Consider the following 282,703-nt stretch of genomic DNA (forward strand, 5'->3'; position numbering starts at 1 on the left):
GAGTGGAAAACGTGGGTGGGGGGAAGGACTTTCTCCTTGTTTGTCCAGTATCACGAAGAAGGATCTCCAAACTTGCTTGAGCACCAACAGATATTTTAGTGTTTACTCCCAAGAATCCATTTATGCACACAGCTAAGATGGACTTCTCTCCAGCCAAGGATTCAAATGCAAGGAATTTGAGATCATTCCAGAAAGTTCCAGTAGGAGAATGAGGAAGAACAGGTGGCTGCTATGGACAACTGGGGCTCAATCCCAATGGGCATCCTTCAAGAGACTCTGTGGATCACACCCCAGAGTTGCCCCCAGAGGGGTGAGAAGGCTGGGGTACTGATGCACCAACTCCCATCCCTCCCTCATTTATTGAGGGTTGTTCCTGCCCCACACAAGAGAAAGTCCCCAGGTGGAAGATCTCAGGTGTTCAGTCAGACACTGTCAGCATGTACTGAAACAATAAGGTCTAAAGGGACATAAAGGGCCACCCCCTAAACATCTTTTAACTAGCCTGAAATTACATAAGAGCAAGAGAATGATCCTATATAATTCATCATTCAACTCCCAACCACATGTCCAAGACTTGGCACATAGTAGGTGCCTAATAAATATGTAGAGACCAGATGAACAGAAATAAAACACATCTGAGATAAAAATGTAAAAGACTTTTCCATCTTCAAAGACTTAGCCAAAGGGGGAGATGAGGTGGAGTGAACATTTATTAGTTGCTTCCACAGAATTCATGCTTCTGAAGACCCGATTGCCCCTAAATTTACCCCACACTCAGTTACAGAGCAGACTAAAGAATGCTTTAGGAAACTAGCATGTTCCATATCTCATTGCCATAGTGATTGGTTAGAGCAGAGGTTTTTTTCACCAGGGGTGATCCTGCTCCCCAGGGGACAATTGGCAATGTCTAGAGATATTTTTGTCACCTAACTGAGGAGGGGGTGCTGCTGGCATCTAATGGGTAGAGGCCAGAGATGCTGTTAGACATCCTACAGTACACAGGACAGCTCCCCACAGCAATGAATGATCTGGCACCAAGTGTCAATAGTGCTCATGTTGAGAAACTCTAGGTTAGAGGATGGACAGACACACGGCCCAGACAGAGCCAATAGAAAATCAACCCCAAGACTGAAGCTTCTCTCGTTCCTGGAAAGTGCAAAATGGTCTGTGACCTTTGCACCTATTTTGCTAGCACAGAGGAAGGGATGGGGTGGGGAAGAGAGACTGGTTTGGGTGCCATGTGGAGCCTGAGGATAAAATTGATGCCCAGAGAAAAGCTGTAGAGATTAAGAGAAACTCAGCCCTTGTTGACCTCATTTGACCACTAAATCAAATCTTTCCTGAGACTGGTCCTTTTTATTTATATGAGTTAATAAACCCCCTTCTTGTTTAAGCCAGTGGAGTTACTTTTGTGTTACTTGCAATCAAGAACACTCCAACCAGCAGGGAGAATCAATGGACGTTAAATCCCATCCTCCTTTTCTGGAAGGCCCCAGTGTAGACATAACGTTGTCTTGGAGCACAACTGGTTGCGAGAAACAGAAACCCACCCAAGGTGGCATATGTAAAGAAGTATTTATCACATGGGTGCAAAGTTATCACCAGAATCCAAAGTACCACGAAGTAAAGGTGAGATCCATGCAGAATCAGCATCAGGCTCTTAGAAGGCACCTAATAAATGCCTGTTGATATCAATGGAACTGATATTGCATCTGGAAATGAGATAGTCCCTCTAGCCCTTGGGACCATTTGAGCTCTCAGTTCTGAATTTTCCTGCCTATTAGCTTTAATCTTCTGCTCTCTGTTTGCTCACCAGTGCCCACCACCCCAAATTGGACACTAAGGGTTTTTAACCTGCCTGGGACCTTAAAAGCATCACCAATTCTTAACATCTCCTTTAAAGAAAGGTCTCAAGCAAGGGAATCTTATTGGCTGATCTTAAGTCAGGTGACCATCAGTGGAGCCACCTGCCAAAAGAGAAAGCATGACTAGGCAGGCAAGACAAATGGGTTTACCCCAAGGTTAGTCGGGGGGACAGAAGCCCTGCCACCACCACTCCCCACCTTACCTAGACACAGACCAATGACACGGAGCGTTAACTATTCCTTTATTAGGTGGTAAGGGGAGTGGGGGCTGTACAATGCAGGACCTGGGAATTCAGCTACACAGGGATTGTGACCAGAAGCCATATTATAAAAATAGCCTAAAAATGCATCTATTCTGCCACAACGTTGGGCCAGGCGAACACCAGAAGGAGGGAGTGCCACCCAGGCAACTCCTCCCCTTCCTGCAGTCCCCTATTTACAGGGAGATAAAGTGAAATGCACACATCTCCCCTGGCCCCCATTTCCTGCCAGCTGCCCCCTAGTTCCCAAAGGAAGGTGGCCCAGGCTCAAGGGAGGGGGGTGGAAGCCTGGAGGCGGGCTCAGGCCAGAAGCACCCTTCCCCAGAAAGTCTGCAGAGCAAGTCCCATCTGGAATGCAGTGAAGTGAAGGAGGTGGGGTGGGGAGGAGGCTCCCAAGTCTCCCCCAACCCCTGGCCCCAGAGGGTGTGCCCAAGGGTGCCTACTTGGTGCGTACCAGGGTCGTGTACTCGGTACACGGATCCCAGTCATGCCTGTGTACTCGGTACACAGAATCCAGCTTGGCCGAGTGGGCCCACAGACTCAGCCCCACGGGGGCACTGGAGGGTTTGCAGGGAGCAGGGAGCATCTCCATATATATATTTTGTAAAAAATAATAATAATAAGTTTGTTTAAATGAATTTGTTTCTATACAAAATGTAAAAAAAAATAATAATAAAAAGGATAATAATTCACTCGTGTCAGAGTGTGAGGAGTGAGAGGCCACAGGAGACAAGAAAGGAAGGAAGGAAGAGGGAAGGTGGGCGCAGGAGGAGACCCCAGACTCATCGCACGACTGAGAGGGGGAGTGGGCAGCCCCACCCGTTATAAATAAGGAAGACTGAGGCCCTGGGCGGTGACCTGTCTCAGTCACTGCCAGGCAGAGGTGAAGGAGGGTTGGTGACAGAGAGGAGAGAACAAGCAACACTAACAATAGAGAGGGAGGAAGGAGGTGGGAGGAGGGGTCTCTTCAGCCCCAAGATCCAGGAACTGGGGAGCGGCTCAGGCCAACACCTGCCTCTTGGGGGTGACTTCGGGCTGGGGTCCCAGCTGGGTGTGAGCCTGTGCGAGGGAGCCTGGGACAGACAAGGGGAGTGGCTGGGTAGGCAGTGCCCCAGTGACGGTGGCCGAGGCCCCAGTGGCAGTGGCTGGGCTGGGCGTGGAGTCGGACCAGTCCGAGAGGGAGGGTGGCGATGGGCTGGCCCAATGCTCGGGGGACTCGGGGGATGGGGTCAGGTAAGGGTGCTCGCTGGGGACCCGCAGGAAGCGAGTCTTGGAGGGACTGCCATGGGCCCCAGCTGCCGGGTACTCCTCGCCGTGTCCCGGAGCTGCCAGGTAAGGTGGGGGCCGCTCCTGGGGGGAGATGGGGGTCCCAGGGTTGAGCAGCTGGGGTCCCGGTGCCAATGGCAGCAGGAACGAGGGGCCTGGTGGGGCAGGTGGAGGCAGTCGGGCCCAGTCAAGGGGGACAGCCACAGGGTTCAGGAGGCCCAGGCTGAGCAAGCAGCCCCCAGGGGGCTGTCGCACTAGACCGGCCCGGCCTGGGCCACCAAGCTGCGCCAGAGACACAGCCGTGGCGGTGGCAGCCGCGTAGGACCCCTCAAGGGGGAAGCCACCAGGGGAAGCAGGTGGCCCACCAAAGGGCCGTGGAGAGTCCAGTGAGTCCACAGGTGACAGCGTGACTGAGCTCTCGGCCAGGGGGCCAGGGCAGGACAGGGTCAGCTTCTTGCCCCGTCCTCGGGCCCCTTGCGACCCCAGCCCAGCCTTTCCCGGGGGCCTCCTGCTCTTCTTCGTCCCCGACTGGGCTGCCTTGAGGCCTGGGAGGAAGGCCCCGGGTGGGCAGAGAAGGGGCCCCAAGCCATGGGGGCCGGCAGGGCTGCGGGGCCCACTGGGCTGGTCCAGCAACCGCACGATGTCCTGGTGCAGCCGCTCCTGGGCCACGTCCCGTGGCAGCCTGTCCAGGTGGTCCGTGATCTCGCGGTTGGCAAAGTGGTCCAGCAGCAGCTTGGCAGTCTCGTAGCTGCCCTCGCGGGCGGCGAGGAACAGCGGGGTCTCCTCCTGGGGCAGGGGCAGGTGTGGAGGGAGAATCCACAGATGTCAGGGCCACCCTGGCCAACATCAGCAAGGTCTCCAGCCTCTGGGGGAGCCTGAGAGCTAAGAGTTTGTCCTCTGGAACCTGACAGACCTGGGTTCGAATCCCAGCTCTGCTGGTGGAAACCTGGACAAGTTCTTTCCTTAAAACCACATTCATCCAGCACCTAATAAGTGCCAGGCCCCAGAGCCAGGACTAGAGGGAGTCAAGTGTGGAACTCACCTTAGACACAAAATTTAAGGGGACACCAAAAACCTGTCATCAAAATATATGATATTTTGATGCAAAGTTGTTTAAAAAGTAAGATTAATGCCAAAAAATCCATAATGAAATATTGAAATGTAAAATAAAAACAGAATTTGTCTCCACACCCCTTTGAGCCTCGCTCTTCGCATTTGTAAAGTGAGATTATGTAAGATTCCGCCTTTATGAGGGTTTTTAAACAATGATTATAACAGTTACCTTTTATCAAGAATCTGATAAGGAATTTATAAAAGCATTCGCTCACTGAATCCTCAGGAGACAGAATGAGGTGCGTGCTACTGCTCCCCCATCTCACAGATGAGGACAGTGAGGTTCAGAAAAGTTAAGCAACTTGCCCAAGGTCACACAGCACCTGCCACAAACTTCCACCTCTGATCCACTGTCAGAGTCTCTTGGCTCCCAAATCCCACCCTTGAAAACTGGCTACAGGCAAGGCCAATGTCACCACCCATGTTACCCTGCCCCTGCTCTCTGCCACCTGTGGGGAGCTGTGCTGGTGCTGACCCCAGGTGGGCCAAGGGCTGGGGCTTACCTTGCTATCCTGCATGTCCTTGTTGGCTCCATTTTTGAGCAGGGCCAAGGTGGCCTCCACATTGTTCACAGCAGCTGCCCAGTGTAGGGCTGACTTCCCTGGGAGAAGAGGGAAAGGTCAGGGTTAGGACTCATGTCCTGGACCCCACAGAAGGGGGCAGGAAGTATGCAGAATATGACTGGGGGGGATACCTGCCATGAGTATCTGAACACCTGTGTTTGGGTCCATGCATGCAAATCTGTAGAATGACTCTGTACAAGGGGGGCACTTTGTGTGTGTGTGCACATGTGCACACACAACTCTCTATGATAGGGGAGGAGGAAATGTTTGGACGTCAGTTGATTCTAGAGCTGTATTGTCTGATGTAGGAACCACCAGTCATGTGTGGTTCTTTAGATTTAAATTAATTAAAATTAAATAAAACTGGTGCCGAGACCATGTAATGGGGAAAGAATAGTCTTCTCAACTAATTGTGCTGGACCAATTGGATATTCACAGGCAAAAGCAGAAAGGTGGACCCCAACCTCATACCATAAGCAAAAATTAACTGAAAATGAATCAAAGACCTAACTGTAAGAGTTCAAACCATAAAACATCTAGGAGGAAAACATAGGAATAAATCCTCATGACCTTGAATTAGGCAAAGGATTCTTAGATATGACACCAAAAACATAAGCAACAACAACAACAATAATAAAACAGATACATTGGACATTATCAAAATTAAAACTTCTGTACTTCTCAGGACACCATCAACAAAATGAAAAGAAAACCTACAAAATGGGAGAAAATACTTGTAAATCATGTATCTGGTAAGAGACCTATCTAGAAAACATAAAGAACTCTTATAACTCAATAATAAAAAGACAGATAACCCGATTTTAAAATAAGCAAGAGATATGAATAGACTTTTCTCCAAAGAAGATAGACAAATGGCCAGTAAGCACATGAAAAGACTCTAACCATCACTAGCCATCTGGTAAACGTAAATCTAAACCACAATGAGATACCACTTCACACTCACTAGGAAGGCTATAATCAAAAAGATAATCACAAGTGTTGGCAAGGATGGGCAGAAGTTGGAACCCTCAGCCGCTGTTGGTGGAAATGTAAAATGGTGCAGCCACTGTGGAAAACAGCCTGGTGGTATCTCAAAAGGTTAAACACGGGGTTACCATATGACTCAACAGTTCCACTCCGAGGTATATACCCAAGAGAAATGCAAACATATATCCAACCAAAAGCTTGTACAAGAATGTTCATAGCAGCATTACTCATAATAGCCAAAACATAGAAATAACCCAAATGCTCATCAATGAATGAACGGTTGAGTGGTATGTCCATACAATGGAACAGTATTCAGCCGTAATAATGAAGTCCTGACACATGCTACAACATGGGTGAACCTTGAAAACATTATGCTAAGAAGCCAATCAAAAAAAGACCACACACTGTATGATTCCATTCATATGAAATGCCCAGAATAGGCAAATTTATAGAGACAGAAAGGACATTAGTGTTTGCCAGGGGTTGGGGATAATAGAGAAGTGATGGCTAAGAATGAGGTTTCTTTCTCAGATGATGAAAATGTTCTAAAATTGATTGTGATTATAACTGCACAACTCAGTGAATTTTATACTTTAATATATTAATGTTTTAAATGGGTGAATTGCATGGTATGTAAATTATATCTCAATAAAGCTGTTTAAAAAAAGAAAAACAGGCAAAACAAAATTTAAAAAATTAAGTGTGCTGGCCAGTTAGCTCAGTTAGTTAGAGCACCGCCTTGTAACACCGAGGTCAAGGGTTCGGATGCCAGCACCAGCCAGCTGCTGAAAAAAGAATAACAACAACAAAAAAAATTTAAATGAACTAAAACATTTAGTTCCTCATTTGCCCCAGCTGCATTTCAAGGGCTCAATTGGAAAGTGCAGAGAACATTTCCATCATCACAGAAAATGCTATTGGTCATCACTGCTCTAGAGCTTCGGTTCTCAGCCAGGAGCGATTTACCCCCAGGGGCATTTTGCAATGTCTGGAGACATTTTTGGTGGTCCCAAATGGATGGTGGGGTGCTACTGGCATCTAGTGGGTTGAGGCCAGGGATCCTGCTCAACAGCTTTCAGTGCATAGGACAGATCCCCACAACCAAGAATGATCCGACCCCACATGTCAGGTTGCCATGAATCCACACAGGTCGGGTTCTGCAAGCAAGCGACCTCCAGAAAGTTCCCATCACACGTGGATTTGGCCCATTTGCAAATGTGTTGCAACAACTGTCCAGCAGGTGGCAGTAGAGTGAGTTCTTCTAACGAGGCAAAAGGAAATGCAGGGCCTTGGGGAGGGACCTTATTCTAAATCCCTGAGGCACCCTATGGGCTAGCAGCTGCCCTGCATGCGTGAAAGTCCACACTGAAGCCTGGTTATGTGTGCGTGGGCTTCTGTGACTGGTTTCAACATGGGTGTGTGTTTACACCAACATGACAGTCAGGGCCCAGGTGACACCCTCCCAGCTCCCACCCACCACTTCCTCTGTCAGCCTACCGAGCTCATCCACAGCATTGACATCGGCGTGGCTGGCGATGAGCTCTTCCACCATGCCCTCCACTGCCAGGCGGGCCGCCAGGATCAGTGCCGTCGAGCCATCGGCCATGCGAGCATCCAAGTCCGTGGAGCGGTTCCGGATGAGAATCTAGGAGGGAGGGGACACAGCAGGGTGAGTCATGGCAAGTATCCATGGGACCAGGGGCACCCCTAAAGTCCCCAAACGCCACACCCCTGAAACTGATGAAGTTCAGGAAGCAGCTACTCCCCAGACACCATACTCCATATAGCCCCATTTTCCAAATGAGAAAAACGAGCTCTAAAAGGCAGATCGGGGATCAAATGCAGGAGTGTCTGATGCACGCCCCATCTCTGAAGTCCAAAGGGACAGCCCTGTGTCACCTGGAAGACGCCCTGGGCATCAGCAGTGACGGCCGTGTGCAGGGGGGTGCGGCCTGAGTGGTCCTGGGCATTGGTGTCTGCCCCAGCATCCAGCAGCCGCTTGGCCGCATCGGCCCGGGCATAGCGGGCAGCCAGATGCAGGGCGGTCTCGCCCGTGCGGTCAGTCCGTGCCCCGAGCTGGGCCCCCTGGCAGATTAGGTCCGAGATAATGCTGGCTGATGTGTCATCTGTCTCGTCCTCCTCAGTTGGCATCGGCTCCAGGGCCCCCCCACAGAAGGAGGCCAGCATTAGGGGGGTGAAGCCATCTGTGGGGATGAGGGTATGTCACAAGGGACGTGGGTACAGGTGCCTATCCAGGGAATGCTACTGAGCGCACCATATTAGAAGCAAATGGGCACAGGGAGAGCGAGAAGGAGTGGCCAGTCCTCCCATCTGCACGCCCACACCCGGGATGAGAATTTGTGGGCATGCGATTTATCACAGAGGATCCTGACATCACGATCTGCTATACTCTCCATGGGTATTTGCCCTGATTTTTCCCTAGGGAGCCATTTACATCCCATTCTCCATCCTCAAGCCCTGGGTAAAGCCCAACCCTGTCCCTGGCTGGGGACAGGCATGTGGACCAGGCCTAGCAATTTGCATATTCCAGTCCCCTGGCCACACTGATTGGCTCAAAAATGTGCATATGACCCTAACCAGTCTAATCAGAACACATCCTGGGACTTTTGCTGGAGCAGCTAGACAGGTTTCGTATTCCTGGAGCAAAGAATGGAAGACTGAGTCCTAGATCCAAACATTCCCACTACCGTCAGTTTCCTGACCCGGTGGTAGATCTTTTGTTTTACTTAACCTAGTTTGAGTTGGGTTTTTGTCACTTACAACCAAGAGTCCTGATGGACACACAACCCTACAGAAGCCAAGACACCCACCAGTTCTCCCCAGAACACAGACCCAGAGGTAACCTCTCACAAGCAGGAGGGGTGAGGGGCATCTTACAGGGAGGGGCGCCCATCACTGACCTGGACCACGCACATTGACATCCATGCCATCAGCATCTGCATCACCCTGTGGGGGTGTCAGTGCCATGGCTGGTGCCACTCGGATGTCAGCAGCAACCAGGTGGTGTTGAGTCCACTGGCGGCAATCCACAGCCTCCTCAGCCCCCATGCCAGGCTCTTCTACCTGAAGGGACAAGGACCAGGTTCTCAGACCTCACCCTTTGGAGGTGGAGTGAGGCACTACCAGGGACAGGGCAAGGCATTCCCACAGGCTTCTCTCATGGAGACGCACACTGGGCCCTGGGAAACCATTCACATCCTGCTTCTTTTAAAGATAGGGAACTAAAAAAATAAAATAAACAAAAATAAAAATAAAATAAAGATAGGGAAATAGGAAATCAACCATCCAGAGCTCAGGGAGTTAATGAGAGGAAGAAATGGGATTCAATCTGGGTTGGAAAGAGGGAGAGGCTGGGAACCCAAAGTGGGGAATCCATGAAGAGGCACAGAGTGTAGCACCCGTCAGCACACACACTTGAAAATTTAATTAAGAGAACAATTCCATTGATAGTAACATCGAGAATAAAATATTCAGAATTAAATTTAACAAAAGAAATGCAAAACTTGTACTCTAGAAACTACAAATCACTGGTAAGAGAAATGTGTAGGCGGAAGGGGGGGGTCCTTCAAGGATCAGTATTAATCTGGGAAAGGGGAGAATGGGTGGGAGAGAAGTAGGGAAGGGGAGAGAGCCCGGGATCCCACAATTAAGAAGTAACATGGAGGCTGGCAGGTTAGCTCAGTTGGTTAGAGCATGATACCACCAGGGTCAGGGGTTCGGATCCCTGTACAGTCAGGTGCAAAAACAAAAACGTCACATGGAGCTCCCACATGGCACCCAAACATAACGGATCAAATACTCACACATAAATCTATTTACTTTACAAGCCCAGCACCTGAGCCCGCCCCTAGCAGGAGCTTGATCAGTCTCAGACTTGTGGTCCGAAAGGCTTGAGTGATGTATGGAAACCAGACAGAATACGCTTAACTAGCCTGCCTGGGGTCCCAAACAGAGCCTGATCTAGCCAGACTTGAACTTAAGGACCCAGGCAGGAAATTTGAAAGGAGAGAGCCAGGTGAGGGACAGCTAAACAGAAAGGGTGTGAGAGGATGGGACAGTATTCAATGTGTGTTCGAGTTCTGACCCTGCTAAGGTAACTATGTGACCCTGGGCAAGTCACATCAGAGCTCTGAGCTTCTCATTGGCAAGATCAGGATGACGCTGCCACTCACAATGCTAAGATGTGTGTAAAGTACACTGGGATGTCCCTTTAATTCCTACTTTGGGATAGGAAAGAAAGAAAAAGTCTGGGGCAAGCGGATTTCTTTAGCTGTCAATTGTAATAGATGTCCCCACTTCACAAACATTAATGTATGGGCAGGGGAGAGGTGGTCAAAAATCAAGGTATATGTCAATAGCTACTATATAGGATCCTCAAAAAGATGAAATAATATGCTTTGTGTGCATAGAGACATTCAGCATGTGTCCAGGTAATGCTAGTAGGAGTCTGTTATGGACTGAATTGTTCCCCCTCGAAAATCATATGCTGAAACCCTAACTTCCCATGTCACTATATTTGAAGGTAGAGTATTTAATGAGGTAATTAAGGTCAAATGAGGTCATAAGGTTGGAGCCCTGATCCAATGGGAGGGTGTCCTTATAAGAAGAGGAAGAGACACCAGAGATTTCTCTCTCTGCATGCACACAGGGGAAAAGCTATGTGAGGACACAATCAGAAGGTGACTGTCTGCAAGCCAGGAAGAGAGCCCTCACGAGGAACCAACCCTGACACCACCTTGATCTTGGACTTCTAGCCTCCAGAGCTGTGAGAAAATAAGTTTCTGTGGTTTACACCACCCAGTCTGCGGGATTTTGTTATGGCAGCTAGAGCAGACTAATACAGAGCCCACGGAGGTGGCCCCAGGAGAGGAAATGGTGCTCAGGGCCAGCTGGAGCACATTCAGGTTGGTCAAGTCAGAAGCAACAGAGAGAAAGCAGAGTTGCTGTCTGGGCCAAGGCGGTCTCCTCCAGGAAGACCCCAAGCTGGCCTGGGGGCAGAGGCCTGGTTAGGGAGGGGCAGGATGGTGGGGGGAGAACTTCCACCTGCACAGAGAGACCCGGTGGGTCCCGATGACAAATCTGCTTCCTCCCTTCAAGGCCAGAGAGACACGCCGAGAAGAAAACGGGGACACAAAGCTGGGGAGGTGGGGAGAGCCGAGACTTCCGCTGGGCTCTCCCACTAACCATTGGGCCCCCACCCAGGACTCTGAGGGCAGGGGTCAGAAGAGGGGGCAGCACCTTCAGTCGCTTGGCCTCTGGGCACTCCGTTTCCATCCAGTCTGTGGCCACCTCCCCCATCAGACTCTCACCCTTGGCAATGTTCCTATGGGGACAACAGGAAGGGGGGATGTGAGAGGGGACCCTGGAGGTATCTGGCCTGGGAGGAGGATTTGCGGTGGGGTCAGAGCAGAGGTCATAGAGGTGAGGTCAGGGGTCTGGAGTTGGGATCAGGGATCTCAGGTCAGTAGGTGCAGGGGACAGAGCGATGACACAGGGTCCAATGAGGGGTTGCAGGATGGGGTCAAGGTCTCGGGGTATAGTCAGGGATTATGACAGGTGAAGGCTAGGGTATTAAGGTGGAATCAGAGAAGGGACACGAATGGGGTCAGGGGTCAAAGCAGTAGGTAATAGGACAGGTGAGAGTCACAGGTATACAGGAGGGGTTACAGAGATGATTTCAGAGGTCAAGGAGGATGGAGTTAGCCTTATAATGAGTGGAAAAGGTAGCCAAGATTGAAAATCTGTGGTTAGGGTTCAGGGATCAGGGATTCACAGAGGATGGGAGTCTTGAGGGACAGGTCGAGTTGGAGGTGAGTCCAGGGTCAAGGCTGGGATTGAAGATCATGGGGAACAAACACTGAGGAGTGGAAAAAGGATCAGAGTTGAGGTCAAAGGTGAGAAAGGTTGGAGCTAAAGGTGGTATTGGGGGTCAAAGAGGATAGGGTCAGGGGTCAGGGTAGGATTTAGGTCAGGGGAACTGGGACACAGGAAATAAGATCAGGGGTCAGCAGTCAGTGGTCAAGGGGGTCCAGGATGGAATCTGAAGTTAAGGTCAGGTTGGGGTCAGAGGTCAGACTCAGGTCAAGGTGGGGTCCAGGGTTCACAAGGCCCCCATAGTCGGGGACAGGGTACGGGCAGGGTCCTCACTTCATGCCGAGCGCGTCTTGGCCCACAGGCTCCCGCCGACCCTTATGGCCAGAGGCCATGTCCTTGTGCAGCGCGAAGCCCTCCGGGAACCACAGGGTGCTGTGCTCACGCTTGCGCCGGGCCACCATGACACCCAGGACGAGGATGACCAACAGGAAGACGGCGCCCGCCACCAGCAGTGGCAGCAGCGGCAGGCTGGGCTCTGGTGGCTCCAGCGGCTCCCCTGAGGGGAGGAAGCAGGGGCGGGGCTTCAGCCGTGGGCGGGGCTTCGATCACGGGGCGGGGCTTCGATCATGGGGCGGGGCTTCAGCCAGAGGGCTTCTACTGCTGGTGATTCCAAGCCACCCACCCCTGGGGGCACCCTAAGCTCGGCCCTCGTCACCCTCGCCCAGGCCGCACCGCGCACGTCCCGCAGTGGGTACGGGAAGTCCAGGCGCTCCACAGCTGACAATGCTCCCAGATAGTCAGCCGCGCTCTGGGCATCCGGGAAACAGTGGTCATTCTCAGGCGACTGCAGGCAGAGCCGGTTGTCAATCTCCAGCATCACTACAGAGCTGTGGGGACAGAAGGGAGGGATTCGAGGGCTGGACGGGTGCCTGACACCCCCACCCCCGCACCAAGCCCCATCCTTCCTCCCTACAGCCAGGCTCAGAAGAGGCATCTCCACCCACCATGTCTCCAAGACCCACCTGCTCCCAACCCCACTGCACCCACAAAGCAGGCCTAGCACTGGCCACCAGTGTCCCCTGAGTCATGAATCCAATAGACATTGTTTTCATGTCAACATCTCGGCAATCCTAGTGGATAATGCTGGTGCAGCCCTTTACCAGGCTGGTGCCGCCCGTCTCCCAGCGGCTATCAGTGTTGGCTGACAGATGCCCCTTCTCCACAGAACGGTCCTCAGAAAAATGGGGACGGCCTCACTTGGGAGGCGACAGCCCCTAGGGCATCCCGCAGCCAGCGACTGTCTGATAGGGGAGGTATGCAAGGTGGGACCAACTCTGAGGTGCTATTCACACTCCAGGGCTCCCCATGGGATCAGAATGAGCCAGACTCCAGCTGAGGCTGACCGCTGCCCACTTTAGTCACTCCCCTGCCCACACTGTTCCCACATCTTTTTCTCCTTGCAGCACCCCCTCAAGACATCACATGGATCTGGATCCCCATCTCAGACCCTGCTTCCAAGAACCCAGTCTAAGACCCTCACTTTCTCCAAACTCCCTCCCTCACTGGGACCCCAGCACCACATGCCCCAGGTCTCCTCCTGTCTCTCTGGCTGCTCCTTCTCCTCTTTTCTGGGCTGATTTCCCTCAACCAGGCCTTTAAGTCTCAGTGTCCCCAGGCTCATTCGCTCCTCACCTCTTCAAGTCTGTCCCATGGCCTCAATGATTGTCAACGCTTTGTCTCTCTTATTCCTGTCTTCAGCCCCCAGCTACCACCTGGGGGTCTCCCGGATGCCCCCAGGCCCCTCAGACTCTGCAAGCTCCAAAGTAACCCATGCTTCACCCTGAGTCCTCGCCACTCGGTCACCTAAGCTAAGGACTGGCACATCAGCCCCCCTCCTCTCTGTGTCAGGACCCCACTCTTCTCAGGCCTCCACTTTCTCAGCAATGGCAGCTCCTCCCTCTGGTCCCTCTACCAGGCCACCAGCAGGACAGCTCTACATTTTCCATTAAATAACAAAACAAAAAACCTACACATGCCTTTAACTGCTCTGCTAAACCACCTGCCTCTCCAGAAGAAGATAGCACTAGACCTAGGGGTGCAATTCCACCCCCAAGGGACACTTGCTCATATCTGGAGGCTTTTTCTCTTGGGTTTTTGTTTGTTTGTTTGTTTGTTTTTTGCAGCTGGTGAGTACAGGGATCCAACCCCCTGACCCTGGTGTTAAAAGGCAGCATTCTAACCAAAGGAGGCATTTTTGATTAAGACAAATAGAAGGCCGGGTGCTACCGGCATTGAGTGGGTGGAGGCCAGGGATGTTGCTAAGCAACCTACCGAGCACAGGACAGCCCCCCCATGGCAAAGAATGATCCAGCCCCAAATGTCCACAGCTGAGGTTGAAAAGCCTGGGGGAGACTATTGCCAGGGAAGGCTCCCCAAGACTAAACGAAGCGAAACCCACAAGACCAACCTGGAGACCCTGCCCAGAGCCTCCTGCAGCCCCCGAGTGTCCCCCGAGGTGCACTCACTCACCCGATCACCTCTGGGGCCAGCTCCCGCCGGGCCCGGGGTTCGGAGCCAGGACTGGGCCGGTGGTACGGGAAGACCATGGCCTGGCCGTGCGCGTCCAGGCGGAAGCGCAGCGACGTGCGCAGGATGGCGCTGAGCCGCTGCAGGAAGTCGGCGCTGGAGCGCAGCAGCTCCTCGGGCGGCAGCAGCACGGTGAGCACCAGCACCCCGCGGGCCAGCAGGGCCGGCACCTCGCCGGCACAGTCCAGCCCGTCCCAGCCGCACTCCTCCATGTTGCAGCCCTGGTCGCAGCGGCCGTCGGCGAAGTGGTCGGCGCAGTACTTCTCGTACATGGGGCTGGGGGCAGAGGGCAGGGTCAGGCGGCCCCCTCCCACCGGCCCCATGCACGCACATCACAGAGCAAGCATCAAGACTCCGGACAGCGCTTGCACAGGGAACTGGAATGTACTGGCACATGTCAGGCTTTCTGCAAATGCAGCCATTTTCCAGATAACTATGAATAAATCCATAACTATTAGCTGATCGCCTGCTATGAGACAGGCTCACACAGAGAGGGACAGAAGAGGGGCAGGGGCACGGACAGACATATAGAGAGGTAAAGGGGGCAGATAGATAAACAAACAGATAGACAGATGGGGCACACAGGTGAGCACACTGGCATGGGGCATGGACAGACACATGAGATCCAAGGATGGACAAGCAGGGGAGCAGACAGATAGTTGGGTGCACAGAGGAAAAAAAGGAATTCATGGATGGACAGAAAGACCCACAAACAGGGCTTCGGGAGGGACAAATGGAGTGTATTGGGGGACAGAAAAACAGACAGATGGGGCACATGGATGAACAGACAGGCGGGGCACTCACTAAAGGGCAGACAGGGCACATGGGTGGACAGATGAAGTGCACAGACAGACAAACACAGCGTTCTGATGGGAAGACGGGATGCACAGAGAAACAGAAGGGGCCAATAAATCAACAGCTCAAAATGACAAATGGATAGACAGAGAGGCAGGGCCCATGGATGGTCACATATGGCAAATGTGAGAGTCTAGGACGAATAGATGGACAGACGGGCACAAGGGCGGGGCCCGTGGATGCACAGACTGACCGGGTCAGGGTCCATACAGGGACAGACGGACGGATGGGCTTACTTGCAAGTGCGCTCGCGGCCACCGGCGTGGCAGTCGAAGTTGTCATAGAGGCAGGCGGGCGAGCTGCAGGCGGGGTCGCAGCGGCTGTTGTTGAAGAGGCGCCAGCACTGCAGCGCCTCGCACTGCCGCCAGGGGTCGCCCACGCTCAGCGAGCAGTCGCCGCCGTCCCAGCCGCAGCCGGGGCTGTTGCACTCGCGGTCGCAGCGCTTGTCCCCGCGCTTGGCCTGGCAGGCTGCGCGCGGACACCGCGGCTCCTCGGGGACCTCGGGCGCCGCCGCGGGTGCCTCGCAGCGTAGCCCAGCCCAGCCCGGCGCGCACGAGCAGCGGAAGAAGGGCGCGAGCGGCGCGGGGCGACAGGAGCCCCCGTGGAGACAGGGGGCGGCTGCGCAGCTGGCGTTGGCGGCCCCCGGCGGCGACCCCCGGGAGCTACGGCAGGAGGGCCCCGACATCCCCGGGGGGCAGGCGCAGCGTGGCCCGCGGGCCGTCTGCTGGCATGGGACGCCCACCGGGCACTGCAGCTCCCGGCAGGTGCGCGCCACCCGCTCGCAACGCGGACCCCAGAACGGCTGGCGGTCGGGTGGGGAGAAGACAGAAAACAGCGGAGTAGGGGAAGGGGAGGGAAGGAGGAAGGGAAATGGAAGAACGGGGAAGAGGAGCGAGGGTCGAGAGAGGAAAGAGTGAGGGTCAGGACTTGGGAGAGGGTGAGCCCCCAACCTCCCCATGTCGCGCCCGACCTCTCCCTTCTCCACTGGAGGCCCCACTTTGCAGATGAGCCCCGCCTTCCCCAGGAGGCCACGCCTCCAAAGCCCAACCTCACTCCCTCTCCCCTCAAACCTCCAGGTAACTTCAGTATATCCCAGAAACCACATTCCCTCCCACCCCTTTTCCCCTAAAGCCACGCCCTCCCCGGAGGCCACACCCCTACTCTTCTCCCAGAGGCCACACCTACCGGGACGCAGTGGCAGGTGGAAGTCAGCCCACCCGCAGGACCCAGGCTGGGACGGCACTGGCCTCCATGCTGGCATGGCTGGGACTCACAGGGAGACAGGACAGTCTGACAGCGGGGACCTGGGCGAGCAGGACAGATGGATCAGCCACAATGCGGGAACCACAGGCAGGGTCCCAGGCCAGTGCCTTCTCCTACACTTACCTGTGAAGCCAGCATGGCAAAGGCAGCGGAAGCCCCCTCCTGGGTCCTGCAGGCAGTCCCGGGTGTGTGCCACGAGACAGGCACCCGAGCGACACTCATTGATGTCGGCCTCGCAGCGCATACCAGTGTATCCTGGGGGACAGGAGCAGCGGAAGCCACCCACCAGGTCCACGCAGGTGCCATTGTGTAGGCAGCGGGGGCCTGAGTCCAGGGGAGGGCCTGGGCCGCAGTCGTCCTCATTAATCTCGCAGAGCACGCCTGGAGGAAGGGAGGAGGGGGAAGTAGTCAGGAGGGGATAAAGATTCAGCCTCCCATCCTGTCCCCCAGCCCTGGCCGTGGCATACCCAACGTCCCAGGGGGACAGGAGCAGAGATATCGAGCCACGAGGTCAATGCAGGAGCCCCCGTGCTGGCAGGGCTGGGAGGCACACTCGTCTACGTCGTCCTCACAGTCGTCACCAGTGTAGCCAGCCGGACACTTCAGTGGAGTGAGAGAGGGACCCATTCAACCCAGAGGGTCACAGACACACCTGGACATACCTCGTGAAGACAGAGAACCCTAGCACAAAAGAACCCATACAAGACGTCCAATACACACAAACCCAATGTGCATGACATACACAGACACAGACACACCCAGTAAAAGGAAACACACCCAGACGTGGAGGACCACAGACACACCCAGTGCAGAGGGACATACACATGCAAATACCCAGGAAAAACACCCAGATACCCCCAAGACACACAACCAGAGATGCAGAGTCAGACATACCCAAAGAGAACCCACGCACAGAGACACACATAGAAAACGGAAACAACGAAGACAGAGACACACTGACACAAACACCCAACATCTACCCAGAGTGACACTCACAACGATACACCCAGATTTACAAAAGCAAAAACCCAGACACACCTAGAGAGAAACATGCCCACGCCAAGCCAAGGACACGGAAACATGTGCCCAGACACAGGCAGACATGCCCAGGCATGACTAGCTCCTCTTTCCTCTCCTGGGGTGCACCCTTACCTCGCACACATAGCCCCCCATGTAGCCGCGGCAGGTGCCCCCGTGCTGGCAGGGCTGGGACAAGCAGGGGTCCACCTCCTGCTCACAGTGGCTGCCCGTGCGGCCCTCTGGGCACACACAATAGTGGGAGCTGTCCTGGTCCACACACTGCCCGCCCGCCTGACACAGCTGCTCCAGCCGCACCCCTGCGAAGAGGACGCGGGCATCAGGCACAGAGGCGGCGACACCCTCTCCCCTCTTTCTGCCCCCATCACACACATCACCCAACATCCCTACTGGCATCAGTTCCCAGGTGCTCACCCACACTCCATCGGGTTGTCACTCATACCCCCAGCTGGCACGGTCTCACACACACACCATCCCAGCTGTCTGATGGTGACAAACACACACAGCCTCCTGGCTGGCTGCCACCACCCACACACACTCAGCCACACACACCCCATTTCACCCTTATTCGGCTCACTAGCAAGAGCTGCGTGTACGCACACCCCCGGAGCCCCACACACCCAGCTACACCCTCCGCCTCACCGATCTGGGCTGCGGCCTCCCTGCAGGGCAGGCTTCGGATGTCACAGAGGCGGCCGCTCCAGCCCGGGGGACAAAGGCAATAAGCCCCGGTCTGGACACAGCGACCCCCGTTCTGGCAGGGCGCGCGGCTGCACCAGTCGACCAGCGTCTGGAGGGGAAACCCTCAACGTCAGCTCGAGCGCTCGGGAGAGCCCCCAGAAGCCGTGCCCCGGCTTCTCTCCCAGGATCCGGGGCAGTCCCCTGCCCAGGACACCCCTCTAAACTCCTCCCCCAGGACCCCAGTGACCCCGCCCACCTGGCACTGGGTGCCTGTGAAGCCTTCCGGGCAGGCGCAGTGGTAGCCGGGCTGGGCGGCGCTGCAGACGCCCCCGTGCAGGCAGGGCCGCGAGAGGCAGGGGTCGGCCTCATGTTGGCAGTGGGCGCCCGTGTAGCCGGGGCGGCACCGGCAGCTGAACGAGTTCACGCCGTCCACGCAGGTTCCACCATTGAAGCAGGAGCTGGGGGAGGGGGAGTGGAGGGGGGTCAGGCTCCGCCCCCTCACAGGCCCCGCCCTCCTCCTGGATCCCTCTCATCTTTGGGGGCCTCCCACTCTGTAACCCGTGCCCCCACGAGATGCTGCAGCACCAGCAGAGGGCGTTCCGTAGCCCAATTTACCAGGTGCATCAGCGCTAAGGCGGGAGCCACGTGGAGGGCCCGCCCCCTCAAGGACCAGCCTCTCTAAGGTGACCTCCAAACAGATGCCCTACCCCTATCTCGGCTCTGCCCCATCTGTCATCAGTCTTCAGGTGAGTGCCAAGAGGAGGACCCCCCCCCCTTGATGTCCCCACCATCTGACGCCAAAGTCCCTGAGCTCCAAGTAGAGGCCCCGCCCACCTGGGGCTGCAGTCGGGCAGGTTCCTCTCGCAGTGGAAACCCCCATAGCCCGGTGGGCAGGTGCAAGTGAAGGAAGCCACGTGGTCGGTGCAGGTGCCCGGGCCGCAGGGGCTGCTCAGGCATTCATCCACATCGCGGGCGCAGCGTGGGCCAGCGAAGCCCGGAAGGCAGGAGCAGGAAAAGGAGCCCACCCCATCCTGACATGAGCCGCCATTCAGGCACGGGTCTGCGGACAGGAGGGAGAAGGTCTGGTCACTCACCTTGCCCACCTCCCCCCACACAGCCCAGTCTGTCCCGCCCAGGCCTTGCATAGAGGGGAACTCGGAAGAAAACGAGGTTCAATTGGGAGGGGGCACTTTTGGTCACAGGGGTCAAATTCTGTCCCCTTCTGTGGTCTCATCCTCACCCCCTACCCCCGCTTTATCTGGAGATCACACCTATGTGGAAAGAGAAGGAGGCTGGGAGAGCTAAATGGTACCCAGCATGTCTTTTACACTTCCAGCTGCCAAACACATGCTACTAGTTATGCCTGCTCTAATTCCCCAGCTTAGCATAGACCTGCACTGGCCAGCACTGTGGCCACTAGCCACATCTGGCTACTGAGCCCTTGAAATTGTGCCTGGACCAAATTGAGATGTGCTATAAGTGTAAAAGAGTTTTGGATTTCAAAGACAGTAAGAAAAAAAAAGTAGGGCTGGCCGTGGCTCACTCGGGAGAGTGTGGTGCTGATAACACCAAGGCCACGGGTTCGGATCCCATATAGGGATGGCCGGTTAGCTCACTGGGTGAGCTTGGTGCTGACAACACCAAGTCAAGGGTTAAGATCCCCCTACTGGTCATCTTTAAAAAAAAAAAAGTAAAATATCTCATTAATAATTTTTATATTGATGGGCTGGCGTATTGCTCACTTGGGAGAGTGTGATGCTGGCAACACCAAGTCAAGGATTAAGATTCCCTTACCGGTCATCTTTTTTAAAAAAAGATAATAATTTTTATATTGATTACAGGTTGAAATGTTATTTTTATATATCAGGTTAAGTAAAATGTATTATTTATATTTAATAATTAAAATTTAAATATATGAAATTTGATATCACCCGTTTCTTTCTACATTTTTCACGTGGCTACTAGAACATTTTAAATTGCATATGGGGCTTGGCCTTGTCTATGGGACAGCGCTCCTGGAGAGCTCTCTGGGGGCTTTTATCTCATACCTGGCACAGTTCTGACTTGCTTGCTCTTAGGGGCAATGCACAAGCTTCAGAGTCAGACAGACCTGTGCTCCAAGCCCAGCTCATCACTTTAATTGCTTTGTGACCTTGTGTGAGTCACTTAACCCGCTTGTGCCTCAGTTTTCACATAAGCAAAATGAAAACAGTAAGAGAGTTGTAAAGATGAAATACAAGCACAGTGCCAGGCACACAGATCAATGTAGTCCCTAGGGCAGCACCCCCAAGAGCTCTGCTGCACTCACTGGGGTCACAGTCATCAATGTCCTGATCACAGGAAGGGCCAGTGTACCCCCCGTGGCAGGTGCAGCTGAAACTCCCCTCCAGGTTGGCACAGGTACCATGAGGGCCGCAGGGTGAGGGGCCAGCACATTCATCCACATCCTGCTGGCATCGTGGGCCTGGGGATGGGGAGCAAGGTCACACCTAGAGTTAGCGGGTGACTGGGGCTCAGGAAGAACCTGCAGGCTGAGATGGCCGAAAGCAAGGACATGCTGTCATTTACCTCTGGGAGTTTTGCATATGCTATTCCAGAACTTCCTTCTCCCTGTCTCAGTGGGTGGTGAATACTTACTCTGAGGTCTGCTCTTCCAGGAAGCTGTCCCCAGACTCTCAGCCTGAGTCCTAGCATCCCTAGCCCCACATCCCCTCCTCTTCTCCAGAGGTGACCCACATGGGCTGTATCTGTGTCCAGTTGTCTTTTCCCAGAAGGAAGAGGCCCTCAAAACCAGACCTGGGTCCTCCTCTGGGTCCCCAGCATCACCCAGTATGGGGCAGGGTTCAGAGAAGATGAAGGAGAAGAGGAGGAAGAGAAAGAAGTAGTTGGTATACCTTGCCAGCCAGGGGGACAGGAGCAGACAGTCAGCTGGCCAGGGGCAGACTCGCAGTGGCCCCCATGCTCACAGGGGTTCAGGGTGCAGGGGGACAGCAGCTCACACTGATGGCCTGTCGGGAGGGCAGGCAGAGAGAAATAGTCTTAAGAGACTCCTTGTTTCCACCTCCTCCTCCACTGTCCCCCCCTTGACACTCACCTCGCAATCTCCTCGACGTGGGGGAGGAAGAAAAGCAAAAAAGAGGGAAATGTAAGAGGAAAAGAGAAAGTAGAAGAGAAATGAGAAGAATGAGGGTGTCAGGGGGCCTGGGGAGGGAAGGTGGGGACACCCACCCTGGACACCAGGGGGACAGGTGCAGTGGAAGCCCATTCCATCGCTGGTGCAGGTGCCACCGGCCTGGCAGGGCTGGGACTCACAGGCATCTCGGACCAGGCTCTGGCTGCAACGGGGGCCACTCCAGCCAGGCTCACACACACAGCGGAACCTGGCAGGGGAGGAGGTCAGGGCCGGCAGGTGGACCAGCGGGTGGGGGGGAGTTGTCAGGAGTTGAGGAGGGGCCTCACCCGCTGGGTGCATCGTGGCAGATGCCGTGACTGCAGGGTTCATGGGCGCAGGGATGGCTCGGGCGGAGGCAGAGTGGAAGTAAGGAGCCGGGCGGGCAGAGGCAGTGGAAGCCGTTTTCACCGTCCACGCAGGAGCCTCCCTCGCCGCATGGGCTGGACGCACACTCGTTGATCTCCACATTGCAGAGGGGCCCTGGGGAGCACACAGGCAATTTCATCCCAGGACGAGGATAGCACAGCCAGCAGGGGAGGAACAACTTTGCCCCTTTTAATACAGCTACACCTCTTTCTCATCACACATCAGCTCTTGTGCAAGTTAGGACTGCCACCTCCAGCTCCTAGACCTGGAGCTGCCTTGCGCCATATCATCCTAGTCCCCAAATTCACATGAAGTCACTTTCATTTCCACCGAGGATTACTGGGGCCCCATTCGGAGACAACCCAGTCCCTGACACCGAACGCCTTCATCTATGCTCCAGGGTAATCTAGAGCCAATACGGGGACAACCTCATGCCAGTGAGAGAGCACAACCTCAGGGCAAAGCGCGGACAATCTCATCGGACAAGCGTGTGCATAGAGGGAGCAAAACCCAGCCAACAGAGACGGGTGACTTCACTCTCACCCTATAAGGACCCCTCTCGTGGCACGGCTAGCCCACCTGTGAAGCCAGGCTGGCAGACACAGTCATAGCGGTTAATGCCGTCACGGCAGACTCCGAAGGTACACGGATTGCTGGCACAGTCGTCTACGTTCACCTCGCAGTTCACACCTGGGGGAGGGAAACATGACAAGGAGTAGCCACCACTTTGCACCACCAGACCCACCATTCCCAAACCCTCTCTGGCCCGCCGGGTGTACTGTTCCTGCCCCAGCCCAGCCCGCAGCCCCACCTGTGGTTCCGGGAGGACAGCGGCAGAGGTATTTGTCCACCAGGTCTAGGCACTTGCCCCCGTGGCGGCAGGGCTGGCTGCGACACTCGTCCACCTGGCTCTCGCAGCGCGTGCCCGTGTAGCCCGGGGCACAGGCACACGAGAAGCTGGCGATGCCGTCCACGCAGCGCCCGTGGTGGCACGGGTCTGGAGAGCAGTCGTCCACGTTGCGCTCACACAGCGGGCCCTCGAAGCCTGGCACGCCAGAGAGTCAGGCCCCGGCCACCTGCCCACAGCCTTGGCCCTAGGCCAGCTCAGCTCTATCTCAGGCCCCGCCCACCGAGCCGTAGGAGGCGGGCTCAATTCAGGCCCCGCCCCTAACTTGCTTCCACCCCATCCAGCTCCCAGTTCCAAGACTCGCCTCTAAGCAAGATCCTCCCACAGTTACATTCCACCCCAGCTGTGGCCCCAGCCTCGAGTCCTTGCACTGTCAGCCCTGTTCTGTCCCGGGATGCCTGGGGAAGGAGGAGGGGGAAGGAGGAGGGGGAAGGTGGACGGGGCCGGTGGAGGGGGCTGGACCCGCCCCCTCCAGTTACCCTCACCCTGCACCCTGCCAGACCCTTGGCCCCGCCCCTAAGCTTACGTCAGCCTATGGCTCCACCCCTTCTCCAGGCCATTGGCCCCGCCTCCAGACCCTCCGCGACTGGCCCCGCCTCCAGATTCCTGCCGGACTGTCACCGACCGCCCTCACCTTCTGCGCAGCGGCACTCGTAGCCATCGGGCTGGTCCACGCACTTGGCGCCGTTCCGGCAGGGCGTGCTCGCACATTCGTCCACGTCCAGCTGACACGTGGACCCGCTGAAGCCTGGGGTGGGGAGTGGGATGAGCGGAGGTCCTGATAGGATCAGAGCAGTCACCGCTCGCCAGCCCTGCCTTGTTTGAGCAGGAAAACCCATTTACTTGGTTTTAATTTAATTTCAATGTATTTTCATATAAGTTACCCTCTGACATGGTCTTAAAGGTTCCCACCCTAGAGCCGTTGCCTCTGGGCAGACACGTCTTTTTCAGGGTCCCCAGCCCAGGGTCCTCACCCGAGGGGCAGGTGCAGGTGAAGCCATTGACTCGGTCCCTGCAAACCCCACCGTTGACACACGGGCTGCTCTGACATTCGTCGATGTCCACCTCGCAGTAGGTTCCTGTGAAGCCTAGAGGCGGGGGAGGGAGGAAGGTTGTGGCAGTGGGGACTACCGTCCCAGCTGGCCCAAGACTCATTAGACTCTTTAGGAGCCTTGCCTTCAAAACATCCCCTACTCTCTCCAGTCCTCAGACTATGCCAGCAGCCCCTGGCCGCAGGACCCATCAAAGCCTTGTACCCAGCTTCAAGTCCCGCCCCAGCCTCTGTGCAAGACTGTCTGCAGGCTTCACCCTGACACTACTGGAGCCGCCCTCCTATCATCCACCACCCCAAGAGGGTCCTGAGGCCCACACTCCACTTCCAGCCCATCTGAGGTTCTACTGACTCCGTTGGACCACGCCCCTAGCCTTGCACAAGATTCTCCTCTGACCTTGCCCCAGCCTAGTCGCCCCACCCTCATGGCAGGCTCCAGTCTCTGAGGGTCCCACTCCAAACCCAGTCCCGCCTTCCCCCTCCCCGCCCCGCCTGCGGGTTTCTCTCGCCCCGCCCCCAGCCTCAGACCCCGCCCCGGCCACGCCCACCACGGACCTGCCATGCAGATGCAGGTGAACTGGCCTATGCGGTCGAGGCATGTGGCCTGGTTGCGGCAGGGCCCCGACAGACACTCATTGACGTCAGTCTCACAGCGCGGGCCGGTGTAGCCACGGCCACACTGGCACAGGAACGACCCCTGCGTGTTCACGCAGCGACCCAAGTGCTCACACGGGTTGGCGCCTGCGGGAAGCGGCACAGCTGGTGTGGGTGTGGCAGGACAAGGCCCAGTCCCTCCTTTCCCACTCCGTTCCCAGAAGGTGTCCCCCTCACCGATGGAGCACTCATCCACGTCCTGGTCACACGCCCCGCCCGTGAAGCCGGGTGGACAGGTGCAGATGGCCCGGCCGTTCACGGGGTTCGTGTCGCAGATAGCATCCTCGTGACAGGGGTTGCTGACACAGGCGTCATCCAGATGACACAGAAGGCCTGGAAGGAGTAGGCAGAAGTCAAGGACAGACCTTCCAGCTCTGCCCATTTTTTGTTTGCTTGTTTTAGATATTTACTTTTTATTTATATATATTGTTTTTTGGTGGCTGGCCGGTAGGGGGATCCGAACCCCTGACCTTGGTGTTATAAGGCTGTGCTCTAACCAACTGAGCTAGCCGGCCAGCCCCTAGCACATTGTTTTCTGTTTTTATTAACTCGCAGTGTATTTAGTAGCTGTTTTTTATCCATTTATTATAAAAAACTTCAAACATACAGAAAAATCGATCATTTATGCAAGATACCCACCACTTACACTACCTAGATTCAACTATTGTTAATCTATTTTTTTTTTTGAGCCATTTGAAAATAAGTTGCAAACATCTACATATTGTCTTAAAATCTATCGACTCTTCTGATTATGAAACGGTCCTACCCTTCTGCCAGTCCTACCCTTCTACCTCCATTTCCAAGCTCTCCTCCTCAACATCTTCTCTGACCTTTGCCACTTCCAAAGGTTGCCTCTCTTTTTTTTTTTTTTTTTTTTTTGTCTTTTTCGTGACCGGCACTCAGCCAGTGAGTGCACCGGCCATTCCTATATAGGATCCGAACCCGCGGCGGGAGCGTCGCTGCGCTGCCAGCGCAGCACGCTACCGAGTGCGCCACGGGCTCGGCCCAAAGGTTGCCTCTCTTTTCGGTTACACTTCCCAATAGCTCTCCCTCCCGATAGCTTCAGGCCTCTGCCAGGCTTACTGCTGACCCCAAATCCAGCCTTCAGCGTACTCTAACACTCAAATCAGCCTCCATCTTTGCCCCATTCCAGAACCATCCATGGCTCCCTGCTGCCTACAGGGAAAACAGCCACTCACCAGTCTTGCCCATGGGACAGGCACAGTAGAAGGAGGCCACACGGTCATGGCAGGTGGCCCCATGGAAGCACACGGCCGTGGCACAGTCATCAATATTCTGACTGCAGCTCTCGCCAGTCCAGCCATTGACACAGACACAGCTGTGGCCACCCAGTGTGTTGAAGCAGGTGCCTCCATTGTGGCAGGCATTGGGCTGCAGCTGACACTCGTCCACATCCTCCGTGCAGAATTGGCCTGTGGCACACAGACGCACTAGTCCAGCCACCTGGTGCATGTGCACTCAAGTTCTGCCAGCCAGTTCCCTTCAGCCCCCATGCTCACCTGTCCACTCAGGAGGACACTGGCAGTTGTAAGTGTTGACTCCATCCACACATGTCCCCCCATTTAGACATCGGTGTCCTGGACAGTCGTCCACATTCACTTCGCAGTTCTGGCCCTCAAACCCTAGCATGGCAGGAGGGGGCGAGGACGGTCACTGCCAGGCTGGCCTGTTGTCCCCATCCCCACTGCCTCCCCTGAGTACATCTCACTCACCAGGAAGGCAGGCACAGTCATAGGTGAGATCGCCACTCTGTCTACATGTGCCCCCGTTACGGCACGGTGAGGGAGCACAGGGCACCACGGGGGTCTCACACAGTGGCCCCGTGTAGCCAGCTGGGCACTGGCAGCGGAAGGAGCCAGGTGTGTTGAAGCAGGTGCCACCATGGCGGCAGGGCCCACCCCCACCCACCCGGCACTCATCCACATCGCTTCGGCAGCTGCGGCCCTGGTAGCCAGGTGGGCAGGAGCAGATAAAGCGGCCATCGGGCCCCACTGAGCAGCGGGCTCCATGGGCACAAGGGCTGCTGAGGCAGGGATCTGGCAGGGAGCAATCGGGACCTGGGGGGATCAGGGAAGGGTGAGCTAGGGACTGACCACACCCTTGCCTGCCTTAGGATCCCTTCCAGATCCCCCACCTCACCTCGGAAGCCCCGGGGGCACCGGCAGGAGAACCGAGCGGTGCCTGCCACCACTGAGCTCTGGCAGACGCCGCGGCCAGCACAGGGACCCGAGTGGCAGGGGTCTTCCAGCTGGCACCTCTCACCCACCCAGCCTGGTGGGCACCTGTGGGCAGAGACAACTTGTTGGGGCAGTCCAGGACAAGGCGGCCCCAGACACAGAGATACACACAAGACAAGCACGAAACACACAGGCAAACAGACCAGCAAATACACACACTCATCCACTCATGCAACGACTATTTACTGAGTGCCTACTATGTGCTAAGCAATAGGAAGACTGCAGCAAACACAATGAAAGTGGTGCCTACCCTCCAGAGCCTCACAGCCCAGTCAGGCAAAGAGAACATAAACAAATAACAAAGTCATATACAACATGCTGGCAGCGGGTGGTGCGAGCCTTGAGGTCCAGGACAGGTGGGGTGAGTTAAGCAGCGACCCCAAAAAGACATGCCCATAGAACCTGTGACTATGGCCTTACATGGAAAGAGTCTCTGTAGATGTAATTGAGTAAACGATGTCAGGATGAGATTATCCTGGATTATCCAGGAGGGCCCTAAATTCAATGACAAGTGTTCTGATAAGAGAAAGGCAGAAGATTGGGGAGCGGAAGAAGAGCAAGGCACGTGGAGGCAGAGATTGGAGTGAGGCGGCCACAAGCCAAGGAACGCTTGGAGGTAGCAGAAGCTGGCAGAAGCAGTGAAGGATTCTCCCCGGGAGCCTGTGCAAAGAGTGCGCCCTTCCAGCACCTTGGTTTCAGCCTCCAGAACTGTGAGGGAATACATCTGTGTTGTTTTCAGCCACGCGATTGGGGTAATCTGTCACAACAGCCAGGGAAACTAATGCACAAGCTGAAGGGGACAGAATGATGGGGGGGGGAGTGGGTATTATATTTTCACAGACCGAAGAGGGTGAGGAGGGGGCTCAAGGGCTGAGCGTTCCAGGCAGAGGGAACAGCAGATGCAAAGCCTCCGACACCAAGAGACCACCACCGTCCAGATACACACAGGCAGATCCAGAAACCACACACAGAGGGAGACGCCACCGGACGTACCGGCCTGGCAGACACTCTGACACCAACCCACAACCTCCCACACGGATGTGGGCAACCCTCGCTCACATGGCCAGACGGGAGGACTCCCACAAATCCTCAACTCCCTTCCCGGGTCACATACGACCTCCCTCCCATGGCAGGGGGAGGGTCAGAGGTGGGGTGGTCACCAGTGTTGGTGCTCCCCTCTCCGGGGGAGGTCCTTCAGCCTGTAGCCCCTTCCCCAAGCCCACCAAGGCAGCCTTGAGTGTGGGAGAAATGAGAACTGGGAAGGAAAGACTGGAGACCTCGCGGGGGCACTGGCGGGGTCGGAGGGACACGCGTGGAGAAGCCAAAGGGTCCAGGCCCTGCCCCGGACGCAGCCAACCCCCCACCCCACCCCCGCCCCTCGCGTCGGTCCCCTCCCTCCTGCTTGTCCCTGACGCCTGGGACTGAACTGAAGCAGCTGACTCAGTCCCTAGCGTCACCCACAAGATCCCCCACACCCACCCCAGCCCCCAGCGAAACAGGTCGGGGCACGGCCGGGCGGGGGTGCTGGTGGCGTTAGAAGGGGAGACCACAGCTCCTAACCCCTCCCCACAGGCCCGCAGGGCGACGACGGCGGCCACCACCGCGCGCCAGGAGGGGGCGCACTGCGCCGGGCGCCGAGGACGGCGGGTCCCCCCGCCAGGCAGGGCGCGATCCGCATGGCCCCCTCCCGACGCCCCGGGCGGGTTCCCACGCTCCGCTCCCCGCGCCCCCGCCGACCGGTCAGGCCGGTTCCAGCCTCAGCCAGCGCCCCGCCCCACGGCCTGGGCTTTGGGGGAGACGGGGCGGGGGCGCAGCGCGGACTTGGGGGGGGCAGCGGGGGAGGGGAGGACTAAGAGACAGGGACAAGGGCTCGGAAGTCTACTGTGAGGGAAGACTTGGGGGATCCAAGGGGGGATGACAGTTTGGGGCGTCCCTGAAAGGACAAGAGTATTTGAGACCTTGAAGGAGACTGGGGGGTCCCCGTAGGGAGTGATTTCCACAGCCCAAGTCTGGGGACCGAGATCGCTCCACTCCGGGCGATCCGGGCTCCGGGCGGCCGAGCTCGCCGGTGATTCACCTGTCGGGGGGCGGGGCAGCCGCGGGCGCATTCACCTGTCGGCAGTATTCCAGGCGCAGAACTCCCCTGCGCAGGGCGTCCGGCCCAGCGGCTGAGCCTCCCAGGTGAGCGGCTTAAGGTAAGGTCACACTTTCCCTCATTCCCACCATTGCAGAACCCCCAATCCCAGTAACCCCTCTTAGCCAGGCTCAGCCCCACACATGCAAGTCCAAGTGGGACTCCAGCCAAAGAAAGTACGTGTATAACTTCAAAGGGGCGCCTCTGGGTCTAAAGTCACCTCAACCTACCCAGCTTGAGCCTCACCCTGTGCCTGACACACATGGTGTTGAATAAATGAATACATTAATGAATTGATTAATAGCTACTGGGTAAACTATTACTAATTATAGCATATAAGGAGCCAAGCCTTTCTCCGTAACCTTGAGAGGTTTCTCCTTGTAGAACCTATTTCCTGTGTCCCTACCATTATTATTTATAATAATAACCCCTACTTTTGAGTACTTATGTATGCTGAGCACTGTGCTGAGTGCATCATACAAAGGGTCTCTTTTCATCTTTACAACCAACTCCATAAAGGAAGAGTTATTTTTGTCCCATTTTCCAGATGCAAAAACTGAGGCTCAGAAAGCTTGAAGCACTTGCTCCAGGTGTCCCAGAGCCCAGAATTCAAACTGAGCTCTGTCTGTCTCAGCCCAGCTCGTTCCTAGCCACTGTTCTCCTGCCCCCAACCTTCTGCCTTTCCTTTTATCATCTAACAACTAAATTCTTGGGCCCCTTCACAGTCACAAGCCAGGGAGAAGCACTTCTATTTCACGGATGTAGTAAGTGGGAAATTAACTAGCTCAGGGTCACACAGCAAGAAAATGGCAGACTGGGACTGTATTACAGGCCTCCTGTGTCTTCCACCGCTAAATCTCTATCTTTTTTTTTTTTTTTTTTTTTTTTTTGGCAGCTGGCTCTTGTGGGGATCAGAACCCTTGACCATGGTGTTATCAGCAACATGCCCTTGCTCTACCGATCCACTACTAAATCTTGAGATATGGGAAGGTGTAGAGCGTGTCCTCACCCTGCCAAGCTATTGCCATTGGTCCGTGAAAGTTTGTTGATTGAATAATACCTGCCTCCATCAGGAGTTTTACATGTGACCTCAAGTGGCCAAGAATTCTGTGAAGCTGAGGTTACTGGGCCCATTTTCCAGACCAGATACTGAGGCTTAAAGGGTTTAATTCCCAGCCAGTCAGCAACATGATGTGGGACTGGAACCCAAGCCAGGCAGACTCCGTAGCCCCTGCTCTTCATCCTGCTCAATTCCCGCTGGTGAAACACAAGTTGCCCAAGCCACACATATAGGAAGTGGTAGAAGCATCCATGGTGAACATGGAGGCAGAGGGAGAAGACAAACCACCTCCCCAGGCAGGGCCCCCTGATGGCTCTGAGCCAGGCACTCACAGGCAGGCAGCCTCCCGGGAGGGCAGCTGGGTGCAGCGACCTCCATTAGCACACGGGCTTCCATCCAGGCAAGGGAGTGCTGTGTGGGGGCAAAGGAAGGTAGGGGATCAGCCAAGCACGCAGGAACCCTAGCCCAGAGTGACAGACCCCCTCCCTCCCTCCCCAGGCAACAGCTGCACTGGGCTGGGGGTGTCTCTGTGGGTGCAGGGATCCCCCCCCATCCACGGTTCCCACGGCCCCCCGCCCTGGCCCCAGCTGTTGGGGCTGCAGCTGTCCCTGCCAGCTCGAGCCCTGGGAACCGCAAGGCTGGGGCAGGCAGGAGGAGGGGCTGACTCATGCCAGATGTGGGGGCTCAGGAAGTTGCCAGAGTTAAGATGTGCAGAATGGGGGGGGGGCTGGGTGTTAAAGGGAGGTCTGGGGCTTCACGCCCAGGTCCTGGTGTACTGGAGGGGGCAGGGGCTGGGAATCCTGGGGCCATGGGTCCCCCTTCCCCTGATGGGCATCATTTCCAGCTGGGCAAGCCTGCATGGTGGCTTTTGGGAGAGGGGCTAAGGTATGTGCCTGAGAGTGAGCACAGACTCCCCGTGGGCAGCCAGCACTGGGTGTTACAGGGAAAGGGTGTGTGTCGAAGGGTGGGGAAGCTGGCACAAACAGGTGCTGCCCTGTCCAGCGTCCCCATCCCTAAGGGCTGTGTCCCTCTAGGGTGTGGCATAGTCTAACTGTCCTGCCAGCAGGGTGTGGCTGGGTCTGAGCTGGTGGAGAATTGTGTGTGTGTAGGCAGATGTGGGGCTACCTGTGTGTGTGCAAGTGTGTGCATATGTCAGAGAGAGAGAGAGATGGAAAGAGGGAGGGAGATGGAGAAAAACAGAAGCAGACAGACATTAAGAAGAAACTAGAAGCAGGTAGACACAGAGAGAAAGATGCAGAGAAGGACAGAGAGAGACAGAAAGGGAAAGACAGAATGCGTTAAGCTGGACATGAGGTTGGGCCCACATGGCATGTGTCCTCTTCCTCATGGGACAGCTAAGCTGAGAGGACACTCACCCAGACAGGGGTCTGTGGGTGTTTGTGAACTCACACTGGGACTACCTGACATGGGGCTAAGTAGAGGGTGATGTTAGCCACGTGTGTGTGGGCACAAGGACTTGTGTGTCAATCTGAGTGTGGACTTGGGCATCCTTCTGATGTGTCTCTACATCTAAATGTGAGTCTTCACCTGCACGTCAGTGTGGTTGTACCTGTGTGTGTGAACTGCACACCCATGCAGGGTGTCGTATGTGGGCAGGCTGTGTCTGTTGTGCTTGTATGTGTGTGAACCGTGTATCTGGGTATACAGCTGTGTCTGTGTGTGCACGGGTGTGTCTGTGTAAGGGCTGAATATGTCCGTTTGTCTGCATGTGTGAACAGGGTGCAGGCATGTCCTTGAATCTGTGTCTATGTGTCTGAGTGTGTGCTGGCAGCACATGTGCCAGGCCTTGGGCTAGTGAGAACCGCATGTGTGATCACATTTGACTGTGTGTGCACACATATCAATGTGTGAGCTGTGTGCGTCTGGGGGTGTCGTCTTGGGAGCCTTGTGCATGTCGGAGGGTGTGCTGTGTCTGTGTGTGTGCACGTTTGTATCTCTATATGTGTGTGATCCCGAGCTGTGTGTGCCCGCAAGTGTGTGACAGGCCATGTGTGTGCGCACTGGTCCCGCGGGGGCGGCCGCTCCTGCCTGGTCCTGCCCCACCGGCCCTGGGGCTGGGCTGGGCTGGGCTGGGCTGGGCTGGGAGGCCGGTCCCTCCTGCAACCCCCACCGCTCCCAGCGCCCAGCCACACAGCCTCGTCCCGGGACCCCTGCCCAGGGCCCTGGGCCCGCGCCCCTCCCCCGCCAACCAGGCCTCTGGCGGCTGGGGGGAGGCGCCCCCGCAGCCCGGGTCCAGGACCCGCCGCAGGTCCCGCTTTGTCTGGCAAAGAAAGCGCGAGGCCGGCCGGGGGGAGGGGGTGTCTAGACGGCGCGGCCATTGTCCCGAGCGGGGGAGGGGAAAGAGGAGAGGAGGAGGGGCGGGGGGACCCGGCCGGCTGGGGAGGGGCTCGGGCCGCGCGGAAGGGGCGCTGGAGCCGGGGGGAGCACGTGGGTCCTCGCCCCTTCCCCTCCCCCGTGCGGGGGCGGGGTCCCGGGCCGCCAGGTCCTCCCGGCCAGAGGAGGGAGCGGGGCCGCGGGCGGGGGACGGGGCGCGGGCGCCTCGGTGGCTCCGGCTCTCACTCCGGCTCCGGGTCTTGCCGCGCTCCGGCCTGGGAAGTTTTCTCTGAGTTTAGAGCTCAGAACTTCGCGACCCCTCCCCGCACCCCCGCCCCGCCCGGCCCGCCCGGGGTGCGGGGGGCGCTTTTGTGTGAGGGTTCCCCGGGCTGGGGTTCCTCGGCCCCAAAGGTAACCTTCCCAGGACTCCAGGCGGGGGTGGGATGGGGACGAGCCCCGGACTCGGTACACCGCCCCCCGGTCTTGAAGTCCCGATTCCCGCACCTCGAACTCCCCGTCTCGGACTCCTGGGTCCCTTCATCTCTAGCCCCGATCGTTCGTGGGTGCCTGTTCCACGGACCTCTGGGGCCCTGCGCCTCCCCATTCTGAGTCCCTGCGCCCCCCGAGACTGGCACGCAGCCCTCGGCTCCTGTGCCCCTGCCCGGCTCTGGTCCCTGGCCCCTAGGACCCCCCAGCCTCGGACATGGGGATCCTAGCACTCCCCCTCCCCGCTCTCCGTCCCGTCCGCCAAGTCCCGGTCCCTCACCTGCAGCCCCCGGCCCCGCTAGCAGCAGCAGCAGAGGCAGCGCCCGCACGGGCGGCGGTGGCAGTGGCGGCGACATCGGACGGCGGCGGCGGCGGCCCCGGGCCCCCGGCCCCATGGCGGCCGACCGCGACCCTCCCTCCTCCCTCCGCCCTCCTTCCCTGGGCTCCGGGCGCGTCCCGGGCCAGCCACCGCGCCGCCAACTTCGCCGAAGTGAGGCTGCCGGGCCGCCCCGCCCCCAGCCCTCGGCGGCTCGCCCCGCCCCGGGGCCGGCTTTGCGCTCCCCCGCCCCCTCCCGGCCTCCCGGGGTCCCTACCCACCCTCCACCCGCACGCACAGCCTGGGACCCGCGGACCCTCGGAAACCTGGGCCCGTTGTGCGGTGAGACGCGGGCCGAACCCGCAGTGGCAGACACACCCAGCCTCGCGAACACCCCCACCCCCAATCCCCTGACGCACACCCAGAGCTGGGGACACACACAGAGCCAGGACACAGACCGCCAGAAACCCTCGAAACTGATCCCAGGCACGTCCTGAGAGGCTCGTGAACACACAGCCACAGACCCACAAATGCAGACCCATGCACAAAGCTTCGTGGGGACTCTAAAATCGGAAACACTCACAACCTGAAACTCAGGCCCAGCCTGAGGTGTCATCTGCAGCCTCAGACCTCAGACACACACTAGGAGTCTCATGCATGTGTGTGAACGCGCACGCACACACACCCCTTCTTACCCTCCACTCTCCCAGACAGAAGCAACCCCCTTCCTCTTCATTACCATGTGTGAACCTCAGAAGTCAACCCCAGCCCCTCAGCTCCACCCCACACCCCACACAGCTTTGTCACTCAGCCAATCTTGCTCAATTTGATCGAGTGCCTTTTCCAAAATCAGTCATGCTGCAAGGCCTTCCTGCAGCCCCCCTGTCTCTGTGGAGAGAATGAGGACGCTAGAAGCCCTAAGTCCAGCCCTGGGAGAGTCCTGAATCTGGGGAAGAAAAAGCTGGATACAGACTCCCCCAGCACGGGAGGGCACAGGGCTGGGCTAGAGGGAGGCACGGAGTCTGGGAAGGGCTCACAGCAGGTTGGTGAGGGCTCTGCCTGGGGGGGTTATTTTTCGTTCATTCATGTATTCAAGAAGTATATTCAACAAGTATGGCATTTATTGATGATTTCCTCTAATGCTTTTCTAAAATTGAGGAAAAATTCATATCACATAAAATTAACCATTTACCATTTGTAAGTGTATAATTCAGTGGCATTTAGTACATTCGCAGTGTTGTACAACCATCATCTCTGTTTAGTTCCAAGACATTTTCTTTTTCTTTTTTTTTTTCTTTTTAAAAAAGATGATGGGTAAGGGGATCTTAACCCTTGGCTTGGTGTTGTCAGCACCACGCTCAGCCAGTGAGCTAACCGGCCTTCCCTACATGGGATCCAAACCCGTGGCCTTGGTGTTATCAGCACCACACTCTCCCGAGTGAGCCACGGGCCGGCCCTAGTTCCAAGACATTTTCATCACCCCAAAAGGAAACTATGTCCCCACAAGCAGTCACCCCCTATTTCCCCTTCTCCAGCCCCTGGCAACCATAGGTCTGCTTTCTGTCTCTATGGATTTGCCTCTCTGGACATTTCATGTAAATGGAATCATACAAGATGTGACCTTTAGTGTCTGGTTTCTTTCACTCTGCACAGTGTTCTCAAGGTTTATCCACATTGTAGCATGTGTCAGTGCATCATTCTTTTTTTTCTGGCTGCTGGCTGGTTAGGGGATCCGAACCCTTGACCTTGGTGTTGTAACACTGTGCTTTAAACAACTGCACTAACCAGCCAACCCTACTTCATTCTTTTTAATGACTGAGTAATATTTCATCGAATGGCTATACCACATGTTGCTTATCCATTTATCCACTGATCCTTTGGATGATTTTTAAAGGCTGGAAGAGGAAGAGAAGAAGGAACATCAAAGAGAAAGGAGAAGGGCCGGCCCGTGGCTCACTTGGGAGAGTGTGGTGCTGATAACATCAAGTCAAAGTTAAGATCCCCTTACCGGTCATCTTTTAAAAAAAAAAAGAGAGAGAGAGAGAAAGGAGAAGCATGAAGAACCAAGAGTGAATGTTGAATGACTGACCAGGAACTGGCATCAGAGATGACACCCCTCTCTGGCCCAGCCCCAGGGGGCAGGCCCTGAGCATGCAGTCACTCCCACCTGACAGGTGCAGCCCCCATCTGGGAGTGGAGCCATCTGCCCACATAACTTAGAAAAGAGTGGTGACTTGCTGGAGGCTTTCTAGAGGAAGAGTGAAGATTCAAACCCAAGTCTGACCGACTCCGGGCCACGTGGATTGTGGGGCAGGGGTAGGAGTTGAGCAGAGAGGAAGACAAAAGTTGCGTAAGAAGGGGCACATGTTGACTCACAGCGAAGGTGCTGAGTCAACAGGCCCGTGGGGCAGGTGCGGCTCTAGTAGTCACTCCCATGCACATCACCCCGGCAGGAGATCCGAGCCCCTCAATGCAGCTCTCAGGCCCCAGGCGCTGGGCCTGACCCTCTGCAGCCCCTTATTCAGCCCCCATTATCACACCGTGTCCAACTCCATCTTTGTCCGGCAGGCCTTCTGCTCTCACGGCCTTGACCCAGGCTCTTCCCTCTGCCTGGGACACCCAGCTGGACAGAAGGACCCTTTTGCTTCCTCCTCCAGCAGGAACTCACAACAAATATGTTGTCTTCAAAAATACACTTTCTTCCAGTGGCAGAGAATGCTCTGTTACTTCCCACACAGGCCACCTCTTTTCTGTTCACGCCTTCATCCTAGCATGCCTTCTGTCTCCCCATTCCTGTATCTGGTGACCTCCTGCTCATTCTTCAAGAGCCCCACTCTGGGAAGCCCTCCCTGCCCCCCCCGGGCTGAGCCCCTCTGCCCTCCTGAGCTCCCCCAGTGCCCTCCTTTTCCTTGTTGGCAAGGGGCTGGGGTGTCTGTATCCTGCTCTGCACCCCCTCCCTGAAGACTGGGGGCTACTCAGGGGCCAGGCAAAAAAATGAGGCTTCTTGAGGGTCCAGCATCCCCCAGCATGGGGTGGACAGAGAGGGGGTGACATGGGAAGGTTTGCTGACTGAGGAAGTGGCCAAAGGAGTTAGGATGCCCATCCCAGAAGAGCCACCAGAAGGGGTGCAATCCACTCTCTTCAGTGACATTTGGGGGGCCTGGGGTTCAAAAGGGAAAGCTAGGGCCCTCAGGGAAGGTCAGTTCCTCCCCAAGTCCATCTGAGAAAGGACTTTCTGCTGGCATGAATGCTCTATGAGGTGATGAGCTCCCCATCACAAGGAGCAACCAAGGAACCAGTCACATTTCACAAGGCAGGAGGTCCACAGTCTATAACTCTGATGCTACAGTGACCCCTGGTCTGTAGGAGATGGAGAAGTCATGGTGAAAACACAGGCTGAGGATGGCTCAGGGGACTGGGCACTGAAGGAGGAAAGATACATCTCCAGAGCACCCACTCAGCAGAAGGTGGGGGCCTGCTCCAGGTTCCTCCTGCCATCCTCCAGCCACAGTGCTGGCAGGACTGGCCCAAGGTGTCTGGATCCCTAGGGGACAGGACAGTCAGAGCCACCATTCCCACGGTCTTGCAGTCTGCAGCCACACAGTTCTCAGCACGGTGGGGGTGGGCTTGAGCCCCCTCCTCTGGCCCCTGTTGGCTGCCTTGGCGAGGGACTGCATTTCTCCTCAATGAGCTCAGTCCCTGGGGACCTGGGACATGGGGCCAGGCCAAGACACAGCTGTTGGCCCGCTGACCGGGAACCTGAGAACGTGCCCTCGGCCTATCCTCCCAGGACCACAGTCTGGCCCTCCGTGCGGAAGCTGGGGCCTGGTCCTCATTTCCAGGCAGTGGGCCGTGGGAGTCCAGTGGGAACTAACAGGGTAAGGGCTGCTGGGTGTGGGCCCTGGACAAGTGTAGGGAGGCTGGACCCCAGGGACTGTGGGCTGGGGACCCAGACAGTTACCCTGGACACTGTCTCCCTAGGATTCTCCAATGTTTGAACCATCCATGGCTCCCCACTGTACAAAGTGACATGCCCCTCTCCACCTCAACAGCTTCACTTCTCTGTCTCTCAGCCTTCCCAGCCTTTGCAAGGGCTCTTCCCACTGCTGGGAGCTTGCTTCTCATACCCTGAAGGTTCCTTTCACCTGCCTGCTCATTCTGACCCTCCAGCTCTCCTCACCTTCGCTCAGTCATTTGACAAACATTTATTGAACACCCACTTGGTGCCAAGCCCTATTGTAGATAGATGTGACCAAGGACAGAGCTGGTTCCAACTCTGCCAGCGCTTCCTACTAGACAAACCCACCCGAGGCCAGAGGATAAGAACGTTCAGCTCCTGTCAACTTTCCCTGCTCTGCATCCCCACCACCACCTCCAACAGACAAGAAACAAGAATGCAAACAAATAAGAACCACTAAACACCAAGGGTCAAGGTTTCAGATCCCTTGTACCAGCCAGCCACCAAAAATAAATAAATAAATAAAATTAAAAAGGAACCATCAAGAAAATAAATATGAGAGGAGAGAGTTCAGCATGGGGGGCAGGACAGGCCTGGCTGTGGAGGGGATTGGGACTGAGACCGGAAGGAGGAGAGGGGCCAGCGAGGCAAACAGCCAGGGGAAGGGTGCTCCAGGCAGAGGGAACAGCAAATTGGAAGGCCAGGAGGAAAGGGTGGGTGGATGAGAGGAACAGGGAGGAGGCCAGGGTGCTGGTGCAGACTGAGCAAGAAATGGGAGGTCAGGGAAGCTGGTGTGGCTGAGTCTTAAGGGGCCACAGGGTCTGGGATTCCATCCCAAGCACAGTGGAAGCTACTGGAGGGTTTTAGAGGAAGCCATTCTGATTTAGTTTGTAAAAGATCACTCTGGAAGTTTTGCCTTCTCTTCTCCCAGGGAGCCATACCTGATGCTTCCCATGGCCTCCCCCTGTCAGGGCTCCAACACTTCCAGGCGATCCTCCCTGCCTTCCCCTCCAGATTCCAAGTTCGGTGGGCATCTGTCTTGCTCACTGCAGAATCCCTGATGGACAGGGAGTGAAAAAATGATTAGTTGAGGGCCGAGCCCGTGGCGCACTCGGTAGAGTGCTGCGTTGGGAGCACGGCGACGCTCCCGCCGCAGGTTCGGATCCTATATAGGAATGACCGGTGCACTCACTGGCTGAGTGCCGGTCACGAAAAAACGACCAAAAAAAAAAAAAAAATGATTAGTTGAATGAATGAATCAGGAGCTGAAACCTGAACTGAACGTGCCTGGGGCCAGGCCTTGAGAGCCTCTGAGATCTCTCTGTGTGGGCACAGACACATCCAGCCCGTTAGATTACGGGCTAGATCAGAAGAAGGGGTGGGGGCCAGTGGGGCTTTCCAGGCAGGGGCTGCGAGAAAGAGAGGTGGAGAAAAAGGAACTCACTTCAAGGGAGCACTTACTGGCTCTGCAGCTTTGGGAAAGGGAAGAGGGGAGGCCACCCCCTACCGCTTCTGGGAGTGGTGGTTCTCCTGCTGCAGGACCCTCCATTGGGCCTGACCTCCTGTCCTCTGTCCTGTCTTCTCAGGCCCTGGGTTCCAGACCACACCAATGCTGCATGCCCATGGCCTCACCCTGGAGACCCATCTCCTCTTGCTCATCTCTGAACTGTGGTGCTCTGATGTCCCTGAACTGCCTGTCCCTGCCTCCCTGACCCCTGAAACTTGTCCTCTTTCTTGTATGAGAGGCACTTGTCCCCCTCCCACACCATCAGCTTTCCTCCTCCTTCAGAGAAAGGGAGCTCTTCATTACACCTCCTTTAGCCATGGATTGAGGCCTCTTCCGTGAGAAAGTGAAATCCACGGCGAAAGCTCTTCTGACATCCAACAGTCCCCAGCTCCTGTCACTTCTCTCTGCTCTCCATCCCACCCCCACCCCAACACCATTCTTCATTTCTCTAACTCTCTTCTATGCACTCTACAGACATTCTCATCGTTGGCTTCTGGGTGGGTTTGGCCAGTAGGAGGCACTAGCAGAAGATGGAGTTGGAGGAAAGTGAGAATGGAACATTAATACTCCTGGATCCCTCCCTGTGGGGTCATCTCAGCTGGCTGTGTCCCTTGACCTGTCAGGAGCACCCAGAGATGGTAGCAGCTCTCCACAGGTGTTAAGCCCCGTTGGTTTCCCCAAACCATGCCCACCCCGCCGTATATAGTCCTTGTGGCAAGCCTGCCTCAAATTACCCTGTTTGAATGTGCCAGATGTTTCCCTCAAGCCCCCAGCCAGGGTCCCCACCTTCCCTTCCCAGTGTCCCTGTTTAACCTCAGAGCATCCAAACCCTCTGTCCTCAGCCCCCACTTTGGGGTTTCCTCCCTCACAATTTTGGAAAACCGAAACTCTCCTAGATCACCAGGGACCTGCATGGCTCAGTCCTCTGACTTGATGAGCAGCTTTTCACACCAAGAGTTATGCTCCTTGACATGCCCCCCTCCTCCATTGCTGGGGCGCAAGCTTTCCTGGTTCTTCTCTCTCCTCTGCCTGTTCCTTAGATGTTGGGGACCTCCAGGGCTCAGTCTCGAGTCTTGTTCTCCACTCTGTCCTGGGGAGACTTCACCCTCTCTCCCAGCTTCAGTGCCTCCCTCCACCCCCAGACACTAATGCTTGCTGGGTCATGTTTGTCTTTAGCTCATAAGCTGTTTCTAGGTTTCTGCCCTGGGGTTCAGCCCCCTCAGATTGAACGTGCCCCAAATCTACCTCTGTGCCTTCCCTGCGTATCTGCTCCTCCTCCAATGCCTGGACTTGAGCCCCATTCTCTACTGCCTGGACCTCGCCCATCCTCCTTCCGGGCATCCCCCTCTGGCCCGGCCCCCTCACCAGCCCCCAAGTATTCCACACACACAGATCCATCCGAGACCCTCCCCGGCTGGCATTTGAAGCCTTTTACACTCCCATGTCTTCCTATCCCAAATTTTCCTCCCAATCTCACGGAAATGCTAACCCACCCGTGAGCGGGAGGCTTCCGTGGGTTTGAACACATTTCTGCAAGGCTCAGCTCCAAGACCGCCTCCTCCAGGCAGACTTCCCTCCGTCTCCCCAGGTGAGTGCCTCTCCCCCTTTCCTCATTCCACCGGGACTTGACCGCACCCGGCTGGCAGTGTCTGTGCCCGGCTCTGTCTCCCTCGCCCCTCGCTGCTGCGGGGTCAGCGGCGTCGAGCTGGTGGCTGGGACACATGAATGAAGGACAGAACACATGCATGGATGAATGAGTGTAATAGTGGGATGAGATGATGAATGATGACTGAATGAAATCAGTTCGTGACGAGTGAATGAAAGGGGTCCGGAGGCAGGAGCTCAGGACAGGGAGAGCCGGGGAGGAGCCCCAGCCCGAGCCCTAGAGGTCCAGGCTGCAGCCCGAAGAGTTGCGCGCGCTGAGCCCCTTGTGCTGGAAGAAAGACTCTCCCGGATTGGCTCAGGCTGGGGAAGGCAGGCCTCGGCCGAGCCACGAGTTTCTATTGGCTTACTGGCCAGGACTCTGTCCAATCAACGCGATCTCTTCCTCCAAAAGACTCCGCCTCCCTCCCGCCGGCCCCCGCAGAGGCGGAAGACCGCGCCTTCTCGTTACCCTGGTAACCATCAGCGGACCCGCGTTGCCCCAGCAACAGCTCAAGGCCTCCTGTCAGCCTTTGCCTGGGCCCCTCCGGTCACCCAGGTAACCGCTACCAGTCCTGGTCAACCATCAACCTTTCCCCCGTCACCGCGGCAACCGTCCGTATCCTGTCCGCAGGCCTCCCCGCCCCGGGGGGGCGCTGCTCCCACCCTGGCCCGGGCCCGCGTGGGCCGAGCCCGGAGGTCCCTGCCCCGCCCCGGGCTGAGGCCACGCGCGGTCCTCGCCTGCCGCCCTGCCCGCGTTCTCTCGTGTGACTGTCCAGCCGCCGCAGGGAGCTCTTCAACATGCAAACCATGTCCCTGCCCTGCTGAAAACCCTCCCTGGCTCCCCTTGCGAACCAGATCCAAACTCCTGGCAGCCACTGGCCGTCTCCTGGCTCCCGCTGCCTCTGCAGCCACCGGCCTCCACGTTGCTGCTCCAAGAGCCCAGGCTTATTTTCGCCTAGGCCTTCCTATTTCCTGCCTCCCACTCCTGGGAAAGTGTGTCCCTGGCTAGGGTCCCACCCGTGGTTGTTCAGGGAAGCTTCACGTGAGGCCTGTCACCAACTCCCATAGCTCCCTACTCCTCCGTCAACTCCAGAACTGGGCAGCTGTGTCTCTGGTTCACACTCTATTCTTATGACCTAGAGCAGTGCCTGGTACCTATGTTTAGGGAAAAGATATTACGTTGGGGACAAATGAGGGCACGGGGGCATGACCGGCAGGCAGTCCCACCCCAAAGACAAAAGAATGTATTTCTCAGATCCCCTGGGTCCTTACATTGCTGGGGATAACACTCCCCCTAAAGGCCAGGCACAAGCCAGGGAAATAGAAGTTGATGCTCTTTCTCAGGGGTCTTTTTTGGCGAGGGCGCGGGTGGGCTGGCCACTCCGGGGATCCAAACCGTTGACTTCGGTGTTACAAGGCTGCACTCTAACCAGCTGAGCTAACCCGCCAACCCTGGTCCACCCTCCATCTGTAAACCCCTGGTTTGGAAGCTGGAGCCAGAGATCTCCATACAGTCAGCAGAAACTGCAGCTAATTTGGAGAAGATTCCAGGAGCTGGAGGGGCAGGTCTCAGATTCCAGATGGTCATTCATGGAGCTGGTCACTTCCGGTGCTGAGTCCAGAATCTCACATATCCTAACAGAGCCAAAAGTTGTTTGCCGAGGGATCTGAGACAGGCCAGCCCATGCTGGGGCAAGAGCACTTGACCTGACAAGGCCTGGGGTCACGACAGGGAGGGGGTTTGTGGGAGGTGGGAGCTGCCTTGGGCCTGGCTGGAGAGCACTCTGCACGCCCACCTGCCTGCCCGTGGGGGTTCTCCCATGGTGAGGTTGTCAAGAGTGAGACAGGAAGGCCCCCTACTCTTTAGATAGGAATAGCCTCATCAGGACTGTCTAAACAGCACTTTGCACTAATGTGGCAATCGTGCGCTTCAAATATGGCTAGTGTGACTGAGGCACTGCATTTTTAATTGTGTTTCATTTTAATTAATTTACATTTAAATTGAAGTAGCCAGATGTGGCTGGCAATACTGTATTGAACACAGTGGCATTTAGCTTAAGACCGAGACTGGAGGTGCAAGCCAGAAACAGGAAGGCCAGTCTGTGGTTTGTGCAACCAGGAGGGCTGACTTGGGCAAGAGTGGGGCCCTCAGGAGGGGGTAGGTAGGACACTGGCTTCATGGAGGAGAGGCACACCAGTTCCCAGGGTCAAAGTGCTTGCTCACACATGTACATACCCTCGCCTGTGTGTGAGCATAGGGGTTGGTGCCTGGAAGCACCCATAGATACATTTTTGTGCGATCTAGGAGTCTCATGCTTGTGGGTGATCCAGGAGTCCATTCATGTACGTACATTGTCTGGACTTCCAGGCACATGCAGATGGCGGGTATGTTCCCAAGTGTCTGTGTGCCTGTGCACCTGGCAAGTCCCCTGAGGGCCACTAGTCCAGCAGGTCTTGCAAGAAGGCCCACATGTACTGGTGCATCTCCTGAGGGTTGCTCTGTGGGATCCAGTGCCCTGCGCCTGGCAGGATGTGGGCCTCCAGCCGGCCTGGCACAAAGCGGCTGCCGATGGCTCCCACCAGCCCCGGCTCCAAGTAGGGATCTTTCTCTCCCCACAGCAGCAGCGTGGGTGTAGCCAGCTCTTGGGGCTCCAGGGGGAAGTTCCTGTGGCAAAGCAGACAGATAGGCAGAAGGATGGCTGCAACCCCCCCCCCCCCCCCCCCCCCCCGCATCTATACTGAGTTTCTGCCCTGGGGCTGGTCTCACCTGAAAAGGTTCCGGTAATAGTTGAGGGGCCCAGTGAGGCCACCAGGCTGTGAGAAGTCATAAAGGAAGGCCTCAAGCTCGTTGGGGGTCAGGTGTGGAATGCCTGTCTTGTGGTTGGTGAGGGTGGTCTTCAGGATCTGGGCACACAGCAGGACTCTAGCCTCAGTGCCCAGCCTGCCCAGTCCCAACCCACTATCTCCCCACCCCCAGGCCTTCACCCCCTGTACCTGGAAGTCAGACATGGACAGCAACTTCTCAGGTAGCCAGGGAAGTTGGAACAGGAACATGTAGTTCGAACGGAAGAGCTGGCCGATGTGGCGCACAGAGTAGTCTGGGGTGATGGGGATGGGGGTACGGACGTGGAGCCTGAGCCTGGGGTGGTCCCACACCCCTGCACACACCCAGGTCAGGCACATGGGTCTCAGGAATGCCACCACTGCCTGCCTGAGTCTATGAAGACACCCTGCTGGCCCCAGCACCAGTTTTCCCCTTGCCAGATGGTCACTGAGTCCACAGAAGGAGGGTGCCTCCCTCGGCAGCTCTCAGGAACCCCCACAGCCACTGAGGTGCTTCCCCCGCTCAGGCCTGGATGCATTTGTCCTGCTTCATTCAACCAACATTTATTGGGCACCTACTGTGTGCCAGGCCCTGTTCTAGACCCTGGAGACATAACAGTGAATGGGACAGACAGAACTCCCTGTCCTCAGGGAGCTGACAGTCTAAAGGGGAAGACAGATAAGAAACAATAATAACAAGAAAGAGAGAGGGCTGGCTTGGGAGCTCAGTTGGTTACAACGTGGTCTTATAAAACCAGGTCAAGGGTTTGGATCCACATACCAGCCAGTCACCCCCCAAAATAAAGAGTGAGTGCACATGAACAGTTACGACTACAATACTGGGAATTAAAATCAGGTGATGTCACAGACCTGATTTTAATTTAGAATAAAATGGAACAGAATAGAGAACCCAGAAATCAACGCACGTACTTACAGCCAACTGAAATTTGACAAAGACATCAGGAACACACATTGGGGAAAGGACTGCTGGGAAAACTGGACATCCATGTGCAGAAGAATGAAACTAGACCTATACATCTAGCCATATACCAAATAAACTCAAAATGGATTAAAGACTTAAATATAAGACCTGAAACTATAAAACTCCTAGAAGAAAACATAGTGGTAACACTTCAGGATGTAGGACTGGGCAATGGCTTTATGAATAAGACCCCAAAAGCACAGGAAACAAAAGAAAAAAATAAACAAATGGGATTGTATCAAACTGAAAAGCTTCTGCACAGCAAAGGAAACAATCAACAGAGTGAAAAGACGACCTACAGAATGGGAGAAAATATTGGCAAACTATGCATCCAACAAGGGATTAGTATCCAGAATATACAAGGAACTCAAACAACTTAACAGTAAAAAAACAATGTGATTTAAAAATGGGCAAATGAATGGAATAGACATTTCTCAACAGAAGACATACAAATGGCCAAGAAGTATATGAAAAAATGCCAATGTCACTAATCATCAGGGAAATGCAAATCAAAACCACACTGAGATATCATCTCACTCCAGTCAGACCAGCTATTTTAAAAAAGACAGAATAAGGGCTGAGCCCGTGGCGCACTCGGGAGAGTGCAGTGCTGGGAGCGTGGCGACGCTCCCGCCGCGGGTTCGGATCCTGTATAGGAATGGCCAGTACACTCACTGGCTGAGTGCCGGTCACGAAAAAGACAAAAAAAAAAAAAGACAGAATAATAAATGCTGGTGAGGATGAGGAGAAAAGGGACACTTCTACACTATTGGTGGGACTGTAAATTGGTGCAGCCTTTATGGAAAATGGTATGGCGGTTCCTCAAACAACTACAGATGGATCTTCCATACAATCCAGCAATCCCACTACTGGCTATACACCCAAAGGAACAGAAATCATCGTGTCAAAGGGATACGTGCACTCCCACGTTTATTGCAGCTCTATTTACAATAGCCAAGACACGGAACCAACCTAAATGTCCATTGATGGACAACTGGATAAGGAAAATGTGGTGTATATACACAATGAAATAGTACTCAGCCATAAAAAAGAATGAAATTCTGCCATTTGCGGCAACATGGATGTACTTAGAGAAAATTATGTTATGTGAAACAAGCCAGGTACAAAAAGAGAAATACTGCGTGTCCTCACTCATAGGTGAGAGTAAAAGGAAGGAAGGAAGGAAGGACGATCATAAAAACATCTTGAACTTTCAGGAGAGAACAGAACTATGGTTATTAGAAGGCGGAAGGGAGAAGGGGAGTTAGAAATTGGTTAATAGACACAAGGAATGATTACGTTTCATAATGATTAACATGCTAATTATCCTGATTTGAGTGTCACACATTGTACACAAGTATTGTTATTCAACTCTACTCCATAAATATACATAATAAACTATTTTTCAATTGAAAAAAGAATCAGGTGCTGTGACAAGCATTGGGTAGCCAGAGACAGCATCTCATGCTATTGCAGTTGCTTAGTTGTCTATGTCTTTCCTGCCAGAAGAAAGCCATTTAACTTTCCTTGCCTCAGTTTCCCCCAACTGTAATATGGGAATAGTAACACTTTCATAAGCCCGGGAGCTTTGAGTAGGTGACTGTATGCAGGTTCCCTTACCTGTAAGTGCTCAAAAATGTGGGTTACTCCTTTAGATGGAGGAATGCCACGGGGAAGAGACCCAGGTTCACTGCTGCACCCCCAGCCCCTGGCGTGTTGACAGGTGGACAGAGAAGTATAAACACTGACACACGCTCCCACACAAGGGCACCTCCAAGTGTCCCAGACTCCCCAACACACCTTGGTACACCGACATGGGGGCACCGCTGACCACAACCATCCTCTCGACCAGGGAAGGGTAATAGATGGAGAAATTCCAGGCGAGGAGAGCACCCCAGTCGTGGGACACGAGGATGCACTTGGAATAACCTGGGGTCAGAGGAGCTGCTGTAAGTGAGATGCCAGGTAGGGGTGGGGGAGGTGGGTCCCAGCAGGGCAGAAGCACTGGGAGATGGGCCTGTGCAGGATGTCCGCACCCAGGCCCAGGATGACATCCTGGATGTCTGCCATCAGCAGATCGGTGGTATAGCAGTCCACGTTCCGTGGCGCATCCGAGGAGCCGTAGCCACGCAGGTCCACAGCCGCGACGTGGAAGCGGTTCTGGAACTCCCGGAGCTGGTAGCGCCAGGAGAACCTGCCAGGTGGGTGGGGACAGAGGTTGAGTCAGGGCCCCTGGGCTGCTCTTCCACCCTATGCCCAGCAAGAACGTTTGGCAACCCCACCTTCCTGCTCTGGACCTCCCAGAAGGGAGAATAGAGAACCCAGGCAGAGGCCAGCTGCATCCTGGATCCAGGGCAGCCTCGGCCTCAGCACCCCTTAGTCCCATCCCTTCAGGGCCTACAGATCCTGGAGTCCCAGGGCAGTCACCTTGCCCCCTTGCATCATCTGGGCCCTACAGTCGGCCGGCCCTCAGTAACGATGGGTTGTGCATTTGTGGATTCAACCAACCATGTATCGAAAATATTTGAGAAACAATTGCGTCTGTACTGAACACGTACAGACTCTTTTTTTCTTGTCATTATTCCCTAAAGAATACAGTATAACAACTATTTACATACCATTTACATTACATTAGGTGTCATAAGAGATGATTTAAATCTTTCTTTACGGAAGGATGTGCACAGGTTATACACAAATACTAAGCCACTTTCTATCAGGGACTTGAGCATCTGCGGGTTTTGGAATCCGAGGGAGGCCCTGGAACCAATCCTCCACGGATACCAAGGGGCGACTGTATACGCTCTGCGCCCGCCCCCGGGTGCCCTAGCGGTCCGAGCTCCACCCGCCTCTAGTCCCGTGCGTCCCAGACATACCAGTTCTCGGGGAAGCCGTGTAGAAACAGCATGAGGGGCCCATTGCCACGTCCAGCGGAGACATAGTGCAGGCGCAGGCCCGAGCTCTGGAGAAGACATTGTCTGAGGTCTGGCAACCTCTACCCCCTAGGCTTGAGCCCCCCACCCCCGACCCCCGACCCTCTGCGCCGACCCGAATTTGGATCCAGCCGTTCCCTCCCTGCTCGCTGTCCCGACGCGCTCACCTTGAGGCTCAGGAAGCAGTGCTCACCCAGCGCGGGGTCGCTTCGACAGGCGGGGGCCGCGCGCCGGGGGCGTCCGCAGCAGCCGCGCCGGGGCCGGCACAGCACGTGCGCGAGCGCGATGCCTCCGTACACGGCCGCCGCCAGCAGCGCCGCCGCGTACACCAGGCTCCAGGTGAAAGCGCGCAGCAGCTGCAGCGCCAGGCGCGACGGCGCCAGCAGCGCCGTCACCACCAGCTCGGGCATGTCGCCGCGCTCCGGGACGACGGCGGCGGCGGCGCTGCGGTCGGGGGCTTGGGTCGGGGACACCCGCAGCAGCGGCGAGGCGGGATCCGGGCTAGGGTGCCCACCGCCTTTGGTCCGGAGCCCCTCCGTGACGTCGGGGCCTGCGGGACGCGCCGAGGGAAGAGGCGAGCGGCTTAGACCGAAACCACCACCGCGCACGACTCACCTAAGTGCCAGGTAAACACCTGGGCGCGACGGAGACAGGGAACAAGGCTCGGACGCGGGGGCGGCTCTTGCGAGGATGGTGGCTGGGGAGGGGCCTTGGGGGAAAAGAAGTGGGCGGGGCCTAGGAGGTGCCCTGGTGGGACTCCCGCCGCGGGTGGGGGGGGTCCAAAGACAAGAGGGAGATTGGGAACCCGGGCGAACCGGGGGAAGGGGGACCTGGGTGAAATAGGCGGAGCCTGGGGCGAGTGGGCGGGGCACATGCAGAGTAGGTGCGGCCTACGAGCCGGAAAGGAGTGTTGTAACGGATAGGGGCGTGGCTCATGCGAGTGGGCGGTGCGTGGGTGGAGCCTAGAAGGGGTGGGGCCGAACATTGGGCGGAGAAGGCCGGAAACTGGGCTGAAATGGCTTGGGGGCGGGAGCCGGACCAATAAGCTGGCGGTCGGTCTGGAGCCGGGCCAATGAGACGGGGGGCGGGGCCAGAACCTAATATGTCCGGTCAGGCGGAACCGGAAGCGGAAGAACGGGTCAGGCAATGCTACGGCTGGGAGGAAGAGCGAGGCGCGGGCGGCCGCAGCGGCCTGAAGAGGCTTTGGGAGCCCTGGCCGCCGTCCCCGGGAGCTCTCTGCCCCAGAGCGCTCGGCCCTCCCCCCGGCCTGGCTCCGAGAGACCTGGCAGCACCTTCACCCAGCCCTGGTTCCAACGGCAGGTCCAGCGCCCTTGGCCCGGCGCCGTCTCCGGTCGGCCCAGCGCACCCACCGACCCGCCCCTGCACGGCTGTGGTTGGACGGCGGCGGCACTGATGTCCAAACGACAGGTTCTGGCCCGAGAGTCAGTTGGCAGGTGTTGAGACCCAAGCTCCGCAGATGGCGGTCAATAGAGGCGGGGAGAGCCTGACTCCTAGGGCAGGCCCGGCTGGGGAGGAGCGGGCAGATTGAGTCACTGGCGCTCTGGCCGAGAGGAAGCAGGGCCGGGCCAGGCCGGGCGTGATGGGCCCCGGGGTCACAGAGCCTTGTCCCTGCAAGAAGCCAACTTCTTCCATTTTGCAACCTTCCCCTAAGATGCTTGAACATCTTGGTGACACCCATCATTTAACCCTTATAGCAACCGTATTACTATCATCACATCCGTCTATTACAGATTCCTGTAATTCGGTGATGAAGTCATTTGCCTAAAACCAAATATCTGGCTAAACAGCAATCCAGAAGAACTTACGGAGAAAAGCAGCTACCTATGGCTCCACCTCTCCTTCCTCCCTTGGAGGCTTTTAGCTTTCTTCTGGGGGTTACATAAGTTATCTGTAAATGTGCTTCTGTGATTATTTCCTGATTTACCAATTTGGGGCATTGACTGTCTATCATCACTGAACGAGCCATTTCCATTTTATCTATTGGTTTCCTCTAACTTTAAAAACTCCACCTATTCCTTGTCACCTCCCACCCACCCCCGTCCACTGTTACCCATATATCTTTGTATTGTCTGGGCTGCTAAACGTGCTGCCCTGGGACCACAGTTAAGTCCATGGGTAGCTACTTAAAGGTAAAAACTTGTATGTCGTTATGCTTCTGTAAACCGTGTGCCTCAGTCGAATAGACATTACGATTACGCTGCTTACGTTGTACAAACTTTTGACCTCCCTAGACTTCATCACTTCTTTTCTTGCATAGTTAGCCTTTTATCACAGCTTTAGTTTCCTTAAGAGTTTTCATCAAATCAGTTACCTGACAACTTGAAGTTCCCAGGATCTCTCCTGAGTCCTCTAATCTGGCTGTATGGATGATGAGTGTCTGGTGATCTCCCTTCTTCCTAACACTGACCCCCGCCCCACCTCACCCCCTCGTCTCAACCCTCCCTCAAACAAAGACAGCAGTAGTCACAAGAGGGTAACTTTATATTCAGTACAAATGTTTATTTTTGCAATGATAACTGCACCCAAAAAAAAAAAAAAAAAAAGAAAACCTTTAGTATATAAGTGAAAAGTCTACGAATTCCCTTCTACAAATGTCTAAAGTGTTTAATACAAGTCTCAGATTCACTGACATAATTGTTGGCCAAGCGATCCGTGCATACAGTACAGTGGGGCTTGTACACACCTCTTACTCTTGTATAAGACTAAAATTTCTAGTACTGTGGGTGGGATTGGGAAATGGCTGGAGAAATTAAATAGATCCCAGTTCTAATTACAACCCAGTTAGAGAAACACCCATCACGGAGGTGTGGAGAAGGCCATAGCAGAGTTAAATCTTTAGCAGGAAGGTGCAGACAAAACTCTTTCTCCAACTCAACAATTGGAAACAGCCTGGGGAGCTTTCTGAACAAAACAAGGAACAGAAACAAGGGGGTGGGATATGATGAAAGAAACCCCAAAGAACCAAAATATGTCACACGTGAACTGGCACAGTGGAGTATGGGGAAGTGCCTGGGGTGGGCAGGGACACTGAGGAAGTGGGAGGGCCTCTGGCTGGATGCCTAAACTATAACCTTGCTGGGAGTTTTGGCAGATCCCAAGCACAAGACAATAAAGGACCTTTCAGGTTGAAAAAGGGGGATGTGGGTTAATAAACAGTGCTAGAAATGTTTCCGTTTGTCTCTGCATATATATAAATTATATATTGTATCTTACACCTTAGGGACTGTTCTCAGGTGCCACCCGTGTCTTGTGGCTGGGGCATGTGCATATAGGTGGGCACACAGGCAGGGCTGGCAGGGAGGCCACTGGTGGACTTTCTCGGGCATTCCATGCCTGCGTGTGTACGTGCATGGGAGGTGAGTATCCAATTTGGGAGGATGTATGCTTGGATCTAAGAAAATCTGGTTAACCCTGAGCTTAAATGAATGGAGTTAGGTAAAGAAAATCAAGGTGAGAGAAGTGGCCCAAGTCCTTTGGTGAGTGGGGGACCAAGATGGAGGAGGGTAAAGAATACTGTCTGGAGTTTGGCCAGGGTTCTGCTGGAGCACGTCACCCACCTGGCACAGCTTCAGCTTGGAGTGGCAGCTACGAGTCTGAGCAGCTCCTGCACAAAGAAGACAGGGATAGGCCACAGGAGAGGAGTTACGTGGCCCCTGATGGTAGTTCTTGTACAGATGTGGTCTGGGGTCCAGGGAAAGGGCCCCTGGGCCTAGCCTAGGCAACAGTTGGTTCACAAAGAAATGTCAGGGAGACGCCAGCATTAAAAAAGAGAGATGTGTTTATTCCATGATCAGTACAGACCAAATGCATATTCCCCGTATGAAAGTCAAACCAGTCAGTGACTCCAGAGTTTGGCCAACACTGAGGCACCAGCATCGTGGTGTAGAGTGGGTTCTCATGGCACGCATAACCTCAACAAGGGCCCCGATTATAAAATTAAGGAAAAAAAAAAAAAAGTGTGAGAAGGAGCAACCGGCTAGTTGGGGCCAGGTGCTGGGCAGGGGAGCCTCTGCCTCAGTTTGCGACCCTCCAGTGCCGGGTGCCCACCTCGTCCCCTGGCCCTTCCTTTCTTGGTTAAAAAAAAAAACAACACAAAACAGATTTGACATTAAAAAACAAAGAAGAAGCCAACAAATGGAGGGGTAGGGGAGGGGAAGGAAAAGAAATCGCAGCTTTCTGGTTTAATAATTAAAAATAGACTAATAAAGTTTGAAACTGAGTAAAATATAGGCAGTTTTTTTGTGTTTTGTTTTTTTTTGTGGATTTTTTTTGTTTTTTTTTTACACCTGTTTGGTGGAGTCACCAACAAACTTCAAACAAAGATATGCCAACTATGTTCACTATACAGTACAGCCACGGTCACACACTACCCACAGCGCGGTGGTAGCCGCCGCTCAATGAGGAGACGATCACACCATTTGGAGATAAGCAGTGCCACTGTGTCTGGAGGAGAAGAAAGAATTAAAAATAAAATAGAATTCAACAAAAAATATATATATAGGAAAAAAAAGAAAACCCAGAAACACAGGTGGGAAGAAACTGACTTTGGTTGGTGGCCTCACTCCCTGGGCAAGGCCCACCCACACACTTGCATGGGACAGCCACCTCGCTCCGATTGCCATGGACACACACACCTCCACGGCACTATTCCCTTTTGCACAAGCGAACACAGAGAGCGGCTCTCAATTAAAGGCTTGTGGGGGCAGGGAGGGGGGTGGGGTCTGTTCAAGGCAAAGTCAGTGCCAGCAAGGGGGTGGGCCGGTGCCTCGCCTGCCTCCAGCCCACATGGGCCTGCCCTGGCCTCCTGGGAGCTGGTGGCGATGGCTGGGGTGTGGGGAAGGACTCCTGGTGGGCAGGACGTCACGAACGTCACGTTCTTGGGGACAGAAAGCCAGTCACGGTGGCGGTGGCAATGATGTCCTGTGTATATTGTGTAGACATTTGGCGGAGAGAAGGGACTCTGCCCCACACACGGGGAGGCAGGGCTCGGGTCCGGCCGGCACTTGCTCATCACGAGGCGTGCTCTGAGCTGATGTCCTGTGAGGGGGTGGCGGGACATCCCTCTGGCTGGCTGTAAGGCAGACAGGCTCTGCGATCCTCAGCTGCCCGTCAGGCCCGCCCCGGGCATAGCATGCAGGAGGGCCAGGTTCAGAGACACCCCTGGCCGCTGCTACCGCCTCCACCGCCACCCCTAACACTATGGAAAGTCAACGTTTTGCCAGAAAATCAAAGTCAGAGGTCACCTAGGTGCTCTCAGAAAAGATTTTCTTCAAATATTGACAATAGATCACTCTGGAAATTCATGTCAATGGTAGCTGCCATCTGGAGGGGAAAGGAAGGAGGGAGGGAGTGAGGCAGGGTGCCCTGCCACTTCTGCGTTTCCAAACCCTGCCCCCCCAAATGCCCAGTCACCAGCATTGGGCCCTCAACCTTCCCACCCACCCCCCGTCAGCCTTCCCTACCCCTTCTGTTCCCTCAGCGCCCAACCTGGAGCCTCACGGTACTCAGGCCATCTATATCTGAGCTTGCACAGCCTCTGAGCCCAGAAGCTGCCCATGCAGACCAGCAGAGTCCAGGCTCCCAGCTCCTCTACAGTAGAACCCTGTCCTCACTAGGGCCCCAACTCACTGCTTCCCGGCGCCTTCGCTCCTGCTCCCGCTTCCGGGCCAACTCCCTCTGCTGGTCCAGCATGGACTGGGGCTGGGAGCTCTGGGCCTGGGGGGCAGCTGCGGCAGCCACCGCGGCTGCTTGCGCCTGCTGCTGTTGCTGTTGCTGTTGTTGCTGCTGTTGCTGCTGCTGCTGCTGCTGCTCCTGCCGCTGCTGCTGCTGTTCCTGACGCCGGCGTGCCTCCTCATGGGCTCGCCGGGCCTGCTCCAGAGCGTCCTCATCCTCCCGGCTCCTGGGCACAGCAGGGCCCCCAGTCAGCCCAAGGCCCGATGTGGTCCTGGGAGCTCCCGTGCCCAACCTGGAGTCCCCGCCCACCTCATTCGCTCCTGCCGCAGACGTTCCTTCTCTTTCTCCGCATGCTCAGCCTGTGCCTTCAGGGCCTTCTCACGCTCCTCCTTCTCCCGAGCAGCACGTCGAAACTGCTCAAAGCTATCGCTCGATGACTTGGCTGTGGAGGATGGAGTGGTTGGATGCTTCTGCACCAGGCTGGCCCAAGAGCCCATGTTCTTGATTTTCAGGTCCTGCAAGGCAGAGGAGGGGGAGCGGGGGTGTGTGTGTGAGGGGCCTGTTTTTCCAGCAGAGCAGAGTAGGACCTGCCCACCCTTGTGCCTCCCTGGAGCAAGGGGCACGGGACATTCAGAGGCCTAATGGCCCTACCTTTTTGGGCGCAACTGGTGTCTTCGGCTCCTGTTTTTGTTTGTCCTTGTCAGGAGCTCCTGGTGGGGGTGCATTCTGCTCAGGTGGCCGGATCACAGGCCTCCCAACATCCACAGGCTTCATCTCGGGCCCTGGAACACAAACAGTCCATGGGCCTGAGCCCACCTTCCCCCGGCAGGGCATGGTCCACCGGCCCCACAGCAAGCTCACATCCAGCATAGGCCAGAGGGCCTGAGCCTCAGCTGTGGGTGGGGAGGGCACTCACGCTGGGGCAGGTGGACAGGGGCCTTGATGCTCTCCGGATGCTTGGGGGGCTCCGGCCGCAGCGAGGGGCTGAAGGGCTCGCTGCGGATGATGGGTGAGTGGATCTTCTCCTCCTTTACCACCACCAGGGGCTGGGGCTGGACCACAGAGGCTGCGCGCAGCTCCTGGGATGGCACAGGCACGGTGGGAGGTGAGGCGGGTGGACGCCCCCAGTCCCAGCCTCAGCCTGTGCTTGGCCCTGGGGACCATGGCCCAACCCTACCCTTTACCTGTTTCTTAGGCTGGACGTTTTGCTGGGGTGGAGACTGGTGGGTCAGGCTCTGGAACTGTGACATCTGGGGGGAATGTATCATAAGCGGGGAGGGAGCTTCACGGAGGTGACCTAAGAAAGGGGACAAGGAGCATGTCAGGAGGCTGGTGTAGAGGCCACCAACCCTGGAACACTTGGGCCTGAAGGGACAGACTTGATGTAGAACGAGCATGCAGCCAGCCAGGCACTGGGGCAAGGGTCCGCAGGACAGGCTAGAAAGAGTGAAGACCCACAGAAGATATTGGGCCTGGTGAGAACACGACTCCCCCTGATTAGGGGCTGAGTACTACAGATGCCCCAGTTCGTCCAGCTTGTGGGATTGCTCAGTCATGCCCCAAACTCAGTGTGCAGTGAGGCTTTCTATTGCCAGTCCTGGCATTTGAAAGACACAGATCCTGATACATTTGTTCTCGGGTGAGGTCTGGGTAGCAGCACTTTTCAAAACCTCTCCAGATGGCTTGGAAGTGGGGCCTGGGTTAAATATGAGGGACACTGATAACCCCACAAAGCTCAACCCAGGCCCCAGCCTTTCTCCCCATGTGGGCTGGCCCACCAGGATGGCTGCCAGCTCCCGGTCCTGCTCCCTAAACTCAGCCTTTGTGCCTACAGAGGGTTAAGCCTAGAACTGGCCTCCACACCTCGGCAGAGCAGGTAGAACAGGTCCTGGGGCTCTGGCTCTTTCAGGAAGTGAGCCAGCCCACCACCTGCATCCAACCAAAGACTGGGAGGGACACAGGCAGTCATGGTGTCCACATGCCTGGTGCAGGTCAAAGGAGCCCTGGAGAACCCAGCTGTGGGCCTTCGGGAAAGGAACAACAGAGCACTGAAGACCCACTGCTCAGCTTTACTGGGGAGGAAACCAAGCCCTAGGTCCCAGCAAGCTGGTGCCTCAGAACTGGCAGCAAGCTGGGCTGTGTCCTGCCAATCCAACACACTGACAGCCCTTTGCTTGAATCCGCGCAAAAAAAGGGCCTCACTGCCCCACCACACTTTGGCTAGCTCCCACTCAGGACAAGCTGCACTGTCCACAAGAGGAAGCTGCCTTTCTGCAACCCCCTTGCTCCTACCTCACACTGAGCAATCTAAAGTGGCTTCACGTGCCAGCCCTTCACTGACCTCCTCGAGGGCCTCCTGGCCAGCGGTACCTATCTTCATAGTCCTGGGGCAGACCACAAGGCTCCAGGTGTGTTGGACTCTCCTACCCCTCTCTAGAGCCAAAACTCACCCATCACCCCAAAAGACATCACAGTTGCTCAGAACCCATATGGAAGCAAGGCCCACCCTGTCCCTGCAGCCCACAGCCCACAGCCCACAGCCCTGGTGGCTGGTTTTGCTGGTCTTGACATTTCCTCGACTCCATCAGTCAGGACCACTTTGGACACTGCCATCCCCGTTCAGTGCTGAGAGGCCCCGGTTCCAGCCTGCAAGCAATCCACAGGCACATGACTGAGATAGCCTCCCATGTGAGCAGTGCCCTCAGGAGCACCTGCTGCTGACCTGAACAACAGCAGGCTCTTGGGCCTGTGGGTTTTAGGAACCGCCCACCTGCTGGTGACTTTAGAGGGAAGGCCCAGTGGTTTGGGAATGGCACCTAAAAGCTGCCTGTGTGCCCAGGGATGCCCGCTGAGCTTCCTTGGGAGCCCAACAACTTGACTTTTGGCCCAAAGCCTCCAGCTGGGTTCCAACTCACACCACTCCCAATGCCCCATCCAGGCTGCAGGAGCTTGGGTGGAGGCCCAGGGATTTGAAGCAGAGTTAGCCAGAGGGGGCCTGCCCTAGCTCCAGTCCATCACCTTCCCCTGCAGGGAAGCCTGGCCTGAGAACTGGGTGAGAACATGCATAGCTGCACAGCTACCAGGCCCAACACCAGTTTTTCCCAGGAAGAAGAAACAGCTGCTCTTGGCTCACGCATGCAGCGAGCCACTTGGCACCTGGCAACTTCTGCTGAATTTACGAGTAGTCATGGCCCTGCATACTTGGTCCAATTTGTAGGCAGCACCTAGGGCACCCCCAAAACGGACAGCATGGGCTACACTGCTGAGTCCAGGAACCTCTATCCAAACCCTTAAAAAACAAGTGCCCAGGAAAGGAGACTGGGCATGGCTTGACCACTGCTAGAGATTGAGAGCAGAATGGGCAGGCCTGTGGCTCACTTGGGAGACTGTGGTGCTGACATTGGGAGCAGAAGATGGGGACTGTGAGATACCCTTAAGCTTCAGCCCCAGTGCTCCCCAACATGGTCCTGGCCCTGCCTAACAATGCTGAGAGCAGAGCCTGCCCCCACTTCCAGATAGCCCCCACTGCCCAGGTCTGCCCCTGGCTCTGCCTGGTCTTCATTCCCCACCTTGTTTATTAGGTTAGCTCCTGCTTGTCCTATGGTCACCTTCTCCAGGAAGCCTACCCCGAACCCCAGAGATGGACCAGGTGCCACCCTCTGGGACTCCTGGCTTCCCCACCTAGCAGGGATCACGGTGCATTGTAATGCTCTTGACCATGAGTTCTAAGAGAAGGGCCAAGTGGCCTCTTATTCTGGGTGATCTCAGCTTGTAAGACAGACACCTGATAGACCTTGCAGCAAGCACCAATGCATCTCCTTTCAGCTCCCCTCCAGCTACCCAGAGCCTTTGAGGCTCAGCTCTGAAACCACTGAAGCCTTAGGCACAAGATAAAAACCTTCTGGCTTCTTGAGGACAAAACTGTGGGCCCAGCACCAGCCTCCCCAGAGCCCAGGGGCTGGGGCCACTTACCAGTTGAGTAGGGGTCCGACTTGTGGTGCCGGGGTGAAGGGTGATGCTGGATGACTTGCTGAGGCTTGGCGGGCTGCGGCGGGGGTGGCTGCTGGCCTGGGGGTGGGTGGGGGGGCTGCTGGCCTGGGGGTGCGGGGGGCTGCTGGATGTGGGTGGAGAATTGCATGGACTGCAAGTGCACAGGCCGTGGGGGTGGCTGGTGCTGCTGCTGAGGTGGTGCCTGGGGCTGGGGCGGTGGGGGTGGTGGAGGCTGCTGCTGTAGCTGCTGCTGCACGGTGGGGTGGGATGGGGGCGGCAGCGGGGGTGGGGGCTGGGACTGCACCTTCACGGAAGGGAGTAGCGGCGTGGGGGGCTGCACCTTCTGCAGCTGCTGCAGGTACAGCTGCATCTGCATGGTGGTGAGGGGTGGGGCGGGTGGCTCTTCGTCCTCCAGCAACACTTGTGGGGGCTGAGCCATGGGAGGCTGTGGAAGCAGGGGTGGCTGGGCCAGGGCAGGTGACACGGCCGGGGGCCGGGCAGGCTTGGGGGGCAGGGCAGCAGCTCGGTTGCTGGGCCGCGATGGCTGCTGGGGCAGCGCATTGTGCAAAGCTGGAAGGACACAACACCACGGCAGTGAGGCCTGAGCACCCCATAGCCCCACCCTCGCCGTTCGGCTCCATCCTGACCCCGTCTGGCCTCTAGTGGCCTCCCACAAGATCTAGAACACAGATTCCAGTGAGGCTTCTCTGGCTTCATCTCCCCCTTCGCTTCCTCATGCTCCCCATTCACACACTGGTCCTTCAGGTATCAGTGCAGATCGCAGTCACCCACTCACACAGATCTTCCCCAGCCCTCAAGGAGGGCGGCCCCACCCCACATCCCCCATGTATGTGCTAGCCCGGCTCCAGAGGAGGAAGCTTAAAAGGATGTGTGTGTCCCCCAACCCCTAACCGGGAGCTGCAGAGGGTTCGCATCTTTTTTCATCTGACACAAAGCCTGGCCCAGCAGAACCAGATCAGTATCTTCTGAATCAAAGCACTAACTCCATGCAAGTCATGTCCCGGGGCACCTCCTTCAAATTTCCAAGATGGCCCTGAGAAGCTGCTGACCCCTGCTAGAGATGAGGCAACTGAGGCTAAGTGGTTGCCTGGAGTACTCTGGAGTACTCAGTCCCTGTGTGGCAGAACCAAGGCGGGAAGGAAGCCACAGCTCACCTGGAGGAGACACCACCGCATGCTGGTTGAGATGCGGTGGAGTGCTGTGCTCGGGTGGTTGGGGCAGGTGTGGGGGCAGCTCAGGCTGCGGCAGGTGCAGGATGGGCTGGGTGAAGTGGCCGATGGGGTCGAAGACGCTGCCTGGGAGCTGGGGCTCCAGGACGGGCACCTGGGCGGCAATGAACGGTGGGGGCGAGGACTTCATGGCCGGGGCTGCCTGTGGTGGCATGGAGGGTGGGGGTGGCGGGGGTGGGGGCGGCGGCGGCGGCGGTGGCTGCTGCTGCTGCTGCTGCGGTGGTGGTGGTGCGGGCTGCTGGGGAGGTGGGGGTGGCTGCTGGGGCACAGGGGCCGGGACCTGCTGCATCTGCTGATGGTGGTGGTGATGGTGCTGCAGACAGACAGACAGGCTGATGTCAGACAGGCAGAACCAACCCAGACCAGATCCAGGGTCCCCATGGGGCCCACTGAGCCAGGTGGCCACCTCTCACCTAATGGAGGAACACCCTGAGCCCACGTACCTTCTTCTGTTCCCTCCCAGGGTGCCCCTTCTTTTTTGACTTCGGAGCTATCTCTGTGGAGGAAAAGAGAAGGTGGTGAGGCTCTGGGGAAGAACAGTACAAGCTGGCCTTGGACGCAGAGAGAGACCACAGAGCATGTTCAGGAGGACCAGTAATGATGAAAGGGTGGCTAGATTTGGTCCAGGCTGTCAGTTACCAAGGGGGAGGGAAAGATGTGTGAGGTGTCACCTACCCATTTGCCTGTTGCTTTTCCTAGTGGGGCCGTGCCTAAGAAAGCCTCCCCTGCCAAGCTGCAGACCACCAGTGCCATTAGAGGCTGAGCCACAGCTGCATGGAGACCTGAGCTGCGGAGACCTTGCCCACGCCTCCCCTGCTTGAGGGTCAGACACTACCACAGCGGCCAAGCGTCTGCACACTCTGGACCTCCTCCAGCTGTCCTGGGGCAGGCTGTGATGGTTGAAGGGTCACGCTTATTTGGCAACTGAGAAAAGTAGAGCTTTGAGAAGCAAAGGTACTGGTCCAGGGCCACACAGCTAACAGGAGCAACTTGGGGACCTCGAACCCTACAGCTCTCCGAGACCTCTTCTTTTCATTCTCCATGGGGAAGGAAATATGCTCAGAGAAACCAACAGTGCTGGCATGAGCAGCGTGGCCACAGAGCCACAGGTCAGGTGAGGAAAGCGCTGGCAAGTGGGAATGCCAAGAGGGCACAGTGTGGCCACTTTGGGGGAGGGAAGGAAGCAGGCGGGCCTCCCCAGAATGACGAGGAACAAATGGGGTAGGTGTTCACTGCCATGGTTAGCAAAGGAGGACGCCGGCCAGCTTCTCCTTCCTCAAAGAAGACGGACTTCAGAGAAATCCCTGCTTTGGGACACAGTCAACGTGATGCAGAGATGGCAGCATTGGCCCTGGCCCCGCAGGTGCCGATAAGCTGGATGCCGCAGTGGTGTGGATGTGTTTGGGGCATGCCTACCTGTGAAATGTGCTCAAGAGTCAGTGCACCCACCATGGCCCCTGCCCCAGAGATTTACACTGAGGAACTTTCACCAGCCAGATGCCCCCTGGCTAAACACAGATGGTGTGCAAGACCCGGAGAGGGAGAGGAGCCCTGGCGAGCGCTCATGGGCCTGCAAGTAACATGGTTGCCAACCACCAGGCAGGCTGCCGGGCCCCCCAGTAGGGTGCCTTTTGGATTGCTGTCACTGAGAGGCACCTTGTGGCTTTGCCTGGCTGTCCCTGCATTTCTTGCCAGGGTGCTGGCTCTTACTGCTGGTGTCAGAAGACGCATGCTTTGCCCAAATTGAGGCTACCTCTGCTTGGAGCCATTTTGTGGAGGACCATGCTAAACTTCTGTGAGGTACATGGCCCTCAGGATGCAGCTGCCACCAAAAGGAATGAGAAGGGATCTCATGCCCTGCAAGAGCTGACCACTCCATGCAAGAGACAGGACATGGACATAGACCTCAGCAGCTACAGACATATGTCCTAATACAAATGGCAAAGGGCTGCAACTGAGGACACTTTGGACACAGGAACCAGAGGCCTAGCCTCAAACCCAGACACTAGAGATGCCAGGATATAGAGCTTAGGACTCTTTGGGTCAGAGTATGAGGTGTGGTGGGAGGGAAGCTCCTGTGGGTGAGACAAGGGTAGAGTCTGGGTAGATGTGCAGGATCACAGCAACAGGGCAGCTGGCTGCTGTGGAATGGGGGAAGAGGAGCACTGGGGAGCCCGGAGGCCCCAGGACCACAGGGACCCCACACACCAGGGGAGGCCTGGTCCGCATAACTGAGATGCCTCACAGCAGGAGGCCACCAAGCCAAAGAAGTGGGATGAAAAGGCTGGAGCTTCCCTAGGATGGTCTCCTCTCCAGCCCCGATTCCAGCACAAGCAGGTGATGGAACCAGGGTGGCTAGGGGCAGCTGCTCCCATACTGGGTGCCCCTTTGAGGGATCAGGGGATGGGGAAAGGAAACTGCGGGAAAAGTGAGGCCACTGTGTGAAGCCCGACTAGGAGCAGCCTTAGGGATGTCCCAGACACAGTCACGGGGAGAATGCTGTGCAGGCCAGGGCAGCCTGCTGTCTGATGGCCTTGGAGAGATCATTGTTTTAGCTACCATAAATGAGGGATGGTCACTCTAACTCTTCATGAGAAGGTGTGGGGACTAAGCGCAATGGCTCCTATGGGGGTTCCAGAAAGCATGACTCGACTGCCTTGGGAAGGTCACAGGGATGTATCCCAGAGCTTCTTGGAAATACTGGGGGCACCTGGGTGGGGAAGGCCTGGAGGAAGTGGGAGGCACATGGCAGACCCCCAGGACCAGATGACTAAAGGGGCTGACAGGGGCAGGGGCAACCCAGTCTGGCTCATGTGGCCTGAGCTGTATCAATGTTACCAGTAGAAAGACAAGACAGGAAGTGCACAGCTTCATAACACACCAGCCCCAAGACACCCCCCACACAAAACTCTCTAGAAAGGGTTACATGAAGATGGCCTCAAGAACTGTGTGATCTTTATTCCATGACAATCTTCAACTCAACACAAATTTCATCTTTACACAGGATGGTAATTGTACAAAGAAATAAAATGGTTTTGTAAAATCTGATTAAAACACTGATTCCTCCCACCCCCCGGGCCCCACTCCAACAAAGGAGACAGAACAGAGGGGTCGGGGCAGAGTAGAGGAGCTCTCAACTGCACTGGCCGGCTCCCTCCACCTCCCATAACCCCTCCTCAGGACCCACAGCCAGCTGGTGTGTTGAGGACCCTGGTGGGCACCTCCTGCCACCCATGCACAGGAGGCTGCCAACAAGAAGTGAGTGGGCACTATCCTCTCTGGCTCTGTTCCTGGGGCACCAAGCACAGGTGACAGTTTAAGTCTAAAGAGCTTTCAAGTTCAAGGGGTTCTGAGCGTTCTCTGCCAGGTGGAAGCCCCTACACGCAAGAAGGATGGGGTCCCTGGACAGCAAGGGTAAAAGGACCGACCCTACAGGAGAGCTGGCCTGTGGCTAGCCCGTGTACATGTGTGTGGGGGGAGGGAAGAGGGAAGGACAGGGGTTGGGGGGGGGGGCACACAGGCCTGACACTGTGGGAATCCAGGCTGCCATTTGGTCCAAGACAGCATAATCTTCCCAGAAAGATAATGCCAGCAGCTTCCCAACTGTCTGTCCTGTGGGAATCTCTGGGCATGAAGCCCACCTTCCCTGCCTGCTCCCACTCCAGCCAAGCCAAGTTTCACTGGGAACACATCAGGCATGGGCCAAAGGGCAGCTCAAAATAGTCTATTTGGCAAATGGAGCTTGACTGGAAGCCGGATGCCCAGAGAAGATGAGAAACAGCCTAGAAACTCTTGAGCATCCCTGCAGGGCCCTGGGAGGCCCTGGTGAGGCTGGAGCTAGATCCTGCGGCCAGAGCAGGACTGGGGCAGTTACAGCTACTTGAGCCCCAGCACTCAAGGAGCTAGGCAGGTCTACCAGGGTTTTCCCTACAGGCAGGAAGCCAGCACTGAGGCCCTGCCAATGGTGGGCTGTACCTTAAGCCTACTTCCAGCTCCAGAAGGCAGGCTCCACCAAGCCAGGAGATGAACAGGCCTTAAAGAAGTACACAAACTACACTTTAAAATAGAGAAAAAAAGCCCCCTAAAATGCAGATGAGGTTCCTTAGGGGATTTTTCATGTTGGGCAGTATTCTGCTGAGATGCTGGATTCATGACCAAAAAAGAGCCAATATTTATTTTTAGAGCAAAAAGCCTATTCAGTATCTCTGGGAAGGCTTGGATGATGTGGCCATCCTTGGCTGCCCTAGCCCCAGGGGCTGTCGTCATTCTAGGGGACTGAAGACTAAGGATGTCCACGCTGGCTTTGCCCCTCAGAGATGTGCGGGGGCGGCCCCCAAGGGGCTGCGGTGCCCTCTCTTGTCCACTAGCCCTGATCCCAACACTGCCAGGGGTGGGAAAAACGAACCCAAGCGCCCTTCACCAGCCACCTCCATGGCAGCCCAGGAGTTACTTTCCCTATGTGATTTGAGGAGAAGCCAGAGAAATTGGGAAAATGCCCACCAGGCAACTTAAGCTTTCGGAGATATAGGGGAACAATGGAGACAAAAGGAGAACTTCAGGAGGCTGAATCAGCTGTGGCTGGTGATGGGACAGCCCAGCTGGCCTCACCTCTAAAACCCCCATTCCTCATTTGGGAAAGCTCAGGAGGTCAGTGTGTTCTTCCTGATGCTGAAAGAGGTCTTTCCTGGGCTAACGTCATTGCAAGGTCCAGAAGGGAAGCAGTTAGGGTCCAGAGTCCCAGAAAAAGAGGGAGAGGACAAAGAGAGAAAACACATTTGAGATCGGGCTTTGCATGTGGAACAGCACCACATGTATGCACGTGTGGGGGGATTGTCATCACCATCTGGGAGATGCCACCCACCCAGAGGACCCCAGATGACCAGGGAGGCTGGGTGGGACAGCCAGGCAGTCTGTAGGCAGGCAGCCTTCCCGAAGGCGGGACTAGGTGTGAGCTGCTGGACATGACTAATCCACCCCAGGGACAGGCCCAGGGCTCTGAGGAATTCCATAACTTGATGGAGTCCTGTCCCTTTCACAGAAGAAAATGAACTTAAGCTATAGCTTGCTGGGAAGGAATCTGGAACTGAAGACCGTTTTATTAAGAGTCCGAGTCCATTGATTAGGCAGGACCTACATAGAGGGAGAGAGAAACCAGTGTGAGAGAAATGGTGTGGAATGTACCATTCAAGCCACAAGACTAGAAGAACTGTGGGCCGAGCCAGCCCGCTATGCCCTGGTGGCTGACAGGGCACAGCCATGAGAGAATGATGCTGGAGACCAGGAACTGTCCCCTGTATGACCGGCCTAGGGCAGGGACAGACCCACCTTCCCCTTAGAAGGGCCACGGATCCAAAACTGCCCCGAACTTGTTCATGCTTCCAGACAGAATAACTGCTTCTACTAACAAGTTTCATGTGTGCCCTGCCTTGAGCGCATGCTGGCACTTCCTTTAGCGCTCCTAAGGTTGCCTCTTGAATTTGAGAAGCACCTGGGTCATATCCCACCAGCCAGATGTGTCAACCCCACCTGGCACCTGCTGACTCTGAGCTATCTCCTCAGGGGAGCTGCACATTATCTCATCTCAGGGAGGAGATGGAGAGCAGGACCTCCAGCTGAGGGAGGGAAAGAGCGAACAGCCAGATCCCAGAAAACACAAACTAAAAATGAGGAGTCAGTTACATACACTGTTGAGGAAGAGGGGGAGAGAAACAATAGAAACAGGCCAAGGAGGAAAGTCTTCTTTCTCTCCTTTTCTATGGTATCCCACATGGCTCCTTGGACCAGGGAGGGGCTCAGGGCTTCTTCCCACCCACACAGCAGAGCGGATTGCCTCTGCTGGAGCCACGGATGCAACCAACCACCACTCCCAGCCCCCTGAGTGTGCATGGGAAAGACCCGCCCACCAGCCGCCTCTCTCTCTCGGTCGCATTCCACAAGGCTCGCCCTTACCCACCCGTGAAGCCTCAGAATCCCTCCAGCTGCAACTCATGGGTATGTGTGTGTGTGTGTGCGAGGGTGTCACCTGGCTGTGCAGACAAACTGGTTGCCACCCCATCTTCCAGATCTCTTCCTACTTCTACCCCCTGCAGGGGCCTCGCCTCGTTCCCAAGGCAAGCAGCAGGCCTGAAATGTGACTGGGATGCTGAGGCTGGTGTGTGGTAAGAACGCCCCATGGCCTCTGCCTGTACTTCCTAGCTCAAAGCTTTCCAAAACATCAAGCATTCCTTTTTCCCCTGGAGTTATTAAGAAACACCCACATGCTCCAATCCTGGGAAAAGGAAACGAGGAGACTAAAATAGCTGGACTGTGCTCCTGCTGCAACTAGAAGACCAGACCAAAGTACGAAGAAAATCTCCCCACACCTCCCTGAATGCCTGCCCCAGCCCAGGTGTGTGAGGGGTGGTCCTGAGAGGAACACAAGATGCTAGCCACTCCTGCCTACACAGACCTGTGGATAGCATCTGGAAAGAACCAAATATCAGCAATATGGCCAGTAAAAGCTGAAGGAAAGCGTCCCAGGACATCCCCTGCCCCATGTGCCAAGTGGATCCAATCCCAGTGCTGGTGACAGCAAAGTCACAGCTCTGTTAGCCCATCCAGAATAGCAGCACCATGGCACCCTCCTCAGGCCTGTCCAACCCAGACCTGCAGATGCTCTATGGGTGGTGGGAGGGTGGCATTTGTGCCCTACCCCTGCCTGTCCCAATACTGAACCCTAAAGCAGCTCCAGGCTTTAGTGGGAACTGACGCTCAATGAAAGACCATAACCCAAGTAATAAACTGGGTTCAGAGAAAGTGGTGGGACAGGTTAATGGCACTGCCTGCTGCTTGGGTGGGGAAATTCATGGTGGCGTGGGACCGAGCTAGGAAAGCAACACCCCCACCTGTTTGCGTACCGCCTCCCTAAACTGCAGCCTGGCCCCAGACCAGCCCCATGACCCAATCAGTCTGTAGCATCCTTGTCTATGGACAGCTGCCAGAGGAGGGGTCTGCGCAATCCTGCACCCCCCCCCCCAATTTAGTGTCTCTGTTCTGTTTCTTTTGGTGATTCATGTCTCGAGGCTGTGTCAGCAGAACTGACCCTTAGTACAGTGACAAAAATAGGCCCTTTCAGGAATTTCGGCTCCAGTCCAAACAGAAACACAAGAACAAGGAGAGTAAAAAAATTAAGCCCCCAAAAACCAAAGGATAAATACCTTCAATGCCTCCCGCCCTGCCCCATTCTCCCAAGGCAGAACTGCCTGTAACCGGCCTCAAAAATTTGGGCTGCCTGGCTTCCTGGACCCAGAACAGTCACTGGAGAAGCTGCCCACCACTCCAGGTAGAGTGCAGTGTTCCATGTGGGATGGGATGGCAGAAGGCTGTGTTGAGTAATTCCCGGGGCATGGGCTCCAGCTTTGGGATCTGTTGCACAAAACCCACACAGTGGGACCCTCTGAGAGCAGAAGTACCCAGCCAGCCCGTAACAGAGGTGGCCAGTGCACACAGAAGGCAAGAGAAAAGCCCCTGGTTCTATCGGCAGCTCTGCTGGCCAAGACAGCAATGACAAAAGGGAGCCAAAATGGGGAGGGTGCCTGGGAAGAGGGAAAAGCCAGAGCCGAGGCAGCCGAGCGAGTGGTCAGGGCTGGACTGTGAGAGCCTGGGAGCCAGGGGCTGTGAGACTGTAAATCTCGCCCTTCTTCCTGCCAGGACAGCTGTTCCCAGGACTCTCCGATTACTTGTTGCACAATCTTCCCACTTTAAGGGGGATGGGGAGAGTGAAAAAATAGAAAAATGTGGCAGCAGTAGGGAGCTGCTGGAAATGTTGTCCCGGCTGTCCCACAGCAGGCGACAGCAGGAGGGGGCACAAGGCACTCACTCAGGAACCCAAGAGCATTCCCACCTACAGCAAATGAACCTGGAAGAGGAGCAAGGGGGCCGAAGACAAAGGCCATGGTCACAGACTTGCAATCGGGATGTGATGATCACAGCCCCCTAAGCAGTCCCCAGCCCGGGCCAAGCCATGTTGTTTTAATGACGAAGTCCCCTGCCAATTTCAGTCTTTGGGGTTTTCTTCTGGTCACTCAAATCCTTAGAAGAGAAAGCTGCAGAACCCCTGGTAGGAACAACTGCTACAGAATGCAGGAACTGCAAAAACTCAGAGGAAAGGCAAACTCAAGGCTTGGCTGGCACAGAAAGTGAAAAGTCAGCGGCCACCAGGAATGCTAATTGGGCCCAGGAACACGGCCATTCACCCTGCTGAAGGCGGGGCCCCAGATAGGGTCGGCCAAGGGCCAGTCCTTCCCAGGCAAGCATGGGGTGCAGCACCCCCTGCTGGCTGATGGGAAAAAATGCACTGGAGGATGTTGGTTAGAAAGAATGGATAAGGATAAAGTAGGGCAACCGGGGAGGCTGGGCAACTGGGGAGGCCGGGCAACTGCCCACATAGACGGCACTAGAGAAATACAGATGTGCCTTAATGGATTTCATTCCATTTGGACCCATCAAAAATGACGTAGGGGGCATTTGGAGTCCTGAAGAAGCACCCAGCCCACCCCAAGGTGTGCTGTTCACTCACTCGGACACCAGGCTGTAAAAGGGAAGAGGAATATGTTGGACGAGGCCCACTGGCACCTCCTCCTCCAACCCTAGTCTCCTGAGCAACACAGCTCTTCCCAGCTGCTGTGAGGGACCCTCAGCCTTCCTTGCCACAATCAGGTCACCATGTACACGCACTGACTATGTGAGGGTCAGCATTTATTTCCAACTAGAAAAAAATTCTGGAGGCAGGACAGATCCATGGAAGAACATGCCAGGAGTCTTTGTTGCCCAAACACGTGTTTCCCATAGTGGATCTGCACCCCCCAGCCTGCCTGACACCCCAGGGCTAGCTCTCAGGTGGTCTGCAGCTTGTCTGCTCAGCGGACAGATCTAGACCTGCTAAGTGGCAACCATGCTCACCCTAGACACAGACTGCTACCTAGCTCCACCTCCCAGCAAAGGCCTCCAGGGTACCAGGGCTTCCTCCCTACCCTCTCCCCCAGGCCAGTGTTAGCATCTGCTCCCCTGAGAATAATGAGGGAAGTGCACATCTGGAGGAAACAGCCCTTTCCCCACCCCGCTCCCAGCATCACAACCTGAACCCACCTCCTGCTCTGAAGCTGCTGCCCAAAGGTAGGCTCTGACAGAGCACTGGGAACACATGTACAGACCCACGGAGCACAGAAAGAAGGGACTGTTAGAAGTGCGGACATACATGTCCAGTTGTGTGCAGTTAGAGCAGAGCCAGGACCAGCCAACATAGGAGCGAGCACACTCTAGGGAGGAACAGGTGGTGGCCAGAGTCCATGAGACAGCAGAGCCAAGAGGAGACTGGCTTTTTGGTCTGCCAGCTTCAGGTGGCTCCACACCTTCTGGAGCCTGGCAAAACATCTTCCCTGGAATGGCCACGCTGCATTCAACTGTGATGCAGGGAAGACCATGGGGACGCAGTCTCCTCTGGGATAGAAGACTGGCAGTCGAACCAAGGTCAATGGCACCATCTGGGCCCCAACACCCACAGAAGTCCTCATGGTCCAGCCCCCCACCTGCCCCTCAACCCAGGGTTCTGCAATGTCAATGTCCTTGGCCACTCAACCTCCACAGCCCAATCCTCAGGTGGAGCAGTGTTAGGGCCACCCACCATCCCCAGGGAGAAAGTTAACATGGCGGACAGACAGATTGAAGGGCCAAGCAAAGTCATGACCACCGACTCTGGGATCTTTAGCAATCTGGACAGAGGACTAAGCTGGTGCCGAGTATAGGTGGAGGAGTTTGAAAAGATGCTTACAACACATGTCCTCTAACCTGTTTCGGAGTCTTCGCTGTCAGAGGAGCTGGACTCGCTGGTGCTCTCCGACTCCGAGGATGAGAAGCTCTTCATCTTGGAGGAGCCAGCAATTACATCGACCTTCTCAGCTGTAATCCGAGCATCAGGAACTGCGTCAGGCAGGGCTCCGACACCAGAGATTGCTGTTAGCCACAGGCACCCCCCAAACACAGCTAGCCTGTGTGTGAGCTAGAGGGAGCAGCTCCTCACTGTGTGTGAGCTGGAGCGGGGGGGGGGGGGGGGGGGGGGCAGCTCTTCACTGTGTGTGAGCTGGGGTGGGGGGCCCAGCTCCTCAGTGCTGGCTGCCGTCCTTCCAGGACCTGAGTAGTCCCATGTTTCCCACTGGTAGCCTCCTGCTCACTAGCCAAAAACTTGGCTCATGTGGAAATTTCAAGGCCCCTCCAAATCTCTCAGAATACCCTTTAGTGGGTTTATCAAGGAGTCAAGAGATTAGGCAGAGGGATTATTTCCTAACACTAGGTTCTGCTGGGCTTTGGTCCCCTCAATTACTTTTCTGGCAGGGAGTGAAGACCCAAAGGGAACATGACAGACACCCAGAGACTAAGCAAGACAAGGAAAGAGCCCCAGTGGTCTTCCAGCACAGCCATCCAGTGTGCAGAATAGAGCCCAAGTGTCACCACATGGTGCACCCAAGGCAGGAGCCCAATGACCCCAGAAGCTAGTTTCGGCTGAGGACAAAGATCAAGTGCAAGGCCCTGATATGGACCCTAAGTCCTACAGTCCTAAAAGCAAAAGCTGTGAGTCAAAATGAGGAATATATACCACGGAAGAAATGCTTGGAAGACTGTTGCCAGAGAGGGGGCCACATTGAACTGCCCCCACTAGAGAGAAACGGAGGCTGGCTCAGCTCTACCTAACGCATCACACCAACACACGGCCCCTGGAACACTGCAGACACGCCTTTCCTCGTGGCCACACCCCACCTGGAGGCCCCAAAGAGGCAAAGGGTGCTTTTAGGGAATTCTGTGCAGCAGGCAGCCAGGGATGAAACACAGCAAGGTGCAGGTGGGCCTCTCAGACAGCCACCAGCTACAGAGATCAAGAAAGGCAATGATGACCCAGGTCTGAATGTGATGTTACAACCTTCCAGAGGTTTGTATGTCAAAAACACAGATTTTATAATTGGGAAAAAAAACCTGTAGGGGGAGAGGGTTGAGTCAGGAAGGGAAAGTTAACTGAGGGATGCGCACAGGAAGGACCTCCCCACACCCAGAGGGCCCAAGTGCACCTTGAGGTTTCCTTTTTTTCCGCAAACAGGAAGTGACATAGCGCTCCAGCTCTCGCAGTGTGGACGGCTTCAGGGTTTCGAAGTCAATCTCAATCTCGTCGGGGTTGGAGTTCTTGAGGGAAGGCTCCCGTGACTGGATGATGTGTACCACGCGGCCCAGCTTCTCACCGGGGAGCTTGTTGATGTCCAGGCTAAGCTGTCGCTTCTCCTCGTACGACATGGGCTTGCACTTGTCCTCCTCCTCCGACTCATACGTGGGCGGGGGCTTGCTCTTCATGGGTGCTGGCTCCTTCTTGCTACAGAGGGACGATAAAAACACTGTCAAGAATGGGTCCCCGAGGAAGCCAGGCACTCATTCCTCCACGTTTATAAGGGGGGACCTCCCATAACCCACCTAGATGGCCTTCACAGGAAAAGGGGGTTGGCAACTCACTCCGAGGGCACCCAATGGAGACTAAAAACAAACCATGACCTGGGCTTGCCTGGACTGGGGCTCTGCTGTGGCCCCATCCCAGCCATCTGCACCACACTATCCTCCCTCACCAAACACAGTGAGCTCCAAAGGCTCATCCCAGAGAAGAGCACACAGAGACAGCAGCTTAGTCCTGCTTTGTGTGCACAGCCGCCAGCCCTGCCCGGCCCAGTGAGCCGCTGCAGCACAAGGGCAGCCTCTCTGCTGGCCAGGCAGGCTCGGGTGGAGGCCTGCAGGGCTGGCCGAGCAGCCCCCAGGAGGAGGGTCCCTATCCAGGGCGGTCTCAGGGACACAGACCTCGCATTGCTGTTGCTGCTGTTATTTTTCTTTGTCTTTTTCGGAGGAATTTCCTTGGCTTTGCTTTTCTTATTCTCCTCCACTTCCTCTTTCTTTTTGTGCTTTTCTTTTTTCTTTTCCTTCTTGTCTTTCTCCTTTTTCTTTGGTTTGTTCTGCTGGGGCTGCGAGAGGGCTGCAAGCTGCTCATGCACGGCTTTGAGCTGCGGACCAGACAGACAAGATGCAAGCCTGGGGCTGGGACCTCCTTCCCGTCACCCAGACCCGGACACCGGCTCTGAACCACACGAAACAGCGTGGGGCCCCAGATGTTAGGGCACAGGCACAGGCAAGGCAGAGGGGGACTGGCCCTCAGTTCCGTGATCTGCCATGTTAACCAGATTCCTAAAGTGCCCCTGCCCACCCATTCCCTGAATTCCAAGGATTGTCAGAATCCTCCTTGCCAGAGGTGCTGCCCAAGCCAACAGACAGTAGCCCTCACAGTCGTCTTGGTCCCAGAAGGAGGGTCCCTGAGGCCGGCAAGAGTGTACAAACATTTTGGGCACTACAGGCCTGAAGACTGGCTTGTAGGGACAGGAGCAGAGCCTCAGGAGAGAGGGACATCCTGGCTCGGCCTCCCCCAAACCTTGACACACACATGCATGACCAGAATGCACTTGACCTAGCAGAGGGGAACAGGCTACAAGGGGATCAGCAGGAATTCTCAACCTGTGGTAATTCAGAGCCAAGAGCCTCTCTTAAAAACTTCTGGGGTGATGCCTTGGTCCATGCACCCTAGGAGCTGGGAATGGAGCCTCTGGTGCCCTCACCTGCTCCTGGAGCTCAGCCAGTCGCTGGGCCCGCTCTTCCTCAGAGTCGTCAGTGGAACTGTCACTGTCCGAGGAGCTATCGCTGCTGCTGTCGCTGGACGAAGGCGGGGCCACAACCTTGGTGGGAGGGGGCACAGCAGGGGAGGACACGGCCACCACAGGCTCCTCAGGCTCATCCGGCATCTTGGCAAAACGCATTTCGAATACATCCTAGGGAAGGAAAGCCATGCCCGTGAGGGCTGCTGGGTGCCCAAGCCATGCTCAGCATCACCTTGGCCTCACCCGCTGCTGGGGCCAACTCAACAGGAATAGATCAAGAGAGTAAAGAAGGCTGCAGGGATGGTGGTGACCCCCTCTCCACACAGGGGACAAGGGACCAGCCAAGGGCCTCTGACAATTCTTCCAACACTCCTTTCTCAAATTTCACTTTGAAGAGCAAGGTGGTCCTGATGTGGCTGGACACTCACTCCCTGGGGGACACAGCCCATGTAAGAACATGTGACACAGATCACAAAGGGCAGCTGGCAATCTAAGGGTGCTTGATAGATGGCAGGCCAATGGCAAGAACCCCAGAAACAGTCCCCTAAAGCTCCCACCAGGTCTCTGGCTCACAGAACAGGAGGCTCTGCTGGCCTTCGTTCACACTCCAGTGGGGAGTGGGTCTGCTGTTTTAGAAAGCCTTCCAGGCAGAAGGAACAACATGTGCCAAGGCCCCGAGGTAGGAGTGTGCCTGGCATAGAGCATGCCACCACTGAGGGACCAGGACCCACTGTAGCAGGCATGTGGTGGGTCTACTTCCCCATTCTTCAGACTGCCCTGGAGCACCTGAGTGAGCAGTGCTAAGCCACTAGCTGGGGCATCTTGAAAGCACACGAGTCAAGGGTGAGAAAGGACAGCGGGTGCAGAGGTACTGAGGACAGGGTAAGGGAGGGAGCCGCCCTGGGAGGTGTAAGTTGCATGAGCAGAGACCATGGGGAGATTGAGCACGAATCCCATTCCAGGAGACCCTGAGACATTTAAACTCCAAGATTCAGGAATCAGATGAAACCACGGGGTCACGAAGCTCAGGGAACAGCAGCCCTTGCACCAGGGGTCATGCTCCAGAGCTAGCAGGTCCCTCCCTACCCTGGGGTCTTCATGATCAATCCAGTGATTACTCAAGAGAACACAAGCAGAAGGAACAGGCTTCCAGCAGGATTTTGAGACCTGCTTTAAAAACTGATCACCATGGGCCGAGCCCGTGGCGCACTTGGTAGAGTGCGGCTTTGGGAGCGCTGCAACGCTCCCGCCGCGGGTTCGGATCCTATATAGGACTGGCCGGTGCATTCACTGGCTGAGTGCCGGTCACGAAAAGGACAAAAAAAAAAAAAAAAAAAAACTGATCACCATGGCAGCTCACACTATGGAAGGGTCTGTCGCCCAAGTATGCAACGTTGGTGCTTCAGAACCAACTGAAGGGGGGGTGGGGGTTGGGCACCAAGGCTGCCGTTTCAACCGGGGTCCTGCTTGACAGAGCCAGCCCTAGAAGTACCTCCTGATGGCTCAGGAAACACCCCTCAAGGGTTCCTCTCCCAGGCAGCTGGGATAGAGGGTGTCCTCTGCAGCAGGCATCCCACACAGCTGTGGTGCTGCAACCATCTCCTGAAGACCACCCAGCATACGGCTTCCTTCTCGCAGCAAGTCACCTGCGTGGGATTCTGTTGTATAAACGGTTGTGCTGATAAATTACCAGAAGAGCAATAACTTTCTAATTTATTCAGAAATAAATCCTTAAGCAGGTTTGACGGTAAGGAGGAGGGGATGGACACAAGAGAGGATATATCTAGAGACAATCACCGCCCAGCCTGCCAGGAGAGGGGCCCAGGTGGGAGAAGCGGGGGTGGCTTCACACCAGAGCAGAGGCCCCTTGTGCAGCAGCAAGACCCCTAGCCTTGACGCACCCAGCCATATGCCGGCGGGGGGCAGCGACCCTCCCCACCTGCAGTGCCTTGGATGTGAGTAGGCTCAGGCCCCAACTGATTCCAAGAGGTATCTGGGGCCACAGATGCCTGTGGAAGAGCCATGCCTACTGCCAAGGAGTAGGAAGTAGGTTAGAGGAGAAGTATGCTCCAGAAGTGTCAGGACATCAGGATATCAGGAAGGGAGAGGACCAGCTCTCTTCAGGACAGACGGAGGGCCCTTCACTGAATGAGAGCTTGCTTCAGGCTACTTGCTTACGTGCCCAGCCTCCCCGGGCCATCTTTGAGAGCACTACCCTTGCCACAAGGACATCCTTGTTCTTCCATCCTAGACTATGGCTATTGTGGAATTGGCTCTGAGGCCTCCTTCCATTCCCCGGGTGCTTTTGGCCCTGGCCCTCCCAAGGCCCCAAGACCAAGCGGCAAGGAGTATGAGACAGGAAGCTGGTACGGATGAAAAGCTAACATCAGGCAGGGCCAGGGTGTCCAGCTGCGCCAGCCCATCATCTTCCTCTGTCTGGAGGAGGACAGTATGCTGCTGTAGTCCGAACAGGGGGCATCCTGGGAAACCCATGGCAGGCCTGGGGCTGCTGCAGGAAAACCTTGCCGAGTGACTGTGAAAGACACATATCCACCTGCTTTGTGATCAACAGGAAGGACGAGCTCCCTGCACTCAAGGAACTCATCGTCTAGTGGAAAACAGAAAGACGAGTAAACCCATGAACAGCTGTAAACTGTTCTAAGTGGCTGAAGCTGGAAACAAAAAGGGATGATGAACTGCGAGCAACCGGAAAGGGTATGCTGAGACCTAAGAATGAGAGGTGGGTATCAGGCCAAGTGCTAGAAGACAAGTGCTAGGACAGCGCCAAGGAGAGAGGACAGAGGCAATATGGAGCCAGCAAGAGGCCAGAAAAACCCAACTCAGAATGCTCCCAGGGTAAGTGTCACATGAGGGAGGACAGCAATGGACAGCAACAACCAGCACCATTATGGACAAAAGGGGCTCAGGCCTTCTGCTGTTGGGCCAGCAGTGTCTGAAAGGAGTGCCCAGCTCCCTCCCACCTTTACCTCCCCTCCTCTGTGGGTCTGGGTCACGATGTGCTTCTAGGCCTCAGCACATCCCACTGGTTTCAGAGCAAGTATTCTTTGTGCTAGAATGTTGACCAGGGTCACCTGCCCTGAGCTGCATCCAATCCATGGGAAAAGCACCTCCTCCTTTTAATGAAATAGATATGCTCATGTGCTAGGAGGCCACAGTATCCAAAGATCCACAGGTGAACCAGCCCTGGAGCCAAGGGCTGGAGCTGGAGACCCTCGGCAGAGGTGCAAAACATGGAAACATAGGAAGTGGGAGGCCCACTAGGTTACAGGTGCTGGGGACGCAGCTGTGAGTGGAAGAATCTCTAAAGCTTCTTGCCTCTGGGATCTAAGGCAAGATCTCAACATACTGTTCAGTTCATTTTTCCTTGCTGTAAAAACAATTGCATACCACCTTGAACTTGAGATATTTTTCTCAAAATAAAACTCTGGCAGCCATATGGGTTGCAATCACTACCAAACTTCCTAAATAACCTTCACTTCAAAACAGAGCAGAGAGGAGAGGGCAGCCACCTGCAGCTCTGGGCCCACCAACTGTGCTGGTGGCCTTTAGATCAAGCCACTCTTGAACTCCTGAGGAAACTCCAGCCCAGAGGCTCCTGGTCATCTTTGTGACCACAGATGTCAGACTGTGGGACAGGTTTTCTAAAGGCCCATAATTTACAAGTTGGAAGAGGAAAATGAAGTGGATCCTTTTCCACATAACATTCCAGGTAAATCACACTCCTTGGGTACAGCCTAATTAAGAGACATAATTAAGCAGGTCCCAACACCTCTTAAAAAGGGCTGTGTTCCTCCCACTCCCTGACAGACAGTCCAGCTCTCTAAACTATGCTGATACGAAGAAACTTAGAAACAAGAAAAACAAAGACTGAAATGCCACAAACACAACAACTGCTTTCTAGAAGAGAAGCCCACACAAGACTTCACATCAACTCTGTCACTGAAGCACACACCTCTACCCATCCACTGGCACGAAAAGGTGACACCACTTTCAGTGACACAGTGACCTTCCGAGGCGGGCAAAGCAGGTTGGGGGCAGAGGCAGCCCAATGCTGAGCACCCCCACAGCACAGCCCCACCCCTGCCTGAAATGGACCCCTGGAGGACGGGAATCTGTCTACTCCAGCCTGGTATCTGGAATCAGCATTTAGCAAGAAACCCTTCAGCTGAAAGGCTGCCATGTGGCAAACATCTCAGTGGCCTTGCTATGGGTAAACTCCACGTCTGGGGAGGCTCACTCTACATCCGGAAAGAGAAAAATACAAAAATGCAAAAAACAAACAAACAAACCCCGTTAAAACAAACAAAATCAAAAACCTTTTGTTGGAGAAGCAGAGATTGTGAAAAGGAAGTGGCTCCTGGGTTTCAGTGGAGGACAGGAAAAAGCAGACACAAAATTAGGAAGAGATAAAACATTAGAGGGTGCTTTTTTTCCTTTATTTTTAATAAAGTAGCTCAAACTAGCAATCTTTGGTGCTGGAAGAGAACTTCTTTCGGTTTAGCTGTTTCCATGAGGAAAAAGAAAGGGTATAGGCATCGACCTCAAGTATAGGCAGCGTGAGCATAAGTATCCCATCTTCTCCAGAGAAGGAGAGGAGGGAGGTGCTCAGGGCACCACAGCCACCAGGTGGCTGTGTACAAGAACTGCTGTAAAATTAAAAAACCTGAACTCCTTCAAGGATGGGAGATGCAGACATAAATGGTGAAGGGGCAGTCTTCTTTCTGAAGAAAGCAGACAGACAAGACCAAATTGAAGAGAGCTCCCCGCAACCCCCAAACCAGAGAAAACAAAACTAAGATATAAGCAAGTAGAAATAAAAACCTTCAAGTCTGAGCATGCATTCAAATAAGAGGAAGCAGGTCCATACTAGTAAGAAAGAGTCCAACCAACCTCACAAGGGAAGTGTTTTTATATACCCCAAGAGTTTAAGGACATGTCCTCTGAACCAAACGCAGCCCCGATGCAGACAGGGGCCAACTGACAGAACAGGGAGAGGAGGTAGGAGATGCCACAGTGCTGAGTCTGGGACAACATGTGGAGTTAGCAGAGCTGGGAGGGAGGCAGGCAGTGGGCTCAAGTGACCCGTGTCTGATACAGACCCACAGCTCACCAAAGGTTCTGCAAGTCCTCATTCCTGCCCTGGAAACACCTCACAGATCGCTGAGAGATCCAGGTGTGCAGAAGCCCCTTCAAGCCCAAAATTAGCATACCTGCACCTCACGATGGCAGATGGCCCAGACCATCATCTGCTCTGACCTTGACAGCAGAAGCAACCCATGGCCTTGGGGAGAAGAGACTGGGAACTTTTATGATTTTCTATGTATAATTTTAAAGAATTAAAGCAGATTATAAAAGCACTAAATATTGACTTTATTGTCCAAAATTGTTAGAACTCCAACCTTACTATACAAAGATAACCACTGTTTAAATTTGGGTTTATGTTTTTCCTTTTTTTTAAATAAAGAGAAGTGGTGTCAGTTTACACATTCATGCTGTAACCTGTCCCCCTCCCCACCCATGTGTGCACTTTACAATGTGCACCCCCCCAGGGACTCTTGAAGGAAAGGGCCCATGAACCCCACCCATTAGGGAATTGTGGGCACATAGAAAACAGCCACCCTGCAGCTAGAAGGCAGACAAAGGCCTTCGAGGCTCTGGTGAAGAAATGCCCACAGTTGGGCAGTTACTTCAGCTCACAACTGTGACAGTGTCTACCTGGAAAGAGTGTCCCCCGCCGACTTGAGACAGGTCTGTTTTGGAGAAGAGATTGGGCCATGCACAGCACACACGCTCTTCCGGCCAAAGGCAACCGAATGCAGGTGGAGGGTGGGGAGGGGCAGGGAGGGGGCTTTCAGTGGGACACCCCAAAACAGAACCAGCCACCCTGCTTTAATAATAATCAAATAACCCCAACTTTAAAATGTATGCATTAGCCTGAGCTGAATCCACTTTTCCAAAGTAACATGGCATTATCCCAAGGAAAGTGACAGAATTAAAATCTGCCAAGACCCACAGAGGTCTGGTCCAGCCAGGACCTCAGCCTGCGCTGCTGCAGGACAGCCGTACCCTCCCCAGAGCCTCACCTGGAGCTTGCGGGCCATGGCCACCACCTCGTGGTCAGGAGGGTTGTACTTATAGCAGTTGGAGAACATCAATCGGACATCAGCACCAAATTCCTGAGCATCTCGGTACTCACGGGCCTCCAGTTTAGACTGAAAAAACAAGACAGGTTCCCGTTAGCCTTGTCTGCCCATGTTTCAATAAGGAAATGGCCAGTGGCAGAAATGAGGGCTGCCTGTAGGAGTAAAATGGATTCTTAGTGGCTGTCAGTTTAGTCCAGACTCTAGTGGGGGACAGGCCATCACCCCCATCCTCAGCATCAGATGGACAAGGAGACACTCACAGCAGCAAATCTCAGGGTGGGCACTGCCCTGCTAGCACCCTAAACTCACCCACCAGGATCACAGGGACTGGCTCCAGGGCAAGTGGATACAGAATCCAGAGAGGAGGCACAACTTAAGCCAGCACTGAAGACAAGATGAAGAAAGGAGGGCTGGGCCCACTTCTGATTCACTTGTCTTGGTGACATGGCATACAACCCTGGTCAAAGCACAGCAACCATCCCCTGCTCTGCCTGTCTCATGTTTGGGCAGACTTCTCACTCCCAGAAGGAGAAAAATGCAAAAAGTACTAAAACAAACAAAGCCAGAAAGGCCTCAAAACACTACGGTGGAAGTGCCTACGGTGTGCCTCCCACTCAGAGGTGGCAGCAAGGCCCTCTCCATCACACACAGCCTGGCAGTCTCCAAGCTCCAAGCCCCTAGCCCTCCTGAAGCATCTACCCTGTGCCTCTGGAGGTAGAGGACACCAGGCCCCAAGGCCCTGGAAGGCTCACTTGCTTTTCCTCAGATGAGGGGAGGAGGAAGCACCACTGCCTGCATCCAAAATGGCCAAGCACATCATCTTGGAGCATGTTCCCACAGCTCCCAGTAGGGGGTGCTGAATTTCTTTGGGCTGGTGGGAAAAGTCTCCACAGCTACACAGTTCACAGAAGCCCCAGGCCAGGTCCCTCCTCTCAGACTGGTCCAAGCAAAAACCTGGTGAGGGAGGCCCAGCTGGCCTCATTGCCGTCCCCCAACTCGGCCACCCCAGGGGCACGTCTGCTTACTTTGATTGTGCTCATGTCCATGGGGTGCTTGATGATGTCGCAGTAGTCGTGCAGGCCCAGCGCCTCCACATCCACGGGCTTGTAGAAGGGCCAAGCGTAGGCAGCATGCTTCTTGGCGAACATCTCCTTGAGGATGCCGCTGCAGCATTTGAGCTGCTCTGAGATCTTGCTGCTCTTCTCTGGTGCTGGGTGCTGCTGCGAGTCGGGTACATCCTTCTTTGGGGGTTTCACAGGCCGACTGCTCTCCCGCCGGGGGCCCAGCTTGGTGGTCTTGGGCTCCGGGGGCAGCGAGGGTGGCTCATGAATGGGGTCAATGGTGGTGGGGGTGGTGGTGTCTGCTTTCCTCTTCACTCCCTTCTTTGTCTGTCAGGAGCACAGCACGGTCAGGGGTTGTGGCCCACACAGCTGCCCCTCAGGGTCACCCCTGAAGCCAGACCCCGTCTAGGGTCCCAACACTCACAAGGGCACAGGGCCTAAACATAAACGCATGGATGAAGGACTGAGGACAGGGAGACCCTGTCCCACCACTCTGCTCTACAGCTGGGATAGGACCTGCCAGCAGCAGGAGAAAGCACACAACTGAGTGCAGGATCAGCTCACTTGGAGGCCAAAGAGCCTCCTGGAGCATTTCTTGCTCAACGCCAGAACCTCTCCCAGAGTGCCCCTGGAGCACGATTCAGAGACTACAAGATGGCACCTGCAAATGCCTAGTCTAAATTAGAGATGAGAAGGGGGCAGGGACCCACAGGAGGTGTAACACTATTAGGGGATCTTTCACTCAGGACAGCTGCTTCTGGGCTGTGATTTATACATGGCGTGATTCCCCCAGAAACACCTGCCAGTGCCCGGGAGCCAGGACAAGGCCACCTGTCTCCTGCAAGCCCTCTGTTCCCTGGTGGCAACAGCCTACCAGCGCCCAGGACGCTCACCTTCACAGGCTGTGGGGTGGCCGCAATGATGGGTGGGTGGCTCTGCACAGGCTGGGGGGCTGGAGCAGGTGGGGGTGCAGGCTGGGGGGGCACCGGTGGGGGTGTCTGCAGTGGCTGGGGAGGCACCACCGTCATGACAGGGGTCTGGACGATGAGGTCTGGGGTGACAGGGAAGGGGTGAGGCGTGGCCTGCACGGGCAGCGGGTTCTGCTGAGGGGTCTGGGTCTGCGGAGGAGTTGATGCTTGCGTTGTGTTTGGTAGCGTGGAGACGCCGGGTTTTGCCGTCGTCCCTACCAAAATCATAAAAACAACAGGGAGTCAGAGGCTGGGCTGACACGTGCTAGCTGAATTTGCAGGGACACTGCCACATGAGGCAAGCATACATCTGCAGGGCGCACTGGCCTAAGAGACAGAACATCCCGCATACCCCAGACCTCGCTGTGCCAAAGCTGTACACCTGCCCCCAGGGTCCGGAGAACAGTGGCATGCTATACTTCCCAACTTCCTGGGGTGTCCTGGCCATAGTTCCCAACTTGGGCACAAAGACCCCTTCATGAGCCCGGAGGCCTGGGCCAAAGGAGAAGGAAACACACACTAGTGTAAGTACCAGGAGAGTACAAGGAAGAGCGGAAAAGTGCTCCTTGCAGCTTCCAGCCAGAGCTGTCCTTATTCCCATTAGCGCAGCGGCTGTCCTCACCAAGGTTTCTGGAAACTGGCACAACCCCACCTCCCAGAACCACAGGGGATGGCTGGACTGCTGCTGCCCTTCATGACTGGCTCAGACTGCCTCCCTGCAGCTGGGCAACGGAGTCTGAACACACACGGATCATATGGCATGCCCAGCCAGTTCCAAAAAAAAGGAGTTACGAACAGAGCTCTAACATGAGCAGGTGGGCCAGGGTACTGGAGCCCAGCAGCATGACACAGACTGCTATATCCTTTGCATGCACACTGGCCTCCGTGAAAACGGACAAAGACAGCCAGAACTCTGTAAAAGCAGCCTTCATCTGTGGGCTGCCCTTGGGCAGCGCCCAGGTTTCCCATATGCCTCACGAAGCTAGGGTGAGGTCCTGCTGAGTTTCCCAATTTTCCTTCTCCAGGCATTACTCTTGGGCTTCTCCCTGAACTGGAATAGAGAAGCCACTGACGTGTCTGCCCAGCATGCAGACCAAACCCCTGCTCCCCGGGAGCAAGGACCAGGCTCCTCATGTAAGGATAAGGAACATGACTTGGTACGTAACAGTCTAGGGATGACCTAAAAGACTAGTTTTCCTTGATTGCCCATGGACACTGCAGGAGATCTAGCTGCCCCTTTCCAACACCACTTCAGAGCAGTGGGAGGGGGAAAGGTTGCTCCTCAGAGAAGCAAACAACTCACACCCAGGGACTAACTCGCAAGTATCTTTTTCTGCAGCTTGAAGCTGTGAAAGACAAAAAATAGAAGACAGCTGTTGGAGGTTTTCTTTCCTAGCCAGAAACGGTTCTTTAAGAGGGCAACTCTCGGCCAGCTGGCCTCTGGAATTGTGTCACAGTAGGGGCTTGGAGAGAGGGCATGACACGCAGAGAAGAAGAAGGAGGCTTAACTTAGGCCTCAGATAACTGTGCGTCAAAGCCGGCATGGCTCTGACACAAGTGCATTAAGGTAATTTAAACAACAAACCTCAAGGCACTAGGGTCAGTGTGTTAGTTAACATTGCTTCTAGTCAGATTAATTTCTTTACACGAAAATGGAAAAGCAAAAACCATTTATGGCGGGGTGAATGATTCAAATAACAGCAAAGTGCTTTGGAAAATTATACTTTCTTCCTAACTTAAGTCCACTAACCACCCACAGAAAAGGGAGGGCCCCGTTATTTCTACTTGGGGGAAGCCACAGGGTCATGTAACCTTGTGGGGCAGATCCAACACTGAAAATGATCCCACCACATCTAAACAGCAGCACGGTCATCAGTATACAAGGATACTTCAAGAGAAGTTCATGGAAAGATAGAATCAAAAGATCATATGAATCTTTCCATGAACTTTTTGAAGTACCCTCATATAACGTCTCCATCTCCTCTACTGAACTTAAGAAGGGAAGGGACAAAGACCAAGGAAAAATAAAGCCGATGCACTTGCTACTTCAGTACTCTACCTGCTTCCTTCCTCCCACGTCCTCTTCCTTTTGCCTGGACTATCATGATCTCAGTTTCTTCTGTGGGTAGGTCGCTGATTTTTTGCAAGAAGAGCTTCTCCAGAGCTTCTGCCATTAAGACTATGTCATCTCCAGGCTGGATGAGGAGACACGTGGGTCGAGTTGGAAAGCCCTCCCCTCCCCGCCTCTGCAGACAGGCGCCCTACCCCAAGGCATGAAGTGTCATATCAGGGTCCTTCCTCAATGTGAACCTCAAAGGAGCCACAACTGTTACGCTACTAGGTAACATGGAGGCTTGTGTTCCTACAGGTGTACCAAGCCTGCACTTGTCTACCTATACCTACCTCTCTGGCCTAAGAAACCATCCTAAAGTCTTAGGCATCTGCCAAGCTCAGCTGATGGGGGCCCCTCCTTGCGTTTGGGCCTCCCTCCCCGGATACAACTCAACTTCACTGGAAATGCTTGAATGACACAGGATATCTTGCCACAGATACTTCAGCAAGGCTCCAATAATGCTCCCCAGTGCACTCCCAAGGCAGGGCTCTGGGCAATGCCCAACTCATACTGCTTTATGGTTCCCCATTCTGTCACCTAGTCCATAACACACTGATCCCACTCAGCTCTAAACGGAGAGTCTGATCTTCACATTTTACTTAAACCTAAATGGTGAGAGCTGACACTGTAAAGAAAACACAGTAAACTTCAAGAAACTCACCTACCCATCTCTTCTGGGCAATTTTACCCACTACACCAGCACAGGTCAAAAGCTGAGTTCTGTATAGGGTCTCCCTCCAGAGTCGTTCTATTTGAAAGGGTTGATTTTAATCACATCTGTGGTCTGAACTGTAAACAAATGATCTGGCTTCACGGCACAGCCAAGCCAAAAGGTTTGGCTACGGGGTTAGGAAGAGACCTTCAGGTCTACATGTAAGACCAGGAGATTGTATGGCCAAGAGTTAGCAATGGTACCATCATGGTTCCAGGAGACCATCACCCACAGAGCAGCCGAGCTCATATGGAGGTTTCTGTCTGAGGACACCTCTGCACAGCTACACTATAGTAGGCTTTTTCCTGACAATTTACATCTTACACACGTACTTTGTGGTGAGTCCTCACTACACTTCCACATCTTCTCTACTAGACATGTTCAGGTAACAAGGATGGCTTGCAAGTTAAACATGGCCAGCACTCTCCTCCCCACAAAAGAAACATATCCGTCACCACACAGCCACAGGTCCCATTACCTCCACCTCCAACAGTCTCCTCCTGCTGGACTAGAAGCCCAGCCGCGCCCAGCACCAGTGTCCACAGGCTCCTAGCATGCCTGCTGCCACCTCCTCCCCACCTCCCCGGGCAGCTGGACATCTGCCCCACAGCTCACCTTGTTGTAGATGTAACAATTTGTAAACATAGTGTTGAAGTCCTGGATACATTCCTGAGCATTCCAGTAATAATTGTTTTCCAAGCGCTTCTTTATTGTTCCCATATCCATAGGTGTTTTAATGATCTTATAGTAATCCTGGAAAGCAGAGAGAGCAAAAGGCCAGTGTTTACCTCAGCAGCCATATGGCAGGGATGTGAGCTGGACAGGTTGGTCTGCCCATTTCACTTCAGGTCACTCCACAGCTAAATCGATGGAAGCCACAGCACAGACTGAAAATTTTCCACTGCAGCAATGAGGGATCTCAAGGGAACCCAGAGATAAAGTGGATGAGAGAAGGATGTCTAAATGCTAAGTGTCAATTTGGAGGGAAAATGTGCAAATCTGTCAAGTGCCCTGTCTTGGAATAGGTTGTTTTTAGTCAAAATGTATGCTTCTTTTAAAATATCCTTTCATATTTAATAAATAATGGGAAAAGCATACAGCCTTTAAAAAAGCAGTTCTTATCTACCAAAACAACCCATGTCAGATCCTTTTTGTTCTCATCACTTGAAATTTCATACATCCATAAAATACAAATTTCCAGGAGCCGGTGTGGAGACCACCCAAAACAACTGCACTCCCTGCTTCCTGTCACACTGAAGAACTGTGAAGCACAAATCCCCACCTGTCAAGTTCACTGGACTTCCATTTCTTTTACTTGCACACAGTCTACCACTAAGGACCCATCAGTATCCGGACACAGTTGAGTAACTAACCAGGTTTAACTGCCAAATGAGGAACTGGTCAGCCTTCACAATCCTCAGTAAAAGAAAAAAAGAAAAAAGAAAAGAAAAGAAAAAAAAAAATCAGCCAGCCCCATCCTCAAACATCTTACTCTCCAAATGCTAAGTAGGAGGAGCCAGTCAACAGGTACAGATGGTCTTAAAGTCCTCAATATCAAACTGTCTGTATGATCCTCACAACTTTTCTCTAAATCTAAACCTAGCCTAAACAATAAAAAAAAAAAAAAAAATTAGGGGCAGATCAAGCAGTGCCTGGGTTTCCAGGTGGGAGGACCACAGAGGATCAGGCTGGGGGGCTGCACACAGACACGAAGCCCCCAGTGGATGGTCCAGTTCAGGTCTCTTGGCCAAGCTGTTGAGAACCGCATTTTCTGAGGCCATCACCTACACTGAGCATAGGCACTCCTGTAATTAAGCTCGCGTGAGGTATCAAGAACCACATCCAAATGGGATACCAATGGCAGATGGGCTGGCTGGGGTGGACAGGCTGTTGCAGGGAGGAGGATAGATAGACCTACACTTAGCAAACACTGAAGTCCTGCCCGGAAGTGGTGGTGGACAGTACTAAACAGGGGTATGGGGGTGGGATTTTGAGTTGCTCTGACACCCGTGAGGAGGGAACAAAAGCCACCCACTTATATGTAAGGGCTGGCAAAGATTACAGCCCTGCCCTGGTAAGGGCTGCACATGGCCAGGCAGAAACCTAAAAGGGGTGTCTCAAACCAGACTTTCTACACCAACACTGTGGTCTGAGCTCCTTTCCCCAGAGAACCAAGTCCAAATACATCTGCTCCAGTGGAAATTAAGACTTTATTCTAAATCTAGAGGTCAAAGGTCTTTAAAAATGGTATCTGAATTGGCCATAGTGTGTCAGGTGGCTCAAAGGCAAGCAGGAGGGAGGAGGCAGGACCAAGTTGGGTGGGAAGAAGAGGGAGAGAACCTGACAGCCAAGGCAGTGGGCTTCCAGGTCTGACAAGATGCCAAAATGCATGTGAGGATCCAGAAGGCATCAGAAAATAGTAGAAGGAGGAACACTAGTTTGGTGGCACTATTAACATCTCCTGAAGGAGGGGGTCCCAGAAAGCTGAGTTGTAGCATGACAATGCTCCTAACTGACCAGCTCCTCTGGGTCAGCCCACACCACACCTGAGACCACTCTCGCCCAGCAACCTGGCTCCTCACTTTTCCATCTCTGAACACATCAGATCAGTGCCAGCACCGACCGGCCCCTTTTTCCTACATCAGAGCTGCTGAGGATGACGTCAAGAGTCACAGAGTCAAGTGTTTTCACACTTTGCCTGGAGCAGGGGAATCCTGGCCACCCTCGAGAGCTCAGCCTCTACTTCACAGAGACTGATCTTGAACTCTTACAACCCCTTGCCCTAACCGACCACTCACACTTGTCTGCCCCACTGGCAAGTGCTGTTCCCTTTGGCTCAACTGGTATGCTGCCTTCTGGAGATCTCAAGTCCTCCAGCCCCTCTTCTCCTCTGTCTTCACCCTCTCAGCCCTCCACACCTCTGGCCCCTCTGTGTTTTCCTGTAACAAACTGACCCCTCCCTTCCAGTCTGGCCCTGACAGATCTTCCCTTCGAAGCCAAATTTCTTGAAATGGTGGCTTCACATCCTCACCTTCTCATTCACACCGTTGCAAATCTGGTGTCTACTTCTGTGTCACGTCTTCCTAAGGTCATCAATGCCCTCCTAAAGGCCAACAGGATGGTCAGGTCGGAATCCTCGTCTGTTTGACCTCCCTGTAGCCTCTGATGTGGAAATTTAAGGAACTGCTCTCTGCTGGTGATTCTCTTGGCTCTTTTTTATAGGCCTCTCCCGCCCCCATAAGTACATTGGAGGCCCCGCCCCACCCCCATGCAACCTCTCAGTTCCTTCCATTTGCTCTAAGAATGTCATTCTCAGTGGTGGATCTGCACAGCCCAGCTAGAGGCCAGTAGTGCAGCAAGCTCCCACACACAGCCTCCTGACTGACCTGTAGGCCACCACAGTTGGCTGCCTCCACGCCCAGTCTTAGACAATGGCAAAGTGTGGCCCTTTTTTGCCTCCACCCCTTTCTTGAACCAGTTCATTACCCAACCTGCAGTGCCCCCTCATGACTCTCTTCCCCTGAGTGTATATGACGTGTATTCAGTGGATAGCACTGGACAGCTGTCACAAACACCATGGCTTTCAAGCCAGGAGGGTCACACTGGTGCATTCATTCTTCTTGAACGTGGACACCTGGTGAGGCTCAAACCATTTGTGTATACACGAGCAGTTCTAGTCCTTGTAGACCCAGCCTGGGTCAGTGGCTGCAATCACCTAATTCACTTGCCAGGGGGTGCATGGGACTTGGCAAACAGCAGAGGACAGTTTAAAGACAATTAGTCCTTGATGCTTCAAAGAAAAGAAGAAAATGAAAGCATTTATTCTGTCTGCTCCCTGCGGTTCAGTCTGAGATACAAGCTGAGCTTCCAGAACCACCTTCTAGGAATGTGGGCAGATGGGAGAAACTCTCTAGGGAAAGAGAAGAGAAGTGGGGGCACAAAAGAACAAGAGCAGTGCTCTGGGCCATGAAAGGGAGGGAGGGTAAAGCTACTCCCCAGGGAGGCACGGCCTACAGCCATAGCCCCCTCTCAACTGGCCCTCTCTCCAGCCAGGACCACTTCCATGAACTTGCTCCCTGGGAGATAACTGCTACTTTTCCCCACCCTGGGCTCTAGGTTGACGACGATGATACTAGCAACCGTCACTGCAGCTAGCCAGTCCACCTCCAGCACAGCTTGACCAACCATGCCTACTTTACCAGGCCCAGCCAACCACAGCCGAGAAAGGCAGGGGGCCAGGACCATCAAGTGCTTTGACATTAGCTTCCCATGGAACTGGAAGGAAATCTGTGAGCATCCCTTCCCCATCTCATTTCAACTCTACACAAATTTCCCCAGGAACCCAAGTTACTGTTTGAGCAATGAGCTCGTACCTTCTCCTTCCCCATTTCGATTCATCAGGACTGCTGAAACTGCTTACTCAAAGGGCCCCACAGGTGTTGGCACTCAGGGCTGGGCCCCAAGCTCTCACCACAACTCCAAATGCTTTTCCATCCTCCCCTGGAGTCTGCCCTCACCCGGAGACACAAAGGAGGAGACCTGGAGGATGGCTGCCCTCAGCCCTGCCCAAGCTACTCACAGGGAGGTTCAGCTTGACGGCGTCCACAGGTTGCTGGAAAGGCCACGCAAACTGGTGTTTCCATAGTGTCTTGAGCACCACTTTGAGCAGATATTGCAGTTGGTTCGTCTGCCTCTTGGGCTTGTTGGGGTTGGAGGTCTCTGGGGGTGGGGGGTTGGTGCTGGCTGCATTGGCTGGCTGGGGTTGGGCCTGGGCCTGTGTTGTAGACATTTGGGAAGTTTCTAGTCCATCCCCCATTACTGGCAGATTTCTCAATCTTGTCCCAGGGCCACTCTCCGCAGACATGCTAGTGATCCCATCACATTCTTCACCAGGAACTCTATAAGGGAAGAGAAAAATCCCCATCAGAGATCAGGCAGCAGACATGTGCCGCTCATAATGACACATCCCCCAGCTGTGACCTCCAAGGACTGAGCTCCCCTGGCGGTGACTGGCCAGTTTGGCTGGAGCCACTCTGTGCACTAACTAAAAGGGTTCTGATGCTTGCTCTTCTCAAAGACTCGCCACACGGCAGGGAAAAGAGATCACGTACCACAGCAAGGGGCAGCACATGGATGCAAGAGCCCACCAGGAGCCAACAGGGGCTCTGAGACCTGCAGAGTTCAGGGGGAAGGAGGTACAATAAAGCCACATTTCACAAATGTGCACCTTCCCTTTCCCACCTGGAAGCCTTCAGGAGACACTGCCTGTGTGGGGGAAAGGATGACTTGCAAGCCCCTAAATACGGCGTTTACATTAAAATTCTTGTTTGTATTTGTGGTTCACAAAACATTGAGCCAAGTCACTCTTTCCACTTGGTGAGCCAGAACCAGGCAGGGAGGAGCAAAAAGGCTGGACCTCCTGCCCTCCATGGCCCACACGGTCCACTACCCAGTGTTCAGGGAAAGCCTCATGATGACTAAGAACATTTTCCTGGTGACTTAAACAATGCATGTTTGCTAACGAAAGAAATCCCCCAAGCGTACTGCTGATAACATAAAAATGAACCCATACTCGACCTACCATTTTATCAACTAGAAAGGGGAGCCTCCTGTGGCAACACAGGCCCCTGCTGTCAGTATCTGTCTCAGCACTCTGTCTGGTACCCTCCCCTCATCTGAATGACTTCTGCAGAGGGCCATGCCAACTCTGCAAACTCTGCCACAGGCATCCTCACGAGGGAGACTCTGTGCACTTATCCAGTTATTCCAATGGGACCAATTCCAAGATGTACAACCTCAGGTCAGGGGTACACACGTTTTTATTACCAAACTGCCCTCCATAAATGCAACAGCCCACCTCTTACCTCATGGTACCCAGAGTTCCCACACTCCTCTTTAATGAGAAGCATCTGCTCAAATGCATACTGCCGTTTGCATCCCCTTTTTGTATACTGCCTGTTTATGTCACTCTTCTATAGGCTAGAAAAAGTACGAACAGCTTGAAACTCAGTCCCAATAGTAAGAAAGATTTTGTCAGCTAGGGGTTGCCTGCATCTCACAAGCACTTCTAGTAACAAACCTAGGTCAGTGAAGTTCAGTGGAGAAAAGAAAACCTTTTTAGCTGAGGAAGTCAGGCAAGGGCTTAGGAAAGGGGGACAGATTTTAATTTAGGACCACAGGTCTCTGGCAGGTGGAAGGGACAAGAAAAGACAGGGCAGGCTAGCTGGCTCTGTATCAGCTTTCACTCTGGCATTCACTTAATGGGTCTAGAAGCAGATTTATGCCTAGCACATATCAGGCCTTCTAGTTGTCAATGAATTACTTTATAATTCAGTCCGAGTAGAATCTAAACCAAGGCTCCTGCAAGCCTTTTTGTAAAAGCAGTTCTGGCAAACTATCATATTTCAAAAGCACCAGGGGAGAACTTGCTACATAAAGCACCTTATAGTCCATGGTTAGGGCCCATGGCAGGCTGGATGACTGCCCTGCACATGGGTCCTGGCTGCAGGGTGAGCTCGAGGGATGACAAGGAGCTGGAAAACTAACATCTCCAGAGAACCAGCTTCTTTCTTCCACAGAGCTCTGGCAGACTGCAGGTACAGCTCTCATATGGTTAGAGTAAGGCAAAAGAGAGTGCTGCTCTGAAGGAGAGGCTGCCACAGGGAGGGCACCCATGCGGGAGCCTAAGGCCACTTCATGCAAGACTCTGAAGGGGACACAGGGTATGAATCCAACGCAGAAGTCAACAATTGGCAGCGACAAAGACACTGTACTCTGGATCTCATGGATTCAGTCTGAGAACTAAATCCTTACTTTAAGAGGAGGGGCTGTGTTCTTTCCCTTCTTTTTCACTAAACAGGTAAGAGATTTAAAAGTGTGTCTCATGGGCCGGCCCATGGCTCACTCGGGAGAGTGTGGTGCTGATAACACCAAGGTCACGGGTTTGGATCCCTATATAGGGATGGCCAGTTAGCTCACTTGGGAGAGCATGGTGCTGACAACACCAAGTCAAGGGTTAAGACCCCCTTACTGGTCATCTTTTTAAAAAAAAGTGCGTCTTGCCCATTCAGAGAGGGAACGAGAATCGCTTTCTTTTAAAAACCTGAATAATTCATTAATCCTTTAGCTCAGAGAAGACAACACTGTAGAGAAAAACACACTCGTGTCACCTGCACAAAGACATCACTGAGCTGAAGGGAGGGTGTGCTACAGCAGCGCCCGTTAGGTGTTTAGAAGTGCAGGGAGCCAGCCAGAACTGACTGCAGGCTGCAGGCTGCAGGCTGCAGGCTCGTCGTGGTTGAGAAACCAGAAGGGCCAGGCAAGTTTGCAGGAAACTGCTGGGAAAGGTGGTCAAAAGATGACACAGCAGAGCGTTCTCTCTCAAATCCTCCATGGCTAAGTGGATGGGGGTAATCATTTCAATAGCAACCACAGAAATTGAAGGTGGGGGCCAATGAGACAGGAGAAGACAGAGGGAAGAATGATACCATCCACGTTTCAGCTTGCCAGGAGCCTTGGTCAAGAACAGAGAAAATACAGGACACATTAAGTGACTGGCTGGATGTATTGATAGAAGGGCAGCACCACAGAAAAAGAAAATGCATAAGGAGAGTTTAGGGACGCCTGGAGTCTGCTGGGAGAGGGCTTCTATGCAGCAGGACCAACATTTCCAGAGAGACCGAAGGGGACAAGTGTAACATGGCCATATCACAAAGGGAGGCCCTGATGCACTGGAGAAGCTGGAGCCTGGGAGGGAGGGTGCAGTGAGTGAGGCTGAAAAGTGACATGCGGTTTGGTTTCTACTATTAGATTTCACCTAGAAAGCAGCTCAGGAAACACACAGCTGACACTGTGCACTGAACACGTCAGGTGAGAAACAGGAGGCTGGGGGCAGCCCCATCTTGGCGGAGAAGCTCCCACCCCAGAGCAGCAGAACATGTCAGCCACAAGCCACCAGGGGTTCCAGCCAAGCTCATCCCACCAAGAGGAAGCAACTCCATAAATTTTCCATTAAGCAATGGCATTCTGGAAAACTCTAAGCAATGTTCCTAAGGCAAGATGAAGTCAAGGTAACTGGCTTCTGGAGTTTTGGGGCTGGGCTACACCTTCTCTCTTTCCAAAGGGACTTACAGTAAAGCCAAGGAACACAAGGAGGACTCTTGCTCGGTACCAGTGACCACCCTTCTTCTTCATCTTCACACCAGGCCCCACAGGCCCTTGAGCCAAGGAAGGTGAATTTTCTGTTCACAAGGTAAACGGAGATTTTTCTCCGGAAAACTTGACTCTCTAACTTTGCTTCATCTTGGTGCTTTAAAGTACCATGTGGAGGGCTTTTAAAGTGGGGGTACCTCATCTTCACTTTACAAATAAGGAAACCAAGGCAAAAAGAGAAGTAAAGTAATTTACTTGGGAAACAGAAAGATCAGGTCTAAGCAGCCAGGGTGGCCCAGACTGGCATCTGACTCCTGTGCGGTTTCAGGTGGCCTTTGAGCCAAGGAAATCCCCACTAGCAAGCTGAACACATACCCCACAAGGATCCAACACAGACAGTTGAGACAGGCTGGTCGCCATCCTTAACTAACATGAAAAAGTAGGCACAAGATCTACATACCCATAATGACTGAGGTCAATTCCTTGACAAAAGAAATTGCTCAAGGCTGTCAATTCAAATGAGAAGATAGGACATGCTCAACAGATGAGACAAACCTGAGAGACACAAATGCCTCAAAGTTTTTTAGGAGGCTCTGAGGACACCAGTGACAGGTGACATCAATGGCCCTCACAAGGGGGATTAATATGAGATGTCCAAGACTCCTGCTCCGCACCCACTCTGGGCCTGCACAGCACCCACACCTGAAGAGGCCACACTCTGACCCAACGCAATGGTGCTATGCCTGACAGCTTACATTTCATGACTCAGCCTTCCTGTGACCACAGGAAAGTAAAATCTTAGGGAAACTTCAAGAACCCATTCATATTACAAGGAAACCCAACCAGAACTTCTTCCAGTCTGTTATGTGCCAAGGAAGAAAGGTACCAGTAAGAAATTTTTTATGTGAGAGGTGGATGACTCTTATAAGGCACAGAACTGACTAGGTCAGTCTCCTTGGCCAAATTCTTCTCACAGTGATTGCCTCTTCCCCACTGCTGCTGCAGGCCCCAGCATCTATGCTCCAAACAACACAGCCCCCATCCCTGTCACCTTCAAGCCTTTCACTTGCTAACTCTGCTGCCAGGACACACAGGTGCACACATACACACTGGCCCACAGCACCTGGTGCTTCCCTGGTCTCTTTCTTGTGCTTCTACAATTAGCCTCACACGCAAGCACACAGCTGGGAACCCGAGAGCAGGCCCATCTATTTCACTCTTGTCCTCCTAGCACCTAGCAGATGTGCACTACGGTGACCACACCCAGATTGTCACTCTGGGGCTTCCAGCTCAATCTCAAAGCTCTGGAAAGGGAAAACCGCTCGTGCTCTCATGTGGACAATGTGGCGACTGCCAGAGTCAGTCACTCGCTCAGGCAATGCATCCTTATGCGTCAGGCCCTGGACTCAGCAGCTGACACACATTTGCCTGAGTGATTAAGTGATGCTTGGGATGAATATTGTGAAGAAGGGCCAGGCTGCTCTGGCCACAGACAGGGAAAGAGGGACCTTTCCTGACCTGGAGGACAGTGCAGCATTCCTGAAGGAGGGACAGAGAATGAGACTGGGAGGGGCTGGGGGAGGGGGTGCACTACTGTGATGAGGCAGGAAGGCAGGACCGATGCAGTAACAGCACAGGCAAAGACCTGCAGGCAAGAGAAATACCAGCTACATGTGAGGAGCTGAAAGCAGGGCAGCCAGGATTCTTGTGACAGAGTAGACGTCGTCTTCAAAGTTTTCCATCTAAAAGATTAAAAAATGCTGCTCCTTCTCCATTTCATAATGACCTGTGGCCAAGAGGCAGGAGCCACCATTCTGCGTGTTAAGAGTTAGCTAAAGGTCAAGGGACAGGAAAAGAATTTCAATTATTGTTTCCAACCCGAAGAACATGATCCCACTGAATGTCCTATTTTTGAATCTACTCCCAGTAGAAATCCTATAACATGTGCCTAGTTTAGAGGAATAAGAAAAAAAGGATGAAGCGAGATTAGTTAGTACCATGATTCCCAAACTGGGGGCCAAGGCACCCCGGGATGTCATGTTAAACCTAGAAGGACACTGTAGAAACTATTAGCACAGCAACTGATACTTTCACCATTAGACTGTACTATATCCCTCTCAACAACACCACAGCTTGCAAAGCTTGGTGTTCATCAGCAGGTGCTGTAATAAAAAGCAAATACCATTAAAAAAAAAAAAAAAAAAGCTAAAGTGAACAGGGATGTAGGTGGTGGAGCCTGATCTGGAGCCTGATCTGGTCTAAGGTTTGAGGCGTTTGTGCAGTGCCCAACTGGCACACACATCCCATTAGGAAGTAACTATGGTTCCGTAAGGATAAAACGGGAAAATTTATCCTTTCAATGTATGTGTTTTTCTTTCAAACAGATACATAGTTGTTGGGACATTAGTACTTATTTAGTTGTTTGGACCTAACTACCTAATGAACAAAATTGTTGGGTATTTCATTAGGCCTATGAGCATAGTGAAAAAACTGAGACACTTAAGAATACTGTAAGCTGAGAAAGTTTGGGAACCTCTGTATTAACAAAAATAAAAATGTAAGGGCCGGCCCATGGCTCACTCGGGAGAGTGTGGTGCTGATAACACCAAGGCCACGGGTTCGGATCCCTATAGAGGGATGGCCGGTTAGCTCACTGGCTGAGCATGGTGCTGACAACACCAAGCCAAGGGTTGAGATCCCCTTACCGGTCATCTTTATAAAAAAAAATAAAAATAAAAATAAAAAAATAAAAATAAAAATAAAAATGTAAAATTTTTCCCTTAAGTTCACAGACATCTGATTAAGCATGCCTGCTTTCAAGGATATTTTCTCCTGTCATATTTAAGTGACTTGAGAAAATTTTCAGGACAGACAGTATTTAACAGACAACACAACTGTGATGTTTCCCAGCTTTCAACAGAGAATATTTTATTTCCTTTGACATTAACCTAATTTATAATCTAGCCAAGAGTCCAGATAAATTAGAAATCTACAGATACAGAAAACCAAAAAGTCCAAAACAAGTCCAGAAAGTTCAAACATTTTCCACAATGATGGAGTTCCTACTTGTAAAGGAGGTGGCAGCAAGCCCTCTCCGTTGGTATCCTCTATCAAGTTGCAGTTCCCTGTGTCGTCCCCACCCCCAATTGGCTCCTGTCCTTTGATGGTGCTTTCAGGGTCTCTAGATGGGCTTTGTTCTGGGCTGTCACCATAAGAAGCATGGCCTGGAGCGACCTGTTCGCAGATGGACCTATTCCCAGACCAAGAAGGGAGATTAGGAGGCAAGAGAGAGAATCAGAGAAGCGGGGAGGGAGTGGAGATAATGCAGATGGACTTAGTCTGGGACTCTGAGGGCACGCAAGAGAGGAAAAGAAAAAGACCACACACAACTATCCAGAAATAGGCTAATTTCTGAAGATTCAGTGTGACCTGCTATACTCTGCACTGTAGTTTCATCAGAACTACTTCCTCCCAGTGGGCCCAGTCTCCTGCCTCAACTCTGTCCTGTTCATTCACTCACCCTCCTCCTGAGGTGACACAGCACACAGACAACAAGACACCAGGGGAGGCCAGAGCAGTCATAGAGATGAGTTTTAGTTAATGAAATCCTCTCTGAATTCTCTCATGAGATACCATGACTGCACTTAGCAGAGCTTTAAGTGACCCATCACCACACTTTCCCAGGGCCCAGGAAAACTTACCAGTACATACCTGCAGCTTTCTGGGCCCATGCTATGTATCAGCTTAGTTAATCCTCACAGCAACCCTACAAAGCAGGCGGCAGCTTCATCATCACCACCATCATCCCCACAGTGACACAGAAGGAGAGTGGATAGTGGTCTGCATAGCTAGAAGTCACTTCAACCAGGCATATGCTTCAAGTGCTCTGCTCACCAAGCACAGGGGCAACCACAAGAGACCAGAGGCCTGGTCAATCAGAGCCGCTGGGCCCAGCGAGTCTTGGGCTAGCCCAGCAGCAGCACCATACTTCCCTGTATCTATCAGCTGGCTTGCCCTCCCTGCAGAAACAGGTGAAAGCCACGTGGCCCATGAGCTGTCTCAAGTCAGATTTCTAGTAGTGATATTTCCCAAGCATGTCATTCCCGTGAACAAATCATAGCTAAGACATTCTCTTGACCATCTGTCCGCAATGAGATGCAGCCCAAGTGATAGGTAAAATCTGAAGCACACTTCCCTGCTGAAGCCGTGGGGCAAGGGGAGCAGACACCAAGTTGTTTATGCTTGCAAGCAGTAAGAGGCCTGAGGGTATACGGCTTGATCTTCTTTCACGCTAAGCAAAGGCTGACTCCCAGGCCTCTCATGAAATTACAAGTTCACAGTCGCACATACCCTTCAGAAAGAGACTATTTCCCCACAATTGCAAGGCTCTTGTATAAAGAATTATTTAGGAAAATGTGAGATTCTACTAAGAAACAAAGAGAAGGGGATGGGGCACCCTGACTTTGGTAAAAACTTGGTCATGTCTCAATACTAGTCAATTTACAAATCTTATCCTGTCCTAGGAATGCCTTTGCTGAAATGCTGTCTAAACAATATTCATATCAGAAGGTCTGTTCCCCTCCTGGTCCTAGAGCAGCGCAGCGGCTCCTTCACATTCATGATGGCGGCCCTGTTTAATTGTGCAATCTGTGTCAGTGGGGGAAGCACAAACAGGATTACTTTTCCATCTGACTGGCTCAGGCAGCTGGTGAGAACAGCGCTTGTGTCATCAGCCAGACTGCGCGGCCTGGAGCCAGGCCAGCGGCCGTGCACTAAGGCAGCTCTTAGAGCCTTGATGCTCCTTCCTGCAGCTTGTATACACCCTGCCCCAGCCCCCTTGGACCTGCCAGGCAGAGACCCATCACCTCAGACGCTGCAGTACCTCAGACGCTGCAGCCCGCCTTCAATCAGAGGCCAAAGGGGAGATAAGCTGGCCTTCTTGCCGGGGAGTGAGACACACTCGAGCTCTCTGTCCCCCACTGGAGGGGATACACAAGGACCTTGGAGCCATGAGGACTAGGGGACTGGGGAGGCCAAGACCCTGACAACCAGAATTCTAGTCTCTTTGCTTTATAAACCAAAATCCACAGGTCAAATGAACTAGGGGCACTGAGAATGCTGCACCATCTTTTCGCTGCAAAAGCTGCCAGCAGCTGGAATGATGAGCACCTCAGGTACAGTGAAAGGTTCCATTGTTACATACGGGTTATGTCACGGTGCTGATAATTAAATCTGGGTGGATGGATTCGTGAATTTAAAATGTTCCTGTGAGAAACATACAGTAAAAACCAAACCAAACCAAACTTTAATGTGAACAAGACCAAAACTGTTGGGCTAAAACATATTCCAACAGGGACAGACTAGGCTACTTTTCCTATAAAAGGCCAGACAATAAATACTGTCAGCTGTGCAGGACAGTCTGTTGAAATATTCCATTCTGCTGTCACTGTAACACAAAAGCACCCACAGACAACCCTTAAACCAATGAGCCCGGCTGTGTGCCAATAAAACACAAATTGGCCTGCTAGCCATAGTCTGTAACCCCTATTCCAGAGATTTCCAGAGTTTGTGAAGTCGAGAGAAACACATGTGATAAAATGTTGCATGAGAAAAGCAGAATGCAAAATCACAGATGAAACATGGTAATGATTCGCATGTGACTGGGCACACAGAAACACAGACTCAAGTGGGATATGGAGGCAGGTCTGTGGATGTCTATACCTGTTTACACTGAAAAACCATCCAGCCAACACATACGTAAAACAGCCTAGCCCCTTTGCAATCTGCCTCCTTTCACAAGCCCCTGCTGGCCTTTGTTGTTGTCTATCTGTCCATCTGCCTTTCTATTTGGTGAGCTGGCCTCTAAGGCTCTGCTCTGGCTAAATTCCCAAATTAGAGGCTGAAAGATTATGATAGAAATACAGTGTCATTAATTCAAACTATGTATTTCCACTGACTCAGATTGGGCCAAGTAGGTCTCAGGTCGTGGCAGTGACATTTTCTTATGGTTGCCTCTTTTAAAGCAATTATTTCATCTCCTTTACCTGTCTTCACTTTACACCTTTTTAGTTATTCATTTCCCAACAGCTGGTGTGGAGGTATGTGGCACTGAGATTAATCTACACCATAATATCAAACACAATGTAATAGGACTGTTAATTCATGCAGAAAAATCCTGCTTCTAGAGACAAACTCCAAGATAACCAGAAAGTGGTACTGATCACAACACCGAGGCTGGCAGTGAGACTGGGCACTTTCTTTCCTATTCTTAGAGGAGGGTTTCCTAACTAGAAAGGAAATGCAGGGGTCCTGAAGAATAAAAGAATCTGCCAGGCAGCAAGAGTGGGAGGTGATGCTGATAAAGAACTGAAATGAGGAAAAAGTCTAAAAATGATAAACCTACCTTTAGTCAAACTAGGTTTAGTCCAACTAGGTTGACAGTACAATCTTGGGCTTGGTGTAGACCAGAAAGCTCCTGAGGAGGACATCACAGTGGTCTTCTGAAATCTTCTCATTTCCAACAGAAGGATAAAAACAAAGTTCACGATCTTCATGAACAAAATTTTAGAATACAAAAAAAGACAACTATGGCACTTGCAACACACCAAACACAAGGACAACATGCTAGTACCAACCTCCACACGTGTGGTCAAGGCCAGGCTGCTTGGATACTTGGAAGGCTGGTTAGAGGGCGATGAACAAAATGCAGATGCTGAGCAATCCACCCAGCCTACAGCCATTCTGCCTGTGGCTGAAACACTCCAGGACGCACCAGCTCAGCACAGTAAGGCCTGTCACATACAAGTGAGTACAACATTGAACTTGTGAACAGATCCACAAGTGGGAAAGGTGACATTCCAATCAACTTTCCTACAATTTCATCAACTGGGAAGCCGCTTAGATGAGCAAGCAAGAGCACATCATGCCTCTAAGTTTCTTCTCAAAGCAGCAGAGCAGTGGCTGAGACAACATGACTCAAAGGCATCACCAGGACCTGCCTGTGCTCACTGGGGACAAAAGGGAACAGGAATAGCACAAGTGCTTCCAGAGACACAATGACCCTGACACTGATCCCTTTAGCCAAGACTAGAGGGAAAGGCATACTAGGCTTTTGACGGCCCAGTGCAGACACGCCAAGGAGCAAAGAACAGACATATCAGGAAGAACAAGGCCACACAGACTCAGAGTTTAGAGACACCAGAGCCACAATGAAGAGATGATGTTAATGGACTGACCCTTTCTTCAACTATATCCTGGGGCCTTCACTGTAAAGCTGAATTTTAAAAGATCTGAAAAAAACAAGGTTACATCAGTCAATATCCAGGCACTCTTAAGAAGTGGCTCCAAGAAAGATGACTTTTCCTCTCACCTTGTCTCAGCTCTCATCCAGTACAGAACCCAAACCTTGGAGGGGGAGAGAGAGTATCACTTTTCTCAAAGAAAAGGAACACAGAAAATGATACAATTAATGTCAGATCTGGAAAGACCCCGAGTCTCTTGTTTATAAAGTGGGAACTGAAGACTGACCCCAGGTGCAAAGAAGACGAGTCAGTGAGAGAGCCATGTCTAAACTGCCAGATTCATATCTGATACATACCCCAAGGGTATAGAAAGGGCTGTTCCTACATCTTCATAGATGCCTTTGACAGTCAATGAAGTCCTAGGGAAACAGGCCAAGGCGCCCCATCTTCCATGCAGCCTTGACTTCCTTTCAGGTTTCTCTCCTCTCAGGTTAAGAGTAAACCACCCAGACAAGCACCTCCATGCACTGCCAGGATTCCCTCAGCAAACATTCAATGTCTACTTCTGCCCAGACAACCTAACTGAATCAGTTTGACACGGATGCTTACACTGAAATAACTGACATCCACCTTCTCAATCTCACTAACTTTCAGAATGCAAAGGAGCCGAACAGAACAAAATCCACACCATTTCAGATGACAACAGCTAAGAAAGCAAAGAACTTGGCAGGGATCTATCACTTTGTGAGAACTGATGTTCCTGTTTGCCATTACTTCCACCTAATTTCCACAAAGTACATAACCCACAGCAGTCAAGCACCTCAACTCTGACACTACAAGAAAGTGGATGGAAATACTGGAGAGAAAAAAAGGGTAAACGACACAAAGTGCGTCTCATCTCCTTGCAGGGCTCACCTGCCATCCCCTTTCCCCTGTCTTCAGCCCTTGCAGGCAGGTGGCAGCTACTGGCAGAGCCAGTCCTGGGTGCTGTGCCCCAGGGGAGCCTTAGATGCAGCCAGGCTGGCATCTTGCAGACTTAAGAGTCCATCATACAGCCTAAGTTTACTCCCCTGCAGATGTGGTCAGCTTGTCCTTCAAGTCCACTTAGGAGGAAGAGCCACTCACTGGTGAAGGGCTTTTAGCCCAACAGAAACCAAAACCCAGGTCACAAAGTGGCCCAACGGACCTAATGGACCTACAGCATTCCCTGGAAGTCCTCACCACCTTTGTATTAATAAGGTAAAAAATATTTAAGGATGTGGAAATAATGTTCATCACCTATGAAGCTTTACGAACATAATCACGGTCTAGTGTACAGAATGAGTGACTGAATGAAAATGTGCATACATGCACATTCCTGAATGGAAAAGAGATGGCAAAATAACAGGTATCTTTGGCTAATTTTAATTTTCTCCTTTATACACTCTGTTTCCCAACTTCCTGAAATGACACATACACAGTTTTCAATCAAGAAGAAAGGAAAAAAAAACTTTGAGGAGAGTTCCATGGCCGGGGTGGGTCGGGGCACAAGATACACCAGAAGACACATCCATCTTAGTTAGAAAGGCACCCAGCCTGGATTTAGTAACCGGTTTATGAGACATGCACAGGGAAAGCCAGAGACCCACACACTGGGCAGACAGCATGAGGCCTATGGCCCTTCCCCAGCTCTCTGAAATCACTCTCCAAGTTCTCCTAGATGTCATGCTTGACATGTCTCATCTGAGAAGGGAGCCAAGCTGAGCGAGTGCCCCCACTACCTTCTCCCAAGGCCCAATGCCCTCCCACCAATGCTTCCGATGCCTCAGTCCTGTCTGAGGACCTGGGGCCAAAAGCCAGACAGGAAGAGAGAAGCTTCTTCCCACATATCTAGTAACACAAATCAGTCCTGTCCACCTCCAACTCCCAGCAGGTAAAAGACATAGCAGAGCCCTGTCCCTCCACCAGCCTAGCACTCACTGGAGGAGCCAACACAGCCCTGCGCCAAGGCCGCGAGCAGGCACCAGGATAATCATAGGCCTGAGGCCTCATTTTGACAGAGGAGAAAGACTCCAGTCAAGAATTCACCAAAACCCAACAGGACCCAAAAGTTCAGCAGCACAGAAAGGGAAGTAAGAGGAGGACCAGGCAGAGGGTATCAGTGGGGGCTGCTGTACTGAGGAAGTCCAACTCCATACTTGCACCATATCTGCTGTGTCCAACAGAAATCCAATGTGGCGACTCTTACAATTTTACATTTCTAATAGCCACAATTACATAAAAAGAAACAAGTGAAGATAATAGGATATTTCATTGATCCTCATATATCCAAAACATCACTTCAACATGTTATCACAATAAAAAACTGAGATATTTAACTTTTTTTTTCTTGTATGAAGTCTTTGAAATCCAAATGTGCACTCCACACCTACAGCACATCTCAATTCAGGTGCTAAATTCCCATCCAAAATATTTGATCTGTATTTAGATTTCATAAAACTCGCAGTTGAAAAAGTAGATTTCCATATCCAAGGTGTCCCAAACACATCTAAAATTCTCCAATAACTAAACCGAGCAGCAGTTTTTAAAATTAATCAGAATTCAATAAAATTAAAAATTCAGTTCCTCGGCTGCACTAGCCACATTATGATGCTAAAATGCCACATGAGGTCAGTGCTGGCCTTACTGTGAACATCCTTTTTGGGAGGCGGCTGGTCAGTATGGGGATCCAAATCCTTGACTTTTGGTTTTATAACACTGAGTTCTAACCAACTCAGTTAACAGGCCAGTGCTATGAAGATTTAGAAGGTTTCACTGGCTAAGAGTCCAGAGGTAGGCATTTTAGGAACTGGGCTTTGGGCCACAGGGACCCAGACCACTACACATTCAGGGCTGGTTAGACCCCAGTCAGTCCGACACCCACCACTTTCATCACCTATAGATCCACCTGTGCTTTAAATCAACTTACTTTTTACAAACTAAAATATATTTATTTAAAAGAAAACATTAAAATATCAACATGTGGGGCCGGCACTGTGGCTCACTCGGGAAAGTGCGGAGCTACCGGGTTCGGATCCTATATAGGGATGGCCAGTGCGCTCACTGGCTGAGCGTGGTGCAGACCACACCGTGCTGAGAGTTGCGATCCCCTTAACAGTCAAATAAATAAATAAATAAATAATAAAAATATCAACATGCGGTATGTGAATGGGAAAGACAGACATTTTTGGAGACAACATGGGAAATCTGAATACAATTATTGTTTATTGTCCTTATGTAACAATGTTTATTGTGGTTTTAGAGGACAATGCTGTGATCCTTTAAAAAGAATAAAAACCTTAATCTTTTTCTTATTTTAACTGTGGTAAAATACATGTAACATTAAATTTACCCTTTTAACCAGTAAGTGTACAGTTCAGTGGCATTAAGCACATTCACACTATTGTGCAACCATCACCACCATCCCACCTCCAGAGCCTTTTCATCTTCTCAAACTGAAACTGTCCCCATTAAACACTCACTCCCCATTCCACCCCCCCCCACCATTCTACTTTCTGTCTCTATGAATTTGACTACTCTAGGTGCCTCATACGAGTGGAATCACACAGTACTTGACCTCTTGTAACTGGCTTATTTCACTCTGTGTGATATCTTCAAGGTTCTTCCAAGCTGTAGCCTTGTAGAACTTCCTTCTTTTCTAAGGCTGATTAATACTCCACTGTACGGCTATGCCACATTTTGCTTATCCACTCATCCATCAATGCACATCTAGCTTGCCCCCCCTCCTTTGGCTCCTGTAAATAGTGCTGCTGTAAACATGGGTGTACAAAAAGCTGTTCGAGTCCCTGCTTCAAGAGAATGCCCTTATTCTTAAAGAGATGTTTGTATCTGCAACTTACTTTCAAAGGATTTAGAAAACAAAAAGTGTGCGTTGATAAATAGAACAAATGTGGCAAAATGTTAATTGGTGAATCTTTTTTGTAAATTTGAAAGCTTTCAAAATTAAAAGTTAGAAAAAGAAAGTCACTAACTAAAACCAGCACCAGCTGCTATGAAGGGAAAGCCAGTGTAAAAATAGGTACAATGAAGATAGCCATGGTTGCTGGACCAAGGTTCTCAGCTACACCTGATATGCACAAAAGGAGATCAGCATCTGATGCAACTTTCTCTTCAAGATGAGAAGTACTGAGGAAACTGAAAGGAAGAACCCCTGCTTTCCTTTCCCTGCTAAGGTCATCCTACTTAGAGATTAGACATTCCATGCTTCAGGAACATCGCTGAGGGGATGGAGAGGAAGTTTAGCATGGAGGCTACAAGAGGAACAAAACAAGATCAAAAAGAGGAGGCTAGGTCAGACTCACAGATAATTGAAGAGGCTGAATCAACTAGACTGCCAATTGTTGGGGCCAGGAGTAACGTGGGATTAATCTCAACTGCTAAACCATCAAATTTTTCCAAATTTCCATAAAGACAGATCCATCTTTGGTAAAAAGTTGATTACCTGGGTCTTTCATATACGAACAGAGCAGAGCAGCAGCTGACTAGAAGGACTGAATGAGACCGCACAGGAAAATGTGTGTCCAGAGAGGAGAGAACCCAGAAGAAAGTCCACTGAAGTCCCTGCCAGGGAGGTGGGCAAAGGAAACCTCAGAACCACCAGCATCCTACATGGTACCATACCAGGGCAGGTTAGAGGCAGGAGGTGTGAGCCACATGGCCTCAGGCTACTGGCAACTTAATGAGGGTGGAGGGGGAGATAAGTTTGAAACAGAAACTACCCTAGAAATGTTAAAAGTGAGGTACACAATAGCTTTTAAAGCATCAGATAACTAAAGAAGAGTTTTGGAACAAAGTAAATACATACAATGAAATGGGAGAAGAGAAACTAACTTCCAAAGAAGTTTCCAGAACCTGGGCAAAGACCTTCCTGGGGGCCCAGTTTTCTTATCACTGAAAGGAGGAGATAGGAATGCAGGATTCAAATTATAAACTAGGGTGATTACCCCCATCAAAAATTAGCTCGGCCCTTGAATCTGTTTACGAGGCACACGCAGAACTCACTTGGGACTGCTGCAGCTGCCCTGAGCCCTCCACACCCACAGACAGCTTCTCCTGCTGGCACAGACGGTGTGGCTTTATAGTCTTCCCACGGTCTCGCCATGGCAGCTGAGCTGCCGACAGGAGGAAGTCAATGCCTGATGGTGGCCACGGAGGGCAGGGTGGTGGGGGTCTTCTTCAGCAGATGGAGGAGGCAGAGTTCTGAGCACGCTGCTCAGTGAGCAGCATGAATGAGCTCTTTCACTGATGCCGGAGAACATGCAACAGTACCATCTGCTGAAGGGAGGGTGAGGTCAGAGGAACAGGCACCGATTCTTCAGCCCTCTACAGCCAGGCGAAAGCAACCAGCCAGGTCCCCATCATGCCAAGGCAGCTGCAACAGGCAAGGCCGCCCCAACAGGAGAAGATAAGCAAAGTGAGGCACAGTCCCTCTGTGGATGACCACCACCTGCAGAAAGCAAACTGCAGAGCCAGGCTATAAGTGCCTCCTGTCTTCCACCTCTGGTTGCCTTTGTTCAGCTCCCCCAGCCCCCACCCTGCCCCCCCATGCTACTGTTATCTGAATGCTGGGATCAGACCACTAGTGCCCCAGAGCCAGGCCCTGAAGAGAGACTTCAGGCAAGGCTGAGGTGTTCCTCCCATGATAACTCCAAATGATTCCAGTAGAAAGCAAGACTTCTTACCCATTTAAAATCAGAAAACAGGTGGCATCACATTCCCTACTCAAAACCACTCTTGAGATGGCTAAATCTCATGAAATTAGAAAACTGGGGCACTGGAGCCCCCACCCTCTGGGCTCTGCCCATGGGATGCCACCCACAGCCAGGTCCCCCAGCAAAGGACTCAGGTCAGGGAAGGCTTCCTGAGAAAGCAGCCCAAAGGGCAAGAAGGAATACATATTTTAGTTTTAGTTCTTGGAGAGGTTTGGTGTCAAGGCAGGAAAGACAAGTAAAAACAACCTGACATCCAGGCTCTATGGGGCCGCGGGTGCTGTCACACAATGGACTCATGAACCCCCAATGACAGAGGTGCATGTACTTTTGAAACCAAGAGAATGAAGTCCCTACAGACTTTAGTGAGAATCCATTTAGGATTAAAAAGAAGCTCCCATAAGCCCACCCCCCCCAAACATTTAATGACATTTAAAACTGAGACTAAGTTGAGTGACATGTAGATTATTAGAAGTGTACTCAAACGTAGTCAGTGTTAAAAATTTAACATTGGACCATTTCAATTCTCTTCAAAATGCAGTACTGACATAACAGAATTTCTGATGTGCCTTCACCAATCCTGTTACCAGGTTAGAACATAAAAACAGAATTTCTTCCCTTGGAGTTCACTGGTTGCCAAAAAAATGTCATCAAAATGCATTATACTCTCAGGTGAAGAAATGCACCAAGAGTGCTGAAGAAGAAAAACCTTCATCAAAACCACTACAAACTCAAACATCTTTAATAATAAATGGGCATAAGTCTACACAGAACACTACCGTAAACAGATGTGCTCCAGGCCTGGGAGAGGGAGGAATTTCACACCAACCCATGGAAGACCCTCTAGGCAAACAAAAAGCACACCTTCTGGAACAGAGCCCACAGCACACACACCTCCATTCTGCTCCAAGCCTGCAGTTTGCATGTTTCCAGTGTGTTCCATTTTCACACTTGCCCATATTTACGAAAATGTATGGGCCCCCCGCCCCCCCAACGGACACAAGTTCCCTCATGGGTTTGGTTCACTATCTCTAGTGAGTAATGATAGAGATACAGGCTATTACAAATTTTATTTCAACCCAAGGAATGATTTGAGAGGTTTTCAAAAGTGTTTATAAATAAAAAAGAAAACATCATCACTATTGCATTAGAGTGGTAGATGGTATTTCTGATTGGAAAAGAAGTAGTCATTAACTCTTCAGGTCCTGTAAAACCCCAAATCAAAGGGGTTCAGCTTGTTCCTTTTACTAACTTTGCTCCAGTGATCTGACTACTACTTACCACCCAACCACCCTGCTTACTAGCATTTAACTATCCAATCGGCTTTTGACTTTTGCTGCTCCGCCCATCCTGTCGTTGAATCTATAAGGAGATGATGTCAAGGTGAAGAACAGGCTGCAAACCAACTCCCGGTCAAAACTGGCCAAGCAGCAGGTGCCTAGGGATGACTCAGGGTATCTGCCCCACCCCCATCATTTGAGGTCTTCCTGGTTTACGTAAAAAATGTGCATTTCTAATTCATCCTGCTGCATATCCTGCAACACTGCAGGCACTTGGGATTCAGTACAAAGACATCTGCCTTCATAGGTTCACAGGGACAGACAATCAAGAATAAAAATAACCAAAATTATGTGATGTACTAGGAGGTGGAAAGCACTACAGGAAAAAAGAAAGGGCAGGGGTACAGGCGGGATGGGGCTTTTTAGTTCCTACTCCTTGTGACTTTCACAAGTGAGGCTCTGTGGCTCCTAATCTCCTCTCGTTTCCTCTGTTACATGCATTAAACGAGATGACAGTCCAGCCAGAGAACAAACTTTCTCCACTGGAACATCTCACTCATGTGCAAATTACTCTAAATCTGTTCCTTAGACAGATAGCTATCTTGAATACCAAGGGCTTGTGGCTTACTTAAAACCACAGCTTCCATCTGGGGATAGCATCTTAACACAAGCATCTTTAAAAATAATGAAAAAGGAGTGAATTTATTTACCTTTGAGAATTTACATATAAGACAACACAGCTCATCAAGTCAACCCCTGCTATAACGTTGGTGGTTTACATGCTGTACTATTTTCACAGGCTGCTTTTTATCTTAGAGTAAATTCCTAAATTTAGAGTTTCTGGGTCAAAGGAAATACTCATTTAAAATTGACCCATGTTGGGCCGAGCCCGTGGCGCACTCGGGAGAGTGCGGCGCTGGGAGCGCGGCGACGCTCCCGCCCGCAGGTTCGGATCCTATATAGGAATGGCCGGTGCACTCACTGGCTGAGTGCCGGTCACGAAAAGGACAAAAAAAAAAAAAAAAATTGACCCATGTTGCCAAACTGACTTCTAGAAAGACACCAATTTATATTCCTGCCAGTAGAATATGAGAGTGCCCCTTTTCCTATACCCTTTCCAAAACTGGTTGTCTTTAGTTTTCTCTTTATTTCTGTCACTCTTATAGACAAAATAAAAACTCATTTTAATTTGATTTCTTTAATTCTAGTGATTTTTGACTATCCTACTCAGTGATTTGTTATTGTTTCCTGTTTTGTAACCTACTTATTTGTGTCCCTTATTTTATTTTTTAAAGAAACTCCATGAATTAGGAAAAAAAAAAAAAAAATACATGCTGTACTACTTTGCCTAGATACTGATTATAACATTTCCTGGGTCAAGTGATGGTGATTCCACCCTTCAGGCAGGTTACAATGACACCAACTCCTAGGTTGACACTGTTACAGCCGGAAGGATATTCTTTCTGGTACACCAGTTATTTTGCTAGGTGGTAACAAAATGATCACGAAATAGACACAATTGTAAGCAGTGCTGAGTAACAAGTCACTCAGCTAACCAAAGCCAGATTTTACATTTCATAAATATGTTCCAACTTTAATTAGGAAAGCAAGTCAGAGAGAGACCCCTAATTATGACAACAAGCCACTGGGTTTAATGACTCTACCCTACACTTTAATGGTCTCTGTATGCTGGAATTCTCAGAAGTTTCACAGCTCCTATGGGCCAAAGGCAAAAGAGCTTCCTTTCACAACCATCTGAGGAGGTGCCTTCATGACCCTTACCCATGGCTGCACTGAGATGACTAATCTAAAACCCAAAGGGTCTCTTCTTTGCTGCTGGAAGTGCTGGACCCAGAAGCCTTGGCATTATTTGGAGTACACAAATGAACTATGCAGGAAACTACTTATTTAATAAGGCACTGTGACAAGCAAATGAGAAAACACCTACAGATGTTTCCTTGAAAAGGCCAAACATCCCCAAACTGAAAGGGCTGTAGGTCTTGGGTTTCACAACTTCTGATCTGGGATGATTCCAGCAAAGGAAGGAGAGCAACTCTGTCTCAGTGCTGAGTATGCAGGACAAACGCCTTCAGAGTTAAATATCCTTGAAAGGGTGGCTTCTGCTAGACCACCATGCCACCAAGCCAAGTGCACATCTGGAAGTATCCTTACAACAGCTGTCTACCATCAATGCCAACAGTTCAGGGAGGCCTACGGTGGCACCACTCAAAATGGTGACATCCAGACTGAAAAACCAACGATTAATAAACCCACCTTTAACTCAAAAAAGATTAGCTGAACCTCACATGCCAATGTAAAAACTGAAGCTGTACAACAAACCTGAAACTGTACAGTTTAACTTGTCAACTACACCAGAGTGGTTGTTTGGGGGGGGGGGGGGGGCCTCCTGGTCACCTGAGGCTCACAATACAGCCCCAAACTAGAAGTCCCAGGAGGGTGGCACTAGTTAAGGCCACCGCAAAGCCCCACACCACCGACAAGGCAGGCTTATCTTGGTTCCCAGGACACCAGATTAGAAGAAGCCCATTAAAAGGGAAGAGAAGCAGTTAAAGGCAGAGGAGCAGGAAGCAACGGCAGGCAATTTGATAGCAGGCAAGGGGACAGCTGTGCCGTTTTAATAAAAGAAAAATCAGCCGATAATTTAACTGCCACGGCAGAGGGTAACAGCCTTAGCTGAACCGTGCAGGCATCACTCATTAGTCTTTGGTGGATATGATCAATAATCAGTAAGGTGCCCCAAGCTAGCTACCTGGAAAAGCTAAGGCACATCTACTTTTTAAATGTATACTTTTATTTATTGTGTTAAAATACACAGAAAATAAAATTTACCATTTTAACCATTTTTAAGTGTACAATTCAGTGGCATTAAGTACATCTACACAGTGGTGCAACCATCATCACTATCTTTCTCCAGAATTTTTTCATCATTCCAGACAGAAATCCACTATATAATTCCTCACTCCCTTTGTCCCCAGTAGCCACCATTCTATTTTCTGTCTCTATGAGTTTGACTATTTTAGGTATCTCATGAGTGAAATCACAATACTTATCCTTTTGTTTCTGGCTTCTTTTACTTAGCATAATGTCTTCAAGGCTCATCCTAGTCATAGCATGTAATATTATGAAATACATATTTGGTCTTCCTCCTTATTCCCAGGCATACAACTCCTAAGATCCTTGGAATATCTAAAGGGGTGAGTGTCTTTTTGTATGCTGAGCTGACAGAGGTCTGGGGGCTCCAGGATAGTCTCAGGGTGCCAGCAGGTTGTGTGGGGAACCAATCTTGTGATTAGAGGGTTGGGACTTTCAGCCTCACCTCACCCCCAACTTCTACTCAAGAGAGAGAGATAGAAGATTGAGTTGATCACCAATGACCAATGTATCAATCATGCCTAGGTAATGAAACCTCCATAAAAACTGAGAAGTAAGGGGCTGGCCTGTGGCTCACTCAGTAGAGTGTGGTGCTGATAACACCAAGGCCATGGGTTTGGATCCTATATAGGGATGGCCAGTTCGCTCACTGGCTGAGCATGGTGCTGACAACACCAAGCCAACGGTTAAGATCCCCGTACCGGTCATCTTTAAAAAAACAAAATAAAACAAACAAACAAAAAAAACACTGAGAAGTATAAGGTTCAGAGAGCTTCTGGATAGCTGAACACATGGAGGTTCCTGGAGGATGGCGTACCCAGAAGGCAGAGAAGCTCTGTGCCTTTCCCCCATACATCATTCTGGGCATCTCTTCATTTGTATCCTTTGTAACATTCCTTATAATAAATGGATAAACGTGCTTCCCTGAGTTCTGTGAGCAACTCTAGCAAATTAAGCGAACCCAAGGAGGGGGTCATGGGAATGCCAATTTACAGCCAATTGGTCAGAGGCATAGGTAAAACAACCTGGGACTTGTGATTGGCCTCTGAAGTAGGGTGCAGTCTTGTGGCACTCATCCTGTGGGATCTGACACTGTCTCCAGGTAGATAGTGTCAAAACTGAATTAGAGGACACCCAGCTGGTGTCGACTGAAGAATCAAACTGATTGGTAGTTAGTTAGGGAGAAATCCCCACAACACTAATTCTGTGTTGATTGTTAAGTACGAGAATTAAAGAGAAAAAACTTTGGTTTTTTTCCCTATACTCATGGACAGCATGTGTCAGAATTTCATTTCTTTCTAAGACAGAATAATATTCCATTGCATGGATATACCACATTTTGTTTATCCATTCATCTGTCTATGCACATTAGGTTGTTCCCACCTTTTGGCTATTGTGGATAGTGCTGCTATGAACATTGGTGAAAGCACATTCATTTTTACCTACGGGCAAAGATTCTGGTAGTTCATTCTTTCAAAACACTTTCCATTTCAAATGACTAGCAGAAATAGCTTCAATACTTAAGACAGGGCCCCACTTTCCAGATTTCATCAGGGTCAAATATAGCCAAAAATAGTTGACTGGGCCTTTATAAACCAGACCACCATTTTCTCCATCCTCAGACTAAGAATGCAGTGCTCTGCAATGAAGACGGCAAAGCAAAAATCCAGGAGCAGGTATATAAACAAACTTGTTTAGCCAAGCACACCCAGAAGAATCTGTGACTTGTCCAATATGTCTCTCCTCATGAGAGTGTACAGCTTCTGCATGCTCAACACTCGCACCTGACCCAGGGTGAGGCCTGGTACAAAGCAGTGGTTTGCGCAACCATACAGTTGGCAGCATCAATGAAACCTTAAAAAATATTGATGCCTGGGCGTCTCCCCACAGAGATTCCAACAATAAGGGTGCCAGGTGGAGGCTCAAGAACTGGGATTTTCAAAAGCTCCCCAAGAGATTTGTAACATTCAAGCCATGATTTTGAACCACTGCACAATCAAGAACAATCAAGAAACAGAGTGCCATGCCAGGACATACCAAGAGTCTATGAGTTTTCACAAATGTAATTCACAGCAATTTTCTCATAAACTAAAGCTAACCATTTCTGTGTTCAGTAAAACATAAAAAAGCTTGCATTTTTGCAGCTGTAACTGATAAAGGTCTGCAAGTGCAGTTCACAGTGGAGAACAGAGGCTCTGACCGCTCCAGACACATCTGGAGGACAGACACCAGGACCTCCTCTTTTGCTCTCCGCTATGAGATTTCCTGGGCTCACTCATTTCCTCTCCAGTCCAAAAAGCCAAGGGGATGACAAGAAATGATGTTATGTGATTTTTGCCGCTGGCACTGAACACAACTGAAACTTGGCTAGCTTGCTGCTGCAGGGATAGGAGCGGTGGAGGGGTGGGCAGGATGACCCTGAAAAAACTGGCCTAGAAATCCAGGGCTAATTTCTTTCCCCCTTCCCACTGTTTCTTCAGAAATCTTCCCAATATGCCACAGGCAGCCAACAACCTAGGACAGGCTCGTGTTCCAAAGATTCATCAAGCCAACTACTGAGACTTCTCCACTGGGTTCCCAGGGAAGAATGTTGTAAATGATGGCTGGGTGCCAGGGCTAATCCAAAATGAACAGAATCGCTCATCTCCTCAGAGCCTCGGGCTCTAGGTCTGGCTGACATCCAAGATCCCCAGGATGCAGAGAGCCACTGTGGGGCATTCGGGGCCCTGTGTGGTGAAGCAGCATAACAGTCAAGGATAGGGAAAGGTGTGCGGGCAGTCCCAGGCCCCTAGCCTGAAAGGCCATCCAGAGAGCAAAGAACTAACACATCCAGTTCCAAAAAGGGAGGAGATAAAACTATGCTTTAGCTATGACTGTTTTCCCAATTGTCTCCTCACTCAACACCGTAATACTACTTTGTGCTTTATAATTTCCCAGTTTTGCTACCAATTAGAGGCTCCACGAAGGGGCACAGCAGCCCAGGGAACAATCCACTTGGCTAACGCTGAACCTTGGGGTACAGCCTATCCACCACAGAGAACCAGCTTGCCACGCCACCTCCCACTGCACCCTGGGGGTGACACAGTGTGTCTGGTGTCTATGAGACTGTATCCCTGGCACCTCAGGGCCCCTGGCACATGACAGAAGCCCAGGATTCTAGCCAGGTTCCACATCTCTCTCACAGGGGTGCACATGTACCATCCTGACACTCATTTTCTTCCTTTGAATACACTAGGCCTTCTCTGCCTGTAATACCCTGTCCTCCATGGCACCCCACATGGCAAACTGTCTCCCTTCAAGGAGCCCTCCCTGAGTCCCCTACCCTTGCCCATCTCAAGCCTGCAATGAGGGGCCTTCCCAACTGTTACTATGTCCAGATTGTCTTACCACAATCACAGAGTCTACTTAATGCTGAGAAACTAGTAGCTTTCCCCCTATGATCTGGAACAAAGCAAAGGTGTCCTTTCTCACCACTCCTTTTCAATCATACTGGGATCCTAGCTAATGCAATAAGACAAGAAAAGGAAATGAGAGGAATACAGATGAAGGACAAAATAAAACCGTCTTTGTTCACAGATAACAGGACTGTCTACATAATCAAGAGAAGCAAAGTTACAGGATACAGGTTAATACACAAAAGTTCATTGCTTTCCTGTATACCAGCAATGAATAACTGAAAGTGAAATTACAAGCAACCACAGCAGCCATCACACTGATCATGTTTGTTCCCCTTCTTCTAAGTTCCTACTGTTATACACACCCTGGAGTGAGTGCTTGGCAGGTTGAAAGGCCCCAATACATGTTTGAAGAAAGCCAGAAATTAAGCATGACTGTTAACCACACAAAGCCCAAAGTCTGGGTCAGAGGCCCCAACCCCCAGAGACGAGGACAGAATGTCTGTGGACCATTCAGTGTGTCTTTAGATGGCAGTGATGCAGAGAGTAGGTCATGGCTGCTAAAGTGAGGGGGGAGCCAAGAGCATCAACACAGGATGTGAAGTGATCTCAACACAAAAGGTCTTCTGACCTCCCAACAGCACTGAGCTTCTGAAGCACCACTCCACCAAACAGCAGAGCTTTAAGTGCGAGTTGGAAAATCCAGGTATATAAAGAGAGACAAACCAACTTACTCTAAATCCTCTGAAAATCTGCTTAACAGAGGAAGTGTGTCGACAGAGGCTCCTCTTATCGGAAAACACCATATTTCTTTCTACTTCTCTAAGCGCATAACCTCTTTTGCCCCCTTTCATGGAGGATGGTCTCTTATGGTGAACCCTCCCTGTCCTCCTGCCCCAGGTAAAACACGTACTTCAGAGCCAGCAAGATCTTGTTTCAGACCCTGCCTGTGTGATCCTGGGCAGGTATCTCAACCCATGGCCTTTCTTCTATGGAGATTTTGTAATATCTACCTGCAGATACTACAAAACATATGTAAAAACAACATAGTTTCTAGAAGATCATTTAAAAATATATATGTTTGTTCCTTCCCCTGCTGACAAAGGGAATACGGCTGTGGGCTCCAACTAGGAGAGTCCTCGTTTCCTCTGTATGAGTCCAGCTCTCATCATAAGAGATGACGTAAGAGGCAAAAAGCAGCTGGTTCACTTGGAAATCGCAGGTGAAATGCTAACAGCAACATACCAATCCAACCCAGCCCAGAAAACCCAAACCTCTGGGCACCCAACCAACCAGCAGCAGGGGGGCAAGAGGTGCTGCCTGTGTTATCCCCAACCTCAGGCATTTCTGCAATCTCATCTGCGAGGAGGAAGGAAAGCAGCATAGGCAGTTCCCTTACAACCAGTGGTGTCCCAGCTGGGAGAACCACTATGAGCCACAACACAAAGGGCTGTCTGACACCAGGTTACACAGCAGCCAACAATCATGAGATAGGTCCCTCTGTGTCTACCCTATGCAGGCCCAATTACTCACAACCCAGTTCGGACTTCATCATTAAGCAGCGATTTATTGATGGGCTCTGCAAAGAACACAAACATGGGTAGACGTCCACAAACAGAAACACTTACTGTAAGCACTGCTGGAGTATCTGGTTTGTTTCTGCCTGAATCTTGGTTAAATCTGTACAAGACTGTGATTAACTCGAATGGCTTTCAAGAAAAGAACTGCAAAATATTTTCCTTGCATTCTTACTGTAAAAGCTTGTGGTGACATCCCTTCTCTCCCCACCTCACTCTGAAAAAGGGAGAAAAGAACTTCTACACAGCTTCCATAACACCTGTGAACTAAACCAAAATTATAACAATCTACTTCTCACAACCAGAAAATCACCTTAACAGAAAGAACACCAAATCATTCATCCCTCATTAATTAACCAATCCAACTCCACCCAAAGCCTCAAGAAAGAAAACAGGTCCCACACTAAGAGATCCACAAGCAGCCCAGGCTAACTTGTTAAGATTCTATCTAACACTTTGGGTTACGTAACTGCTGGCACATCATGATATCACCTTTACAGGTCATTGTAGCAACATCTCTCTTCTATTGGTACACAGCCCTTCCTCAATCACAGTGTCACCACTTACAGAAGTGGACACTTGGGAAGCAAACACATTGAGCTATCACAGCCAGAATGGCTAGGCATCCCACTTTGTAGAAGTACTGAGCAGAAAAGAGGCTCCAGTCCGGTGCTATTTGTGACCCACCTGTCTTAAGGCAGAAGAACCCTTTACTCTATTAGAAGATGAACAGATTATACAATGAATAGACCAAGCGCCCCCCACCCCCAGACATTTTAAAAAGAATCCTCCCCTACCTCAAACTAACAGTTGCTGGAGAGTACTGCTACTTTCACAGAAAGTCACACAATTCTTTCAAAGTGATACATGTGCTCAGTCAGCATAATAATCAACTGGAGAGTCCCTTGACAGGGGTGGAGAATGGGAGGAAGAATGCGCATGCTGGTAGGGCCTGGGGCATCCAGGCTATGATCAATTCCAGCTAAGGAGCTGGTTCACACAATTTACAATGTATTTTGTGAGTCCCCAGGCTCAGGTAGAACTCTCAGTATGGACCCATGCAGACTGGCACACGGAACAAGGACACATTTCCATGGCTCCTCTGGTGGCCCACCATGAGTGGACACTGTGGCATGAGATGTTCCTACTTCCTCTTCTCCAGGTAAAGGTTGCAGCGATCAGCTGGTGTCACCATGGGAGTGGGCCAACATTCCAGTGCCATCTATCGTTGCAGCAAGCATCTACCCGCTTCTGAGTATCACCCACCCAGCAAAAAAAACAAAAACAAAAAAAACCCATGACCTATTTCCTGCTCTGGAGAGAGTCTGCAAGTAGTAGCTCTTACCTCTGGCTGCACAGAGAATCACTAGGGAGAGTGTTTTAAAAACCCATGTGTGGGGTAGTAGAAGCATCATCTGTAGACAAAATAAAAAGATGCACACATACACACAAAAAAGAAAACACATAAAATTATAGTCGGTTAAGAAAAAAAGATCTGCAGAGAGAAAATATTTCCAAATTACTTATCTAACAAAGGTCTTGTATCCAGTATCCAAAACATATAAAAAACTTCTAAACTCAATAATAAAGAAAAAAAATTTTTTTAAAGAGAACATGAACAGGTACTTCACCAAAGAACTATGTAAGGCCAATAAACACATGAAAATATGCTCAATGTCATCAGTCATTAGGAAATGCAATAAAGCCACACTGAGATATGACTGCACACTTATTTGAATGCACTGCTTTCCTCCTTCCCCCAGAGCCCTGATAATACCAGTGCTAGTGAAGATGTGATACAACTAGAACCTCCTCCAATGCTGATGGGGTAAAACGGGTGCAGACAATCCTGGAACCGTCTGACAGTTTCCTATAAAGCTAAACATACACGTATTCTACTGACCCAGCCATCCCACATGCCTGTCTTTAACCAAAAGAGAGAAAAACATGTTTGCACAAAGATGTGTGACTATTTACAGCTGCTTCATTCACAATCACCAAAAACTAGGAACCACCCATACATACCTCATCTCAGAAATGCAGGAAAGGCTGTGGTCTATTCATACAATGAATGGAACTCTACTCAGCAATGAAAAGGAACTACTGAGACTCCACAACACAGTCATTTGAGACTACTCTCAAATGCACTGTGTTAAACGAAGAAAGCCTGATTCAAAAGGCCACATATTGTATGATTCCACTTAATATAACACTCCAGGAAAGACAAAATGATAGGGACAGAAAACAGATCAATAGTTGCCAGGGGCTGGGGGGAGGAGCAAGGGCTGACTACACAGAGGCACAAAGGGAACTTCGAGGCATGCTGGAAATATCCAGCATCTTGACTGGTGGTACATTTATCAAAAGAGTGAATTTTACTGCATATAAACTTCAAGTGAATAAAAATACCAACAAACCACGTGTGGGCCCCTCTACTTAAGACCTGCTGTGGGGACCCTCTAGGGTGGAGGATGATGCTTCACAGGGAGGGCAGAAATAGACCTGCAGGCGCAACGGGCATGAAAAGCCTCGTCTGCACCCCAAGCTCCAATGCTAAACTGGGGGACTTTCAGTGACAGACATCAGTATGCTCATGCTTCCTTCTAGGCTGTGTTTTCACTCGAGAATAGTTCACTAGACCCTCAGGTATGTCCCAAGATCAGCAGGCTTACAAATGTTGCCTGATATATATGTGAAGTGCTTAATATTCAATCACAGAGACTGAGGGGAAAGAAACCCAAACTCTTGTACTTTCTAGAACGATCCATCTACCTTGTGTTGACTGGAAGCTCCTCCAAGACAAGAGCTACTGGAACACTTTGCTGAACTAAGAATTAAAAAGTGCTTTTCTGAAAGGAAGGCTCTAGTAGTTAAAGTAAGGAATGGGTTCTGTCACTTGTGGTTTACACTTAGGAGAGCAAAGCAGCAAGACTAACAATTCTAGAAAAGTAGTAAATCCGTGTGGGCTGCACAACCCCTGCATTCGCATCAATTAGAGAAGAGCAGCTCAGAGTGGGGAAAAGTCGATATACAGCTATTTCAAGAGAGTGTTTAATGTACAGACAGTTGATCTTTTGAGGAAACTCAACTATGCAGAGCAAAGCTACTGTTCAGAATATTTTTCATACTAATACTTCCTGGAAGATCTTGACCCGATTTGTAAGTTTTGATTAAATCTCAAACTAGTAAAGATATTTGCCACTGCAGAGATGGGGAGGGGAGAGGGACTCCTAGGCAACAAAGTGCAAGAATCAAAACTCCCTACATGCCCCAACAACAGAACATCATTGGGTTCCGAGGAAAAAAGCAGCATTAAAAAAATTTTTTTTTTCTTTTTTGGCAGGTGGTCAATATGGGGATCCAAATCTGTGACCTTGGAGTTACAAGGCTGCCCTCTAACCAACTGAGCTAACCAGCTGCTTTAATCAAAAGCAGCATTAAACAAAACAATTCTGCCTTTCAACTGACATCTTCTGATTAAAATGCGTAACTGTCACTAACAATAAAATGCAGCAAAGCTCCGATTAGGAAAAAGATCACCTGACATCATAATACCTATTTCCGTGACTAGCCTACAGGGTTACTTACAATCAATATTCCCCTTATAGAGTCTGTGGTCTGGTTCTGATGGGATATGCTGTCCGTCACCTTTAACTGTGATATGATTTATGGTCACTAACCCATTGTGAAAGGCCAGAGTCCACACAACCACTTTCCAGCTGTTTTATAGGGGGTTATTTCCAGTTTTTCAAGTACGAACATCACAGGGTTAAGAGAGGGATCAACAAGCATTCGATGGCTAATCACATGCCCACCTCCATGGCCCCTTCTGTATAAAATAATGACAATGCCCCATCAAGATGTCAGCAAGAACATTAACCACAAGACAGATTCCATGAGCAAAGCTCGGAGTGGACACCCTTTGGGTAAAGCCTTTTGAGTAAAGCCCTTACTCTAACATCTGACCACCAAGGGTAGGATGAGAGCTTGGAGCATACAAAGAAATGTCCAGCCATCATTCAGGGTGACGGATTACCTTCATTACCTCCTGCAGAGGTAAACTCATAGCCTCTATGATCACCAACATTTTTAAACCTACCACACAATCTCAACCCATTCCACCCTGAAAAGTCATTCAGAGAAGGTGCGCTGTGACACAGATGGTGATAACCACTAGGTGCCCAACTGCTCTGTTTCTCCACAGGAAAGCACACTATGTCTACAAATGTGGTCACCTGCAGTCACTAACCAAACTTTTCTGCCTGAGGCTGAGCTCCACTCAATGCCTTGAGGGGGTCCCCACTATGGCTGGAAGTGCTGGGCAAAGTAAGCAGTTTCTGGATTCACTCTTGTGACTATACCAGGGATCTAGGCAGCAGTTAAAACATATTTTCATGTTTTCATTTCTAGAATGCATCAGATAGCATGTGACATGAACTCTAACGACTCACTCACTGAGCACCTGCCTGAACCAGGCAAGCTCTGCACGCTATATATTCTCCAGTGTCTTGCCGGGGGATTCAGTGAGCAACCAAACCCAGCCTGGCCACAATGCCTGTAGTAAGCTGGCAGGCAAGGTACTCACAGCAACTTTCCCAGTTAAATGCCAACTTTCCCTGAGTGTCCACATGCTTAGGGAGTGCAGGTGGACTCAGACCAATGAGCAATTACTAGACGTCTACTGAGGTAGAGGGTGGGGGAGGGAGGCTCAATGTCTTTGTATGTTGTATTCCAATCTCACGAGAACCTTCTACGTGGCAGGGATTAGGATCTGTTTTGCAGCTGAGGAAGAAATTAGTTTATCTGAGGTCACATAGCCTATAAGCGATTTGGAGTCTGTGGGACTCCTCACCCTACACCCAAAAATCATCTCCTGATGGATCAAAGGCATAAACTAGAAAGTTTACAGCTTTTAGAAGAAAATATAAGGTGCAAGGGAGAGGAAGGAGGGAAAAGGAGGAATCGGTAAAGGGACACAAAAATCAACTACACTGTATATTGATAAATAAAAGGAGAAAGTATAGAATATAAACAAAATATACAAAACATAAAATCTATTTGACTCCATGGTAGTGTTCTTCCCGCCAACCATAAAAGATCCATAAACTCACATACATTAATATTAAAATATTTTGTTCATCGAAAGTTACTACAAGTGAGAGGAAAATCTAAGACACCAAACTGGGGGAAAATATTTCCAAAATATGTTACTCACGAAGATTTGGTACATAGATTCTACAAAGAACTGCAAATCAACTAAGCAAAAGATGGGAACAAACACTCCAAACAAGTACAATGAATAAAAACAAGATGCTCAGTCTCATTAATTTGCACTTCCCTGTAACTGAATCACAATGACATCTTATATCCATGAAGATCGGCAAAAAGTAAGTCCGATAATTCACTGACAGTGAAAATGTGGTTCAACATTTTGGGATATGGGAAGGTAAACTGATGCGACTGTTTCTGAAAACAATTTAGCAAGCATTATGGCACCCCCATGGCCCAGTAATTCCACTCCTGGGCATTCACTGAAAAACTTACACATGTCTCAGGTACACGCACACATGCAGTAGAATGCTCACAGCAACAATGCTCATAATAGTGCTTCCTCTACCCTTCACATTCCAATAAAAACAACTCTAATGACCAAAATGTTCACCAATACAAGAATGAATAAATTGTGATACATTCATACCTCAGTGAAAATGAATGAGCTATAGTTACCTCAACATGGCTGAACCTTAAATGAGGAAGTAGCAGAAGTCTGCAAATAGAAAACCATCACTGACATACAGCTCAAAAGCAACAAGACTAAGCAAAGTAATGTTTAGAGGTATAAGCAACTGAAACAAAACTAAAAATGACTGGTGAACTCAGAATTCAGGACAGGCAGAGGTAATGAGGTAGGGAAAGGAACACAAAGGAAGCAGAGGCGACTGAGCTGGTCATGCCAAATCTCCTCAGGTTGGGAAATAAACTCGAAATTAAAATGCTAACCAAACCACTGAACTTTCAATCACCTATACTGAGTTTCACAGCACCTTCAGTGAAATCAGAGCATTTTGGGGTAGAAAGAAGCAATCTTCTTCACTGTGCCTGACTCTTATCAGTGACAGGTAGAGCTACTTGGTCCCAGACACAGGACCTTCACAACCCTGACAGGTGGAGGGAATGCTTTTGTTACCCATTTCACTGAATGGGAAACAGAGGCTCAGAGATTAGGAAACCTGTCCCAGATCATTGCCCATGTCTCCAAATTCCAGTGAGTGACTATTTTCAGCTTCCATACCACCAGTCACAGTGATACTCAGCTGCTCACCTCCTTAGGTAGTACATTCCATTTTCAGTAAGCTAAAATTGCCAGCGCAAAGCACACCAGAGGAAGAGAACTACTAAGCACAAAATGCACCACTGAGTGACTATCTCGTTCCCTTCCCAGGACAAGACAATGCCAAAGGCAGTTTAACAGTAAAAAAAGAGTGACTTCAAAGATATGGCTGGTTTCAAATCCTGTGAGGCACTGCCTGAGTAAGATCCTCAATGAATCAAGTCTTCGGCCTCCGATCTCAAATAGAAGCTGTTCAGCAACAAGTACAGAAAGTGAGATGGGTTCCGAAATAGAGCTTTAGCTTCAGGTACACAAGTACTCTTGATCAAAAAACTGAGAGGGAGAATGTGGACTGGAACCCCCCCCCACCCACAAGATCTCAGCACTCTATTGCCTATGAAAAGCAACTAAAACATTACTTTGATAAAAGCACACAGAAAATAAGTCCTATGACACAGACTTATAATTCAACCTCTTGACCACAACATGCGTTTGGGTCTGTACAGAGGGCTACCTTGCAAACGGCGCATCACATAACAAGGCTCACTGAGCAGGAATATTCTGCAAGAACAATGAGAAAACTTATCCTGCAATTGCTCCTCAAAGTGATGATCAAAAGGGAAGGGATAAGAAGTACAAGCAGAAACACATTATCTTAACTTCTGGTAGGTTTAGAAGGAATTTGTGCTATAATCAAAAAGGCAAATAACAAGTGTTGGAAGAAATATGGAGAAATTGGAACTTTCATACACTGCTCATGGGAATGTAAAATGGGGCAGCCACTTTGAAAAAGTCTGGCAGTACCTTGAAAGGTTACACATAGGTACCATTGTTATCCAGAAGTTCCAACCCTAGCCATATACCCAAGAAAAAAAAAAAAGCAAACCCCCCCCATTTCTACATTAAAAACTTGCATGTGAACATTCATAGCAGCATTATTCATAACAGCCAAAAAGGAGAAACAAACAAAATATTCATGAACTGATGAATGCATGGTTCCCCTGGATGCAATCAGATTTTCCGAAAATGACAGGGAAAAAAAAAAAAAAAAAAAAAACCAAAGATGCTTCCTTTCGGGGGAGCAAGCTGTGTAGTGTAGCAATGAAGCCTGAGGTTCCATATTGCCCTCCTAGGAACTGATGTTCAGTACCCAAGAGTCAATGGGCAAGAGGACAGGATGCAGCAATCCAAGTTGTCCAGGCCTAAGCCACAGAACAACGCATAGAGGGAGAGGCAGAGCTTGCCAGTACTGGAGTCACTGGAGGCACGGCTCACCTCTGCTACATCTGCTCAAGAGGCTCTGCCACTTAAAGCATTTCAGAAATTAAGCTACTATGATCACATTTTGAGGCAATGCATAGAGAAATGTTAAGTTATATACATTAATTCAGTGAGCCTTTTCTGGGTTAGACCATCTGGAATCAAGACACAAATCAGGTTGGTCAATTAGCTCAGTAGGTTAGAGAGTAGTGTTACAACACCAAGGTCAAGTGTTCAGATCCTGGTACCGGCCAGCCCCCCATTCCACCCAAAGAAAACCAAACACGCAAGTCAAACTACTTGTGGAAACTGTTGTGCAAAGTGGGTTGGGGTAAGAAGCCAGGGCTATGTGGTAACTAATAGGATGAGATGCTGGGAAGTAAGGAAGGAGTGGGGTCCAATCCATTTTTAACCACTTACTTTCTTTTAGACTAACCTGAAAGACATTGTGGTGCCACTACTTGAACTGTTTCCTGTATGCTTGTGTCCACTTTTCACAGCTGCCCAATAAAATCTCCCAACTCCAAATGAGTTTCAGCACACAAGTAGAACATGGGAAGTTCGTATCTCCCTGTAGGTTTCTGTTTCCAAGTTTTGAGTTCTATCTAACCTGTGTTCAAAGCAGGCAAGTGGCTAGATGGTGGTGTTACAACACCAGTGTCAAGGGTTCAGATCCCCATTCTGGCCAGCCACATAAAAATAAATAAATATTAAAAAGTAGGCAAGAGGGGCTGGCCAGTTGGTTAGAACATGGTGTTGAAAAACCAGGATCAGGGTTCGGATCCCCACACCAGCCAGCCACCAAAAAAAAAAAAAAAAAAAAAAAAAAAGGTAGGCAAGTAGCTACTTGCACACCCATGCTCACTGCAGCCTCATTCACAAAAGCCAAGAAATGGAAGCATCCATAAATGGATAAAGAAAATGCAGCATATCCACCCAATGTAATATCATTCATCCATTTTAAAGGAAAGAAATTCTGACACACAGCATGACATGGATGACCTTGGAGAACACTACACTAAATTAAAGAAGCCAGTCACAAAAAGGCAAATGCTGTCTGATTCCACTTAAATGAGGTATCTAGAGTAATCAAACTCCAAAAAATAGAAAGTAGAAGGGTGGTTGCCACAGGCTGGAGGGAGGGGAAAAAAGGAGTTGTTCAATACATAGTTTCAGTGTTGCAAGACGAAAAAGTATGAGATGTGTTGCACAACAATGTGCATATAGTTAACACCACTCTACACTTAAAAATGGTTAAAATGGTAAATTTTATGTTAATATGGTTTTGATCACACACACAAAAAAGCAAGTGGCTTTACCCCAGATGCTTCAACTCTAAAATGGAGATAAGACTCTCACAGGGCTGGTATAAAGGTAAAATGAGATGCTATATAAAGTGCTCAATAAACATCTACTACTAAAAGTGTAGGCAACTAGGCAAGCTGCCGCCACTGCCCCAGGGTCTGGCCATGGGCCTGAGGCATGGAGCCGGGGGAAGCTGAACCTATCCACAACCAGGTAGAGAACACACCAAAAACACCATTTCCACGAGGGCAGCCCACCACAGCCACCGCAACTGCCATGGCTGCTGCAAAAGCCGCTAGTCTCTGTAGCAGCCATCACAGCCACTGTGCAGACAGCACGCCAGACTCTCAACTACATTGACAAAAGGAGAGGCACCGGCAGAGACCAAAAAAAAGAAAAAAAAGAAGAAGAGGTACTCTCTCTACACAAAGCACACTCCAGAGTAACAGAAGCAGTATCTGCTTTATGATAACAGGCGAGGACTTGATCACACCATCTTAGCACTGGACAGATCTAGGCAACAAACCACCAGAGGAACAGTTCATCTATCAGATGGAAAAAACAAATTTATGGTTATTAAAGGAGGGAGGAAGAAAAGGGAGGGGAGAGATTGGCTAAGGAGCATAAAGAGTAAGTATGATTTGTAATAATGAATATGCTAATAAAAAATAAATTTAAAAACAAGTGCTCGATAAACGCCTACTACTAAAAGTCAATGTCATAACTTAGTGATCACCTTAAAATATTCACATTTCAGGCTGACCAGTTAGCTCAGTTGGTTCCAGTGCAGCTTTATAGCACCAAGGTCAAGGGTTCAGATCCTGTACCAGCAAGCTGCCAATTTTTTTTTTTTTTTTTCTTTTTACATTTCATAAGCCTATAATCATTGGTTAAATCCAAGCAGGCCACACCATCTGCTCTGCAGCCCACTAGCATATGAGCTCTACAGGGCTTCATCACCTTGTTCACTGATGACATCCAGCATCTGGATAGCCCCTGGCATTCAGCACAGTTAACTGATCAATGACCAGAAGAATCCCACAAGAGCGGGGGAGGACTGAGTGCACAGGCCAAATTGGAGATTTCTGCCTTAGGAGTTCAGGGGCCATCCTGCCTGAACATCAGACAATACTTTGAAGTCATCTCAACCTCTGGTTGACTCGCTCACCACCAGCACCTTCTAGGAACCAAAGCCCAGAACCTTCAGAATCTTCATTCGCATTCTCCATACACAAAGATAATGGGCCCAAATGGGCCAGCCCTGCTCTGCCCCCAAAGTTCTGCTTACAAAACAGTAAAAGGGAGGAAAGGCATGGAATGTATGAAATGAAAGATGTCAGATAAAGCAAATTCCAAAGAGAGGTGGGGAATTTTCTAGGCTCCAAGAACAGAAGGGCTAAACTAGAGAACATGATATTTATCTAGGTTACTGGAGTTCACTCCAGGATGGACAGTTTTGGAATGAAAAGCCCTTCCCTTGATGAAGGTGTATTTGCTACCTGTGTTCTTACCCCACATGGGTCTGGCTTTCTCAAGTCTGAGACCTTGCTGGGACTCCATTTCCAACCTCCTATGGAGGAGAAGGGAGACTTGCCCATCTCTAAACATCAGGATTCAGTCCTTGACTATCTTCTCACCCTATATGCTGGCCCCAGGCTCCTCCTCTTCTCTCTCCCAATAGCCCCATGGAGACCTTGCTCAGCCTCCTGGCAGTACCCCACCACCCCCAAGTCTGGTCTAGACCCACCTTTGCATTCCAGACCTAAATATCCAACTGCCTAAAGAGGAGCATCAATGAGGACCTCCCCCCCAAACGCCATATGGTCATGGGATAAAGTGACCCCATTTTCTCTAAAACCTTTTGAAGCAGGTTGATAACAGCACTACTGAGTGTTCCACCACCCTTCAAAAGCTCACTTACCACATGAAGCAGTGGCTACCAAGCTGGATAACCCAAATATAAAACAGTTCCATCACTGCAGAAAGTTCTAAAAGGCCACACTCCTTTAGAAATTGGGTAGGTCACTGTAACATAAGTAAGATCCAAACTGGACCCTGGAAGATGCCCATGCTTTGGTCTAAATGTTTGCCCCCTCAAAAGCGCAAGTGGAAGCTTGCTCCCGGATGTGGCAGTGCTGAAAGTTGGGGCCTTTGGGAGGTGATTGGACTGTGACGGCTATGCCCTCATGAATGGAGTAATGGGTTAATGGATAAATGTGTTTTCAAGGGACTAACACTGGGGACTTCATAAGGAGAGTATGTTAACATGCTCCTGCCCTGTTGCCATGAGATACCCTGCGCAGTCTTGAGAGTCTGCAGAAAGTCCCCACCAAGGCCACCTTCACCAGATGCGCCTCCCAACCTTAGACTTCTCAGCCTCCAAAAATTAAGAAATATGCCTCTTTTCTTTATAAATTACCCAGTTTCAGGTATCCTGTTATAAGCAACAGAAAACAGACTAAATACAGGAAGAGTGGAGCTGGGGCGGAAGAAGCAAAGAATCAGGGAAATGGAATGAGACAGCAGACTGTCACAAAACCCAGGAGGCCCAGGGTGCCACTCCAGGGTGGGAGTTTAAATTTTATCCTTTAAGTGATAGAATTTTAGAGGAGAATATTATGCTGCAGTAAATCTATTAGATTTTGATCACGTACTTTTTGACCAGCTTACCAGTCAAGTTTTGCAAGAGCTGATTTAACTACTTCTACTATTTTCTCTGGACTCAATTTCTCTCACAGCTACTCAGAGCCAAGCTCCTACTGAATGAGATCATTTGACATTTTACGGAATCAAAGAAAAGTTTTAAAAGTAAAGTGAAAATCCTTTGGCACACACCTTTTAAATGAATCACCACTGTTCTCGCACCGGGACACTGCCCATCACTGGGGATACTAGGATCCCTGAAACACCTGCCTCACTCTCTCCTAGTCATGTTTTAACTGAACATGGGACAGAGACATGGGCAATACCTTTGTTCACCATGAAATCCTCACTGCAAACACAGCACAGTACACTGCCTAATTACCTAAAGTCCAGCACACACACTGGCCATGGGTACTGAATCAAGTCCCATTTAGCGTGTCTGCCTCAGGCAGGGAATTCCCTTTGAAATGAGAGTCCCTAAGTGGGGAAAAAAGCACCCACGAGCTGGAACTCAATTCCACCCTACAATAAGCAGCACTTCAATACTGAGAGGCTCACGACAACCCTAACAGATCACCCAGTTCACACCCCTAATTTTAACAAGTCTCGGACACCTGGACTAAAGACACACACCCCCAAACCCTTCTTCTATACTCACAGACTTTCACTGGAGTAACAAAGGAAAAAATGGAAGTGAAACCAAATCAAGTGGAACCTTTCAAACATGAGGTTAAACTCTGCTCCTATGAATGTCTTCATGAGAGACTCCTCAGAAGGGTGGCACTGGGTTTACTGACCAGAAGCCTGGATGAAAAGACCTGCCCAATCACAGAATTCTGCATCCGTCTTCTGACCATTCCCCAACCCTGGCAAGCACCACCTAGGGACCAGTGCTTGCTTGCAGATCTGTCCAGATCTCTGTCCAAGCCTTAGCTCTCCTCACTCGAGGACCAGCCTAAACACTAGCTCCTTTCCTGTGGTCACACCTGGAAGGTGTCTTTCTTTTTTCTCGGGCTGTCTGCCTGTAACCCTCGGGGAGCACTTCTGAGGTCCACCTTGTGCTTATCATATATACCATCCAAACCATCTGAGTTCCCTAAAAGCAAAGCTGCAGGTAGTGGATTCCTTCCTCCCACAGCATGTAGCACAGCAGATAAGAGCTCATGGGTTCAGAAGCAAGGCACTGCATCCGCGACCCTGCAATCCTGCCCAATGACTATGCTCTCCAAGCTTCCTCATCTGTAAAAAGGGGGATATACTAGTACCTAGTTCATACGGTTGTTTTCTGAGGACTTAGGGAATAGAGAGAGACTTAGAAATACAGCACCAGGACACAGAAATCATTCAAGTACTCGCTATAATGGAGTGATTGGCAGTGGTGTGCTCAAGCTCACAGTCTGGGGAGGGGAAAAGCGGTGGGAGTGGTGATGGAGAAGAGTAACCAGCACTGCAGCTCCGTACATTAAGGCTGACACAAAAATTGGAGTGACTGATGTCTGGCTTCACCATTTCAGAATACGCATGCACAGCCTTGCAACATCAAGGTCACAGATTTGGATCCCTGTATTGACCAGCCACCAAAAAAAAAAAAAAAAAGAAAAGAAAAGAAAAAAAGAAAAAATAGGCAGGCAGTAAGCAATAGAAAACAATAAAGGAAAATGTCAAGCAACTATTCAGAAAATGTAGTTCTACACTTCACAGGGCAGCCTATTCATAGGCAGCTATTTGCTAAAAACCCTGGACTTCTCACAGTCAACAAAGGTATAAACTACCTTAAGGTGAACAATGGGAAGTGGGGGTCAGGAAGACCATATGAATGAGCCACAGATCAGAGAGGGCTGCCAGCTCTCACAAGTGCAAAGGAATGATGCTGGTTGCCAGAGCAAACAGGCCCAGAGATGTCCTGAGAGATGACACAGGAGAAGCAAGTTGCAGGGAGCACATGATGCAACTCAAAAGGGTCCAAAGAGATCCTGCTCCAACACTGGTAATTTAAAACTACATTTCTGAGATTACAAAGATATGTGAGTTATTATCTTGAAATAATGAACATGAAGGTGGTGTTATTTCCAGGCAGCTAATCTGTCAGCTCACTGGTTTCCTAGTGTCAAAAGGAAAACAAACGAAGAGTTTCTCACACACAACTTTATTACTTAGCAGCTTTAACTGAAAGCACTTTAGAGCCAAGTAATGTTTTACAAAGATTATAAATGAAAACAACTTACACATGAATAGGACTATCTTTTACAAAACTTTCATGTACGTAATCTTATTCCTCTTAATTACAGAATAGAAAGGGGAAACTGCTTAAGTAACAAGTCATGCCTGTACAGTAAGAATGCAATTCAGCTGAGAAGAGAAATGGAATTAAATAAAGCCAACACCAAAAGTAAATGAATGAGGGAAAACAGCCATTTGCACATAAAAGTTTAATCTTCAAACTTTAGAGATTGGGGAGGGGTGAAGGAGTTTGTAATAAGCACTATTCTTAGAAGTAATAAGAGGTTTTTTCCATACTCTGTCTCAACTCTGCCCCAATTACAGAGGTATGAATTACTCAAGTTTACGGTATTGTATTACCTAATCCTTCCACCAGACAGGGATGGGGGAAAGTAGAGTGGCATCATACACACCACCTGGTGTAGCATGTTGATATTCCTAAGTGTAAGCACGTTATGAAGAATGGTACCTTCCCAGAAGCTGTCTTCTTCAGCCTGCGGGTTCAAGTGCATGTGTGAACAAATGTCCCATGTGTGAACAGCAGAGACCAGGCGCTAAGCCACATAAGGGACCACAGTCATAAATCTTAGTTTCTAAGTCTATCCACATCCACCACCACCATATAAATGATCAGGATGGCTAGAGGCCCATTGGGTTACCTTCTGAAGCAATGGCTCCAAGCCAACATCAAATCCTGGAGAGTTTTCTAACATTTTTAGTGAAGAGCCCCAGAACAAAGACTTTTCTCCATCTGCAGTTGCTGCAATAGGCCCACTCTGAAAATTCCTCATCCCCAGGAAAGACCACAAGCTGAAAAACTGGGGGTGCACAGAGGTCCTGGGCAGGTTCACACCACTGCTGATAAACAAGTTACTTGATAACTTTGTAAAAACTTCTGGAGCAACTGTATAAGGACAAACCAAAATGGTTGCTCCACATTGTTCCTAAGTCATAAATTTGTAAATGTCTACAAAAGCAGGATGCATGCGAAAGTCCTCAAAACCATCCAGAGACTTTTAATTAACAACATAATAAATTTCTCATTCTCAGAGTAAAATGCAGGAATTCATTTCTTTCTTTCTTTCTTTTTATTTTTGGTGGCTGGCCAGTACGGGGATCTAAATCCATGACCTTAAGGGGACTGAATATTTCCAGCAGTGAGAACTGTTAAAAAAAAAAAAAAGACATATAATAGAGCTAAACACTTGCTTTTGATTATGGAAATCTGAGTAGGCTTTTTGTAACACTAGAGGAATGACAAGAAGCAGACTTTACAAGAACTTGAGTATAGAAACAGCTTAGCAAATAGCAAAATTACAACTGTAGCTTTTGCAAGCATGCAAGGTAGATTAACCCAGTCTACTGAAATGTTCTCCATCATAATTTTATTCAAGTGAGTGTTCACTGAAACTTACTATCTACCTGGTCTCTTATCCAAGATCTCGCCCCTGTGCTCCCCCCGGGCTGTTTTTCCAGCCAAAGTGGGCCCTATTACTGGTGGCCTGAGTCCTCCAGCCTGTCCAAGTAACTCTTGAGACTTGGCTTGACTCTCTCAGAGCCCCCACAGCAGCTCCCTCTGTCTGTGCCTGACACAGGGTAAGATAAATGGTGTCTTTCATTTTATCCTCTACCAAAAGATGTGGTGTACACACAACCTTAACCACCTTCTTCACTTTACTTTTTTCATGAGTAACTCATTCTAAACACATTTCAATTCATTCTGGTTTATGACCTAGTATGGAAAATGAGCTTCCCTTTCAGCCATCTAAAATTTCTTGCTTGGGCCAGCCCGTGGCTCACTCGGGAGAGTGTGGTGCTGATAACACCAAGGCCATGGGTTCGGATCCCATATAGGGATGGCCGGTTTGCTCACTGGGTGAGCGTGGTGCTGACAACACCAAGTCAAGGGTTAAGATCCCCTTACTGGTCATCTTTAAAAAAAAAAAAAAAGGTAAAATTTCTTGCTCCAACTCTACTTCTAGTATAGGACACTGTTCAACAAAGTATCATAATGACCAGGCGGCAGGTGGAGCTAGTACCCGGGGTGAGCAAGTGAGGACAGAGACAGCTGAAGGTGCCACGTTTGAGGCCAGCCTGTTCAGCATCCCTGTTCTGCACCTGGTCAGGGATGGGAAAATGACCTAACTCAGAGTCCTTGGCCACCAGACAGCATTACCTAGGAAGACACACTATTGACCTTAAGGTCAGAATACCAGAAGGAGAGAACAAGCTCTGAAGCAACCATCTGAGCCCCTGGACTCAGCTGTGCCTGAGCCTCATGCCAGACTTCTTTGTCTCATCAGCCAACAAATTCTCTTTTAATTAGTTTTGTTTGTTATCTTCATCTGAGAGAGACCTACCTAATACAGCCATTTGCCAACAGACTGGTAATCTTAAAATAGTTGGGAAGACAGTATCTGAGAATAAAGAACAAGCAGTTTACCCCCATACCACTATATATGTCTTGTTGCACCTGTTGCAAGCTACTGACTTGACCTTCACCACTACATGCTTCTTCAACCTCCTGCACCCCATTCCCTACAAAGCTTCTACCAAGCAGTGGGTACAGGAAGAAAAGAAACTAAAGATCTATGCACTCTGCCTGCTACTAGAAAGCATATCCAGGGCAGTCACTCTTGGGCAAATGAAGAAATAAGATTGCAAAATGCCAAAAAATAAAAAATAAATAAAAATAAAAAAATTAAAAAAGGTACCCACAATTACCATCAAATAGCATTCCCCAAAAATGCTATTCACACTTCTCTGACATGACCCACAGTAAGAAACCATTTTATCATGTACATAACCCATAAGATCAAATACCCTTTTCTGAAATACCCTTGAAATGTAACACCCTAAGACATTTCCTTCCCCCACCCCAAACACCAGCTGCAATCCACCAAATTCGTTTCATAATCCACGGTTTGAAAAACACAAATAGAATTGCTTTCTCCTAAAATCCAGATTCTAGTCCAAGTTCCCTGGAACCCAAACCTATGCCCCACTTTACATATAAAAAACTGAGGCTTGAGAGAGTAGGCAACTGGTCCAAAGACACATGGCAGGTGTGGTGTGTCCCCAGCAGACCAAGTACGGCTCAGGCTGGCACCCACCATTGCACTGGCAGGTTCCATGCCCTGTGTAGTTCTCATTTCAACCCTTATGATAATGATCTGCTCCCACAAAAAACGATTCATCAAACAGCGTGGAAAATGGTTCAAGTAGAAAGTCCCCAAATTTATCACACCTTCTTTCCTTTCTTCTACACAAAGCAAAACAATCTCAAAGGCCAAACCACTTGCCGGTGTATATGTGTTACTACTGAGGTAAGACAACCGGGGACATTAGCCATACACAAAGATAGAGTAATCACTAATTTGTATTTCTAGAAACGGCATAATACCAAGGCCAACACTTCTCCCTCAGCACGGGCTGCACAGTGTGCCACTGCCTCTTGATGTTAACAGCAGCTAGTAACAAATAAGGAGTTTCAGCTTTGAGTAGAGACCAAGACAAGGAAAGTGACTACAGGCAAAATAGGAAAGTCCTGGACAGCCTTCCTCACAGTGCGTTACGCAGAGAGCAAAGCAAGCACTCCTGGTCTCCACCTTTCCCACCCCAACGCATCTTTTTTTTTTTTTTTGTCTTTTTGCGACCGGTAAGGGGATCGCAACCCTTGGCTTGGTGTCGTCCGCACCGCGCTCAGCCAGTGAGTGCACCGGCCATTCCTATATAGGATCTGAACCCACGGCAGGAGCGCCAGTGCGCTCCCAAGCACTGCACTCTCCCGAGTGCGCCACGGTGCCGGCCCCCAACGCATCTTAATAAGATGTGAGGCCCAGGTCAGTACCCATATGGTCCCATCTTTGTCCACTCAAACTGATTCCATTTTATGAATTTGAGGAAACCAAGGCTTATGGAGATTATGTAACTTGCCTGAGATCAAGGCCAGAAGGGGGTGGGGCTGGGACTGAACCCTTACAGAGAACTCCACAGTTCTCTCTCTCTGGTACAAGGCTCTACCCAAGCCCAAGCAACCCTGGCTTGCCACAACCCAAGGTCCCAGAACCTTCCTACACTGGGCAAAACTGGCTAACACATGTCAAGGAAAAGATCACAGAATAACCTATACCTAGAGAAAACTAAAGAAAAGTCTTATAAAGTATGTCACAGATCAAATAAAACAGATAGAAAAGGTATTTAAATTCTCTTAATTTGAAATTAATGCTCAGATTATCTGACCAATCTCTGAAAGAAATATATGCTCCCATTGTATTCCACACAAACAAAAGTACTTCTTGTGGAACTTGATGGCCCCTCAGAATGGTAACTGGCATTGACTGGTTCTTCTGTTCAAAAGGCAGGACCCCACAGCCTCCCAGTCAGGAACTCCACTTCCCTGAACTCCACATTCAGGTGTCTAGTTCACCCTACCAAATTCTTCCAGTGGCACACAACTTCCTGGGGTCAAGAATCCTTTCACCAAACCCAGATGTCTACGTAATTTGAACGGGGGCCAAGGGAAGGTATGGAGAAATGTTCTGCCTGCGCTCTGGAAAAAATTCTGTCCGCCAGTGCCTTCTGGCTCCCTGGCTGTGCCTTTCTTCAGATAACCAGAGTTTTTTTGTTTTTTTCTTTTAAAAGATGACTGGTAAGGAGATCTTAACCCTTGACTTGGTGTTGTTAGCACTACACCCTCCCAAGTGAGCCACAGGCCGGCCCCTGATAACCAGGTTTTCATAAAATGGTTATGTTACATTTTAGGCCTGGGCCACCTTCTCCTGTTGGATCAAACTCGCCAGCAAACATCCCAGGGTGGATGCCCCGCAGAGCTGCTACATTTCCACTAATCCCATTACATCACTTAATCTCATTATCAGATGAAAACAAATGCAATCCCCCCTTTAAATCACCTCCTCCATTGGTCTCCACTCACAGCTCACTTAGAGGAAGAGACAGCAGACACAGCTCCTCTGGAAGGCAACAGGTGGATCCTGGTGTCACCTGGAAAGCAACTGCTGCACTGTCAGTGGTTCTACTCTCATCCCTGGCTTCCTCTTTCCACTTCCATTCTTCACCCTGGCAATGACCCCAAGTAGCTAACCTTGAAAGGGCACCACATTGCTGCCAAGACCTGTGCCGTGTGCCCTCTGAGGCACTGTCACATTTTACCTTCATCTGAAAGACTGTGGACAAGTAAAGCTCAGGCAAAGTTGAGTGACAGGCTGAAGGCACACAGCAGGCAGCAGAACCAGGATTGTGCTGCACTGGTGGCATCAGAGTCTTTGAAGCAGGATAGCAAAAATGAGAAAGAACTGGATGCCAAGAGGCTGCTCAAGCCCGCCATGGTCACCCTCCCTAGAGCATCTGGATGATGCTGGGCTCCAATCGCAGGGCCAAGACACTTGATTTCAAGAAGCAAAGTCCAACTCTACGCAGGAGAGGGTGGAACGGTCAAAGAGCAAGAGCCCAGAGACATTTCTACTTCTCAACACATTTGAGAAGATATATTTTGTTTTTACATAACTGTCATTTATAAGGGAAAAATGTTAAAACTTCACCCTTACAAACAAGACACTAACAGGATCTAACTGAAGAAATGGAAACTCGTGCAACTTTTCTAGAAAAATAATTTATATCAAGTTTTCAAAAATAAACACCTTTGATCTAGTGACCCCTTCTCAACATATGAAAAAGAGAAAACTTGAAAATCATGTCCAAATGTCCAAAACTAGCAGAGTAAATTATGATACATTCATACAATAGTTAGGCATCCATGGGCTGGCTGGGCTGGTTGGCTCACGTGGTTAGAGCACAGGCTTATAACACCAAAGTCAAAGGTTTGGATCCCTATAACCCTGAGCTGCAAAAAAAAAAGGTAGGCATCCACTTAAAATAAAACATTTTAGAAATGGTCACAATGTACTCAAAAAAAAAAAAAAAAAAAAACCAGAAAAAAATTTAAGTACAACATAATTTTGTTACTCGGTGTAGAAAAGACTAGAAAGAAATAAAAATACGATTCAGATAATTTTTAATATTTAACATTATTTTAATATTGTGTATTTTCCAAATTCTTTAAAATGACCACGCACTACCTTGGTTAACAGAAAAAAACCCTTACAATCTCATTTTCAAATGATACGGACCAAACAATGCTATTCCTCGGCTGGGTGTGAAGGAGAATGGGGCAGATGGCTGCTTTACCCTAACCCTGACACTGGACTCATTCTTCACCTATTTCTTCAGAATGACATACATCCCATGACTTATGCTGGGACATGTTGATGTGGTTTAATCGAGGTTGGTAGCCTGTTTGATTGAAAAAATAAAGAAGAGTTTTTATAATCACTTTACTGTAACAGTAGCACGAATTTGCTGTCTATCTCCTGAACTGCTTTCTATGCATCAGCATTTCAAACTGTTCCATAAGCATGTACAATTTTAAAAAACCAAACAGGGATCAAACCATGCAGGCCATACTACATATCAACATGCTGATATCCTTGGCCTTCCATTTCCTCATTCACTTAAATGGTTACACTGTATTCCATTAAGTTCTTTTACTCCTGTGAAACTACTAGAAAATCAAGGCAGTTAAAAAGTTACTGTGCATCCTCAAAAGGTTAAACATAGCTACCACAGGACCCAGCAATTCCACTCCTAGGTATCTGCCCCAAAGAAATTAACACATGTCCACAAAAAAGCTTGTATTCAAATGTTTACAGCAGCATTATTCATAATATCAAAAAAGTGAAAACCCAAATGTCCACCACAGATGAACAGATAAATAAAATGTGGTATATCCACAGAGTGAAATATCACTTGAAGGAATGAAGTACTGACTCACGTTACATAGCATGAACCTTTTGAAAACACTATGCTGCATGAAAGAAGCCCTAGAGGCAAAAGGTCACAACTTGTATGATTCCTGAAATATCCAGAACAAGCAAATCTATATAGAGTGCATAGTGGGTTTTTTTTTTTTTTTTTTTTGGGGGGGGGGTGCTGGGAATAGGAAGTGACTGCTAATGGATAGACAGTTTCTTTTGAGGGGATGCAAATGTCCTAAAACTGGTTGTGAGAATGGCTGCACATGTCTGTGAATATACTAAAAACTGTTAACTGTATAGTGTGTGAGTTATATCTCAAGGCTGTTATTTAAATAAAAACATGCTTGATAGGATTTTACAATAATAGTGTTATGCTCAAATTATACATAATTGATATTCAACAAAAGTTTGGGGGATGAACACATTAATAAAGGCTATACATATCAAAATAAAGTCATTGCATAAATATCTTTTTGTCTTCCCTTGTACATAGAAAAAGGGTTTAGGGACTACCTGTAGAGACGGACTGGCCGACCATGCATACATGAAATAATGCTAAAAACAATGTGTTCACGGTTTAAAAAAAAAAAAAAAAGTGACCAAGACTTTACTGGAGGTCTTTATTGACAACACGAGATTCACATTAAGAAATGCTACTCATAGGTATTTATTACCCACTTCATCTTTCTCTTAAAATACTTTCTGCAGGTCAGGGATGAACCACAACCCAAACCCACTCACATTTTGAACATGAACAGTAGACAGTGCATGGAAGCAACTGCATGCCATCCTGCTCAGACTACTAATAAGTTCACTGCAGTCCTTAAGGACCTCAACATTATCTTAGTTAAAACTCAAATACCTTATGTCACTACTGACCAGTTATGTCCACTGCTAACTACATCTTTTTCTAAAGGAATTATTTGCATTTGCTATCATGGATACGCCAATTTCTTGATTCTCTCTCAAGTTCATTCACTCAAAGACTATTTAAGGTTCTCTTCTTGGTGCTTAGGATAGGACAGGGAATAAGACAAAGTCAAGCAAACAAAAACCTGCCCTCACGAAACTTACATTTTGGTTTAAAAAAAAAAAAGGTAAGGAAATTTTATTTTTACAAACTCATGCCTCATGTGTCAGCATCAGCAAGGAATTCCCACAGTTCTCACATTGTAAATGTCCAGTCGTTTCTAAACACTAAAATTCACAAAGATTTACGAAACTTCAGTAGCAGTTTCCAACGACGAGCTCTCCTTTATAGATTTGCCAGAAACAAAGACAAACATGGTCTACTTTACAGGTTGATTTACATCCACACAATTGTGACAGATGACAGTGGGTTGTCAGAAGCAGATTTAATCTGTGTCTTCAAATTACTGAAGTGCTAAATGGTTTATGCTTAAAACAAAATAAATAACTCCAGTATCTCTTTCTAGAATCTGTAAATCTCAAGTCATTCAATAACCTGAATTGTGTAACAAAAAAAATTGCATCCCCTACCTCCAAAAGCAAAAAGCGCAATTTGGTACAAAGATCACAACTGGCTCAAAAAGGCAACTTTTGGAAACAAAGTCTAAATTCCTTTAAACAATTCAATAATTTAGTGGGAATTTTACTAAGTGGCCAATGAATCTCTTGCAATTCTTAGCTAAGTTTTTTCCTCCTGACCTCCAAGCTAGAGAAGGTAGACGTGTTAGCACCCCAGAACAGCCAAATTGTTCTTAAAAGGCAGCCACTTTAACACTGTAACTTTCATCTGTAGGTGAAGTTCCTTATCTTCAGCAATTTGGCTACACTTCTGAATGCTAGCAAGATACATGAAAGTGGGCTCTTCCAGTTAAAACAACTAAAACCATCTTAAGACACTAATTTACTCCAGCTCGAGCCTTTAGATACTGTTTCCTACGTAAGTAAAAGTTATGGTGAATAACAGGGCAGCAACGCATTTTGTTTCAGATTAAGCTTCTCCTTCATGACTTGACCGATGGAAATTACCTGAGAGATTTATCTTACCCTGGTTGAAGCTTTTTGGGATTAAGGAGTTGGTTATCTACAACGCCTTGGTGGAAAGATAATTCCCATCCAAATAAAAGAGACGAATGTTTTATTAAATTATTGGCAAAATCATTAAACAGTTTGTGCCATCCAAAACCTTCTTGAAATTGAAAACACATTCATAAATCCTTCTGAGTATCGCTTTCTTTACAACTCCCAAGGACTAACAATTTAGGGAACTTGACAGCTCCATTCATAAAAATCTTCCAAACATTATTACAGCATCAAAGAGCTGCTGGCTTAGAGGTGCACTGCGACTTTTTTTTTTTTCTTTTTTTAAACCACGGACTGGTGGAAGAGCCCTCTCAAAGGTAAGCAGTCATTTCAATTCTCCGATAAGACACCTGCATCCAACACACACACACACACACACACACACACACACACACACACACACACACACACACACACACACACACACACACACACACACACACACACACACACCCCCCCCCCCCCCCCCCAAGGACCGAGACCACAAACCCCACCAGTCTGCAAGAAACGTGAACAAGTAAGCAAATAAATATAACACTTCAAAAAACAAAGCGTGGTAAAAGGGAGGTCAGCCACTTAGCAGAAGCACATGACTCATCCACGAGCCTGAACAGAAGTATTTACACCGTCCACTACCCCAAAGTGGGATTTCCCATCCTCATCCAAGGCCGGGCCTCGGGGGCATCTCAGTCGGGTGAAGTTGTGCTATTTCCGGGGGGGGGGGGGGGGGACGGCTTTTATTTCGCTGAATCACAACTCCCCCACATCCCCAACTCAAACCATCACACACGCACACACAACCCCGCAAATAACAGAGGCCGTTGCAAGGACGTCGGCGAGCAAAGACCGAGCAAAACAAAGCGCCCAGCGAGGGGCTCCCAGGCTGGGAGTGGCTGGGTCAGAGGGGCGAGGCTCGCCCCCAAGACACTATTCCCGCCTCGCGGGGCATGGCTGTGGGCAAGTGCTCCGCGGTAGCCCCCTCCCTAGGGAGGAGACCTGCCCCATTCTCCGCAGAGCTCCGGGGACGGCCAGAAAAGGCGAGGATACAGGGGCGGGGGCGCGCTGCCCCGGCTGGGACAGAGTGACCCAGGTGCGGGAGGCAGAGCGCGCCGGGCCCAGCCCACGTGAGAGCCGCCGCCGGGTCCGCCCCGGCGCCCGCGGCAGTGGCGCCCGCGGCCCAGCACACCGGGCCCGGACTCACCCGGGCCGGGCGCCCGCGGACACCGCGGCCTCCGCTTCCTCCTCCTCCTCCTCCCTTGACAAAATGGCGGCGGCAGGAAGTGCCGGGCGCCTCGGCCCGCCCCCCGACCGCCCCCGACCGCGGCGCCCGCGACCCCCGCCCGCGCCCCCGCCCCAACGGCAGGCCGGCCGGAGGGAACCGAGAATGGTGGCAGCGCCGACCGCGGGGCGCCCGGGAGCGGCCCTGACGTCCGCGGCGATGGCGGGCCCGGCGCGAGCGGCGCGGATGGCCCGCAGGCCCGAGCCCGCGGAGCCCCAGCCTCACCACCCCCGCGCCGCGCCGATAGCGTAGGTGGCGGCGCACCGGCCCCATTACGCAATGCGGGTGACGCGGACCGCGCCGCGAGCCCCCGCCAGCCGCCCCGCGCCGCCCGCCGCTCCGAAGGGCACCGGTCCTCACCTGAGACACTAGGCCGCACGCCGCCCCCGCCGGCCGCCCGCTGCCGCCGCCCCCTCCGCGTGCTGCCTGTGCGGCGCCGGGGCCCGACTGCCGCGCTCGCGGCTCCGCCGCCCTCACAGGCCCCGCTCGCCTGCGAGCACCGCCGGCAGCCGCCGCCGCCGCCGCCGCCGCCGCCGCCGCCACCTCTTCGGCTTCTCGGCTGCGGGAGAGCAGAACAAACAGCCCTACCGCCGCCGCCGTCGCCGCCGCCAGCGCACTGACGTCACCGCGTACGCTACGCGCGCGGCCCCGCGCCGCCGCCGCCCGCGTGCGCGCCCCATCCCCGCGCCCGGCGCGAGAGAGTTGAGCAGAGCGGGTGGAGGAGAGGTGAGTCGGGGAGTCGGGCTAGGGGGTGCCCCGCGGACTGAGGGAGGGGATCTCGGGAAGGGAAGAATGGACACTGCAGGCCGAGAGAGGAGGCCCCGCACCCCGAGGGAGGGGACCTCGGGGAGGGAAGGGAACCTGCAGACCGAGGGAGGGGACTTCATAGAGGGGGAGAAGGGACTCTACAAACCGAGACGGGGACCCCTCAAACCGAGGGAGGGGCTGAGGGGGAGCTCCACAGCTGAAGGCTGAGAAACGTCTGAAGTTCTAGGAAGGGTCTGATGATATCCTCAAAGACAGGGAGGACGGTGAGCAGAGACCCCAAAGACTGATGGAAGAGGCAGAAGAGAGTACCTTCTCAAGGAGGCCCCCCAGGAAAGAATGTTAAGGACTTTAAGGCGGGAGTGGGGGCAGGGGTGAGGTGCAGCAAAGGAGGTGAGAGGAGGCTGTCAGCAAGGGGAGGAGGCCTCTTTCTTGGCTGGCCTCCAGGATCTGAAGACTGGAAGGTGCTGGAAGGTTCTTCATGTTGTCCCCCAGCTGACCTCCTTCTCATCCTTAAGAGTCAACCCAGGGGCCGGCCTGTGGCTCACTCGGGAGAGTGTGGTGCTGATAACACCAAGGCCACTGGCTCGGATCCCATATAGGGATGGCCGGTTTGCTCACTGGGTGAGCTTGGTGCTGACAACACCAAGTCAAGGGTTAAGATCCCCTTACCGGTCATCTTTTTTTTTTTTTTTAAAAAAAGAGAGTCAACCCAGAAGTCAGCTCCACCTAGTGTGTACCCCTACTCCCTGTGTGGCTGTTTTGGAAAAGCACACGACGTCTTCTGGGACTTGCAAAGCATCCCACCTGGAGCGTAGAGGTCTTAGAAAACATTGGGTATTTTCACGATAGTAAAAGGGGGAGGTTAGGCTTAGGTCTCTTGCCCCTTAATATGATTCTGTGCAATTTTTCTAAACTGGAGTCATAACCACCTCCTCTCTCTCTTTCCTTTATCTACACTCTCTTAGCTTTTTTTTTTTTTTTTTTTTTTTTTTAATTTTTAGCAGCTGGCCGGTTCTGGGATCCGAACCCTTGACCTTGGGGTTATATCTCTTAGCGTTTTTAGTGCCTTCTTTTATTTTACTTATTTTATTGCGGGGGGGGGGGCATCTGGCCAGTACTTGGATCCGAACCCTTGACCTTGGTGTTGTCAACACTGAGCTCCAACCCACTGAGCTAACCAGCCAGCCCAGACCCTTCTTTTTTAAAAAAAATTAGAAAGCAAACTCCGTTCCAGAATTTCTAGGTAATCAAAAATGTCCCGATGGCCCCTTGTTTCAGAATATATATAGGATACCAGGAAAATAGTTTCTTCTCTGTCGTTGCGTTTGATAACGCTTAAACAAGAGCAATCAAATCACTGATGGGTCCTAAGCAAAGTAAAAACTAAATTTTAGGGCCGACCCTGTGGTGCACTCGGGAGAGTGCGGCGCTGGGAGCGCAGCAGCGCTCCCGCCGCGGGTTCGGATCCTACATAGGGATGGCCGGTGCGCTCAGGTCACAAAAAAAAAAAAAAAAAACTAAATTTTACCCTTTACATTAACAAAGCATGAGATAAATTATGTTACAAGAAATAAAGGAGGTAATTGTAACTGGTTCCTTAAAGCTTCCTTCTAACTCTGTTACAGAATACTGAAACTTGTGGATTATCTTCTGGCTCCTAATTTTTGCACACTTGGCAAGTTGTGGAAGATGATCAGGAAGGGGAAAAGGATAGGAATGTATGCAGGGCTATGTGAATATAGAATAACAACTGGTATGTTGTTTATAAGGAAACTAGAACATATCCATTTTAAGGGTTCTGCCCTGTAGTTATCTTGTCATGTTGCATTGTCCATTTAATTTATTGTTGCTGACAGTAACTATTTTGGGAAGTAATTTGGAGCTGCCAGCTTGAAAGTCACATAATAAAATCTGTCATTTCAGTCTAGAGTCACACTTCATTTTAGACGAAACAATATATCTAGCTTGATACACTGAATTCGACTGGATGGCTTTTGGCTATTGCTTGAAATTAAATCCAGCCTGAAGAGAAAAAGCCAGCTGTAAAGTCAGTTTCAAAGGCTGTCTCCAAAAATCTTTTAGGACAATGTCCCATTCTTTCTTTCTTCCATGTACTGTGCCAAACTCCTCACAGATAGCTCAAACTCAGAAAATGTTTATCAGGTTGAACCATTTAGTATAGTCTTGTTACTTAATGGTTCACATTTTAAACAAGTTCTTTTTCCCTTCTCTTGTTAGTACTGTGTTTGCAATACTTAAACCCAGAAGAGATTAATAAGAATATTAAGGAATGAAACATGAAGTACATAAATACTTCTAATAACTGGTTTTAAATATCTATTATTCATTTTATTTTATATTATTTTATTTTTTGGCACTGGCCAGGGTGGGTCGAACCCAGGACCTTGGTGTTATCAGCACCACACTCTAACCAACTAAGCTAACTGGCCAGCCCTCTATTATTCATTTTAAATAAAATAATCCATGAAACCATTTTCATTGAACAACAAAAAAGAATATAGAGGAAAAATAAAGAGTCCCCATCTCTTTTCCCCTCCCCTGGAGGAGTAACCACTGTTGTTACTCTCATGTGTTTACTTTTAGAGCCGTGCTGTCTAATATGAGGCTGCTGGCCACATGTGGCTATTGAGCGCTTGAAATATGGCCAGCCTGAATTGAGAATTGCTGTAAGTGTAAAATACACACTAGATTTCGAAGACTTTGTGTGAAAAAACAAGTGTAAAATGTCTTGCTATTAATTTTTATATTGATTACATGTTGAATGCAAATTTTTGTTTTATATTGGGTTAATAAAATATTTAATTTTAGCTGTTTTCACTTTTTTAATATGGCTACTAGGAAATATAAAATTACATATATGGCTCCCATTATATTTCTATTGAACAGTGCTGGTCTAGATTTTTTTATTCTATGCATCAATATGTATCTAGGTATAGAAATAGTTGTGTTGCTATAAAACAAGGGGGATCATTCTGTTATTTCATAGCATACCTTTTTCATTTAATACATCTTGGAGGTCAATCCACATAAATACTTGGAGATCTGCCTTATTGGAAATAACTTAGAAATAACATAGAGTATGTTATCTGAGATGGGTTTCTCTTGATTTCTGAGTATTTAACCATTTTCCTATTATGTACATTTAATTTCCAATTTTTCCATCATAGTAACAGTATTACAGTCATGTGCTGCAAAATGATGTTTCAGTCAACAATGGATCACATATATAATGGTGGTCCCATAAGATTATAATGGAGCTGAAAAATTCCTTTTCTATGTTTATATACACAAATACCATTGTGTTACAATTGCCTACAGTAACATGCTATACAGGCTTGTAGCCTAGGAGCAATAGACTATGCCATGTAGCCTGTGTGTAGTGGGCTATACCATCTAGGTTTGTGTAAGTACACTCTGTGATGTTCACACAATGACAAAATCTTCTAATGACCCATTTTTCAAAATTTATCCCTGTTGATAAGTGACACATGCCTATACAATGAACATCCTTATACATTTTTTATTTTTTCGCATTTGCCAGTATTTTTCCAGGTTAAAAAAACTATATAGAGCTGGGCCAGTTAGCTCAGTTGGTTAGAGTGTGGTGCTGATAACACCATGGTCAGGAGTTCAATCCCTTTACCAGCCAGCAAAAAAATAAAAAATAAATTATATAGTGTTTTCTTAAAAGCAAGGATCAATTTATATAGCATGATCAGTTTTGGAAAAGCTGAAGGTGTTTTTGATTTGTTGGGGTCTAAATCCATGCCCACCTTCCAGTGGGAACTTGCCCATGAAGTTACATTCCAGAATTTAGTGTTAGGCCTAGTGATGGTAAGTGACTCACCCAAGATCACACATTTACATAGAGTTAGAACCCAGATCTCCTGACTCTATAAAGACTGCCTGCATCTTTTCTCTAGCCCAGTGGTTGACAAACTTTGTCTGGAAAGAGACAGAAAACTTTATGAATACTAAAAGTAGAATTTCATAAATTTCGCGACTCACAAAATATTATTTTGATTTTTTTTCAAACTTTTAAAAAATATAAAAACCACTTTTAGCTGGAAGGTTGTTCAAAAACAGTGGGCCAGATTTGTCCATAAGCAGTAGTGTGCTCATCCCAGCTCTAGACTCTCAAGTCTGGAGGAACAGAAATTTCTTTACCATTAGAAAGAAGCTACTCTGCTTGCAATTTTTAAAAGTTTTTTTTTTTTTTTTTTTTTTTTTAAAGATGACTGGTAAGGGGATCTCAACCCTTGGCCTGGTGTTGTCAGCACCACACTCAGCCAGTGAGTCAACCGGCCATCCCTATATAGGATCCGAACCCGCGGCCTTGGTGTTCTCAGCACCACACTCTCCCAAGTGAGCCACAGGCTGGCCCGCAATTTTTAAAAGTTAATAGGCTATTTTTTTAAAGCAGTTTTAAGTTTACATAAATTGAGCAGAAAGTACAGAGTTCCCATATACACCTTCACTCCCCCTACCTCCCACCCCCCAAACACCATTTCCCCCATTATTAACATCTTGCATTAGTGTGGTACATTTGTTACAATTGGAGTCAATATCGATACATTGTATTAACTAAAGCCCATACTTTACATTAGTGTTTACTCTTCATATTGTATATGCTGAGTTTTAACAAATGTGTAATGATATGTATCTACCATTATGCTTGCCAATTTTTATTTCATAAACTAGCTAGGAACAAAATTGTGCTTCAGAATAAAGCACTACAATTTGTTTTGGCGGCTGGCTGGTACAGGGCTGGAACCTTGGACCGTGGTGTTAGTTATCATCATGCTCTAAGCAGCTGAGCTAACTGGCCAGCCCACAAAGCACTACAATTCTGCCAGCCACAAACAGGTGCAAGATGGCCCTAAGGATCACCGTAGTCTCTGCTACTTCATTAATTTGTATTTTGCTGTGTTTTTGCTTATTTTTGAAGTGTTTACCAACATCATCCACTCTAACACACTCAAAATACTGAGATTGCCGGAAGACATGGGGAAGAACCATGCAATTGCGATTAAAAAAAAAAAAAAGGAAGTGATTTAAAAAAAGTTTCATTATGGAAAGAAAATGCCAGTTCTAGACTGGGTGAAAGTGCTCAGGAGGAAGGGATCTGGAGGATGAAGAAGGAATGACACGGAGAGCTCTCATACACCACTGGTGGTTGGGTTCAGCCACTTTAGAAAACAGTTTGACCTTATCTGGTGAAGCTAAAGCTCTGTGTACCTGATGGCCCAGTAATTCCAATCCTACAAAAACTTGCTGACACACTTAAGAAGGTTCAGAATGGCATGGTTCATGTGTCCGTCTGTTTTCTGTTGCTTATAACAGCATACCTGAAACTGGGTAATTTATAAAGAAATGAAATTTATTTCCTACAGTTTTGGAGGCTGGGAAGTCCAAGGTCCAGGGATTACATCTGGTGAGGGTCTTCTTTGTGGGGACTCTCTGCAGAGTCCCATGGTGACCAGGGTATCACATGGCAAGCATGTTATGAGAAAGACAGTTAACATGCTCACTTGCTCTCCCTACAAAGCCATCAGAACTACTCCCTGATAACTCATTAGCCCATTACTCCATGAATGGATTAATCCACTCATGAGGGATGGTCCTGACGATCCAATCACCTCTTAAAGGCTCCACCTTTCAAATACCATAATTGTTGAATTTCCTACCCTCTTAACACTGTTACAATGGGTGGGGGGTGTCAAGCTTCTAACACATGATCTTTCGGGGGATACATTTAACCCATAGCAGTTCATAAAAGCCTACACTGGAAACAACCCAAATGTCCATCAGTGGTACAAAGAATAAATTGTAATGTAAGGAAAACGGACAAACCACACATAGCCACATACAACAACACATGATTCTTACAGGAATGTGGGAAGCCAAAGAAACAAGGCATACATGCATATGTGATGATTCCATTTTTATGCAGACTTCATAACACAAAAATAGACTGCATATTTTTAGAAAAATAAAACTATAAAGAAAAACAAGCAAGTAATCACTACTGGTGGGGTTGGCCGGTTAGCTCAGTTGGTTAGAGTGCAACTTTGTAATACCAAGGTCAAGGGTTTGGTTCTCTGTACGAGCCAGCTGCCTCCCCCTGCCCCCCCCCCCCCAAATTACCACTGGTTACGTGAGGAGGTGATCAGGAAGGAATGAGGAGGGTGGGCATGGAGGGTTACCATCTGAGGTATACCCAGGTTATGATTCTTTTGTATTTATTTATTTTCCAAATAAAAGGGCCGGCCCGCAGCTCACTTGGGAGAGTGTGGTGCTGATAACACCAAGGCCACTGGTTTGGATCCTATATAGGGATGGCCGGTTCGCTCACTGGCTGAGCGTGGTGCTGACAACACCAAGCCAAGGGTTAAGATCCCCTTACATGTCATCCTTTTAAAAACAAAAACAAACAAACAAAAATACCAAATAAAAGACCTAGCATGGCCCTGCTGATTTGCTTTTTATTTATTTATTTATTTTTATTTTTATTTTTAATTATTTTTTTTTTGTCGATATACAATGTGGTTGATTATGGTGGCCCATTACCAAAACCTCCCTCCCTCCTCCCTCTCCCCCCTCCCACCCAACAATGTCCTTTCTGTTTGCTTGTCGTATCAACTTCAAGGAATTGTAGTTGTTATGTCTTCTTCCCCCCCACCCTGGTTTGTGTGTGTGTGTGTGTGTGTGTGTGTGTGTGTGTGTGTGTGTGTGTGTGTGTGTGAATTTATTTATTTATTTTTAGCTCCCACCAATAAGTGAGAACATGTGGTATTTCTCTTTCTGTGCCTGACTTGTTTCACTTAATTTAATTTTCTTAAGGCCCATCCATGTTGTTGCAAATGGCAGTATTTCATTCTTTTTTATAGTTGAGTAGTATTCCATTGTGTAGATATACCACATTTTCCGTATCCACTCATCCAATGATGGACATTTGGGCTGGTTCCAACTCTTGGCTATTGTAAAGAGTGCTGCGATGAACATTGGGGAGCAGGTATACCTTCGACTTGATGATTTCCATTCCTCTGGGAATATTCCCAGAAGTGGGATAGCTGGGTCATATGGTAGATCTATCTGCAATTGTTTGAGGAACCTCCATACCATTTTCCATAGAGGTTGCACCATTTTGCAGTCCCACCAACAATGTATGAGAGTTCCTTTTTCTCCGCAACCTTGCCAGCATTTATCGTTCAGAGTCTTTTGGATTTTAGCCATCCTAACTGGGGTGAGATGGTATCTCAGTGTAGTTTTGATTTGCATTTCCTGGATGCTGAGTGATGTTGAGCATTTTTTCATATGTCTGTTGGCCATTTGTATATCTTCCTTAGAGAAATGTCTGCTTAGCTCTTTTGCCCATTTTTTAATTGGGTTGCTTGTTTTTTTCTTGTAAAGTTGTTTGAGTTCCTTGTATATTCTGGATATTAATCCTTTGTCAGATGTATATTTTGCAAATATTTTCTCCCACTCTGTTGGTTGTCTTTTAACTCTGTTAATTGTTTCTTTTTTTTTTTTTAATTGTAAAAAGCACTTAACTTGAAACCTATCCTTGTAGCAGATTTTCAAGTGTACACTACAGTATTGTTCCTTAGAAGCATAATGTTGTACAGCAGATCTCTAGAACTTTTTCATCTTGCATGACTGAAAAGTATTTTGGGTTTTTTTGGCAGCTGGCCAGTACAGGGATCCGAACCCATGACCTTGGTGTTACAAGGCTCTGCTCTAACCAAGTGAGCCAACCAGTCAGCCCCTCTTTCTTTTTTAGAAAATAATAATCGCTGGGGCTGGTCAGTTAGCTCAGTTGGTTAGAGCAGAGCCTTGTAACACCAAGGTCATGGGTTCGGATCCCTGTGCCAGCCACCAAATAAATAAATGAAATTGATAAAATTAAAAAAAAGAATGAGAAGGTTATTAAAAAAAAAATATTCATTCATGCATGCATTCAACAAATGTTTTTTGTGGCTTTTTATCAGGTTTTTTTTGCTGGCTGGCTGGTCCTGGAATCTGAGCCCTTGACCTTGATGTTATCAGCACTGTGCTCTAACCAATTGAGAAACCAGCCAGCTCCTGTGTTTTCTCGACTGTACATCAGCTTTGTAGTTATTCACTCTACTGTACCAATGTCTTATGCATATTTGTTGTGTGACATTTCAAGAATTTTTAAAGGATAAAAAGGAATGAATCATATGAGGGAAAGTGCAAGAAAAGAGAATAGGAAAAGTTGAAATGGACATTGAAATGGACATACTTTTGGATGTATCAAGGTACTTCAACACGTTCGTGGAAAAACAATTAAATGATAATACAAGGGCTGGCTGGTTAGCTCAGTTGGTTAGAGCACAGTGTTACAACACCAAGGTCAAGGGTTCTGATCCCAGGAATAGCCAGCTGCCAAAAAAAAAAAAAAAGATACAAATCTTTCCATGACCTTTTTTTTTTTTTTTTTGGTGGCTGGCCAGTATGGGGATCCAAACCCTTGACCTTGGTGTGATAAGGCTGTGCTCCAACCAATGGAGCTAACTGGGCAGCAGTCCCCCTCTTCACAAACTTTTCGAAGACTGCTTGTATGGACAGGAAATGAGCAGCATTTCAAGACATTTTCTAGTTTAAGGCTGGCGATTTGAAAGCTTAGAAACAGAATGGTGAAAAACGCTGCTGATAAAATTTTGGTCACAAACCACTGATGGTCCCATAGGTTCAAGGCCTTGTGGGATCTTCACAGCATCAGAATGAGTGGTAATGGGCAAAATGAAGCTGCTTTATTATTTTTTATTTTATTGTCATTATTTTTTGGTGGATGGTTGATTCAGTAAGTGTAGCTACTTGCTTTGGCTGCTAAAAAATTCTTTGTGGTATTTGCTGAGCAGAAAAGCATTTCTTGCCTTGGCAGATTTTCACTGTAGTCAAAACCAGCCTATTTTGGGGAAAGATGCCTGCTAACATTTCAGCAAGGAACCCATGAGTAGGCCTGATACATAAAGTTTTGTAGGAATAAACCCCACACCCCCACTGATGTAAGTTCATATCAGGACTGAAGCCTTAAGTCTCTTCTGTCCCTTTCATCTTTCTAGACAAATGAGCTGATGAAGCAAGCTCTTGGAATCTAACATGTTTATAAGAAGGGCACGTATGTCTAGATTTATGCAAGTATTGTATGGTAGGCAGCTTTCAAGGGTGGATCCCAGTGATCCCTGCCTCCTGGTATTCACACCCTGTGTGATCTCCTCCTCTTGAGTGTGGGCTACATGTAGTGACTTGCTTCTTGTGAACAGAAAATGGCAAAAGCGATGAGATGTTGCTTTCATGATTAGGCTACAAAAAACATGCATCTAGCTGGACTCTTTTGTCTTCTCAGCTTGCATGTCTTGATGAAGCAAGCTGTCACCTAGGAGAGGCCCATGTGGCAAAGAATTGTGGGTGGCTCTGGCTAACAGCCAGCAAGGACCTGAAGCCCTTCGTCCAACAGGTGCAAGGAACTTAGCTCTGCCAACAGCCACATGAGCAGTCGTTTCACGCTGAGCCTTTGGATGAGACCACAGCCTTGACCAACACTGTGATTGCAGCCTTGTAATTTGAACTAAGGACCCAGCTAAACTGCACCTGGATTCTTTACCCACAGAAATTGTGATATAATAAATGTGTGTTATTTTAAGCCACTAACTTTGGGTTTTGTTTTTGTTTTTTGGTTGCTGGCCAGTATGGGGATCCAGACCCTTGACCATGGTGTTTTAATATCATTCTCTAACCAACTGAGCTAACTGGCTAGCCTAGCCACTGACTTTTGGAACAGTTTGTTAAACAGCAATACAAAACTAACAACTTACATCCTGGGACCAAGTAGCCCCTTTCCCTACTGAAGACATATTTCAGCCTTAGTGGAGTTGAAGAACAGTGACAAGCAAATTTTTCCTTCTCATTTTAGCTTCCTCTGGTTTTGCCGTCGTTGAGCTAGACAAACTGTACAGTCAGTTCCCCATATCTGTGGTTCTGCATCTGCAGATTCAACCAACCACAAATTGAAGATATTCAGGGGGGAAAAAAAAAACAAAAAATAATACAAATAAAAAACAATACAGTATAACAACTATTTACATAGTATTTACTTGTAATAGGTATTATAAGTAATCTAGAGATGATTTAAAGTACTGTACATGGGAGGATGTGCATAGGTTGTTTTTACTTTTTTGGCAGCTGCCCAATAAGAGGATCAGAACCCGTGAACTTGGTGTTATAAGGCTGTGCTCTAACCAACTCAGCTAACTGGCCAGCCCCAGATGTACATAAGTTATATGCAAATACCATGCAATTTTATTTATTTATTTTTTTTAAAGATGACCAGTGAGGGGACCTTAACCCTTGACTTGTGTTGTCAGCACCACGCTCACCCAGTGAGCTAACCAGCCATCCCCATATGGGATCTGAACCCGGGGCCTTGATGTTATCAGCACCACACTCTCCCGAGTGAGTCACGGGCCGGCCCACTATGCAATTTTATATAAAGGACTTAAGCATTTGTGATTTTGGTATCCATGGTGGTCTTGGAACCAGTCCTCCCCTCTGTACTTCAAACACTGGGGAGAACTGTTGTGGTCTTAGTTTATTTGAGATGATCATTATTGTCATTGCCATTGTCCTCCAATGGGGAGGAATTAGGGACTTATGTTTCTTTAAGGAACATACAGCTTTCCTTTTGGGGACAACTGTAGTTGAGAATTCTCATATTCACACATTCTCTTACTCTGAAGTTGGTCATTGGCCCATGGTTAGCTCTAAAGATGACAGGAAGTACATAGCACTTCTTTCAAAGGTAATTTCCTGGCAGCAAATAAGGCAAATTAGCATGCATTTCTGAACTGTGTATTAGAGAAATGTTCCCAAATCTTTGTAGGCATCTGAGAAGCTAAAATCCCCAGGCATTTCCCATAGGACAGGTTCAGGATTTTTCTTGAGTAGGTAGCTATGGATGGGCAAGTTACTGAGCTAAGAGATGACAATGTGTGTACCACAATGTCTAAGCCCTGCACACACTAAAATACCCAATTTGTTCACCTGTGACTCATAAACTTAGACCCCAAAGAAGATGTTATACACTTTATGTTCTTTATTCAAAGCATCTAGCTTAAATGGGTTGACTGGAATTACAGTATTTGCAGGAACAAATGGTCTTCCACATCAACTTAATGGAATTCACAGTCAGGAGAAAGATTATTGAAGATCTAAATAAATGTTTAAAAGAGGGCTGTCCAGTTAGCTCAGTTGGTTAGAGCATGGTGCAAATAACAAGGGTTTGTATCCCCTTACCAGCCAGCCACCAAAAAAAAAAAAAAAAAAGTTACAAGGATGCTAACATAGTACTAGAAATTCTAGCCAAAGCAATCAGACAAGAAAAAGATATAAAAAGCATCCAGATTCGAAAAAAGTAAAACTCTCTACTGACAAATGACATGATCTTATAGATAAGAAATCCTAAAGAATCCACAAAAGAAAAAAAAAAAACCATTAAAGCTAATAAATTCAACAAAGTTGCAGGATACAAGATTAATACACAAAAATCCATTGTATTTCTATATGCTAGCAATGGACATCCAAAAAGTGAAATTAACAAAACAATTACATTTTTTACAATAGCATCAAAAGAATAAAATACTTACAAATAAATTTAACAAAAAAGTACAAAAGTTATACACTAAAAACTACGAAACACTGCTTAAGGAAATTAAAGATGACCTAAATAAATGGAAAGATATCTGCGTTCATAAATTGGAAGACTTGATATTGTAAAGATGGCAACATTTTCCAAATTGATACATAGACTCTACATCAGATATTTCTATCAATACCAGTTGGCTTCTATGTAGAAATGGGCAAGCTGACCCCAAAATTCATATGGAAACTCAAGGGACACAGAATAACGAAAACAATCTTTAAAAAGAGGAACAAAGTTGGAGGACTTACTTCCTGATTTCAAATCTTACTACAAAGCTACAGTGTGGTACTGGCATAAAGATAGGTCTATAAATAATGGAATAGAACTGAGAGTCTGAAAATAAACCCATACAGCTATGAGAACACAAGGGTGCCACGACCATTCAATGGGGAAGGAATAGTCTTTTCAACAAATAGTGTTGGGACAATAAGCCACATCAAGTAGAATAAAGTAGGACTTTTATTTCACACCATATACAAAAATTAAGATGGATTACAGACCATTTTAATATAAGAGCTATGACTATAAAACTCTTAGAAGAAAACACCGAGGTAAAACTTCCTGACTTTGGATTTATTTGGCAATGGTTTCTTCGATATGACACCAAAAGCACATGTAACAAAAGAAAAAATTAATTGAGCTTGATCAAAATTTTAAAATTTTGCACATCAAAATTTTTTTTTTCACTATCGAGGGAGTGAAAAGATAACCTACAGGATGGGAGAAAATATTTGCAAATCATATATCTGATAAATGTCTAGTATCCAAGATATATGAATATAAAAAACTACAGCTTACAAAAAGACAATCCAATCTAAAAATGGGCAAAGAACTTGAGTAGATATACAAAAATATAAAAGCGGCCTATGACCACATAAAGAGATGCTCAACATCATTAGTCTTTAGGCAAATGTGATCACTTCCCACCCACTGAGGCATCAAGAGTCAAAAAGAAGAAAGAAAAATAAGTGTTGGTAAGAATGGGGAGAAATTGGAACCCTCTTACATTGCTGTGAGAACATAAAATGGTGCAGCTGCTGTGGAAAAGTTTGGCGGTTCCTCAAAAAATTAAACACAGAATTACCATATGATCCAGAAATTCCATTCCTAGTTATATACCCCAAAGAATCGAAAACAAGTATTCAAACAAATACTTGTTCATGAATGTTCCTGGCAACACTATTCACAACAGTTCAGAGGTAGAAACAACCGTCAACAATCAGATGAGTGGATAAACAAACTGTAGTATAGACATACAATGGAATATTATCCAGCCATGAAGAGAAATGTTCTGATACATGCTACCATATGAAGGAACCTCAAAAACACCATGCTGCATGACAGACTATATCCAGAATACAGAAAGCAGATTCGTGGTCGTCAGGGGCTGAGGGGAGGAAAATAGGAAGTGACTGCTCTTGTGTAAGGGGTTTCCTTTTCTTATAGGGAAAATGTCTTGGAGTTAGTTATAGGTGGATGGTTCCATCCACAACAATGTTAATGTGCCAAATGCTGCTGAATTGTTCCCTTCAAAATGGTTCATGTTTTGTTATGTGGATTTTAGCTAAAAAAAAAAAAAAAAAAAGGGTTGAAAGCCACTTTTTCAGTAGTGCCAAGTGCTTTAAATCTTGTTACCTTGTTTACTCTGAGGGTGAATAGATCGCTCCCTACCCCACCATATTGTTCCCCAAACTGAGTTCTAATCATTTCTATATAAAGTATACACTACACAAGTGGTGTTTGGACAGAAGGTATGTAAGTCTTGTTATGGAAAACCAACTAACTCAGTGTCCCTGTACAAGATGAAGTGGCTCAATAACCGTCTCAATATTGGGGGACCTCCTCCAGTGTTAAATCAGTGCAAAGCCTCGCCAATGTTTTTTTCCATGCTTAATGTTTTTATTGAGTCCTCCAGGAGGCTACTGTAAAAAAGATGCTGAAAGGCTCTTCTAAAACTCTACTGTTAATCTATTTTTTTTTTTTTTTTGGCAGCTGGCCTGTATGGGGATCTAAATCCTTGATCTTGGTGTTATAACACCACACTCTAACCAACTGAGCTAACCAGCAGCCCTATTTTTTTCTCTAAGAAAATTCTATTAGAAGCATCCAGAATGTCAACAAAACAGCAGCACTTTTTTTTTTTTTTTTTTGCAGCTACAGAGTGGTATTCAGTTAACAGAACAATTATTTCCTATAAACTGCATTGGAGACAACCGAAGATGAAAAAACTGTGGTGAAATGCTTTATATGGATAAGAAGAAAAACTGTGCTAGAACCATTTGTCATCATCATCTTCCTCCTTTTCCATCTCTTTCTTGCTTTTTTCAGTCTTGACAACTCCCTTTTTTGCAGCATTGGGCTTTCCCTTAGCTTGGTATGCGGCAATATCCTTTTGTATTTTTCCTTCAGCTTAGCAGCCTTTTTGTGAAGCTGCTTGGCATCTGTAGCAGTGTTGTTCCACATCCCTCCCAGTCTCTTTGCAAAATCACCAATGAAAAAGCTGGGATATTCTCCTTTGATTTTGGGGTGATACTCAGAACAGAACCAAAAAAAGGCTGAAAGAAGCCTTGTTGGGTGCATTGGAATCCTTGAAATTTTTTTTCTGGCAGCCGGCTGGTATGGGGTTCTGAACCCTTGACCTTGGTGTTACAACACTGTGCTCTGACCAAGTGAGCTAAATCGCCAGCCCCTCTTATATTTCTTTTTGTTTCTCCTTTAGGAGGGATATAGGTTTTCATTTCTCTTCCCTAACATGCCTTCAACACCTTTGCCATGACTTCACATTCTCCTTTGTTTAGCAAACATGGTCTTCCCCTTCTCGGAGCATTTCTTAAAACTCTAAGAAATGGACTGAAGTGTCTGGGTGCTTCTTTCTGTGCTCCTCCAGGCAAGTTTGCATAAAGAATGCATACATTTTGCCTCGTGGCTTCTTACAATCTTTCCCCTTTGCCCATGTTTAGTTATTTTGCCTTGGGGAGGCAGAGCTGCCCAATGACTGTCCGTTCTCACTTGCCCTGGTACTGCCTCTATGGAGCTCAGTGTACTGCAGTAGCTGTTTACTGTGCTATTTTTTTTTTTTAACCCTTGACTTAGTGTTGTCAGCACCACACTCTCCCAAGGGAGCTAACCGGCCATCCCTATATAGGGATCCGAACCCGTGGCCTTGGTGTTATCAGCACCACACTCTCCCAAGTGAGCCACGGGCTGGCCCTTACTGTGCTATTCTAATTACCACTGGCCACACTTTTAGTGAGCAAGGACCACTCTGTGCTGGGTCATCAAGCAATGAAAATTATCTCTTTAGGAACCAAAATCAAACTGCAGAGGACTTAGTAATACTAACGATTATGTGTACTTGAATGAAGTTTGTTCATTACATTTTTTTTTCGACTTTGGAATTAAACATGAGTCATTAAATCATCTTTGATTTTCCTTTAGCAGCTGTACTAGTCTCATTAAAAAATCCCACAAAGTCACACAGGTCTGCGATATGACTAACCTAGAGTTGAAATCAGACTGCCATTCCTATGATCTTTTGCTTAGGAATACAAGAAATCATCAAATTCCTTTTTTTTTTTTTCTGAAGATCTAAGTTGGCTTTCTTACGATTCTAGAATAGGGCAATGCATTATTTCATAAAAAAGAGTAAGTTTTCCCATAATTCTTAAAGTTGGGTTTTAATAAAGGTGCTCTATGGAAAGTTCCTGGCCACTGGTGTCTCACAGACCTGTGTATTAGTTTAGGTATCCCCACATCTCTGATGTGTGACCCTGAAAGTTACTTCAACTCCCCCCAGGTTTCTCCTCTGCAAATAGGGAAGCTAAATATTAGTTCTCTCCGTTAAATGAGGAAGTTTGAAATTTACTCCTGTCATTTCAGGAAACATAAGGGCATCCTATTCATGCAATCCAGTTACTCGCCATCCTGGGGAATGAGGGCCTTGTTTAAACCCGTGTAGGAATAGAATGATTCACGTAGTTTCACACTGGGTCAAGGGTAAAAGAGCCCCACTGAAAATTAGAGAGATTTAATGACAGGCCTTGAATTATTTTTACAAGAAAAAAAAAAAGTAACAAAGCAGTTGTGCAGTCCTGTCATCTTTCACGTACTGATGTTCAATGCTACCAATGCTTTTGCCTTGAGAGAACAGGCTTCAACAGGCATACAGTGACTGGCTGGTTGGCTCAATTGGTTACAACATAGCCTTGTAACACCAAGGTCAAGGGTTCAGTTCTGGATATCGGCCCCTTGACCCCCCACCAAAAGGCCCGCTCAACCTGTGATTAAGCCACACATACACAGCACTCAGGAATGAGGATCAGAAATGATTCAGAGGCACCAATTTCTTGCTTACCAAGCAGTTTATTTCAATTTTTAGTTCTAATATTGACTCTTTCATAAATATTCATCTTGCATTTCCAGTAAGGCTCCTTGAAAGCAGTGCCCGTATTTTAGAATTTTTATCATGAATTAGCACCTGGTATACAGTTGATGCTCATCAAATATTTTAATAATTTCCTCTTTTCTAATAATTTCCCACTGGCCAACGTTTCCCAAAATGTGAGATGTATACGGCTAAAAGGTTTACAGGGAAAAAGACACAACAGTATTATTTTAAAAGGGAAGGACCTTCCAATTCTGCCTGTATGAGAGTGTAACTGTTGGGTGCTACTCTTTAACACGTGCTAGCCTTCCTTCTCACAGATCAGACACCTCCAAAGGAACAGTGTTTATCTAAGATGAAACATGTTTGTTTAATTATATTTACTTTTCACAGATATCTTCTATCTATAGCAATTTGTATTTGCTTTCCTTCTATGGGAGCAACATCAAATGTTCTTTTTAAATATATTAAGTAGGAATAGGCCAATTTAAAGAAAAACAAAAACAAACCTGAAGTAATGTGGAAGTGGAATACAAATGAGGTAAGATATCATAGTGATTCACCAAGGACTGGGAAACAATGTCCTAGGCCATGTTTCCTCGTTCTTGAAGGTCAAAGTGGATGTGCCTCCAGTGACACAGGTTTGTCAGATTTGAGAGTTCACTGATGTGAATAACCAGTGCCATACGGTTGGTTACAAGATGCCACCACATCTTGTGAGTATCACACACCATACAGTGTGCTACAAAGCAGAGGACAAAAACGGAAGGCAAAGCAAATGCTTAAAACTAAAAAATTTAAAAACCCTTTACAAAGCAAGATATATTCCTAGTGTTGAGCTGCTCCTAACCAAAAATAGAAATTAAAAGAAAGATCTATTCAGCCAGAGGCTGTATTTAACAAGCAAAGTATCATCAAGATCCAATCACCCAACTCTTATTATTCCAACTGCAGTGTGAAGAGAGACGTTATAGTCATGGGGGAATGTACGACTCCTGCAGCCTTCAAGCCAAGATGGGAGGCCGTGCACCTTTGTATGTCAAGCCCATGAGGTGCACCGCTCAGAAGAAAATGGCCAAGCCTCTTCACCTAAACTAGTTTAGAGTACATTCCAGGAACACATACCCTAGTACTGCTTACAAACCAAAGAAGAAAGAGCAATGGATTACGCAGCATGTCCCTGGAACAGGGAAGCGAGGATCATTCCATGGGGCTATCATCTTTGGACTCTTCACCCGTCTGTTCAACTTTGGCCTCTGGGGCAGCTGGGGAAGGGGCAGCCACGGTTATGGGGCTTTCTACCTCTGCTGCCAGTGTCTCCACCTCATTTCTGGCCTCGGTATCCCCTTTATCAGATGCTGTTCCACAGGGCATCTCCTCTTCTGGTGGCTGTTCGATATGGGGATCACTACCGGCCTCCGCCACAGCCACAGGGCCTTCCCCTCCCGCCAGCACTCTGTCGCCCTCTCCAGTGGGCACTGCTTCCCCATCGACTGCCCTCACCGCTGCTGTGATCACCTTGGCTAAGACTTCTGCAGCCACTTCCTCAGGTGTCTCCTCCTTATCCTCAGCTTCTAAATTGTCATCACCTTCCATTTCTGGGTCAACAGTTTCATTGGTGAAAGGATCCTCACCCTGGCCAAAAAGGAAGCAGAGGTCAGTACAGTGCAAGCAATTTTTTTGTGTGTGTGATGGAGGGCCACTTTGGGGACCAAAACCCTTGACTTTGGTGGTACAGCACCACACTCTAATCCACTAAGCTAACCTGCCAGCCCAAGAATTGTCCAAAAGAGAGCTTGAAGGAGGCCCAGGTTGCTGGGAGTTTGTGTTTTTATGACTGACAGAATCCACAAGAGAGACACTTATTTAAACCATGAGTTAATCCTACAGATTCAGAAAAGACACTTTTTATTCAAGCATAATAACCATGAGGAAAAGGTCAAAAAGACCTAGGATTTCTTAGTGTGATTTAAAACAAAAACAAAAACAAAAACACACTTAACTGGAAGTTAACACTATCTTAGTTTTGTGTACGCTCATTGCCCTTATCTAAGGGTTATTCCCATTTTTCACTTGCCTGAGATCACAGAGCTATTAAACATCAGAGTGAAGACTGAAACCCAAGTCTGACTCCCTCAGAAGTCAAACTTTTCATGAGAATATACTGTCTCTAGTCTAAAAAAGCAAATTAAATATTATCACTACCAGATCAGAAAATCTTTTAAAATATGGTACTTATAAGCTTGAGTCTATAAACTTTTAACTTGTTTAAGCTACAAAGGTAAAACACTGATCAGCCATGTTTCTTACACTGGTTACTTAGAATTTGTGCCCTTAAGAGCGGAAATGAACTATCAAATATCAAAGCACTTAATAACTGAGGGCAAATGTCCTAAAATCTGACTATGGGCTGGAGCTTAGCTACGAGCCCCAAATGGTGAGGTCACAGGATGAGCGAAACGGGCTCCCACGGAGGAAATGGGGGGCTTTTCCAACCAGACTTCTCTCCATGAGCACCCACTTTCGGACTTTTTGTCACTCTGTACCCATCACGAAGGTTAAGAGTGGCTGTGGCACCTCTGGCTCTTCTTCCCACCCCACCCCCAATCTGTCAGTTGGCTGTGCCAACAAAAAAACTTTTTAGCTTCTTTCCTGGACAAATATCATCTACGTTTTTTTTTTAAACAAGGACCTCACCGTCATTTGCTCAATCTTTTATGGCTAGAAAATCAGGGTTTCTCAACACCACTGCACACCGATTAACCAAGCAGCATCAAGCATCACATCCCCAGAGGCCACAGGCAAGCACTGAGTCACAGCAAACCCTAGCTGTCATACTCCCCAGCCTGACCATGCCAATGTCCCTCAATTCTTCAAAAGACTCACACACACTAAATACTGGATACAAGGCCAGCCCGTGGCTCACTCGGTAGAGTGTGGTGCTGATAACACCAAGGCCACGGGTTCGGATCCTATATAGGGATGGCCGGTTTGCTCACTGGCTGAGCATGGTGCTGACAACACCAAGCCAAGGGTTGAGATCCCCTTACCGGTCATCTTAAAAAAAATAAATAAATAAAATAATAAAATAAATAAATAAATAAATAAATAAATAAATAAATAAATACTGGATACAATTCCACACTCGTAGTTCATCTGTCATTTCAAAAGCTTTTCTTTTTCCTGTTCACTGGAATCCTAAGCACAAACCTTGAGATATTTTTCCAGCATCTTCACTATATGTCTGTTGTTCAAAACACTCTTAGCCACATGGAGACTTGTTTTCTTGAACTGTTCAGCAGCCAACTGCAAAGGAACCAATGTGGGCTATTAAAAATGGTACAGAAGAGCCAGAGAACTAGCCAGGCTATGCAGCTGTCCTGAGGTCAGCCCTACGCAGAGACAAATCCCAAAATGCCAGGCTCCAAAATGAAGAGAAGGAAGGCACCACAGAGACTTGGAACTAAGACAGTGAGACAATGTGGAGAAGCTTGACAACTTTAAAAGACACCACTGGTGTCCACGCACCACATGCAGGAGCCAGGATGAAACAAAAGCATTTGCAGGTTAGAAGCTATGGAAACTAAGTACAGGAATAGAGTAGGCTTCTTCCTTTTTCGGTTTCTCAGGTTATACTGACTTCATAAGAAGTAAGTTCAATGGCTAAGAAGTAAGTTCAATGGCAGATGTATGAATGAGCCAACGATTTGACTGTTTAGAGCTTGACATGTTCACCCAACAATCTCTTGTTTCTACAGTGCTTTTTCACTGATCTTCAATAGTGCTGTGACAGGGGCAGGTAGCTACTGATACTCCATTTAATAGCAGGATAACCTAAAGACAGAGATGCTAAACCAGGGGGCTCAGCAAGCCACACATACTCCTTACTGTCTGTATCACTGGACAGAAAACCTAGAGCCTACAAAGCCGAAAATATGATCTGACTCTCTACAAAAAAAATCCAGGTCCCCCAGGTCTCTGCTCTGAAAGGCCCTTAGCCTCAGCTTACAGATCAGTTTCTCAGCAACTGGGGAATTTACCTTTGTGATTACAGAAAACATTCTCAAATCAGGAGAATTGCAGCTACTGGATCTAACTAATTCTAAGCAATGTGTTTTCTCACATTTAATGGAAATTGAGATGAATCTTATCAACAGAGTGACATACTTGATGAAATACAGCAAGGGCCCCTAAAGATGTTAGCATTCCAGGTAAGGCACAGAAGGTCGGCAGCCTGGGAAACCTCATCCCAGGCCCCCACCCACGTGTCAGGCGGGGACTCACCCGGCGGTTGTGATTGTGGTCCACAGAGTGCAGATGCCGCTGGAGGAGATGGTGCTGTGCAGGGATCAGCATGTCACAGGCCAGGCAGTGAGCGGCCTCAATCTTCTTGAAGAAGTGTTCCTGGCCAATCCCTGGGATAAAGGACAGCAATAGAATGATGCTGTCCTCCAACTCCCCAACAAGGCCCACACTGTCTCCCTGCAGCACTCTCTAAGGATTCAGTTGGGACAGAATTTGAGACAAATGCAGTCTGCCCTCCTGCAGGAACGTGGGTCAGGACAGCCAGCCTCCACACCTGGGAATATTACACTTCAACTCTCCCCCTCCTTCGGGTCCTTTCTCTTCCGAGTACTTAACAACACTCTTGATAGGCCTCAGGACCTGCGGTCCCCATCAGGATGCACACTCGAGGGCTTCTTTCCACTGTCATGTGCTCCTCCCAATGGCCCTGACAGCACATTCTCACAGCCCTTCGCTGGATTTGCACTGAGTTTTAAAGGTCACGTCCCATGCTTTACTTACTCCCACCCAGAAGGCCACGTGCCCTAAAACCAAAACTCACCTTTGAAAGGATCTGGTTTTGGTTTCGTGCTTTCCTTCTCTGTCAACTCATGACGCCGCTTCTCAATTTTCTTATTCCTGTTTACGATGTATTCCTAGAGTGGGAGACAGCACAAAATGAAGTAAGAGGCCATCACGTGTGGACATTTCTCAACCGCACTGAGCACAGAAGGTGGCTATGAGAGCAGCTGCATGGGCAGAACTGGTGGGAACCACCAAGACTGGAGCTCCCCGGCTAGCTATCTCTGTGTGACTCAGGGACCCATACAGCTGTTTTATTCTGGGAAAAGAAACCTTGACCAAATTGAGACCTCTTATCTCCCTTCCTTACGCCTTTTCTCTGCAAGGGATCCGACACCTGCAGGATCATCGGCAAACACCACAGTGGAGGCCAAATATCCGTTACCTGGAGGAACTCCACCGTCTTATCAGGCAGTTTGGTACTTATAAACTGCAGAGTGTCTTTGTGAAATTTGCTTTGCAGATGCTTCTGGATTTCTTCGTCTTCAAAGCTACGGAACTTGCACACAGAACATGCAAACTGAATCCTGGAAAAGGGCAGCAAGAAGAGCAGTGAGGCAGGGATCACCAGCTCATCTCTGGGTAGAGCTGAAAGGGAAATGGGAAGGCAATTTCTGAACCAAGACTTCTCAGAGTAGCAGTTCCCCAAACTTCCTGGCCTGAAGAATGGGATACAGCCTTGCAAGTATCTCAAGAAAATGATTCACAAAGCAATTTATTGTCACACTGTCTCTCTGGCCCAAAGGCCCCTAAGAGAACCCCCCCCCATGTGGTGACTTTTCAGAATTGTGCCTCCCTAAGCTCTGGCCAACTGCTCTGGGGGCCCAGTATCTAACTCCAGAGCTTCTCAGATGAGTCTCTCTCTGCAGCCACCGGGCGGACACACAGCAACCTCATTTTATGTGAGGGAAAAACTCCTGAAGACCTCGCATACTTCAAAACTCCCATAACCCAAGATCAGTTCTCACACGGGATTTCACGGCATGTCTGATCTCCTCGATAAAAAGTGAGGTTTCTTTGCCATGTGCTTTCAAAGTCTTACCAAATGCAGTCAGGCTGTGCAGTGAGGGGAGAGCAGCCTGCAGCCCCCAGTCCCCCCCAGTGAGGTGCTCCTTCTCTGGGTCTACCCTCGAGGCTCCAGCCCTTCTGAGATGAGGGTGCAGGCCTTGTGGCACTCAGAATTCCTCCTCTGCCTACTTGGAGCTCTGCTGGTTTCAGGACATCTGGCTTCTGATCTCTGACAGGCACCATAAGACACTTTCACTTTGGTAGACACCCCCTGATAGAGGAGTGAAGAGTAAACTCTCCCGGGCCCCTGCACAGGGCTGTCAGGAAGCTGTGGGAAATTCACATTACCCTGCCACATCTTCACCTCCCCTTGACAAATTCTCTAAGTCCCTTCATGATCCTTGGTCACAAGTGCAGAATCTAAAGATCCCTTTACTTGGATCCTCATAGTGACCAGCTACCAAGAAAATAAAAAAAAATTAAAAACCCAAAGATTCCTTAAAAAAGAAATATGTCAGTTTCCAAGTGGCCTGAAAATAGAACTATCCATCATCTATCTGTTTAAAAACATGGTTTCAGTCAGTTTCTGTGCCACTTAAGAAACAGTTCTGCATTTTGGTTCCAGGCTTCCCAGCTTATACTGTTTACTGTTAGCTATTCAGCTAAGCATTTCTTTCTTTCTTTTTAAAAAAATAAGGTTGGCTGGTAAGGGGATCCAACCCTTGACCTTAGTGTTATCAGCACCATGCTTTAACCAAGTGAGCTAACCGGCCAGCCCAGCATTCATTTCTTTGCAGAGGAAAATCACTGTCCCATTTGACACTTAAGGTGTAAGATTTCCCATCAAGTCATAGAGAAGTAGCTGTGTGTAGTCAAGGCACTCACAAGGCCACTGGTGGTTTGTTTCTAGTTAGACGTCCCTTCATCACTGAACATGAAGAGGCAGATATGTGGTGTGGTCATGGCAACACCCTTTGGCATTTGGCATTTTTTTTTTTTCTATTTCGAGACAAAATCTTGATGGTACTCATATATACTTGCTGTATCTAATGCCACAGGTGGTCTGGATTTGAACAAGGTACCTGAAGCACTTTCAGCAGTTCTGCTAAATGAAGGTCACTTGTATGGGACACCAGACATGCCAGGGAACAACGAACACCCCCTCAGGCCTGCTAGAGGGCAAGAGAGCCCCCTGCTGGGCATGGATGGGCCACACGGTGTCATGATTCCAGAGGAACCAGAGAGGCAAGAGATGCTGATCCTCCAAAAAAAACCTAACTTCACTGGTCTTTTCTGCACTCCCAAATCATTTCCCAAATTTTGTCTCCCACTGACTTGGTTAAGATTTCCAGACAGACACTTGTGAGTCGGATCAAACCTGCGTTATGGACAGGTGAGGGCCCAGGTGCAGCCACCTTCAGTGGGCGCTCTGGTCCACCCCTTGCCTCTGTCCACCCTGACCCCCAACCTTGCCTGCTCCTCACCTGTCTGCTGCCCGGTCCCGCATCCTATCCCTCCTCCTTTGCTTTTCTCTTTTCTTCTTCATTTCTTCGTCCTCGTCGTCCTTCTCTCCTGTAACAGAGGAGGCCCTTCGAGATGCTCTGAGGAGCCTGCAGAGGAGCTGGGCTCCAGGGCCTTGTTGGGGGCTGCAGCTCACCTTGGCTGCCACCCCCTGGGCCTGCTGCTGCCTCCACCACACGGCAGGGTTAGGACACCCTGCGGCACCATCAAAGGCTCCCGATGGACATGGGCCTCTGGTGAGAACCCAGGAGTCACTCCCCTCTACCCTGATAAGGCTGGGATTGGCCAGGGATGTGGCCTGCCCATCCCACTTGCACCATGCCCTCTTCCCCTGCTGTCTTTCCCATCCTGCTTTTCCAATCTAGCGCCCTACCATCTTCTCCCAATGTCACTTGAGAGAGAAGAGAGTCTCCCCAGATACAGAGGCAGCAGCTAGAAAGCCTCAGGAAAAGGAGCAAGCCTCTCCACCACCCTCCGTCCCACCTCTAGGTGGGCCATGGCAACTGTCCTGTCAGCCTCATCTGAACTAGGGCCTCAGCAGGTCTGACAGTCCTTGCTGGCCCGACCTCTATCTTCCACTCACAAAAACCGTCAATCTAGGGCTGTCCCAGGGCTACATGGGAAGCAATCCTAGAAACAAAAATGGGAAGAGACCAATTGGTTCTCCCGTCCATCCCCTGGGGCTAGCACAGGAGCTCCTCAAAGAGCTGTGTGGCTGGGCATCCCAGCATGAGGCCAGGCTGAGTCCCTGAGACCCAGGGCCAGGGCTGGATGCTGAAAAAAGGTTGGATAAGCATCTGAACTGTAACCCCTACCCCTGATGCCAGTCCCGAGACTGTCCCACGATGATGGAGACCGGCGTGCGCTGCTCAGAAGCCTCTCAAAAGGGCGTGTGGGATTTTTGGCAAGAGGTCACTGCCTGACACTATGACTGCTGTTTAATAGCAAAGTCATCCCGGGTAGGTAGCAGGACCTGCGCGCAATAAACATGTCACCTTTGCTTTAGCATTTATCCCACTGCCTGAGCTGCTAGTGCTCGCTGTGGTCCCACACTGTGGACAAGGATGCTTCATACATGGGCTGGGAGGACCTCAGAGGGTCAGCTAAGCTAGAAAACAGAAGGAAAGGAGCATCTAAGCCAAGGGTGCCTTCCAAATTTACAGAAGAGCTACGAAGGAGCCAGCCTGCAATCCTTGGGTAACCAGCTACGGACAGACTCATGGGAACAGAGAAAAAAACAAGTGGCTTTTGGGCAAGCTCAAGGGTATTACATCTTAGGCTGCTTGTCCATGTCCCTCCAAGGGGTCTAACCTTGATCTGCCCTTGCTGCTTACTTTGGCCTCTTAGGTCTCTAGCTTTGCAACTGATGAGACCTGCTGAGCAATGACTGTTTCTTGAGAATCTGGGCCTGGGTGCACCTGACAGGCCCCACCCCTATGTTCCCAACCCCCGCAGGTGTTGGCTCTGTTTCACACTCTCAGGCACACAGCAACGTGTGCTGCAGCCCCCAGAATCTCTACCATAGAGGCTGACAGAACAGCCCTGGGTTGTCAACTGAGAAAACTGGACAGAACGAAACCCAGGAGAGAATAGTATGGGACCCGCATTGGTCATGGGGGCTTCTCTCTTTTGTTTCTGAGACTCTCCCTTCCCTAGCACCATGAACTGTTGCAGACACCCAGAGCCTGGCTTCTCCTCTCTCTGCATCTGCATCAAGTGAGACAGACAGACCCGTTTCTAGCAAATGCTGCCCCAGTTACTTGGAAGCAAAACCTTGGGTGACTGCCATAGCCGAGGCCCACCTGGCAGCCACAGCCCCTCCATGTGGGCCCCCAGCTTGCTCAGAAGCCCAGCCTGCTGAAAGCTGGGAAGTGAGTGCAGGACAGCCAGCCAGACACAAGAAAGTTGCAAAGCACACTGGCTGACGCCTACCTCTCTGCCTCCCAGAGTCGCAGAATTCATCCTCCTGAAAAAGAGCAAATAAAGTCAGGCAGTGAGGTGGTGTTTCCAGAATTCTCCATAACCAGCCCAGCTCCCAGCCACCACTTTGTGGGTGGTCACACCCTAGACCTAGGTCACGGTGCCAGCCACCAGGAAACAAGTCACAGGGTATCAGGACAAGCCTCAGGGCCTTGGATGGAGGATGAGTGTACCCTATTACTACTACTAGTTGCCTTCACAAATTCTGTGATACTTTTTTTTTTTTTTTTAAGTTGCTGACCCTCTTTCAGTGCTTTCTGAAGCTACAGAACTGCCTCCCCCCTGGCAAATGCACATCTGCACAATTCTGCGCATGGGAACACCAAGAAAACCATCCACCAATTGTAAGTTAACAAACTCCAATCTACGGGATGCTAGTTCCAGTGTTCATTATTGAAAATGGCTTCACCAAGTTTCCTGAGCATTTCTTTATTTATTTATCCAATGTTTCAACAAACCAGATATAGATAAAAACAATTCATCTAACAGAATATGTGGAGAGCTGACTCCTTAGACAGAGAGCCTAAGATTAAATTAGCAATCAGCAGATTTGCAGAGATGCCCAGACCCAAGACCTAGGCATGCCAAACAGCAAGCGAGGCTCTCAGGAAAGCTAAACATATGCTGTATCTGGCCCTCCTTGACCATCAGAGGAAGCCTTCCCACACTGGAATCTCCAGGCCCCACCCCCCACCTGGATCAGAATCTCCCTGGGTGTTTGCTAAAGTTCTGGCTGAGAACTGGCCATAGCTTTTGCTCTCCTGTGACTCATGTGAGAATTGAAGGGTGCAGACATGGGTCAGCAGCACCCAGCACAGAGCTGGCAGCAAATGAGCCTCCAGTGCATTACTTGCCAGCCTCAGTCTGCTGCGCTCACCATGCTGGCAGGTAGCCCCATCACTATGGGTACACAGAAGCAGCCGGGGAGAGGGGCTGGGGGCTTTATCAGGAAGAAAGTGATTGTTGCAGGCAGAAAACTCTTAGAAACCTAGCAAGTCAGGGTACTAAATCCCCTTAGAGACAAAACTGAGTCTGCCAAGGCAGCTATTCCTGCCTCTTAGGGATGGAGAACGATAAAGGAAGAAACTGCACACTACAAACCGACCTATAAAGATGGACTTACACCTCTGAATTCTTCATCTCCTGACCGGAAGTCACCAGCTCCATCATCTGCCAGACACAAAAAAATAGGAAAAGCCAGCCTTTGGGCAGGTGGCCCCAGTTCCTGTTTTCACCCTCCCAAGATCACTGTCCAGAGTGACTGTCCTGACCACCGTGAGGGTTGGGGGCACGTGGGTGAAACACGCCACCCTCAAGTTCCTGTGTGTCCACTGTACAGACAGGGCCAGGGCGTACCGTTGTCAGAAAAATCTCCTTCGCTGTCAGCCCGGGCCACTTTGGCGTCCGGTTCCTCATACATTTGAAACAGCTTCCGCTTCCTGCCCATGCTGTCTGGTCCGAAGCGGTCAAACCCTCTCCTCCTGGGCTATGGACACAAGCACATCCTATGTACCACTTACCTGGACTGTTAAGACACCCCACAGAAATGAGGAAAGGGGAAGTTGTAAGATCAGAGAACAAATAGACAAGGTCTTTCCAAAAAGCAAAGAGAGACGATGTAGTTGAATCTCAAAGAAAATACTATGCTAAGTGAAATCAGCCAGACACAAAAGCCATAAAGTGTATGATTCCACTTGTATGAAATGTCCAGAACAGGCAAATCGTAGAGACAGAAACCAGATTAGTGGTTGTCAGCAGGTTGGGGAGAAAACAGGGAGTGACTGCTACCAGAGATGGGGCTTCTTTTGGGTTGATGGAAATGTTCTAAAATGAGATTGTGGTGATGGCTGCACAGTTCTGTAAGTCGTACACTTAAAAATGAGTGGATCTTCAGGCACGTAAATTCTACCTAAGTAAAACTGCTAAAAAGAAAAGCAAAGGTAGCCTGATGAAACTTTGTAAGGGCTTACCCAGTCCCGCATCCGGGTCTGTGACCGGCCACATCCATAAGGAATGGCGTTGTCATAGCCACCTGCCCCCTGCATGCCCATCACACCATAGTCAGGGGCATGCATGGACTGGGGGAAGACAGAAGGTGGTGGCCTGCTGGGGGAGGGGCCGCTCAGGCCCCGCCCACCCATGTAGTTCAGCTCGTTCCAGGGAGTGGACAGAGGCTCGGAGGAGACCGGGGGTGGCAAGAAGGGGTCGCTGCGTATAAAGGTGCTGGGGTTGCTCCGATCCTGGAAGCGGCCCTGGCTCCGGCCCCGCACAAAACCATCCAGGGAGCCCCGCTCACGGGCCGGGTCCCTGCAGTCATTATACTGCCCACCAAAGCCGCCATTGCGGTTGGACCCGAGATCAAAGTCATAGTCGTAGCTGTAGCTGGAGCGGTAGGGGTTGTGTTCAGGTAGGCAAGGCCTGGAGTCATAGGACTCAAACTGCTGGAAGCGGAAGGAGCTGCAAAGGAAGCATAACCCTTCAGGGGCGGCTGAGGGCCCTGCCCAGGCCACCTTGGCTGCCCACCTCTGCACTTCTGCAGTATAACCTCAGTGCCCCTCCCTGCAACAGCAAACGAAGCTGCCCTGCATACCACCTAAATGCTCAGAGGACAAAGCAGGCCAACACCCTCCTTCAAACATTGGTAAACAAGAGGCCTGATGAGGAAATAAGGAGTCTGGGGTAGCTTAGCAAACAGCCACATCCCAAGCTGCACCCCTTATGAAACCAGCAATGAAGTCCTATTGTAATGCCTGTGTGCCCCCCCCCCAACAGGCCCAACCCAAACTCATCTCTGCCACCCTCAGGAGAGTGGAAAGGAAGAGCCCACCCTGAAGAGCAGATGCCTATCCCATCTGCACAAAGGCAGACATGTGGGGTCCCTGAGGTAGGGATTGGGTCCATAATCACCTCTCCCGGTCCTGCAAGCCCTCCCCGCCACTGCCGCTCCCGCCCCTGATTCCTTCCTTGGATATCATGTCCAAACGCTGGTTGATCTTGGCAATGAGGGAGTCAGAATTGTCAGCGCATGGCTCTGGGCCATAAGAGGCCATGTGCATGGCAGGGCCTCCAGCTGCCAGGCCACCATCGCTGGCCTTGGCAGCCTCCCAGGAGGCTGGGCCATAGCTGTAGGTCGCTCCTGTGGTGACACTGGTGTTCTGGGTGCTGTAATAATTGTAGTTTTCATAACCTGTCAGAGGAAGGAGGAACCAAGTCAGACCTCAAAAGCTGTGAGGCCCATCCATAGTGAACACGTCTGGAGAGTAGCACCCACTGCCCACCAAGACCAAGTGCTGCTGGTATCACTTCACACTGTGCATGTTACCTGCCAAAAGGCAGCAGCAGACCAGAGAGAGGGGCAGCCTCAGCTCTGAGCTATGGGTTTTCTGTGCCAGACCCTAGCACTTGCTCCCCATCCAAAGCCAGAGGTGGCTGAGAGCCCAGGAATGGCAGCTTATGCTGTTGACAGACCCACAACAAACCTGCTACTCCCACAACACAACCACAACGCTCTCTAACAAGGGCCCCCCCCTAAGGCCAGCCCTGGCACTCCTCAACACCTTGTGCTCAGAACAGCAGCACCGGCCATGTCCTCAGGGATAGTGCCAGGAAATCCCCACCCCCCACTCCCCTGCCACCAGCCTGACCTCCCTGGCCTTCAGAAAAGCTGTGAGTACAGGTAGGATGGGGGGTTGGGGTACCTGATCAGAGGACCACTTGCCTGCCTGCAGCCCCCAGAAGATCTTACCTTGCCAACTGGCCACACCGGTTCCATAGGCACCTTAGAGGAAAGGAAAACATACAGAAGCTTTGTTTGAAGAACGAAAACATCCAACCCCCCTGCCTCCGGACAGTTGTCACCTCGCTCCAGCCCTGGTGGCTGCAGCAGTGATAAGGGAGACACTCTTGGTTGCCCAGCAGCAAGCTCATTCCTTACAGAACACCAGGTTAAGTAAAATCAAGGCTTCTCTCTCAGGCAAGCTGACTTTCCCCATCAGGCAAAGAAAAGGACACTGCACACTCTATGGGCAGAGCCCTTGCAAAGGGCCAGTCTTCACCAGGAGCCAGAGCTCAGGCACTGCCAACTACACTGGGAGGGCATCCATGGAAAATCACATCCTCAACTCAACTGAGCAAGGGGACAATGTGGGCCAGGAAAGACCTGGACAGCCTCCTCCTGGGACACCTGGTGAAGGGCAGAAAAGTGGACCCATCCCCAACTGTGCTAGGGACAGGTCCCAAGCTCAGAAAACAAAGGAAGCCCTCATGCCCTGCAACAGGGGCTGGCAGAAAGCAGAAAATCTCGCCAACAGAGAGCAATCCTGCTCCTCCAAACCAGCTGAGCATCATGATCCAGACTCTAGATGGGGACGAGCAAGAGGCCACCAAGCCAAATCTAGCCGCTGCCTGTTTTTGTACAGTCCTTGAACTAAGAATGGTTTGGTTTTTTTTTTTTTTTTTTTTTAAATTTGAGGTTATTTAAAAATGGTCAGGGGGAAAAAAGTTCAAAAGAATATTCCATGACATACAAGTACGAATTTTGACATGAGATGCATCACATACATTTCTCAAAACTCATGGAATAATACAACGCAAAATGAAAATTAATATAAACCATGTACTATAGTAAACAATAATGTGTCAGCATTGGTTTATTAACTGTAACAAACATATCATATGAATGCAAGATATTAATAGGAAAAACTGCTAGAAGTGGAGCTGGGGTGGATATAAAGAATTCCACATATTATCTGCTGAATTCTATACCTCTAAAGCTGTATCATAGAAAAACCACTGATTACACCTTCAGCTATTTAATTAGTATTTCATAACCCGTGAAAATTATGATATTTAAATTTCAGTGTCCATAAATAAATAATGCCACATAGCCATGTACATTCATTTAAATATCTGTGGCTGACTGCATTACAGAGACTGTGTAGCCAACAAAGTCGGAGACATTTACTGTCAGATCCTTTAGGAAAAAGGTTTGCTGAACACTGGGCTGCTACCTCCCCCTGCTTGACTCTGGTGAGCTCTGACTCTGCCATGCTGGGGCCTGAGGTGAAAGGGAAGCCCATCCCTCAATTCCAAAGCAGGACCCACTTACCCTGGGTGTTGGCAGGTCCAGCACTCCATGCCCCATAGCCTGTGAAAAGAAAGCCCTATGAGTTGACACAAAAGAGAACAGGTGCTTTCAAGGTGCTCAGAACTCTGAAAAACCTAAAGGGATTTCCTTTTAAGAGTTCAGTACCAGCCTTACAGGAAGGCAGCGTAACCACAACACCATCCGCCTAAGAGCCACCCCACAGCTCACTGACTTCATCATCACCACACCCGTTCTGGCTAACATCAATGCAAAAGAAAAGAGGGGGAAGGGGAACTGGCTTGGAAGTCAGCTCTACCCACTGCCTGTTGCGGACCTCATCCCTCCAATTCTCAATCTGAAACAGGATGACACAGGACAAGCTGCCCAGCATTAAGCCACAGTCACCTGACCCCTTTGGCCCAGCCACTGTGTCTCTGGGAAACAAGCTCAGACAGCCGCCACAAATACCCCATAATTGGAAATGAACTTGGGAATTCGGTGACTTAAATTGCGCCTCCCTAGGCCTCCTTGTGACTTTAAAAGCTGCTGAGGTTTGTCCTCTGCTCACCTCTTAAGGCTACACCCTCCCCTACCTCACACCACGCAGGCGTGCAGCAGAAGGTCAGAGTGCAGATTCTTTTTTTTTTTTTTTTAAGATGAGCAGTAAGGGGATCTTAACCCTTGACTTGGTGTTATCAGCACCACACTCTCCCAAGTGAGCCACGGACCAGCCCTCAGAGTGCAGATTCTAACAGCAGACGACCAACCCCAGGGCCCTGACCACTTCACCGTGAGGTACTGGTTTAAGTGGCATAAGCTATTCACTTAATCTCAAAACACACCGACAGAAGACATCAGGGAGGCTACAGTATCTTAACTGAGCCTGAAAAGTTTTCAGCAAGTAGGAAGTGGGGAAGGAGGCTCTCCAAGCCAACAGTGTGAGACAAGATTACTAGCAGAAACATCTGGTGGGAAGGAACATACAGAATGGTGAGATCTAGCTAGACTGCAGAATGTCGGCATAGCCAGGCTATGACCTCCCCCTCCCCCACCCCGCCAAAGAACCCTGTAGACACCAAAAGCACACTGTACATGGTCCCACCTCAGGACCTTTCTATTTAATTGCTGCTGAGGGGGACCCTGCTTCACTGCCACCTCTCAAGATCCATGCCTTCTCCAGCCGGGGCAGCCAGGATCGGACCACTAGCTTCCACCCCCCCCATTTCCAACAGTTTCCTGTGGGCAAACTTGGCTCACAGCACAGGGCAAATGCTTTCAAGAATGGTCTCATTCCGGAGACCAGGAGCACGTAGCTCGAGAAGGTCAGCCTTACTGCAGGCAGGCACTGAAGGCAAGTAGGGAAAAGGGACGTTCCCTCCTAAACAGCTCCTTGGCCCCTCAGGTAAGCCTCATCGCAAGGTACTACCTGAAGGAGACCGGCCAATTTATCACCAGCTCCAAGGCACATCAAATCTCCAGCTCTGCACAAAAAGATACCCAGCACCTCATCCTAGGCCATCACTGCCTCCCATGGCCCGCACGTGCCGGGTACACAGCAGACTGACCCCTGCAGAGACCGTATCTAACCCCGCCTCGCTACACCGCGAGGCTTCCGCGACCGCGCCTTGGACCACGTGCACCGAGCGGAGGACCCGCCGAACCCCGCATGCCCCGGACAGGCCCAACGGCCCTGGGAGAGGTAGAGCCCGCGCTCGGCCGCAGACCCCGCCCCCAGTGCCGCCATTTTGTGTCGTCTCCGGAAGGGGAGGGCGGCACTGCGAACGGCCGGGGTCGCCAGGGCTACGGGCAAAAGCTGCAGGGGAGGCCCACGGCATCCCCGCAGCCTCGGCCCGAACCCTGTTCGCCCCTCGGTCCGCGCCCGCCATTCCGCGGACGCCGCTCCCGGAGGATGACGGCACCGAAGCCGAATGAGCGGCGCGCGCTCCCTGGCTGCCTCTTGGCATCCATGCTCGAGCCGTAGGCCCCGGCACGCGGCCCTATGTGCGGTGGCGGCCGCACGGCACCTTCTCGTTCTGCCCCGCGCCAAGTAGCCGACACTTACCTCCGTAGCCCTGCTCCATGTCTTCGGTGCAGGCCGCCAGCGGCCCCCTTTTCTAGGACGCCGCAGTGCGCATGCGTACAACGCACTGCCCGCCGCTCCCTGCCGGAAGGCGAGGCGCGTCACTGCCCCGCGAGCCACCATTGGCTGGCCTCCACGGAAAGCCCGCCCTCGTGGCCCCAGCAAACATTCCAGGTCGCTCAGGTTAGGCATTCCGGCATCTCGGGACTTGTAGTCTGGCTGAAGTGTCGCGAGGCCTGGCCCGCGCGCAGGCGTGCCCGCCGCCCCGCCCGCGACGCACACTGACACAACGGAGGAAATGGGGGCGGAAAAGCTTTATTAGGCTCGGCTTCCAGCCTCGGCCCCACGGGCCGCAAAGGCCCGGGTCACGGGGCGTCCCCGCCGCCCTCCTCGTCATCCTCCACGTCGAGGCCCGGGATGCCGCGAATCTGGCGCTGGAGCGCCCCACCTAGCAGGGGCATGGCGCCCTCCTCCTCCTCCTCTGGCGGGGGCGGCGGGGGCGGCGACGCGACGCTGGGGGCCGGCTCCGGGGGCACAGGGGGCTGCGCCGGCGTGCCCTCCACACCCTCCGCGATTCCTGCCGCTTCGCCCAGCGCGCCTTCATCCAGGGCGCCGCCCTCGCTCTCCTCCTGCTCCTGCTCCTTCTCCTCCTCCGGGCTGTCGGTAAAAGGGTTCTCGCCCTGCAGGGAGGGGCACGGACAATGAAGGGAGGGAGGGAAGAACCAAGGGGAACGGCTGGGGACAGGGACGGGGCCGCGCCTCACCTTCAGGTAGCGCTCCAGCTTCTTGCTGATGAGCTTATTGTTAAGGATACTGCGGGCCACCATGAGCGAGGACTTCTTGGACTGCTCCATCATGAGCTGCGGGCAGGGCAGGGCAGGTGGGGCTGGAGAGGTTGCTCTGAGCACTCCCACCAGCCCCCCGCCTCCCCGGGGCTCCCCCACCAAGACTGGGAGGGTCTACACGTTAAGTGTGTGTTGGGTACAAGCATAGGGCCACGACCTGATCTCATCTTTCCTAAAGGCTCCTTCTACACCAATTATTGTGTGTGATTGATTAAAGACATAGCTCTGTCTTTACTGCAGGAATCTGATTTGCTTCTATAAAAACTATAAGCAGTGAATAAATTAAGAAACCTACTAAAAGCCAAAAATGTGCAACCCATAACAAGGAGCCAAGTGCCCTAATAGGCCAGGGGCTCCTCAGGATCAACAGGGAGGATATAAAAGCAAGAACGCAAATGTCAACAGTATATTTAAATGACATACCTCCTTTTAACCCATAGGATTCCAAGGATGAAGAATTATACCCCCGTAATGGCAAGGTTGATAAGAGACACTTCTACTCTGTTTGGGAGGATCAAATGCTTACACATTTTTTGGGATGTAGTTTAACAAAATGTATCAAAAGTAAAGATTTCTCTAATTCCTTCGCAGAGCCTATCCTAAGTGTGAGAATTGGAAACATGTACGTACACTGGCTGTAGTGATGAAAAATTGAAAGCACCTGAATGTTCTTCTGTGAAGAAGTGGTTAGATAAATCCTACATTTAAAAGAACATGCAGCCTTTAAAATCTGGCTGATCTCACGATAGCATACCCAAGCCATTTTCTCTGGAAGGACTTACATCAACACGCTGGGTCATTTCCTCAGTGGTGGTAGTACAGGCAAATCTCACTTTCATCATTATACAGCCAGAATCAGAGAGGATGATAAATTGGGGTGGGAGAGACCGCCTCCAGGAACCCTATGGGCCTCAGCCAACTCTATTCACATGTTTCAGAAAGCTATCTCGCTTGATGTTTTTACTCCCTTCCCCACCTTCACTTTTTCTTTTTTTTCCTACTACTCATTTTTTTCCTACTACTGGGGGCAAATATTAACAGACTTCATGCATGCTCATAATGAGTTAAAGATACACGAATAGGATACCACTACAGTAGTTATCCTGTAGTTGCTGTTCCTCAGCAACCCTCCCTCACTTGCCAACACATTCTCTTCCTCCGTCCAAGCACCAGAGTGACACACCACCACTTCTCCCCACTGAGGCACATGTACGTTGTTTCCGGGTTTTAACCACAATAACTAAACAACACCAGAGTAAACTTAAACACTTCCATGCTGGTGCTTTTAATTCTAACCAAACAAGTCTCCCAAAGTGTTAATAACCAATTATGCTGCAAAAAAAGTTGCAAGTCCTGCTTCCTCCTTCTATATTAAAATGATGAACTGGTTGGTCCTCCTACCTGCTCACAAGAACTGATGTTACTGCTGGATATTTCTGCTGTTGGATGAAAGAGAAAAGGATATATGCTGCCTCCTATGGCATTTCCCTGTCCGCCAGGGTCAGTGCTCTGATATGCTTGCCCAGTTTTGCTATGAAGTCAGCTCCTCTTTGACTTCAGTTTCCTGGCTTGCTAAGGAAGGCTTCCTTTAACCTCAAGGTAAACAAATAATCTTCTAAATTTTTTTCTGATCTTTGTGTATTTTCCACATTTAAATTTTCTGGAATTTAATATATGATATGAGGTAGGGATACAACTTCTTTTCCAGAAATTTATAAAATAAGCCATTATTTCCCTATTGAATTGGCATACAGGTCTACAATCCCTTATATATAAATATGAAATCCTAAACGCTCTAGAAAGCAAAAGTTTTCCCCAAAAACTCACTTGGTGACAAAACATGACCTGACGTTCCATTTTTTATATGCCAGCTTTATTCATCTCACTTACACAAGTCATTTTAAGAATTACTGATGACTCAACTACAAGGCACTTTCCCAGACCCTGCAGGAAAGATTAGTGATCATACCATAGTCTTTTTTTGGGGGGGTGGAGGGGCTGGCTAGTAGGGGGATCTGAACCTGTGACTTTGGTTATCACTACCATGCTCTAACCAAGTGAGCTAACTGGCCAGCCCTCCATTATTGTCTTTTTCTAAAACCCTAAAATTAATTCAGAAACATTTGATCATAAGGTTTCAGATAAAAGACCTGTACTAACCTTAACAAAGTTCTAAAACATACTAGGATCTTTTGCTAGACTCTATTCTGGTTCTACTGTTTTATTTCTTTGTCAATATCACTTCTTTTTGTTTTCAACTGCAGAGGCTTTATAGTAAGTTTTAATATCTGCTAAAGCAAGTTTCTGAACTCACTACTGCCCTTTGGTATAATCTAATCTTCTTGGCTATTGTTAGACTTAATTCTACAGTGTAAAACTTTTAAGATAATTTCATTCAGCCCACCTCCCTGACCTAGATTTTGACTGGAACTGCTCTGTCTGCATTAATTTGAGCACTGGTTTTTGTTTTGTTTTGCTATTACATCTCCCATCTAAGAACACTATGTTCCTCCATTCATCGAGGTCTTCTTTCATGCTGCTGAAGTATTTGTAGTTTAAGATCCCATCTTTCTTCTTAAGTCTATTCCTAGTTATTTCATACATTTTGTGATTATTGAGTAGATATTTTCCCCATTTATGTTTCTAACTGGTTATTACTAGAATGGAGAAAAATAACGACTACTTTATGTATGTTATCTTGAATCCTATCCCCTTACCAAATTCTATTAATTTTAAGAACATTTTACTGGAGTCATTCAGCTTTCCTAAGAACATAATCACATTATTTGCATATAAAGAGTTTTCTTTTTCTTTTTTCAGCGGCTGGCCAGTACAAGGATCGATCCCTGGGCCTTGGTGTTATCAGCACCATGCTCTAACCAATGGAGTAATGGTCCAAAGAGAGTTTTCATTTCTAGTTTTATACTGATAATGTTGCTAAATTTCTTACTAAATCATCCTTGCATTCTAGTAACAAACCCCACTTATAATGTATTATATATTTGAATCACTGCCAGATTGGTAATTACTAATATTTTATTTGGCACTTTTACATCTTTAATAATAAACTAATCTAGTTTCATCTTGATATTATCTTTATCAGATTTTTAGAATTAAAGTTAAAAAGGTTTCCCAAAAATTGATTAAAGGGGCTGGGCAGTTAGGTCAGTTGGTTAGAGTGTAGTGTTGTAACAGCGAGGTCAAGGTTCAGATCCCCATACTGGCCAGCAGCCAAAAAAAAAAAAAAAAATTTAGGACAGACTTCTACCACCCTGGCAGTCTGAGGAGCTTCATGGAATCACTCTCTAGTGAAACTGATAAAAACTACTTAAAAACAGTGACTAAAGTCTCTGGAAATGTTCTTAAGAACAAGCAGCAAATAAAGAAACATTTAATGAGAAAAAAGTAGTAAAACCCAGTCTAAGAAGAGCACAAGTTGTGATGTTTGAAACATGACCTGTTGCCTCTCCGCCTCCCTCAGCTCAATGTGATGGAAACTCCACTCCTGATGGTGCAGCCAAGAAGACAGGCCTCCCCTCTACCCAGCTCATCACAGTTGCCGGTTAGGGTATCTTCCCAGGAGGAACAGGACACCAGCATTTCTCATCTTGCCCCCAGCTACCGGCTGCTGAGGCTGAGTTCTGGGCAAGAACAGCTGAAAGGTGACAGCTCCTTTCTTCTACCTAGCCCCGATATGTGGACTGGAGGCTTGACCTTGGCTGTGGCATACTGAGAACACTGGGACCCACATAGCCCTGACTTGTTCATAATGAGGGGGTCCTATGGCAGGAGAGGCAAACCAAGACCAGAGGCTACAGCCTGCTGTACCTCCCCCCATATCTGTCCTAAAGCAGCAGTCACTCAGAGAGAAGCACTCCCTTGTCCCTATCCCCAGAGCTTGGTTCAGAGATCTTGCCCAGTGGGAGAGCCAGGCCTAAAAACACTGAGCTCCCAATCTCTTCCCAAAGGAACTTGCTTCATTTCCAAGAGTGTAGGACTAAGGATTCTCTCAAACAATGGAGGGTGTAGAGATAAATTTTAAAAAGACTTGATAGTAGATTTGACAGAGATATAAGCTAAGCCATAGGTCAGCTAAGTTACCAGAAAGAACCAGTAAAACAGCTACGAATGGCTTCCCTGGGTTCAGAACAAATCTCAAACAATAACCTCAAAAACTATCCTTGTAAAGAGCCCAAATTTAATTGGGTCAGACTGGGAGGCAATTCAAGGTACCAGGACACTGTTGAAAACAATAGAGCAATCAGCCAGCAATTAGTGGAGTTTAACACCTGAGTGTGGTCTGGGAACACATAGACCTGTTCTCATCCCAGAGTGACTGTGCACATGCCCATGGCTTCCTCCTCCAAGGCATAACACCAGAGCTTCACACTTTAGTGATGAAAGAGACCTCACTAAAACTAAAAGAAACCTCACTAAAAGAATTCTGCTACTCACTAAAAAAACAGACAAGCAAATACAATAAAGACAACCCTGGATGTGGGGGGTGGGAACCAGTGCCCAGAGTTGCCACAATATATTATCTAAGGCATCTAGTTGCCAACAAAATATTATTAGATATCCTAAAGAAACTCTGACCCACACAGGGGGAAAATAAAGCAGACAAGAGAAACCACCTGTGACAAGGACCAGATGTCAGGTTTTTTTTTTGGCTGCTGGCAGGTAAGGGGGTCTGAACACTTGACCTTGAGATGTCAGCTTTAACAAAAGACTTCAAAGTAGCAATTATAATATGTTTATAGAACTAAATGCTTTAAGATGTAAAAGGTATAATGACACTGTCTTATAAGACAGAAAAAGTTAACAAAGAGAAATTATAATAAAAAGAAAACATAATCTTGGAGCTAAAAAGTATAAATGAAACAAAAAATTCACTAGAAGGGCTCAACAGCAGCCCTGAACTGAAGAATAAGTGACTGTGTAGATCAACAGAGATTATACAAGCTGAAGAAGAGAGAGAAAAAATGAAGAAAAATGAACAGTCTCAGACAACCATGGGACACCATTAAGTGACCCAACATATTTTGTAATGGGAGCACCAGAAAAGAGAGAGAAAGCAGGAAAAAAATATTTGAAGAACTAATGGCTGAAAGCTTCCTAAGTCTAATGAAAATCTTTATTATACACATCAAAGAAGCTCAATGACCTCCGAGTAGAATAAACACAAGGAGATCCAAAAAAGACATATCATAATAAAAATGTCAAAAATCAGACTAGGGAAAAATTTTAAAGTAACAAAATAAAAATGAATCATCACTTACAAGGGAATCCCAATAAGGATAAAAGCTGACTTTTCAGGGCTGGCCGTGGCTCACTTGGGAGAGTGTGGTGCTGATAACACCAAGGCCACAGGTTCAGATCCCTATATAGGGATGGCCGGTTAGCTCACTTGTGAGAGCGTGGTACTGACAACACCAAGTCAAGGGTTAAGATCCCCTTAACCGGTCATCTTTAAAAAAAATTTAAAAAGCTGACTTTTCATCAGAAACAAGAGGCCAGAGGCAGTAGGATAATATATTTGAAATGATTAAAGAAAACTGTCAACCAAGAATCCTATACCCAAACAAAGCTATCTTTTAAGGCAAAATAGACATTCTGAGATAAACAAAAACTGAAAGAATTTGCTGCTAGCAGACCTGCCTTATAGAAAGTACTAAAGAAAATTCTTCAAGCTGAAAGCAGGTAACCCCAGATAATATGCAAATCCACATAAAAGAATAGTAAAGGTAATTATGTAATTATAAAAGACACTACAAATACATATTTCTTTTCCTTCTCAACTGATTTAAAAGGCAATTGTATAAAATAATATCTGTCTCTCAATCATTTGCCTTACAACATACAGAAATGTAAAATAGTTGCCAAGAACAACTCAAAGGAGGTGGAGAGAACAAAGCTGTATCTGGTTAAGGAAATGACTACAGATGGTAACGTGGATTCAGAGGAACAAATAAAGAGAACTAGAAATGGGAAACAAGAATGCTAATATAACAAAAGCTAGAAATATGTAATTGCTCTCCTTTTTTCCCTCAGCTTCTTTAAAAGACATCAAGTTTTATAAAGTAATAATTATAACAATGTTATTACTGGATATTTAACATATATAGACGTAATGTGTATAAAAATAACAACACAAAAACTATTTTACATAGGAGTAGTTTAATCTCATTGTATTTAAGTTATTATATCTGAAACAGATTTTGAGAAGTTAATATGTATAAAAGGTAAGGCCTAGAGAAACTGCTAAGGAAATAGCACCAAAAAATGAAATTAAAAAAAATATATATATCAAAGAAATTAAAATGTTACACTGGAAAATACTCAATGCAAAAGAAAGCAGTAAAGGAGGAATAGAAAAACAGACATAAATCCAACAGAGACACTATACATTCAAAGACACAAATAAATGGAAAGTAAAAGGTGGGAAAAATATGCAACATAACTACAGGACAGTTGAACTGGTTATTCTAATATCAGACAAAATAGACTGTAAAACAAACAACAGTACTAAGATAGAGAGGCACATTTTATAAGGATAAAAGTCAATCCATCAGGAGAATATAACAATTACAAGTATATATGCATTTAACAGAGCATCAAAATACATAAAACAAAAACTGACTGAAGTGAAGGGAGAACTAGATAATTTGATAGTAATAGAGATTCAATACCCCATTTTCAATAACGTATATAGCACAATTTGACAGAAGATCAACAAGGAAATAAAAGGCTTCAACACCACCACAAACCAACCAAGCATAAGACAGATCTAAAGAACACTCTGCAAATAACAGCACAATATACATTCTTCTCAAGTACACAAGAAACATTCTTCAGGATATACCATGCGCTAGGCTATATAAAAACAAGCCTCAGTAAATTTAAAAGGACTGAAATAATGTATGAGGGTACTTCTAAAAGTTTGTGGAAAAAAAGAATGAAAAGATAATAAAAATCTTTCCATGAAGCTTTTGAAGACCCCTCGTATGTTCTCTGATCACATGAAGTAAAGTCAGTAACAGAAAGAAATTTGGGAAATTCATCCATAATGTGATAAATTAAACACCAAAACTTAGGATGCAGTAAAAGCAGTACTCAGAGGAAAATTTACAAATGCCTACATATGGCAAAAGAAGAAAAATCTCAAATCAACCTAACCTTCCACCTTAAGAAACTAGAATAAAAAAGAACAGCAAACTAAACCTAAACCAAGCAAAGGACGCAATGACTGTTAGAGCAAAAATTAATAAAATAGAGAATAGAAAAACAATAAAAAATAAAAATAAAACCAAAAGTTTCTTTTAAAAAAACAAAACAAAACAAAAACCTGACAAACCATTAAAAAGATTGACCAGGGAAAAAAGAGAATACTCAAAATTACTAGAATCAGATATAAAAGAAGGGACGTCACTACTGGCCTTACAGAAATAAAAGGGATTATAAAGAAATACTATAAACAATTGTATGCCAATAATTTAGGTAACTTAGATGAAATGGGCAAATTCTAGAAAGATACAAACTACTGAAACTGAAAAAAAGAAATAGAAAATCTGAATATATCTGTAAGTAGATATTGAATTAGTAATAAGCTACTTACAAAGAAAAGCCAAGGCCTGGGTGGCTTCACAGACAAATTCTACCAAGCACTTCAAGAATTAGTATTAGTTTTTCACAAACTCTTCCAAAAAACCAGAAGAGGAGGAAAAACTTCCCAAATCATTCTATGAGGCCATGACACCAAAACCAGAAAAAGACATCACCAAAAAAACTATGGACCAATTATCTGTTGTGAATACAGATGCAAAAATTCCTCTCAAGAAAATACTAGCAAAACCAATCTAACATATAAAAAGAGTTATGTACACTATGAACAACTAGGGTCATATATCCCAAGGATGCAAAGGTGATTTAATATCCAAAAATCCATTAGTGTAATATACTATACCAATAGAATAAAAAACAAAACCACGTGATCATCTCAATAGATGCATAAAAAGCATTTGACAAAATCCAACAACTTTTTAGGATAAAAACACTCAACAAAATAGGAATAGAAGAGAACTTACTCAAACCAACCCAGGGCACTTATGAAAAACCAACAGCTAATATCATACATCATGGTGAAAGACTGGTGCTTTCCTCCTAATAAAGAAGCAAGACAAAGAACATCCACTCTAATCACTGCTACTCAACATTGTACTGGAGGTTATAGCCAGGGTGATTAGATAAGAAAAAGAAATAAAAGGCATCCGAATTGGAATAGAAGAAGTAAAACTATTTACAGATGACTGATCTTGTAAATAGAAAATCCTAAGAAATCCACTAAAGAACTCTCAGAACTACTAAACATCAGTTTAAATATTATTAAAAACTAATGGTTCAGGGCCAGCCCATGGCTCACTTGGGAAAGTGTGGTGCTGATAACATCAAAGCCATGGGTTCAGATCCCTATATAGGAATGGCCAGTTAGCTCACTTGGGAGAGTGTGGTGCTGACAACATCAAGTCAAGAGTTAAGATCCCCTTACTGATCATCTTAAAAAAAAAAAAAAAAACGAAAAGCAAAACAAAACCCTAATGGTTCAGTAACCTTGTAGGATACAAACAATATCAATAATACTATTTCTATACACACGCAAAGAACAATCCAAAAATATTAAGAAAACAATTCCATTTATAATAGTACCAAAAAGAATAAAATACTTAATAATAAATTTAACAACAAAAAAGTACAAAACTTATACTCTGAAAACTACAAAACACTTCTGAAAGAAATTAAATAAATGGGAAGACATCCATATTCATGAATTAGAGGACTTAATATTGTAAAGATGGCAATACTCTCTAAATTGATCTAGAAATTGAACACAATCCTATCAGAATACCAGCTGGCTTCTTTGGAGGAATTGGCAAGTTGAGCCTAAAACTCATGAACACTCAAGGAACACAGAATACCCAAAACAATCTTGAAAAAGAACAACAAAGTTGGAGGACTCGCACTTCCTGTTTCAAACCTTGTTACAAAGCTACAATACCAACTGGCATAAAGATACGAGGGTACTTGAAAGTTTACAGAAAAATAGAATTAAAGATAATATGAATCTTTCCATGAACTTTTTAAAGTACACTAATATAGAACAATGGAATACAATTAAAAGTCCAGAAATAAATCCATGAAGCTATGGTCAATGACTTTCAACAAAGGTGCCAAGACCATTCAATGGGGAAAGAATAGTCTCTTTCATTTCCCTTTCAAATAGTGCTTGGACAACTGGACATCCACATGCAAAAAAATGAAGTTGTACCCTTACCTCACACCATATAAAAAAAATGAACTCAAATGGATCAAAGACCTAACCATAAAAGCTAAAACCATAAAACTCTTAGAGGAAAACACAGGGATAGATCTTCATGACCTTGAGTTTGTCAATGGATTCTTGTATACAACACCCAAAGCACAAGCAATAAAAAAAATAAAATAAAATAAAAAAATATCGATAAACTGGACTTCATCAAAAGTAAACTTTTGTGCTGCAAAGGACACATCAATAAGGTGAGAAAACCACCCACGGAATGGGAGAAAATATTTTCAAATCATACGAAATAACGTACTTGTATCTAGAATATATAAAAAAACTCTAACAACTCAAAAAGACAACACATTTTAAAAACGGGCAAAGATCTTGGATAGACGTTTTCCCAAAGATATAAGAATGTAGAGTACTGGTTTTCCAAAGCCTTGCAGTTTCAAATATTAACCTTACAAAAGACAGAAAAATTTCCCCAGGCTATTTAGTCTCTGTGGTTAGATAAAGAATTGTAACATAGCAAGGTTGCTGGCTCAAAGACAGACTAGTTACTGATTGATATGTAAAGTTACTGGGAAGCTGCTGGAGGGAGAAAAAATGTTTGCTAAATCAAGCCTTCCTTAGTGGATCATTTAATTGTCTAATGGAATGTTATCTGACTTGTTTTTACTGAATATTACCAGCTTCTATTGTTAAACTTGTTAAAAACTATGTCTCTTCCTGTAACTTCCTGATCTGGAGAATAAATGCAGTAATGTACTGGTGAAAATATAAAATGGTGCAGCCACTTTGGAAAACCGTATGGCAGCTCCTCAAGAAGTTAGAGTTACGGGCTGAGCCCGTGGCTCACTCGGGAGAGTGTGGTGCTGATAACACCAAGGCCATGGGTTCGGATCCCATATAGGGATGGCCAGTTTGCTCACTGGGTGAGCGTGGTGCTGACAACACCAAGTCAAGAGTTAAGATCCCCTTACCAGTCATCTTTTAAAAAAAAAAAAAAAAAAAGAAGTTAGAGTTACTATTTGATCCAGACATTTCATTCTTAGGTACATATCCAAGAAATGAAAACATATGTTCACACAAAAACTTGTACACAGATGTTACTGAGTGTTATTCATAATAGCCAAAAGGTGGACAGATAAACAAAACATGGGATATCTATGCAATGGAATATTATTAGGCCATACAAAGGAATGAAGTTATGATACATGCTACAATATGGATGAACCTGGAAAACATTATGTTCAGTGAAAGAAGCTAAAGAAGACATATATTATATGATGTTGCTTATATGAAATATCCAGAATAAGGAAATATAAAGAGACAGATAGTAGATTAGTAGTTGCTTAAGGCTGCAGAAGGATGGGTATGGGTTTCTTTTTGAGGTGATGAAAATGCTCTATAACTGTGGTGATGGTTGAAGAAATCTATGTATACTAAGAAGTACTGCACATTTTAAGTGGGTAAATTATATGGTATATGAATTTTATCTCTGTAAAGCTGTTACCAAAAATAACAATTAGACATATTCCATCCATTACTACAGTCTGGAATTTAAAAGAATATAGTATTTAAATCATCTCTATAAACCAACTACTTAGGATACCTTCTAAGTACTACTTTCACCACCCTTCCACAACCCTCTATGGTTACTAGTTGTTATGCTTTTTCTTTTCTTTTTTTTACTTCTTTTAGAATCAATTTTGAGTTTATATTTTGCTACCTATCACTCATTTCCCCTAGATTTTCCAGAAGTCTTAGTAATGCCATGTACTCTCCATCTTGTAGTCTTCTTTCTCCCTACCGCTATCAGTTCCCAACCCAAGAATCTGTTCTTGGCAAGATCCCTACAGCTTCTGTGTTGCCAAAGCCAATGAACACTTTATCTTTCCAACCCTCTCAGTGGCATCTGCCAATCCTGAATCTCTATGACCACCCAAGCCAGATCCCCAACCCCATCCCACTATTGAGAATCACTGTGCTGGGAAAGAACAGAGATCGATTGTGACAGACATGGAAAAAGTTGAGAAATGCTATAGCATTTTGTTGTTGTTGGGTGGAAAATAGCATTGAGTACTATCACCTGCTCATAAACCTTGCTGGCCTCCTCCAGGGTGATGACAGCTAAGCCTCTATTTAGTCCAGACCTGGTTCTGGGCCTCTCACCTCTTTCCCCACTGCACAGCACCCCCCCAACTCCACCCCCACCCAATCTCTAACCGCCACCTCCAACCCAGCATGTCACCCATTCGACCAAAAGATACCTACTCTGGCTTCTGTGCTAGGCACTAGGGATATGTTGGAAAGCAAAACAGAATTTGCTCATTTCCTTGCCAATTGTGCTCCTTTCCCTGCACCAGATACCCCTCCCGCCACAATCTTAGCAGCAACACTGTCCACCCAGTCCCCCAAGTCAGAAACCTGAGCCATCTTCCAGGCTCCTGGTCACTCCCACATGCTGACCTCCTGTGCCCTTCCTTAAACAGCTCTTCTCCTCACTCTCATTTCTCTCATCTTCATACCACAGCAGCCCCTCCTTAGCCCCCATCTCCCTCTCCACACAGGTGCCAAAAGTCTCTAGTTCAACACCAACCCTAATCCTGTTAGTCCCTCACTTGAAAACTTTGGTTACTAAAGGAGCAGACCCAGCTCCCTCACCACAGCTGTGAACCTCTGAAGTTCAACATTCTCCTCCAGCAATACTTGCACTGTACTCTTCTCCATTTGATTTCTGAACCTAACCTGGTCATTGGCCCTCTGCACATGGAGGTCCCCATATCCCAAAGTGTACTACTCCTTAAAGTCCAGCTCCCAGACAGAATCCCCATTCGCCACCCCTCTCTCTGTAGCTGATTGCACTGGGCTGGAAATGTCCATATCTACCTGCCCCCGCTCCCCTGCAGTTCCTCACGGCAGGCAGAAGTTATAACTGAAGATCTCCCCAAAGGCCTCACTCAGTCTACCCACAGGATGGAGGGAGGGCACCTGTGGCCACTCACCCTGCGGTTCCGGTTGTGATCCATGGTCTTGAGATGCTTCTGGATGATCCCAAACTGCATGGGAATGAAGAGGTCACAGGCTGCACAGTGGGCTGCTTCCACCTTCTTCACAAAATGCTCCATGGCAATTTCTGTAATAGGGAGGAAGAGGGAGCTGCCACTGATCCTAGATGCCTAAGCCATTCAATTGGCAAAAAAAATAGACCAGCTCTTCAACTTGCTCTGCCACTTTTCATGTGGGTTGGGTGAAGTGGTAGCACTGTTCTCACCGACCCTCACTGGGGGGGCAGATGGTTGTCATGACCCTTCACTGAGAATCAGAGGAGGACAGGCTGAGGCCCTGCCTGGTGGAAGTTGGGATAGAACCTCCTTACCTTGGGTCAGATCCTGGTCTCTGTAGATCTGCTGGATCAGACCATCAAGGTCCTCCACAGTTTTTCGGAGCTCCTCTGTCTTCTTGGTCTTGTTGGTGACATACTCCTAATGGAGATATCAAGGTTCGTATGGGCTGCCCTATGTCCCAAGGGACCCAAGAAATTAAGAGCAGCTATGCCACTCAAATGCTCACCTGCAGAAAGTCAGCCGTCTGCTTAGGGAGCTTGGTGCCTACATACTTAAAGTGCTCCTTGTGGAACTTGCTGTCAAGGTGGCTGGCCATCTCATCCTCGTAGAAGGTCCGGTATTTACAGAGAGAACACACAAATTGGATCCTGCCACAGGAGGGAAACAAGGGGCTGAGGCTGTGAGGGTCCCAGCAAACAGTGCTACCACCTCACCCAACCCAGCTGCGAGCCCTGAAATAGGCCTTGCTCACGGACCTCTGAAGTCAGTGGGGTCAGGAGTAGAAGGGGACTGAAAGTCTGCAGGCTGCAGTTATTGCAACGTAGGGGACAGGGGAGGAGCTCTTCCTTCCCACAAGCAGGAGGCTGAAGCCTGACGCAGCAGCTGCTGCAACAGGCAAGGAGTCGCTGGAAGGTTGCCGGAGGACCTCTCTACCAAGGCTGGGCAGGAGCTTGTGCACTTGGCCCAGCTGGGGGCCGGAAGGAAGGATGCCCTGGCGTGAGCCAGGTGGCCCTGAGGTGCAGAGTGGAGTACGCAGTCCCGAGGCAGGGCCCGAAAAGGTGCTGCATCTTCCTTCTGAGGCCTGGGGGACTCAAAGGCCCAGCCCATCCTCTGCTCAGAATGCTTGGGGGTGGTGTCGGGAGGGATGGGAGGCAAGCAGGCCTGGGCACCTGCTGCCTCATCTTCCTCTTCTGAGAAGAGACCAGTCTGAGCTGGAAGGAGGGCGCCGGCCCGGCCTGCCAGAGGGCAGCCTGGAGTCACCTGAGCGAGGTGCTCTGTCTGGGCCTGGTGTCCACAGCAGAAGCCCGGGGTCTGGGGCCTGGGCTGGAGCAGGCTGCCGTGGCAAGGGGCGGAGGAGGCCAGCTGCCACCGAGGCCTTGGGGCAGGTCCCTACCTCTGCCGGACGTCCTTATCTGGGCCACGGGGTCAGCTTTGTCTGGAGAGCCCAGGGGCCGGGCGCCGGCGAGGCTGAGGAAGGTCCAGCAAGAGCAAGAGTCTGAGGCGGAGGAGGAGGAGGCAAGCGCCAGTGCGGGAGCCCTGAGGGCAGACAGACCCGACCAAGGGGCGTGAAGGGCTCAGACACAGACAGGCCCGGCCTAACAGGGCCGGTGGGCCAGGCAGAGGGCAGGCCCGAGGCTGCCACAGCCCACAGATGCTGCTATCTCTCCTGGGCACGGCGGCGGCCTCTTGGCAGCTAGCTGGGGTGGCACGAGCGCCGTGGACCTCAAGTCTCTGATGAGCTGGCCCCCTCCCTCAGGGGCATCGGGCCCCCAGTGCACCTCAGGGCTTGTGCGCCGAGTGACCTAGCGCCGGAGCTTCTGAGCCACGGTGCTGAGCAGTGTCAGGTCTCAGGCCACAGACGCCAGTGGTCGCCAGGTGGCCACAGGGGGGCAGGGGACGAGTCAGGCCTTGGGAGCGGGGCCTGGCGGGAAGCAGGGTCCATGCACGGCCGAGCAGGTGGTGGCTCCCGAGGGAGACCAAAGGGCGGCGAGATGGCAGAGTTATGGCCCTGCTCTCCAGGCGGCAGCCCCACAGTGAGGCAGAGGCAAAGGGGTGGAGGGAAGCTGGTTACCTTTCCACCATGCGGTCTCGCTGCCGCTTTTTCTGCTTGTCCTGGCTCTTCTTGCTTGCCTGCAACTTGCGCTTGGTCTGGCCATTCTCATCTTGGGCCCCTGTGGGAACAGAAGGGCATAGTCACCAACTTGACTCTGCCAGGATAGGGCAGGCCCAGTGGCCTCTGAGTCACCCGCTGTCCACTCCAGAGGGTCCATCTGAGAGCAGCTGTCCAAGCAAGGCCTCTGGCCACGAGCAGGGCTGGGTACCCTGGGCTGGGCTGGGCAGGGAGTAGGTTAGGCCTAGCCCCCAAGGAAGTGGGGACACACACCGACCCCTCCACTCTCCAGGACACCCACTCTCTCTGCAGAGTGACCCACGAGGAGGCTGGAAGGCAAAGTGAGGCTGTCTCGGCAGGGACACTGGCACACATTCAGAGGGGCCAGGTGGCGGGATGCAGGGAGGCCGTTCACATGGCCCTGCCCACCCCCCACGGGGCACCGCGGCAACAGTGGGCTGAGGCTGGATTTACTGTTAGGTACCTGCTGACGCTCATCACTCAGGTGGGGGGACACGGACTCCCAACAGGGGCTGGAGAGGCGCTAAGGGAGAGGACACGCAAACCAGAGCCGTAAAAACTGCACCATGGGTCCCAGCTTGGACACCAGCCACTGAGGACTCGGAACTGTGCATTTCCGAGGGACTGAGGGCAGGGGGTATGCCTGGGGTGCCCCACACTTTGGCTTGCTGCCCCCACCTCAAGGTAAAACCAGCGTGCTAGGCAGGGACCATCACCATCCACAGCCTCTGCTTGGGAAGAACAGTGACAGAGTGGGGACAGGGAGAAGGAGGAAGAAGAGCCCCCTGCCAGCACATACCCAGCCCCACAAGGGACGTCCCAAGCTGGCCACTCTGCTACAACCCTACCCTCAGCTGGATCCCTCCCACTGTGAGCACCTGGAAGAGCCACCCCAGCACCCAGGTCCCCAGAAGACTCACCCTTCTCCGAATCCTCTCTGCCTTCTTCTCTCCCATCCTCTTTTCCCTCCTCGTCCTCTCCTTCCTAACACAATTTAAAATCCAACTTTAAAATACGTGCAGTGATTGATTTATAATGGCCCAGCTATGTGCCAGATACTGGGCAAAGACCTCACGTCCTCCCACCACCCAGTGCACAGAGGTTCATTCCATTTTCTGACAAGAAAACCATGCCTCTGGTTAAATGGCCTGTGCTTTCTCCTAGACCACACTGCCCCCGGTGCTGGTCACCCATGCGCGCAGAGCTGACCACGCACTGCCCATTGCCCTGTGGAGAGCCCTGCTCTTCAGCACAGCCTGGTCTTCACAGGCCCCACCTGCACACAGAAGGAGCCCAGGCCAGGGGCCACTTACTGCTCGGGAGCCTTTCTCCACAGTCTCAGAGCCTTCAGTGCCCTCTGCGGCTTCTCCCTCAGTGCCCTCATCTGAAAAGGGAGAGGAGGGAACTCAAGCCAGGAGCCCCACGAGGGAAGTGGCCTGTGGCCCACTGCCACCCCAGCTCACCGTTGTCTGAATCGCTGTTGTCTGAGCAGTCTGTCCGGCTGGCTTTGCTGTCGGGTTCATCAGGACTGCCACCCAGCTTTCTCTTCTTCTTCTTGGTCTGGGTCAGAAAGGGGGAGCCGGGTCAGGGGGTGTGGCTCCTGGCGCTTTGCTCCACACCAGCTAGAGGTCAGTAGGGGAAGGCCACTGCCACTCACTCGGAAGTCGGCCGTGGTCCAGGTCTTCCAGGTCCGCCTCATCTGCTTCATGCCATTGCCAAACCCAAAGCCAAAGCGGGAGCTGCCTGGGAAGGCACTCCCACCACGCATGCCCTGGAACATGCCGTACTCTGGGATGATGTTCTGGGAGAAGAGGGAGGGCAGCCGGGAGGCACCAGGCATGCACTGGCCCCGGACCCCCATGGGGTCTTCCCACATGCGCCCATAGCCGGAGGCCATCGGCCGGCTGCTCCGGGCATCCCGGGCCCAGCCCTGAGCCCTTGGACCAAAGGTGTCGCCGCCACGCATGCGGAACTGGTCACGGTAGGCATCATATTGGCCTTCATAGGCCATTTCCATCTCGGGGTCAAGCTCGGCGTAGTCATATCCTGACCGGTAGAGGTCACGCTCGCTCAGGACGGCCCTTGAGTCACAGGCCTCATAGGAGTCATACCTGCAGAGGCATGTGGCAAGTTCAGGTAGAGCCCCCTCAGGGTCACCAACACCAGCCAGCCCTTGCTGGGCCAACTGCTCCTGCCCTCCCCAAAACCTCCCAGTCCTGAGACAGAAAGACCAGCTCCAGCACCCACCCCCACTCTGCTGGGAAGGCTCAATGTTCAGACAAGCCAGGTAAGAGGTTCTGGCCCCATAGGAACAGAACTCTAGAAAGCAGAAAGGGGCCTTAGCTGATGTCCTCGTTAGGGGCCCCACTGTCCCGAGCTTGCATGTAGTCACGTACTAGCTCGGGGACCCTAAGAAGAACCGACCACTGGAGGGGAGGCTCTAGTCCACTGAGTCTCAACAAGGGGCAGAACCACTCCCACAGCCCTTTGGAAACATGTGCACTGTCTATGGTAGCCATATGCCCAAGACTGCTCCTCAGGGGGCAGAGTGGAGCACCCAGGCAGTCCAGCACAATGAATACATGGCCAATGAGGTTCATAATTCCCATGAGAAACACTGTGTTGGTCTTGTGCCTCACGGCTGGGGGAAACATCAAACCCTTCAAAGCCTGTCACCAGCCAAAAGAAGTGAGACACAATGGGGAGTGTTTCCCAGGAAAGACATTACAAACTTGCACAGGGACTAGAAAAAAAGCTCTGTGACATCAACCCTGGAACCCAGGCTGGGACACCAAATCCTACACAGCAAGTGGGAAAGCAGGCAAACCCTCCTGTCCCAGAGAGGAAGGGCACCACAGAGAGCCAATTTAACCATGGCTGCAGCCCAGACCCCACAAGCCTCACAGACAGAAGGGCCCCTTCTTGTACCTCCTCCTCAAGCCCCGGCCACCAGGAGGTACCAGTACCTGTGACAAAAAAGCCAACAGTACTACCACTCCTCCCCAGTCATTGCTCCCTGGCTCTAGGCTGTGGCAAGAAGGTGCGGAGCACAGACATAAGCATGAGACACATACACCAAGCCCTCAGCTCCAAATGCCATAGCTGTTGTGCTAGGGGCTCTAGAGCCCATGCCAGCAAGTCCTCTTGTGTCCTCCTGCAGCCCTGGGCTCACTTGGCCTCACCAGTACCTAGCCAGGCCCCCTTACTCTCTGTTCTCCCTCATCTGTTAGCTGGCACTCCACCCTGTCCTGTGCTTGAGGTATGTGTGCCCTCCTCACCGAGGCCTCTCCCTTGGGCACAAGCACTCCAAGGCCAAGACCAGTTCAGTTAATGACACACGCCAACAACGTATGCTTTAAAGTAGGGCAGATCTGGGTGTGATGGCCAGCCCCACCACTTACTCGCGGGTGCCTTTGGGCAAGGGGTGTGACCTGCCTACATTTCAGTTTCCCCATCTGTTAATGAGGAAGACATCAGTCCCTCACAGGGGTGCTTCCCACAGGCACATGTTTGTAAGGCACAGGAGAGTGGCCAGCAAGTGTCCACTTCTGCCTTGTTCCTTACATGGGAGGTGGCCCAGTGTGTAGTGCTCAGCCACAAAGGCTTGTCCCTTCACACCAAACCCAATCTGTCCTGCCCTGATACTACACAAGATGGAAAGTCTCGAGAGAACTCCAAATGACTGTCCTCAGAGGGAGGGGCCACTGAACACTCTGCTCCTGAGGAGTTATTTAGAGGCAACAGTGAAGTCAGCCCAATCTGGGTTTGCTTCTTCCCCTGCTAGCTGGGGAGAAGCTGGCCACCAGGCAATGGGGGTCAGGGGAAGAGGAGACACAGGTCAGAGAAGGGAGGTGCAACAGACTCCATTGGGAGTACTCTCTGGGAGCCCTAGCAAGGCCAAACAAGGTGGGAGGAAACACACACGGAGGTGCATTAAGAGAGGAAGAAGCCAGGAGGTAGCAGGCAGGAGCCACCCCTGCAAAGCCTCAGCCCCTAGGTGGGTGCCCACTCACCTTTCTGCACCTGAGCTGTACACGCCTCCTTGTATCATGTCTGTCTCCATGTGAGGCACCATATCTAAGCGCTGGTTAATTCTGGATAAAATGGAATCGGCACTGGCGCTACCCGAGGCACTAGGGTTCGCACTTGTGTCAGAGGTAGGCATTTCCCAAGAGTTTGAAGTGGCCATACCATACCCATAGTTGGTGGTGTTCTCCTGACCATAGCCATAGCCATAGCCATAATTCTCATAGCCTGCAGTAAGGGAGACAGAAAGACAGAGATGGCAGGGCAGGGAGAGAGGAAGCAGACACAGAGACCAATGCAGAGACAAGCTTGGGACCCCAGCGCCCGAGGCTGGGTGGGCCTAGCCATTCTGATGGGGACTTCCTGTGAAGGAGTACTCAGCCCCAGGGACACCCAAAGTATACCTGCCCCACTCCCCCATCTTGGCCAAGCTGGGCAGTGGCAGAGACACATAAGTGGTTCAGTCCTAAGGCAGAGGAGAGCAATCATGGGAATGATACTTGCCTCTGTTTGTCCCAGAGTTCCAAGTTCCATATCCTATGAGAAGTAAAAGGGCAATTACATCTACAATTGCTTGCAATACAACAAGAGTTTACTTCAGGCACAAGTGAAGACAATTATTCCCAGTACCTGACTAGTTACAGCAGACTGAACCTCCCCTAACTGAGAAGACTCAAGCATGAAAGCACTATGCAAATAACTTGGGCCACTTGCTGCCCTGGTGTCTGGCCTTCTGAGGCTCTTTAAGGAGCTTCCTGTTCCCAGCACTCTCAACTAACAAATCTGGCTCCTACACTTCTCTCTTAAAGAGCTAGAATTAAAAGATAGGGGATGGCTGGTTAGCTTAGTTGGTTAGACCACAGTGTGTTATAATACCAAGGTAAAGGATTTGGATCCCTGTACCAGCCAGCTGCCAAAAAATAAAAATAAAAAAGATCTCCCTGGCCCTCGCTAAGCATTTATCAGATTATAACCCCTCATATAGACCCTGTGTTGTACAAGAAGCCTGGCACAGAGTCCTTATCCACTCTGAAATCAAGTCACCCAAACCATTCAACTAAGCCATCTGGAGTAGGGAAACCAACCACCCCAGTCCCCCAAATGTCAGCCTTAACAGGAAGGGCCAGCAAGCCCTTGAGTTGTGTGAATGTGCTGTGCTGGAACACATCAGCAAGGGAAGGACAAGAAGCAACCCCTAGTGTGAGAAAAGCTGTTGAGAGAACAATCTGGATAATAAACTAAATATGCTCTGGATTTGCACACAATGCATGATGAAAATTCATTCCTTCAGGAACATAAAACCACTGAGAATTGACAAAGTGTGAAGCCACATGGAAACTCCTGAGTCAGCCAGACACAGTTCCCCCACAGAGGAGTACACGAGAACAGCCGGCCACTTTACCAATGTCTCTAGTGAGACCCCATGGTAGCCTCCTATTTGATGTCATCTCTGCCCTGCAGTCAGACAGGACATGCTCATCCCAGGACCAAAGGGACCAAAGTTCAGTGAGATGGCAGTGTGATGAATGGCAGAATCCAGACCATAGGAGAGCAAGAAAAGACAAACTAGGGAGAACATAGGTTCCTCCACAACCCAGTGCACAAACAGAATGGGAATGTGTCAGAAATCAGTGGAGGAACTTTAGATGACCACTACATTTAACAGACCATGGACATGAGACAGCTCACAAAACAAAAATCCTCTAGGCTGGGAAACCAAAACCGAGGTTTCTCATCCATTTTTTTATGCTACAAGTATCATCTCCGAGCAGAGGTTGGCAGTCCTTGGCACTGTTCATGCCCAGAATACTGCTTGTTGTTAAAGGAGGTACTAATAACCAGAGAGCAGCACAGACAGCCAGGAGCTGGAGACCACGTAAGGAAAGAGTGGCGAAGGAGCAGCTCTGACAGGCAAGAGAGGCTGGCAGAGCCACATAGGCTAGCACACAGCCTGGCCAAATGGCTGTTTCCACCACAGACAGTGGACATTGGCTATTCAAAAGGAGACAGGACTAGGAGGCAAAGGCAGACCCATCAGGGCTCTGCTTGCGGGCCTACAATATGGTCCACCCCGGATTTCAGCTGCTGAGGATCTGCCAGAATTGAATGAAGAAGCACAGGAAAGGAAGCAGGAGTGGGCACCAACTCTGCAAACATGACTTTACATTTCAAGGACAGGAAGGTGGCCTCCTATGATGGGGCTCCCATAAGCTGTCAGGAGTCCCTCCCAACAAGCACTCACTATCTGCTACTTGCTATGCCTGGAGCAAGCCAGACTCCCTGATGGATTCCCCAGCTGGTCCCTTCAGGAGGAAGCCTGTGACTTTGGGGACTCCAAGACCTGCCTCTTCCAAAAGAACACCAACTCAATTCCATTCCCAGAGGCGATGAGAACATGGTTGACAAAGGGAATTTTAAGTACAGTTTCTCGAGGAAATGAAGAAAAAAGAAAGGATATGGTCACAGTAAGCAATACTTATAGAGCCAAAATAAAAACTGATTTATATGTTCAACTGTAAGGTAATAGTTAATCAGATTACAGTAGGCAAGAATTAAGCCTTATGTTGCAAAAGGAAATGCTTCTAACATAAGTGAAACAAAGCAGGATACACAATTCTATCTACCTATAAATTATTCAACTACATAAAATAGGTAAGCTGACAAAGATTAAATATTAAAATGGTAATATCTTGGCTGACTGTTTTTCAAAATGTTGTTTAAATGTCATTATACTGTTCTTGCAATTTAAGCAAGAAGGAAAAATAAAACCACCCCTATTTTCTCGCAATCATCTACATAAGAAAATCTCAAATCTACAAAAGAACTACTAAAACAAGTGAGCTTCAGCAAGGTTTATTACAAGGTCAATATAGAAATCAAATTTCAAATATTACAAGGTTAATACACAAATCAAATATTAGTCAAATTTCTACATATCAGCAATTAACAATTGGAAGCTGAAATGTTTAAAAACTTATTTTTTTAATTTAAGAATCATTTTATTAATTTATAGATTAAAGGGCCGGCCCGTGGTTCACTTGGGAGAGTGTGGTGCTGATAACACCAAGGCCACGGGTTCGGATCCCTATATAGGGATGGCCGGTTAGCTCACTTGGGAGAGCGTGGTGCTGACAACACCAAGTCAAGGGTTAAGATCCCCTTACCAGTCATCTTTAAAAAAAAAAAAAATTATAGATTAAATGAAAAATCCAAACGGATTATTTTTACAGAGTTGGGGCTATGCTAAAGAGGAAGGATGGTGATTGAAGCCAAAAGCCCTGAATACTAATGTTTTCTATACATTATAGAAAAAAACACTAATTCTGGCTATATCCAGGTTGGTACTGTGGAAACTCAAATTTTTAAAAGTACCATTTACCACAGCACTAAAAACATGAAATACTTAGGTGAAATCTAACAAAATATTTGTAGGACCTGTGTGTTGAAAATCACAAAATACTAATAAAAGAAATCAAAGACCTAAATAAATGGAGTGACATTAAGATGTCAAATCTCCCGAACTAATCTATAGATCAATATAATCTACAGATTCAAGGCTATCTCACTCAAAATCTTAGCAGGAATTTTTATTAAAATTAATAAACTGATTCTAAAATTTATAAGCAAAAGCGAAGGAACTAGAATATCTAAGGCAGTTTTGGAAAAAAAGAACAAACTTGAAGGACTCACATTAACTGATTTCAAGACCTACTATCCAGTAATTAAGACAGGGTGGTACTGGAGGAAGTTTAGATATATAAATCAATTGAACAGAATTTAAGTCCAGAAAGAGAACCACAATATTTGGTCAATTGATTTTCAATAAAGGCAATTCAATAGAGAAAGGATAGTCTTTTCAACAAATGGTGCTGGAACAATTGTCTATCTATATGCCAAAAACAAGAAGAACCTTGACCTATACTGTAGTACCCTTTGTAGAAACATTAACTCAATCAAAATGGATCACAGACTAAATGTAAAACCTAAAATTAAAATACCTTAAGGAAAATTTATCCAAGGCTAAGGAGCACTAGGGAAAAAAAAAACTTAGAAGAAAATCTCTGTGACCTTGAATTAGGCATAGATTTCTTAGATATACCACCAAAACTGTGATCCGTTAGAGAAAAAATTGGTAACTCGGAATTCGTATATTAAGAACTTGTGTTCTTCAAAAGACACTGACAAGAGAAGAAACAGACAAGCCATATCTGGGGGAAAGTATTTGCATGTGGCACATCTGATAAAAGGCTTGCACCCAAAATATGTAAACCAGGGAAAAAAGAACTCAAAAAGATGTGCAATTTGGGTCTACATTTGATTAAAAGAGGGAGTCAGGGACGGCAGGATAGGGAAGCTATGCAAACTAAGTTTCTCCTCATTTATGAACTACCTGATACCTCCTTGCCCAATTTCAAAACACTGTAAGTCTCCCTCTTCCCCTAGGACTAGCTGCTTACACTTGGGGAGCTTACTTCTGTCCATTCACTCAGTGACTCCTGAGAGAATGTCAGCTGAGTTGGCTGTCTTTCCCCAGACCTTGGTAGTAAAACAAATTACCCTTCTCAGTAACCAAGACATCCTTATCAATTCCAAAGAAGGCTCCTTCTCAACAGACACCCCTAGGTCACACACTAGCTTTATCAGCAGTTCTGGGCTGCCCTGGCGCTCCAACAAACAGTATCTGTGAATCCTGCTGGGTGGCTACTTCTGAATTATAAGTGTGTCTGTACACACTTGAGAAATCAATCAGAGATTTTCACTCAACCTTATGTGTGTGGAGCCCACTGGCTTGAGGTGGCATGACCACATCTGTAAAAGCCTGCTAGATTCACACACTCAACCTCTCTTCCACAGTGGGCACATGCACTACCTTGGGGCTAAGTTAATAGCTTAGTTTTTCCTGGACCAATCTTTTGAACTTTGGCCACTCTCCTTCTCAGGCCTTCAAGGGGCTTTTCTGAAGCCAAACCTTTTGTAAAAGACCACAACTACTTCTATAAAATGCAAACAGTCAAAGAAACCAAACACTTACAGCCTAGTTTGTTCAGTTACATGGACATCTTACCCATAATTGCCCCAAAGGGAAGCACTAGCTGTTTCTGGGTCGGCCTGTGGCTCACTCGGGAGAGTGTGGTGCTGATAACACCAACGCCACAGGTTCGGATCCCACATAGGGATGGCCAGTTCGCTCACTGGGTGAGCATGGTGCTGATAACACCAGGTCAAGGGTTAAGATCCCCGTTACCGGTTATCTTTAAAAATAATAAATAAATAAATAAATGGCCCATCAAACCATTTTACACAAGTTTGGGTTCAGAAAAGCAAGACAGGGTGACAGCAAAGCCAAAGACAACTTAGAAGACTCGGGACTGCTATGCCAAAAGGAGAAGGCAGAACACTCTTGTTCCCACCAATGGCCCATACTTACCATAATCACAGGTGGGCTGAGCACTGGTGTCTGAGTACGTCGACTGCAGAGTGGTTTCAGATCCCTGGACAAAGCCTAAACATAAGCACAGTGTGGTTAATTTCCCCTGACAAACCACAGGAAAATGACCTAAGACTGCCCTTCAGTATAGATTGGATGTCAGGCACTCCCTCAGTGGAAAGCCACCAAAACCTCTGGATTCCACATTTTAATTAGACCTCCAGAACGTATTAACCAGTGGAAAGGCAGGCTATGTCTAACTTGCTAAGCCAGAAAGACCAGATAAAAAATTTTAAACATTTAGGCCAGTAACCCATTTTGATAAAAGAGTACCCAAATGATCATTCAGTAATGAGGAAAATAATTATATCAAATCACTGAAAGGTGAGCCATTTCCAATTCAAACAAGGATGGGGGCTAGTTCTTAAACGATATTAAAGCAACTAATATCCCCCTCTCCCTGCCCCAAGTCTGAAAGAGAAACTGCTTTATATTTTAGTTTTTCCATTATTAAAAAAAAAAAAAAAAAAAGGGGGTATTACAATTACTACTTTTTTTGGGGGGGAGGGAGAGGTGGCTGGCCAATATGGGGATCCGAACCCTTGACCTTGGTGTCACAAGGCTGCACTCTAACCAACTGAGACAACCAGCCAGCCCCTACAATTACTTAAATGTAATTATTTGGGGTTGGCATGTTTGTGTGGAAATAATAAGTATTATTATATAAATCCATATATGTATATACTTATTTCCATATGCGTGTATATACACACATACACACACACCTTAAAATGAGTTACTATCGCGTAAGGAAAACTTCAACCTCTATTCAACCTCTATCAAAAGCCACTGGTCTTAAAGGCTGGTTGTAATAGACTATAATTAATCCTGACACTTGCTTTGAAACTACATTTTAAAATATATATTTTTAAATGATTTACTCTTAGCACTGAAATTGTGACAGATACCACGAGAGGCAGTACTTGCCTGTTCCCACCAGAGCCAACTCATGACCTGAAAATTAAAGCCAGCACCTCCAATAGCTTATTTACAACAAAAACATACACATCTGAGTGCCTTCTCTCTGGGTAGGCATTCTCAAATTTGTTGACAGGCTCTCTACTTCATTCCTTAAGACCAGAGCAACAAAGATGACAACAACAGCAGCCAACACTGAACAAGTGATTCCCCTACAGGGTGCTAATAGCTTTATCTGCATGATCTCATTTCACCCTCACCATAGCCAATAGGGGGACAGGGTAAGATCCCTTACCCTGAAATTCCCACAGGTCCAAAAAGGTTGGAAAGACAAGTGTTCCCTGCAAATGTGTTGCCAAAACTCACTTTGGGGCCAAACTGATCTGTGAGGACATTTATCATCCTTCTTTAATCCCACTTGGTGCAGAATTAATGCGTTTAATTATAAGGTACCGTCCCAAACCCCAGTGGGGGTGTTGTGGAATGAATTCCAAAACACATCCACCTTCAAGGGTTCCAAATAAGAAGCTGTGGACCCAACTTCATTTTTACTTCCCAGAAGGGGGAACTGGGCCCTGGGGAAGGAGAAAAAGTAGACAGAAGCAACTTTTCTATCTTCCCTAATTAAAGAGGGTGCATTCAAATGGATTCTTTCCAGGGATCTGAGACCTTCCTGAGATGCCTAAATTCTAAGCACTGATGATTTAATAACTGTCTACAAGAAATACCGAAAACACTCTTTGGAAGAGATCACCCACGGGAAAGCCTCATAATGTAAAAAGTACCCAACCCTTGCTTTCTCGTTTGCTCAACTAGCTTCTGGAAAAAAACCCTGTTTGTTCAGCAATAGGACCGCCAGCAACACAGCCCCAGACTTTAGATGATATGGTTTGTAAGTACTGCAACTGCAAATGGACACCTACCACACCCTGACAGGAATACATACAGGAACGAGTAAGCAAGGTGCAGAGCAAAAGATCTATGTCAATTCAGGGAAGAGGGGTCCTGGTTCTTCCCTGGGAAAAAGGAAAGACAACCCACCAATCCATCAAACCTTCAGAGCTCAATGACAACTGCTGCTCTAACTCTGTTCTCCTCACGTTAACTTGCTGCTCCACAATACTCTTTCCAGAGCAGGCCCTTCTTTAACCAATTATGGCTCCTATTAAGAATATATTCTTATCTGGTTCATAAAGTGTTCTCTTCCTGATTCGATTTACCAGCCTGATTAGCTCTGGGTGAAAAAATTAAATAACCTCTAACTGACCCTATAAAGCTAAGGGTCAGACCGTGGATTTCTAATTGTGCAGCATAACCCCTCCCTCTTAGCCAATCTCTCTGTCATCTTCTTTTCCTCAAAAATACAGAAGGTTCTCAGTTTTGTCTTTTTTAAGAGTATTCTTTGAAGGAACGACAGAGTGACAGGAATGAGGAGACAACTGGAATTAGTTTAGGGTGCCTCCAGTCTCTACTATCTGAGCCAAGAGTAGGGCAACAACCATCTTCCAAGATGTCCTCCAATGATTCTTGCCTCTTGACATTACATAGTCCCCACCCAAACTAATAGAGGTAGCCAGTGTAACCAACAAGATTTGCATAAATGACTGAGTGTGACTTCTGAGACTTCTACCTTGCTCTTTCTTGGGTCATTTAGTTTAGGGGAAACCAGCCACCATGTGGTCAGGACCCTCCAGCAGCCCTCTGGAAAGATCCACATGGCAAAGAACCAACAGCCAGCATCAATCTGCCAGCCATAGGAGTTTAAGTCATCTTGGAGACATGGCCTCCAGCCCCAGTCAAGCCTTCAGATGACTACAGTGCAGACAGACATCCTAAATGTAACCTCATGAGATATCCCAAGCCAGAATCATCCAGCTAAACTACTTGCCCATTCCTAACACAAAGAAACTGTGTGAGACAACAAATGTGTTTAGAAAAATACTGGTAGCATTTCAGACCTTTGTTTGAAGGCCTAATTCTAGATTTTTTCATTGCTCTCATCTTCCCCTTCAGTGCTGGAGATGGAGCTACTTTTCCCAAGTATAAATAAGTAACTAGGTTCAAAGACTGGAGGAGGGGCTGGCCAGTTAGCTCAGTTGATTAGAGCATGGTGTTGTGACATCAAGGTCAAAGGTTTGGATTCCCTTCCAGCCAACAACCAAAAAAAAAAAAAAAAAAGCCCAAAACAAACAAAAAAACCCCCAAAAGATGTACTATTTCAATCACTTTTTTTTTTTTTTTTTTTTTTTTGGTCAGCTGGCCAGTAACAGGGATCAAACCCTGGACCTTAGTGTTATAAACACCACACTTTAACCAACTGAGCTAACTGGCCAGCCCTTCAATCACCTTTTATGTTTAACAATAGTGGTAACATTTGCTTTAAGGCCTCTAAGACTTATCCTTAAAGTAAACAGTTATCTGAAATTAAATAGTCGACTTAAAATGTCTTTGACTTTTGTGGACTGCTTCCTAAACTGGGAAGACTCACATCATTAAGCTACTGTGGTTTTCGGTTTATCAGGATAAGGTTAATACTTAATTTTTTCTTTATCAGCTTGGCTACTTCAGTGCTCACCCATATCCAGAATTGCAGCCTACGAGATCGAAATAAAATTCAGCCTTGGCTGTTTGTGACTTTAATTCAGTTTCCTAGACTTTAAAAATGCTCCATTATTAAGCTATCTCACAGCACCCAGCCATCCACCTTCCGGTTTTTTCAGCAGTCCTGCCCCTAAAAATGATAGAACTGTCTTCCAGTTCTTGGTAAGACTTGGTGAAGAGAACTACATCTCGGTTCCAGAGATGTCATCAACAACTTTACTGACTTTCCTCCTGAATGAGGAAAGCTACAGAAAGGCTCAGGCAGAGCTGCCCAACTTGAAGCTACTGATGTTCAGCCCCAGATAATTCTTTGTGGTGGGGGCTGTTCCGTGCATTGTAGGTATGCTAACACCATACCTGGCCTCTGCTCCCAGATACCACAACCAAAAAATGTCTCCAGACATTGCCAAATGACTCCTGGGGGACAGAATTGCTCCAGGTTGAGAACCACTGGCCCAGGGGGTGGTCGCTAGAAAAACTGAGGTTCTTAGCAAGCTCCTGACCTGGAAGCCACAGTAGGGAGGATCAGCCCTGCCTTCTTGCCTAGGCCAAAATAAAGCAGTCTTCAGAGGAGCCCCAGAAGCTCAGGTTCCATTCACAGTACCGAACATTCCACGTAGAATGCAGGTTACCCAACTGCACATGCTCAAGCCTGTAATACCTCTACCAAAGGGGGAGGCCTGGTCTACCACTCCTGGCTGAGAAGCCTCAATGGGTCACTGCCAAGGCAAATCCAGGCAGCCCTGGCAATTCACCCAGGGATGATTTACAATCACCCAAGCATATCTTGCCCCTCCATCCACCCCATCCTCCCCTTTGCTCAAATCCTACTGGCCTCCCTGGCTGATCTAACAAGCCAGGAAATTCCTGCCCCTGAACAGCTCCCTGGGCCAAGTATCTTTACTCCCTCACTCCACTGAGGTCTCTGCTCAAACGTCACCTCTTCACAGAGATCTCCAGTCACTCCGTGTAATGGAGCAACCCCCTCAAAGTACTGACCATCCAAGACTATGTCCTATATTCATTTGTTCTCCCGCTAAGAGCGCATCCCATATTCGTTTGTTAGCCAGCTAAGACCACACCGTACACTCCCTTGTTCGCCCACTGAAGAACACATCCCACATTCGCTTGCTCGCCCGCCTAGGTCCGCCCTCGCCTACGAACTGCCTGAGGAATTCCCGAGCACTCCCAGCGCGCGCGAAGCACCTGTCACGGTCACTTCGACAAACGTCGCATGAACACGGAGGCAGCGATTTCTCGCCCAGGTCCAATCTCAGCCCTGAGGCCCAAGGTTCCCAGCCCAGCCCACACCCTTCAGACGTGGACTGACCCCCGGGCCCGGCGCCTCTCCCGGCTCCACCGCGGGCACAGGCGGGTGGGGGTGGGGAGGTTCGCGGGGGAGGGGCGGCACTGCAGTCTGCGCCGAGCCCGCCAACCGATCTTAGGGACCGAGACCTGACGAAAGGCGACCTAAGGCGCCGGGTCCCGAGGAGCACGGACCGATGGGAGGGACCTCAGGCGCCGAGGTTCGGGGCCCACAGCCACAGGCTCTGACATAAGCCAAGACCTCGGGCGGCCGGGAGCAAGGAAGCCAGCCTGCCAGCACGAAGAACGGAGGCGCGGAGGCGTGGGAGGCGTGACCCTGATGCGAAGGGCCCGCGGCGCCATTTTGTGGCCGCGAAGAGGGCAGTCATCCGGGCACCGGGGGAGGCGCGGACAAGTCCGGCACGGCCCCGGTATGTCCCTGATTCGCCCCCCACACTGCCGGGCCCACCTGTGTAGCTCATGGCGGCGGCGAACACCAACACCTGAGGACTAAGGGAGCTGCTCTACACGTCTGACGCGGCGATAGCGGCGAAGATCGTCGGGGTCCTTTCTACACACACCCGAGTCCCGCCTCCCGACTGCACTGGCTCGTGCCGGCCTCGGGCTTCACGCCTTATTGGACGGATTCACTGTCTATCTCGGCTCCTCCTCATGCCAGTTGCTAAAAGCGCTGCCATTCTCAGGGATCCCCTCTCCGTCCCCGCCTTTCGTTATCCTACTCCCGCGGTGATTGGCCGAGAGGAGCCGGCGGAGAGGTGGAGTCCTGTGGGGGTTGTTCGAAGGGGCGGAGCCGTGCACTACGGAAAGGCCCGAGGCCCAAGCGCGGGCGGGCGCGAGAAGCTCCTGTGCCCTGGGTACCCGCCAGAGGGAGCCGGGTCTAAGACGCAGGGCATGGCTGGGGTCCCAATTCTGCTCAGATGTGCCGTTCAAACCTGGGCTGTTTTTCGACTTCTGTAGCCTGCAGCTCCAAAACGAGCATGGGAAAGAGATGCTGGAATGGGAAAACTAAAACAGCGCCAAACATGATGCTGGACACAAATTCAAACATCACACGGGTATTGTATGGTAAAAAATCAGTGCAGTGCCAGGTGCGCTAAATACGAGTAAATGCTACGTTTTGCCACTAATCATTACGTAACGATAATAAATATAGGGCTAGCCAGTTAGCTTAGTTTTTTACAGCGCGGTGTTGTAATACCAAGATCAAGGGTTTGGATCCCTGTACCGACGAGCCGCCAAAAACAACAAAAATGTTTAAATTTATATAGTATGTTTATATTATATATGTAATTATTCCATTTGTATTGTGTAAGTCTCAAGAGCTCCCTCAAGACTGCGAATATTTGTTTTTTTGTTTTTATTCCCTCTTATAACTGAGGCTTCAATTTACAACTTGCTCGAGTTCCTTAACACTTAGGTGTTAAAATTGGAACTTTGCTTCTAAAACTCTCTTGGTTCGTTCTGGACTTCAAGGATCCTTCAGTAATGCAGCCGGCACCAGCCTTGTCCTCAGCATCCTCCTGGAGTGTGTGGAAACCACTTCCAGGGACATCTCATGATTTCTAAGAGATAACTTGACAGAGTGGCGGACACTGAAAATGGTACTTAACATGTTTGTGAAAACTCATCAAGCTGTACCATTATGACTTGTACGCCTTTTAGTATGTTTTAAAAAGTTGTTTTGGAGTATAATGTGGTTGACTTGTTGATATTAAGCAATGATTGTCAACTTCTTTAGATGTAATAGTGGCATTTTAAAAGTCCACATCTTTGGGCTGACCCGTGGCTCACTTGGGAGAGTATGGTACTGGTAACACCAAGGCCACAGGTTCGGATCCCATATAGGGATGGCTGGTTGCTCACTTGGGAGAGTGTGGTGCTGACAACATCAAGTCAAGAGTTAAGAGCCCCTTACCGGTCATCTTTTAAAAAAAAAAGAAATAAAATAAAAAATAAAAGTCCACATCTTTCATGAAAATATACTGAAATATTAAGCAACTAATTGATCAGATGGCCAGAATGTTTCATCATAATTCAGATAGGGAAGGGGAGAAGGGGAGGCCGAGAGGGGGTTATAGCTGAAGACACTGGTTGTGTGTTGATAATTAGTAGATGAGGGTTCATTGTATAGCTGGAATTCTCCATGATGAAATATTTTAATAAAACAACTCCCCCCAAGATAGGGCTTATGCAGGACTTGTTGCCACATGAAACAAAGCCACTTACAATACATTAAGTGAGGAACTCCACACATGAAGCACAGAGAGCTCTGATGGACTTGCATTCTGGCTTTGGGGTTCATCACCCTCAGGGATGCCTGCCTGTCCTCCAAACTAAGGCAGGGCCCTGGGGCACCTTTCCTGAATCTTATAGCTTCTTCCATGGCATGGCCACAGCCATCATTTCATTAAGATCCAACACCCTCACAGACTGAGAGACTCAAAGGCTGAGAACACCTCTGAGACAGACAATAGAATGTCTGAAGCAGAGAAGGGCCTCACTAGGAAGGTTTAGGAAAAGATTACTCTGTGGTAAGAACTGTAGGTGCCCTTGCAAAAACACGCACAGCCATCACTGCACCCTGGTGGGTGGGGAGGGATTTCCCATGTCACTTTACAAGCTCTTGTATTGTTTGAACTTTGTTTTTTTTACATCCAGCTGATATCACTTTTATATTTTAAAAACTGATTCATAAAAAGTTGAAAGAGGAAGCACCTTTGGGTCAGCTCTTGTCCCACAAGATGCCCTCCATGTTTCCTATGGGTATAGTGACCCACAGAGTGGGATGGACACAAGTTGAAAGGCCTTCTGCCACCACACACGGGGTGTGAGTCCTGACCCCAAGTGTGTGGGCCAAGACCACCCTTGTGGGCATGTTGTTGCAGCCTGTTAACCCCTCCCTCCCAGGCAGAGGTATGGTAGGGGAGGCAGGGAGAAAAGGGTTGGGGGTACACAAGGCCCTGCTGTCCACACCCCATGAGATCATCCCACTTTCCAGCACTTGGCCCTTTAGTGAAAATGATGAGCTAAAAAGCCACATGCAATAAACAAGAAGGAGCAGCCAACAAACTCTCTTTAAAATTTCAGGAATGTTCAATAAACATTTGCAGAGTGAGAAAATAAATAGCATTGTGAAAGGAGTCAGTGGCTCCTTTTTACCCCTCATGTTACTAGGGTTTGGGGTGCATGTGTCTCCATAGAAGTCACATGTCTTGAAGGCAGGCAAGTCCCAGCTTTCTGCACCCTCACTGGCCCCCTAAGTGCTCCCAGTATGTTTCTCCCTCCCCCACACCCTCACTGGACAGCTCCTGCTCTTGGAAAGCCTTTCTATCCTCAATTGCTTCTCGATCCTGGCTCCCTTCCCAGACCAGCGGCCCAGAGCCCTGGTTGCTCTGCTCACAGGAGCAACTTCGCCAGTCAGCCAGAGACCCCCACCAGCCATGGCACTGAGGGACAACAGCTGGGAACTTGGGCCCATCCCCAGCTGCATTTAGTTGGCGTGGCAGCCAACGGGAAAACCCAGGGCCTCCAGGTGGAGGAGGCCCTGATCCCAGCCCCGGCTGCCAGCCAATGCCAGCCTGTCCACTCGACAGAAAAACACACGCTGGCCGCCTGCCCCGGGGTGTTTCCAGAAAAGAAATTTAATCTAATTTACATACTTCTAGGTACATCAATAACCAAAATGTGGCCACTGAAAAAAGTTAAAAGGTCAATCAGCTCCCAGTTTCTAGCTGGCCCAGAATTGCAAAATAAAAAGATCCATGTTCCTTATTCTCTACACAAAACGCGTTTTTAAAAAAGTGAAAGGTCTAGGGAGCTATACATAGAAAGCAACAGTGAAAAGGGGGAGGGGGGAGGAGTGGGGGAGGAGACTCCCACCCGCAACCCCGCCCTCCCAGGCCCCGGAGCCCCCGAAGCTCTGGGGGACCTTGACATGGCAGGAGGCAGCTGTCAGCTCTGAGCTCTTCCCAGCTGGGAAGGCCCCTCTGGGGGGCAGCCAACAAGGATGTCCGTGGCGTTGTGGGCTCAGTGGGGGCTCCCAGGCCCCTGCGGGCCGCAGAGGGAGCATGGCTCCCCTGAGCAAGCACCGTGGCATGAAGTGGTCGTTCGACTCGGGAACTGGGGGGCTGGGACAGACCCCGGGTCTCACGAGGTGCGTGTGTGTGTTCACGTGTACGTGCGTGTGAGAGGATATTCATGGAGGCAAGAGGGAACCAGAAAAGGGGTCTTTGGGGTCTTTGCAAATGGCCATGGATGGCAGACATAGCCCTGCCTGGCTGCTAGAGTTGGGGGAGTTCTGTTCTCCCCTGTGACCAGATCATGACCAGAGACCAGAGACCTGGCTGCTGGCCCTGCTGGACCAGGTAGGCATGGGCTGAAGGAAGACACCCTATGGCCCCAGAGTCCTCAGCTGGGGAAAGGGCGGCTAGCTGGCTCCCGGCGCCCCGGCTGTAGTGTGCCCGGCCCCCAAGGGGTGCCGGTTTGAGGTTTTGGCTTGCTCCTTTGGAAACGGAAAAGAAAGAGGGAGAGGGAAGAGGACACAGAGGAGGAAGAGGAGGAGACAGAGGTGGCACAAAGGGGGATCTGGAATGCTTCTGTGTTAGAGAGCCTCTGCCGCCGCTGCTGTCTGTGCCTGTGGGGCTTGGGGCTCCTCAGTCGGGGGGTCTGCTTTGGAGAAATTCATCTCCAGAATGTGTCGCTGTAAGTGCCGCACCCACTCTTCCTGGATGGAGAGGGGGCCCTGGAATTCCACCTCACAGAACCTGCCCGGGGGAACAGAGAGAGAGAGGGAGTGGACACTGCCGTGAGAAGAGGCAGAAGCATAGCCTTGCTCATGTCCCTGAGCACACCTGCTGTTACTCAGTGTGGACAGAGAAAGCCCAGGGGTTGAAGGAAGGGGCCCAGAGTTAGATATCTCCCCATGGGCAGCCACCTTTACCCCTCATGGGGTCATGGTGGGGTCCCCTGGAAACCTCTTCCTCTATGTTCATGGAAGTCTTTAGTGCTGGGTAAGAGCCTTCTAGCTTCCCAAGCACCTCTACCATCTGACTGATGCATATGATCTGAGATGGTAGAAGGTGCAGAAAAGCAGATCCTACCCAAATTGCCAGGACCCCTCCTCCTCTTCCTGCCCCTGTGGCACCAAGCTAGGCCTACACAGGGCAGGGACCCAGAGCCTAAGCTCCATGGTCCTGGAGATTTGGGTTCGAATACTACTTCTGACTTGACTCGTGTAGCCTGAGGCAAGCCACCTGATGTCTCAGAGTCCTAGTATTTTTGTCTCTGATGGACGCCTGGACCTTGGTAAGAACTAAGACCTATTATTTTCTTAATCAAAACACAGTCAGTGCTTAACATGTGCAGGCAGAGTTTTGTTGCCTTATAAATATTAGACTCATTTAGTCCTCATAACAAATCTATTAGGTACGTCTGTTATCAACCCCATTTTACGGGTGGAGAAATTGGGGCACAGAGTAGGTAAGTCCTTGCCTGAGGTCCCTAAGCTGCTAAGTGTCAGAGCCCGGATTTAAATCCAGGTCTTGACAGCTACAATGCTCAGAGGCTCTGAGGCACTGCTGTCTGGGAGGAGCCCTTAGCCTGGGCCCTACCACATCCAAGGGCACCTTTGAGGTGACACCTCCCAACCCCCACCAGACCCTGTCCTGTCCCAAGGCTCCAGGTGGCTAAGGCCTAGCCGGGTGGTCTCCCTCCCTAGCCCAGGAAGTGTACCTGCATTTCAGGGTGTAGATGTTACCAACGAACTTGACAAGTGACGTCTGGGGGGGCCGAGGCACAAGGGAGGGGACTGGCCGGACCCGCGGTGGGGGTTGCCGCACCTCTTCCAGCTTCTGCTGCAGGTCATTGGCCTCCTCGCCTCCCCGGGCTGCAGAGGCATCAGGAGGGCGGGCTTGTCGGCGTTCAAATTCTAAGGTGGGGAGAGGAATGGGAGATGAGCAGGAAGGCCAGGGCCCTGGTGATGTTCCTGCTTTCAGCGAGCAAGGGGCAAATGCTGTGGGGACTTATAAGACAGGACAGCTGGTGACCAGATGTCACCTGGACCAGTGGGATGGTGGATGGAGGAGTGAATGGGTGAACAATTGGGGAAGTGAATGTACAGCAGAGAGTCCAGTGGGGTGGCCGGGTGGGCCCCAGCGGGTGCCCACCGCCCTCACGACCTCCTGCCAGCACTCACTGTTGATGTTCTGCCGCTGGTGCTCCTCGGCCTTCACAGTGCCTGGTGGGCTGGCTGCCAGAGGCCGCTCCCCACTGTCAGCTGCCCGGCTGGCCTCAGGCCCTGGTTCCCCCCCAGCACTGCGGCCAACCACAGCCAGGCCCCCAGGTGCCAGCCCCAGGGGCGGCCGCTTGTCACTGTCGCGGCCATGGCCAGCACTGCGGAACTTCTTGGTGAAAGGGCGGCCGCCCTGAATGTAGCTGCGGTAGGCGCCCACCTTCTGGGGCCGGTGCTTTATCCACTCACTCAGCGTCTCGATGGGTGAGCCATTCACACACCACTCTGTCACGCCAAACTGCCGCAGGTGTGCCCGTGCGTGGCTGGCCAGGGCCTTGCGGTTTTCAAAGTAAAGGCCACATAGCTCACAACAGGCCTCAGTAGCTGCGGGCAGAAGAGGTGCTGCTCAGCCACCACCAGTAGGGGGCATGCATACCTAGACCGCCCTACTGCAGCTGGGAGCCGATCCCACCTCCCATTATGGACCCAGCACGGGGGTGAGGGTCGGGGGGACTTGGCACCAGCGTGCACGCTCACAGCATTGCCCGACCCTGCAGGCCCTGGTGGATGCCCCCCCAGGACCCTGCTACCCGCTGCTTACAGGAGTGGGATGTCTTTTCATGGAGGGTCTTTGCCTTGAAGGGCAGTTCAGTCTGGATGTAGGTCTTGGCCTTAACCTCTGCTGGAAGGAGGCGGTCCTCCTGTAGGGGCCGCTTGGCTGCCACTGAGCCCAGGTAGCTAGTGGTCGAGGGCTTGGCTCCAGTGATGGGCGTCAGGCTGAGCTCTCGCGGTACCTGGGCCGGCCCAGCTCCTGGTTTGCCTGGCCGGCCAGCCAGGGGTGACAGCGGCAGTGGGGACTGCACAGGCCCAGGGGCCATTGTGGGGGGCCCATCCTCGGCCAAGGCGGGGGCCAGGTCTCCGGCCGGAGGCTCCTTCTTGATGAGACACGGCTTGGACTTCTTCTTGAGGATCTCCCGCAGTGTGTCAATGGGTGAGCCGTTGACGGACCACTCGGTCACGCCCATCTGCCGCAGGTGGGAACGTGCATGGCTGGAGAGGCCCTTGCGGTTCTCAAAGAACTCACCGCAGAACTCACAGCGGATGTCGCGCACCGGCTCTGCCCGGGACGCTGTATGGGGTCCAGGGTGGGGGGGAGGGGGAGAAGGAGGCAGTGGCTGCGGGCAAGAAGCCTCCAAGCTCAAGGCCCCATATCAGTGCCAGCTGCCTGGCTGCCCCTGTCCACAGCCCCCCACCAGACCCCAAGGCCCTGCTCCCTCATCTGGGCATCCAGAAGCCCTTATGTACATCCAGCCCTTCTGCTTGTTCTGTCACCTCAAATTCTAGCTGGGGTCACGATGTCTCCCCATGTGATGCTAGGTAAGCCACTTCCCCTCTCTGAGCCTCAGTTTCCCCCTCTGCAAAATGGAGATGAAAACTCCCACCTCCCAGGGTTAGTGGGAGGGCCTAAAATGGGGTGGGTGGGGGGTGGGAGTGCATTCAGAGCACGTGGCACAGAGCCAGCACCTGCGCTCTAAGGCAGATCCTGAGCCACCCTCGCCTGCTCAGCACACAGTAGGCACTCAAACAACCTGAGCAGAATGAATATAGCGATGCCGGGACCGGACAGCCAGAGACAGTGACATATAACTACTGCCTGCAGAGAGTCTTCTGTGACCAGGCACTGTGCTAAGTGCCTTATCCCACTTAATCCTTAAGAAAACCATAGAGAGATAGGATTATGCTCATCTCCACCTTCCAAAATAGGAAACTTGCCCAAGGTCACATACTGCTATATTGTGGAGGAACAGAAATCTTGACACAAACTTGACTCCAAACATCAAGTACTTAATTACCAGAAATGCCAGAAAGACACAGCTCAGACATCCCCAGCCAGTCCCTATATTCCTGCACATAGCAGACATCACTAATCAATCTCTGAAGTCTTTTTCCCTAGGATCTGGTTAGGAGCCACTACCAATCAACTGAAGATGACACAAGAGAGAATCTTTTTGTCATTGCTGAATGACACAATTCTGCCTCCCTTGTAGGAATAAAAGAGAATCAAGAAGCAGCTCAGCTGCAGGAGACTACATAGCAGAAACACACAGCTAGCCCTGTGTGGCTCTTGCATTTCAACCCTGGGCTCTGTGGTTACCCCCAAGCGGAGGCAGGGAGGAGATGCCTCCAGCTGTTTTCCCTGCCCTGCCACAGGGTCACACTTACACAGGTTCAGGGGTGTCATGTCTTCCCGCGGTGCCCCCCAGGGACCCTCAGATGGGTGTGGCTCCCCATGAAGGGCCCCCGGCAGCATCTCCCTCTTGATCTCCACCCGCATTTGTTCAGGCTTCAGCTTCTTGGGCAGGGAGGGTGCAGCCAGGGCCGAGAACATCTTCCGGGCCGTGGGAGGAGAGGCAGTTGGTGAGTGGCCCAGGGGGCTGCCTGGTGGCAGTGGCAACTTCTTGGTCAGGGGTGAGATGTGAAGGTCCGAGGGGCTGCGGGCTTCCAGTGAGCTGCCAGGACCTCCGCTGCCCACCACCTTGGCCAGGGCTTTTGGGCTAGGCCCTGGTGGGTTGGGGGGTCCACCTGGCCGAGACTGGGTCCGTCTCTTCAGGATCTCCCGAAGCGTGTCAATGGGTGAGCCATTGACGTACCACTCGGTCACACCCATTTGCCGCAAGTGGGAGCGTGCATGGCTGGACAGGCCTTTGCGGTTCTCGAAGAACTCACCGCAGAACTCACAGCGGATGTCTCGCGCTGGCTCTGGGCCTGAGGCTGTGGCAGGAGGAGAAAGGGGCAGTTAGCATTGTGGGCATCTCTAGCATGGTCACCTGCAGGAGTGTCCTGGTCGGCTGGGCGTGGGCAGCAGCATGCCCACAGGCTAGGGTGGTGGTGGAGGGCAGGTGCAAGCGAGGGAGATGAACAGTGGGGCGGGGGGGGGGGGGGGGGGGGGGCAGACACCCAGCAGGAGCAAGGGGAGGCTCCGGAGAGCGCAAGAGCCCTTGGTTCTGGCAGAGGAGGATGGAACTGGAACCAACTCTGTGGGTCCCAATAAGGCGGGGGGAGGGTGCAGGAGGGCAGAAAGCGGCAGCAGAGGTGCCACGTGCCGTCCACATGGGGGAAAGATATGGATGCCTTCCACACCAAAAGGCAGGGCCCCCCCCACCTTGGCCTTCTCAGGAAGGGTCACAGTTGCAGAGGTCAAAGGCCAAGAGAGAGGGCAGAGCAGCAAGATCTCTGGGTAGAACTGGCCCACTGCCAAAGGCCCTCGTCTACTCCCTGCACCAGCAGGAGGGAGAAGGGAGGGGGCTGCGACCCCCCCGGGAGGGGCTCCAGGGCCCGCAGGGAGGAGGGGGCGGCTGAAGCGAGAACCTACAGAGGTTGAGAGGAGACGGCTCCACATCAGAGGCCCAGAAAATGCCGGCGGCTGCGGCGGCCGAGAGGTCCTGCTTCCCCCAGGGGCTGGCCGTACCCGCGGCCTTCAGCTTGGCCTTCTTGGCCGGCGGTGGGGGGGGGAGCAAGGAGAGGGCCGCAGAGGCGGGAGGAGGCCGCCCCAGCTGGGCCAGGGCGCTGCGCTCGGGTGGGAGGCGGATCTGGACGCCGTCCCTCCTGATGAGCCCGTGGAGCACGTCTATGGGGGATCCCTTGGCGTCCGGGTCGCTGACGCCCAGGTGGCGCAGGTGGGCGCGCGCATGGCTGGACAGGCCCTTGCGGGTCTCAAACCAGGCACCACACAGCTGGCAGTCCAGCTCTCTGCCCCCGTCACTATCTAAAGCTGCGGAGACAAAACACAGGGGGGGGGTTCACGGCCGCCACCTTGGCCGGCCCTGGAGGACTGAGGCAGGAGTGTTTGGTGTGAATCTCAGCTGCCCAGGCAGTTCAGGGACCAACATTTGGGCCATAGATTTCTTCTGAGAGGTTTTAGAAAGCAGGACATTCTGTTCCCTGCCCAGCCCATTGGCATCAAGGTGAGTATGGAGAGCTTAAGGATGTGGGGTGGACGGGCAGTGACCTAATTCCAGTGGCAAAATCTGATGCTCCCAGGCCCTCTCCCCTGGGACCCCTGATATGGGAGCAACGTGGAGTAGGTGAGTGCAGAGCGCCAGACAGCCACAGGCCCTGCTCCTGGAAACACAGCAGACTCAGAGGAAGCAACTTCAAGGGGACATGAGGTGCCAACTGGGGTGCTCCACTGGGCAGGAGGCCAACCCTGGGGTCACCCCCAGACTCTAATGCCCACAAATGTTTGGGAAAGCCTGGTGTCCTGAGATGCCCTCGTTAAACCCGCTCACTCACTGCGCCTGGAAGGTTTCTTCCCAAGCCCTACTTGCCAAGCCCACAGGCAGCCCAGAAGGTGGGGATCCACTGCCCTCGCACAGACAGAGAGAGAGGTCTGCACAGGACGGCCAGGAAGACAGGAAGACAGGATCAACTACGGGCACCTCCTGTCAGGTGGATGACATGTCTACCAGCAGGACCCAAGATGCCCTGGACTCCCGCTGGGGAAGCCAGGCCCACAGAGCCCTAATTACCTTCGCTGCCCCCACTCTCAGGCCCAGAGAAGGCCAAGAGCTGCCCCTAAGAGGCAGGGATGACCTGGGCAGACTCAGCGGCTGCAGCCAGGCCTCCAGGAGAAGATCAACAAAGTAAAGTGGGAGACAGATGATCACGTGCTGGGCAGTGCAACAGGAGACACAGCACCTCAACCAACACTCTAACCCGGCCGACCCAGTACATGGGAGCTGCAGTCCCTGTTACCCCCACCCTGGGCCCTGCAGCCCGACCTGAGCCCTTGTCCCTCCCAGTGCCGGGACCTCCCTCGGCTCCTGGGACCCACACTCACTGAGGTTCAGGGGCCCCTCATCCTCAGACTGAGGCCACTGTGCCTTTGGGGAGGCTGGCCGGGGGCTCAGGGACAGCTGGGGGCTCTTGTCCTCAGGATTCTTGGGGGTAGGGGAGCCCCCCAGGGCCAGCGGTGCCTTCTTGAGGAGTGGAGAGCTGGGTGGGTGGGCCAGGCCCTTGGCCGAGAAGCTGGGGGGCGACTTGATGGCTTTGTTGACAGCAGGGGCATCCAGGGGCTTGGCCAGGGTGAGCAGGCTGGGCCGGGGGGCCCCAGCAACCACCTCCTTCAGCGAGCTGGACTTCTTAGCCAGGCCTGGGGGCAGCCCAAGGGGGGCATCAGGCAGGCCCTTCTGCTTCACGAGCTCGTACAAGAGGTCGATGGGCGCGCCGCTGCTCTCCGACTCCGCCACCCCCAGCTGCCGCAGGTGGGAGCGCGCGTGGCTTGACAGGCCCTTGCGGGTTTCAAAGCAGGCACCGCAGACCTCGCAGGTGGTCAGGCTCTGGGCTGGAGGGTGACACGGAGGCCAGGAGAGTAGACTGTAAAGCCCGTGGGCCCAGCTCTCCCGCTTCTCCTCTCCCTGGGGTCTTACTCAACCAGACTCCATGGAAGTGTTTTGCTTATGTCAACCCCCCTGATCCTGACAGTGACCCTAACGAGGTGGAGATTAGCCTGTCCAGTTTGGAAGAAGGAAACTGAGGCTCAGAGAAGGGAAGAGTTGTACCCAAGGGGATAGAGCAGGAGGCAGAGCCCTTCTGTGTTCCAGCCAGTGGGACACCTTTCAGATCTCTCACGCACCAGGGTGCCTCACAACAGGCTCACACAAACACTGACCTGCCAGCCACGTGCTTCACTGAGCTAAGTCCTAGCCACTCTCTGTGGCTCAATCAAAACCCAAACGCCAGAGTGGAGGCCCAGCCACAGTCCCTGTGATCTGCTGCACCCTCTTCTGCAGAGCCCTTATCCCTGCCTGTCTGCTTCTCTGCCTCTCTGTCCCCAGCTTCAGTGACCCCCCAAGGGCAAGGACAAGGCCATTTTGTTCTTGTCACATCCCTGGGGTCGAGCACAGTGCCCATCACTACTCAATAATGACCTTAGGATCCACAGGCATACAAATCGGTGTCATGTGAAAGATCACACAGCTGAGGGTAGAGTCGGCAAATGAACTGGGTCTGAGCCCTTGACTGCCAAACCCTCCCCCAGTGAGGGTACAGCTCAGGGTCATGCATGCTCAGGACTGCAGAAGCTCAAAGAAGACAGCTGGGTGTTTCCCTGATGCTTGAAGGGGTTGGAAAGAAAGCCATGTAACCTGGGGCCCCACATTAACCCTCACGCCTAACAGCTCCCCTGTGAGAGTGACCAGCCTGGCCAACACCCCCACCCTGATGCCTGGGCCACTCACCCTTGAGGTCCGGCAGCTCCTGTTTGCTGCCATGAGGAACCTCTGCAGCTACTTTGCTGCTCAGCCGACTGGCCACCTGCTCCAGGGCCCCAGACACAGGCAGGCTCTTCTTAGGGAGTGGGGGGGAGCCCAAGTCCATGGCCACCACTATGTTTTCCTCAGAACCCAGGCCTGCGGGGTTGAGGAGACAGGCTCAGCCCAGGCAAATTTTGAGCCGTCTACTCCCGGAAGGATCGAGAGGATGGCCGTTCCTCCTCATCCTTGATACCCGCTCTCAGTCGGGGAGGCAGCTCACCTTAGGAAAGTTCAGGCTCCACCCATCCCCCCAGCGCCAGTTCAGTGCAGGGATGTTGAGGCTGCCCACTGACAGTGGAGACTAGTGGCAGTTTCCAACCAGCAGAACATGGACAGGTCAGAGAACACAGTGCAAGTCTGAGCCAAGACTCCCATCCTAGGGGATCTCAGAGAAAACATCTCTCTGAGCAGAACTGGTGAGGGGGATCATCTGTCAGTCTCGGGAGGTGAGGGTTGGGGCAATCAGATGGGATATTCGACAAAAGAAAACAAGGGTCAGAAGGCCAGAGAGACAACACAGAAACAGAGAGCCAAAGACAGGGAGTTGGCTCCGTCGGACTTGTGAGGAATCTACCAGACAAGACAGCTGGGGCCAGCTCATCACAAGCTGAGCCGCAAGTGGGAGAAGGTGAAAGCCGGGAACCTGAACCAGCAGCGATCTGGCTGGGGACAGGAAGAGTGGGAACCACAGAACTTTGTGTGAAGTTCCTGAGGTATCTGTCAGGCTGGTAAGCTTCCCTGAGAGGTGTGTGGGGAAAGGGAATCATGTGTGGGTTTTCACGGTCTAATTTTCTAGAGAAAGGGGCCTGGGGGGGGGGGCTCTTTGAGCCCCAAGTTTAGAGTTTGGAAGACGGCCAGAGCTCTGAGAAGGAAGAAACTGTCAGATGGGGCCCTGGGGGCACTCGGTGAGATATAATGGGGCAGGGGGCCAGGCAGGTCCCCTACTCAGTTTGAATCTCATGGAGGCAAGGAGCAGGCAGGCCAGGAGACCGCTGGGGACCGGGACACCGGGACTTTGTCAAAGTCTCCAAGTAGAGTGGGCGCGTCTGTCAGATGGGACAAGGACCGTGGGGGTAGGGCCTAAGTGTGTTTCGGCGCCGCGGTGACCGGAACCGCGACTAGAACGCTCCTGGGGCTTCGAAGGGAGCAGGGGACATCTGTCAGATGAGGCGAGCGGCCCGAGGAGCGGCGGCGGGGTGTTTCCGAGGCCCGGGACCCTGCGAGCGGCGACAGGAGGCCCGGAGCCCACGTGACTGGGGGAGGGGGGTCCCGACGACCGGACGGCGGGCGTCTGGGTGGCGGCGACTAGACGGGCGGCCAGGACGTCGACCTTCCCCTCCCGCACCCTCCCGGCACGGGCTCTTACCGGGCGCGGGCGCGGGCCCGGGTCCAGGCCCGGGCCCCGGCCCCGGCTCCGGCTCGGCCTTGGGCCCATCCCGCGGCGGTGGCGGCGGCGGCGGCGGCGGCGGCGGCGGGGGTGGGGGCGGCGGCGGCGCGGGGAGGGCCGTGGGGCCCGGGCTCGGGGGTCCGGGCGGGGGCGCCCCTGCGGGCGCGCGCTCCCGGCCACCCCCCGCGCGCGGCCCCACCGCCGCCTTGCTCTCCGCTTTTGTCACTCGGCACTGGGCGGTGGAGGCGGCCATCTTGGCTCCGGCGCACGCGGGGCGGCCGCCCCAGGCGGGAGCAGCCGAGCGCAGAGCGCCGTCGCCGCCGAGCCCGCTGCGCCCCACCCTTCGGGGCGCGCCCAGGCTGGCCGGCCGAGCGCCGAGGGCCACAAGCGAAACGCGCGTCCAGGTCCCGCGGGCTGGCGGCTGCAGCCTTGGGGAACCGCCCGCGCTCCCCGACTCGCGGATGCATGCATGCACGCAGCGCGCCGAGCGGCCTCCAGCTGCTGCCCCCGCCCGGGCCCGGGACATCCTCACAGCTAGGACAGGAATCCTCCAGCCACACGCATCCACCTTAACAGCATCCCAACTCCTAGAGCCCCGACGGGCGGAGCTAGGACCTGCCCTGGGACCCTGCCCCATTCCCTTTCCTGGAGGTCTCTCCCTCCGGGTCGGGGATCCTGGAAGACACCTGGTCCCAACCACTAGGAGCCCCCCAACATCATCCTGGTATCCAGCTATCTCCCGATGTTGCTGTCCCCCAGTCCTAGGGAACCTCCAAACGGCCGGTACCACATTTCAAGCACCGCTCGTTTCTCACTCCCCAACGCCAAACCAGTTATCCCCAACTGTTCCTTGACAGCGTGGGTGGGGCCAGAGTGTGACCGTTGCCCCCCTCCCAGCCTGGCCCCCGCCCCCGCCGGTCCCCTTGGGGAGGCGGGAGAGGCTTCTAAGGACAGCCATGCAGGGCCAGTGCCCAGACCTATCCCTAATCTTGGACATCTTCACTCAAGGCAAGGCTTCCAGGATCTTCCTAACCACTCCCTAACCCCCCCAGCTCCAGTCCTTTCACTGTTCATTGAAAGCCTGGTCACAGCTCTCCCTTCCAAGGACAAGGCCAGGGAAGTGCCAAATTCCTCACACTCCAGTGGCTTGGTCACACTGAGCACATGCTCCTATCCTTGGAGTGCCAGGTAAGGGGTATGAACCTGACATGCAGGCCTCTGCCAAGATGACAGAGAAGGGAGGAGGCAGGACCAGAACCTACAAACTGCCTCTTGCACCCCTAGCCATCCTCAGAGCCAGCCTCGCCTCCCAGCCACCCCTGAGATACTAAAAAACCAAGCCAAGCATGTGAACTAAAGACCTAGGGGTCAGCCTTCAGCAGAGGCAAGAAGCCTGAGGTCACATCCCCACTCAGCTTATCCCTAAGGCATGATCTTAACCAGCCACTATCTTCTCTGTGCCTCAGTCTCTCCTCCACGTATAAGGAAGGGAGGCGGCTTAGACAGCCCCACCCTTCCCTTTGCAGATTCCCAGGTGCCCTTCAGCGGGCTTGCAGATGAGTCCAGCTAAGCCCAGAGTACAGATCTAGGTACGACCCTAGAAGCTGCAGGTAGGAGAAACATAGAAGGAAGCCCCAGCCCAAAGCAGCCCCAGGATAATTCCCCGTTTAGACACCCCTCGTTCCTCAATACCCGCTACTCCTCACAGCTGAGTTCTCTGTCTTGTTAAGGCTCCTGCAAAGTCAGGCTTTACAAGGCTGGGTCCTTCACTTCTCCCCTCCCTCTGTGGTGCCCAGCCTTGGGTTTGTTCACCAAATATTATGCTGGATTTCCCAAGCAATCCTCTACTGAAGACACCACCAGCTCAAACGTCCAGCTTTGCCACTGTGTGGCTTCGGCAAAGCAGATGACCCACAGTTTCCTTATCTGTAAAATGGGAACACACCATTCTTATTCCCACAGACTTGTTTTGAGGCTTAAATGAGATGATACAGATTGAAACGATAGCACATAGCTAGTGCTCAATTATGGGAGGGGTTTATCAGTGCTGCCGGACAAAGCAGGCATTGGTTGAAAATCTAGACTCTAGATCTGCACTGTCCAATACGATCGCCACTAGCCTTATACGAGCCACATGTCAAGTGCTCAACAGCCACACGTGGCCTGTAGTAACCCTATAGAACAGCAGGGATATCTAGAAAATATTTCCATCATCTCAGAAAGCTCGATCTTGACAGTGCTGCTCAAAATAGAAGATGTCATTAAGAGCAAGAAATCTGGAAAATGACTGCCTGGTTTCCAACTCCCAGCTACACCCTTCCAGCTGTGTGACCTCGGGCAAGTTAATTAAGTTCTCTGTGCCTCAGTCTCCTCATCTGTAAAATGGGGATAACAACCACCTCATAGGGTTGTTGTGAGGATGTAAATGAGTTCGTGTTTCTAAATTCTTAGAACAATGTCTGGCTCCTAGTAAGAGCTCAATAAGCATTTGTTAAAATCACTGTCAGGAAGGGCAGGAAGAAACTAGATTCAGAATGAGCCCTGGCCAGCCCCTAAGGTGAAACAGAAATGACTCCTAAGGGGCAGGGTACTTGTGAGAAGAGTTGTCAACATACTTCGTAAAGTGACTTGAAACACTTCCAGGAAAGCAGAGTGGCTGCCCTCTATTGCCACTCCTCCATCCCTCTGGGCCCCTGGGAAGGGTCAGGGCTCCAGCCCAGCCTGCCCCCTCCCCTTACCATCTCCGTAGGCCGGCCCAGGGTCCTCAGCCCAGGTGGGTGGGAAGGGCACTGTGAGAGGTAAGCGGGGCCGGCGGGAGGTCAGGAAGCTGCCAGGTGGCCCCCCAGGCTCGCGGCCCAGGGGGCTGGGGGGCCGTTCAGCGGCTGAGGTGGCCAGCAGCTCCTGCAGGATGTTGATGGGTGAGACCGTGAGCTCCCAGTTGGTGATGCCGAAGTCACGCAAGTGGGCCCGGGCGTGGCTGGAGAGGCCGGCCCGTGTGTCGAAGCCGGCCCCGCAGAAGTCACAGCGCATCAGGCTGAAGGTGCCTGGGTCGAAGTTCGCCACTGTGGAGAGAGGACATGGACTGCCTGGGCTGGAGATGGAGCGACTTCCCAGTCTCAAGCCCTCCCAGATCCCAGGGCTTCTCGCCCTCTGCAGATGGACTGCCTTCCTTCCAATTTGCCAAACCTTTTGTTCCTGCCTGCTGCCTGCCCCTTGGCTCTCAGCTTATGGGACCCCTGCCCCCCACCACTACAGGAAGCCTGACTCCCAATTCTCCCCTTGCACATCTGGCAGCATCAGGGGCCTTTCCCTCAGAAGCACTTCTCTAGTTGCAGATTTGCAATCAGTTGGGTGAATATTCAGTGAACACCTTTCTCATATCTTTTTTTTTTTTTTTTTTGGTGGCTGATCAGTACGGGGATCAAACCCTAGACCTTGGCGTTATCGACACCATGTTCTAACCACCTGAGCTAACTGGCCAGCCCTTCTCATGTCTGTTTTTGCTCACCACCACCCCATTGCTGTAAATTAAATATTTGTTTGATGAAGAAATGGACAAATGGACATGACACCCTCCTCTGGGGGCTTTCTCTGAGCCCTCAAAGTGGAGTCCCACATCTCTGAGCTTCCCCAGCCTCATGGTCCTCCAACTTTCCCCATCATAGCCCCATCATCCCATGTCATAACTGACTGGTTTCCTGGCTGTCCACTCCTTGCCCCTCACCCCCAACACATACATATTCTCTCTCTCTCTTTCTCACTCAGACACCATACCAGCACCTCCCCAGTGGGCTCCATGTCTCCCAACATCAGAACCACTCAGGGCACTCCTGTTGGAGACAGACCTCCAGAATCAGAACCTTGTTGCATGCGAATCTGCAGACCTCATAGGCAGCCCCAGGGAGTTCTGAAGGCTGCCAGGGGTCCAACCACTGCTGGACTAGGCCATGAACTCCAAGAGAACAAGAACTGCTGTTTTGTTCACTACTGTGCCCCCAAGTGCCCAGAACAGAGGGGATTCTGCTCAATACATATTTGTCAAATGAAGTTCTCTACCTGGGCTGACTCCTATGCCCATACTCCTTCCTCCAGCTCCTACTGTAATGGCCAGGGCATTGGGGCATCCCCACACTTCCATCTTGGCTCCCAGGTCTCTAAGGAGGAGAGGCCCAAATTTCACCCTGCTTGGTGCTAAGGGAGGGTTTAGAGTCAGGGTGGATTGTTTTAGAATTTGGCTGCCCAGCTGTGTGTCTCCCAGACCTTGGAGGGAGGTGGGTGCCGAAGAGAAACCACCCTACCTTTTTTCTTCTTCTTCTGGAAGGAGAACCTGCGCTCGATGGCCTTCACCTCCTCAGCAGAGATGAAATGCCGCACATTGTAGCTGACGCCCACACGGTTCAGGTGGCCCCGCACGTGGTTGGCCAAGCCGATACCATTGTGGAAGCGATCTGGGCAGTAGGGGCATTTCCGCTCCTCGTGCTTCAGTGCCATGGCCGGGTCCCCATCCAGGAGTGTGTCCAGGAGCAGGAAGTCCAGGGGGTGGGCACCCCCCAGCCCCAGCTCCTCCGGCTGCAGCCTCGGGGGTACCCTGGCCGCCGCTGCCATGACCTGTGGCCCAAGTTTCGCCACCAGCACTATGGGCACCATCCCTTGGAGCTGCTGCTGCTGTGCCTGTGAGGCCTTGGTGGCCTGCAGGGCTTCTCGAAAAGTCCGCTTCAGCTCTAGGGCCGGCTGTGGGATGAGGCTGGGGGCAGCTGGGAGTGGAAAGATCCCATTTTCAGGGGAAAAATCCATTTCAGAGGTCAGTGCTACATCCACGTCATTGTCATCGTCCTCCTCTTCGCTCCAAGGGCGCCTCTGGTCCCCCAGGGCCTGCGGGTGGACGATGCTTTTGTTTCTGCTGAGCTGTAAGGAGTACGGGGCGGAGGCTAGTGGTGAGGGAAAGGCCAGCCTTCCGAGAGGCCTCTGGCCCGAGCCATGCGGGAGTGGCTTTGATGGGGGGAAATCCCTCATGCCCAGCTGCTGGCAGCCTGGGCCAAAGGCTAGGCCAGGGTTGTATCCAGCAGGGTTCTCCTGCCACGTGGGGGCCAAGAGTGGCTCAGCTTTGCCAAAGTAATCCACAGCGGTGTCAGGGAAGCAGGCGTAGGCATCCTGGCTGGTGCCCGGCTGGCTGGCTGGGTCTTCCTCGAAAGCCTCACCATCTTCCTCCCAGTGGGGATGGGCATGCACAAGTCTCACGTGCTCCCTGAGCAGGCTCTCGCTGGGTGCGGGGAAGCCACAGAAGAGGCAGGCACTGAGGCCCGAGGCGGCTCCGTAGGGCTGATAGATGAGGGTGCTGGCATCAGGGCCTGGGCTGCCAGCCCCACTGCCGCCCCCAAAAGGCTCCTTGACTGGCTGGCCCAGTGGCTCACGCACATGCAGCTTGGCATGCTGCATGAAGGCTCGGGAGGAATTGGTGCCAAAGACACACTCAGGGCACTGCAGCCGTGCCTCCCGGCCCTCGTCACCTGGAACTTGCTTCAGCTTCTGAATCTCCTCAATGATCTTCTTCCTGGAGGCCTGGTGCAGCTGCCGGTGCTGCTCGAGGGCAGCAGGGTCAGCGAAGGCCCAGCCACACTCGCTGCAGGCCAGTGGGGCCAAGTCAGCGGGTGGCTCCTGGCCTGGGGCTCGGCGGTGCTGGCTCATGTGCTCCAGGAGGTGCTCTTTCTGCTTGAAGTAGATGCTGCACTCGATGCACGGGAACACGGCCGGCTCTTCGTCCTCGTCCTCGTCCGGGCTGGCCACCCCTTCAGCCACCTCATCCAGCAGCTCACACAGGTAGGGCCTGGTCCGGATGGGGGACAGAAGTGGCTGCAGCCGCTCCACAGACGCCTCTGAGTTCACTGTCCAGGTCTGCGTGGCCACTTCTGAGGCTGACATGGGCAGGACCCACTCAGATGGCTGGGCCAGCCCCTCGAGGTCCTCTGGGTCCTCCCGGGCATCCATTACTGCCATGTCCAATGTCTTAGGGGGGTCTTCCACCGGCAAGAACACCCTCCTGAAGGAGGGCGGAGGCAGGTCCATGTGCAGCCCTGTGTCCTGGGGGGGGACCTGCTCATCCTCATCTCCGAGCCAGGCGAACCTGCGGCGGCCCCGGGGGGCCTTCTCCAAGAGCTTGGGTTCACCCTGGTGGTGCAGGAACCTTCTAGAGCCCTCAAGCTCAGCATGGGGTTTCATGGCTCTCACAATGACTGAGTCCTTGAACCTTGGCTCAGATAGGATGCCCTCCCTGGCCTCCTGGACTATGGGGTGCTCCCACAGCCCCTGGCCATCAGGGGGGCCAGGGAAGTGGCCCAGGAGATGGGGTGGTGGGGAGCCTGGCCGGAAATCCAGGCTGCCTCCATCCCAGCAGCTGCAAGGAAGTGCCAATGGGGATAGGTTAGCCATGGGCCTCAGTGTCCCTTTCTAGTGTGGTGTTGGAAATCTTCCCAGGCCGTTTGAGGCAGGTCTCAGAGATACAGCGTGAGGGTGACCTCAGAGGAGCCAGGAGTATGGGGGTGGAGTGGGGAGGTGGGAGGAGTCCACATGGACCCTTCCAGAGCTGTTGGGTCAAAAGCCAGGTTCAACTCTCAGGATGCACCTGTTCATACAGCCCAGCTCCAATGCATCAGGGGGAATGTGTGGAGACCACACTTGGAGCTACATGGGGATGGGGCCACCTCTAAGGAGTGTCCCCAAGTCTGGTGGCACAGTCAACTCTCATCTCTCCCCCAGGAGGACCCATGGCTCTGATCTGTGCTCCAGGCTGCTTCTGTCTTAGTCCTCCCCAAACTGGGGTGACTTAGTTAATTTAGTTTCATCTTTCCCCCAATTTAGTGAAAGCTAACTTTGTGGCAGAACAGTCAGAAGGACGCACCTTTTCTCTGCATCTCCCCTCCTGGAGGGGCAGAGTCAGGAGCGATTAAAGGTCTCCACTCAGCCTCTGGCCCTAATGACCCTGGACTTCTCAGGTGGAGGGTGGAGATGGGGTGGGGCTCTAGAGGCAAGGCAGCCTCTCTGGGCCTCAGTTTTCCAATTCTAAAAATGGGGACATTTGCCAGGATCCAGGAACCTCCTCATCCTTATACAATGTTTAAGGAGCTTTCTCACAGGCGCAATCAATGAAAACTTCACCCATGGCAGGTGCTTATTTAAATGCTCACAACCACAACCTTTCAAATGGGAATCTTGATCCCACGAAACATAGGGTAAAGATTACACAACTCGATGCTGGAGAAATGCTTTGCTTCACCTGATACCTGGCTCCTGGTAAGCCCATGACCAATGTGGGTGCTTGTCATGACTGTTCCTGATTGATACTCGCTTCATTTTCAAGATCCTGCCTCTATGAGGGAGTATTGATCATACTCATGGAACAGATGAGGAAACGGGTTCCATCCAGATGTTGAGCGGAGACCACAGGGTCACCTCTCTAAGCCCCATCAGTGAAATGCACTACTAATTGGACCATCCTCCAGGGCTGAGGCAAAGATTCAGTGGGGTAAACACGTGCTGAGAGCCTAGCACATAGCAGCTATTACTAATTGTGAGTTTATTAGTCCCGATAAGATTGTTATTACATATTGGCACCTGCCATGCTGTTTAATAAAGTATAGTGTCTATCAGCATTGCTGTGGATTCCTGCTCTTGCCCAATGCCCCTTGGATCCTCAAGGCAAATTCATGAGATGCATCTTATGGACTCCATTTTGCAGATGAGAAAACTGAAGCTAAGAGAGGCCTAGTGTCATTCTAAAGGTCACCTGGCAGAGAGACAGGACTCCAAAGGTCTGACCTCCAGGCTCTTGCCCCTCTGGCTCTGCTCCTGGCAGGGATAATGAGAGTTGACTGCCTGTGTTCATCCCAGACCTCCCCCCACCCCCAGCACACACCCAGGGGCTTGCCTGCCGGGAGCTGCCGCCTCCTCCTGCCTGGCCTCCTGATTCCCTCCTGTTCCCTTCTCCTTCCCCAAGGGGCTTCTCTTGGGCCTAGGCACATCCTGCTTGCCCCCCTGCCCTCCCTAAGGTCAGGGCCAGCATGGCACTCACCAGCTGCTGATCCGATGGGTGGCGGAGGTGGCACGGGGGAGGGCTTCGCTGAGGCCGGGATGGGGCTGCCCGTCTGCAACAGAGAGGGGAGACCCTGAGGGGCTGGGGTCCCCCTGGCTGGGGCTCTCCGCACCCCAGCTCCAGGAGCCCTGCCGGGCACCTTGGAAGGGCCCTGTTGGCTCCCAAACCCTCTCCCTGAGAGGCCTTTGGCCTCTGCATTCCTGAGCCCTGAAAGGGGTTTCTCTGGAGGAGTCCCTTTAGCTCTCCTGGGGGACCCCAGGGGCCTGCTGCCTTCCAAGACTCCTCTCTTTTCCCCCACCAGGGGCAGCTGGGGCAATTTTTTAAAAACTCACACCCTGGTTAAAAAAAAAAAAAACTCACCTGGCTTTTCATTATACCTACAATAAAAGCCAGATTTTACAAGGCCCTATGAGATCGGACCTCTACTGACCTCTCCAACCTCACCTCCCTCTCTTGGCCCCTCACTGCCTCCACCCTGACTGCATGGGCCTCTTCTTGAAGTCTCATGCCCACCTAAGTCTTTGCAGGGCCTTTGTACTTGCTACTTTCTTTGCCCAGAGCACCCTTCCCTGGCCACATACTCAAGTGAGCCCCTATGATTTCCTCTCTCAGTACCTGTTTCATGTCTTCCTTAGCACTCCCTGAAGTTGCCTGGCTCTTTCTCTAGACGACTGCTTGTCTAGGTCCCTTGCTAGCAGGGACTTTGTCAGCCTCATTCACTGCAGCATCCCAGTGCCCGGCATTCAGCAAGTGCTCAACAAATACTTGCCAGCTAGCTTCCAGGCCTAAGTCATAGAATGGGATCCCCTCCCGGGTACCCCCTCCCCCAACACAGATAGAGCCAACTCTCCATTATCTGCCTGTGGAGCCAGTGCCTGGAGTGAATACAGGAATCCTGGCCTGCGTGTCTCCTGCCCGCCACGCTTGCCTGACGAGGGTGAGCATGCCAATCGGGGAGCAGGCCAATTGCCTCAGCCAAGGTTAACACGCTGGGGGAACTTGTGCCCCGTCCAGAGCCCAACAGATGCAATTGCTGGATTAGCCTCAGTTTGAGGATGGTCCAGAATCATGGCCAAGGCTGGGGCTAATTTTGTTTCCAATCCCCCACCATCCAATTTACCCAGGAAATTGAGAGCTGACTGTCAGGAGTCAAGGAATGAAAACTGGGGATGGGAGGTGGTTAGAAAGGTGTGGTTGCTGCCTGATGGTCTTTCTGCTGAGCTTGACAAAAGGCCTGTGACTGTTGCCTGGCCGCTGGAAGGTGAGGATCAGGGTGGGTGTATGAAAATTTGCACTGTCTAGATAGAGCAGTTTCTCAACCTTGGCACTACTGACATTTGGAGCCGGATCATTCTCTATGGTGGGGGCTGTCCTGGGCATTGTAGGGTGTTGAGCAGCGTCCCTGGCCTCGACCCACCAGATGCCAGTCCCTCCACACCCCATGGTCATGACAACCAAAAATGTTTCCAGGCATTACAAAAGTGTCCCCTGGGGCACAGAACTGCACCCATTTGAGAACTGATGGAGAGCAGGCCATGCTTGAGTGCAAGGGCTGGTATTAGGGTGGGGTGTTGGAGGAAGCAGGAGAGTTGGGGAAGTAAGGCCTGAACCAGCCAAGGGAGTGAGACCTCAGGAAACAGGGTCTCTCGAGAACACTCGAGTCAGAGATGCAAACTTCTCAGGAGAGAGCAACTGGTTCGCTGGTGACCAGCTCTAGCACAGCCTAGAGGTTTGGGTTGGAGGGACCCCAGCCTCCTGCTTCTGAGATTCTGGAAGCCCGAGCTCTCGAGATTCTGGGCACCCCAGATTTGATGATTCTGCAGTTGCTGTTGTCTAAGAATTCCACGAGCCAGGGGGCCTCATTGGCCTCTTTGTCTGAGCAGCTCCAGCGAGGCTCCTATTTTTAGTGGCAGCGACTTCAGAGGAAGCAGGCCAATCTGGGACCTGTCCATGTCCAAGATACCTTGGGGGTGAGGGGTTTGCCTCCACAGCCAATGGGGATCCAAAGTCCCTATGGTTCAGACGAAGTGACCGGGACACAGCCTTTACCTGGGGTTCCTGAGAGGGTCTGTAAATGGTGGCAGCAAGGGGTGTTCGTGAGCCTTGAACCCAAAGCCTGGCAACCTGATAGAATGGCCAAGAACCTAGACTTTGGAGCCAGATGGATCTGAGTTCAAGACCTGAAGGGCCTGACTTTTCTGCTCCGAGCCTCTGTTTTCTCCTCTGTACGATGCGGACAGACACTGATCCAGTCTTGCAGGACCAGCAATGGGTACCAATGAGATCACAGTAAATGTTCGATCCAGAGAAGTGGCGGTGGAGGGAGAGAAGGGTGGTGAGAGCCTTGGGGAGGTCATGGCTGGCTCAGTGTCATCCCAGAGCGGACGCTGGAGGCTGGTTCTAGGAGCCTCAGGCCCCCTAATTCCATGTTCTGATTTCCTCCCCAGCCTGGGCCCCCCCAAGGGCAGAAATGATGTGTGGTTTGTCCCTGGGTCCCCTGTCCCCAACACAATGGCAGGCACGCACCAGACTCTTTATCGATCCATGCAGAATATCTCAGCCCCACTGAGCCTTTGCTGCACCTGGAAGGCCCAACCAGAGACGCATCTCAGGCAGGGGCTGCAGGGAGGTGTGGGGGTTCCAGGCCAGCAGCCATAATGGAGGACAGAGGAAACACTGGACACGTCCGTGTCCAAGCAGAGAACTTTGGAGGTGGCTGCTTCACAGTGTCCTTGGGGGGCTCCAGGGGCTGAGTGGGGATAAGGGAGGGCCCCGGCTTTGGGGTGTAATGGCAGCCCCGGAGGCCGTTCCTATTTATAGGCATCACAAGACTCCTAGGGCAGGTGCCCGCATCAGGGAAGGGAGGGGGTCGAGCAGGATGATTGGGCAACAGGAGAGACGCGGTGTCCTAAGCCCAGGTCCTGCTCCAACCTCCAGGCCATGACCCCACTCCAAGTCAAGCCACCCCTGCCCCTGCCCCCCTATACTCAGGGAAACTGTTAAGGGTGGGCCTGGCCCCCCTCAACAGCCACATCCCCCTCCTCCCCAGGATGTAAAACAGGTGCATGCAGGAGACCCTGGCTGATTCTGCATGGGGATTAAGGCCACACCTACCTAGCTTCCCCGTCTCTCCAGACCTGCCAGATAAAGAAGAAATGACCAATCCCTTGGAACCAGACCTAGAGAGGACCCTGGGGACCTCAGAGGCTGTACAGTTGGACTCCCATAAAGTTGAGGTTCTGGCCCTGCCCTGGCCAGCTGTGCAACCTGGGATAAGGTCCTGCCTCTCTCTGAGCCTGAGTTTGGTGGAAGAGAATGCTAAGGTGCTCTGAGTGCTGATACTCTGGTGTTGGGCTAACCCTTTGCCCTCAGGGGTCTCACCTGGCCATCCCCCTGCCTGACACCTGCAGGTGCCACCAGTTACCTCCAAGTCTTTGCATGTGCAGAGCCCCCTGCCTAGACACCCCTTGTCCCTTTTGTCTGACTCACTGTCTCTCATCCTCCTTCCTTCACTTTCTCCAGGACTCCTGGACACCACCCAGGTCCAGGTGCTTTCCCATCACAGCCCCTGTGACTGTGTCATAACATCTGGCGGCATGTCTGTTTCCCCTGCCCCAGATGATGGGGTCCATGACAGCAGGGGACGGTGTGTACTTGGTCACCGCTGTGCCCCAGTGCCTGGCTCCAGAAGGTGGTTATAAATATCTGAGCATCATGAGTGTGCTGAAGTGGTGGGCAGCGGCAGGTCAAGGATCCACAAGGATGCAACATGGTGGTTGAGGGCTACTGCCTGGCTGTGTAACCCTGGGCAACCTCACCCCTCGGGGTCTCAGTTTCCCCATCTCTAATATGGGATAATAATAACTGAGGCTACCCCACAGGGTTCTTCTGAGAATGACATTAGAAGATTACACAAGGGCTTGGCATGTAGAAAATCCCTGATGAGGTGCTTGGAGGTTCCTGGAAACCAAAGCCTTTGGGGCAGGCTGAGGAGATGAAGGGAGAGGTCTGATGCATCCGACCCCTATCCCCAGCCAAGCGAGGCTCCTGCCTGGTCCTTGAGCATGCCAGGTCCCTTCCCACCACAGGGCCTTTGCACTCACAGTCCCCATGCCTGGCATGCCCTTCCCACCATTTATTTCATGTTCCATTCAAATGCCACCCTCTCAGGCAGGCTTTCCCAGGTACCCCAGGCACAATCCTGGCATTCTGTTTAATACCTTCACAGCATCTGTCACTACCTGCTCTTATGATATTCCTTTCCTTGCTTGTCTGTCTCCCCTATTAGAATGTCAGCCCCTTGAAGGCAGGAACTCTTGCCTCTTTTTTTTATAGCTGTATTCTCAGCACCCAGAACAGAGCCTGGCACATATTAGGTGCTCGGTATTTAATGACTGAATAACAAATCTTAAGGTGGGGACAGTGTGAGATACCCTTTTGCTGGGTAAACTGAGGCATGAAGGGGTGGCAAGCATCCCTGACTACCCAGTCTCACGCTAGCCACTAGAGGGCCCCAACTGTTTTGGCCCATGGATCAGTAGCAGGACTCACCAAGATAGCAAGAAGGAGCTGGGATAGACTGATGGAAGTGGGGGACTGATACACCTGGGGGACAAGTGGGCTGAGGCAGGGAGCTCAGGGTGTTGAGATGGTTATATCTGGACCCAATTAATGTGCTAAGAGGTGAGAGCCAGGCTGACCTGAGCAGGTCCCAGCTCCTTGCTACCCACTGGGGGGCCTTCGTCCTGTCACTGGCTCCCAGGGCCTTTGTTTTCACAAATGTAAAATGAGAAACTAAGCAGAGTACAGAAGAGAAGGTTCTGGAGCCAAGCAGAATCAGAATCCTAGCTCAGCCCCTGCTGGGCTGGGTGACTTTGCTCTTTCTGAGCCTTGGAGACCAGGGTAGATGCTCCCTTGGGCCCACAGGCCCACCCTCTTACCAGAAATGCCACCTCTGCCATCCAGAATGTCTCGGGGGCCCTCCTTGGTGACAGGCAAGTAACGGGTGGACCGGAAGATGCTACCTTCCCCCTCGGCAGCCTCGGCCCCACCCTCGATGTCCTCTCTTGGTGCTGGGCCGGGAAGTCTCTCTGGGCCTCGAGGACGATCTGGGGCAGCCAGGCCACCTGCCAGGGGCCCCTCCATGGATGTTCTGTGCTTGGCTCCACTCAGCTGCTGGGCTGGCTCAACAGGACATTGTGGGTCTGGAGGCAGAGAGAGAAAGGTGCTTAGGGGAGGTAGGAAAGGGACCCTGCCTCAGTTTCCCCTCTCTCAAAACCCCAGTCCTCACCCACACACATGCTATCCCGTTGGTCCCTACCCTCTGCATACCTCAGTCTCCCCATCGATAACTACTCTCTTCACACAGGTCCTGCCCTGCCTCAGTTTACTGCACTTTTTATACATGCACGCTTAGACACCTAGTTTCCTGCCATCATTAATCCCATCACTTCTCCCAGATGCCTGCCTTCACTCACGCACAGCTGCACTTTCCCCAGCTGTGCCCCCACTTCCAGCACATGCACCTCCTATGGCTCAGCTTCAGTCCCAACCACTTCAGCACTCCTGTCCTATGCAGGTCTGTACGTGGTCTCCAGCCGCCCCCCACCCCCACCCCCATCACTACCCCTTCACCTTTCTCACTCTGGCTGCCCATATCAATTAGTCCTGCACTTTTCCCACACTCCAATCCTTCCCCCACACAGGATCTTAGGGTTCCCCAGCATTAACCCCTTTACCCCCACACACTGCCTCAAGTGACCCCAGCATTAACCCTTTTGCTTCTGCCAACATTCTCTCTCATGCATACCCAGCTCGGGTTCCTCCATCACCCCGCCCCCCACGACCAAGATTGCTCTAGTCCACAGGCGAAAGGGAACCATGGGGCACCTGGTCCAGAAATGAGGACCCTGGGGAGGGAGAGTGTTCTCTCCACCTATAAATACCTTCAAGGTAACGACGAAAAGTGAAGGGCAGGAATGAGGCGCCCTCCCCAGGGAGATGGTGGGGAGGACGGGCCCAGGCAACTGGGGCGGGGCCGGGGCTCCAGGCCTGGTTGCAGGCGCTGCCCTCGGGGCCCTGAGGACTCCCAGGGGGCCTGTCCGTGGGCTGGCAGTCTTGGAGGGGGTCTCTGCCTAGGCCCAGAAGAAGCACCTGCGGGTGCCCACCGATTGGGCACTGCCCACGGGGAACCGGCGGGACCGCAACTTCGGAGCACTTTGGCAGCGTGGGGAGAGGGCTCCCGCCCGGACTCCCCCCAGGGTCACAGAGGTTGGGGCTGCGCTGCGCCTGCTCACCCTTCGGGGGACCAGAGTCCTGGAGATGCGTCCTCCGCCCGTGCACCTCGGGGCGGGAGACCCCGCGGGACGCGCCGAGGTAGGGGGGACACCTGCCCCAACACCCCCGCCCCTCCCCCCACCTGCGCGGCCCCGCCCCCAGACAGGCCCCGCCCCTGTAGGCCCCGCCCCGCCCCCCGCCCCGGGGGGTCCCGCCTGGCTCGGCCCGGCCCGGGCCTCCCCCTCTCCGCTCCGACTCCGCCCCGCCCGCGGGCTCCCCAGGCCGGGCCGGGCCTCACCGGGGAGGCGGCGCCGCCGGCTGGGTGCCGGGGCTTGGAGCTTCCCTCCTCGGTGTGGCCGTCGCTGCCGCTACCGCCGCTGCCGCTCCCGGTGCCTGTGCCGCGGCCTCCGCAGCCGCCGCCGCCTCCACCGCTCGGGGGACATTGTCCCTTTAAATCGCTCCCCCCGCCGCCCCGCCCCCCCGGCGCGTCGCCGTGACCTCAGCGCGACAGCCCCGCCGCGCCGCCATGATGGGGAGGTCCGGAGCGCCCCCTGCACCGCCCCAGGGGGGACGGCCAGCGGGCGCGCCGCCATGTTGGGAGTGGCCAAGTGGGTCACCCTTAAAGAGCCCGCGCGGCCCGAGAGGCCAGGGACAGGCTCTGTTACCATAACAACACCCCTGTCCTCCCGCCCTCAATGGCTCCTCATCACCCCACCGATTCTTCCAATGCTAGGCTTGCTAATAGCACTAGAGTGCAAAGGGGACAGAGAAGTTCCTTCATAGGTCATTGATAGGTCATGGAGGACTCCATCCAGCCAGTCCTCAGGCTCCAGTCCCCTGCTCCAAATTAGCTCACGAACGGTGAGCTTTCAACCACAAGCTCACTCCCTCCTTCCCCGTCATCCACACTGGACTTCAGCACCTCTGTGACCCTAGAGCTATCCTGGTCCCCAATGCTAACCCTCCCTTCACCCAGCCCCCAGGATCACAGCTTCCAGGACGACCCTATCATGGGCCTGTTGCCTTTTCCCATCCACATATCCAACCACCCATCTATCTCCCCACCTCTTCATCCACATACTCAAACCAACCACTTATCTCCCCATCCGATTAACTAGTCACGTCTCCATCCACTCCTGTAACCACCTATTCATCCGGCCAAACACCCACTCAAACCACCCATCCACTTCCCATCTACCCACTACTCAACCAACATCGGATCCAGTTAGCCAGATATCCACCCACCCGAGCACCCACACAACCCACCCTTCCACCACCCAAGCAAATATCTACTTATCCATATAACCATGCAAGTTCCCAACCATCCCTACACACATCCTTCCACCCAGCCACCAGAACATCCATCCACCAATTGCATGTTTGTGTTTGTCCTCTCCACTACAGTGTGAGCTCCATGATGACAGGGGTCCTGTCTGTCTAGTTCATCACTGTTTCCCTACTGCCCAGCTCAGAGTCTCAGAAGACCTCAACAAATGTACATATAATATATATAATCATTTATTCAATTCAAATATTTATTTCCTACTATGAGCCAGGCTTTTCTAGGCATATTCATCCTGTTTAGCCACCTATCCAACTATTCACCTACCAGGAGGTTAAACACTCAGCAAATGCTAACCATCTGCCTATTGCTCCATTCACCCTATCCCTCACCCATCCACTCACCTATGGTTCAAATGCCTACCCAACCGTTTACCTACAGAGCTCACCTACCCACCCTTCCTTCATCCACCTCCCAGACCCCTGTCCTCCCTTCCATGAGGGAGCTGGTTTGGGATTTCGGACCTAGGAAGATTCTTTCATCTGCAGCCTGAGGATTGGTGGGGGTGAGATTCATGATTCATTGAGAGGCTAGTGATGCACATAACAATGATGAATGCTTTTTATCGAACACTTTTAATTATGGGTCTTCCACTACGTAGGGAATTTTAGATCCATGTTATAGATGAAGAAATGGTGGCCTAAGGTCACACAGCTGGTGAGAACCTGCTTACATTACCCTCAGCATGCGACTTCTGATCAGGGGAGAATTTAGAAGAGCTGAATGGGGGTTGGGAGAGTGCTCTCTGATTGGCAATTCTTAGGGGCAAAGAAACCACCGATGTGAATGAAATCAAGATTTTATTCGGCAACCTCATAGTGCTGTAGTGGTTGGCACCTACAGCTTGACACCCCACTGTAGGGCTAAGGCAGGGTCAGATACCTCCCTGAGATGGCTATCTCTCTGCTCCCAGACCACGTGGGGTGGGATGGACACCTATCAGGTGGTGTCTCCATTGATGCATGGTGCTTTGAGGGGCAGTGGCTGGCTCTGGGACCCAGGCATCCTTGGAAGAAGCTGCAGACCTTGTACAGCATCCTTCAGCTGGGCCTGAGTACTCTCCATCTCAGTCAGGCGGTGCTCCTGGGGAGGCAGGGGTGATGGGCTCAGAGCCAGGGGGGATTGCATCCCGACCCTCACTTCCCCACCGCCCAGGGCTCGGGCAGGTGTCTCACCAGACTTTTCAGCCTGTGGCCATCACTGCTTGGCAGGCTGCGCTCTGGAGCCAACTCCAAGGTCCTGTGGGGGTCAGGGGCAAGGGGGGAAGGTCAGAGGCTGCGGACGTCCCTTCTAGCTCCTGGTTTGAGAGCCAGGGGTTCAGAGGGCGGAGCTTGGAGTGACGGCGGGGCTTGTTCAGATTGTGGGGCGGGGGCCTCAATATGTCCTGTCCCTACAAGGGTCGGATGAGAGCTTGGAATGGTAAGGATGAAAGGACAATCAATCAACCCTTGGAGACGGGGCTTGGCCAGTCCTGGGTGTGGTCATGACTGGATAGGGGAGCTTCCAGATTGAGATATCTCAGTCCTGACCCCTGGCCTGGTTGGGCGGGGTTGATTGAGTGATGGGGCCTGGATGAGCGGATCTGCCAGGAGCCTTGGCAGACCTGTGTGGGGCGGGCCCACCTGGGGGCGGGGTTGACCAAGAGGCGGGGCCTGAACAGGCGCATTGAGGGCGGGGCTGAGTTGGGGGCGTGGCCGCTCCAGGCATGAGGTGGGCGGCACTGACTGAGAAGCAGGTACTGAATGAAAGCCGGGCCTGGGAAGACCTGATTGGAGCGCGACCATCTGGGGACGGAGCTAATGGAGAGGGCGGGGCTCACCCCTCTATGAGCCTGCAGTCCAGGTCCTGCAGCTGGCCCCGCAGCTGCTCCTGCTGCTCGGTCAAGGCCCGGATGTGGGTGCTCAGCGACTCCACGAGGCGGGACAGTACTTTCTGCTCCTCGCGCAGCGCGGCCACTTCGCACTGCAGCTCTGCCAGCTGTGGAGAGAGCGCAGCTGTTATCTGACCCGTCGTCCCTCCCCTTCCTCTCCCCGGAGACTCTGACCTTCCAGCCACAAGCGCTCAGCCATATCGCCGCCCTGCCCCGTTGGGGATCATCGCTCCTGCTGTACAGAGGGGCATCCGTGGCTCAGAGAGGGTCGGGCTAGGCCCAGGGTCACACAGCGCAGCAAGTTCTGTATTTGAACCCAGACTTGCCTGGCTTTTAGAGTTTTCCTAGTCCGGTCCCTATCTGACCCCCACGCCCCACGGAGCTGGGCTGGACTTCTCACCTGGCCCACGGGTCTGTACGTGCCCAGTGCCTGGTCTCGATCCCGCGGCTGGTCCAGCTGGCGCTGCCAGGGCACCGACGGCTTCCGAGGAAGTGAGGCAAAGACCCTGGTCCAGGGCCGGCCACTGGGCGCGGGGCCTGTGCTCAGAGAGCCTTTGGGTCGTGGCCGGGGACCCGCAGACGGGCGGCGACGGGTGGGGCGCCTGGCGGGGACACTCTGCGTGCGCTGCACTGGCCGGGACCGCCGCAGGGGCCGCTCCTCTTCAGGCCGAGGCCGGGCCCAACTCCCTGCGCCGAGAACACTGCGCAGGGACTGGCTCTTGGAGATGAGAGGAGTATGCTTGGGGAGGTCCCGTGGGGCCAGGAAGCCAGGCTTTTCCCCTGCAGAGAAGCTGGGGGTGGGATAGGGGAGCTGAGACCCCAAATGGCTCCCGAGATGACCCCATCACGATTTTTTTTTTTAAAGATGTCTGGTAAGGGGATCTCAACCCTTGACTTGGTGTTGTCAGCACCACACTCTCCCAAGTGAGCCACAGACCAGCCCCCCATCACGTGAGATCTTTGACCAGAAGTGACTTCACCCCTGATCTTTCCTTTCTATGTTAACCTGCCCTTGATAAAATCACATTTTGACCTCTGACCCTGATGAGACCCTGTCCTTGACTTCTGACTACAATACTATGCTCTCTATGACCCTTGCTTGACCCCAATCTAACCTTCAGTCTCATTCTGCAATGTGACCCTTGACCTGATCCTTTCTGATTCCAATCTGATTCTGGACTTGACCTCTACTCAAAAGAGCACCCTTGTCCTTCCCAACGTGACCCCATCTTCTCTCTAACCTTTGACCTTAAGCTGACCCTGTCTCTGATACCTCATAGAACGTGGTCCGTGACCTGTGACTCTAAATATGACTTTGCTTATAACCTTGACCCCTATTTGGCCTGGGTCTGACCTCTTCTTATAATATAAACCTGTAACTTTTGATGACTGCATGTTAACATCTGACCCCAATCTGACCCCTGATTTGACCCCATCCACAACCTCTGACTGAAATATGACACTCATCTCTGAACACAACATTACTTTCTCTCTCTAACACAAGGGGCAACATCTCCCTGACCTCTGACATGACCCCAATCCCCACCTTGTACTCTAATCTGATCATGTGACTGCCTGCCCTCTGCGCACATTGTAAGCCTCTCCCAGACTCCTTACATGACCCCTTCTTCAGCTTCTGACCTCTGTCTTACACTGTTTCTGACACTGACCCCACCAAGACCCTTCTCTTGACTCCTGACATGATCTATTTTCACTTCTGACCTCAGTCTGAGCCCTGCCTCTGCTCCCACCCATCAGAAGCCAGATCTGAGGTTACCTGGAGTGGACCTGGGTTCGGGGCATGGGGAGACGCATTGGCACAGACACTGGTACAGGCCGGCCCTCTTCGATGGCTCGCAGGATGGTGGGCAGCGGTTCCAGGCTGTCACAGGTTGTCTGGCGAGGCATGCAGAGAGGATGCTGAGCAAACTCACTGGGGCCAGAGCCCCCCAGTCTTCTTGCCTCCCTACCCCGTGTCCTCGTGGGCTCTGGGCTCAGGCCATACCTGGTCAAGCTCAGCAAAGATTGTGCAGAGCTGGGCATGCAGGACCGCCAACTGAAGGGCCAGGTCGCCACTGCCCTGGTAACCACTGGGTGAGGCGTCCACATCCACCATGGCCACCTGGTCCAGGAAGCGTTGCATGGCTGGTCCATGATCCTCCAGGAAGCTATTCATGAAGCTCATGTAGGCTTCTTTCTCACCAAACCTGGGTTGGGGCCAGTCTGGGTGAGCCAGGTCAGGCACCTGCCACCCCACACCCTCAGCATGGGTCCCCCAGTGTCCCAGCACCTACGGGGCATGATTGGCGAGGTTCTGGATGACTTTGGCAATCAGTGTGAGGGTGCGGGCTGGGCCTGGTGCTGGGTGCTCTGGTGCCAGGCCAAAGAGGCTGGGTGACAGGATGGCCGGGCACAGGAGTCGCAGGAAGAGGGAGGCACATACCAGTCGGGGGCCCAGCACCTCAGAGCCATGTGCCTTGCATGCTTCTCGCCAGCCTGAGAACACGGTCCCCAACTCTGCTGGGAACCAGCTGGGGTGGAAGACGCAATGGTCAGAGGGCGAGGCTAGGGGCATAAAGGTCAAGGTCATAAGGTCAGGGGTCAGGCATCCAGGAATCGTTGCATGGCTGGTCCATAATCCTCCAGCAAGCTATTCATGAAGCCCATGTAGGCTTCCTTTTCACTGAACCTAAGGTCTAGGTTCCAGGACTGGGGACATCGGGGATAATGCTGCTTGGGGTTATGGGTCTGCTTGGGGTCAGGGCTTATGGTGTAGTTATGGCAACCTCTGGAGTCAATACTCTTAGAGTTGGGGGTACAGGGTCACATGGAGACAGAGGTCATGAGCTTGGGATGTAGTTATAATTAGACATGAGATTGGGGTGCCAGAATACATGATGTGGAGTAGGATGGGATTAGAATGACAGCCTAGGGTCAGAAGTCATGGGATTGAGGTCAGAGATTAGGCATGCAGGTTAGCCTAGGGTCAGAGGTCAAGGGACTGTAATTGCAGATTTCATGTGACTGGCTGCATGCGATTTGGGGTAGAGGGTCTCTTAAGCTCATGGGTCACGGGATTGGGGGCATGGCATCATCTGGAATCCGAGATTCATAGGATTGAGATCCTATGTTAACTAGGGTCAGTAGCATGGAATTGGGGTGTGGAATCACCTGTAGTCAGAGGACAAGGACCTGGGTCCCAGATTACTTGGCAGACAGCATGGCATTGGGGATATAGGCGCCAGATTTAGCAAATTTGGGGTCAGGGTTAGCATGGTAGCTGACAGGTAGGGGTGCTCAGGTGCTGAGGCCCTGATTCTCACTCATAGGAGTGGATGATGGTTTCGAACACCTCCTTGCAGCTGTTTCGAAGTCTGTCTTGGTGCTCAGGCAGCTCTGGGGCTGGGCACTTGCTGGGGTCCACCTCACAGTCCTCAGTGGAGGCACAGAGATGCCGAACAACCTGCCCTGCAGCACAACACAGCCAGACAGGGGTCCGGGCCATGACTACCAAAATCCACTACACCCAGCCTCCGACCCTATATCCAACTTACTCTGGAGGTGCCTAACAACTTCGGGAGCTCCCAATTGCCCCTAGGATCCTAGCACCTCAAAAGCACCACCCATTACCAGAATCCAGGTTACCCAGGGACTCCCAGAACTCCTGGTTCCTCCAGACCACCCAGCAAGCCTCTGACATCGACACACACACACACACACACACACACACACACACACACACACACACACTCAGCTCACCCAGTGTCTCCTGGAGGTAATCCTGTGCCACCAGCTTCATGTACTCGTCGATGGCCTCACACACACACACACACACACACACACACACACACACACACACACTCAGCTCACCCAGTGTCTCCTGGAGGTAATCCTGTGCCACCAGCTTCATGTACTCGTCGATGGCCTTGGTGGCCAGTGTGTTCTCCCGGAACAGCAGCGCCTCGCGGCCTCCACAGCGCGCCAGTTCTGCCGTGCCCAGGTCTGTCACCAATGCCTGGGCATGGGGCACGTTGTGTGAGGTGCAGTCTCAGCCGGGGGAATCCTAACCCTTGGCCCGTCCCGTACACCTAAAGCTTAGGCTCCAAGGTGCCCCGCCCCTTACAGGTACTGCTCAGGTCCTGCCCACCACCCCACTCCCAGAGCGTGCTCTCGGTTGCCCTCGTCACCCCGGTCCGCACCGTCGCGACGCCGCACCTGTGCCCGGCCAGTGGCCCGCAGCACGCGCACCATGGCGGCTGCCAGCTCCTCCTTGGCCTGAGCAGGTAGCAGGGGCTCGAGAGCCCCACAGAGGCTCGCGTAGTGGAAGGTGAGGAACTCGGCCAGCTCCTTGTAGCGCTCAGACGGCAGCACTCGCAAACGTCTCGCCCGGATCCGCGCTCTGAGCGCTGCGCCCGCCGGCGCCCCGAGCAAAGGAAACCAGCGCTCCAGGCCGGAGGCGGGAGCTCGGGGGACGCTCAGCTCCTCCAACGCCAGCGCCACACGGCCCAGCGCCGCGCCTCCCGGGCCCGAGCCTCGCAGCCGGAACGACAGGCGACGCGCCGGTGGTAGCGCCTCGAAGTGGAAGCGCTCTGCCCAGAAGAGCTGGCCTGGGCCGGCCCGCGGCGCAGTGCGAGCCAGCAGCGCGCCGTCCAGCCACAGTTCGGCGCGTAAGCCCGGGGCCCCCGCCGCCGCCCGGGGCAGCCCCTTGGCTTCGTGCACCCACACGCTCAGCCACGTCTCTTCCCGCTCCACGTTATCCTGCGGACGGGAATGGGGTGGGAGGAACATTTTGGAGGCTTGGGCGCTGGAAGGCGCAGATCCCGGCTCGACCGCTGGTGAAGCGCGGGGCCTCGAACCTGGTGCTCGGTGTCCCCGGGGAGATCGCTGGGCCCCAGAGGGAAAAGGTTGGGGGCACGGGGGGGCCGAGATAGCTACGCGGAAGCCTTCTAGCTTTTCCAGGGTATATGGGAGAGATTGGGGCTCCGCAGTATGTAAAAGTAGCCGTGGAGCGAGGACTTGGCGATCACCTGGCAGGTTGGGCTTTGGGTGCTAATACGGCCAGGACTGAAGAGAAGGGCGGGTCTGATATATAGTGAGCTGCAAATCAGTGTGAGGGAAGTCTCGGAGAGGTTGCGAAGGTCTAGGCCGGGCGATGTGCTTCAGGGGAGGGACTATGGCACAAGCCGGATTTGGGAAGCGTGGAAGGGTCCCGGCTTGCGGGCTGGGTCTCCGTGTTGGGCTTTTCCCCGGGCAATGACCTGGCTGGGCTGGAAGTGGCGACGAAGGTCCTCGATCCAGCGGTCTCTCTCAGCGGCTGAGCGACAAGAGAAGCAGCGACTCCCGCCAGCCCACGTTACCTATTGGGGCGGGGGATCCAAGGTTGTGGTAGAGGCCAAAGTGTGGAGGGTGGGACCGAGGCGTGTGTGTGTGTGGGGGGGGGGGGGTTGCCTGCACTTACCTGGAAGCAGTGAGGCTCCCCCAGGAGGCTAGGGTGCAGTGGCCAGACCCGGACGTCCCGCTCGGCGCCCAGGTCCAGCTCCGAGAGTGTGGCCAGCGATTCTCTAGAGCCCAGAGCACTGGGGGGTCTGGAGAGGAGGGCTGTTAGCAAGCGATCATTCCTCCCTCTTCCCCCTCCCACCACACCCGCCACAGCCTGGAAGGTAAAGGAAGGCCAGAATGGTCCTGAACCTAAATTGGAGCCTGTCTCTTCCAGTCTGTAAGCCCCAACACGGTGCCTCATTGCTTTTAGTATAAACCAGACTTCTCATAGTGGTCTGCATGACCTCCTATAGTCCAGCCCTTGTCACCTTTTGACCTCATCTCCTTTCACTTAATCCCTCACTTTCTGAGCTCCAGTCACCCTGACCCTTGTTCTTGTCACTTTTTTCAGCCTCTTGGTCTAGTTAACTTCCATCCATCATTCAGACCTCAGCTCAAGGGTCCCTTCCCTGACCCTCCCGGACCAGGGCATTGATTTAGCTCCCATTTTAGAGTTATTGTGTCAGACTCTGCCCCCACCTTCAACCTAGCTGGCTCCGTGCTAGGGTCTTTCAGCAGCCCCAGTGTCACCTGAGATGGAGCAAAACAGGGAGGAGGCTACAGGGAGTGTTTGATGAAGGTCAGAATGATAGGCAGGAGGAAGGGAAGGGGTCAACATAGAACCCCAGCCCCTCCAGCCCCTCAGAGACCCTTACCCATCCCGGGCAGCATTGGCTCCCAGCTCCGACCTGACCTTTTTCTTCTCTTTCAGCCTCTTGAGTAACCCCTGAGAGGAGGAGGATGTCAGCTGGGCAGAACCCTGCGCTCCTTCCCTCCCAGGCTGTCCCAGAGGATCTGCTGGTCTTGACCAAGCTCAGGCTGTATTAACAGGAATAATAAGGGCAGCCAACAGCTCCCATTTCTAAAGCATCAATCATATTTCCTGAATTCTCTATTGTCTTCTCATAAGCAGCCCTGAGAGGAAGGTTCTCTCATTAGCTCCAGCTGGCAGACAGGGATGCTGAGGTCCAGAGAGGATCAGCAACCTGCCCCAGATCACCCAGTAGGAATGCCCTTTCAGCTCTGAGGTCTGGGAGTCTTTGCTCTTTCCCCCATCCCACCCTCCACTGGCTGCCTTACCCGAACGTTGTGGACCTGGTTGGGTCCAGCAGCCTCTGGCTCAGTCTTCCCAGGGATCCGATCTGTGGGAGGTCAGAGGCGGGAGGTTGGGGTCGGGATCATTTTAGATTCTGCCCCATTTCGAGAGGCTCCCAAGTGCCCCAACCCTCTCCATCCAGCTTACCTGGATCCCTGAGGTTCCCCATGGCCACTTGGATGCTGCCCTCAGAGCTAGCACTTCCCATCCGGGGCCGGCGAGGACCCTGTTCTCTCACAGCAGTGGGCAGTCAGAAAGGGGAGGCAGGCAGACAGAGGGACAGGCAGACATCTTTCCATTATCCTCCTTCCCACCCAGCCTCTGAACTATCCTCCTCCCTTTCCCTCCTTTCCTCCCCTTGCCCATGTCCCCTCTCTCACCTCCTCCTCACCCCCAAGCAGCACCAGCCTCCCATCGAGTAGGGTGAAGCCCCCAATGTCCCAGACAGGTACATCAGGTGTAGGGGCCTCAGGGATCTGTGTGGCAGGGGGCTCCGGCTCTGTCTCTGGCTCTAGGAAGAGGAGGAGGCTCTGGAGAACCTAAGAGCCCTTTTCTCAACAGCAATGTTCATTGGGGTTTCCCTCCTAAGTGTCCCCCACTCCCAGCAGCTATGTCAGGCTGTATGACCTTGGGCAAATCTTCAACTGTCTCTGGGCCCCAACCCCACTAACCATGGGTAATGGACACAGCCCACCTACTATGTCCCCAATACTATGTTTATTGCTCCACATGCCTTCTCTCCTTCAATCCCCCAAAATCCATTCAAAGGGCTATTATAACCGAGGCCCAGAGTGCTTGAGCGACTTGTCCAGGGTCACACAGTTTGTGAGTGGTTGAGCCTGGCTTCAGACACCAACGTTTTTCTCTTAACCAAGACAGTGGGTAGGTCCAAGAGATTATAAATCAGGACAGGAGGCTTGGTTCCTTACATAAATAGCTTATCTCAGGTGGAAAGTATTCAAAGTTTGAGAAAGGAACAGAGAAAGTTTGTGGTAGGGGGAGGTCTCTTTCTTGGGGAAGGGGAAGTAGTGGTCAATGGGTCAGGGACGGCCTCCCAGAGAGTCTGTGCTAACTTTTGCACAGCAGGTTGGATTCAGACAAGCAGAGATGAAAGAGAAGGTGGCCAGAGCAATTTGAGCAATGGCTGGGAAGGGCAAGGCCCAGGTAAATAAAGAGAAAGGCAAGGAGGGCTGGAGGAATTGGAGGAATTGGAGGCTGGAGGGGAAGATCCAGGAGGAGATTGGTACAGGGCCTTGGGAGCCAGTTGGAGGAACTGGGGTTTTATCCTGAGGGCTGAGGGGAGCCATGGGAGGTGTTTGAGCAAGTAAAGAGTAGGTCTGCTTGTTGGAGAGCTCTCTCTGGATCCTATGGAGTAAGCAATATCTGACACCCTGGAGGGGCTGGAGGGATGTCTCTGCAAAATGGGTTTATGAATGGTGAGAATTAAATGAGTTTCCAGGAAACAGGGCTGAATCAACCCTCCCAGATTACCTGTCTGTTACCTTGTTTTACCACTAGGGGCAATAAGTGATAACTCCCACTTATTAATGGATCACTTAAAATATGCTGGATCCTGGGCTCGTGCTACACTCCTGAGCTCTAATCCTCATGACACTCATTGCCCTTTAGATCCCTCTGCGTGACACTTAGCACCATCTGTTTTTTTCTTGCTGACTCGTTTGCTGTCTGTCACCCCCACTACACTGTGAGCTCCGCGGGGTGGGGAGTATCATTTCTCTTGTTCACTGCTGTGTCCTCAGTGCCTAAAATCAAGTCCTGGCACGCAGTAAATGCTCAACAAACCTCTGCTTGAATGAATGAATGAACATGAACAAACGAAATGATACACCCTTCAAGGTGGGAATCATTATTCTCATTTAACTGAAGGGGAAGCTGAGGCTCAAGGAAGTGAAGGCACTAAGACATGGAGGCTAGAAAAAAAAAACAGGAGAGTGGGAGGCGGCTCAGATGGATGTTTAGGTAGAAGAGGATGATCCTGGACCACTGTACACGAGGAGAGACATGGTGGAGTCAAGGACCATTTGGCATCTGGACAGTACCACTGTGGGTCTATTCTTTGCCCCTTCCTCAGGCTGGACCACCTGCCCACAGGTCCCTGGCAACTCCCCTCACCCCTCTTTAGGTGGAAAGAGGGAACGGGGTAGCTGGGCCCCAGGCACTTCCTGCTGGGCTTTTGCACTCCCCACAACTTCCTGTGTCTGTAAGGCTGATGCTTTGGTGGCAGACACGACCCAAGCATCCGGCCTCCCAGCTCGGCCCAAGCTTGGGGTGTGGGTGCCATGTACCTGGGGCCTGTGGCTCCAGATCCTGCTCCAGTGATGGGTTCTTATGCCTCCCCCAGAGGGTCTTGGATAGCCGGAGGCGACTGGTCTTTGACTCCTTGGGGGGTGCAGAGAGGACTCGACGGAATAATGAGCGAGGGGCAGGCTGGCTGCTGACTATGGGCTCCTGGTGGCTTAGTGCCCTTCCCCAGCCGGCAAGGCGGCCCCAGCGGAACCCTCTGGTCCCCTTCTCCCCACTGGCCCCTGTGTGCCAGCGGTAGGAAGTCAGCAGAGAGGGGGCCGCGGGCTGGGTTTGGGATTCTGGGCTCGGCGACCGTGGGTCCATAGCAGGGGTTCTCCTGGGGAATGAGAGGGTGACAGTTCTGCCCAGTGTCTGCCCACAAACTGCCCTCATCTCAGCCCCCTCCCCACTCTCAGCTCTGTCCCCAGGGAACCCGTTGGGGGCCACACACACTCCCTTTCTTACCTTGATTTCCTGACCAGCCCCTGAATCAGCAGCCGTCTGCACCCTGCCTGGCTTCCTCCTGCTGAACCCGACTCCACGTGACCCTGTCTGTCCCACCCCACCCCACAACCAAGCTGGGACTGCATAGTGGGGACAGGATGCAGGGAGGGGTGTGGAGGAGAGGTGGCACAGCAGGGTTCTAGCGAGGACCCAGAATCTCTCACTGATCAGGAGGCAGCACATGCCCCTCCTCTGAGCCTCAATTGAATTCTCTGCAAAATGAGTTCATGCTGAACAAATGCTGGTGAGAATATGGAGCAACTGGAACTCTCATCCATTGCTGGCTGGAGTGTGGACAGAATTACCCATGTTGGAAAACCATTTGGCATGAGCTATTAAAACCATTAGCTGGGGCTCCTGTGACTCAGCAGTTCCACTGCTAGCTGGATACCCAATAAGACATGCCCACCGGCACTATTCATAATAGCTTCAAACTGTAAGCGACCCAAGTGTCCACTGATGGTTGAATAAATAAATTGCAGTCTCTTCACACAGTGGAATACCATACAGCAACGAGAATGAACAAACTATGGAATGATTGAGCTTGGAAGAATCACAAACAATGCTGAGGGAAAAAAAAAAACCCATTAAAGTATACACTATGTGATTCCGTTTATGTAAATGGTCCGTCCTTTTTTTTTTTGGTGGCGCTGGCCAATACGGGGAGCCGAACCCTTGACCTTGGTGTTATAACACTGTGCTCTAACCAACTGAGATAACTGGTCAGCCTCCTTCTTCTCCTGTGCGTTTATGTAAAGTTCCAAAGCAGGAAAACAATGTGTAACAAGCCAGGATATTGGTTTCCTTTGGAAAGGCTAGTCACTGGGGAGGGGGACCAACGGGGGGCTTCTGGGAGCTGGCCATTTTTTTTTTTTTCCCTAGGATCCGAACCCATGGCCTTGGTGTTATCAGCACCGCACTCTCCCGAGTGAGCCACAGGCTGGCCCAGCCTTTTTTTTTTTTTATGAAGTGAAATTCACACAACACAAATTTATCTTTTTTTTTTTTTTTTATTTGTGACCGGCCTCAGCCAGTGAGCGCACCGGTCATCCCTATATAGGATCCGAACCCGCGGGCGGGAGCGCTGCTGCGCTCCCAGCGCCGCACTCTCCCGAGTGCGACACGGGGTCGGCCCCACACAACACAAATTTAAAATGTTCTGTTTCTTGAGCTGGGTGCTGGTTACATGGGTGTGTTCTGTTGTGAAGATTCATCGAGCTGGACATTTTGGTGCACTTTCCTGTATCTCTGTTATGCCTCAATAAATATTGATTTCAAAAAGGAGGTGGGTAAATGCTGTTCTGAGGAATAAGTGAGTTAGCATAACTCTGGCCCAGGAGCTGGACAGGAGTGGATTCGGGTGCCAGCTGGCCCCTCTCTCACTGTGTAACCTCAGGCAAGTCACTTCCTTTCTCTGATCCCCGGTTTTCTTTTTTGTACAAGAAGGTAATATCAGTTTCAAAAGGTTCATAATGTGAGCCTTTGTTTATTCAACGAATGTCCTCTGAGTGCCTACTATGTGCTAGGTGCTGGAGAACCCACAGGGAACTAAACAAACTTGGTTCCTGCCCTCCTGGAGCCCACAGTCCAGTGAGGAAGAAAGATCCAGAATGCAAACATGAGATGTTCCTAGCTGGTGACGAGGATGTGGAAGGAAATAGACTGGAGTTGAGGCTGAGCAGAAAGTTCTTTGAGCTGCAAAAATCAGAGAGGGCTTTCCTTGGGAGGGGGCATTTGCAACCATTTGCATTAGTTGAGCAGCCCTCAACTAATGACTAATGGGAATTAGTGTAAAAATACCCCAGCTCCCTCGCCCCTTGGGTGGGATGACTGAGGTATGTATCCTACACATTCTCCCAGAGCTCCCCAGTGGGACTGAGCTCTGGTTGCCCAAGTGGAAACGTGCTTGATAACATATCTTTTTTGCTGTCTTCCCTTCTCTGCATGGTTTCCTCATTCCCCAGCTGACATGTCCTGGGATCACCTCCCAATAAACTATTTGTACAGGAATTCTTGTCACAGGGTCTGCTTCTGGGCACACCCAAACTACAACAACGTGTGCAAACACAGATGATGCATACACAGAGATTTTCTTTCCTTGGTCTCTTTATTGGAGGTCTGTGGCTGTCAGGATCATTGGGGATGGCTCCTTCCTGGATCTCCGAGAGGCTCTCCTTGCAGTTCTTGGCTACACAGTCTAGAAAAGACAAGGGAGTATGAGGCTTGGGGGTTGGACATTGCTGGGTCTGCCTTCCTAGTGGTGGGACCCTAGATGGGGAGGGGACAGCAGCCCAAAGTGAGGGAGTGGGTACAAAGCTGCCTGCAGGACAAGGTGGGCAGATCAATCGCTTAATTAAATGGACTGGCACTATGCAGTTAGCACAAGATTATCCAGGTGTGATTATAGAGGTATCTTAGTGATCGAGGTCAGGGGCTGGGATGAGATCATCAGGCAGAGGTTGTGCTAGCTGGGCCTAAATTGCTCCAGCATAAGGGTTGTCATCAGGGATTAGGGAATCAGGGGCTGAACAAACATCCTCAGGGCTCAGATTGTCTGGGCAGAGGATTGCAACACAGGATGGTTAGGGGCTGGACAGAGGTTGTGCAGGCAAAGGGTTTTTTGGCTAGGTTAGTGTGTGTGAAAGAGGGCCTTTGGGTAGGGAGCAGGGACAATGCCGAGGTTGGTGGGGCTGGGCTGAGGTTGTGCAGGCATAGGTCAGGGGGCAGAATGACTGAACGCCGGGCCTAGGTTGCCTTAATAAAAGGGCTGCAAGGAACATGGAAGGGCCTGGCTGGGGCTGTGCAGGAACAGGGGTTACAGACAGGAGTCAGTGACCCGCTGAGGTTGGGCGAGCAGGCAGGCAGGGGTCAGGGGCCGCGGGCCGTGGGAGTGTAGGAGGCTCAGACTCACCGCGGCGAAGTGCGGCCAGGTTCGCAGCAGGCCGAAGAGCGCGTCGCCGGGGCAGTCGGTGCGCACGAGCTGGCGGTGGCCGAGCAGCGAGTAGTCGGGCCGCAGGAGGCCGGCGCGCAGCGCGCAACTCGGGAGCAGGTCGCGCACCGTGCGCAGCGCGGCCTCGGTGGGAAGCGATGCCGTGTAGTTGCCCACGAAGGCCACGCCGAAGCCTTGGGAGTTGTGTCCGCGCGTGTGCGCGCCCACCCGGTGCCAGCCGCGGCCCTCGTACACGTAACCGTCCGAGCCCACCACGAAACTGCAGACGGTAAGAGGAAGGAGCCACTACCCGGAGTAAGGGAAACCCCGACCCTTATCTGGGCCCCTCCCCCAGATTCCGTCCCTTTGCCAGGGGCCTTTCGACCCCAAGTCCCGCGCGGTCGCGCTGCCTCTCTCCCGTCCAGCTCCATCCTTGTACCACACCAGCTGCCACCCCAGAATCCGTCCTGTCTCTTTGGATCCGCCCCTCAGTACTGCCCACGCCTCTTGCTGCCCACCCTCCCCCCTCGCCTTTTCTGAAGTCCAGCTGTTGCCCAATTCAGAACCCTTTTCTATCTTAGGTCATCACTGCCCCACCCCCGATCCATTCCCTACCACACGCCCCGTCCCTCTCCCAGGTCCTACCTCCTGTCCTAGTTCTCTCCCCTGACACAAGAGACCCAGTGTTTAGCTATGTCTGGTCCCTGTGCAGGCTCCACCCCTAGCCTGGGCCACGCCCCCAGCACAAACTCTTCCTCTGTCTTCCGGGCTCTCACTCAAGGGGCGTCCCCTGCCTTAGGCCCCGCCCACTCATGCTATACCCATTGTCGTCGGCCCCGCCCCCGGCTCGGCCGGGCCCCACCCACCTGTAGCCGATGTCGTCCCAGCCGCGCGTGTCCTGGTGGAAGCGCTGCATAGAGCGCATGTTGGCTGCGCAGTGCGCGAAGCTCGTGCAGGGTGATGCGGGCAAGTACGTGTGATGCACATACAAGAACCCGAGAGGCAGCTGCAGCGGCGTCGGGCGGCCCCGGTATGGCGCCGCTCCCCAGCGGCAGCGCGGGTGGATGGCCGGGCATCCTGTGGGCAAGCGGGTCCAAGCTTGGGATCAGCAAGCGTTTCTATGCCTGCCGCCTGCACCTCCCATTAAAGCAGATATAGGGGCCATCCCTCCAGCCTCCTCCCAGATTTGGGAAGAGTCCAGTTTCACCCCACACTGGCCCCCGTTGGGATCTAATTTAACTAAATCTAACAGTACCCCAGGCTTCTTGGTATTTCCACTATGTCTCCCATCACCTTCAGGATAAAGCCCAAGAATTTTAGTTTCGACTTCAGGGTCCTTTGTAACACAGGGCCCAGCGGTCTCTCCAGCTGGCCCTGTCCTGAGCCCTGTGAAAGGGCAGCCACACAGAAAATAAGAATCTGGGCCCCCATTTACTGAGCTTCAATTGTGTGCTTCATCTTCCTAAACCATCCAGTAAATCCAAGAGGTAGCAATGATTTATTTGGCTTTACTGAAGAAAGTGAGGTTTAGAGAAGAGAAGCAACCTGCCTAAAGGTGCACAGGTGTAACTGGTTGAACTTCATGTGAACCTCTGTGCTTTTACATATATGCTGAGCCCACCTAGAATGCCCTCTTCCTCACTTTTTCTTTTTTAAATCAGATGAACTCTTATTCATCCTTCAAGGCCCAACTTTAGCATTTCATCATCTGTGCAGCTATCTCAGTCCTTGGCCAGAGCCCTTATTGTCTCCTCTGGACTCCCCTCGTCCTGAATCCACCAAACCACCTGGGGCTGGCAATGTTTATATCTGTGAGAGGAAGGGTCACAGGAGATGGGGGATGTTCTCACCCAGGAAGGCCTCAGTGAGCTCCTTGGTAGCATAGGTGGCCACCTGGGCCAGCTGTTCTTGGCTCATGCCCTGCAGCTGGAGGTGTGCTGGCTCCAGCCTCTGTAGCAGGAGAAGGGCCCCCCACACCTGCTGGGCCAGGGTAGAGGCTGAAGTCAGAGCAGCCCCATTCTGCCGTCGGAAGTTGCTGCGGAGCCCTGGGTCTCCGGCCACGCCAGCTCCGTAGTACTGGCTTAGCAGGCGGCTGAGGGGAGGCCGAGGCTCAGGGGTCCGGCTCAGGTAGTCTCCAAGGAGGGCCCCATCCAGTGCACCATTGAGGAAGGCCATGGTGAGCAGCGACGCCTTGGGGTCCAAGAGTGTGAAGTTCTGGGGGGCTGAAAGCTGGTCCCAGCAGCCCTCCATTCCCAGACCTGGATGGCTCCGGCTCTGGGGGCCCTGGAGGAAGGTCAAGCCCAGGTTTCCAGCCAGTGTGACCGCCAGGAGGCTGTCCACAGTAGTTGGGGACTTGGCATCTAGCAAGGAGGCTTGGACATCTGGAGAGCTAGTTCCAGCATCTGAAGAATTGGCTCCAACATCTGCAGAGGTGACATCTGGAGAGGCATCTCTAAGTCCTGGAGAGGTGGCTCTTACATCTGGTGCTGTGGCTGCAACATCTGGAAAGTTGGCTCCGGTATCCAGAAGGGTAGCCGTGTTGTGCAGGGGCAAATTTACAACCCTGCGCCCCTGCAGCCCTGCCTCCAGACCTGCCAGGAGAGGCTCCACGGCCACAGTTGAGCCATCAGGTGCGAGCACCACCCCGTATTCCTGCCTGCCCCGAACACCATGTCGGGCCACCTCCTTGGCCAGGCTTTGCAACTCTGGGCTCAGTGCATGGTGATCCATCTCGGCAGCCTTGAGACTCTGCAACTCCAGTAGGAAGTGGTGGAGGGGATCACGGGGGCCAGAGTCCTGGGCTGACAGCATCCATGCAGAAGGGGTGCAGCTGGCCTTGGTCACTGGTGCCTTCTGCTCTAGCTCAGTCAGGGCCTGGATGACGGAGTCCATGAGCAGGGGCAGGGATGCTGCAGGAGGAGAGAATGTGTTAATTCAGCATCCCAGCCCCATTCATTCCTAACCTTCTTGTGCTGATCCCATATCTTTCAATGCTCCCTGCTCTCTCAGATATCAGAGTTATCTCTCTGATAACTCTGTGACCCTCAGCCACTGTCCTTCTGTAGATGAGAAAACTGAACCAAACAGACTGTTGCCGATTGGTTAAGGAGCTTGGTCTATCTGTGAGCACTGGGGAGCCATGGCAGGATTATGAGCAGAAGAAAGACATGGCCAGGCAGGCATTCTAAAATTGTTCCTTTGGATGTGCTATAGTTTGTTTGTTTGTTTTGGATGTGCTATAGTTTGAATGTCCCCTCCAAAACTCATGTTGAAGCTTAATCCCCAATGTTACAGTTTTGAGAGGCGGGGCGTTCAGGAGGTGATTGGATAATAAGAGCTCTGCCCTCATGAATAAATTCATTCATTCACGGATAATTCATTCATTCACTCTCATAATAGGCTATCATGGGAGTGGGACTGGTGGCTTTATAAGAAGAGGGAGAAAGACCTGAGCTAACACACTCTAGCTCCCTCAACCTTGAACTTCCCAGCCTCCAACATTGTAGGAAATTAATTTCTTTTCTTTATAAATTACCCAGTTTCAGCTATTCTGTTATAAGCGATGAAAAATGACTAAGATAGGCTGCCATGTGGAAATGGATTTTCAGGGTGCTAGAATAGGGAAGGGGAGACAGTGTGGAGGTGAGTGATGAAGGTGGCTGAAGGGAGGTGGTGGTAGGGTCGTGGACAAATGCGGGAGAGTCCCTAGATGTTGAGTGGGAAAGATGGATAGTTTTTGGTGATGGATTGGCATTGGGGCATTTTAGAGGGAAAGATGTCTTGAAGGATGCCCAGGGGGAGGAGTAGGATGGACTTGTGCCATGTGGGGGATATGTCAGTGGCTGAACTAGGAACCTGGAAGTGCTAGGTTTCCTGGCCCAGAGCTGGATTGTTGAATAATCACTAATGTTTCCTATGTGCCAAGCAGTATTCTAGGTGACTTATATATACCTCATTCAATCTTCACAACAATCCTAGGAGGTAGGTCCTATTAGCTCCTGTCTTAGTCTGTGTGTGTGGCTATAATGGAATACCCAAGACTGGGCAATTTATGAAGAACAGAAATTTATTTCTCACCATTCTGGAGGCTGAGAAGTCCAAGGCCAAGGTGCTGGCATCTAGGACTTCCCAGCCTCCAGAATTCTGAGAAAATAAATTTCTGTTCTTCATAAACTACACAATCTCGGGTATTCTGTTGTAGCAGCACACACGGACTAAGACAGCCCCACTTTACAGATGAGGCACATGAAGCACAGAGAGGTTAGGTTAGCTGCACAAGGCCACACAGCTAAGAAGTGGCAAAGGCAGGATTTATACCTATGAAGTCTTCATCTACATACTCTGCTGTTGAGAATCCAGGTTCTTCTCCAGACAGTCCATAATGTAATCTCTCTATAGCTTTGCTCTTTTCTCCCCAAAATGCCCTTTCTTGCTTTTCCACCAAACACATTTCTCCCTTTTCCTGTCCTATCTCTATGTCTTCTCCTCCAGGAAGCCTTCCCTACTTTTGCTTCCCAGGCTCCAGCTCCTTCCCCTCATCCCTGCCCTGACTCTATGGGGCTGTAGTGGATTGAATTAGGTCCTTCCAAAACTCACTGAAGCTTGAATTGTATCCGCCACGTTTTATGTATTAGAAACTTAGCCCCCACTGTGACTGTTAAGAGGGTGGGAAATCCTATTATGGTAATTGAAAGGTGGAGCCTTGAAGAGGTGATTGGATTGTATGACTGTGCAGCAGTGGATGGATTAAAAATGGTGCTCAGGGGTGTGGTTCTGAGGGCTTTAAAATAAGAGAGTCTGTCTTGCTCTGTCTCTGCTTTCTGCTTCTACCATCTTGCAATGTGAGACCTTTGGGTCGCTGTCGCCACCACCAGATGGACTTTGGACTTCCCAGCCTCAGACACTGTGAGCAAATAAATTTTGTTTTCTTTATAAATCATCCAGTTCTGTGTATTCTGTTATAAGCAACACAAATGGACTAATACAGGGGCTAAGAACATCTGTGTCCCCAGACTGGAGGTTCCTCAAGAGCTGGGGTCTTCTGGGGTCTCTGGCCTTGCCCCATACTGGGCTGGACACAGAGGGGGTAGCAAATCACTTCTGCTGAGTCCAGAGTCCTGGCTTCAGGCCTCTGCCCTCTGACCCACCTGTTCCTGGCTCCGGCCACAGCAGCAATCCGAGCAGGATCCAGAGTACATCCTGGGCTTTCACTGTGGGATTCTGGCTTCCAGAGGACATACCCAATTGACCTCAGAGGAGAACTTCGTCAGTGCTGGAAGGAGACAGACATGGAGAACTGAGTGGAACCTTTGGTCACTGTCAAAGTCCAGCGGTGGATGACACCACTGGCCCTCGTGGAACCGTGGGCGGGAAGCAGTGGGGATGTGGGGGCAGAGTGCCATGGGTCAAGGAGATTTGGGTTTCAAGGGCTCCGCCATCCTATCCTGTCTCTCCCAGGCTGAAGTCAAGGGTCAGTAAGCCAGGCCCATTCTAGGAGGGTTCTGGAGGCCAGGTAGTTCAGCCTGCATCCAACTCTGCCCATTCTCAAGACAGGTAGACTGAGGCCGGTCCAGCAAGCTCTGCACCCTCCCTATTGTGACAGCTCTATAGCTGCTGCTGGCCACAAGAGGGGACTCTCAGCTGCTGGCCCGCCTGACTGGTAAGACCGGCTATGCCTAGAGAGGGGAGAGAAGGAGAGGCCTGAAGTTGGCCCTGCCTCCTGTTTTTCGCTGCCAACACTCCAGGCTCAGAAGGAAGATAAGTGCAGGGGCTGAGGATTATTTTTTCTGAGGCCTGCTCTGAGCCCACGGGGACCAGGAGACGTCAACTGTCATCCAATTTCTGCCCTTGATCCCAAGTTGCAAGAGGTAGCTGAGAGCAGAGGCTGGATCTGGGCATTCAGGGACCCTGGCTTTGTCCCACAAGCTGGCTTCTGGGCTTACCTGGGTTGACAGTGAGGGGTTCTTCCTCTTCCTTGGGTGCCTGTGGCTTAGTCCTACAGAGTGGGCAAGTCATCTCCCCTTTATTCTGGCATCAGGTGGGGCGGGCTGACGTGGCTGGGTTGCTGTGTATGTAAACTGTTTCCCTGTGGGCCTCCCACCCCAAAACCAGCCCAGGGAGTTTCTGGTAGACCCACCAGGCCTGGGGATGCAGCATGGGGCGGGACCTGGGCGGGCCTGGGAATGCCCAGACTGAGCCAGGCCCGGGATTCCCCGGCGGGCCACCGGGGCTACTCAGATACTGGGTGTTCTCTTTCTGGGGGCCCGGTATCGCCCAGCAGAAAGCTGGGTACACTGTGGGGGCTCAGGAAATAGGGTGCTGAGGGCCAGAGCAAAGGGGGCCACACCCCAGGGGAGTCAGAGGCAATATCTTCCTCTGAGCCAGAGTTTGTGAGGATTTTGGGATGGGGGCTCTGCCTGGTAGAAGAACCACGTGGAGGACGTGGGCTGTGTTTCCACATAGTACAGGGACCACGGCGAGGCATCCTTGGGTGAAAAATTTAAGGCAGTGCTGAAAATCACAGTCATCAAGATAAATATATATTTTTAAGACTTCATCTTTTTTTAGAGAAGTTTTAAGTTCATGGCAAAATTGGGCAGAAGATACAGAGAGTTCCTGTATTCCACCTGCCCCCACCCATGGACAGTCTCCGCCATTATCAACATCCCCCACCAGAGTGGTGCATTTGTTACAACTCATGAACATTGACAGTCAATAGACATCGTTATCACTCAAATCCATAGTTTACATTAGGGTTCATCACTCTGGGTGTCATACAAATGTTTGGACAAATGTGTAATGACACGTACCCACCATTTTAGCATCATACAGAGCGCTAAAAATCCCCTGTGCCCTGCCTATTCATCCCTCCTTCCCCCCAACTCCTGGCCACCACTAATCTTTTCACTGTCTCCATAGTTTTGCCTTTTCCAGAATCCTACGTAGTTGGAATCGTGCAGTTTGTAGCCTTTTCAGAGAGGGTTCCTTCACTTAGTAATATGCATTGGAGTTTCCTCCCTGTCTTTTCATGGCTTCATAGCTCATATTCTATGGTCTGGATGTACTAAAGTTTATTTATCCATTCACCTACTGACAGACATCTTGGTTGCTTCCAAGCTTTGGCAAATATAAATAAAGCTGCTATAAACACCCATGTGCAGGTTTTTATATGGTCATAAGTTTTCAACTCCTTTGGGTATATATCAAGGAACACAATTGCTGGATCATGTGGTAAGAGTATATTTAGTTTTGTAAGAAACTGCCAACCTGTTTTCCAAAGTGGCTGCACCATTTTGCATTCCCACCAGCAGTGAATGAGAGTGTCTGTTGCTCTGACGTCGGAGGTGGGGTCCTGGGGGGCCCGATAGTCGGCCTCAACCTGCCCTGTCCTCTTACCAGGTTCTTGACTCCAACACAGGAAAGAATTCAAGAGCAAAGTCACAGGAGAAAGTGAGAATGAATTTAATAAAATAGATAAGAAATACAGGTTCCACGGAGAGCGTGCAGCCTAGCTCCAGAGACTGAGCAGGGCCCACACCAAGTCTAACACAAAAGTAAGTTCAGTTCCGACATCGAGCCTATCGCAAAAGCAAGAAAAACATACGTAAAGTTCAGTGCAAAGCTCAGGCTGGCTCAAGAGAGTGAGCAACTGCTTGCTGAAAGTAAGTTCGGTACAAAGTAAAGCACACATCCCCTCAGCCAGCAAAGTGCAGGTTCCCACCAGGAAAGTAACCAAACACCTCCCCCTTCAGCTGGGATTCCACTTTTACAGTTTCTCTATCTAATGAATACTCAATGAAAGGGATGGCTCCCAGTTATGTAGCATTTCGTCTTGCATGTGCTCGGTCGGTCTTTTCCTGGAGCATGTTCTTTGGTCAGACCCTATCACATGTACCAAGCATGTTCAAGAATGTTCTCTGCTCTCTATTGAGTGTGCCCAGCCACTGGATTGTATAAGTCAGCACCTTGTGGTCTCATTTTCTCCCTGTTGGTGCTGAAAATAAGTCTAACTGGCAACAGTAACTTTTCCAGGGGAGAGCCCAGAGCAGGGGGACTGAGACCTTGGGGAGTGGCTGGAAACCCAGAGGTGTGTCCTGAAACCTGAGCCAAGGGAAACTGAGCACCTCCTGTGTCAGCTCCACATCCTCGTCAGCATTTAGTGTTGTCAGTGTTCTGGATTTTGGTTGTTCTAATAGTGTGTAGTGGTATCTCACTGTTGTTTTAATTTGCATTTCCCTGATGACATATGGTGTAAAGCATTTTTTCATATGCTTATTTACCATCTGTGTATCCTCTCAGGTGAGGGCTCTGTTCAGATCGTTGGCTCCTTTTCAAAATCAGGTTATTTTCTTATTGTTGAGTTTTAAGAGTTATTTATGTATTTTGGATATCAGTCCTTTATCAGATATGTCTTTGGCCAATATTTTCTCCCAGTCTGTGGCTTATCTTTTCATTCTCTCAAGATATATATGTGTGTATATACACACACACACACACACACACACACACACACACACACACACACGTATGTATGTGTGTATACACACACACACACATATATATACACACATATATGTGTGTGTGTGTGTATATATATATATATACACACTTTAATGCAATATCTTAATAGATTAAAGGAAATGCAAAAAATCAATGGTGAATAAAATATTAAGATTTTTTTTTTTTTTAAAAGATGACCGGTAAGGGGATCTTAACTCACCATGCTCAGCCAATGAGCTAACCGGCCATCCCTATATGGGATCTGAACCCAGGGCCTTGGTGTTATCAGCACCGCACTCTCCCGAGTGAGCCACGGGCCGGCCAAAATATTAAGATTTTAAATACAGATGGGATCTGTAACAGTGCTGTGCTAAGATATATTGGAGGCAGAGGCAAAAGGAAAAATCAGGAATTCTGACCCTGTCTTTTCACCTTGCTGGTCTTGTCCTAATCCTGGCCCTGTGTCCACCAGGGTGGGGCCCCTGGGATGCTAATTCCCCACTTGGTGTCTGTCTAGTTTGGAAATGACCTTGATTCAGCATTTGTGGACTCTGAGTTTGTCCCTCAGTTCCTCCCACTAACTGGGGCTGTGACGGACCCTTGCAATTTTATTTAATGGGCCATTTGTCCCCATTTTTCCCAGTGCGAGGCTGAACTCAGAGAAGTTAGGTAATTTTCCTGAGGTCACACAGCTAGAACACGGGAAGGGAGAGGGCTCCAAGCCCAGTGTGTGTTTCCATTACCCCCTGAGGCTTCCAAGGCACCAGCCCAGGCTTGGGTCAGGACCAGAGTAACTATAACACTTCGTGAAGAGGAAATGTTTGCTGACTGGCCTCAGAGGGATTTCACATCCAGGAATTCATGGGCTAGCCAGATGGGCAGACTTGATTTCTTTCTAAAGCTTGGAGTTGGAGCAGAGGCCGCATTGTGTTCGAACCAGGTGCATGTCATGGGTGGCAGGCATTTCTGTTAGTGTCTATCTGGAGTTTGTGACCTTCTGGGGTAGGACCCTTCCTCCAGGAAGCCTCCCTGATTACCCTTTGTTCCCCTTCCCCCCACCCAGCTCCCTGGCCTGGGATTCTTCCCTTTGACTCAGGACTATGCTTTCAGGGCTGGGAGTTTCTCTGTCCATGTCTGTCTCTCCTAGATTAGGAGATGCCAAGTCCTCTTGGGGTGCCCAGAGGTGCCCAGCACAGGCTCAGGCCCAAGTAGGTGGCACGGAGAAACTGCCAAGTGCACAAAAAGCCTGATCAAAGATGTGGAATCAGTTTGAGGTTGGGTTCTGAAAACACATGCACACACGTTCACATTCATTCAGGCACCCACATAGCAACGTACCTGGGCTGGGCCGGGCCTAGGAGGCAGCAGAAAGGCTGGGAATCCCATAATGAATCACCCCCGCCCCCAACTTCCCTCTCACCTCATGAGGCCCACCTGCCAGGATAAGTCAAGTCCCCACCAGGCTGCAGGCAGACAAGTAGTCTCATGAGAGTAGCCACCGATTAGGGTGTGGGGCCAGCTCTAATGGAGGTAGTAGCATTGGTATAGACAGGCAGAGTCCTGGGCCCTGAATCTCAAGTGAGGCTGGGATCAGGGTCAGAGGAGAAGGGACGTGGGGCAGGGCTGAACTTGGGGTCAAGGTCAGAGTTAAACATTTTCACTATGATAGCAGTAATGATAATAATAGTGAAGACCCTGTTAGTAATGATAAAAACTGCTATGAATGGGGCTCTGAGCTGAGATTCTATGTGCCTGTGTTTTTTCATTCTGCTCTGTGTTTTGTTAAGAGATGCTATAGAGCAGAAGTCAGCAAGCCACAGCCTGTGAGCCAGGCAGCTGTTTGTTTTGGTAAACAATTTTTTTTTTGACGTGAAATGCACCTAACATGAAATTAACCATTTTAAAGTATGCAATTTAGTGGTATTTAGCACATTCACAATGTTGCACAACTATCACCTCTGTCTAGTTCCAAAATATTTTTATAGCTACAAAGTAAAACCCCATTCTCATGAGCAGTCATTCCCCATTTCCCCTCCCCTGGTCCCTGGAAATCACTAATCTGCTTTCTGTCTCTATGAATTTGCCTGTTCTGGACATTTCATATAAATAGAATCATACAACATGCAGCCTTCTGTGTCTGGCTTCTTTCGCAGAGTGTAATGCTTTTAAGGTTCACCTACACTGTACATGGATCAGAGCTTTATTCCTTTTTAAGGCTGCTTAATATTCCACTGTATGAAAGGACCACAATTTATTTACGTAAGTGAAGGTTTATTGGAACACGTCCCCTTCCATTCATTTGTATATGGTCTATGGATGTTTTTGTGCTGTCATGGCAGAGCCGAGTCACAAAGCTAAAAATATTTACTATCTGGCCTTTTAATAAAATGTTTGCTGTCCCCTGCTGAGCCAGCTCACCAGGATTCAAATTACTACTTTACCATTTACTAGCTCGAGCAAGTGGCTTAATCTCTAGCCCTGATTTTATCCATCTCTGAAATGGGAGAATAGTACCAACCTTGTAGGGTTACCGTGAAGATTAAAGAGGTGACACTTGTAAGGTGTTTAGGACAGTGCCTAGCACATGGAAAGCATTTGACAGGTAGGGAATTGGGGGCAGTAGCAGCCCGGGTTCCTGCAGTTCTACCCATCTGCTCCAGCCTCCCCCATGGAGGTTCAATCCAGCCCATAAGAATAACCCATTTAGCTATTATTATGGCTGGACTCCCATGCCCTAGAGGAGTCCAGACTCACAGTCACGTATTATTTCTGCATCCGGGGCACTGGTCCAAGCCCAAGGCTTCCCTGTTGGCCTCAAGTCCCTGAGAAACCAGCTGGGCCTCAGGGCTAGGTCTTGAGCCAATCTGTAACTGCAGCCAAATCATGAAAGCCAGGGTTGGCCAGCCCCAGAAGTGGTCAAACCCAATTCGCCAAAGGGAAAAACAAGTCGCGGTGCAAACTATTGGTCCCACGGCCTCCCCCTGGGGCTTACCTGCAGTCCCCGTGGGCAGACTTCAGATGCGTCTTCCTGGGAGAGCAAAGGTGAGATTTAATCTCTCAGACACCTGGTCCTGACACTGGGAGGAGGGAGTTTTGTAACGAAGGGCACGGGATATTGCAGAGATACAGTGAGCTCAGCCCCTGGCGGTATGCGAGGGGCCAGGAGTGAGTGTGGGGTAAATGAGACCAGAGGTTGGCACTCACTGGGGGAATTTATCGAACACCCACAGGCTCATAGCTATCATCATCCTGATCGAGTAAATGGCACAGGACAAAGGGCTTTAAACATTTATTTTATCTTGTTAACTTCATTGTTTACTTATTTGGAGCTGGCTGGTACAGGGAACCAAACCCTTGACTTTGATGTTATAACACCACACTCTAATCAACTGAGCTGACCTGTCATCTGTAAAAATTTTTTTTAATAGAAAATTTTAAACATATTCCAAAGCAGAGAGAATTGTAAAATGAATCCTCATCATCCAGTTGACAACGTGTCAACTCATAAAGCACCTTATTTCTTCTGTAACTCCACTCACGGTCTCTCTCTCATGTTATCTGTTGTTGATGGTCAGTGCCAAGATCTATTAATTCATTAGCAGCTACAACATAGTGATATTTGAATGATATAATTTCGTCTTCATTTATTAGCTGGAATACTTTTACAAAGACAGCGTCTCATCTACCATTTCATTGCTCAGTGTTACAATTCATATGGGAAAGGCAAGATAGGTGCTTGATTTTTTTCCTTTGTTAGTTTTCAAAATAATTACTGGACTCTTTAACATCCTCCAAAGGTAAACAATGAGATTTTTTCCCTCTGTATATATTTATGAACTCATAAATTTAAATTCTTGAAATGTATCAATACATTTTCGTTTTTATCATCACTGATAATCAAATAGTTTTCTTTCCTTGGCCAGTGGGAGTCTCTTTACCTGACTTCTGGGTTCTTTTGACATGGCTCAGAGTCTTAGGTAGCTCTCTTGTTTTATGGTGTAACACGATGTTCTAGAAACATCTTGTTTTTTTCTTGCTGCCAGCCTGGGGGTCAGCCATTTCTCCCAGAAGCCCTTGTTCTTTTGTTTAGAAAATGGTACTTAGAGACCACAATCGAAGTGCTAGGGGTGCTCATGGCTACTGAGTTACTTATTGTTTCTAGATCTTTTCACTGGACACACATTGGAAATCCTTTACTATTTTTTTTTTTTTTTTTTTTTTTTTGCAGCTGGCCAGTACAGGGATTGAATCCCAGACCTTGGTATTATCAGCAACACGTTCTAACCAACTGAGCTAACTGGCCAGCCTCACCCCACTTTTTTTTTATTCTTTATTTATTAATTTATTTTTGGTGGCTGGCTGTTATGGTGAACTGAACCCTTGACCTTGGTGTTATAAGGCTGTGCTCTAACCATCTGAGCTAACAAGCCAGCCCCCACTATTTTTTTTTTAAATAAAATATATCATGTGTTTATGCTGATACTTCCAATTCATATTCAGGCTTTTATTTAGCCTGATCAATCTTATAGCTGTATCTTCATTTTCCCACATTGAAAATCCAAATTCTCAATGACACCTATATAATCATTCACTTGCTTTATTCCACAATACACACACATCAATCTCAGAAGAACACACCAACAGTATCTCAAACAGTATGGCTGCTGAAAACAGTTTAAAAATTTTTCCCTGGTTCTTTTTGTCATATGGGTATATCCCACTAAGAATGTGTCATCAAATTACTGGGCTGTAAAATCACCTAAAATAGTTTCTTTCTGTACGGTTATGCCATTAACATGAAGTGTTTGATTTTCAGGGACTTTTTTTTAAGTGCAGAAAGTTTTTACTTTTTAAAATAGCAACTACAATAAAAACAATACCTCACAGTAAGATAGTGCATTACAATCATGCAATTAGAAACTGCAACTAGAAAACAGTTCAAATAACAGGATTAATATTGTTATGATAATTATTAATCTGTTACTTTGGAAAGTTCACCTCTCCCCCAATTTATTACCACTCCCCCTCCCCCAATTAAAAAATATCACTGAAATTTATAACTATAGCAAATACAACTTAGAGTTACTGGGTCATTGAAATGAGATATGTGGATACATGCATATAATTTTGCCAGATATTACCAATTTCCCCTCCCCAGGGCTTATATCACTTTGCATCCCCATTAGTAAAGTATGTGGGTGTGTGAAATACTACCAATCCTTTTCATTTGACCTGGTAGATTCCTATACATTCTTCAAAACCCATCTCCAATATTCCATTTTCCAGGAAGACTTCCCTTCCCCTCTGGCTTCCTTCTCTCTGCTTCTCCAGCTCCAGGCTCCTTTCTCTGGTTCAGCCCTGACTCTGAGAGGTCAATCTGATATTCTCCAGACTGGGAGCACTTTGAGGGCTAGCTCCAGGTCTGAGTCTTCTTGGGGCATTCAGCACAAAACTGGCACGCAGAGGTAAAAACTCAGGAAGGTTTTCAGTCTGAATAAAGGACAGCCCCTGCCTTGGGCTGAATGTCCCCCCAAAACTTAGTCCCCACTATGACAGCATAAAGAGGGTGCAAAGTCCCCTGATGATAACTGAAAGGCGGGGTCTTGAAGAGGTGATTGTAGGACCGTGCCTAGTGAATGGATTAATAATGGTGGTCGGGGGAGTGGTTCTGAGGGTTTTAAATGAAGAGAGAGGAGAGTGTCTCTCTGCTCTGCCATTTTGCAATGTGATACCCTGCCATCACTGAAGTCACCACCAAAGAAAGCCTTCAGTAGATGTATTTCCTGGACTTTGGACTTCCAGGCTCTGAAACTGTAAGCAATAAATTTTGTTTTCTTATAAATTACTCAGTTCTAGGTATTTTGCTATAAGCAATACAAGCAGACTAACACAGTCCCATAGCTTTGGGCCTCCCTGTCTGGGCTCTCCTTGGCCAAAGAAAATGTACCACGTCAAGGTGCCCAATATTCTGGGTTCTGCTCTCTGCCCCCTCTCTGAGTCACCTGTGCCCAAGGATGATGACTACACTGTGTGTGTCTGTCACCCGTGTGGTTCTTGGCTAGAGGAGTGGCATCTGCCTGGAGTCAGGGAGACCCCAAGTCCAATCCAGTCATCCCCACTGGAATCAGGTTAGGAGAGGTGGTCTGCTGCCAGCCTGACCATCATAGTAGTTTCCATCTGCTGGGTGACCACTGGTGCCAGCCACTTGCTAAGGAGGGTCTTAGATCTGTCCCCCAAATATCCTCACTGTCCCTGGAATCTGACAGACATGGGTTTAACTCCCAACTTGGGCAGGTGACTTCCTCACTCTGAGCTTCTGTGTCTTTAACTGTAAGTGATCATAATCCAAGTACCTACCTCACAGCCTTATTGTGGAGAATAAATGTGATAACATAGGCAGAGAAAGGAGCTTGTATTAAGTGTTTGATTGACAGATGTATCAAACAAAATGTGGTCAACTGAGGTTCAGAGGGGTGAAGTATCTTGCCCAAAGTCACACAGCAATCAGAGAGGCCCAGATCCAGCCTGCAAGCATTTTTGAGAAGTTTCCTTCTCCTTCCCTTTCAGAAGCCAGACAGGAGAGATGCTAAACGTAGGTCCTCTCGGGAGGGAGTTTGCCACTGTGTTGCTTTGCTCTTTGGGGAGCTGACCTTTCAACACATAATCTTGTTGAATCAACCTGCGGTGGCCTGTGGTCAGGAACGATAGCATCTGGTTCACTGGTGGAGGTGGCTGTGCCACCTTTCCCCCACTACACTCACTACCCCTCTCTGGTCTTCTGTTCATATCAGCACAGCCAGAGGCAGGGTGATTTCCGGTGCCTCAAGTGGGGGTGGTGTGCTAGGCACTTCCCTGCCTCCAGCCATTGGTTGTCGCTGGTCCTTCTGCTCTGGGGCACCCTTCCTCTTTCCCTGTCATTTCTGCCTGGCACAAAGTGGGGTCCCACAAGGATTTTCACAATCCAGCTTCTACTGACTCCTCTGATCTCTCCTTCAGGGTTCTCTACTCCAGCCCACTGGCGTATGGCTCCTTGAGAATGCCACCCTCACCCCAGCCCCAGGGCCTTTGCACTTGCTGTTTACTTTGCTCCAAGCAAAGTGCTCATATTCACATCTTCCCATCATTCAGGGATCACTCCAACATCACTTCCACCTAGAAGCCTTCCCTGACCATCTTATCTAAACTAGGTCCCCAGTCCCTCCCTGTTGAACTCATCCTGTGTACTCAGATCCCTATTTGATACTATCTTTTTCATTTGCTTGTTTATTGTTGCCTCTCCTAGTTGGATGTAAACTCCTTCAGGGCAGGGACCTATCCTGCTCAGCACTGCATCCCCAGGGCTGAGACCAGTGCCTGGCACACAGTGTTCAGAAAACATTGGTTGGCTGACTGGCCATTGGGCTTAGTATTATAAATATAAATTTCTTTGCTCCTAAATTGGCTCATGAGGATGAAGACCTTTTTCATGCTCAATGTTGGGGTCTAGGGAAGCTCCTCAGATGGGCCACAGGAATTCAAGTCCTGGCTCTGTCCCCACCAGGCTGTGTGACTCTGGGCGAGTCGCTGCCCCTCTCTGGGCTTCTAATTTATAAAACAAAGGCCTTAACTCATTTTTTCCCCCGAAATCTAGTGAAAGCTGTGGCCCCTAGTCTCCCCAGAAAAATGAACTCTTAATTTTGTACGTGACTTTAAAGGAATTAATGATTCCCCCAAAGTCTCAGGCTAGACTCTTCCCCTGCCTCTGCCACTCCAGCCAATCAGTATTAAACTTGATTTATTAATTGACTCGATTGGTTAGCAGCTATTCAAATGGCACCTACTCTCTGGGCCCAGACATGCTGGGAGATTCTGGGGCCCCAAAAGACCCCAGCTCTGGGCTCTGAGGTTTGTAGTTTGGGGCCAATTGCAGCCAACCACTCTCAGCTGCATGTGCTCAGGACCGAGTTAGCTGGGAGAGCCCAGACAGGGAGCTAGAGTACAGCCTGGGAAGGGGACATAGAAAGGTTTCTGGAGGAGGGGCTGGCTGCTGCAAGGTCTGCTGAAGGATGAATAGGAGTTGGTCTGGCAGGGAAGAGCATCTCAGCAGAAGGAACAGCTTTAGGGGATTTGGGGAGAAGGAAGAAAAGTAATAAGGGTCATTTACATAAGACTTTCCCAGAGACAGACAGACTGCTTTTCACACCTGCCTGATGTTGGAACCTCAGGACCCTCCTGAGAGAAAGAGGATGACCATCCCCATTTTACAGTTGGGAAGAAGGAAGCACAGAGATGCTAAGAGGTGTACCCAAGGCCACAGAGCTGATAAGTGGCAGAGCCAGGCCTAAATACCCGCCAGCTTCTCCTAAAGTGGCATTCTTGTTAGCTGAGGGACAAGAGGGTTGTTTCTGATAGGCTGAGTGGTGGTGGGGTAGAGGGAGGGCAGAACCCGATTGACTGAGGAACTCGTAGGTGGGTGTAGCAAACAGGCAAAGACTGATTGGCTAGAGGTAGGATATGGGACTCTGATTGGCTGAGAGTTAGGAGAGTATTTTAATTGGCTAAGGCAGAGTCTGATTGGCAGAGGGGTAGAAGAGCCGAGTTTGAGTGAGGGATGGGGTGCAGTCTCATTGGGTGGGAAACAGGAGATTGACGTTTGGCTGAGGGATAGGAGAACATTTAATTGGCTGAGGTGGAGGAGGGTGGAGTCTGATTGGCTGTGGGGAGGTCTGAATGACTGTCCGCGATATGAGCAGTGTTGTTTACTCCTGTGTCCCTGGACCCAGGAAGAAGGGGGTGGAGATTAATCCCCGAGAACTATGGGGAAATGAAGGCAGGTGCGTGTGGAGGAGGGGAGGAGGCTGGGTCACTCCAGGCAAAGGCCGGGGAGGAACACCTCCCCAGTCATACCTGGTGAGAAGACCTGGTGAGGGTCCTCCCGCTTGGTCCTCCAAGCTCCCTCCACCTCCCAGCAGCGCCCCTTCCAAAGGGACCGCCATCTCTCTGGTGTCTGAGGACGAGGACTTCTCCTCTCTCCATCCACCCCGAGGCATCTCCTGGCACTCACATGGGTCTTTCTGTCTATTGTCATCCTCCTCCTAACGAAGCTCTCTCCTCTCCCTCCTTCCACCCTTATCTTCCTGTTTGTCTGTCTTTCTCTCTATTCCTTCCTTCCCTCCATCCCCTCTTCTATTCACTCCATTAAAAACTCCAGCCTAGGGCCGGCCCGTGGCTCACTCGGGAGAGTGCGGTGCTTATAACACTAAGGCCACGGGTTCGGATCCCATATAGGGATGGCCGGTTAGCTCACTGGGTGAGCATGGTGCTAATACCACCAAGTCAAGGGTTAAGATCCCCTTACCGGTCATCCTTTAAACAAACAAACAAACAAACAAACAAACAAACAAACAAACAAACAAACAAACAAAAACTTCAGCCTAAATGTTGCCCAGGCCCAAAACCTTGGAATCACATCCAATCTGTCAGCAAATCCCATCAGCTCCAACTTTAAAACAAATCCCAAATTCTGTCACCTTTCACAATTCAGTCACTTCAGTGAAGGGTGCTGGGGGAGCTCTTGGTCCTCTTTTAGTCTGTCCATAACATTGCAGCCAGAGGGAGCCTGTGAGAACCTAAAAGTCAGGTCACATCCCTCCTCTGCTCAGAACACTCCATGACTCCCACCTTCCTCAGAGTAATAACCTAAGTCCTCCCAGTGGTGCACCAGGCCCTACACAATCTGTCCTGTCACCTCCCCACCCTCATCTCCTCTCATTCTTCTCCTCACTCACTCTGCTCCAGCCTCACTGGTCTCTTGGCTATTCCTTAAGGCATAATCCAGCCTCAGGGCCTTTGCACAAGCTGTGCTCTCTGTCTGGAATGCTTTTTCTCTCTCTTAAGGTCTCTGCTCAAAAATCACCATGCCTCATAGAGGCATTCCCAATCTCTTTACCTTGCTGGATTTTCCTCCATAGCATGTATCACATAGCATATACCCTTTTAGATTATATGTTTCTGTTTGTTTACTGTAGAACAACCCTTGGCACTCTGTGGGAACTTGGCATTTGTTGGTTGAATACGTGCTGTGTGCCAGCTGGGGCTGGGGAAAAGGCAGAGAATGAGAAAAACCCTGTCACCCTGCATGGAGATCACAGCTCCATCCAGGAAAACAGTTGATAAACAAATCATTCCAAGAGCAATTTTGCTGAGACTGAAGATTCACAGGAGCTGTGGCTGCACTGAATTTGGGCTTGAACTGACCCCAGTGGTTGGGAAAGCCCTCAGAGAAAATGGCCTTTGAGTTGAAATCTGAATGATAAGTAGGAATTAGCTGAGTGAGTGAAAGAATTCCAAGCCAAGGGAACAGCATGTACAAAGGCTTTGAAGTGGGAGAGATGGTCTTGGTGGGTTTGGCAAAAATGGTCCCAAGTGGCTGGTGTGGGGATGGTGAGCAGGTGAGTCAGATGGGGCTGTTTCCCACCCCCTCCCTCCCCCAATTTGCTTCATACCTTTGATCTGCTCCCCTCTTTGCTTCAAATCTCTGTTATTCCCTGTCCTGCTGCACTCTTCTGCCTACATTTTCTGTGTCCTGGGAGACTGTCCTACTCATATATGGACCACACAATAGGCTCCTTTGCCTTATGGCTTCCCATTGGGTTCAACCAATAGGGAGCCACAGCAGACACTGGAGGGAGGGAGGAGAGTGAGGTCAGAGTATTTATACCTCACCTCCTTTCCTGTGTGATCCATGCAGCCTGGCTGTGCCCCTTGACTGAAGGTTCATAGTTCCTCTCCACATACCCCTGTTTAGTCCAGGTTCCAGTTTCTGCTTTAGCTCCTGAGCCCCAGGCCCCAAGGGTAGTATCGACTCTTGGCTGTTACTAGCCCCCACGGTGCTGCACTAGCCCCTTGGAAATAACACTTTTATTAAACGTCCTTCAAATCATCCCATTTAACTGTTCTATCTGTTTCCTGCCAGAACCCTCTTTTTTTAAAAAAAAATTGAAGTGTGGGCCAGCCCTGTGGCTCACTCGGGAGAGTGTGGCGCTGGTAGCGCCGAGGCCGCGGGTTCGGATCCTATATAGGGATAGCCAGTGTGCTCACTGGCTGAGCGTGGTGCAGACGACACCAAGCCAAGGGTTGCAATCCCCTTACCTGTCCAAAAAAAAAAAAAAAAATTGAAGTGAAATTCATGTAACACAAAACTAACGATTTTATTTATTTATTTATTTTAAATGAACAATTTTAAAGGGTACAACTCAGTGGCATTTAGTGAATTTGCAATGTTGTGCAACCATCACTTCTATCTAGTTCCAAAATATTTTTGTCACCTCAAAAGGAGATCCCATACCCACACCTCCTGGGTTTGAGATTCATTCCCCATTCCCCCTCTCCCAGCCCCTGGAAACCACTATTCTACTTTCTGTCTCTGTGGATTTACATATTCTGGATATTTCATATAAATAATATGTGACATTTTGTGTCTTTTTTTTTTTTTTTCCCCCACTCATTAGAATGTTTGTGAAGTTTATCCACGTAGCACAGACCAGGGCTTCATTCCTTTTTATGGCTGAATAATATCTCATTGTATGGAACACCACTTTTGTTTATCCACCCATCTGCTGATGGACATTTGGGTTGTTTCCACCTTTTGTCTATTGTGAATAGTGCTGCTATGAGCATTCCTGTACAAGTATATGTGTGAGTACCTGTTTTCAGTTATTTTGGGTTTATTCCTAGGAGTTGAGTTTCCAGGTCATATGGTAATTCTGTGTTTAGCTTTTTGAGGAACTGCCAAACTATTCTTTACAGTGGCTTCACCATTTTACATTGCCACCAGCAGCTTATGAGGAGATCCCTCTTCTTACCTCTCCCTAAGAGTCTGCTGTGAGCTTCTAGAGCCCCAGGAAAAGCCCTTCATTGGACTCCTGCCATGCTCTGCCTCATCTGCTTCCAGACAGCTTTCTAGTACCATCTCAGCCACTGCCTCCACTTCCTGCCCTCCCATTCTGACCTCAGCCCATTGAGAGTTGGGCTGTGCCCAGCTGAGGACTCTGGTGACCTGGTAACCACACAGCTCCCTTCCCTAGAGCCCAGGCTCTTTGATCTCTAGGTACAGGTGACAGTACCTATTACTACTCTTCCTTAATCTCCACCTTCAGTTCCCTGCCTCTGCCTGTCCTCTCTCTAAATGAAGCTGTGACCAATACTTCTGTCTCCCCATCCTCTTCTCTGTCCACCTTCCTCCCTGAGTGACTTCACTGACCCACTTGCATGGCATCCACAGTCTTCCCAATGCAGATGACTCACAGACACACTTGTCATGATGTGCCCTCACTTGGGCTTGGGTGTCTCCTGAACATACCATGGGCCTTTTCAACTGAAGGTGACCCAGAGTTTCCCAACCTCAGGACTGTTGACATTTGGGGCTGGATTGTTCTTTGTGGTGGGAGCTGCCCTGTGCACTGTGCAGTGTGGGTGTTGAGCAGAATCTCTGCCTCCACCCACTAGATGCCAGTAGCATCCCTCCTCACCAGTGTGACAACCAAAAGTCTCTCCAGACATTGCCAAATGTCCCCTCGGGTGGAAACCTGCTCCAGTTGAGAACCGCTGGGATAGCCCACATCAAACCTCAAACTCAGAGGTGCTCTGCAGGTGCAGGGCTGAGCACCCTGCAAACTCCACTTCATCTCATGACCTTCTTTTCCATTTTATCTGTAGGAGGACAGGGGCTCAGAGAGGTCACAGGACTTGCCCAAGGCCACATGGCCAGGAAGCCCACTCTCAGTGCCTCTTCATTCCCAGGTCCTCTGACTTGATTCTCCCTCCTGGTCTCCATCCCTCTGACAGCAGAGAAGCTGGGTGGACGCTCTTTCTTCCTCTCCTTCTCTGCTGTCTAGAACCCTGCATCCAGCCAATGACCAAAGCAGATGACCTCCTGGACCTCAGCCTCACCTACCCCATCCTTTGCCCCTGACCTCTTTCAGCCACTGGAGGGTTTTCTCTCAAACTCTTTGCTCTTTGTGCTGTTCTGTATTTTCCAAAGTGTCTGCAATGAGTTCCTCTTTGCTGGCATCATTGGCAAAACTAAATCTACATTCCTAAAAAAAAAAGAAAGAAAATAGCTTGAATGTGCTTTAAAACAAACGGACAGGGGGCTCCTCCCCTGCTCAAGCACCATCCATGGCTCCCTTTTGCTCACCAAATCAACCCCCGGCTACTTGAGCCGGCCTTTGAGGCCCCTCACAGTCCACCCCTGCACCCCTCCAGTCTCCTCACCCTCTCACACCCCAAGGCCAGGGAAAGCCACCTGCCAAGCCACACCTTCCAGTTTCTCTGTGCCCAAGCCCCACCCCCTCTCCTGCACCTGTTGAAATCCAACCTCTCCCTGCAGTCCCAGCTCAAATGTCACATTGTTCACGTCGCCTTCTCTGGCCTCCCTTCTGCCTCCTCCAAGCAGCAAATCTTCAGCTATTAGTATCTCCTCTTTATCACCTCCAAATGTGTCCCCCGCTTCCCCCTTCCCCTGCCCTCTAAGGGCCCAGTACCAAGTTGAAATGAAGTGGAATAAAGAAATATTCTAAGTTTACCACCTGCTGGAGTAAGTGGAACTTCTCACACTTGTCCTCCCATCTGTTTGCCCACTTGCTCACGTCAGCCACCCACCTACCTACCCACCCACCGGCCCAGGAATGGTATCTCTGCCTCACATCCAGAGGTGTGGATGACTCTGTCTGGACACATCTGGAGCAGATGGGCTGGCCAAGGACAACATCCCGGTCGCTGGGTCAAGGTGTCTGGCAGTGGGTGGGAAGGGGTGAGAGGAGCAGAGCTAGTCTGGTGCTGCTTGTCGAGGCTGGAGGTCTTCCTGGAGGGAGAGGCTGCTGCTGGTTGTAGAACCCCAGGGGTGTGAGTTATGCCCAGGATCCAGAGAGCAGAAAGGCTGGTTCCCAAGGGCTGGTGGAGTCTGAGAACTTCGAGGGGCCCCGGAGGAGGCTCCTGGGGTCCTGTCCAAGTTTGGGCCATGAGGGGTGCTGGTGTGGGAAGAGGGTGATCCCGAGGGGGAACCAGGAGCTAATGGGGACCAAGCAGGGGCAGGAGGCGGGGAGCCCGATGGTTTGGGGTTTCTAGGTGTCCGAGTCTCCCTCCCTCTGTCTCTTTCTCTAACTTTCTCTCCATTTCTCCTTCTGTTACTTTCTCCATCTCAGCCTCAGTTTCTCTCCCTTTCTTTTTTGTTTTTTGTTTTGGCGGCTGTCCGGTAGGGGGATCCGAACCCTTGACCTTGGTGCTGAGTCTCTCTCCACGCCTCCACGTCTCAGTCCCTTGTCGTTCCCTCCATCTCGGGGCCCCGCGCGCTTCGGTCCCCGCCCAGGGACCGGCGGCCGGGGCGGGGCGCCCGGGGGCGTGTCCGGGGCGGACCTGGCGGCACGGCCGGGCGGGGTTAAAGCGCCGGCCGGCGGGACGGCGCGGTCAGAGCCGAGGTTGCGGCGCCGGCGGATCGGGATCGAGCGCCGGAGGCCCAGACCCGCCGGGTGAGTGAGCTCGGGGGGCGGTAGCTCGAGGCGCGCCGGGCTCGGGGCTGGAGGCTCCGGTGCCAAAGTCTGCGCGCGGCGGCGGGAGGGGCTCAGCCGGCCCCGGTGACCCCGGGACCCGGGACGGGGCTGCATGTCCGAAACACTCGAGGGAGCTGTGAGTGTGTCCCCGAGGGTTGCTGCTTTTGTGCACGATTTTTTCTGTGTGCGCTTTGGAGTCCTGGGTGTATCCTTCTCTCTGGGTGTCTGTGATGAGAAGGAGCCTCAAAAAGATCCCCGCTCCGGGTCAGGACATCCTGGATGAATCCCAGCTCTGCCCTGTGACGCCTCCTTGGGACTGACTGGGGTCCCTGGGATTTCACCACTGCCCATTGTGTTGAAGGGGAGACCTATGGGGTTAATGCTTGTGGTCCAGACACCATTAGGGACCCTCTGCCCGTCCATGGCAGACACAAAGTGTCCAAGTCCCCCTCTATGAAAAGAGGATGTCCTTCAGAGACCCCAGAGTTGGCCTGGAGGGTTGTGTGAGGTCCTGCAGTTGGTCCCAGGTGATGTTAGATAGATGCTTTCCGGTGTTCCAGGGGTGTGGTCCAGCACCTCTTGGGCCAGGGGGTGGCTGTCTAGCCTGGGCCATGCCATGCGGCTGAGGCCCACTACCTGGGGAGTCTCAGGCTGTAAGTGGGAGAGAGACAGGAAGGAAGAGACTGAGAGCGAAGAGAGGCTGCATCTGGCCTCCATGAGGGGTGGCTGGAGGTGCCCGAGCTCAGGGTGCCTCACCTGGTCTGCCTGCCCACTCACCTGTTGTACTTGCATTCATTGGGCATCAGTCACCACCCCATAGGTGAAGGAGATGGCTAAGGCTGGCTGGATGCCTGGAAACCCTCCTTCTCTGTACTCCTCGCCCCTCCCTCCATTTCTGGGTCCTGGAGCTGAGCCCAGCCAGAGCTGGCAGCATCAAACTCTTCCTTGAGTACCTGCAAGCTGCTGACTGTCCCTGAAGAAGAGGACATTCCCAAATCCTCCCAACCACTCTCATTTTACAGGTGAGGAAACTGAGACCTACAGTGAGGAAGCATGTGCCCTTGGACACCCAGTGGGGGAGCTGGGATTTGAAAAACAAACTCTTTCTGACCCCAAAATCCTGGGCCACTTTCCGATAGCCACAGCATCTCCGTCTAGCCCAGCTTGGGTTTCTGAGCGGTAACATTAGCTCTGAGCTGGTGTCCGGCGATGACCTGGGTTGGTATCCGCAGAGGGGCTTGGATGACCCAGAAGACATTTAGAAAATGGGATCCCATCTCTCTTCCTTGACAAACTGTGGGCTAGATTCTCCAAATAGCAGATGGCAACGTAATAATAATGAATATAATGGCAAAACCAACAGCAATGAGAAGTACATTTGATCAAAGGCTTGCTGTGTGCCTGGCAGTGAGCTGAGCGCTTTAGAAATGCTGTTGTCATCACAGCGCCGCAAGGTGGGTAAATATGGTTCCTATCTAATGGATGAAGAAACGGAGGCTCAGAGAGGTGCAGACACTCACCTGAGGTCATAGAGCTAAGAGGAAGAGCTTTATAGAATCCTTTCTGAGGCTCATGTCGAAGTGTGGCCACACTTGGGATAGTAGGCAGAGATGACTACACTCCTGGAATGATCTAGATTACTGAGGGTTTTAAAACTTCTTTTTCTGCTTGGATTGAGGAAGCTTCAGGCAAAAGGTTAAAATATGTTCAAAACTTTGGTGGGACTATCCCACATCCCATTTGCCAACTTGGACCTGCCCTCGTTAGTCATAACTGATCCTGAAGCTCTTTCCCAGGGCCCCTGAAATTTGGGGTGCTCTGAGTGGAAACCCCAGACCTAGAATCCCCCTCTCAGCTTAGACCTTCTGGGGTCTAGCACTTTGGTGGAATATGGTCTCTGGGGGAGTCTGCCCTTTGGTGTGGAGGGAATCAAGGGGGGTACCATGAGCCGGGACAGGAGGCAGGTTGCCTTGACTACAGGCTGGTAGAGGGAGTGGAGAGGAGGGCTGGGATGTGAACAATGGAACCAGCATTAGGGTGCTCTCCAGCAGGCCACCTGGCCGGCCCTAGCACCTGCCATTCAAAAAGAGGTGTGTCTGTGGTGCCTGGCGTTGGCCTGGGTCCATGTCCTGCATTCCTTCCAGGGAGCCCACGCGCCTTGTATAACAAGTCCCCAGCTGGTGGCTGGCCAGGCCAACCTGACAAACCAGCGCTCCTTGGGTGTGGGCTGGGCTGCGGAGCCGGTCGCTGGCACCTCCATTGGCAGATTACATGGGCCCCAGCAGGGCAGGCGGGCAGGTGGGGCCACCTGCAGCAGGGATGAGATTGGGGGCCGGCGTAGAGAGGGAGTGGGTGTGCGCACCAGCACCCACGGCATTCTGAGAGTGCCAGCTCTGAATTTCTCTCGCTCCTATGAAATAGCAGTAATAGGAATAGTAGTAATAGCTAATATTTTGCATGCTACAGGACAAGCCCTTTCCACGCTTTATCTCAACAAACTGTCCCAAACAACCTTAGGAGGTAGATCCTATTATTATTAACCCATTTCACAGACTGGCAAATGGAGTCTAGGGCAGGGAACTGGACTTACCCAAGGCTGCTCATCTGGGGAGGGCCAGAGCTGTGACTTGAACCCAGGCCTGTTGGAGTCAAAAGCACACATTATACAGGACGATGCAACCTGAAAGCAGCTTTTCATTTTATTTGTAGTTTTTTAAGCTGAAGTGTAATAGATGTCCAGGAAAGTGCACGTTCCAGAACAGGACCATTCGAGAGTTTTCACAAATTGAATCCACTGCTGTCACCAGCACCCAGATCAAGAAAGAGAAGAACTACCAGTGTGCCAAAACACACCTTTTCACTGTTGAAGCCTCCTAATTAATTTTTAATTAATTTCAACTCATTTTAATAGACTTTAATTTCAACTGATTTTTTAATAGACCTTTTTTTTAGAGTAGTTTTAGTCTTAAGGAAAAGTTGCCCCAAAACTACACAGAGTCCCCATATACCCCTTCTTCTTCCCTACAGTTTCTCTTGTTATTAGCATCTTACATTAATGTAATACACTTGTTACAATGAATGAATCAATAGTGATACATTGTCATTATTAACTAAACTCTGCAGTTTACATTAGGATTCACTCTTTGTGTTGTACAGTCAAATAATGAATTTCTATAGTTAATTAAAACACTTTTCAATGGGTGACATGTGCTCATGGTATAGAAAGTCAAGAGATCCAGAAAGGTGGAGAGTGAAGATTGTTTCCCTTCCACTCCTGCCCGCAGTTCTTCCAAGCCCTTTCCAGAGGAAGCCACTATGGTCAATTTCTCGTAGGTCCTCAAAGATTTTTTTTTTCTTTTTGGTATCTATCTATCTATCTTATTGAAGTAAATTCACCTAATACAAAATTAACCATTTCAAAGTGTACAATTCAGGGGCATTTGGCACATTCACAATGTTGTGAACTACCACCTCTAGTTCCAGAACATTTTCATCACCCCAAAAGGAGACCCTGTCCCCATTAGCAGTCACTCTCCAGATCCATCCCCCAGCCCCTGGCAGCCACTAATCTGCTTTCTGTTTCTATGGATTTGCCTGTTCTGGACACTCATATAAACAGAACCATATAATGTGGCCTTTTGTGTCTGGCTTCTTTCACCCAACGTGACGTTTTCTAAGTTCATCCACATTGCAGTGGGTGTCAGGGCTTCATTCCTTTTTATGGCTGCATAATATTCCAGTGTATGAATCTACCACATTGTGTTTATCCATTCATCCATTGATGGACACTTGGGTTGTTTCCACCTTTTGGCTGTTGTGAATAGTGCTGCTATGAACTTTTATATACAAGTATTTGAACACCTGTCTTCCTTTTGAGTGTATGCCTAGAAGCAGAATTGCTGGGTCATATGATAATTCTATGTTGAACTTTCTGAAGAACCGCCAAGCTGTTTCCCACAGTGGCTATACTACCTCAAAGGTTTTTGTAACACCTTCTTTTGGAGGTGTTAGACAGAGGCACTCTTATTTGGGGGCATGGGGGAACCTAGCTGTGGAAAGTATAGAACTTCCCCAGTGCACTGTCTACTGAGCTCCTTCCATGGATATCAGATGGACCTCCTGCTATGATCCCCATTTTGTAGATGAGAAACCTAAGGCTCCCAGGAAGAGTACCACTGGGGACCCACAGCATGCGCTCTTCCTGCTAGGAGCAGAGCTGGGGTCTGTACTGGGAAGGGCTGCAGCCTGGGCCTGGCATAGGGAGGAGGTGAGGTGGGCACTGGGCTTCAGAACTCCACTCTCTAACCCTCTCCATGTACCCAGCTGCCTGGAGCAGGAACACCTCTCCCAGGGCTGGCGCTTTCTCTTGTCTCAATTCCTTCATTGTAATCCTTCAGGAAGACATTTCCTTTCTTGGGATTTCAACTGGAATTTTCCTGGGTTGGGATGGGGGCTCTTGCTATGACTCCACTCAGGAGTCCTCCAACTCTCTCTGAGGGCTGCTGGGGAGATGCAACCAGTGACTGTGGAAGTCATTGAGTGTAGCAAGTGCTTAGTCATTCTTTTGAGAGTAATGGAGGGGAGATGGCTGACTGGGGTGGAAAGGAGTGGACTGATGAGGTGGAGCTGGGCTTGGAGGGTGAGGAGGAGCTGGTATGTGCAGAGCCAAGTGAAAGGCATATGGTAGAGGGAGCAGCATGTGCAAAGGCTCTGAGGTGAAAATGAGCTTGGCCTGTGGCCAGATAGGGCTGAAGTTAGGGGGAGAGTGGTGGGACACAGGGCTAGAGGGATCAACAGGGTCCAGGCCACACAGGGTGTTGTGATCCCTGGCGAGGGTTTGACTTTTATTCAGAGTGAGTGTAGTGAAGAGCCATGGGAGGATTTTGAAAAGGGGAGGGACATGATATGATTTAAGTTTAGGAAGATCCCTCTGGTTGCTGTGTGGGGAATAGACTGGAGACCAGTAGGAGGCGCCTACCACAGTGATGGCCTGATGTGGGTTAGGACAATGGGATGGAGAAGAAAGGATGGATGTGAAAGATGCTTAGGATAGACAGCTGGCAGGAGCTGGCAACAGACTGGATGTGGGGAGAAAGATGGAGGAAGGAGGAGAGGTGAATCTAAGGGTCTGGGAGATGCCTCCAGGGGGATGTCCAGGAGGGGGCTGGACCTATCAGGGGGATACTCGGTGTTGGACACTGAGACATGGGAACTGCCTCAGAGACCACGGGAAGGGAGTTGTACATAGAGGAAAGGGGAAACAACATAGCTCTAAGGAACACCAACATTTACAAATCAGGTGAAGAAAGAGGGGTCCAAAGCAGACTGGGAAGGGGGATCCTTTAGGCTGAAGTCGAGAGTGGGCTGGAGTGAGCTCCTTAAGGGCTTTGGGTGCCAGCCTGAGGGAAGTGGGGAGCCATGGAGGGTGTTAGAGTGTAGGAATGACAGGTCTTTAGAAAGGTGACTGTGGTGGCTGACATGGGAGCCAGATTGCAGCCAGGTGGCCCAGAGCGATGAAGGTAATGCATGTGGCACCCTCTTGGCTGAATATATTGACTTCTTCTCATGGTTCTTTGGCTTGCCAAGATGGTGACTTCCCCCCGCCCCTGCCACTGGGCCACAGGCAGGAAATGCCACACTGAGTTGGACCCAGAGATCATCTTTTATAGTCACCCTCAGAGGCAGATGGGGAAACTGAGGCCCGAGCCTCATAGCCAACCAGTGAAGCAGTCAGCATTAGAACCCAGCTGTGTGTGTGTGTGTGTGTGTGTGCGTGTGTGCATACGTGCATTTAATAAGAAAGCCCCTTTGTTTAGATTCCTCATGTCACTCAGGTGTCTGCCAGATGCCCCTCCCCAGAGCGCCTCGTCTTAAAGAATTTTTCTTCCATCCCTCTTACCCTATGTAGGAGTCTCCTGTAGCTGCTGTAACAAATAACCACTAAATGGGTAGCTTAAAACGACTAAAACTTGTTCGTTCACAGTTCTGGAGGCCAGAAGTTTGGAATCCAGGTGTCATCAGGGCCGTGATCCCTCCAGGGGAGGATCCGTCACTTGTCTCTTTCAGATTCTGGTGTCTCCTTGGATTATGACCCTATCACTCTAATCTGCCTCCATCTTCACATGGGCTTCTTCTCTTCTGTGTGTCAAATCTCCCCCTGCCTCCTTCCTATAGGGACACTTGTGACTATGTTTAAGTCCCACATGGGTAATCCAGGATCATCTCTCCACTTTAAGATCCTCAGCTTAATCACACCTGTAATGATTTTGCCACATATAAAGTCACATTCACAGGTTCAGGGATTAGGAAGCAGGACGAGGGGTCTTCAAAAGGTTCATGGGAAGATTCATATTATCTTTTAATTCCATTTTTCCATGAACTTTTTGAAGTATGCTGTATCTTTTTTTTTTTTTTTTTTTTTTTTTTGTCGTTTTTTCATGACCGGCACTCAGCCAGTGAGTGCACCGGTCCGTCCTATATAGGATCCGAACCCGCGGCGGGAGCGTCGCCGCGCTCCCAGCGCAGCACTCTACCAAGAGCACCACGGGCTCGGCCCAAGTATGCTGTATCTTTGAGGGGCCATTATTTAGCTTACCACCCCCATTCCTCCTTCATGACACATATATGGTCACATGTGCATAATGACATTTCGGTCAGTGATGGACTGCACACATGATAGTGGTCCCGGAAGATTAAAAGGGAGCTGAGAAATTCCTATCACCTAGTGACATCATAGTCATTGTAACATTGTAGCACAATTACTTAATTTTTCTATAAATTTAGGGCAGCCTAAGTGTCTGGTTTTTTATAAACTCTGCACTAGTGTACAGCAATGTCATTGGCCTTCATGTCCTGTCACCACTCACACCCTGACTCACCCAGAGCAACTTCCAGCCCTGCAAGTTCTGTTCATGGGAACTGCCTAATACAGGTTACCACTTTTTATCTTTTATACTGTATGAGGCTACTTCAAGATGATCATGGAAAAATGGAATTAAAAGATAACACGAATTTTTCCATAAACTTTTTGAAGACCCCTATATCTTTCTTATGTTTAGATACACAAATACCATTGTGTTACAATTGCCTACAGTATCCATTACAGTAACATGGTGTTCAGGTTTGTAGCCTAGAAACAACAGGCTATACCATACAGCTTAGGTGTGTAGTAGGTTATACCGTCTAGGTTTTTGTAAGTACACTCTGTGATGTTGGCACAATGACAAAATTGTCTAATGATGATGCATTTCTCAGAACGTGTTTCTGTCACTAAGGGACACGTGACTGTCCTTTATATTATGTTATGTCATGTTCACGAGTGGTCTCCTCCCTTGACATCTGGGGCCATGTCTGTCCTGCTTACATCCTCATGCCTAAAACTGAGTCTGACACATAGCTTGGGCTCATAAAGTATTTGCCAACTGAATGCTGAAGAAATCTTTGAAGAGCACTTAACAAAGTCATGTGGAAACACTTAGAGAAAGGTCAAAATCAGCAGTAGTAATTAGTGGCTGGTTTCCCTGGTATTGCTGGAGAGAATCATTATCCACTGTTAAACTGGTAAAGATATAAATACCCACATCTACTTCCTGTGGAGTGTGTCATCTGAAGCTGCCTCTGTGTGAAGCAGCCCGATGGCACATCAGTGTCCCTAGTTCAGAGCATCTGCTGAGGCCTTGTGACTTGGAGCTCCTTGTGCTTCAATTTGGGAGATTGCTTACTCCACACCCCTACCCCTACTCCCACCCACAGCCTTCCAAGGGGAATATCACTTATACCAGGTAGCCTAATTTTAAAAAATAATTTGATTGTGGTAAAATACACATCCCATAAAATCCATCATCTTAACCATTTTAAGTGTCCAGTTTATTAGTGTAAAGTACGTGCATACTGTGTGCAATCAATCACCAGAACTGTTTCCATCTTGCAAAACCGAAGCTCTGTACCCATTTAATACTCGCTCCCTGTTCCCTCTTTCCTCACCCCCTGACAGCCTCCATTCTACTTTCTGTCTCTATAAATTTAACTACTTTGGAGACCTCATATAAGTGGAATTATACGATATTTGTCCATTTGTGTCTGGCTTATTTCACTTGGCATAATGTCCTTAAGGTTCATTCATATTGTAGCATGTGTCAGAATTTCATTCCTTTTTAAGGCTGAATAATAGTCATTTCAAAAAATTTATATTTTAATTTAATTATTTTTTCCTTGTACATATTTATGGGGTACAGTTTGCTGTTTCAGTACATGCATCCTCTTTTCTGGTTGCCTTGAAATATACAATGCAATATTATGAGCTATAGTCACCCTAGAGCACCAGAACTTATTCTTCCAAAGTTAACTGTAACTTTATACCTTTGTATTAGTCTACCAGCCTTTCCTCGCTGCCCACCCCCAACCCTTTCCCTGCCTCTGGTAACCACTATTCTACTTTCTATTTCTCTCTCTTTCTCTTTCTTAAGGCTGAATAATATTCTATTGTATGTGCATACCACATTGTGTTTATCGGTTCATTCGTTGATGGACCCTTGGGTTGCTTCCACCTTTTAGCTGTTAAGAATAATGCTGCTATGAACATGGGTGTACAAATATCTCTTTGAGATCTCTCTTTCCCTTCTTTTGGGTATATAGCCAGGAGTGCAGTTGCTGGATTATATGGTGATTCTAAGCTTAATTTTTAAAGAAAATACCGTGTTTTCCATCATGGCCGTGCCATTTCACATTTCCACCAACAGTGCACAAGGGTTCCCGATTTGCCCACATCCTTGCCAACACTTGTTATTTTCCTCCTCCTCCTCCTCCTCCTCCTTCTTTCTTCTTAGCATGAGTAGTCACGGAGCCTGTACTTTAAGTCAGACCTTCCATCTAACTGGTCTCTCCAAATTTGGTGATGACTCACTGTGCTGTTTTCCTGGGATGCAGTAACTGATAAAAATTTGACTTCTTCTGCATGGATGATGTGGTTTGGCATTGGCTGGTAGAGGAGCCAGCAAGTCCAAGCCCTTAGTGGGGGACACCACTGGCAGGGCTGGGTGGGGTTTGAGGCCTCAGGGGAGCACCTGGACTACAGAGATTCCTTTAGCTGTGTTGCCCCGTCGGAGCACAGAGGGAACCCTTGGCTGGTAGGACTGGCTAGAAAGCAGGACTCAATCATTTTCAGGAATCTCCTTGGGGTTATCTGAGATCTGTGGGCTCCCAAAGTAACAGTGATTGATGTTGGCCCTTGGTGGGAGCTCAGGGGACCTCTACCAGATTCCATCTCCCTTGAGCTGGAGAAGCTGAGCTGAGACTCGGCTTCCTCATCTGGGAAATGGAGATAATGACAGGACCTGCCTCTGAGGACTGCTGTAAGATTCCATGAGATGAGGCTTGAGCACAGTGCACGGCACACAGTGAGTGCTTCGTATCTGCCCACCATGTCATTCATGTTATTGTTACTCCCCCACTTTGCCTTGATGACTTCAGGAGCTGACTCAAAGGCAAAGATTTGAGTGTGAGTAATTTATTTGGGAACTCATCGCAGAAAATACCAGTAAGGAAGAAAAAAGTGAACCCAAAAGAATAGGAAACAGTTCCTCAAACAAACAGATGCACATGCATGTTCTGAGTAGAGCATTTCATAATAGCCAAAAGGTGGAAACAGCCCAAATGTGCATCAACAGATGAGTGGAGAAACAGAATGTGGTATGTCCATACAGTGAAACGTTATTCAGTGGTAAAAAGAAATGGAGCACTGAAACACGCTACAACATGGATGAACCTTGAAAACACCAGCTGAGCGCGAGAAACCATACACAAGAAGCTGCCATAGTGCATGATTCCATTTATATGAAATGTCCAGGACAGGCACATCCACAGAGACAGAAAGTAGATTAGTGGCTGCCAGGGGCTGGGGAGTGACTGCTCATGGGGATGGGGTTTCCTCTTGGGGGGATGAGAATGCTCTGGAACTAGATAGAGCTGATGGTTTTACAACAGTGTGAATGTGCTAAATGTCGCTGAAATATTCACTTTGACATGATTATTTTTGTGTTGTGTGAACTCACCTCAATTGGAAAAGAAAAAAAAAAAAAAAAGGAAGCAAGAGGAAAGTAAGACAGGGGAGGGGAGGCAGTCAATAGGGAGAGTGTTTACTGTGGGCACCTGGAGGTTAAATCCCGGTTGGGGAAATTTGGTAGTGAGTGTAGAACTCACACAGAGTCGTCCCATCCGAGGGGAGAGAGGGCTGGGGTATTTATCCACCAATGCCCATCAGTCATTGGTTGAGAGCTGCTCCTTTAGGGGACGGGGTCTGAGTTTCCCAGGACTCTGATCAGCTGTGCATGGGCAGAGACAGCCCTATGGTAGAGAAGTCAAGAGGGGTGTCCTGCAAAAGTCAAGACTCAGGGCATATGAGTGGGGCCTCAAGTGCATCCTTCTGGCCAGCTGGCTGGAGGTCTCAGCTGGAGGACAAAGAGGTGTCAGGAACTCAGGTGTGTTTGGCACCAGCTGTGTGCCAGATACACTATGCTTGACCTTCATGATCCATTATGTGTGTGGCACAGGCATGGCTGCAGGGTGGCCCCCACCGGCACTGACCTTCCACCCTCTGTGTCCCCCAGGATGCTGCTTATCACAGACCACCTGCTGCACCTCCTGGGGCTGGAGAAGACGGCGTTCCGCATGTATGCTGGGCCCGCCCTCCTCGTCTCCCTGCTCTTCATCCTCTTCCACCTGCTGCTGCAGTTTCTGAGGCTCTGCTGGCGCTTCTACATCACCTGCCGCCGGCTGCGCTGCTTCCCCCAGCCGCCCCGGCGTAACTGGCTGCTGGGCCACCTGGGCATGGTGAGTATGGCCGGGCAGGCTGGGCAGGGCCAGGCAGGTCTGGGGTATTTAATAAGGATGGTGGGCCTGCTGGTTTCACACATGCTCCCTAGAATCTGGTCGGGGTTATGAACAGATCTTTTTTATGGGGTATGAGACTGAGGCTCAGAGAGGGCAAGCAGTTTACCCAAGGTCACACAGCTGGGATGAGGCAGAGCTGACTCTAAAGACAACTTCTCTGTAATTCTATAGCTGTTGCTGTAGCAACGGGTATCATCACCTGTGAAGTTTGGGATGCTAGGGATGGGGATGGGTGTTTCTAGTAGATATTGATACTCCATCCCCATCCCAAATGTGGTTACACTCTCTGTTCCTTGTATGCTGTGGTCCCAGGTCAGGACCCTATCCTTGCATTTTATTTTTTATTTCATGCATATGTGCCAAGTATTTTTCCAGGCAAATATTAACTCATTCAGTCCTCTAGACAACCTTAGGAGATAGGTCCCATGACTATCCCCATTTTGCACCTGAGAATACTGAAGCACAAGGATGTTAAGTAGTTGGCCCTAGGTCACACAGCTCATAAGTGGCAGTTCTAGGGTTCCAACCAGGCCGTCTGGCTCTAGCGTACCTGCTCTTAGCTCTACCCTCTGCCTGCTTCTAGTTTCCAGGTGCAATAGGCTCAACTTTTCTAAAAGGGCTTCAGAGGTCTGAAGAGAGAAAGCCAGACTCTTGAGGGTGGTGGGGCTTGCTGCACCACAGAGTCCAGCCCCTACCTGCCTGCTGGACCCACCAGGCCTAAATGAAATTCAGGGACAGTTGCTGGAGACCTGCATGAGGTCCAGTCCTCATGCTGAGCTTGGAGGTGGACTTTGGAGAGGTAGATTGGCGTCATCAGTGTGGACTTTGGGGTGTAGGGTTTGAGGCCCGTCTCTACCATGTAGTGCCTGTGTGACCTTGAGTAAGCTGCTTAACCTCCTTGTGCCTCAGTTTCCCCTTCTGCCACGTGGGGACTATAACAGTTCTTAATAACCTCACAGGATTGTTTCTTGGATTCCTTGGAGTTATTTTGTCATGTGCTTGGCACTGAGCCTGGTACACAGCAGGCACCCAGTAGCGGATGTTTGTGTTCAACTGCTGAGTCCTGCAGAGACTGGAAGTAACGAGTGATTCTAGAAATATTTTAGGTACTGCTTAGACTGAATGTCTCACAAGAAGGAACCAGGAGACACATTTCCACTTAATAGCTCAAAGAACATTCTATTTAGTTTCTGGAGTTGTCTCAGAGTGGAGGGCTTAGGAGGGAGGCTGTTTCCAGCCCTTCCTCTCCCTGGGGCTGTCACGCAGCAAGTTTTGCTTGTTTGTGCCTCAATTTCCTCCCTTCATCCATTCCTCAGCCCCCACTCAGGCCTCATCCTCTGCTGCAGGACCATAGTCCAGCTGCCTCCCTGGGCTCCTGCCTCTAGTTTTACCCTCCAGTCTGTGCCCCACTCTGGCCCCAGAGGGATTCTAGAATCCAACTGTGTCCCTCCCCTGCTAACACACTCTTCGTGGCTCCCCATTGCCATCTGGAGAAAGGCTGGTGTTCAAGGCCCTTTAGACTCTGCTCCCAACGTCCTCACCTGTTCCACCATCCCCCTTTAGTCCCATGGAATGACTTTCTCCTCCTGTAACAAGACTCCAACCGCCCACCTTTGCTAATACTGTGCCCTCTGCCCCGAATAGCCTTCTCTCCTTGAACTCTTACGCATTTCTCATGTCCCATCTCCAAAGCCGTCACTCCAGGGAACCCTCTCTGGCTTTGATGGTGGTCCTAGAAGGCAGGTGGCCTGGGCCGGCTCTGAAGCCTAGCCTTGACATTGTGGGTCCAGCCCACCTCCTGGGCCCATGAGGCCTGGGTCAGGCCACAATTTCCCTTGGATGTGAACAGGCTCAGGGCTGAGCCTGATAGAAAAGGAGACCCAGGATCCATAGAGGACACATTTATTCATTCTTTTATTCTTCAAATTCTGGGTCCTATCACTGGCCCATCACAGGTTTAGGCTCCTTCATATCTGAGCTCTCCTCTAATCCTCACAGCCCATGAAGTAGGCACAAATCTGCCCTATTTTACAGATTTACTCTTTTGTAGATTCGAGCTCAGAGAGGTTAAGTGACTTGCCCATGTTCACATAGCTGCTGAAGGTGGGTTTGAACTCAGATCTGTCTGATATAACGCCTGAAGCGCTTCTGCCCCATAGAGCCTGTTGATTAAGAGCAGGAGTCTTGGAGCTAGGTGCCCTGTGTTCAAATCCTAGCTTTGCCACTGTGCCAGATGATTCCAATGCCTGCCTGTTTCCTCTTGGCCCACTTCTGCATGCAGTGGCCTGACCTCCACCTGCCAGCACCTGTGTTCTGGGGGCTTTCTCTGGCAGTTGGAGCCCACTCTGCCTGTGTGTACTGTGAGTTTGGGAATTAACACCCCAGGAGCTGTGTGACTGTGGGCAAGTCACTTAGCCAATAACTGATGGGCATTGGTGGATAGACACCCCAGCTCCCTTTCCCTCAGTGGGTTGACTGTGAGGTGCAAAGTCCTACAATGTTGTCCAGAGCTCCCCAGCAGGACGGAGCCACATTTGCCCATGGTGGTAGCTTCCATGACAGGTCGCCCTTTTTGTCCCTGCTACTTTCTGTCCCTGTCTAACTTCTCCATGCCTCTACCTGTGTTTATTTGGGATCACCTCCCAAAAAAGTGGCTTGCCATAGAACCCTTGTTTCAGGATCTGCTTCTGGGGGTGCTCAAACCAGGATGGTTCTTTCCTTGCCTGTAACTTCAATTTGACCTTTCCTGAGCAAAGCAAAATGGAGAAAAGAATAGGAATGGCCTCACAGGGTTCATGTGCAGGTTGAATGATCAGTACACTAAAAGTGCCTATAATGGTGCCCAACACAGTGCAGCCGCATGTGTGTGTTGAAGATCCGTAAGAGTGACATTGCTAACACCACAAGTTCTTGATAACTGCCACCCACTCATCATCGTGTTTACCGTGACTATTTTTATTTCTTGAACACCAGCCATGTGTCAGGCCCTGTACTGGGAGCTTTGTTATTTCATTAATCCTCTTGATGAGAGGGAGTTAATTCTTCAATTCTTCCCTATTTTTCAGATAAGGAAAAGTAGGCTCAGTGAGCTGCAGCCAGCTGCTCACAATACTACAGCACTTCGGGGCTTGAGGGCCAGGGAGGTGGTAGGAGGGAGGGGCTGGGGGGAGTTGGGGTCAGGCACCTCCTCGCTGCCCCTCCCTTGCCGCCCTGCAGTACCTTCCGAATGAGACAGGCCTTCAAGATGAGAAGAAGGTGCTGGACAGCATGCACCATGTGGTCCTGGTGTGGATGGGACCTGTCCTGCCACTGTTGGTTCTGGTGCACCCTGATTACATCAAGCCCCTGATGGGTGCTTCAGGTAGGTGGGCTGGGCCTCTGAGCAGTGGGTGAACCCTCAACCCCCAGAGCCCACCTGGGCTGCTGGCAGGTGGGTGGTCAGAGAGAAGGTTATTTGAGTAGGGTTTTGAGGGATGAATAGGAGTTCTCCAATGCAGGAATGGTAATCCAGACTGTGGGAGCAGCATGAATGAGGGTGTGACAATGTCTGAGTCCCAAGAACTTTGATGGAATATCCACCCACCTGGAAGTCAGAACCAAGCACATTCGGAGAGGAAGTTGTTCGCCTACAGTTTTAAGTCAGTGCTGCTCAATCCCAGGTCATGGCACTCCCATCGTTTGGGTTCTGACACTCTCACTATGGCCTGGGCTCTTGGTGGCCCTGCCTATAGCCTGCTTTTATCACTTGGGCTGACTGTGACTGGCAGGGAGGGGATATGGGTGAATTGTTTCTCTCTTCTGTAGTCCCCACCTATCCCAAGGTTGGGGACTCCCAAGTGTGCTTGGCAAGCTCTTGCTCAGCCTTCAACACCCAGCTCCAATGACCACCTCCTCCAGGAAGCCTTCCCTGACCCCTCCCGATAGAACATAGTTCTCTCCTCTGGACTTTCCCATTGTCAGTCCTAATCTTTTAGGGCTGGATATGTCTGTGTCCGGCTCTGTCTTCCTCATATGTGGGGCTCTGGATCCTCAGCACAGCTGGGCACCTCCAGAGGCATTGGGGGGACATCTGAGAGAGGAGGGATGGGAAAGAAAAAGCTACAGGAATTTTAGACTCTCTGGCCCCAGCTTGAGCCTCTATAGACACACACACCTGGAAACTGCCTCCAAGGCTCCCACCTAAAAGCTCTTAAAGAGGAAGGGACTGCCGTCTTTCCCTTCCCCAGCTGTACCCTCCCCATGCCTCTTCATCCCCCATTATTGTATTTGTGAAGGGGTGACAATCCCCACTGAACTACAGGGGAAACTGAGACCCTGGGAGAAGTCACTCTTCCAAGGGATGGGCACCAACTTGTGGGAAGAGCCTTGGGGTGGAACACTGGTATGCTGGGTTTGAATCCTGGCTCCAGTACGTACTTGGTGTGTGACCCCAGCAATTCAACTAGCCTTTCAGGGCCTCAGTTTTTAATCTGTAAAATGGGAGCAGTTGTGAAAGCTCGAGAATATAACATGGGTAGGTACTAAAAAGTGTTTCTCCTCTTCTGCCTTTTTAACATACTTTTTTTCCTTATCTCCTCCCCCTTCTCCTCCTCTCCCCTTCTTTTTCTTCCTCCTCCTCCTCTTCCTCCTCCCTTCTCCTCCTCCTCAGAGCCTCAGTTTCCTGAGCACCCTCCTGGATGGTTGTGACACTCTGAGTAGACCAAGAAGGAGAGCCTCCAGCATGGGCCTGGCACTTAGTAGACACGCAGGCCTCTTCCTCTCCCCTCCTTCAGGACTGGCAGGGCATCCACTGCCTCCCCCACTGGAGGAGCCAGATAGGGAACTCCAGGATGGAGAGGGTAGGACTGTGAGTCAGCCTGGAGTGAGGCCTTCCAGCCTTAGGGTGCTCCTGTCCCTCTGAGCCTGCCCACCCGGGATTAGACAGGCCCTGCTTCAAGTCACAGACTCCATCCTGCACTGGGGGCTTGCTGCTCTGGGCTTGAAGCCACATAGATGTTGGGCCTAAGGAAGGCACAGCTCCTCTGGGAGCCTCTGGTTCCTCTTCTTCTTATGGGTATTTGGAATAAGTAATATTAATGGGAGAAAGTAGGTGAAAATGCTTTCTAGAGGATGAGACATGATATATAAGCATATAATTGTAGCTTGTTTTTATATGTTCTTTTTTCATTGAGGTGAGGTTCGTGTAACATACAATTAACCACTTTAAAGTGAACAATCAGTGGTATTTAGTGTATTCACAATGTTGTGCAACCACCGGCTCTCTCTAGTTTCAAAACTTTTTCATCATCCCATAAAACACCCTGTATTCATTAAGTAGTCATTCTCCTTTCTCCCCTCCCTCGTCTCCTGGTAACTGCTAATCTGCTTTTTGTCTCTATGGATTTGCCTGTTCTGCATACATCGTCTAAAAGGAATCACACAAAATTGTGGTCTTTTGTGACCAGCTTCTTTCACTCAGTGTCCTGTGTTTGAGGTTTATCTGTGTTGTTGGTGTTTCATCCCTTTTTATGGGCAAGTGGTATTCCAGTGTGTGGATATACCACAATTCGTTTATCCATTTGTCCATTGAAGGACATTTGGGTTGTACATGTCTACCTTCTGGCTGTTGTGAATAATGATGCTATGAACATGTGTGTGAAAGTTTTGGTGTGGACATAGGCTTTCATTTCTCTTGGGTATATGCCTAAGAGTGGAACTGCTGGGTCATATGGTCATCCCATGTTTAACTTTTTAAGGAACCACCTTGCTGTTTTTGATAGCAGCCATGCATTCATTTTTCACTAATGGGACCCAGATATTTATCTCACAAGTTCTTGATGCCAATAAGCAATAATTTTAATTATAGTAATAAAAATAGCCAACAGTTGGTCAGTTATTCATTTATGTACATATTTAATGAGCACTTACTGTGTGTCAGGAACACATTAGCTTGTTGAGTCTTCTAGGGATGTCATGAGGCAGGATTGCTCTATCTCCTCCTTTGGCAGATAAGGA

At 50.5% G+C, this 282,703-nt stretch overlaps 9 protein-coding genes across 20 annotated transcripts in view; 1 reads left to right on the top strand and 8 right to left on the bottom strand.

The window, feature by feature from the left end:
* Positions 1 to 2,110: 2,110 nt before the first annotated feature.
* Positions 2,111 to 33,129, bottom strand: NOTCH3 (notch receptor 3). Its single transcript, XM_063110054.1, has 36 exons — positions 32,578 to 33,129; positions 32,046 to 32,195; positions 30,247 to 30,325; positions 28,798 to 28,894; positions 28,319 to 28,540; positions 26,623 to 26,765; positions 26,196 to 26,540; positions 25,983 to 26,105; positions 25,662 to 25,895; positions 24,640 to 24,795; positions 24,364 to 24,549; positions 23,732 to 23,845; positions 23,392 to 23,505; positions 22,662 to 22,895; positions 22,430 to 22,540; positions 21,772 to 21,964; positions 21,541 to 21,692; positions 21,207 to 21,320; positions 20,621 to 20,776; positions 19,147 to 19,372; positions 18,569 to 18,770; positions 18,274 to 18,421; positions 17,746 to 17,930; positions 17,061 to 17,193; positions 16,717 to 16,974; positions 16,516 to 16,634; positions 15,567 to 16,132; positions 14,419 to 14,751; positions 12,622 to 12,776; positions 12,223 to 12,445; positions 11,314 to 11,398; positions 8,976 to 9,138; positions 7,954 to 8,258; positions 7,552 to 7,699; positions 5,008 to 5,105; positions 2,111 to 4,177 (listed from the first exon to the last, which is right to left on the bottom strand). The coding sequence occupies exons 1-36, from the start codon at positions 33,127 to 33,129 to the stop codon at positions 3,125 to 3,127; spliced, it is 7,875 nt and encodes a 2,624-aa protein (XP_062966124.1). The 3' UTR covers positions 2,111 to 3,124.
* A 9,095-nt stretch (positions 33,130 to 42,224) lies between these two features.
* Positions 42,225 to 47,381, bottom strand: EPHX3 (epoxide hydrolase 3). Its single transcript, XM_063112894.1, has 7 exons — positions 47,062 to 47,381; positions 46,838 to 46,923; positions 46,001 to 46,158; positions 45,765 to 45,893; positions 43,154 to 43,257; positions 42,927 to 43,063; positions 42,225 to 42,824 (listed from the first exon to the last, which is right to left on the bottom strand). Exons 1-7 carry the CDS (start codon positions 47,302 to 47,304, stop codon positions 42,599 to 42,601), a joined length of 1,083 nt encoding a protein of 360 aa, XP_062968964.1. The 5' UTR covers positions 47,305 to 47,381; the 3' UTR covers positions 42,225 to 42,598.
* Positions 47,382 to 50,675: 3,294 nt separating this feature from the next.
* BRD4 (bromodomain containing 4) lies at positions 50,676 to 136,344 on the bottom strand. 2 transcript variants are annotated; one of them, XM_063110313.1, is made up of 20 exons: positions 136,120 to 136,344; positions 86,136 to 86,454; positions 82,172 to 82,309; positions 80,791 to 80,926; positions 78,657 to 78,946; positions 77,728 to 78,090; positions 76,643 to 76,771; positions 70,500 to 70,709; positions 69,694 to 69,893; positions 68,925 to 69,220; positions 67,654 to 67,764; positions 58,272 to 58,324; positions 57,754 to 58,141; positions 56,561 to 57,148; positions 53,773 to 53,885; positions 53,505 to 53,667; positions 53,240 to 53,370; positions 52,898 to 53,103; positions 52,544 to 52,814; positions 50,676 to 51,358 (listed from the first exon to the last, which is right to left on the bottom strand). In XM_063110313.1, the coding sequence occupies exons 2-20, from the start codon at positions 86,418 to 86,420 to the stop codon at positions 51,275 to 51,277; spliced, it is 4,155 nt and encodes a 1,384-aa protein (XP_062966383.1). In that variant the 5' UTR covers positions 86,421 to 86,454; positions 136,120 to 136,344; the 3' UTR covers positions 50,676 to 51,274. The 2 variants fall into 2 exon arrangements, with proteins under 2 accessions (XP_062966383.1, XP_062966384.1); XM_063110314.1 differs by having other exon boundaries at positions 51,265 to 52,237.
* A 16,271-nt stretch (positions 136,345 to 152,615) lies between these two features.
* On the bottom strand, positions 152,616 to 169,261 carry AKAP8 (A-kinase anchoring protein 8). Of its 2 annotated transcripts, XM_063110315.1 has the most exons (14): positions 169,181 to 169,261; positions 167,140 to 167,178; positions 165,778 to 165,810; positions 164,940 to 165,219; positions 164,003 to 164,489; positions 163,389 to 163,518; positions 163,156 to 163,202; positions 161,985 to 162,018; positions 160,016 to 160,103; positions 157,909 to 158,050; positions 157,504 to 157,597; positions 156,942 to 157,072; positions 155,868 to 155,963; positions 152,616 to 154,292 (listed from the first exon to the last, which is right to left on the bottom strand). In XM_063110315.1, the coding sequence occupies exons 1-14, from the start codon at positions 169,197 to 169,199 to the stop codon at positions 153,858 to 153,860; spliced, it is 2,055 nt and encodes a 684-aa protein (XP_062966385.1). In that variant the 5' UTR covers positions 169,200 to 169,261; the 3' UTR covers positions 152,616 to 153,857. The 2 variants fall into 2 exon arrangements, with proteins under 2 accessions (XP_062966385.1, XP_062966386.1); XM_063110316.1 differs by lacking the exon at positions 161,985 to 162,018 and having other exon boundaries at positions 163,158 to 163,202.
* Positions 169,262 to 169,496: 235 nt separating this feature from the next.
* Positions 169,497 to 199,486, bottom strand: AKAP8L (A-kinase anchoring protein 8 like). Of its 2 annotated transcripts, XM_063110323.1 has the most exons (15): positions 199,369 to 199,486; positions 194,016 to 194,090; positions 189,092 to 189,124; positions 188,758 to 188,815; positions 188,575 to 188,655; positions 186,219 to 186,672; positions 186,025 to 186,121; positions 185,875 to 185,945; positions 185,482 to 185,545; positions 184,502 to 184,601; positions 182,936 to 183,077; positions 182,742 to 182,847; positions 182,368 to 182,498; positions 169,963 to 170,058; positions 169,497 to 169,878 (listed from the first exon to the last, which is right to left on the bottom strand). In XM_063110323.1, the coding sequence occupies exons 1-15, from the start codon at positions 199,379 to 199,381 to the stop codon at positions 169,564 to 169,566; spliced, it is 1,836 nt and encodes a 611-aa protein (XP_062966393.1). In that variant the 5' UTR covers positions 199,382 to 199,486; the 3' UTR covers positions 169,497 to 169,563. The 2 variants fall into 2 exon arrangements, with proteins under 2 accessions (XP_062966393.1, XP_062966392.1); XM_063110322.1 differs by having other exon boundaries at positions 188,575 to 188,815.
* A 2,731-nt stretch (positions 199,487 to 202,217) lies between these two features.
* Positions 202,218 to 227,310, bottom strand: WIZ (WIZ zinc finger). 7 transcript variants are annotated; one of them, XM_063111107.1, is made up of 13 exons: positions 227,233 to 227,310; positions 225,877 to 226,140; positions 220,916 to 220,988; positions 217,149 to 219,241; positions 215,589 to 215,912; positions 211,389 to 211,559; positions 209,990 to 210,493; positions 208,523 to 208,921; positions 207,373 to 207,921; positions 205,751 to 206,278; positions 205,114 to 205,533; positions 204,651 to 204,846; positions 202,218 to 203,683 (listed from the first exon to the last, which is right to left on the bottom strand). In XM_063111107.1, exons 2-13 carry the CDS (start codon positions 226,079 to 226,081, stop codon positions 203,521 to 203,523), a joined length of 5,625 nt encoding a protein of 1,874 aa, XP_062967177.1. In that variant the 5' UTR covers positions 226,082 to 226,140; positions 227,233 to 227,310; the 3' UTR covers positions 202,218 to 203,520. The 7 variants fall into 7 exon arrangements, with proteins under 7 accessions (XP_062967177.1, XP_062967180.1, XP_062967181.1 ...); XM_063111110.1 differs by lacking the exons at positions 217,149 to 219,241; positions 227,233 to 227,310 and having other exon boundaries at positions 225,877 to 225,897; XM_063111111.1 differs by lacking the exons at positions 211,389 to 211,559; positions 217,149 to 219,241; positions 227,233 to 227,310 and having other exon boundaries at positions 225,877 to 225,897.
* Positions 227,311 to 229,453: 2,143 nt separating this feature from the next.
* RASAL3 (RAS protein activator like 3) lies at positions 229,454 to 239,686 on the bottom strand. 3 transcript variants are annotated; one of them, XM_063112316.1, is made up of 17 exons: positions 239,372 to 239,686; positions 237,439 to 237,588; positions 237,206 to 237,284; positions 237,043 to 237,104; positions 236,652 to 236,689; positions 235,883 to 236,009; positions 235,683 to 235,781; positions 234,640 to 235,182; positions 234,295 to 234,439; positions 233,748 to 233,892; positions 232,719 to 232,955; positions 232,430 to 232,631; positions 232,202 to 232,320; positions 230,825 to 231,215; positions 230,374 to 230,531; positions 229,730 to 229,793; positions 229,454 to 229,637 (listed from the first exon to the last, which is right to left on the bottom strand). In XM_063112316.1, exons 1-17 carry the CDS (start codon positions 239,684 to 239,686, stop codon positions 229,494 to 229,496), a joined length of 3,018 nt encoding a protein of 1,005 aa, XP_062968386.1. In that variant the 3' UTR covers positions 229,454 to 229,493. The 3 variants fall into 3 exon arrangements, with proteins under 3 accessions (XP_062968386.1, XP_062968384.1, XP_062968385.1); XM_063112314.1 differs by having other exon boundaries at positions 232,719 to 232,975; positions 233,762 to 233,892; positions 236,619 to 236,689; XM_063112315.1 differs by having other exon boundaries at positions 236,619 to 236,689.
* Positions 239,687 to 242,054: 2,368 nt separating this feature from the next.
* Positions 242,055 to 248,033, bottom strand: PGLYRP2 (peptidoglycan recognition protein 2). Its single transcript, XM_063110056.1, has 5 exons — positions 247,943 to 248,033; positions 244,646 to 245,704; positions 243,662 to 243,872; positions 242,778 to 243,075; positions 242,055 to 242,063 (listed from the first exon to the last, which is right to left on the bottom strand). Exons 1-5 carry the CDS (start codon positions 248,031 to 248,033, stop codon positions 242,055 to 242,057), a joined length of 1,668 nt encoding a protein of 555 aa, XP_062966126.1.
* Positions 248,034 to 276,427: 28,394 nt separating this feature from the next.
* LOC134386847 (ultra-long-chain fatty acid omega-hydroxylase) overlaps positions 276,428 to 282,703 on the top strand; it is a 17,234-nt gene continuing 10,958 nt past the window's right edge. Inside the window, exons 1-2 of the mRNA XM_063108972.1 lie at positions 276,428 to 276,649; positions 279,926 to 280,070. Of these exons, the coding sequence (XP_062965042.1) occupies positions 276,428 to 276,649; positions 279,926 to 280,070 (367 nt within the window). The remainder of the gene's footprint in view (positions 276,650 to 279,925; positions 280,071 to 282,703) is intronic.

This window comes from Cynocephalus volans, chromosome 10 (genome assembly GCF_027409185.1).
Source record: "Cynocephalus volans isolate mCynVol1 chromosome 10, mCynVol1.pri, whole genome shotgun sequence".
In the NCBI taxonomy this organism is placed as follows: domain Eukaryota; kingdom Metazoa; phylum Chordata; class Mammalia; order Dermoptera; family Cynocephalidae; genus Cynocephalus; species Cynocephalus volans.

What these genes read in the sequence shown, in the direction of transcription:
- AKAP8L (XM_063110322.1), bottom strand. An exon ending in TACAGCTCAGGTGCAGAAAG is followed by an intron (nt 186,673 to 188,574) that starts GTGAGTGGGCAC and finishes ATGCCTCTGCAG; the next exon opens with GTATGACTCCTATGAGGCCT. An exon ending in AGACCAGGATCTGACCCAAG is followed by an intron (nt 182,499 to 182,741) that starts GTAAGGAGGTTC and finishes TCCCTATTACAG; the next exon opens with AAATTGCCATGGAGCATTTT.
- WIZ (XM_063111107.1), bottom strand. Translation starts at nt 226,081, where the DNA reads ATGGAGGGGCCCCTGGCAGGTGGCCTGGCTGCCCCAGATCGTCCTCGA. An exon ending in CCAGAAGAAGAAGAAAAAAG is followed by an intron (nt 215,913 to 217,148) that starts GTAGGGTGGTTT and finishes CTCTCTCCACAG; the next exon opens with TGGCGAACTTCGACCCAGGC. An exon ending in CCAGCGGCAGAACATCAACA is followed by an intron (nt 204,847 to 205,113) that starts GTGAGTGCTGGC and finishes TCCCCACCTTAG; the next exon opens with AATTTGAACGCCGACAAGCC.
- EPHX3 (XM_063112894.1), bottom strand. Translation starts at nt 47,304, where the DNA reads ATGCCCGAGCTGGTGGTGACGGCGCTGCTGGCGCCGTCGCGCCTGGCG. An exon ending in CCCCATGTCGGTGTACCAAG is followed by an intron (nt 43,258 to 45,764) that starts GTGTGTTGGGGA and finishes CCATCACCCCAG; the next exon opens with ACTACTCTGTGCGCCACATC. An exon ending in TATTACCGGAACCTTTTCAG is followed by an intron (nt 42,825 to 42,926) that starts GTGAGACCAGCC and finishes GCTTTGCCACAG; the next exon opens with GAACTTCCCCCTGGAGCCCC.
- BRD4 (XM_063110313.1), bottom strand. Translation starts at nt 86,420, where the DNA reads ATGTCTGCGGAGAGTGGCCCTGGGACAAGATTGAGAAATCTGCCAGTA. An exon ending in CCGTCAAGCTGAACCTCCCT is followed by an intron (nt 82,310 to 86,135) that starts GTGAGTAGCTTG and finishes TCTGCTTTCCAG; the next exon opens with GATTACTATAAGATCATTAA. An exon ending in CTGGGAGGGAACAGAAGAAG is followed by an intron (nt 58,142 to 58,271) that starts GTACGTGGGCTC and finishes GTCTGTCTGCAG; the next exon opens with CACCATCACCACCACCATCA.
- RASAL3 (XM_063112314.1), bottom strand. Translation starts at nt 239,686, where the DNA reads ATGGACCCACGGTCGCCGAGCCCAGAATCCCAAACCCAGCCCGCGGCC. An exon ending in GGGGAACCTCAGGGATCCAG is followed by an intron (nt 237,105 to 237,205) that starts GTAAGCTGGATG and finishes GACCTCCCACAG; the next exon opens with ATCGGATCCCTGGGAAGACT. An exon ending in AGGAGGTGTTCGAAACCATC is followed by an intron (nt 232,976 to 233,761) that starts ATCCACTCCTAT and finishes TCGCCCTCTGAC; the next exon opens with CATTGCGTCTTCCACCCCAG.
- PGLYRP2 (XM_063110056.1), bottom strand. Translation starts at nt 248,033, where the DNA reads ATGTCCTCTGGAAGCCAGAATCCCACAGTGAAAGCCCAGGATGTACTC. An exon ending in GCTCACTGAGGCCTTCCTGG is followed by an intron (nt 243,873 to 244,645) that starts GTGAGAACATCC and finishes GCTTGCCCACAG; the next exon opens with GATGCCCGGCCATCCACCCG. An exon ending in TGGGACGACATCGGCTACAG is followed by an intron (nt 243,076 to 243,661) that starts GTGGGTGGGGCC and finishes TACCGTCTGCAG; the next exon opens with TTTCGTGGTGGGCTCGGACG.
- NOTCH3 (XM_063110054.1), bottom strand. Translation starts at nt 33,129, where the DNA reads ATGGGGCCGGGGGCCCGGGGCCGCCGCCGCCGCCGTCCGATGTCGCCG. An exon ending in CACCTGCATCTGCATGGCAG is followed by an intron (nt 23,846 to 24,363) that starts GTCCGTGGTGGG and finishes CCCCGCCTCTAG; the next exon opens with GCTTCACAGGAACCTACTGC. An exon ending in TGCCACGATGCACCCAGCGG is followed by an intron (nt 21,693 to 21,771) that starts GTGAGGCCCCTC and finishes CTCCCCTGCCAG; the next exon opens with GTTCCGCTGTGTGTGTGAGC.
- AKAP8 (XM_063110315.1), bottom strand. An exon ending in CGGTGTGGCCAGTTGGCAAG is followed by an intron (nt 165,220 to 165,777) that starts GTAAGATCTTCT and finishes TTCCTCTGACAG; the next exon opens with GTTATGAAAACTACAATTAT. An exon ending in CGGGACCGGGCAGCAGACAG is followed by an intron (nt 158,051 to 160,015) that starts GTGAGGAGCAGG and finishes GCCCTTTTCCAG; the next exon opens with GATTCAGTTTGCATGTTCTG.